We start from the raw sequence: 277,905 nt of genomic DNA, 5'->3' as shown, positions 1-277,905 counted from the left end.
TTATTATCACCTTGGTTCTGCCTTGGACATAAAATTAAATAAGTATACAAATAAAAAATTATTCAGGCTAAAAAACTGTTCTATCCGGTTACACTATTATATCCTTCATACTGATAAAACTACTTTCTTCCATTGATTTGTTTGCATTTGAAATATTAGGCTAGTGGGAGAAAACAACCGTCTTTATTTCCTTATTGTGAGAAAGCTGATGCTGACATTTCTAAAAGGAAATGCATTATTAAACTTTGGATCCACCGTCAATTCCTTCTATTGTTGCCTGGTGTTTGGCATTTATTTTTATGAATTGCCCTGTGGAACTGGAGTCCACAATCAGTCTGCCAGTTTAAAGGGGTTTAGGTATGATATACAGATTTTTTTTTTAAGATTGAAAATAGGTAAAATTAAAGACTTCACTTTCAAACCTAACAATGTAAATGCCACTACACAGTCAGTGAGTACTTGATGCATAGATTTTAAAAGCCCACTGTGGATATCATGAATGCTCAAGCTAATAATTCAAAGAGAAAAAGACCTTCAATTTCATGCAAAGTTAACCCAGTGAGGTACTTCTGTCACAACGGCATTAGGGAGCATTGTATAAGACTGGACCTGGGTTTCTCTAGTTATGGTAAGGTGATGACACACAACTGAAATTACATCCACAAGCAAACTGGTATGCAGTGCAGAATTTGTAAATGTGTTCTACAGAAGAAGAGCAGCTACGATTATTGCCAGTTCTTGTCTCCTAAGTGGTATTCAAGGGGAAATGCAAGTGTGCTATAATACAGGCATCTACTACAAGACTGTCAAAATCAGGCAAGGTCATTTGAGCAAAGAAAAAGCAGTACTCTTGATCAGCTGTGATTTTTTTAAATGCCAATACTCATAATCATTCTGAAGTCATTATTATTTAATATTTGTTAAATCCAAGACTAGTGTTAGGCACCATATGTACATAAACAAAGACAAAGTGCCTGTGCATTGCGCCTACAAATCTAAATTAGGCAAAGGAAGTGAAGGGCAAACAAGGGCGTGGGAAACAGGCACTGAGGGCCTGTTTAGAAAATGAGGCTATTTTTTTGTTGTTATTTTAGTTTTAACTATCAGAAGGTCCATTATGTTGCAACACAAAAATTTAAAGGCGGGAAGTCAAAGGAGAAAGCACATTCCCTCTATGGGAGTTTATGGAGGGAAACCTTAAATATAAAATGGCAAAATGTATCGAGTTAGAGACCTAATGGAAGAAAGCACAAGTGAATAGCAAAAAAAGAAACTCTGAATATTGGATGGGCTATTATGATACAGGGACCAAGGAAAGATAATACATGAGATATGGCACAGAAGAAAATAGAACCATCCAAGCCCTTGAGAGGCATATCACAATCGGTCCTGGCCATCTTCGGTGTTTTTCTTACAGTTAACGTTTTACTTATCACATAACATAAATACAACCAGTGATAAGTACTGGTAAGATGTTTAAAACGAAGTTCAGTTCCACCTTATGTTTATCTCACCTACAAGGAATGAGCCTGTGGCATCATAGCTGTCTGCAAGCATCCAGAGGTAATTAAATCAAGTTAAAGACCAACATAAACCCACAGTACACCACCCCTACCTGGTCAGGGCCACACAAACAGGTATATTGACACAGAAGAAATAGCATAGAGGTGACTGAATTTACAGAACTTTATCACATTGCTTCAGGAGAAAAACATAATCTGTATTTTCAGTGGAGTCAATGAATGCAGGCTTATAAAGGCATAGTGGAATATATGATATAAGTAATATAGTGGGAAAAACCTTGGAATCTAATAGCAGACAGCCCTGAATTTGAAAGCCTTTCTGATATGCATGAGCTCTGTGACCCTGAAGACAGAATTTAACCTCTCTGAGCCTGAGTTTCTACCTTTGTAAAATGTAGTTAGTAATATTTTCCTTGCCAGATTAATAGGACAGTGACTCGAAAGAGGGTTTATTAAAGTAAACACCCTTTCTCATCTCTCACTTCGCCCGAAAGGGAAGAGCATTAGTCAAAGAATCTTAATATGGCCCTTCAAGTCTCTAGGGCAGAAAGATTTTAGGTTAAAAATATATTCACCTAACTTTATATATAGAATTTTGAACTTAGAGAACTAAAATAAGCTTTAATTACTTTATTCTAAATAGCCCAAAGCCTCAAAAGTAAATAATTTTCCACCTGGGCCAGTGATCCCCCACTGTGGATGATCAGCATCTTCTCAATGCTGAGAGTACCCTGAAAGCCTCCAGGGTTCCACAGGGCAGAATGGGAGCTGCCCATCAGATGTGCTAAACCTGGGTCTGACAGCATCTCTGACTTTATCAAATAAATGAAAAACCAGAACTTACTCATACAAATATTAAATCTACTGCCAGGTTTATGTCCATTTTGAAAAGCAAGGGATAGTTGCAATCTACTAGTTTGGGTGTTATGATTTCATTTTTTAAGTGTCAGAATTACTGATTCCAAATATTAATATGTGTGAACCTACACATAGCACTCAAAAGACTAAATCTAAAAAAAAAAGTATAGTAGAATCAAACAAATCAAAGCGATCCAATTTATTTACATACAAAGATAACATCCAAAGTGGTATGTTTGTAATATTTGCAACTCCCAGATTTTTAATGGATTTTAAAACCAAATCAATCTGTGCCTTACCCTGACCCACCAGGGGCCAAAGAATAATGCTCCAGGAGCCTCTCAATGCCCTCTACCCAAGGTTAACCACAGTGTTACAATCTGATTAACCAAGTGGAATCGGTACAAAATTACCTGTCTGCAATCTAACACAACTCCCTTCAGGAACTATGAAAACTTGTGAACACAAAACCACTGCAGAATTTCCAGAATGAATAGTAGCAGCACTAGGTCCCAGAACACTTGCTCCCAATACACCACAAGAGATCTCAAAGGAGTGCCTGTAAAGCTCCTTTGCCTGATTAGAGCATCTGCAGTCTATGTGACTGTATCAGACACTAAGTTAGCTGTGGGTCTCTTTCCTGGTACCTGCCAATATTAGAGAATACTTCTTTTCTGGCCAAGACATTTTTGACTCTTCACAATAAGATGGAAAATGGAGAAAATAAAGACTTTCTGAAAGGGCTTCAATTCTCCCCTTCCTTCCATCAAACAAAGCGCCAAGCATTGTCCAGACCATCCAGTTGTCCCTGCATGATTTCTGTCCTTGCCCTGAAATGGGATTCTTTTGAAGGGCCCTGGCTCCAGGGTGGGGCCAACTCATGCAAAGCTGGAGACAAACTAAGCTAAGGTGCTAATCTCTGTGAACAAGGCCAAGCACCCATTGGTGGTAGGGAGGGATGGGGAGGAAGAATATGAGCTCTGACCACTTTTCTTTTGCTTCCCTTCAGAAAGAAATTGTGAGTTCATGGTGATATCCAGCCACAACTCCCATACTTCATTTGGGAGACATTGCAAAAATTGCAGCAGACATGGTTTCTAAACAAAGAGCTTTGGAAGGGGGACAGTGAGGCCTGGGTATATCTTGTGCAAGAAAAATTATCACAGTGAGTGAATCCCATCTTTTCTTGTGCAAACCAGTAGTAATCACCAAATAATAATAAGATTCTTAAGAACCATGAAGCTTTTTCCAAGGCATTCCCACAGTAGGCTCCTGGCAATTCATTTATATCACTAGTAATAATAGGTGACAAGTATTGAGTGCTCACTATAGCCAAGCACTGTTCTATGTCCTCTAGATGTACTGTCTTAATTAATCGTCCAACAACCCTATGAGGTGGGTACTATTACCACACATATTTTACAGTTCAGGGGAACAGAGGCTTGATGAGGTCCCAGAGCCAGGATCTACACACATGCTCTCTGGTGCCCAAGTGTATGTGTTAAGTCCTCATCATGGGGGTTCTCAGATCTTCCTTGACGTATTTCTTAAACTTGGAACTTCTATCAAGTGCCAGAATTAACCATTTGTTGACAATTGAGGTGACTTTTAATCCTCAGCGCTATTTTCTTCTCTATCTTCTGTCCCTGAGAAATGTGACATTTCTTGAGAAATATGTGATTATACTAAACCTGAATTCCAACCTAGACAACACCCCAGATCTCCAGGCTTGCCCACAGAACATCTGTGCATAGGTGTACACAGACCCTTAAAATCAACATGTCCAACCAAAACAAATGAAGTACTTAGGGACAAATTTAACAAGATACATACAAGAGCTGTACACAGAAAACTATAAAACTCTGATATGAGAAATCAAAAATGTCTAATTAAAGTGGAAAAACATACCATGTTCACAAATTGGAGGACTCAATATTAAGATGCTGATTGCCCCCGATTTGATTTATTGAATCAGTACAATCCCAATCAAAATCCCAGCAACCTTTTTTTATAGATATTGAGAATCTGATTCTAAATTCATATGAAAAGGTTACTTTTTATCACACTTCTGATAAAAAAGAACAAAGTTGAAGGACTCACATTACCCAATTTCAAGGCTTACTATAAAACCACATTCAAGACAGTTGGTATTGGCAAAAGGATAGATACATTGACCAATGGAAACAGAATAGAAAGGCCAGAAATAGACCCACAAAAATATAGCCAGCTGATTTTTGACAAAGAGACAAAGGTAATTCAAAGGAGCAAGGAGTGTTTTCAATAAATGGTACTGGAACAACTTGGCATCCAGCAAAATCAGCATGTTCAAATCTGAAATCAGTATCTTTTTTCCAAAATCTTTCCAAATATTCTTGTATGTTGGAGAATGATGCCACCAACCACCCAGTTGTTCAGGCTAAAAAAAAAAAAAAAAAACAAACAAACAGACCAGGAGTTATCTCTGACCCACTGTCTCACTTTTAGCCAAGTTTGATCACTTACTAAATTATGTTGAATTACACATCTAACTCTTCACTCCCTTTTACTGCCATTGACCTATTGTAGGCACTCTTCCCCCTAAACCTTGTCTCCTGCCTTCAGTCCCTGCAAAATGCCTCTTGAGGAGCATGGCTGGAAGTAGCAGAGGGAAACTTTGCTCCCCTGAGCACCATTTGCAAAAGTGGTACCTTTACAACATCCTTTAAAAGAACATGTTGACATGATAGTTTCTATGATTGTGACGAAAAGATGTTACATTCAGTCTTGTTGAAAGAAGGGCCATAAGTTGTAGAGAGAACACAAGCAAAGAATAAGACCTGCCTGGTGTCTCCAGTCAAAGTGTAGGCTCCACCACATGGCTGGCTCCCCTCCTGTTAGAAACTGCCTGGGCCTTTGCAGAGTGATCTTTTGAAAAATCAAATCTATCATGTAATTCCAAAACTCATTTCATGAAGTACAAGCCTCTTTGTACAATATTCAAGAGCCCTGAGTGTTCCAGCCCAGGTATACCTGTCTAGTTGTCTCTCCCACCCCTTGCTACCCACAGAACTTCTACTCCAGTCATTCCTAACAATTGAGCCCCTGAGGATTTGCTAAACTCCCTAAGTTCTTAATGCAGTGCACAAGCACCTCTTGCCTAGAATTCTCTCTTCTTTCCAAGGTTGACCTGTGAAATTCCTACTCCTCCTTTTGGACCTTCCTAAGCAAAGGTCTATGGGCAGGTGGTGTTCCATACTAGATGGAGCAAGAGATGGAAACACCTGAGTTCTAACCTACATTCTGCCTTGCCACATACCAGCTGCTTGTTCAGAGGCAACTCACATACCTTCTCCTGTGAGCCTCAGGCCTTGTTTAAATGGAGGCAATATTATCTGGATAACATATGGGAAACACCTGGGAAGGGAGTCTGCGGCGATGGCAAAAATGTTCTAGCCGGGTAGACTTGTTAATATTTTTTACTCAAGATTTGTATTGATATATCCAGGCACCTTCCCTGCTAGTAATTTGTACTGGCTTCTGCGTCCACCCTCCCCTATGCCTTCATAAATATAGTTATATTTAGGACTTGCATGTTAGTATTATTACTGTTGTTGTTACAATTATCACTTATTATTGTAACATTATTCCCTGATTCCTCATCTCCTCCCTCCCTACCAGGTCAATTACGCTTCTTACTCCATGCTCCCATAGCAGCTTATACATACATTATTATAATGCTTTTTACATTATACTTTAATCATGTGTCAAATGTCTGCCTCTCCAATTGACTCTGGACTCCTGGAGGACAGGGCCCATGTATTTTTATTTGTGTATGTTTCAAGCTAGCACTGGCCTTGGCACAGAGTAGACAGCCACTAAACTTTTACTAATTGGTTGAATAAAGGAAGAAAATATATTGTATTGATTAGGAAAGTATAAGAAATACCTCTTTATTGATTCCTAACAGGTTCTGAGCTGCTGGCAAGCTGATGTAGAAGAAATCATCAAAAGAAACCAGTTAGTTGGTTTGCAAAAGGCTGGACTCCCTCAGAAAGCAATAGGCATTTGGCCAGTAATTACTAGGATTAAGTGAACTCAGGTCTTTGTATGCTTGTGTGTGTGTGTGTGTGTGTGTGTGTGCGCGCCCTAAATTCATTTATCTAGAATATACACTACAATGATCTTTAAAAATGTAGATTTCTTTGATGAACCTAATAAATCAAAGCTATAGTTTCCCATGTATCTTAAAGCATCATATAATACCAACTCTGTTTCTTTTGATACTTGGCATTCTAGTTTTAGTGATTATGTGGTTTTTCCCTCTATAGAAAAGTTGGAAATATAGTACATATTATACCACATTTTTGTCATATTTGCACTCTCTCTCTGTCCCGATCTCTCTGTGTCTACATATGTACGTATATAACACACAGTTTTACAATTTTTTTCTGAACCATTTGCAAGTTACAAACATCATGATACTAAAACGCTAAATATTTTAGCATGTACTTCCTACTGATAAGAACATGTCCTATATAATCACAATACTGGTATAATTCCTAAGCAATTTGATTCAATAATATCCAAAATTCAGTCTGCTTTCAAAGTCATTCAACTGTCCCTAAAATACCTTTTATTGTTGTCTATGATTCCAATTGGGGTTATGCACTTTATTTGGTTTCTTTCCACTTTTGAAGGAAGGAAAAAGCAGCAGTGGCCTCAATCTTCATGAACTGAGTGAGCAGAGAAATTAGACTTGTGACCATATTGGGATTCATGCTAGAGATGGTTCATAAGGACACCTGCACTTATACATAGGGAGTGCTGAGTAACCAAACAGACAGACTAAACACATATTTAGGGCACCAGCACAGCAGGGGCATTTAAAAAAAAGATTTTGGGGGCACCTGGGTGGCTCAATTGGTTAAGCGACTGCCTTCGGCTCAGGTCCTGATCTCAGGGTCCTTGGGATCGAGCCCCGGGTAGGGCTCTCTGCTCAGTGGGAGTCTGCTTCTCCCTCGCCCTCTGTGCTCTCTCTCTTTCTCTCAAATAAATAAATAAATCTTTAAAAAAATAAAAAAAATTTCTTAAAGATTCAAAATAAAGGAAGGAAAGGAGAAGGAGGGAGAAAGGAGAGAAGAGAAAAAAGGAAAAAGCATCAAAATGCTCATTAAAAGGAAAATCAGAATTTGTTGGACTCTATCTTACAAATTAGTATTTTTTTTTTAATTTAGAATTGCATGTGGGGTGAGGGACCATCTTTTTTTTTTTTTTTTTTTTTTTTTTAGCACTGAGGATTTCTAAGAGTCTGTGTCCAGGCCTGGTTGGCTGTGACAGGGGGCTGTAGAAAGGCAGGCCAGCATGATTTGGGGACACCTAACCAGGAAAAACTGTGTGCTGTAACTGTGATGTGAGTCATCTTTTCTTCTTCAAGGACCACAATGTGAGGATGATATCAGCCAAAAAATTTAAAATGTAGCTTTTTTTTTAACTAAATATAATTTCTTACATAACAGGATGGTGGTGGATTGTCTCCTACTCTATGCAGGGTGATCTCAACCCTGTTTAACACTCAGGTGTCAAACATTGTTCTGGTTCCTCTGAGAAAGCTTTATAACACAAAATACATTTGATAGCTTTGCCCTACATAGTATATCCAAAGTAAATGGTGCTCTACGCTCCATAGAGATAGTCCACTGAACGTTTGTAATTGTACTCTAAGCATACACTTAGACACAAAAGGATAATTCATACTCATTTGCATTTTCAAGTTTGTAGATAGCCCACTAATTCGGAAGTCCCTACATGGACACAGAACCTAGCCCTTGTTCTTCAACCAAGCAGCTTTGAGTAACTGCCACCATTTTCTTTTCTTTTCTTTTTAAGATTTTATTGATTTTATTTGAGAGAGAGAGTGAGAAAGAGAGAGCAGGAGCAGAGGGAGAAGCAAGCTCCCCACTGAGCCAGGAGCCCAATGTGGGACTCGATCCCAGGACCCCAGGATCATGACCTGAGCCAAAGGCAGACACTTAACTGACTGAGCCACCCAGGCGTCCCTGCAACCATTTTCTTTTTTTTTTTTTAAGATTTTATTTATTTTTTGACAGAGAGACACAGCGAGAGAGGGGACACAAGCAGGGGGAGTGGGAGAGGGAGAAGCAGGCTTCCCGCGGAGCAGGGAGCCCTATGTGGGGCTCGATCCCAGGACCCTGGGATCATGACCTGAGCTGAAGGCAGATGCCTAACCAACTGAGCCACCCAGGCGCCCCTCCTGCAACCATTTTCTTAAATCAATACTAACCATACTAACCATATAACCATAAAAACCATAAAAACCATACTAACATTTATTGCACTTACTTGTAACTATGTAGTTAAACTGGGGAATGTTATCCCCTGTGGTTCCGGAAGCACTTTTAAGTAATGGAAATTATAATGCACTCTAGAGAGATTTATGAGAATATTAATTAAAATCAACTTGTCCTAGTTTTCATAGTTTTTCCAGAATTGAGAAGGATGATGAATAGGGCAAAGTGACATGTTTTGAAAATATGTCTGCACCTCAAAGCTATAGCTTTAAACAAAGTCTAATGAATCTTCAGAAAAGATGATTTCTAGTAGAACATAGCATTTTTTACTTCAAAAATTACACAATAATTTATACTTGGGACACAGGAGGGACTCAACTAAATTAATGAAATATGAAAGAAATAAGGTGATTTCTGACAGTGTCTGAGAAATCTGTAGCATTTTTTTTCTCCCAAGGCAGAACCTATTCATAATTCTACTTTGATATACACACTTAATATGTATTAACATTGACAAGAGTTAAGCACACAATTTAAAGGAGAAAATTGCACCACTTTGAGTCTATCTCCCAGATGATTTAATAAACACCAAAAAAGTACATTTAAATAGAAATATAAATCTAACTTAAAATACCAAAAGCTGAGAAATTCAGCTCTGATTACGTTGTCAGGCACTAAGACAAATGAAGGGGGTGATGGGGCAGGGAGATCGAAATTTAATTTCATAGATAGCAAGTGCTTAATCTGTTGAACTGATTATTTGCCCACCAATTTATAGCCAGAATTGTTCCTGGAACACTATTTTCTGATTATGATCAGATTAATACGTTTATGAAACTGCAATTGCAAACGTTTGACTAGGGGCAGCCCAGTCGGTTGAGGGGCTGACTCTTGATTTTGGCTCAGGTCATGATCTGAGGGTCATGAGATCCAATCCCAGAGGGGGGCTTCATGCTCAACTTGAGATTCTCTCCCTCTCCCTCTGCCCCTCCCCCTGCTCACGCACATGCTCTCTCTCTCTCTAAAATAAATAAGTCTTTAAAAAAAAGTTTGACTAAAATTGCACAGTATTTACTTGAAGATAATGTTTCAGCACTTCCAGCTTGTCACCAAATACCGTGCTTAATTTCCCCTTCCTAGTCTTGAGTCCCTTCTTCTTGGCCAAGCTCGTATTTGACCAAGGCTCCTACCCCTCAGGTCCCAAAACAAAACAAAACACAAGCACAGACACACACGTGTATGCAAATGGTGAATTGTCAGATTTAGATTATTCTTCCTTCTGCTTGACTTGAAAACTTTTTTTTTCCTTCTTCAATTAGAGGAGAACAACTTTTCAAGAACACTCATATAAGCCAGGTGCATTAAATGACTAAGTGTGGAGTCCCAACACGGACTAGAGAAGATGGGAAAATCAAGATTCCAACATTCTATACATCTTGAATTTCAGGCCTTCCTTTACTCATCATTTCGTTTCCAGAAATCGATTATAAGTAAAGAATGAAGAGTTATTTGCAGCACTGTTTATAATAATAAAATAGTAGTGGGATGCCTGGCTGGCTTAGTTGGTAGAACATGAGACTCTTGATATCAGGATTGTGAGTTCGAGCCCCACATTGGGTGTAGAGATTACTTAAAAATAAAATATTTTCTAAGTAGTAATGATCTAAATATTCAATAATAAAGCATTTATTAAATTATATTAAAGCAATAGAATACTACGAGGCTACTAAGCTCACATTTTCAAGATTATTTTTTTTATTTTATTTTTTTAGAGAGAGAGCAGGAGGAGGGGCAGAGGGAGAGGGAGAGAGAGAGAGAGAATCTCAAGCAGAATCCCCACTGAGCATGAATACCCACTCAGGGGCTCAGTCTCATGACCCTTAGATCATAACCTGAGCCAAAATCAAGAGTCAGCCCCTCAACCGACAGAGCCACCCAGGAACCCCACATTTCCAAGATTATTTAGTAACATAAGTATATGCTCATATTATATTTAGTGAGAAAAAAAGTAGACTCCAAATCTGAATTTACAATGATATCCCAATTTTTAAGGTATATATATATAGAGAGAGAAAGAGATAGCTATAGAAATAGAAATAGGGGCAATTTTTATGCATTTACTTATATAGAACATCAAATTAAAGTAAAACCTAAAATGAAATTCAGGATTCCAAAAATTGTGCTTTTTAAATATATGGTTGAGCTCTGGCTGGTAAAACCAACCAATGTACCGACCAAACAGCAACCACAAAAATCCCAAGTCTTCTTGAATAGAAATCAGTATGTTTTAATGTGTCCAGTTGGTTTTGAGATGACAAATTGGTTTCCCAGTTGGAAATATTGATCTAGTAACTAGGTAAATGTTTGTGTTGTGTTATGACCAGCTCTATGCTCACAGGGAAAGTGAGAAGTTTGTCTTTTGACTTCCAGCCTTTCTTTTGGTGTCCTACCCATCCAATCCTCCAGCTTTCTTTACCTCCTCACCCTCATGCACATCCATTCCCTGCTAAATAATACTAGGCTAAAAACATGTATCATATGACCTCACTGATATGAGGAATTCTTAATCTCAGGAAACAAACTGAGGGTTGCTGGAGTGGTGGGGGGTGGGAGAGATGGGGTGGCTGGGTGATAGACATTGGGGAGGGTATGTGCTATGGTGAGTGCTGTGAATTGTGTAAGACTGTTGAGTCACAGATCTGTACCTCTGAAGCAAATAATACATTATATGCTAAAAGAAGAAGAAGAAGAAGAAGAAGAAGAAGAAGAAGAAGAAGAAGATAGCAGAAGAGAAGAACAAAGGGGGGAATCGGAGGGGGAGACGAACCATGAGAGACCATGGACTCTGAAAAACAAACTGAGGGTTCTAGGGGGGAGGGGGGTGGGAGGATGGGTTAGCCTCGTGATGGGTATTAAAGAGGGCACGTTCTGCATGGAGCACTGGGTGTTATACGCAAACAAGGAATCATGGAACACTACATCAAAAACTAATGATGTAATGTATGGTGATTAACATAACATAATAAAAAAAAAGGAAAGGTTATCAAAAATTCATTCAGCCCAAGATTAAAAGTTCTGGCAACTTTCATTAAGTCCTTCCATCACAGGTATTTGTTTTTAAGTAGGGAATCAGCTGTGAAGCCCCCAGTGTTTATCAACTGGGGCACTTTTTGCATTGGGGTAGGGCAATTCCAACACCAGTAAGAACTCCATACCCCCTCACCCTGAAAATCCAAAGTTCATGCAGAACCAGTGTCATCCTGTTCCATTCTGGATTCCTGCAGGTTGCTTGAGAATTCATTTCTTTATGGATATTTATTGAGGACCTACTATAGGCCAGGCACTCCTCTGGGATTTCAGAGCAAACTTTGGTACTCATAGCTGCACAGGATTCATGAAATAAAACACATAATACACTGAAAACTTCATTTAATAAAAATTGTCTGTTGTTCATTCTAGGTTTCCCCTCTCTACTTTTTGCTTAATTTTTATTTATTTATTTATTTTAATATTTTATTTTTAAGTAATCTCTACTCTCAATATGGAGCTTGAACCTACAGTCCCAAGATCCGGAGTCTAATGTTCTACTGACTGAGCCAGGCAGGTGCCCCTCTAATTTTTGAAGCAAAAGCAAAAAAATAAAAAATAAAAAAATAAAAAAGGCTAGGTTTAACTTGGAAATACCTGTTGCACCCGGCCTCTGCCTTCTTTCACATTTCATATACTATTTTTAGACACCTTGACTTTTTTCTTTTATGACTTTGTTTCTTTTATATCATTTTATGTACAAACTTGAGACTCCTGATTACATCTCCTCTTTAGTAAAGGAACAAGAAAATGAAAGTGCCACCTGCTTGCTACCACAATAGCACTGTTTGCCTATCTAAGTTTCAGTAGTTTATTTGAGAGGATGATGCTTTGTTCCATTAAACTGGAGTCTCTGGGTTTTTTTTCCCCCAGATGTTAATCACCATCACTCCGTTACTTAAGAGGCTTTGTCTAGGTAATTAAAGATCTCTTCATATCATGATTGAATATAAAGTCTTAAATGAGTCATGCAGTGACCTCTTGTCTTTTGAGTATAATGAGGTCTGTTTTAATGAACAAAATTATTTTTTGATACATTTTTAAAATGTAAAAGAAAAATCCAATTATACATTCCTAATATAGCTGGACTTAAATAGCATTTAAGCTTAGTAAATAATGAGAATAATTTATAAAAACTATTACAAAACTCAAACTTTGGGTTAAAAAAACAAAGAAGCAACCCCCCCCCAAGAAAAACTCTCCTAAGAGAAAAACTCAAAAGAAAAACATGTAAAGTATTTATTACTGTTTATATAACATTTTTTTTAATGGACATCTGGATTTCACCCCTACTTTTCTTATGTTTTAAATAATAAGATGTATTCAATTTGTGGATAACAATGTTTATTTTAAAAGGATATTTTTTAAAGATTTATTTACTTATTTTAGAGAGAGAGAGTGAGCAGGGGGAGGAGCAGAGGGGAGAGAATCCTGACATAGACTCCATGCTGAACGTGGACACGCCTAACATGGGACTCAATCCCAGGACCCCGAGACCACGACCTGAATCGAAATCAAGAGTTGGCCACTTAACTGACTGAGCCACCCACGCGCCCAGGAAATTTTTCTCTGTTCTCTCTCTTTTTTAAAGATTTCATTTATTTGAGAGAGAGAGAGAGCACAAGTGGGCAGCAGCAGGGGGGGTGTTTGGTAGGGGCTGGGGCTGAGGAGAGAAAGAGGGAGAAGCAGACTCCCCGCTGAACAGGAAGCCTGCTATGGGCTTGATCTCAAGACTCCAAGATCACGCCCTTAATCGAAGTCAGATGCTCAACCGAATGAGCCACCCAGGGGCCCCAGGAAATTTTTTTTCTTGATACACTAGTTGTTCCATTAATATTCTAGTAAGGAGACATTAAATTGTATTTCAGCTAAGAGAAATAAGAACAATTACAAAAATAATTAGAAGTAACTGTGAAATCAACTATGGCCTGCTATATAATAATAACAGAAAGTAAACATATTGACCCAAAATTAAAACAGTAGGTCAGAAGAGCAATCTATTGGAAGCCAACATACTATACAGCCATCAGGACAAAGATGGCATCCAGACAGACCAGAATTAGAAAATGGGTTTCAAACTCATTGGAAGTGTGACCTTGTTTTCATAGCCCTCTCTAAGCTACAGATTATTCACCTGTAAAACGGGGATATTCGTACCTGAGTCATAATTGTTGGGAGAATTAATATGTTTGAAGCACACAGGACATATTATCCCATAAATGTTAGCATCATCATCATCATCGTCATTGTGCCATTAAAGAAACTAGAAGCCAACTATTGGTGTAAAGACCTAGTTAGAGGCAAAAATTTATTGATACATAAAAAAGTTTGTCCACTAACCAGGGTATTTTTCTGCTATCAAGAGTTAAGCAGAATTTTTAGCATTATCCATTGCTCAGGAATGTGCATAACTGCAAAGTCAAAGCACTCACTACAAAGTACCAAAGAGCTTTCAGAACTTTAAAAAAAAAAAAAAGTCAAATTATAGTCTCTTTGGTAGTCATAATATCACTATTTCAGTTGGATCTAATCATTTGAATATTAGTGATCTATGTTTAGTGGAAGCTGCAGAATACTGGGCTGTGACACATCTAGTCTGCAGATATAATTGTTTTGGCCAGGGCACCTGGGTGACTCAATGGGTTAAGCGTCTGCCTTTGGCTCAGGGGGTGATCCTGGGGTCCTGGGGTCCTGGGATTTGGCCTCACGGCTCTGGGATAGAGCCCCACATCTGGCTCCCAGTAGGGAGTCTGCTTCTCCCTCTCCCTCTGCCTGCCACTTCCCCTGCTTGTGCTCTCTCTCTCTCTCTGTCAAATAAATAAATAAAATCTTAAAAAAAATAATAATTGCTTTGTCCTAACTAGTGTTGGCAGATAAAAGAATGAAGTGTCCAAGATTAGAGAACAGGATTCAAATTTGTTAGCCTGCTTCCAAAAGCTTCTATTATGCCCCACTCTCTCTTTAAATCTCTTCCAGGCAATACAAATATTATATAATAATATATATTATAATCATAATTATTATATACATATCACTAGATATTCAATTGCACAGTTGTTTCTACTATATTAAATGTGTTTGTCTGCCTGTCTGTCAGTCTACAGGTCTGTCTGTATGTACATAAGGCTGTCCTAGAAATTTTCTGTTTGTCCCTCCAGATCTCTACCCTTTTCACCCTAGTCTTTGCACTGCCAGGCTGACTTTTTAGGACTATATCAATGGACTCCCTCGTCCGCTGGCTTCTAGGCAGGTTCAGCCAACAGGGTACATCAGCAGGACATGAGAAAGAGAGAACAGCAAGACACTGGATTATTTGTTCTCCATATCCCTCCCTAAAGTGGTCACTGTGGGAGGAGGTGGGCTGTAGCCCTTGACCAGGCTTAAGAGGGTAAGGCCCTTGCTCCTACTAGTACCAGGGAATAACATCACAGCGATTTCCTGGCCTCCTCTTCACCCCTTTATAAAAAGTCCCTTTATTAAGATCTCTTCAAATTACCCAATATGTGTTTTGTGTTACCTGTCCTGACCTCCTGACTGATACCAGTTCTTAACGGAAATAATGTAATGGACTGGGTAGTTAATATTCTCATTTGCCTCCCAGTTTTAATATCCTTCTTCTTCTAGTCAACAGCCTTCTTCTGTTGAGATTGGAAAATATATGCCTGTTCCATACTGCCTCACTGCAACCACCACCCCCAGACCTGGTGGGCCAACTCTGTTAATACCACCCCCCCCATTATGATTCGTTCCTGTGGTGAAGCTGTAGTTTAAGCAAATGATAGAGATTCCTCACCTAGAATTTCCCAAATTAGAGGTAAAGGCGGCCCTCTTCTTCCTAAAGACTGTTGAATGTAACATTGGGGCTCTCTGCAGCCAATCTCTCTATTCCCAGTAGAATATTCTGCAGAATGGAGCTCAGCAGAGACAGGTAGGAATGAAGGAGAGAAAGAAGACACTAAGAGGCCTTGGCGTCACTGTGCTCAGTTCCAAACTCTGAGCCCCTAGTCCCTTCAGCTCTCTTCTACAATTGCCTTTACCATTATGTGAACAAATACACTGTGGTTTTTTTTCCTTGAACCTATTGGAGTTTCTGTTACATGCAACTGAGAAAAAAAAAGACAACAAAGAAGATCAAAAGTACTGATTAAAACAATGGTAAAACTTTGCAAATTGATATGTTTCTACTATTTGAATCCAATTGTTTCAAAGAATTCAGAATTCAGCAATGCTGGAAGAAATGCACTAAAAATGTGCTGATCTATATATACATAAAAATCAATGGGCTTTTTTATTACCAGAGCCTCCAGAAAGCCTCTACCGAAATTCAATTTGCTTCAGGAGGTATTTTGGACACATTCCTAGTCAGATTATTTCCCAGAGGGGAAAATGACTGGTGGACGGTGAGAGGTGGGATGGCGGTGGGTCTGCAAAAAAAGAACTTTCATTTCTTCTCATTTTTAAATTAACTAGTATGTTTAGGTAACAATGATTAATAATGGTATTTTGGCTTTACTACCCACTGTGGAATTTTATTTATTTACTTATTTATGGGTTGAAGAGAGCCTTAATGAATATTAGGTAGAATAAGAGAAGAAAATTTACTTTTCCTAAATAGAGTGACCTCCCTCCATAGGTGTGACATTGTTCGGATTCAAGAAAAGTACAAAGGTGGCACAAAAGACGAATGCGGTGTATACTCCATTACCATAATTTTCTATGTGTTAACAAACCTTGTCACCCACTTCCCTGGCAGAGCCATTGTGAGGCTAACAAAGCCTTTGAAAAGATACGAAATGGCTTATAAATATTAATAATAGTTTACCTTCCTACATTTAGAAGTAGTAAGCCAACACTACTCACGATTTTTTGTTGTGCTTATCAAAGCACATCTTTTCACTAAAATTCTAAGTTTAGTTTTTGAGCATTTATATCATTACCGGTGAAGTGGTTCTCTTGGGAAGAACTTGGGACACTGAAATAAGAATTTGTAAAATTAACAATGAACATCATTAAAACGCCGTAACAGAAAAGAAAAGATCAAGCAATAACCCTGGGGCACCTGAGCGGCTCAGTTGGTTAAGCTTCTGCCTTCGGCTCAGGTCATGATCTGAGGGCGCTGGGATGGAGCCCCGCATCAGGCTCTCTGCTCCGCGGGGAGTCTGCTTCTCCCTCTGCCTCTACCTGCCGCTCCCCCCCACTTGTGCTCTCTTTCTTTTTCTCTGTCAAATAAATAAATAAAATCTTAAAAAAAAAAAAAAAACCCTGAAGGAGGGTTGGAGAACATTGGAAACCTGTCCCCCAAGGAGAGGATGGACAAGGGAGACATCCAAATCCAAGTTTTCCTCAATTTATCAGCTGTTATTTGTTTGTTTTTTTTTTTACTCTCTAGATGGACATTTGTGAATTCATTTGGAACTTAGAAGAAAATATTTCTAGGGAAAGCATGTTAAAAATGGTTAGATTTCCAGCAGGCCTTGTAAGCCTACTAACTCCCATGTAGCTGCACCAAAAAATTGTAGTTCCCTGTTGTTCCTGAGGGAAAATGGCAACATTGCACCCTGCAACCCAGAATGCTGGAATATCTCCCTATTTCCCAAACTGCTATCCACCACAACTCCGCAGTTTGGAGAGTAGGCATGGAATGCTCCAGCCTCCTCTCCTACTGGGCCAACAGAGAAAGATAATTCTTTTCCTCATGGTGACAAAAGAAAAAAGAATTTTCAGGTAGCCAATGTGAACAGGAAGGGGGCAATGATTCACATATTAGGGATGTTCCTAAATTAGTTTTCAGGGTTTGGGAAGGGCCTACATCCAGGAACTTGCTTCATTTTCTTTCACAATGAGTTTGTCATTGCTGCCCCATATGTTTGGTTTAGTTTAATAGAAATAGCTGTGTTGCTTCTTGATCATGAAAGGTGGCAGGTGTCCTGACTCTTCTTTCTTGTGGGCAAATAATAGATCCTATAAATCCCAGGCTACTCCCCGCCCCTAGCCCTTTGTCCTCCATAGAGCCTCAAGGGAAGGGTCACTCTGGACAACTGGAACTGAGGTACCAGAAACCCGTGTACAGGTTCTACCAGCCACATCACAGGATTCTCTGATGACATAACCTATGCACAATCTCCTTTACATTATTCCAACCACAACTAAAGCTGGAAATAACTCTGATATCCATAAAAAAATCTAAGCCTCGAAAGCCTTTCTCCCCCCCCCACCATACTAGCATGTAAATGAGTTAGCTAGCAGTCACTAATGACATTTTTTTTTTGCTGCAAAATTATTGGCTAATTATACCAATTATTGTATTCTTAGCCTATCAGACCGTGCTTTGATCATCCAGAGACAAAAATGTTTCTTGGACTCAAGCCATGGGGCAACAAATGGCGTCTGTTTGATTGTTGTTTCTGAAAACCCTGTTGCCAGTAGTGCTCATCATCATCATTGACCACTGAGGCTTGGCGTGGCTCCAGAAAGAATGGTTACAGCACGCCGTCCAGAGTCCTTAGGAGAGGAGCTCCCCCTTGGCAACTCTCCCTTCCAAAGCATTCATAAAAACAAATAATCACCACAAAAACACGTACTCTCCCACCCACAGAATTATCACCCTATCTTTCAGAACACTGGACGTTCTGATTATATGGGTATACACACATTTAAGTGATAAAAGTCTGTCTCTGTTTTAGAACACCCTTCCCCGCATACTGCATTACATTACATATTGCCATATTGAGGACAATCCAGTAAGACGTATGGATGTATGAACAAGCTAAGAAATACCTACAAAGTTGGCAAAATATTCACATATCTATCCTTTGGTTGCAATTAATAATTTAAGGTTCTTCCAAACCATATGTGTATCTTTACATTTGAAAATGTCCAGGGACCTTCTGGCATTAAAGCTTAATCACCTTTCAGAGAAGTTTTTTTCCATGTAAGTCAAAGCTTAGTGAACTATTAAAGCAACATAAGCTTAGAATGGAATTGTCAAGGTCATACCAGATAATATGATGGTCGGATTAAACTGTGCCTCAAAAAATAACTTAAAACATATTTACATTCTATCATTCATGAGTACCTATATTACCTTTGAATCAGTCAAATACTTGATGACTGTTGATGTTTATTATGCCAAAAGTTTTTCTGACCCCACTGTATTCACAGTATTATTAATACACTCATCATTAAATTGTGGTTTTAAACAATTTGGTAGTATAAACTATTGCAGATTTTTATCTCCAATGATTCTTTCTTTCTCACAGTTTTGATACAAACATTCTATTTATGGTAGGGCATGGTAAGTCACGTTAGGGGCAGATTGTAACAAGAACCATCTGTCCTTTCCCCCAGTCTGAGTCCTTGTGTCATGATTAATTGTTGTTAAAAAAAAAAAAAAAAGCATACCACCTCTTTGCTGGTGTCTTGCAAGAGGTTAACAGTCATTGTCTTCTTTTAGAGTAATGGTGCTTAAAATATTACATGCTTTGTTCCCTGCAGTATTAAACACATGATCTGCTATTGTAGTTCCAAAGCTTTCCCATAGACTGTGGGAGACAGGGGGAGGCCACTTTTGTGAATGTCGGAGTCTAACAAAATGGAGACAAAATTTAGAATTTTAGTCAAGAATATTCCACTTTGTATGAAGTATCTCAGCTGTCTGCCTCATGGGGATGAAAAAGCAACTGAAGAAAAAAAATAAACATGTCATGGTTATACTGATAAAAATGAGCTTCTAAAAAGTATAAGAAAAATACTGATTTTACATCAAGGTGTATCAGTGTTTGATAGAAAATAAGTTAAAAACATAAACCCACATTTCCTAAAGACCTCTGCCATTGCTTAATTTCCCAAAAGTATCCCAAGAGAAAGTGAAAGGAGCCAGAGCTGGGATTTAATTTTTTTATTTAATTTTTCTTAGAAGGAAATGCCTTCTAGGAAGGACCAACATGGGGGCGATGGTAATTGAGGAGATGAAAGATCTGTTCAGAGGTGTTGTGTTATGAGCCCTGGAGGGGCTCCCAAAGGATCTACTTCAATTCAAGTGGAAGATTCATAAAACTGTGTTACAATCCTCAAAAACGCTGCCTAGGTATTTATTCAGCCAGCATTTATTAAATGCCTTCTATGTACCCAAAATTGGATACAGAGAAGGGAGAATAAGACGCAAAATTGATAGAAAACATTGTTGCTATTGTTTTTAATCATCAAAGAACTTTAATCTACTGGGCTCAGACATTAAATCCAGGACAACCAAGGAATAAAGACATCCTCTAGTGATGTGATTTGGGGAACCACAAAGGCTCTGTCTTTCCCAGAATATCCTTTCCCTTAGTCTGCCAATTTTTCTGAAGTCCTCCCTATTAGGACCATTCTTCAAGTTCAGGCTTTTTATTTAGGTAAAGATGTGGAACACACACATACACAGAGTCCCTATAAAGCCCCCGTTACAATATAATTATGTTACTTAGAGGGCTCATACAGTTATCAGAAAACATTTCAGTCTTGGCGTAGGACAAAACAAGGTCCTGAGGTCGTGAAATCTAAGACAAGAAACAAAAACATAGTTAAGGAAGGAAAAACAGAATGGTCCAGAATAAAATGCGGGAAGTAGCTAAGGGGAATTATGAAATCGATAAAGTGAGATCAAACTACAGGTCCAGAATATAGGGGCATTTCAATGCCAGCGTGATAAAGCTAGAATTCTACTTATGAAGAATGAGAAGCTGAGAGGTGATTATCAAGAAGAAAGTGTTAGTAACCTGGCAATACAGTCTTCAGACTAGATCAGAAGAGACAGAGACTGAAATCAGGGAGCTCAATAAAGACTATTGACTTTTTCAGGAATATAGAGACAAAATACTTAAATTGGGTGAAGGTATAATAAGAATAAATTTTTATTCTAAATAAATATAATGAACTGTAGTAACAGACTGGTTATGAGAATTGCGGGAAAGAGGGGCAATGACTCGTGAGTTTTAACAGTAGGTAACGGGAAGCTGGCGATGGCACTGAAAGATGCACGGACATTGGAAAGGATACCTAGTTTTGCCGCTGGTGGCCCCATGGAGAGCTGGGGATTGGCCAATGTTACTCTAAACCTAGTCATATGATCAACTAGACATTTCCTGTTGCCTTATGACCCAGGACTGGAGATTTAGTGAGATATGGGCCAAAGAAATGTGAATCTGCAAGTCACAAAGAATCGAAGCCTTGAAGGTAAATGACAAAGAACAGAGAGCCAAGGTAGGATTTCTTGGAATGTTCACAGTTTGGTGGGAAGGAACACAGCCATCCTAACCTAAAGGAAAGGGATAAAGAGGAAGTGGAGGAAAGGAAGAAGAGGGACTTTAAGAAGAATAAGATGATCCGTGGTATGAAATGGTGATCTAAAATATTCATTTTTTTCTCGCCTTCAAATGATTGTCTTGCTGGATATAGAACTCTGACATAGACATTCTTTTAGTACTTAGAAATTAATCCACTGTCTTTGGCTTCTGTTGTTACTGTAAGAAGTCTGGTATCATTTCAATTATCATTCTTTGTTGCTAATTTCTTTTTCACGAATTACTTTTAAACTATTCTCTTTGTCTTTGTTCTGCAATCTCACTAAAATGCATTTTTTATTTATACTGCTTGGGACTCACTGTGAATCATGAATCTAAGGAGTATGTCTTTTAAGCAATTCTAAAAATTCTTCAGGTGCTATCTCTTTAAATATTACATTTCTCCCATTCCCTTGATTCTTTCTTTTTATAGACCCAAAAGTTTTATAAGGGTAGTTGAAAGTTAAACCTTTTAATTTTCCTCTCCATCCCAACTTACCTCTCTCTCTTTCTCTCTCGCTTTTTAAAAAGAGAACAGATACGTTTAATTATTGTATTTTTTTAAGTGAACTCTCCACGCAACATGGAGCTTGAACTCACGACCCCGAGATCGAGAGTCACATGCTCTAGCAACGGAGCCAGCTGTGCGCCCCCCATTTACCTCTCTCCCCTATATTTTCCATCTCTTCCTCCCTCCAAGTGATGATATACAGGTAATTCCCTCAGGCCTGCTTTGCAATTTATCAAGTCTCATTTCAGCTCCTTAACTCTTCTATTAATATTTCATTTCAATTACTTCAGTTTTTCATTTATTGAAATTGTATTCAATTATTTCTTTCAAATCTGTATGCTGGTTTTTCATAGACTCTTATTATTTTCTCATACTTTACAGTCTTTCTTTTATGCCGTTAATCACATTATATTTACTTTATAGTCCCTATTTAATAGTTCTGTTATCTGAAGTTCTCAGGAAACCTAATTGTTGTGTTGTATCTGCTGACTCTCAGACATGGCGAACTGTTTACTTGTATGCTTTGTATTTGGGAATGTGTGTTCATCTTCAGCATGGGAATCCCTGACAGCCTGAGCTAACGAGGTGTCCTTTCACAACAGTTTTTATGTTTGCTTCTTCCAGGAGCCTTAGGGTTTTCACTAGACAGGACCAATTTTTATATCAATTTTTTGACTTAGAGATACTTGGGCCAGGCAGAGAGTGTAAATCGGCATTCGGCAAACCACCATCTATTTTTATAAATAAAGTTTTATTGAAAGACAACTGTGCTCATTTGTCTACGTATTGTCTGCGGCAACTTTCCTTCTACAATGGCAGAGTTGCATATAGCTGCATTAGAGACTATAAGGGCCAGAAAGCTGATACTGTTTTACCATCTGGCTCTTCACAGAAAATGTTTGCCACACCCTGGTATAAATTCAAATCCTAAACCGGAGTAAGACAGCCATAAGGTTATAGATTCTCAGGGAAGAGACCATGTCCTTCCACTCTGATTCTAAGCTGAAAGGTTTCTTTGTGGACTCAATGAGCACCTCAGGAGTTGCTGAGGTTTTTTAATGGCCCATGCTTTCACGAAGGACATGGCTTTTGGGGGGTCCTGACTTCATGCAGATTTACTGATTCTAACTCTCTTGCGTGACCCCAGAGCCTAAGGACTCACATCCTAAGGACATCTAATTCCAAACTCCTCCATCTAGAAAAGCACATTTTTCCTGCCACACCAGCAACCCCTCTACAGGACTGCAGCTCCCACAGCTCCTCTACTAACTATTTTTGTCTCCTGCAGGTATCACTTTACAAATCAGCTGTGTGTTAGTTATTTCTTTCCAGCAGTTACAGGTGTTTTATAGCAAAAGATTTCTCTAGTTACATAATATGTCATATTTCTGGGAATTGAAAGTTGTGTAAAATGTAACTGGAATTTTGGAAGACTGAAAAATTTAAAATTTTGCTAAAACAATTTTGGGATTATGAAGAAGACTATGTATGTGGTGTCACTAAGGTAGCAGATATTTAGGAACATTGAGAAAGACCTAGGTAATGAGGGAAGGAAAGATGCATACGGAGTCACTAATGACTGGAGGTCACATGGCAGAGAGGACTCTGCCATCAGACTTGCCCCAATTTAAATCCTACACGTGTGACCCCTAGAAAGTAGTTTAACTTCTCATGACCTCAATTTCTATATCTGTGAAATGGGCGTAAAAAGGTCCAACATATAGCAAAATTGTAAGACATGACCCTTGCAATTAACGTGAATGGGTTACAATGTCTTTAGAATGCTCCTCCCTCTTCAGATTACCTCATTCCTGCTCCGAAGGAAGGCAAGAACCGTGTTTAACATGTGGCACAGATCACAGCAAATAGTTCTAGCTGAATTTAGCCTTTGTCATGGTTTCCATGGAACTACCTCAACCTGAGAAGAGATGCAGAACACATGAAGATGCTATCTATAAAAGATTGATAGCCACATGTTTGAAATGATCTTCATAGCTCTCAGGGTTATGAGGGCAGGAGTTATCCCAAACACTTGCAATAAAACTTCAAGTAGTTATCAACCATTTCCCTTGAGAAACTATTTAGTAACTTTTAACCATTTAATAATCTGGTCTCCCTTTTTAACCATGCCTACTCAACTGTTCTTGAAAGTTATCTAGATCGATACAGGTAATTTGTCAAGAGTATATGCATTAGGTAGACATAAGAAGGAAAAAATAAGCCAGAAAACATGGTGTGAGGCAAAAGGAGAGCTGAAGTTTGGGAAAGGAAGGCAAGGCATTGATTCTGATTGTGGGGGCTGGGAGGTATAGTCGTGCTGCCTAGAAGCAGCGTCGTAACAGGGATGAGGGGAAAGGAGAAACTGTTACACGAAAAATGCCCTTCAATGTTGTTCTCACTATAGAGTGCTAGCACAACCATGTGAAGGCCTTGCTTGAGTTTTACTTATTCAGATGCAGCATTTTTTCCTGTGTTTTTCAAGCAATCTTTTCTGAGAAGATTTTTCCCTGTTTCATGAAACTCACAGAAGACAACGCCAATCAGCTCCCCAAATGAGTTTTCTATACCTCACAGTGTTTTAATCAGTCAAGTTTCATTTCTTAAACTCTTAGACTTGTTTTCAATTAGAACCTATTCAAGTGCAATGAATATAGGGATACAAATCCCCTTTGGTTATCTATTTAAAATCAGTTCTAAACACATAATTAACACGACATAATTTCACTTCCAACCATGCCTGGAGAAAAAGGAAAGCAATATTGTGCTTGAACACTTTCAGTCTCTAAAATGCAAATACCCTCAATTATTAGGGAGCTTATGTTGTAAAGAGAAAAACAGCTTTTATTTTATTTTTTATTTTTTTTAGAGACAGAGAGAGAGAGAGAAAGTACATGTGTGGTGGAGAGGGCCGGGGTGGAGGTTGGGGGGAGGAAAGAGAGAATCCCAAACAAGCTCCATGCTGAGAGTGGAGCCCAAAGCAGGGCTTGATCTCATGACGACCAGAGATCATTACAGTCACGAAATCATGACCTGAGCAGAAACCAAGAGCCAGTCGCTTAACAGACTGAGTCACCCAGTGCCCCAAGAAAAACAGCTTTTAAAAAACTTACTAAATGAATAAATACATCAAAAATCTCAGTTTTATTTACTATGAAAAGCTACTGAAAGGGCATTCTTCCTCATGGTAGGAAACTCAGGTTATGATGAACTCGTCTAGACATATCCAGGACATTTATTTAGAAGACGGAGAGTAGATTCTACCCACCACCCTCCCTCTCCAAAATAGGGGCTGCAATTGGGTCTCTATTCATTGTCAAATATTCAAAATCAGGTCAGTTGCTATAGACTGAATGTGTGAGACCCCTCCACTCCCTCTCTGCAGCCAATTCACACATTGAAGCCTAATTCCTAATGTGAGAGTATTTAGGGATGGGCTGGGGCCTTTGAGAAGTGAGTAGATCATGAGAGTTGAGCCCTCATTCACGGGATCAGTGCCCTTATAGAAGGGGCCCCAGAGAGATCCCTGGCACTTTCGACCATGTGAGGACAGAGAAAGTAGAGACAATGGTCATCTACAAATCAGGAAGTAGACTCTCACCAGACACCGAATCTGCCAATGCCTTGATCCTGGACTTTCCAGTCTCCGGAAGAATAAATGTCTCTTGTTTTAAAACCACACACTCTATGGTATTTTGTTATAGAAGCCAGAAAGGACGACTTAAGACAGAGTTTTAAAAGAAAGTCTGCTTAGAGAGGAACTAGAAAGACACCTTTGCACAGGGGCCTTCCAAAACCAAAGTGTAAATTGCTCCGGGCTAGGTACTAGGGAGCATCCCATACAGGAGTAGCCATACCATTTATGTGAGTAGGTATAATTTGAAACCTTCTAGGAGGTGCCCTGACCACATACATCTTCCTAGGAATGTAAAAAATTGTGTCCACAAATAATTGCATGCATTATTAATGCAAAGGTATAGAATCAAATGGAAAACGCAATGTTGTATTACATTAATGTAACTTGAGGGCTAATCAATGCTTCCTTTCATCCCCTCGGTACACAAGTATATCCCTTCCATATGTGGAACTTGATTTGAAAAATCTACACTACATCACAGGTTAAAGACTAATCTCAATAGAATTAGACTATGATATTTTCACGAAAAGGGTTTTAAAACATTATTCTGTTTATTACTCTATATATTCTGAACATATATATTTAATATTTAATTCAATTTATATTTAATATATTTTCAATATGATTAAAATAATAGAACTTGAGAGAGAACAGCCTAAACCCTATAAATGTTAGAGAAAACTTAACATGAAAAGCCAATGATGCTCTTCTAAAACAATCCTCCTAGCACAGTTTTTGAGTAGTATAGGAGAAAAATATTATTCATCCATATTTCTTTCAAATAAGAAACAATGAAGAATTCCAAGATCACTGACATCAGAAATGTGATTTTCCTTAGTTCTGAATTCCTTCATTCTTTTCTAGCTTACTTGACTTGTCATTTTGCAAATTAAAATAAAAGACATAATGAAGGGCTGGCTTTTAAATAGTAAAATGAGCTCTGAGAGCGAAGAGCAGTGAAGCTAGTAAGAGGTCACTTTTATTTCCCTACAAGTTTCTTTTCTGGAAAGTCTTTAGAGATAACTCATTTGAAATATTAAAAAAATTTTTAATACACTTTTCTGGTTCCATATGATCCTTTAGCCTTGGAAAAACCTGAAGAATTCAACCCATGACACAGCAGGCCTCAATCACTCTCTTCTAACCATTGCTCAAACCTATTTTTGTTGACTTGAAAATAAATATTCATTGTTCATCTTGCTATTCATTATTTATTCATCAACTCTTATTAATAATACATAGTCATAAATTACAAATATCACAGTTAATACTCTTATGGCTGTCTTTTGACATTATCCCTGCAAGTACCTAAATAAACAAATAAAAACTAAAGCTTAAGGAATAAACTTTAGTGGGAAAAAGACAAGAAAATACCACCCTCTTAAATACAAGCTTATTTATTTTTAGAACACAATGAAGCTAAATAACCTACTGAGTCAGTCCAGCCTTCAGTGCACGTTGTAAGAAGCCTTCTACTTTTGCTCAGGATCTCTCTTTTGTTGATCTTTAAAACAAAAGCATTGAAACTTTGCTTGCAAAGCTGCTCTGACATTTCATTCTGCAATTATCTTTGTGGGGTTGAGTCATAAATAGATAAACTTAACCCAAATGGTAATGCCTTCATATATTTTTATCAACTCTGTTTTGTACGGAGCATTGAAAAATGCAATCAGCCAGGGGTGCCTGGCTGGCCCAGTCAGCAAAGCATGTGATTCTTGATCTTGGGGTCGTGAGTACAAGCCCCATGGTTGGGCCTAGAGATTACTTTTTATAAAAAAAATGCAAGCAGCCTGAATGAACTAAAGATAAATGGATCAGCAACATAGACAGTGAATCACAAGCAGTTCTCTAGGACTAGCCAAGATAGGTGGGTGAGGTGATTAAGAGTTGGGACACCACACTTTTCACAGTAAAAGGAAAATGGGGGGAACCGTGGGGAAAACCTGGGTCTGAGACCTAGGCACCAGACTGGGTTTGACTCAGTCTATCTTTCTGAGTGTCAATTTCCTTACCTAAAAAGAGGGATCATTAAGTCTTCCCTAAATGTATAAATAGCCTCTGCTATGATAGTGATCAGCATGTAATAGGTGTTTTAAAATAGTGGCTCATTAATAAGGAAAAATATGAAACGACTTAAATTGCTTTAATATTGCAACTACAGCCAATGATCTTAGTTTCAAGTCCTCGTAAGGCGTGCTTTCTAGGCCATAGCAGCCTGGCAGGAGACAGTCAAGGAATAACCTTCAAAGATAATAAAAAATCGCCTCTGATTTGTAGCTGCTCAGAGTGGAATCGCCAAACCTCCTTCTCTCCCCTGGCAAGGTGTCTGGGTGGTCCTGTCTCCTCCTGGAAGCCAGGAAAGTTCCGCTGAGGTCCAGCGTGGTCCACACACACCTGGTCTGGGTGCTGTCACTTGCTGCTCCTGGAGGCGTGGGCTGTGGCGTCCCCGCTGTCTCTGGGTTCTCTGGTCTCTGCCAGCCTCTGGGCCACCACTATTTGCCACTGCTGATGTCAGCCCCCTCTCTCTCAACACCCCTAGGCACCTGCCAGCAACGGTAAGACATTTGCAATTTTCCTAGAGGCATGCCTTCCGTTTCCACTGTGCACCTGCTGTTCCAGATCTATCTTTTCGTGTTCAGTTCTTTTACAAGCCCCTCATTTTGTTTCAAAGGATTAATGGGGGACTCCATTCCAAGGTCTCTCCCTGCCCACCGTGAAGGAGCATCCCGGAATACCATCCCTGGTCTCGGGGCGAGGCAAATGTGTGTGTTCCAGGAGGATGGAGGCCTCTGGGTGTCGGGCCTGCGGGTTCCGAGGGGCCGGGGGAGAGACAAACAGACCTGGGCCCAGCTCTCTCAGCTGGGGTCTGCGCAGCGGGGGGATTCTCCCAGCAGGGGCCAAACTTCAGAGCCTCAGGTTTTTTTCTGTTGTTTTGTGGCTGCATTCCTTTCCTCCCAACTTGTCCCCCGTGGTCAGCATCCTCAGATATGTTACATTATTTAATATACTCTAGAATTTACATATGGTTAAGGAATGTCACAAGTTGGTGCGCTTTGCACAGGATCAAATCCCAGGATGACACTGCAGACCCCACCTCTCTGGCTACCCTAAAGTCCCTGAGATTTTTAAGCGTTCACAGCCCCTTCCAGATACAACTATTCGGAAAACGCCTTATCTTCCTGGTCTACACTACCTCTGTCCACTATCCCTTATTCAAGCCACCATTGTTAAGAAGTTTCTTCCAATGTTTAGGAGAGTAACATTTTTGCTTTTTAGCCCCCAGTTTTAAACATTGGACTTCCAGTTCCAGCTCCAGGGACAGTGAATTACACCTGCTATAAGAGCCAGTCCACTGACACCATTCTAGGCTCGGCTCCACTTTAGTTCCTGATTGGGGCAGAGAGGACCAAGATCCTCACTAGGCACTTAGTATGCATCTCCTTATTGGGCTACTGGGAAGCAGCACCCCTGCTTTCTCCACTAGGCTTCTGAACTGTGTCCCTTTGTCCCATCACGGTAAATGGACTCCTCACTAAAGTTGTGACTCCTGAGTACATTCTCTTATTTGGGCTGGCTAGTAGAATTGGAAATCTTGTCTTGGTCCCTGTTATGGCAACTTCAGAGCATAGTCTCCATTCCTATGGAAATGTAACTTGGCCCACCCAAGTGGTGGTCCTTTGCTCAACAGTCAGGCCTGGCAGAAGTCTTGGACACCCCACCTACGGCAGGATTTACTGTGCTGAGCTCTGTACCTGGTGGGGCCCCTGATGCGTCACCTTAGATCTAAACTGGGCCTTAACATGACTGGAGAGTACTCTGTGCTCCGCCCGTGTGCTTTCTCTCAGTGCAAAGAATCTCTGAGTTCAGCTTCCATGGCCAAGTACCTAATATTTGTATACCTCTCATGGGGAGGGACAGAGCCATTCCAGGCCCCTGCCCCACCTTTTGAAAGCCAATCAGCTATGTCTTATCAGTCAACCCTGTGATGGTCTCCCCTCCCTGCTCACAAAGTATCTCTCCCCCATTGTCCCATGCATGCGTTCACAAAACTCATCTGCATTTTAAACTCAATTCATCAGCTTTTACGGTATGTTAAAAATAATTGATCCCATATTTTATCATTACTAGATTCATATTCATATTTCAGAATGTGGAACCTCAGGAAAACTTGCTCTCTTGGGTCTGTGACAAAGAACAGACATTAATCCCAGCCTCTTAAAGAATTCCAGCGCATACGCAAGAGTTACTCTGTGTTACTTTTGCAACTCATATGTGTCTCCTAGCAGCACACTACCACTCATGCTGTCATCTCTTCTCTCTTCATTCTTCATTTTACTGAGTTCTCCTATGATATATGTCTACATTCATGCTATCCATTTTAGAACATAAACTCCCACAGATTAGGTCTGTGTTCAAGGCGTATTATTCTGTAAAGTACCAATCACAATGACACTTGCACTTAGACTTTTTTTTTTAACCACTGTATTTTTGTTACAATGATTATACTAAACTTAAAGTGGGAAAGCAAATTAAAGGTATTATTAGCCATTTGTGGATCAGTATTTTACTTTATGTAAAACTGTAAAGATAATGGGTATGTGCTTTATAAAATACTATTCAAGTTATTATTTCAGTTATTTCTATATTATACATCTCCATAAATGTGCCAATTAAAATAAAAAAGGTATATCGTCCTCTATAATTATGCTTTTATCTAGAAATAAGCCAGTCTTAGCCATGCTTCCATTATTTCCTTTACAGCTATTTATTTTCTTTATCCTGTAATAGCTGTAAATTTCTAGAATGATAGTCACAGAATCGTACACCTGAAAGAGACTTTAAAGCGCTTATCCACTTCTCTCCCATTAGGCAAAGCTGCCCTTAAACATATTCAGACAGATGAAGACACACACAATTGAGAAAATGTAAAGTGAAAATTTCCCTAATTATAAATACAAAACATACACTTTATTTTTTTTTAAGATTTTATTTATTTATTTGAGAGAGAGAGAATGAGAGATAGAGAGCACGAGAGGGGAGAGGGTCAGAGGGAGAAGCAGACTCCCTGCTGAGCAGGGAGCCCGATGTGGGACTCGATCCCGGGACTCCAGGATCATGACCCGAGCCGAAGGCAGTCGCTTAACCAACTGAGCCACCCAGGCGCCCCCACTTTATTTTTTTTTTTTAAGTTTTATTTTAGAGAGAGAGAGAGGGAGAGCATGTGCGAATGGGGGGAGGAAAAGGGGGAGAGAACCCCAAGCAGACTCCCCACCAAGCATGGAACCCCACTCTGGGCTCGATCTCATAACCCCAGGATCATGACCTGAGCTGAAGCCAAGAGTCAGATGCTTAACCGACTGAGCAACCCAGGCACAGCAAGACATGTATTTTAAAAAGGAAGTTTTGTATCTTCCCTTCATTCAATATGAAATACTTCTGGTTTAACAATATAAATATTCAGTGATGAAGGGCAAAATAAAACAAAAACTGTGTTTCTTTTGCTAGTACTTAGCATAAAAAATGTCAGTTGTGATTTGATATTACTATTATTTTTTATTTTTTTAATTTAAATTCAATTAATTAACATACAGTGTATTATTGGTTTCAGAAGTAGAGTTCAGTGATTCATCGGTCGTATATAACACCCAGTGCTCATTACATCACATGCCCTCCTTAATGCCCATCACCGGTTACCCCATCCCCCCACCTCTCTCTCCCCTCCAGCAACTCTCAGTTTGTTTCCTATGATTAAGAATCTCTCATGGTTTTTCTCCCTCTCTGGTTTCGTATTGTTTTATTTTCCCCTCTCCTCTCCTATGATTTTCTGTTTTGTTTCTTAATTCCACAAATGTGTGAAATCATATGATAATTGTCTTTCTCTGATTTACTTATTTTGCTTAGCATAATACTCTCTAGTTTATCCACGTCATTGCAAATGGCAAAGTTTCATTTTTTTATGGTGATATTACTATTCTTAGCGATAGGTTTTCTGTCCCCTTCCACCCAGCTGCCATTGCCTGCAACCATGACATTTAGAAAATAATACCACTAGAAACTGTTCAAAATAACAAAACAAGAGTTTCAAAGGAAAAAAAAAAGCCCAAGCCAATACAATGACCATTTTACACATCACTCTTCTGTAGCTCCTAATAGATATAGTGATTTTTAGAAAATTATAAGGCACCTGGTGGCTCAGCAGTTAAGCGTTCGACTCTTGATTTTGGCTCAGGTCATGATCTCAGGGTTGTGAGATCAGGCCCCATGTCACACTCCATACTGGGCTGGAACCTGCCTGAGATTCTCTTTCTCTTTCTCCCTCTGCCTGCCCCCCCCCTTAAAAATTAAAAAAGAAATCATAATCGTATACTCAGTTTTTTTTATTTAATATTACAGCATAAATATTTCCATATTCTGACCTGGTGCTGATATCTTTCATTTTAATAAATCCATAATATCTCATTAAGTGAATGCACTCTTATCATTTATTTTCTATTATTCCATAATAAAAAATAATATAATGAGACAATAAATATGTTTGGTTATACAGTTTTCTTCAACTGAGGTATTGTCTTACTCTAAATTTCCAAAAATGAACATTTTTAGGACTTGATCTTGAATTTCAAATTACTTTTTTCAAATGACCCTTCTAATTTCTCTACCATCGACCATGCAGAGTTCTCTAGCACTGAATGAATGTTTTAGTGATTTTAATTTGCACTAAGTTTGGAACAGGTGTCTTTGATGTGATTCATCTTTGGGGAACCAAATAAAAACAAAAAAGTCACTTCAGCTGCTGCATACATCAGATTATAAAAAAACTAAGATTAATTTCCGATTATTAGGGAATGATTTATAAAACCTTCTATCAGATTATCAGTTATCAGATATCATAAAAGGGCAGTCAGGAAATGAGAGCCACTCCTCCTTACCTACTAACCGCCCCACCTCGCCCCCTGTTGTAGAGGCCCTTTGTTAAATGTAAGACCTGAACATATTAAAGTTCTGATCTGATTGTATTTCTCCCTTCCTGAAAAATTTGCAATAGCTCCAACTGGTCTACAGACAAATTCCAAATCCTAAATTGTGGCTCTAAGACAATAGGAAGAACCTATTGATAGCAGCAGTACCCAGGAGGGGGTACAAGGCGCAGACTCCGAGCTCCCAGGTTCGGGTCCCATCCCTGTGCTAATACTTAACCTTCCAAACTGCTTATCTGCACAGTGAAAACAATAGTATCTATTTTGCAAGACTGTTTAGAAGATTAGATGAGAATTCATTTGAAAGAGTCCAGAATGAAGGGCCTCCTTAATGTGAACTCCTGTCTTTCTTTGCTCTTGGATCTGGGCTCAGCCTTCTTTACCCCACCCACCATGGATCCCCACGCCCACCTGTCGCTCTTCTGTTTCTACACCTCTGCTTATTCTATTTTTTTATCGCCTGCCTGTTTCTTGCGTCTCCAAAATCCTACCTACCCCCCAAATAAGAAGCTTTTCCAGATTGATCTCCCCAGCTGAAATGAACTTCTTTTCCTTTGCCACCATCTCGTTTCTAGCATTTACCACAGCTGGTGTATGTGATGGCTATATATGGGGCATCACAGACCTTTTCGAAACGGAGCGCATGTCTCAATGCTCTTTGTATCCCTCCCTCACCCGAGCACAATGCCTGGCACAAAATAAGCCTGTGTTTATTGTGGTTTGTTTAATTCTACCCTATCGGATGCCATGCTTTATTCTCTTGTTCTCCCTTCTCTGCCCGTAGTCTTTCTTTTTCACATGCAGTAACATTCTCCATTGAACACATCCACCACAAACAACAGAGATGGAAGGCTATGAACTTCCCCTAACCTCCAGACACACAAAAATCCCAATAAGTAAATGAAATGACAGTTTTAAGAAAGGGGTGGGGGGAACCTAGCCTGTCGGAGAAGCAGCTTTTGCATGTCTAAATCTGTCTGTTTTGGGATATAAGCCAAAGTCAGGGGTCCAAGACTATTTGAATTCTATTGCATTCCATTTATTATTTATATAGTGCATATTGCTATAGTCCCTAAGCACTTTAAAATGAAATACAACATACCTCTGGGAGTGAGAAAGGAAATGAAGAACGGGGACGAGGGGGAGGTGTTGGAACACTGGTGAGCATGGTGAGGTCTAAGCGGAGACAAGCGGCTCCTCCCCTGTCTGACGCAGGTGTGAATAACTTATTGTTCAATGTCAGTGGCATAAATTTACAATGGGAGCTGGAAGCCAGCCTTTGCAGGAAAAGCTTTCTTTATCCTTTGCTTGAAAAACACACAGTCCTCAGGGGAGAAGGATACCCTCCTTCTTCTCTGCTCTCCATCCTGAAATTTAGAACCTGATCGGAACATAATTGAAACCCATGCTCACCATATAAACCTTGCCCTTGGAGACTTTTTTTTTTTTTTTTTAATTCCTTGTGACACCAGAAGCTACACATGCGAATGCTTCTGGCTGCGGCGTTTTTCTCATATGGTTCTGTTTCCTATGGCATTTGGAAATTCTCAAAAGGGAGAAGCGCAGGGAAGAATCAGACAGTGTCATCAGCGTGCTAGGGAGCATTCCACGCACCCATGTGTCCTGCAGGCCGGGCCACAGACCTATGTGCGGAAGGGGGCAATACTTGCTTTTCTTCTCCCTGAATTCTTCAGGTATTTCCTGATAATGTGCCCTTCAGTAAGGAGGTCTAAGGAAGCCTCGGGATCTCTCCTGAAATAGAACAGCATCCAAATGCTGTGACCCCAGACCTCAACATTTCTGCTGAGGTTAGATGTGGTCTTTAGGCAAACTCAAACTTTATGGCAGGGTGGGGGAGGGGGCGGTTTGCTTTGATAAGCCTTTTTAGACATGCAGATTTTCTTGGGGAAGCCTTGAACTAAGGGAATAAGTGAAATAGAGAAAAATAGAGATGCCTCAGCCTGGGATGTTCAATATTCTCTTCAATAATTAAAAATGCTGTCTCCAGTGGGAGCAGAGAGCTTGTTGTAGAGATTATTATGGTTTGAAGCATTTTCTGTATAAGTGGTGAGGGCAGGGGTTGGGGGGGGTGGAGTGCTAGGCAATAAGGCCCTGAAAGATGTCACCTCCTACAATGAGGAGACAGGAGGATTTCAGGGACCCAGCTGCTCAGCCAGAGGACAGAGGCAGGCTGGAGGGGTGCTCAGAGGGGATGCCCACTGTCCTCCACAAACAAGATTTTTAAAACGTAAGTTTCAAGTTGTTTTCCATTCAACGTATAATGTCCCTTTGTGACCGCCTATCCTTCAGTAAAGACTGTTAAACACAACAGCTTTCTGTTAGCGGAGGAATATGAGGGAAGCATGTGTCTGTGTTTGGGGAGGGAAGTGGATTGGGGAGAGGTGTTAGCATAAGAGACAACTGAGGTGTGGAGTGAGAAGTGACAGTGGCAGCCAGAATGGGCTTGTAGAACATGGAAACAGGATCCCTGGCTTCTCTGAATTGTTAGAAGTTAGGGCTGCATTTCCTGCAAACACGTAAAATGTGAAAGGGTCAGGAATGGGAAGGAAGATCGTTATTTTATGAATTTTAAAGAAAGAGTTGAGTTGGAATGATGATATATTGGAATAAAAACTGCTACAGTATGAATTTGTTTCTAATGAAGAAAAGAAAAAAGGGAAGGAAGGAAGGAAGGAAGGAAGGAAGGAAGGAAGGAAGGAAGGAAGGAAGGAAGGAAGGAAGGGAGGGAGGGAGGGAGGAAGAAAGGAAAGAAAATCTTTGCTGTCCGATCCTGTGCCATTCATGGCTTCAATCTGCTGAGAACAAAATCCTGAGGAAGGGAATAGCGTGGTCCGTATCTTCCAGAAATGGCTTTAAATAGAGAGGAATTCAGAGACAGGACATACTTCAAGTTCTCAGGAACCATGCTAGATCCCTGGATGGGATCTGAAACAAGTAGATGAGGGCTCAGGGAACCCAGGAATATGAGGGGATGCGTCCCGTGCCTAAGGGGCCCTAACTGGCCCACACCCATCCTTGTGTCCTCCTGGGTGTTATTATACATTCGTAAATCAATACATTACCCATCCATGTCTATTTGTATTTTAAACAATTTCACATAGCGTAAATGCCACAACCCAAAAAAGTTAAACAATGAAAACTAGCTGCCCTGCAATGTTGTGCATACTCAGCACTTTCACTCAAACCCTTTGTTGTTGTTGTTTTTTAATTTGATCCTCAGGACAACCAGGTGAAGACAAATAGCAGCATCACTACTGCGTCTACAGAAGAGAAAGCGTGAGGCTCACATCGAGAAGGTTCTGCGGTTAGTAAGTGGAGGAGCTGAGTTCTAAGCCCAAAACCTTTCCCCATTTTCAGTCTGCTGTACCTGCACAGCTGAGTAGTTGCAGTTCGTGGCACCCGGGGAGATAAATCTTTTACTGTGTGCCAGAATTGTGTGGCTTTGTTTTTGTCTTTTCAGGGTCTCCTTAAATCACAGGGCATGAGAAGCATTGCAATGTGGGTGCAGGTCTTCCAATTTTTCAAGAGAATCTGGACACGTAGATTTGTAGACCAAGTCTGATATTTTAATATTGGTACATCTGAGAAAGAAATGAAATCGACACCTTGTGCAAACCCAGCACGCCGGCCACCAGTGTGAGACCTCTGCCTTAAATCTGTGTACTTGGCTCCTTCCCAGACTTATTCCCAGAGAGAGTGGAAAGGTGATGTCACTGTCTTCTACTCCTTTTTCTCCAACAGACTCTCACCTGGTCTGAATATCCGCCCCTGGATTCCTCATCTTTTCTATTTCCCTCCATCTGAGTCATTTTCACTTTTTCTCTGGGGGGAGGGGGTTCCATTGGGAATCAAGTGATGTCAGGAGAAACGTTGTGTTTGGTTTTTCAGCAGCCTGAACTGGAGGGAACTAGAGAGGAGACAGCTAGAAGGCATGGGGGACCAGGGCGCTGCCTGCGAAGGAGAGGAAATCAAAGGATGGAGCTGATGGGCACTCTTAGTAAATATTCAATAGTAATGCAAAAGAGAGTAATGGGCCACAAAGAAACTGTGATAAGCACGCCAGTGGTTGACTGTATTTCAGCACACAGCTGGGTACTAGAGCTTAACACATCTCTTCAGACACTGCAGACGGTTTTACTGTGCTGGGAGGAAAACCTGAGTAATGAATACTGGGCAGATGCTTTTGCGATTATGGAAACAAATAAATAGTGGAAGAAGAATGGCAATAAAAGAAAGAGATTCTATTTCCACCACTCTAAATAGACGTGACATCTCATGGCAGATATGATTTCATTAATTAGCAGCAAGAGATGTTAGAAATAACCGTAGTGTAGATGGGCTTACTTTGCCTTTGCCAATGAAAGTGCTTTTGAATGTGACCCTTCAGTAACTGAGGCAACAATATTTCTTAGCTCCTATTGTGGAGGGAGTAGCAGGCACTGTGGGGGGAGGCACAGGAAGTGGTGGTGGTAATCTTTTCCTCTGAGTAAGCTTAGAGTCTAGTGGTATTAGATTTGCAAGAAGGATGAAGCTCCTCCCAAAAGCCCAGATCAAATCCTAAACAGTTTCAAGGAACACCAAAATCTATGTACTAGACACCTGTCCCAGAAAACATATCACTTCGCATTTGTCTGAACATAATTCAAACCACGTTTACTAAAACTGTTACCCTATTCTATAGCCATTTTGTTTTTATGTTTCTGTAAGAAAATGCAAAGAATAGCATTTTCTTGGAAAAGCATTTCCTTGGAAGCCTCTTTACAACTAAAAATAAAAGTGTTTATATTTATCTACTTGTAAGGTTATCTGAATCTGTAAATTCTCCTAAATCACACTCCTTTCTTTCCCATCCCCCCTTTTTAATTATTATTATACTCATACCACCGTGAACATCATACATGTTCATTAAAAATGCAATCACTTCTCTCTCCCATTCAGTTCAGCAGACCAATACTAAAGTTAAGTGGTCAACCTGTCGTTCTACTTCTCAATCCTGACAGGGTTATCAGTAAGCACAGTCAAAAAATAAAACAGATCAGTGGTAGTGCCACCCAGTAAGAAGAATGAAATCCAGATGCTGTCAAAATTAAGAGAGGTTTGATTAATGCCACCGTTAACTTTATTTCCACTGCTTCCCCAGCTGGGTCAAAAGAAAGCAGGACAGGGCCAGAGCAATGTGTTCACACTGCAGGGCATCTTTTTAGCAAGGCACAATTTTTAAAATAATGTCTAAGTCACTTGATGTGTTGTCAAAAGATTGCCTTGTATCTATCAAGAAGCTTTAATTCTAGAGTCAAAAGTAAGCTTTACCTCAGTGCCGGTTCCCTACCCAGACCTCCCCGGTATCAAATGTACTTTTGTCTCCTCTGTGACAGGGAAAATATCAGTGATGTACTGCAATGTATATTTGGGATCTCTATAACATCTGTGGGAGTCAAATCCTATTTCCCAGACAGACACAAAATTCATGTGACTTTTAACTCACTTTTGAGTAGATCCTGACCTAATATAAAAAATTGACAACAGGTGACCAATATTCCCAAAGAATCATAAAAATTCAAAACATTCTGAAGAACAAATACTTTCAAGAAAAGTTGACTGAAAATCCCAAGTTGGGATCACACAAGTGAGTGTGTTTAAAATCACTTGGTTTGCATTCCATTCTTTAATCGATCTCTGAGAATCTTGATATCATCTCCATATTTCAAGCTTCTTTCTTGCAACTTCTCAACAATTTCGAGTTATTTATTGTGGTGCTTTCAGGAAAGCAATAAAAATGTTTTCAGACTTCTGTGTGTAGTGAAAGGAAAAAAAAGGCTTAATTGGTCCAGCTGTGTCTTGTTTTTCTAAATATAAAAAAATAAGTTATTCTGTGTTGAATGTAGAATCCACTGAAATGTGACAAACTGAAGTTACTTTATCTTTCTTGACAGTAATTTTTCAGAAATCCCTATTATTTTTGTAAATTTCCCATAATCAGAAAACTTCTTTCTGTGAGAATCAGTCATCGGGAAAGTTTTTTAAGCCTGATGAACGTATGTGACATAACCTTAAACATTTGACATCAATATTTTAAGGACTTCCAACCACATATTTCAGCCTAAAAGCTCCTGTTTTATATTCTGATGTCAAATAATTTTTTTTGAATTCTTTATCATTTGGGAAATGATCTCGCTTCTTAAAAATAATTATTATTTATCGTTGTAAACACATTTCTTTGACAATGTTTTCAGGAGCAAAAGGATAGGCATTTTCAAGTCGGCATCCTTCTGTGTATTGAATGTGGGGGGGTGGGTTGTAGGGCGTCCCCTCCCCCCGCTTTTCTCCTCCGTAGCCCAGTGGCAGCAGCTCAAGTCTAGGTGGCTCGGTGCCAACAGAAATGCCTATGGAAAGGAAAGCCTGTTCTCCACAGAGAGCTGACTGCTTTGTGAAAGAGGAGAAGACAAAGCCTAATACAGTGAAACTTCTTTAGAACATTTTCCAGGGAACTGAACATTCTGAATGTCCTACGTGGGAAAACAGGCGCTGGGAGACCAGCACAATGACGCATTTCACTGCGCTGCACTTGCCAAACATTCCAGCGCGCCCTGCGCACGAGGCGAATAAACTGGCTTCAACGGGAGATGGGCAGAGGCTCTCGAAAGCTTTCCTCCCGCCCCCTCTGCGGTTACACAAAACGGTCATAACAGAGGCCAGGTCTGTTCTCAAATACCACGCGCTGGAGGAGGTAGAAGAATACCCTGTGGGTCCTTGACTGGCTCAGGTGGCTTAGAGAAGGGCAAAACAGACGACAGAAATCACATGGAGAAGGAACAGACCTCTTGAGGGGAGGTAAGCACACCGCATGGTGAGTATCCTCTTCTATAAATGTTGGGAGTTGGGGCCCTTGCACTTTTACTCGTTGTGCTTTTTTTTCTCTATTGAGTGCTATTCCATTAGGTGCTAGCGTCTCATGGTTCTCATGTTTGAAAACCCCTCTTCTTGTGCATTTTAATTTATTTCAGATCATTACAGAAACACAAAACTGAGGACAAAATCACGGAGCACCAGGGAGCCGGGCTGGCCATACTGTGCTTTGAGCAGCCTGCGGTACACATCTGGTTGGAGCCTAGTTTTTTGTTTTTTGTTTTTTTTTTCTGCAGAGCTGCTTAGGTGGGTGCAGGAAATTCTTACTGGGTTTGTCAGTTATCCTAGAAGCATCGTGGTATTTTTTAGATTACCAAGAATCTGTTGTAATGTGACTTTGTGACACAGCAGATAAAGAGATCAAGATAGATCACTGCTGGAGACTGCGTTTCCTAAGAATGGGTGATAAGCATTAGCAGATTTAAAAAAATGTAATCAATCAAGTAATGGAACAAGGCAGGAATGAAAGGAATGTTTTTCAATTTAAAATCTAGTGTAAATTTTGCCCTTAACAACATCAGAGAAAATGTAAAGAAGCAGAGGGAATTCCTTAAATACACAGTTAAGGAAAGAAAATACTGCTTAAGTAGATGCGTAAATGGTTTCAGACATGAATATATGTATGCAGGTATGTATGTATGTATGTATGTATGTATGTATGTATGTATGTATAGGGTTTTCCCTTTTCTGTTAGGATTAAGCTATTTTTTTAGAGTAAATGTATTCAGGAGTGGATTACTTTGTCAGTAACAACAACCTACTTTTTGTAGCTCCTTAAAAAATAACCTTAAAAAATGCACAAGAAGAGATGTTTGTTTTAGAAAAACATGAATAATATTTTTTAACTTTTCTGAATGCTAGTGGTCTAATAGAACTGATGGAGTCTGGACGCCTGGGTGGCTCAGTCGTTAAGCGTCTGCCTTTGGCTCAGGCGTGATCCCGGGGGCCTGGGATCGAGTCCCACGTCCGGTTCCCTGCTCAGCGGGAGCCTGCTTCTCCCTCTGCCACTCCCCCTGCTTGTGTTCCCCCTCTCAGTCAAAAAAAAAAAAAAAAAAAGAACTGACAGAGTCATGGTCACTAATGGGGAATGTTCCAAAAGGCCTCAGAAAATACAGTAATGAAAGAGTGAGACAACCAAATATCAAAGTCTGAAAACTTCCAACTCTCTATCCACCAACCACACCCTTCCCACACCCACCCCACCCCCTCAAGGGATATGTCAATCTCCCAACACCTGATGGATGGTGAAAGAGTCAGTGCTGATGTTTAAGAGGCTGAAGCAGATATAGAAACAATGAAAGTTCGATAGTTACCATCCCTGCTCTTAAAATACCCCTGGCCACACTGCCACTGAGGATTTCTCATTGGCTACCTGGGACAGAAAGCTTCTAAATGGTCTCCAGTGATCCTTACCTCCTGGTATTCATGCTCTTGTGTAATGTCCTACCCTTCAACATGGGCTGGTTTAGTGACTTGTTTCTAGCAAAAAGAATATGACAAAGGTGATGGGATGCCATGTACTAGATTAGGTTACAGAATGGCTGTTGCTTCTGTCTTGGGTGCACGCTCTCACTTGCTCTCTCTGAAGAAAGCCAGCTGCCATGTGGTGAGCTGCCTATGGAGAAGCACACACCTCACTCAGCACACCAGCCCTCGAGGAATCAAACCCCGGCAACAACCAGGTGAGTCAGTCTGGAATCAGATCCTCTCCTACTGAGTCTTCACAGAAGACCTCAGCCTCAGCGGATGCCGGGACCACAACCTCATGAGAGACCTTGCACCAGAGGCACCAAGCTAAGCAGCACCCAGATTCCTGACCCACAGAACCTGTGAGAAAATAAATACCTGTTTTTTTAAGCCACTAAGTTCTGGGGTAATTTGTTATGCAGCAACAGATAACTAATACACCTTTCCATCCGGTGGCACCCTTCCATCTTCTTCAGTCCACCTTCTCATTTCCTGCAGAGTGCCCCATCTCTCTCATGGCCCTTCCCCACCCTCACTCCTTTTACTTCTTCTGTGGACAATTTAAAACTGTTTCACAGGCTCCTTTGTGCCATGCCCTCAGGGCTTCTCCTTCCCACCTTAAATGGCCTAAAAAGAATAAAGGAAGTTTGTAACCCAAGAGAAACTCTAGTGCCGGCTGCTGTAACAACAATTCTCAGCTTATATTAAGAAACTGTGGGTCGCCCAAAATAAGTAATGTATCTATGATTTCATCAACTTAAAAATATTCTAGTTTTTGGGGAAAGAAAAGCATATTCTAACTTCAGTACATTTTATAAAGTTGAGATTAAAACTTTGATGATGAAATACTCCATTCCCTGATTATTTAAACTTTTGATAGTAATAAACAAATTATTTTCAAATATTTTAGTTATTTGGGGGCTACCATTTGATTTGGATTATTGTTACATGTTAGTGTGAGTTGTCCACTCCTGAAATCTCTGTTTTTCAGTCTTCTGGGCTCAGCTGTTATCTCAATACCTCAAATAAAATGCTCTGTGTCACCCCTTTCCCTCACAGCTGTAGAAATTCTTCTCTCTTCCAGGATTCCCATCAGTCACCGTTCTCTCTGGAATTACGCCCCTCCTGCAGTGGTCAGCCTGCCTCTGTGGGCTGAGTTTCTGTTTCTGCCTGAGCCTTGTTCTACAATGGGCCCTGCCCTACTTTCTTCAACTTCCCTGAGATGCCACCAACACAGGGCCGCTGAATGGAAGCACAGCAGAGCACAGAAAACAAACAACTTAAAATTAAAATTCAATGTTTCCTGAAATTAGACTTCTCCAGTTTCTTGGAGAACCACAGCATGGGGAAGTCCTGACTGTCCTTAGGGTCTTGTGTGCCCCTCCCTAAGTGACCGGCCTAGTCTACCAAACCTTCTCTTCCGTCTTGCCATTTTTCCTCCAGTCTAAGAAGCCCCAATCTACTCCCTACTGGGACCTTAATTTTCCTTAATACAAAGCATTTTAACTTGGTTTTGTTTAAACTTCCCCCATCGAGGTTGAGTGACAGGGAGGAGTGGGGAGGGGTCTCACCTTTTACCACTAAGGAGGCCCCAGGCCCATTCATGTGCTCTTTCCTAGATGTTGTTACCATCTCCTCAGCTCCACACTGTTCCTAGCCATTTAAAATAACATTTCTAAATGTTACATTAGAGTTTAATAAAAAGATGTTAAAAAATTCTAATAATATATGTAAGAAAAGTTGTGCCCCCCCCCATCAAAATCCTGCTGAATTTGCTAAGAAATTTTTCAAAGAAATGGAGTTTTTTCTTAAGACTAGACCAAACACCCATACTCATGTATAATCCACGTCAAGTACAATGTAACAGGCTATTTTTTATGATTTTTTACGTTTGAAGCGATGAGGCCCTCTTTGAGGATCATATCTGAATGCTCATTCTATGGCATGGCCAATGATTGGCAAATATAAAGAAGTTATAGCTCATATCAATATCAAAGGTCTGACATTGATATGGAACATTACAATGTACAACTGCTATAAATTATGCTTCACCTCAGGAAGCAAGATGAAGATACACTGAACTTTAGACCTTGGTTCTGAGGAGGAGCTTTAGAAAAACTTACAGAAGAACACATATCATTGGAGATGACATTTAATTGCTTATTCTCCCCATAACTGTAAATATTTATAGTCTGTCATAAAAATACATTTCCTTGGAAAGTGTTGGTTCCTGGCTGCGCACTGGGGAAACCTTCCCTCACTGCCTCCCTCCTGGTTGCTAATTGTATCCAGTGTTTTCAAAGGGAGGTGGGAGGTCTGGTGAACTGGATGACCGACAGGAAAAAAGGGAGTTGGGTAGAGGGAGGGTGCTGATGGAAGAAATTTTTCACAGGTAGATTTTTCCAGGCAGGAGAGAGAATTAATCCAAGCAAAGATTAAGTATGGCATAGTACACTGGGTTCAACCAAAGACCTGACATTTGGAGGAGAGGAGCTTCCAGATCAAAAGTACCTACCCTGACCCCATGCAGTCAACAGTACACTCATTAAAGAATCAAAAGAGCTGTCACCTAAAACTGGGTTGTCCTTTGGAACCCAAGAAAATCTGTTGGTGGCCCTCTAAGAGAGCAACTCATGGAAGAAGGGACTTGTTTCCCTTCCCATCTTGTCAAGGAGTCTGAGTCAGAGTGACAGTACAGAGAATGGAATGGGGGCCAGGAGCCCAGTGGCAACTGGGTGAGCTGGGGAACAGAGATTAGCAGAATTTCACTGTGGCCAGTGGAGAGGCTTAAGCAAAATGTGGTTGAGCCACAGTCAAGTTAAAGCTTAAAGCAGAGACTAGAGAAGGTTGGATGGGCATTTAGGGACTTCAGAGATTCATGCTGGTTGAGGGAGAAGAGGAGAAATTCCAAAGGGCATTGATTTTCTGTGGTTATAAAGGGAAGAGGGTTATTAAGCTAGGAAAAGCTGGGATTGAAGGTAACTATCATCTCACTTGTATTCACAGGCTGGGGAGCTGTAATAGTACAGAGAAGAAGAGTTTCTACTTATGATCACTTTTTCATATGGGAGAATTTCAGTCATATTGAAAGTACCATTTTGACAGGTATGATTGTAGAAGGTCAAATTGAGATTCCAGTAATAACAACCCCCCCCCCAAATTAGCCAGATTTGGGAATACACTTTCTCTGTCATGAATGTACAATAAGACAAAACTTTGACACTAAACTCTCTGAAACTCACTGACCTTATTAATAAATCATGAATAATGACTCTGTCCCATAACATTATTGTGCAGATAATGAGAAAACTTTGGGGGGAATGTTCAGCACATTATCAACAAGTTAGCACATATCAACATTAGCTGTTGATATCCATGGTGCCACACTTGAGCCAAACAGATGACAGATTCTTTTATAAGGTACGGTAGGGAGAAAAGCACCCTGGACTGAGAATCAAGAGGATGGGTTTTTGTCCTGGTTCTGCTTCCAGCTCCCCTGGACGCTTGGTTAGTTCCTTAGCTAACCTCTTCCAGGATCAGATTGGTCGAGGAAAAAAGTGAGGGGCTCAGTCTCCGTAATGGCTAAGGTCATTTTTAAGAAAAACAATTCACGTATTTGTAAGATATGACCATTATTGTTGGTAAAACTCTGGCTTTAATTATTCATTGTTTTTTAATATCTAGTACAGCAATTAAAGGATAGCAATGATAATGTTTACGGTTTTAATTTTTTAAAACTGTGTTTCTATGGGAAAAGCTTAAGTGTGCCATCATCCCCAATTAAATTAACTACAAATGTGGGAAGTTGGGTTGATTAGACGGACAGGGAATAACACTATATACTCCCGGTGCTAACACCTGAGTTACAGCTAAATGAGTAGGAGGAAGAATACAGACACTTTTGTGGCTGGTCTTGCAAACCCAAATATAAAAAATAAGGTTATTATGGTCACAGTTTAAATTTGTATTAGTGTTGTTTATTTCCTAAAAGGAGAATGGGGGAGTGGCAAAGGTGAAAGGTAGGGGGGTGAGACCAACGTTACGACGAATATTTACTGAGTACATCCTATGTGACAAGTACTGTGATAAACATTTTACGTACTTTATCCCCTTTGCCCTTTGAGGTAGGCACAATCATTCTCATTTTACAGAAAATCAGCCTGCCAGTGTTACACAGAACAGTTTTTGGGACTGGAAGCCAAGTCTGTGACTTCATTCTATGTGTTTTCTAGATTATTGCCTGAAAAGAGGAATATAAGGAAAGGAAACAAAAATATTTGGTGCTTAGAAGTATAAGGAACATGACACCTGGGTGGCTCAGTCAGTTAAGCGTCTGCCTTCAGCTCAGGTCATGATCCCAGGGTCCTGGGATCGAGCCCCACTCAGGGGCTCCCTGCTCAGTAGGGAGCCCTCAGCCTTCCACTTGCCCTGCTTGTGCTCTCTCTGTCAAATAAATAAATAAAATCTTTTTTTAAAAAAAAGTATAAGGAAATATTCACGGGTACAGGGGTGGCAAAGCTCCTCAGTTTCCAAAGGGTGCTTAGAAATAGGATATTTAAATATTATTATGTAATTTTAGTAAATTCTGACGTATATTCACCTGGAAATTCATACCCCTGCTGTATTATAAGAGTTTCTGGTCTGTATCGCTTTTGTGTCATTAAAATGTAAAGCCCGATGCCTCCCCAGATGTTAGAACAAGATATTTTTGTAGGACCCACTGTGGTGGCTTTGGCAGTTGTACCGTTAAAGTGGTCACTTTGATGTTGCTGTTAAATTAGCGAAGCAAGACAACAGCCAAAATTTCACTGGTGCCAAGCAGCAAACCCTGTTTCATTGGAGGAGGCTGCTCCTGATTAATAAATAATAGGGATTTTCTCTAATAGAAATGCATCTGGTGGCCTCAGGAGATCCTCTTTAATCCCTTAGAATGAGTTCAAGAGCTGTCACAACTTTTTATGACAATTTGGGCTTAATTTTAACTGTCCCATGAGCCTGTTGTACAGCAGATACAAATCCACACCTACTTAATACTTTATTTATTGGCCTTGGTTTTCTTTTTCCCTTATTTTCCCTGTTTTATTTTGTTATATTACTACCACTCACTCAAGCTGGAAAACTGGGGTCACCCTGACTCCTTACAACCTCTATTCAACCCATTCCCGAATGTGTCTCTTCTCCATTCCCGTCACCTCTGCCTTAGCTCGGGCGCCCATCTTTGCTTTCCTGGACCAATTCAACAGCTACCAGCTGGGGCCCCCTGTCCCGAGGCTCTTCTCTCAAGCTCATCTTCTATTTAAACCCAAGCCTGACCAGTCTCCACCCATTAAAAACCCTTCAGAGTCCTCATTGTCCATGGAGTAGTCTAAGCTCCTAGCAGAGCAGACAGGGCCTCCCCAGTCCTATTTCCCATCTTGGCTCTTTCTCCGCTTTCAGCCTTTTGCTCAAGCTGTTCCCTTTGTCCAAAGGTCCTCTCTGGCCACCCCATCCTCCAGCCCCTTATCCCTTATCCCTCACCCAGATCCTCGCCATTCTTGGAGACACAGTTCAGATGTCACTTCTTCAGGGAAACCCGCTCTCACCACACTGTGATCCCTCCTGCTCTGTCCTAGGCCTTGGCGGGTGATCCTCTGCTCTCTTGCATTAGTACACTCATTTCTTCATAAAAGTGAGACTACTCTCAGGATTTCTTTCGGTTAGCAAAAACAGGTGCTAATGTGGGTCGTTTGTGAAAGCAAGCATGAGCTCACGTGAACTTTCAGGAAGCAGGGAGACTCTTCATTTTACGTCATTTCAGTTTATGGAAGATTTCATAGGTGTGCTCTGCCTTTGGGTAGTGAGGGAAACCTGTATTCATTAAACATATTACTGTAATCATCACTGACTATACTACATTTTATTGTAACTCTCTGTTGAGGTGTCTGTTGTCTTCCTTTAGAATGTTAGCTCATGCTTTTAAAAGTAGGATAGAAAAGGGGCAATGGCCAGAGAGTAAAATACACAAGAGAAATGACCAGAAGGGTCATAGAAAATAATGCAAATGATTCTTAAACATATAAAAAGATGCTCGATCTTGATAATAATAAGAGAAGCGTCAATTACTATGTTACCATTACTTACCTATCATAAATCCAAAAGTTGGACAACACACTCTGTGGGTGAGGCTGTGTGGAACTAGGCATTCTCACACATTGCTGGTTGGAATATAATTGGTACAATCATTATGGGGGGACATTTGGCAATATCAAATAAATTTTTATATGCTTTTACCCTTTGGTCCAGCATTCACACTTCTAAGAATATATCCCAAAGGTGTACTGCCAAATATATGAGAAGATGTAGGTAGAGAGCAATACTCTGTAGCACTTTTTATAACAACAAAATGTTGGAAATAGCCCATATTAACCATTAATAGAGTACTGGCTGGATAAATTATGGTAAATCTATACAAGAGAGTATTTTGAAGCTGTACAAAAATGAGAACCGTCTTTATATAATGCTATAAAGTAATTGCCAGATGCATTAAGTGAAAAAAGCAAGGTGGAACACGTGTGTTCAGTTTGTTACTGTTTTTCTGAGAAAGAGGAGGATATAAGGATATAGGTACTTAGAGTTTTTAAAAGTGTAAGGAAAAGGAAATAAGATGGAGATTACAAGAACAAAAGCTAGACTTTCTAAATATTTCTTATTTTAAGGATTTTACTTTGGAACCATGTATATATTTTACTTAATTGTGAAATCATTTTAAAAATCCCCCACCCCAAATGAAAAAGAAATGAACCTAGATGTACATATTGAGTTGGTGGAATAATCTTGCAGAGAAGAACTGGTTTTTCTCCTCTATTTTCCCTTCCCTGCAGCCCTTTGCCATCAGAATTGTTGACCCTGAGACCATGACAGATGTAAAGTTTGCAACAGTTTCTAAGGCAGAGGGGAAGCCTGTGTTTCCCATGATGGGTTAGTGGGAGGTCCTCAGCTCAAAGGCAGGGTCTCCTTTATTTTCTGCTTATTTTGCTAAAGAATTACTTTTCCTCATTCAGCTTCCTCCTTCCTTTCTCTTCCCAGCACCAGGAAAATCACAAGTGACATAGCGAAATAGGCAGGTTCCTATCTCACACTAACAGATTTCAAATTTGAACAGCTTGAGCTTGGAAAATGATAGGTCCGAGGACATAAATAGGGAATTTTCTTTTCTTTTCTTTTCTTTTTAAGATTTTATTAAATTATTTGAGAGAGAGAGAGAGAGAGAGCACACAAGCAGGGGGAAGGGCAGAGGGAGAGGAACAAGCAGACTCCCCACTGAGCAGGGAGCCCAACACGGGGCCTGGGATCACAAACTGAGCAGAAGGCAGATGCTTAACTGACTGAGCCACCCAGGTGCCCCAGATTGGGAATTTTCTGAGAGAATCTTTCAGCTAGGGATAGAGAGCTCTTGACCATAATAACCAGAACTAGTAACTTCAGAAAGAGCAGAAAATCTTCTGAAACTGCAGAGGGCCAATATAGAGGACAGGAAGAGTGCAGTACAGGCCAGGATCAAAGAAAATGACACCGAAGAGCAGTAGCAAAACGAAGACTGACTCTAGCTGCCCACACAGGGGAAACAGAATCAGTTTCTGATTGGAAGGGTTGAGTGGTTAAAATGAGGGGCCTTCCTGTATAACATGTTTGTGCATGTATGTCTATGTTATCTGGTCCTCACACATCAGGTTCTCTGGAAGTTGGGGGGCAAGATGGATATTTGGGATTTACACCTGTGAACAGGAAGAGGCAGAGGGAGAAGCTGAACTGTGATAAGGGCTCAACAAAACCCTGGCCCATCAGGCAAAAAAGTTGTCCTGCGGCAGACAGAAATGATTGGCCATTATACTCCCACCTGGCTTAGTCACTTGACACAGGCCGCCCTGGAAAGGGCTCGACCTGCAACAGAAGACGCAGTTCTGCAGCTGAAGGAAACCCTGAAGGAGCTGATAGCTGGAGGCTCTGGGCTGACTGCATTTCCTGCAGCGAGGAGGCAAGCCCTTCCTTGAAGGGGAACTGGGTGGTGCATCTCTCTGCCTACCATGCTACCAAACCTCTCCATAGTCAATACTGTTTTTATTTTATTTTCTTTCAACAAACAAAAGGTATTACCTTTTCATATATTTGGTGTTGAATTTGAAATTACCATTACAATTTCTATTCCATGGATTATCAGGTGGTCAATATTATATTTCTGGGCAGGCTGAAATTAGCTGTGCATTCATTTATCTACCTCACAACATTTATTAAATATCTATTGCATGGAAGTCTCTGGAAATTGGAAAGATGAATAAAGATGCTTTTCCCATGAACTCTTGGGAGTTAGATTCTAGTGGGGTGGCAGACAATTAAGTAGACAATTAAAACGAATGGTGAGAGTTTAAAAGATAGGTATAAACAATATGCTACAGAAGTTTAAGGGTCATGAAGGAGAAAATACTCTGCTATGTCTGCCAGGCATCCTCCTGGAAGAGGAGATGTGGGCTCTGGCCTTCAGATGACAAGAAGTGTTTGCATAGGACATCATAGGAAGAATGGATTGCATGTGTAAAGGCTGAGAAGAATAAACGAGCATCACATGTTATGGGAATCATAAACAAATTGATGTGACCAGGGCACATATTGTAAGTATTGGAATCGGGGCTGGGAAGATAAATAGATATGGATACAGACACAATCATTCATTCATTAGTATAATTTTGTATTGTATTCTATCTAGCCAGCGTGTCTCAAACGCATTTAATAATGATTTGTGGGTTTGCTTGTTGTTTTTGTTTGTTTGTTTATAGTAACACCCCTCTGCAGAACTTTCTTTGGGAAATGTTGCAAGAAGTCTTGAGATTGAGCCTGCCAGTTCGTCTGTGACATAAGTCTGTTCTAGATCTAGTACTTGGACAGGTCTGTTTTGACTTGCTACTGACAGATTTTAAAAATATATTATTAGATGCAGATCCTGGGAACAATACAGTTGTATCCATCTGTTCTTAGAGACTAGAATACAGAACTTTGTGAGAAGGAATAACGGATCTCCCTGTCATAAGGAGTCCTTAGCAACCACCTAGTTTAGGACACAGACAGGGAGAAAGAGACTGCAGAGTCTTTGACTCTTTCTAGGGCAAATTGGTCTGAGGAAGCTGAGGAAGAAAGTCCAGGTGCACAGTGAAGACCTTCGCCATGGCATCTGTGTCATTTCGAGAGCCAATATCTGCCACAGTAGGAAAACGGATGATTGTTACAGGTAAAGAGTTTTCGTGTATGCTTTCATGAGGAAATCTACACTTTCTTTATCCCTCACCTCTATGATGTTCACATATGATACTCACATAATGGATGGAAGAGCGAAATCATCACATATGTTTATTTTCTATGTTACTGCTACTCTCATGCACAGTCTGGGCGTCAACACCACGCTGCCATAGACAGATCTGCGACATCCCAGTTTTCACTCTGTCTAAGCTAACTTTCACAAATGAACATTTTTATATCATAAAGTTTATGTTTTGTGTAAGGGGAACTACTTTGATGTTAACTAAAATATACTTTTGGGGGCACCTGGGTGGCTCAGTCAGTTAAGCGTCTGCCTTGAGCTCAGGTCATGATCTCAGGGTCCTGGGATCGAGCCCTACAGCAGGCTCCTTGCTCAGCAGGGAGTCTGCTTCTCCCTCTCACTCTCCCTCTACTCTCTCTCTCAAAAAAAAATGAACTAAAAAAATAATAAATAATAAAAGTATACTTTTGATCAAATTTTAATTATTACTAATTTAGTCTTCTTATATTTTTATAAACTGGATATATTTGGTTAATAAAAATTCGAACAAGATGTACATTAATCCTAGTACAATTGTTGGCTTGCGTTTTGTTCAACTTGCTTTAAAAATTATTTGAGTGGTATGTGTGTGTGTGGAATTATAATAACATGTAATTGAATAGAATATGACTAATTGTGGTAAGTCTATAAAGAAATAAACTAAATTTCATCTTATTTTCTTTATAATTTTAAATCATAAGCATATCTTATAAGCTTATCTTCTTGCCTATCTATAAATTTCCACTTCAATCTTGAGAAACCTGGCTCCAACTATTTGCCATCCACTTACTCGTTCAATTCCAGTATACAGGTATACAAGTATCAGAATTATTAACCTGTACTCCACGGGAACAAACTTTATCAACCAGGGGATGGTGCCTCCTTGCAGTTCCTTTTGCCTTTAGACGTACAGACTCTACTCATTTCCAAAGTTACCTAGGTGAGCATCTCTCCCTCCCACCCCCTTCAGTTAGACTCTTGTCACAGTATGAATTCCTTGCCGGAATCCCCCAACTTCCTAAATGATTTTTTTAAAATTTGTATACAACAAAGTTTGCTTTTTGTGCTGTAAAGTCAATTTTTTAAAATTTTTATTTATTTGAAAGAGAGAGAGAGAGGGCTCAGTCCCAGGACCCTGGGATCATGACCTGAGCTGAAGGCAGACGCTTAACCGACTGAGCCACTCAGGCGCCAAGTCTATTGACAAATTCGTAAGGCCATGTACCCACCATCAGAGTAGTATACAGACTAGTTTCACCACTCTAAAAATCCCTTGAGGGCGCCTCTCTCTCTCTCTCTCCCTCTCTTTCTCTCCTCCTCTGTCTCTCATGAATAAATAAATAAAATCTTTAAAAAAATAAAAATAAAAAAATAAAAATCCCTTGAACTTCACCTATTCATTTCTTGCTTTTCTCTCCCTGAGCTCCTAGCAACCACTGGTCTTTTCACTATCTATAGCTTTGTCTTTTCCTGAATGTCATAGAGCCAGAATCATACAGGATCTAGCCTTCTCAGATTGGCTTCTTTCACTTGCCAATATGCATTAAGTCTCCTTCAGGTCTTTTCATCGCTTCATAGCTCACTTCCTTTTAGAAATAAATATTCCATGCTATGGATGTCCCACCGTTTATCTATTCACCTATTGAAGGACATCTTGGTTGCCTGAGGTTTTTGCAACTCTGAAAAAAAAAGCCTCTATAAACATTTGGATGTTGGCCCTTGTGTGGATAGGTTTTCAAATTAATTTGGTAAATACCTAGGAATATGACTGCTGGATCATATGACGAGACTATGTTTAGCTTTGTAAGAAACTGCCAAACTGTCTTCCCAAGCAGCTGTACCATTTTGCATTCCCAGCAGCAAGGGCTGAGCATGCCTGTTGCTTTGGCATCCATGTCAGCCTTTGTTTTTGTCTGTTTGGGGGGGGGGGTTGTTTTGTTTTTTATTTTTCACTTTTAGCCATTCTAATAGGTATGTAGTTACATCTCACTGCTGTTTAAACTCACAACTCCTTTTTAAAATAATTTTTTAAAATTATGTTATGTTAGTCACCCTGCAGTCCATCATTAGTTTTTGATGTAGTGTTCCATGATTCTTTGTGTATAACACCCAGTGCTCCACGCAGTACGTGCCCTCCTTAATACCCATCACCAGGCTAACCCATCCCCCACCCCCCCTCCCCTCTAGGACCCTCAGTTTGTTTCTCAGAGTCCATAGTCTCTCATGGTTCATCTCTCCCTCCGATTTCCCCTCTTCATTTCTCCCTTCCTTCTCCTAATGTCCTCCCTGCTATTCCTTATGTTCCACAAATAGGTGAAACCCTATGATAATTGACTTTCTCTGCGTGACTTATTTCACTTAGCATTACCTCCTCCAGTTCCATCCATGTTGATGTGAAAGTTGGGTATTCATCCTTTCCGATGGCTGAGTAATATTCCATTGTATATATGGACCACGTCTTCTTTATCCGTTCATCTGTTGAAGGGCATCTCGGCTCTTTCCACAGTTTGCCTATTGCGGACATGGCTGCTGTGAACTTTGGGGTGCATATGGCCCTTCTTTTCACTACATCTGTGTCTTTGGGGTAAATACCCAGGAGTGCAATTCCTGGGTCATAGGTAGCTCTATTTTTAACTTTTTGAGGAACCTCCACACTGTTTTCCAAAGTGGCTGTACCAACTTGCATTCCCACCAACAGTGTAAGAGGGTTCCCCTTTCTCACAACTTCTCCAACATTTGTTGTTTCTAGTCTAGTCAATTTTTGCCATTCTAACTGGTATAAGGTGGTATCTCAATGTGGCTTTGATTTGAATTTCCCTGATGGCTAATGATGTCGAACTCCTTAATGACTGATGTTCATATACTTATTTGCCATCTGTATATCTTCTTTGTTGAGATGTCTGTTCATAATGTTTGCCTATTTTATAATTGGGGTTTTTTGTTTTCTTATTGTTGAGTTTTTAAGTTCTGTATGTATTTTAGATATAATTCCTGTATCAGATAAGTGTTTGTAGATTTTTTCCCCCCAATTTGTGACTTGTCTTTTCATTTTCTTAGCATCATCTTTCATACAGAGGAAATTTTTAGTTTTAGTAAAGCACAACTGATCAATTTTGGATTATGCTTTTGATGTGGTATTTAAAAATTCATCACCAAACCCAAAGTCACCTAGATTTTTCTCCTATATCTTTTCTTAAAAGTTTTACAATTATGTGTTTTCAGTTAGGTCAATGATCCATTTTAAGGTGATTTTGCATTTCTTAAACTTTTCATTTCCATCAGCCAGTAAATTTCCTGTTTTCCTTAAGCCACTTTGGGTTAGGTTTTCTGTCACTTGCAACTGTGGTTCTTCACTGATAACTTAAAATTTCTTCTAATTTATGTCAGTGTATACTTAGTTTCATGTATTTACATAATTCCAAGTTGTCACCTTTGATAGATTTCAGCATACTGATATAGAATAATTAACTTCACATTCTCCTGTATTTTATATTTAATTTCCAAATTTTCACCCTTTAATAAAGCTACATGAATGCTTTTGCATAAATTATTTTTCTCTGTTATTTTCTTATGGTATATTTACAAAGAATGGAATTAGCAGGTTAAAAATAAAGACTCCATTATCTACTTTTTTTTTTAAACTTTTTATTTATTTATTCATGAGAGACAGAGACAGAGACAGAGAGAGAGGCAGAGGGAGAAGCAGGCTCCCAAGGAGCAGGGAGCCTGATGCGGGACTCGATCCCAGGACCCTGGGATCATGACCTGAGCCGAAGGCAGACGCTTAACCATCTGAGCCACCCAGGCACCCTCCATTATCTACTTTTTTAAAGATTTATTTATTTTAGAGAGAGAGAGCATGTGCACATGACTGGGGGGAAGTGTAGAGGGAGAGAACCTCAAGCAGAATCCCAGATGAGTGCGGAGCCCGATGTAGGGCTCGATCTCGTGACCGATGAGATCATGATCTGAGCCGAAACCAAGAGTTGGATGCTTAACTGACTGAGCCATCCAGGCACCCCAAAGACTCCATTATTCATTATTCTATGAGATGATTCACGATGCATTACTTTATGTACTTTGACTACTCATCTAATTTGATCACTCATCAATTTTTATTTTTCTATCAAATTTTAATATTTTTCTTTTAAAATATATTTTTGAGACTAAATTTTTTTTTATAATGCTTTGAAATTCAATTTAACAAATATAAATTGAATCTCTACTGAATACTAAAAACTTGGCCAAGAGGGGTGACTGGCTGGTTCAGTCAGAAAGAGCATGGGAGGGGCGCCTGGGTGCCTCAGCCAGTTAAGCATCTGACTCTTGGCTTCAGCTCATGTCATGATCTCGGGGTCAAGAGATTGAGCCCCATGTTGGGAGTCGTGCTCAGCCCGGAGTCTGCTTAAGATTTCCCTCTGGCCTTCCCCCTGCTCTCTCTCTCTCTCTCTCTCTCAAATAAATAAATAAATCTTTAAAAAGAAAAAGAAAGAAAGAAAGAGCATGGGACCCTTGATCTCAGGGTTGTGAGTTTGAACCCCCTGTTAGGGGCAGAGATTACTAAAAAAATAAATAAACTTAAAAAAAATAAAAAATAAAAATAAAATAAAAACCTGGCCAGGAGCTCTGGAGGATACAGAAATGAACATGAATAGATGCTTTTTTTTCTTCTAGAAGCTTATAATCTGTTGCTCTGGTTAGAACATTATAAGTTATGCTGTTATCCTATTTGTTTAATCTAAATATCCATCATAGTATAGTGTGGTATTGAAAGGAAACACAAATCTAATTCCAAAGGCCTTGAAAAATAATGTAAAAGAAGTAGAAAATGAGGAAAATTATATCACATTGCACTCCACAAAACTAAACCACACATTTTGTTTTGTTTTTCCTGTTCATTTCTTTTCTTTTTGAATATTGCAATTAAAGCATAAATTACCCCCGACATTATAGGTGGATTTTAGGATGTTTTTAGTTCGCAATTAATAAAGGGATAGAGATTCTTTTAGGAAAAACTGTCAGTGAGTCCAATTTTTAAAACTTTATTTTTTTTAAAGGTTTTATTTATTTCACAGAGAGAGAAAGAGAGAGAGAGAGCACAAGCAGGGGGAGCAGGAGAGGGAGAAGCAGACTCCTTGCTGAGCAAGGAGCCCGATGCAGGGCTCGATCCCAGGACCCTGGGATCATGATCTGAGCCAAAGGCAGATGTTTAACCAACTGAGCCACCCAGGTGCTCCTCTAACTTTTAAAACTTAAAAAAAAAAAAAAAAGTTGATATGTAACTGTTAAAAACAAATGAGGTCCAAAATGGAGTCACTCATGCAAAGCCTCACCTCATCAAACTGAGACTTGGTTCAAACAGCATGGGCTCTCTCAGAAATGGATCTTAAGCCAGTCCATCAGGAGCCACCTGATTAGCAGTAGTTAAATAATCTGCCTAATAGACCCCTGCAATCCCCTAAAGGAAAGTAAACCTGCAATAACCAATTTTGGCCTAGTATAAGTTCCTTGTTCTGTCTTCCTTCTGCCCATAAAAGTCTTTCGTTTTGTACAGCTCCTTGGAGCATCTCTGTATCTGCTAGACTGGATGCTGCCCAGTTCATGAATCATTAGGTAAAGCCAATAAGATCTTTAAAATTTACTCAGTTGAATTTTGTTTTTTAACAACATATACTCTATAAAGTACATTAATCTGGTATTCAACTTGATAACATTTTATAAACTGAACACTGTGCCTATGTATTTACTTTTTAGATCAAGATAGTGCACATTTTCATCATCCTAAAAAGTTCCTTAATGCTCTTTCCCACTCAGTCCTCCCAAAGTCAAACACTGCTCTGCTTTCTATAATCCATATGTTTTTGATAACTGTGGGTTTAATCTGATAGGGCAAATTAATCATCTATACTTTTAAAACATTTTATTTGCTGGCTTATTCTACCACAAAGGATTTACTAGCAATTTGTTAAGTTCCATTACTTAATGATGAGATTTTATAGATGTTATTTTTGCATTACAGAGATCTTACTATGAAAACAAATATCATAAACAAAATTATGAAGAGATTTTAAAAATATTTTAGACCATGGTTATGTATTTTTAAAACATCTATTTACAAAAAAAAAAAAAAAAGGCTTACCCAGTTCTAGGTCCTATGATGTTTTAAAATTTAAAAATAACATTTATTTTAAAATACATTCTTTCAAAATGAAGATGACACAAACAAATGGAAATATAATCCATGCTTGTGGATTGGAAGAACAAATATTGTTAAAATGACTCTGAAACAAATAATACATTATATATTAAAAAAAAAAAGAAGAAGATAGCAGGAAGGGAAAAATGAAGGGGGGAAATCGGAGGGGGAGATGAACCATGAGAGACTATGGACTCTGAGAAACAAACTGAGGGTTCTAGAGGGGAGGGGGGTGAGGGGATGGGTTAGCCTGGTGATGGGTATTAAAGAGGGCACGTTCTGTGTGGAGCACTGGGTGTTATGCACAAACAATGAATCATGGAACACTACATCAAAAACTAATGATGCACTGTATGGTGATTAACATAACATAATAAAAAAAAATGTTCATACGCAAAGCAAGCTACAGATTTAATGCAATCTCTTTCAAAATACTACCAGCATTTTTCACAGAACTAGAACAAATAATCCTAAAATGTGTATGGAACCACAAAAGACCCTGAATAGCCAAGGCAATCTTGAAAATGAAGAACAAAACTAGAGGTATCACAATCCTAGATTTCCACATAAACTACAAAGCTATAGTAATCAAAGCAGTATGGTACTGACACAAAAACAGACACATAGATCAATGGAACAGAATAGAGAGCCCAGAAATCAACCTGTGATTATATGGGTCAAATCATCTTTGACAAAAGAGGCAAGAATGTGCAGTGGGAAAAGGACAGACTCTTCAACAAACGGTGTTGGGAAAATTGGACAGCTACATAAAAATAATGAAACTGGACCACTTTGTTACACCACACACAAAATGTATTAAAGACCTGAAACCATAAAAATCTTAGAAGAGAGAACAGGCAGTAATTTCTCTGACATCAGTCATAGCAATATTTGTCTAGTTATGCTTCCTGAGGCAAGAGAAACAAAAGCAAAAATAAACTACGGAACTACATCAAAATAAAAAACTTCTGCACAGTAAAGGAAACAACAGAACTAAAAGACAACCTACTGAATAGGAGAAGATATTTGCAAATGACATATCCAAAAAAAGGATTAGTATCCCAAATATATAAAGAATGTATACATCTCAACAGCAAAACAAAATAAGAATCCAATTAAAAGTAGGCAGAAGACATGAACAGACATTTCTCCAAAGACGACACACTGATGGATGGCCAACAGACACACAAAAAGATGCTCAACATCACTAATCATGGGGGAAATGCAGATCAAAACTACAATGATAAATCAGGAGAAAAAGGAACCCTCATGTGCTGTTGGTGTGAAATGCAAACTGGTGCAGCCACTGTAGAAAACAGTATGGGGATTCTTCAAAAAATTATAAATGGAACTACCCTATGATCCTGTAATCACACTACAATTTACCCAAAGAATACAAAAATACTAATTCAAAATGATATATGCACCCCTATGTTTATTGCAGCATTATTTACTGTAGCCAAATTATGGAAGCGGCCCATGTGGTGTCCATCAATAAATGAATGGATAAAGAAGCTGTGGTATAAGGGCGCCTGGGTGGCTCGGTTGGTTAAGTGTCTGCCTTCAGCTCAGGTCATGATCTTAGGGTGAGAATCAAGCCCCGCATCAGGCTCCTTGCTCAGTGGGGAGCCTGCTTCTCCCTCTCCCTCTGTCTGCCATTCCCCCTGCTTGTGCTCTCTCTCTCTCTGTCAAATAAATAAATCTTTAAAAAAAAAGATGTTACATATATATAGTGGAATATTACTCAGCCATAAGAAAGAATGAAACCTTGCCATTTGCAGCATCATGGATGGCTCTAGGGAGTATATAATGCTAAGCAAAATAAATCTGAGAAAGACAAATACCATATGATTTCACTGATATGTGTAATTTAAAAAATGAACAAAACAAAAAAGAGACAAACCAAAAAACAGACTCTTAACTATAGAGAACAAAGTCGTGGTTACCAGAGGGGAGGTGGGTAGGGGATGGGTGAAGTAGGTGAAGGGGATGAAGAGCACACTTGTCATGATGAGCACTGAGAAATGTATAGAATTGTGCAGTCACTATATTGTACACCTGAACCTAATATAACACTGTATGCTAACTATACTGGAATTAAAATTTTTTAAAAAAGAAAAGAAATACATTCTTTCATTCAGACTTTTTCATAATTCCCACTTGGTCCAAATTAAAGAAAGAGATGGAATAATTAATATGGGATGTTAAATTAAAAAGGCAGCATAAAAGATGATCTCATTTAACTTAATCATTTTCAGATGGAGATACTGAGGTTCAGAGAGCTAAGTGGCTTGCTTAGATCACACAGCCTTGATTAGAAGGATAGAAGTGTCCACTTGCCCACTATTTATATGACGCATTTATGTGCACTATATCCAGATTACTGACTGAATAAAAAATTAATGTATTTAGTCAGCCATCATATACCTACTAGAAAATCTGCTAATGTAAACAAGGAATACTATAGAATCCTACCATACAAAGGAGTGATCACAGCAAGGGATTTCTGCTAGAAATGTATTAGAATTGGAAACACTCTGGAGGAAATGGCCAAAACCCAATATGATGAATTAAACTATAAGTGGTAGGAGAAGTACATAAATGTGTATGTAATTTTGAAAAACACTGCTCCATTAGCTTGGGTTTCAGACCCATTTATTCATCTCATTTTTTGCCCTGTGAAACTGTCACACTAATAGTTATGTCTCAAATTCAATTACTTTAAAAATAGAAAATGACTCACACTGAACTGCCAGTGATTCCCTATTTGAAGAAAGAATAAAACCGTCCTGCTGCAAATTCAGCTGGTGTCTCATCACTATCATTCACGAGGCAAATATTTTACATTTTTGAAAACTAATTTACTAACAAAAGCTTATACATTTTAATGGTGCTGACACATTTGGTTGGCTAATCTGCATTTTATTCCATAGACATAGCATGTGATGTGCCTGAATCAAAATTTATCTACAAGAGACAGCAGTTTCAAATCAATCTTACCTAAACTCGTTGTTCATCTACATCATCACCAATGTGACTTGCAAGGAAAAACAACAACAAAAAAACAACCATCAGTTGCTGCTATCACTTTGAAAAGCCAACAAGCTTTGTCCCATACTCTGGCTTTATTTATTTATTTATTTTTTAGAACAATAAACACTTTCATTAAATGAGCTAAGATCAGAAGGAGAAGCATTTATTTGTCTTTCTGGGCCTTCATTTAATTTTCCAAAGTTGATCCTTTGTGTAGGTTACCTTAATATCACTTCTTTAAGTCAGGGACAAATGCTCAGGATGGAGCAAAAAAAAGTTCTGTGTTGGGGAAACCTGGGTGGCTCAGTAGGTTAAGCGTCTACCTTCAGCTGAGGTAATGATCTCGGGGTCCTGGGATGGAGTCCTGCATCGGGCTCCCTGCTCAACGGGGAGTCTGTTTCTCCCTCTCACTCTCCCTCTGTGCACTCTGTCTCTCTCTTGCTCGCTATCTCTCTGTCAAATAAATAAATAAAAATCTTAAAAAAAAAAAAAAAGTTTTGTGTTGTTGGAACAGGATTTGAAAAAATGGGTTTTTCTGTCAAAGCTTAGCTGAGTGTTTACTGTAAGCTGGGCACTGTGCTACCTCCTAGGAAATAGAGAAACATGAAGCTCCGGCTTCAAGAAGCAAGGACTGTAGGAAATTTAAGTGTCAGTCTTGGCTTTTCTCAAACTTAACCTTTCTTTCTTTTTTTTTCTTTTTCTTTTAAGATTTCATTTATTTATTTGAGAGAGAGGGGTGAGAGAGAGCATGCGAGTTGGGGCAGGAACAGAGTGTGAGGGAGAGGGACAAGCAGACTGCGCTGACCCCGGACAACATGGGGCTCCATCCCAGGACCCTGAGATCACGACCTGAGGCGAAACTAAGAATCTGTGCTTAACCGACGGAGCCACCCAGGCACCCCTCAACCTTTCTGACTTCCATTTTCTCATCTGTAATTTGGGGATAATAGTACCTCTTTCATAAGGCTTGCTATGATGAGTTCATGAAATGAAAGTGGCCTGCATATAATATGAATTTAATAACTTTTTGAATTTTTTTCTTAAGCTATTAAAAAAAAAAAGAAGCTATTTTTTTTTTTTTTCTTGAGAAGGTGATTAGCTAGAGAAGGGAGCTACTGGGGAGATGACACAAAAATTATTCTCAAATCCCCCCCCTTTTCTTCCCCCCACAAGAAGCCAGCCAAGTACACTTTATCGCCCAAAGTCTGAAGCTAGAAGCAGGTTTATAATGGGTATAAAGAGAACTAATTCAAGATTATCTAAGCCAGTGGCTTTTAATCTTTAATGTACATACAAATCACCCGGAGAGTCTTGTTAAAGTGCAGATTCTGACTCCAAAGTTCTGGGTTGAGCATTTCTATTCAGCTCCAGGTGAGGCCCATGCTGCTGGTCCAGGGACCACACTTTGAGTAGCAGGGATCTAAATGTTTCTGGCTCCACCAGTTGCTAACTGTTGTACCCTGAACAACATATTTACCACTCTGTGCCTCAGTTACACCATCTGTAAAAGGGCAATAATAATATCTACTTCACAGGGCTGCTGAGAGTTTAAAGTGATTAATGCACACGGAGGACTTAGAACAACAGTGCCCAACATGTGGTAAGCTCCATATACGTGTTCCCGCTGTCCACTGATACAGAGCACTAGCAATAGAACAAAACTGCCGGCTCCTGGGCCCAGAAGATGAAGTTATTTGTGAGGTTAACAATTAGAGCCCCCACAAAATGTATTTTTTAATCTGCTAACTCTTGGCCTTTTGGATTTTCCTATAAATCTGATCTAAATCATACTAAAAAAAAACAAGTTCCATTAAAAAGTGTTACGGCGAAATGGCAGATTTTGGAATACGACATGTCAGCCCCATTAATTCATGTAATCCTAGCTGGTGAAAACTATACGTCATTCTACAGTCAGGGGGAGTAGAAAGATCTCCTTGGGGTGCTCTGGGCGGGACGTCTTTTCTACAGGCATCTAGCTTTGCCTGTTCAGCTGTAGTCCATTTCTCTTTCCTTCCTCCCTCTCCTGCAGGAGGAGGGGTAGCGCATGCTGACATCCAGCGAGAAAGCGCTTTCCCCTGGCACCTGCTGTGTACGATCCTAGTCCATTTCATTCACAGCGAGCGATAAAGGATAAAGTGCCTCACTGTCTTGCCAACCCTAGTAGCCAGCAATTATCTCAGAAAAGGTAGAACCTTTTAAAGCGCCAATTAAAAGGCCCCTTGGACCAACACATCATCTCTTAGAAAAATACACTCTAGGGGAACGTCTGAGGCAGATGGAAGATTATCCACGCCTTTAAGAATAACAGTACTGAAAGAGACCTTAAATCATTTGGTCAGATCGTTGACTTGGGGCAGCACTTTCTAAAATAAAGGAAATCACTTCTAGAAAACTACACAATTGCAGGATAGTGTATGCAGAATTACAAAATTGCAGGAGAGGGTCCACGGTCAGGGATGGATACTCAATTTCCTGGCACTTGACTTTCTCACATCTCAACTAGACACAGTTGAGGACGTTAAAATATCGAGCAAGTGACTCCAACATAAGGCAGCTTCAAAGACAACGTCTACTAAAATGGGTTTTCCTGTAGTCTGTTCATCAAAAGGGATCACAAGGGATCATTCGAGGGGAAGAAATGAGCAGGCTGATTGCTTGTGTTCTGTATCAGGTGTTAAACTAGACAGACATCACAGGGAGGTCCAGTATTTCATTGCCAAGCAGGGTCTGAGCAGGACGGAGTTTCTCTGACGGGACCTGGAACAGCCTCAGGAAATCTTCTGGTAGAGGAAAGGGAGACCCAGTTTATTTCTAAGCCTCATTCTTGACAGTTAAGTGAAGTGCCTTAGGAATGGAGGTTGGGGGAGCTGAGGGCACAGCTAGGAACCCCAAGTGGCCAGAACATGTGCAGTACCTCCGAAGGGCACGAAACAATGATCAAAACTCACAAACGCATAATTAGGAGAGGGAGGTGGCTACTAAGGGAAGAAGAGACGCAGGGTGCCATGAAGTGTGAGTCAACTGCAGTTCTGGGTTCTCGGTCCCATTCTGCCGCCAGCAATACTAAGATCTCCCTGAAGGGACACCGAGCTAACCACAATCCCAAATGCAGGGCACTGATTCTCAAAATGTCATAAGGTTAAGGACCACTTATGGAAACTGCTAAGAATGCAGAATACCCCAAATTCGGAGTTTTTCTGGGGTCCTGCACATGACACAAACACACCAAGTCTTCATGGATGCAGGTCGTCCACGCGACTGGGGAAGGCAGGGACTCTCCGGTGCTCGAACTGTATTGTGTTCTGCTCCTGGAAGCTCACGTATGCTCCAATCCTGCTACTCTGTAAGTTGGAACTTGCCTTTCATCAGAAGACAATCAGAAGTCTCGGCTCACAACCACCGATTTTTTTAAAGTGGTTTTAAAAGCCCACAATTAAAAGACTAAAGACATGGGAACATTTGTATAATTTTAATCAGTGTGCCTTATATCATTCTGTAAATGCTTATTAAAAACAAAATATGTTTTCCAGCCAATGAATTATGGCACTGATGACAGGATAATCAAGAATCTATGTATTCAAAACTCACGCAAACAAAGCTATCTGAAGCTAAGGGAAGATTAGCGAATAAATGCTGATAGCCATTGGGCTACATAAATTCTTTGCTCGTAGCGAGGAAATAATACCTCCCACATCTCTTTATTTTAGGGATTTCCAGACTCTTTCAAACTTCAATCTACAAGCTAAACAGCTATCACCACCCTCTTTTCACAAAATGGAAACAGAACAAAGTAGACGGGCTAGTCATGTGGGCTAAATAAAGATTTAAAACAAAACAAAACAAAACAAAACGAAAAACCAAACATATGATTCTACAGTCCTAGGAACTGATGTGGGAAATCTCACTCATTTCCTTGCCACTTGTGACACAGGATCTAACGCTAACCCACATTCCCTCCTCCGTCACTGCCCCTCCCGGGCTGTGCACGCACGAGTATGTACACACTGGCTCACACATGTACCCTTGGACATGAGCAAATGCCCTGCTGAATGTTACCTCCTCTCATCTGCAGGGATTAAACAAAATAAAACAACAACACAACACAACAAAAATCCTGTCAGTTCTAGGTCTCAGGGATAATTTTTTTTCTCCTCAAACCAAGTGCCTTAGACTTCCTTGAAATGGGCCCAAAAAATAAATGATCGCTCATCGTTGACTTCGGCATATAATTACCCAGAAGATAAAGATTGAAATGAGCTTGCAGTAAATCCCCAGCACTGTGAGCATTCTCCCTCTGCTTGCATGAGGAGAGGTCCTACAGAAATGCTGTCTGTATGTATAGATTGTTCTGTGTAAGGACTATAAAGGAGGAAGTTACTTACTTTAGTCTATATATTGGTCAAGAACCTCATTAATCATTGTTTAATAATTCATTTCCTGCTGCTACTCACCCAGAACTCTCTGAGGCACAAAGAGCAGCATGGAGAAGCTGCTCATTCACCATCAGTGTGGGAAATCGGAAGCCTCCGCCTTCATGAGTTTGGGTTTGAGGATCACGGTTATCCGGGTACACAGCATCTTGATGTGGCTTTCTCCAATTAGCAGTCACAATTTTAATGGCCTTGAACGATGACTTTGGAAAATTGTGATATTTATTTGAGACATCAGCCTTTATTTCAAATCAGATTGTCTCAAACATCATCTCCAAATTTGGATGGGAGTTTGTCCAGCCATTTTTGTGGGATGATGTAACAAACAGACAAAAACTGTACAGTAAACGTTTACTTCACCACTGTGAATCACCTAAAATAATGACAGAGTGCCTCAACTTCAAATGTTTTGAAGTTGAAAACATACATTTGGAGCTGGGATGGTGCCCAAAGGAAAATGATGTATTATACAAAAAGTCAGAACCATCTATTAAAGTAGAGAGTTCACAGAAAGTGGGATAGTGTCACCCCACAGATAAACAGAAAGGAAATGACATCCCACCCTCCCTGGCCCAAAGACAGAGCATCTAAGTTCAGGGATACTTCAATTTCCTGTCACCCACCTTTTTACATCTCAGCTAGTCACAACGGAGTAAACTTCTTTTTAAAGATTTTATTTATTTGGGGACACCCGGGTGGCTCAGTTGGTTAGGCGTCTGCCTTTAGCTCAGGTCATGATCCCAGGGTCTCAGGATCGAGTCCCACATCAGGCTCCCTGCTCAGCGGGGAGCCTGCTTCTCCCTCTCCTTTATTTATTAATAAATAAATAAATACATACATACATAAAAGATTTTATTTATTTATTTGTGGGGGGGCGCACGAGAGAGAGCACAAGCAGGGGAACTAGCTAGCAGGCAGAGGAAGAAGGTGCCCTGGAGTAGATAAACTTTTCAGCAAGTGAATCTAACATAAGGCAGCTTCAAAGACAACTTCGAACATAATGGTTATTCCCATAGTCTGTTCATCAGAAAGGATCACAAGCATTTGAATCTTCTACGGTCTCCAGTCCTCACCAAATGACCGATACACCTTTAACCTCTGTGTCTACTCCCCACCTCTACCCCCAAGTCTCTCCTTATTTTATTCCCTTCTACAATTACAGAAACAAAGAAGAATGAGGAGCAAAAAAGCTGTGTATAGATAATCACAAACCCTAGTTGGTCTCTGTTTACATTTTTTTAAACAGCTACCAAAAGATATTTAGGGAATCTTGATTAGAGCTTTGAAATTCAGCTCCAGTACAGAGCTGATTTACTGTCTGCCTATCTCCAACCAGCAAATCCAACAGGCCAGATGGCTGGTACCACCTCCTTGTACATTTCCTTTACCTTTCCCCTGGCTTTAGTTTCTCCTCTTGTCCAAATTGAGACCTTCTTTTTCCAGTTACACCAGCATTCTGTCCTAGGATGACCAACTGTCCCAGTTTACCTCCAGATGAAGGTTTTCCCGGGACACTGAATTTTCAGCGCTAAAACTCTGACCCTTAGTTGTTACTCTGGCCAAGCCAACCTCCCCAATCACAACACATCCACTTCAAGGTTAGATAGAACTCATTATTTGAATTCTGCACAATCCAAGTAGGAGAAGTGTTCACGATGTCAGGATACTAAGCAAGAGTTCCCTCATATATAGACCACTACTAACTTGCTCTCTTGTAATCAGAATAAGATGAAAAGGTTCAGGCTGTTTCCCCAGATAGCGCTAGGTAGCTGTCCAGTGGTGACCAGACTACCACTAGATAATCTGTCGGAATTACTCTCCGGAGCTGGTGGGGGTGGACTGATTATGCATGGTGGGTATATCACGGTCTGTCTTGTGATGCTGCCTATTTGGGCAGCTCCAGCTGGGGTCCGGGACCTCTGGGACTCACCGCCTTTCTGGTTCCAGCTTCAAAGGATAGGGAGAGGCAAAGCATAGTCTTAACACCCAGGACAGCCCAGCAGACCACCATCTCAAAAATCTGTAGAAGGAAGGGGTGCCTGAACTGATTAACAAAGCCTGGAGAAGTGTGCAGTCTAGGTTTTTTCCTTTGTCATACTCTTCATAGGCACTGACTTACACATTTGACTGACTATTCTCCTACCTAAAGAGTCCTTCTGGTTTTTGGTTTATTCCTAAACTGGGTCAGTAATTATGCAGCATAAAAAGACAAGGCAGAGAGAACACACTGTTGTTCACTCCTTCAGTTCTTTGCCTAGAGAGGATGTGTGTGGGTGGAAAGGAGAGGAGTCCCCCACAGTATCTTCTTTCTCTCATCCAAAATTTCTCTAACGCTACTTTCTCAATGATTTATATGATTTGTTTGCTAATAGAGTACTGCTGAGAGCAACATCCACACACAGATTTCAGACAGAGCCTCCACCTGCTCTCTCCGATCTATATTCGCCCAGGCCCTACCCCCTTTCACTCCCTACAGAGCTTTCCAGAGTGGTGGTTACTTATGGTCATGCTTCTTTGGAGGAGACAGAGATCTGCTTTTTAGTAGAAATGGAAACATAAAGGTATTGCGGAGGCATTGTGGGAAGCAATGGTGGGAAATCACACAAGTGCAAAGGCAATGGATTTAACGCCTTCTTCCAGGGGCCCAGCTGCTGCTTCCCCAGTGTCTCCTCGTGGGGGTCAGGCTGCTGTTAGAAGTGAGAGATTGAGAGCTCTGTAGGACTCTCCACTTTAGCCCTTTCTAACCGACTCACATGCATGATGCAGGCAGGCTACAGCGACAAGGTGCTACCAAAGCAAAGGTAGGAAAACAGAAAAGATGACCATCTAGAAAGCCTCCCTAAGATAGAAGGAACAGAATTTTTAAAAAGAATACCCTCCCCTTTTTTGTTAACTAGAAAATTGGAAACTAGAAAAAAAAATCTGTAATTCTTAAATGGTTGCATTTTTTTCCACAATAATAATTAACATGAAAAAGTAACACCTGATGGAACAAAGGTACTGTAATTCTGTAATTTGTGAACCCTGTGATACTAACTGGGCTAACGAGACTGCTGCCAATTGGTCCATGTTTATTGCTTTAATTTCTTCATCTGCTGTAAGAAATAGCCAGTGTTTGAAGAGGGGAGAAAACTATGAGGTTTTTTTATATGAACCTATTCACCTCACAATAGTCTGATTAATGGAGATCAGCGGTGATGTTGGAAATCTGCTTTACATTCCATTTCTTTTAGGTAGACAGCAGAAAATTTTAACAGATTCCCATCCCCAGATTTCACATGTACTTGACTGTATACTTACATTTTTTTAAATTCTAATTTTTCAAATTTGTGTGTTGACTTCACTGATCTATCCAAGTCCTGCTCAAAAGCTAAATTTTCCATGACTACCTCTCACTGATCATGCCCTTCTCTGAATTTTTTTTTCAATGAAAGGCGGCATTACCCAGCTTTGCTCTAGTTGTTCAGTGTGTGAGACTGTTTTATATTTATATTATAAGACCACTGAGGGCCAGGCCAAGGCTTATCCTTTTGCCTCTTCCTCATCTGTCAACATAACGTTGCACATGTAGTAAACAATATAATTTTTAAACAGCTATAATCATTAATCAGTCTAATCGCACAAAATTCTAGGTTTTTACCTTTAGTCAGCATTTTAAGATATGGTATTCATATTTATATATAAATTACAATGCAAAGCATTACAAAAAGCTGAATTTCTTTGTCCCAGCTCTCTTCTTCTAATAGGATAGACTGTTTCTCTTCCCTTTGGGTCTAGTAAAATGTGAAAATTGTGAATTACAATATTTGCAAAAGCATTAAGACCAATACCCAGAAGTCACACAGGTGTTCCTGGTTTTTGCTTTACAAAAGCAACTAAGGGTTATTGAAAAATTTCATTTCTAAATGTTCTACTACACTTGAAAAAAATTCTTAATAAACCAAAAATTATTAGCTGTATTTTCAAAGCTGAATTATTCCCGTAATAATGTAATACTATTTCAAAATGTGTTCACACTCAAGTTAGACGTTCACACCTGACTGGTTTGCATGAGACATTGGATTTTTCCCTTTCTTCAACAAGGGAATTTTTGTATAACATGCATATCCCACATTTATTTATTTCTTCCACAGATATTTTTTTAAAGATTTATTTAAGAGAGAGACTCTCAAGCAGACACCCCCATGAGCACGGAGCCCAACTTGGGCCTTAATCCCACGATCCTGAGATCACAATCGGAGCCAAAATCAAGAGTCAGACGCCCCACTGACTGAGCCACCCAGGCACCCCTCTCCCACAGATATTTGTTGTGTGCCAGGACCCAAACATTTCCCTGCATTTGGATATTGTCTGAGGAAGGGAAAGAGACCAAAGGCAAAACAAATCTGGGACTTCCCAATTCTGCTAGTTTAGAGTCAATTAACATCTAACGATATTGTCAAATTATTTACATTCTTGTGGGGCTGGAAGTCCCCAGACTGATTTTCCCATTATTCAGTAAATATACAATTTTATTACCATCACTGTGATGACAATACATGAAAAAAATTAAGTTGAGTTTCATATAAAAATTTAGGAGATTCGATGAAAAGGTAGATATAGATGATGAAATACCCATCCTATACATTCGAAAAGACAATATAGAAAAAAAGCCTAAAGCAAAGAATTGGACTATTGGTTGATAGGCTGGTGGCACATCATGGCAACATAGTAAGTGTTGTGTGTGTTTAAATGTGTTTCAGGAGAAAGAGAGCCACCAAGAGTGAGGGCCCCTTGGGGTCACATACTAAAACATGAATGGTTTAATCCGAAAGTGCTTTTCTCATTTTTGTTTTAAATTGTGGTAAAATAAACCTACATAAAATGGTCAATCTAAAACTTTAAAATATAAAATGGTAAATAATTAAAAACATACAACTCTGTATCATTACGTACATTTACACTGTTGTGCAACCATCACCACCCTCCATCTCCAGAAGTTTTTCATCTTGCAAAATTGAAACTCTATACCTATTAAACACTAACTTTCCATTTCCCCCTCCTCCACCCTGGCAAGCACCATTTTACTTTTTGTCTTGATGAATTTGGCTACTTTAGTAATCTCATAAGTGGAATCATACAATATTTGTCTTTCTGTGACTGCTTTATTTCACTTAGCATAATGTCCTTAAGGTTAATCCATGTTGTAGCTTGTGTCACAACATCCTTCCTTTTTACGGCTGAATAATATTACACTGTATGTTATTATGGACTGAACTGTCCCCCCCACCCCCGTCCACATTCATATGGGAAGCCCCAATCCCCAGTGTGACCATATTTGGAGTCAGGTCATTTATACAGATAATTAAGGTTAAATAAGGTTATAGTTCTAATCCCATAGAACTGGTGTTCCCATAAGAAGAGGAAAGGCTATCAGAGGGCTTTCTCTGTGTTTGCCCAGAAGAAAGGCCACACAAGAACACAGAGGGGGCCAACTGTAAACCAAGGAGAGAGGTGTCACCAGAAACTGACCCTGAAGTTACCTTGGTTTTGGACTTCCAGCCTCCAGAACTGTGAGAAAATAAATTTTGTTTAGGTCACCTAGTCTGTAGTATTTTGTTATAGAGGCCCCAGCAGACTAACATACATGTACATAGTGCATTTTTTAAAAAGATTTATTTATTTGAGAGAGAGAGCACACACAAGTGTGAGCAGGGGGAGGGGCAGAGGGAGAGGGACAGAGAGAATCCTCAAGCTGACTCTGCTCTGACCATAGAGTCCAATGTGGGGCTCCATCCCAGGACCCTGAGATCATGACCTGAGCTGAAATCAAGAGTCAGCCACGTACCCAACTGAGCCACCCAGGCGCCCCATATCTCATTTTTTTATCCATCATCCATCCGTCCATCGATGGATGCTTGGGTGCTTTACCTTTTGGCTACTGTAAATAATGCTGCTATGAACATGGGTCTACAAATACCTGTTCCACTCCCTGCTTTCACTTCTTTTGGGTGTACACCCACGAGTGGAATTGCTGGGTCCTATGGTAATGCTATGTTTAATTTTTTGGAGCAATCATCCCATACTTTTCCACAGCAGCTGTGCCAGCCCACACTCCCACCAGCAAAGTGCAAGGGTTCCGATTGCCCTGTGTCTCTCATTTTCAAAACATATAAATTGATATTTTGGTTACTGTGAGGAACTTGTGATTACTCAGTAATAACTATAGACTTGAGACTATTGACCACCTATTCAAATGTGTAAAATTAACTTGCTCTCCTATTAGCAGTTATGCAAGAGTACGTGATACTGCTTTCGAGGGGGAGATTCAAAATAAACAGGAGTATTTCAAGCTGTTTCGTATTGGCATTACTTCCAAAATTATTTCAAAATTCTGTGATGTTAGGTTAGTCAGGGTTATTCATATTTAAAAGAAAAAGTCACCTCCCTTGCCCCCTCACCCATGTCATTTGATTCTAATCTTTCCTCTCTGGGTCGTCTGAAGGTGCCAGATCAGATATCACCTCAGAGACCACCCCTTGAACTGAATTATGGCATGTGATCTTGATGTTATTTGCTTTCAGCTCCATATTTTACATAATCATGTAGCTCATAAATAGAGTTTAGGAATATGTTTCTTCACATAGCCTGTAAACTCTATGTTCTGCACTAAACAGGAGATTTTTAAAAAATTTTATGGATTTAAGTGACCACTTGAGCAACAATTTCCATACACATAAAAACAATTCAAAGGAAATTGCAAAGAAACAGATTTGTAGTAACATTTTTAGTATAGTTAGTATCAAGTACCTCAACTAATCCAGGATTATGATTATGATTAAAGCTTTTAATTATTCTATACTACTCTTAAACACTCTCTTGCACACATCAAAGAATGGGGATATATATATATGTCAAATAAATCTGTTAGATTATCCTAAATGTTCCCTAGGAATTATTTACAGCGACTGCAGCATTTTTGTTTTTCGGGCTACAAGGAAGACTGGGGTACAACTGGCAAGTGAAAGTCAATATTTAACTGGTATGTCCCCTGGACATTGTATTACAGTATCAAGCTTTGATGTTTAATAATTGATTGAGGGAGGAGAGCACGAGTGAGCTCTGTTTTGTTCAACAGTTTTCTCAGTGATTTGAATAGAAAGAAGGCATGCCATTAGGTTTGCAGAAGGCATAAGCCTGGGAGACAGAGAAAAAGAGTAAAATGAGATGCCGATTTGGGTCATAAAAAAATAGTATTTCAGAATTAGGGGCTGAAACTAACAAGATCATAATTTAACAGGAATAAATATGAACCTTGCACTTAGGGTTAAAAATCAACAATACAGGTGAAGAATAGCTAATGTGTACGTCCACAATAGCCAAACTGTGGAAAGAGCCAAGATGTCCATCGACAGATGAATGGATAAAGATGTGGTATATATACACAATGGAATATTATGCAGCCATCAAAAGGAATGAGATCTTGCCATTTGCAACAACGTGGATGGAACTGGAGGGTGTTATGCTGAGTGAAATAAGTCAATCAGAGAAAGACATGTATCATATGACCTCACTGATATGAGGAATTCTTAATCTCAGGAAACAAACTGAGGGTTGCTGGAGTGGTGGGGGGTGGGAGGGATGGGGTGGCTGGGTGACAGACATTGGGGAGGGTATGTGCTATGGTGAGTGCTGTGAATTGTGCAAGACTGTTGAATCACAGATCTGTACTTCTGAGACAAATAATGCAACATATGTTAAGAAAAAAGAAAAAGAAGAAGATAGCAGGAGGGGAAGAATGAAGGGGAGTAAGTCAGAGGGGGAGACGAACCATGAGAGACGATGGACTCTGAAAAACAAACTGAGGGTTCTAGAGGGAAGGAGGGTAGGGGGATGGGTTAGCCTGGTGATGGGTATTAAAGAGGGCACATTCTGCATGGAAAAAAAAAAAGAATAGCTAATGCGTTGTGTAATTGCTTGGCGTGGAGGCTGTGACTGACAGGGGATTCAAGATGAGTCCAACTCAGGTCAGGTAACTCAAGTTAGCACAGTGGCCGACAAAGCTGATGCAATCACAGAGTTCTGTGTTCAACAAGCAAGCCGACTCTGCCCTGACTGGACCACACGGTAGCATTATTTTTGGTGATGAGTGCTACATTTTAAGGAAGAGATTAATATATTGAAGAGCATCAAGAGACAAGACGTGAAGGGTCTGAAAATCATATTACATGAAGAACACCCAAAAGAAATGAGGCAGCCCAATTTGCAAAAGAAGCTAGGGTGTGCCTTTCCTCTATCTGACAGGCTGCCCAACAAAAGATTATTAAATAAGATTCAGAATTTAGATGACTATGACAGGAAGGCAGATTTCAGTTCAATATATGGAAGAATAATCAGACCTGTCCAAAAATAGAATGTTCTGTGAGGCTGGAAATATGCTGGCAGTTGGATGAACACCAGCCTCAAGAAGGAACCCTACCTAGGGTACAAGGTCGTACCTGCTGACCTCTAGAGGTTGCACCAATCCAAAGTCCCCCCACCCCCACCATCCTGCTGGAAATATGTACCTCTCTGCCAATACTGGGAATGCAATAACTGGATTTAGGGCTGTATTAATGTGATTTCCAAAACCAACTGGCAATCCGGGTTGATTAATATATCCTCTAACGCAATGCGACATCTATTTATTTTAGCACAGGAATTTTGCCCATGGTCTCTACTGCCGAAGCCACTGGAAATCACAACCAGTAGCACTTTGTGACCCATTCTCAGAGCCTCTGAAGAACAGATGAAACATGGAAATATTTAAGATGAAATTAACTTTCTCCCTTCCCATAAGCGTAAGCAGCTTGGTATCCTCTCTTGATTCCAGGAATACATGAGTTACAATTTCAGAGGCCATAATTAGATGCTTTTAAGAATCAAAACACCAGCATTGTTAGTCATTAGTTAGCACACTAATTAATATATGTTAGAAGCTACTTAGCACTTTTGCTCCTTCAGAAACAACAGCAGTAGCATAAGGCCGTGGTTCTCAAACTTTAGCTTGCTTCAAAGTCACGTGTCGTTCAGACACAGAGGAGGAAGGGCCTGAGATTTTGCATTTTTAATAAGTTCTCAGGTGATGCTATGCTTTTTCCAATCCTGCATTCAATGACATCAAATTGGTAGTTTTAAATTGGCCATGGTGGGAATATTGACACCACACAAGTTGGTAAATGTAAATGCTAAAATCATAGCTTTTTCCTCGGAGAGTCAGTTGTTAAACATTTACAGGGAAATCACTGCTACAGACTCCGAGCAGAAAGAAAATACTGGATGATCCAATATCTAGTGCAACATTGCTCACATTCACTTCATTCAAGGATTTAATGATGTTTCTTGAGTCCTAGCTCTGTAACCACAGCAATGTTTTTTCAGTTATAATGTGTTGAAATAATTTAATAAGGATGGAGTTAACAAAGTAAAGTGTACTGTTGGATTAAAGCAGATAATGAAATATGATTTACTATATTAATGATTTGCTGTAAAAAAATCAACATTTGATCCATTTCATAAATATGTATTAAAATTATAACATGAAAATGAACAGACTGGTGATCATTAAATAAATGTATGTATCAGATCTTCTTTATCCTCATCACCATCATGTAACATTTATTGACAGCATAGAATATGCTAGGCACTGTTCTAAATTCTTTACGTGAATTATCTTATGTAATTCTTATAAAAATCTGTCACGTGGATATTGTTATCCCCATTTTACAGATAAAAAACCAAGTCACAGCAGGTATATGTGTGTATGGAATATCTGGCAACCATGTATCAGGTGATCTCACGTGTCCTGAAAACCTCAAATACAGCATTTTTATAAGACAGTTTACTGACAACAACCACATTATTATTAATCACAATATTCTTAAATATATCTTTAATACGTATTAGAAGAAAATACTGCTAGCATCAACACTTTCACAGAACTACACTAGAAAAACATTGGCATTCCAAGGAAAACAATGCACAACACTGACTCTGTGGCATAGTAGCCTGACCCTCCTCAGTACTCTCCTCTTTCGAGTAAACACCTCTCAACGGGAGACCCTTCAGCCCTCTCTTATGGTTAGCAGGACACTATCAGCGTTTGCCATTCTGACTACCTAGTTTCTAAGCTTCCATGAAGTCAACCTACCTGTGCTTGACATATGTTTTATTTATACCTCACTATTAGGTTATTACTAGTCTGTGATTGCTCTGACTTAAAAAAAACTTCTGTCCCTAAAATCCTCTTGTATCTATTTGATTACAACCCGTATAGATCTAGGGGATTTCTATTTGTCACCATCTAGTATTGCCTACAATCATCTTTCATACTCAGTGTTTTATTCAAAGCCATGACATGACCTAAAGTGAGTATTATGTGCAGTGAAAACTTAGAAACTCTCGAGATGTCAGCATGTGCAACATATCCTGTAGGGAGTGAAATCTCACTTTAAAAGGGATCCAGCTGTGAGCAATTAGCTATAGAAACCTGGGAGGCAGGTTTCAGGGATGAGTAACAAGTTGAACACTACACTGCGTTGACAGGGCGTGGTCACTTATCTACACATTAAAGCCACGAGCTCTTCCCCTGCATAAATGCACTTGCTCAAATTAGTTTCATTTTGGTCTCCGGAATAGACCCTTCTAGACTGCTTCTGTCTGACTCTTCAGTGAGTTATGCTCACAAAGACCTCACCCTCTCTAACAAACGTTGCAACAAGTATTCCCGATCTTAAGAGCCACATTTATAATTATTCATACCAGTTTAAGGATCATAGAATTTCCATGACTTTGGAAACTTCTACAAGTTTCCAAACTCGAGACTAGCGCTGTTCAATAGGAGTATAGTGCAAACCACAAATATTATTATTCAAAGTTCCCTTGGAGCCACATTTTAAAAAATTAAAATAAGTGAAATAACCTTAATAATATGTTTTATTTAACCCAGTATATCCAAATTCTTACCATTTCCATATGAAATCCATATCAAAAGGTATTAATGAATATTTTTCATTCTTTCTTTTCTACTAAGTCTTGGAAATCTGGTATGTTTTCGATTGACAGCACATTTCAATTTGGACTAGGAACTTAAGCACTTCATACCACTTGTGGCCATGGCTACTATATTGGAAGGTGCAGCGCTAGACCTGTTAAAGTTCATATCAAAAGTTTTGTGGAACATCCAAATATCCAAACACCACCCCTCTTGATGGGTTTTTAACTCAGTTTCTGGAATGAAGGATCAATAAAACACTCTCGACCTGTAGCTTCTATACCAGGTCATCGTTTATAATCAGGATGAATAACAAATTAATTATGGTGAAGAAGAGCTAGATGCTTATCACATCTAAGTAAAAATGAGTAAATTTATTAAAATTGTGATACAGTGCAAAAATCGAACAACCATGCTCGCTGCCAGAATCTCAACTATGTGTAATCAGGTTGTGTCTACCTAGGCTAGGAGTGCAGGTATTCATAGAGTGGTTCTCCAATTCCTCTTTGGACTCAACAGTTAATAACTCTTAGGCAGTGGTTCAGTCTGAATTTCTCTTCAGTGCCAGACATTTTCTCATCTGGTGTAAGACAATAGAATAGTCTTGACCCCATTGGCAATCACAGAACATTCTAATTGTTGGCTTTTAGGTTCTGGGGAATGGTAGTTTCAGCTACTGCTTCGGTCCTTTTAGCCGAACGGTTTGCAATTCCAGCAGCTGCTTTCTGTCTATCTTGACAATGGGAGGGAGATTTTTAAGGTTTCTTTTGTGGAAGAGGAATTTTTCCTTTTTGATTAGAATTAAATCTGATCTCCATCTCTTTGGCACCATGATACTTCGTGTGTAATAGCATTAAACATTTCTCACTACAGTAGCCCAGGGCGTTGTATTTGCTCATCTCAGGGCTAATCTCATAGAGGCTACAGTAGCATCAGTGCAGAAGGAACAAGCCCGGCAGGTGAGGGGAGTAATAGAAATGGTGGTCAGAAGGCACATAATATGATAATAGCTATCATCAGGCGTCTGTTACGTGCCAGTGACATGTCTGGGCATGGCATACACATGCTACATACAATATCTCTCAGTTCTTACAACAATTGTATGAGGTTATTAGATGTGCTTTCATATTTCAGATAAAGAAAAACTGAGCCAGAGAAACTAAGTATTTTGAAGAAAGCCACACACCTATTATGAAATAGAATTCTCTTTTCTCCACATCATGATGCCCCCCAACAAAGCAAAACAAATGAAAAAGGAAATGCTTTGCCATAAACCACCTGCAAACCACAAGAAATATTGAATGAAAGGGCAGAGTGTGGATTACACTGGGAGAGTGATATAAACTCAGTGGGGAGAAATAAAGTAGGAGAGAGAAAAAAGTAATTTGAGTGACCATTATATCAACAGCTTTCAAACTTTTCTGACTACAGCCCACAGTAAGAAATGCATTTTATACAGGGACCCAGTACACTACCACTGTGTGTGTGTGTGTGTGTGTGTGTGTGCATGCGTGCGTGCATGCAGGCATGCATTTAGTGATGTATATAGTTAGTGAGACATATATATATATACATATACATATACATATATATATCTAAAAAAAAGGAGCAAAGGCAATTCAGCAGAGAAAGGGCAATCTTTTAAACATGGTACTAGAGCAACTAAATATCCATACACAAAATAATTTGAACCCTCCAAACCGTATCTCACATCATATATAAAAATCAACTTGAGATGGATCATAGACCCACATGAAAACCTAAAATTATAAAACATATAAAAGAAAACATAGATAATCTTTGTGACCTTGGGGTAGACAAAGATATTTTAGATTCAACATCTAAAGTGTGATCCATAAAGGAACATTTATAAAACGGTCTATATCAAAATTACTCTCCATAAGACACTATTAAGAGGATAAAAATACAAGGACAGACTAAAAGAAAATATTTGCAAAATATATATTGATAAAAGACTTGTATCCAGAATATATAAATAACTCTCAAACTCTCACTAAGAGAACAATGCAATTAAAGAATGGGCAAAAGATTCAGATAATTCATCCAAGGAGACGTATAGATGGCAAATAAGCACAAGATGGTCAACTTCATCAATCTTTAGAGAAATGCAAGATAAAACTGCAATGAGACACCACTACATACCTATTAGAATGGCAAAAATTAAGACCAACTCTACCAAGTATTTCATAGATGTGGAGAAAATAGAATTCTCATACCATGCAGGTGGAAATGTAAAATGATACAACCTTTGGAAAGCAATTTAGCAGTTTCTTAACAAGTTAATGCACCCACCACATGATCCAGCTATTCCACTCTTAGGTATTTACCTAAGAGAAACGAAAGCACATTTCCATACAAAGATCTGTACACAAATATTCATAGCAGCTTATTTGTGACAGTTACACACTGAAAACAACCTCAAAGTCCATCTGCAGGAAAATGGATAAACTGTTGCCTACCATACAGCAAGATACAGCTCAGCAATAAAAAGGAATAAACTGTTGGTACACATCATAATAAAGACGATCTCAAAATAATTATGCTTGGTGTAAGAAGCCAGACAAAAGAGAGTGCATACTGTATTGATGCCACTTACATAAAATTGTAAAAAATGCAAATTAATTACAGTAACAGAAAGCAGATAAGTGGTTGCTTGGGGTACGGGAAAAGGGTAGGGAGTGAGAAAAAGGATTTACAAAGTGGCATGATGAAACTCTTGGGGGTGATGGATATGTTCTTTATCTTGATTGTGATGGCTACCTCATGACTAGGGTTGCCAGATTTAGCAAGTAAAAATATAGGATGTCCAATTAAACTTAACTTCAGATAAAGAATCTGTTTTTAGTATATGTACCACACAGTGTTTGGAACATACTTATACTAAAAGAATTATTCATTGTCTACCTGAGATACAAATTTGACTGGGTATCCTATATTTATCTGGCAAACCTGTTACCTGTGTACATATAAAACTTAACAAATTGTACACTTTAAATATATGCAGTTTATTGTATTTCAGTTATACTTCAATGAAGTTGTTGAAAAAAAAAAAAAAAGAAGAAGAAGAAGAAGCAATTGAGGTTAACCAAGGAAGACAAAATGACTTTCCCAAGTTCCCTCAGCCAACGGCAGCAAGGCTAAAACCAAACTCCCAGTTGCTATTCTCCTTGTCCAAGCGCTCTTTCTATTATGCCAAGTGGATTCTAGAGGAAATGTTGGCTCACAGGGGTGGAAAACAGATCCCGAAGTAAGGATATTCAGATATGGAGTGATAAGAAAATTTAAATTAATTTGTAATTTGTAAATCTCTGCTCTCATGTGGCTTTGTGAGTCTCATAGTTCACCTGTTCACAAATCCGTTTCAAAAGCAGAGCACGGCAGCATAGTGAATCTATTCTAGGAATAAGTAAGCAGTCATTTTATTTCAATCCTTTTAACTATCTGAGAGCACAACCAGTCCCCCAGGGGTCCAAGTAGAAAGGGTTAAAGGTGTAACAAAAAAGGTACAAGAAGTATAAAGAGTATCTATGTGTTGATGACTGCTTTCTTGGTTTTTACAATTAAATATTTCTCAATAATTCAAATAGTAGGTTTCATATGTTTTTTTCTTATGGCATACCTTTAGGCATTTCTACTTTTTTAACAGGACTCTCTACACCCAATGTGGGGCTGGAACTCACGACCCCAAGATCAAGGGTCACATGCTCTACCAACTGAGCCAGCCAGGCCCCCTGTTCTTGTTTATTATATAATTTACAAGGTGAGAAATACCACTTACGAGTCTAAATTGCCCTGGTCTCAATTGAATTCACTTGCTGGCATCCAGAAATAGACAATCCTTTCCTGATATACTGTTTATCGAGGGAATAGAGAAGGAAATTGCTATATTTCACCTCTGCTAAAAAGTGTTATTTTAATAAATTACATTTTAACTTGTCTGTAATTGTGATGTGCCTTACTATCACTGTCTACATTTAAAGTGGTAAATTTCTTTTCTTTTCTCCTTTGAAGCAAACCTGGTATTAAGTCAATGATACATTTTATAATTCATAGCACCGTAACTGGAGTAGCTGTTTCTATCCAGTCCAGTGTTAGTTATGCTCTTCTCTTTGGATTAGGTGGAAATTATCAGCATTACTCAGAGCACTAATGGAGCAATGTATACTCTCTCACCTCTTCCCAGTGCGGTAAAACCGGTGTAATTCTTAGCTGATGTTATTTCCAATCTATCTGTAGAATTTAGTATCCCACCCCACTTTTTCTATTTTTTATTTGCACCGGCAGATTAACTATATTTGCATCTCCTCACTGGTCACTTAGGCAATCCTAATAATAACAAAATCAAGATCACAAAGTCAGAAATGAAATGAGACCCAATTAACATCAGCAAAATAGAATTAAGCCATGGTCTCCACTGGGACCTATTATACAAATAAAAAGTGAATGCCTTCATGCAAAATAATGTATTTAAATGAAATGCTTTTTTTTTAAAGATTTTATTTATGTAGGGCGCCTGGGTGGCTCAGTTGATTGAGTGACTGCCTTCGGCTCAGGTCATGATCCTAGGGTCTCGGGATCGAGTCCCGCATCGGGCTCCCTGCTCGGCGGGGAGTCTGCTTCTCCGTCTGACCCTCCCCTTTAAAAATTTTATTTATTTATTTATTTGAGAGAGAGAGAATGAGAGAGAGAGAGCACGAGAGGGAAGAGGGTCAGAGGGAGAAGCAGACTCCCTGCTGAGCTGGGAGGCCAATGTGGGACTCGATCCCGGGACTCCAGGATCATGACCTGAGCCAAAGGCAGTCACTCAACCAACTGAGCCACCCAGGCACCCCATGCTGTTAGTGTTTTTGTGAGCTCTCTCAAATATATAAATAAATAAATAAATAAAATCTTTTTTAAAAAAAATGTTTAAATAGAGAGGAACTCCAACAACTGCTCTCCCTTGCATTTTGAGAAGATGAGTTCTGATGGAGCTCCTGCCTTGCCTCCATTTCTTTGTATCATTTCAATATAAAGCTATATCCTCATGTAGGAGAGCAAAACACCAAAACAGATAATAATGATTGGAGATCATGATCAAAAACCAAAGGAGGGTGAAGTAGTGACTTCAAATAATTGTTGCAGCCTTAAAAGTAGATTTCAAAGCAGGAAAAAGTTACATTGTGTGTGTGTGTGTGTGTGTGTGTGTGTGTGATTTTTTTTTTTCCTTTGAGGAACATTTCCCTATATGCTTTGTAGCAGATAACTCAAAGGTCAATGCACCCTCTTCCTTTTAGAGCACCTGCATTTTGTTTGGGTGTCTACATTCACCTCCCATGACTCAGGGTTAAACCCTGATTCATTCAAGCCAGTCCCACTGAAATCTAAATCCTCCTACCAGTACTTGGGTTTCAGAAGAAATGAATGACTCAATATTGGCCAATAAAATGAGAGAGCAACTCATCTGGGGTTTTCTAGGAAAGGCTTCTCCACTGACAAAACACACCCTCCCCTCCCCGCTTCTGGGCATTATGGTATCTGCATTTGACACCTGGAACCGACAGCCTCTTTGGAACCTTAAGGGGAGCTTTGCCTGAAAGCACACAGATGGAAAGATTCCGTTTCTGAAGACATCACTGAGCTACTGAATTAAGCAACCACAGAATCTTCATACCGCAGAAGATCTTATTATATGACATAATAATTTTCCTTATTATTTAATCCATTTGCCATGGGTTCCCTGTTATTTACAGTACTCGTAATGAGTTTTTATTAGTGCTACATACATAAATCTTTTAAATATCCTTTTTCAATGCGACATCTAGAGCCCGTTTCCATGAATGGTAAAAAGTTCCTTGTAATACAATTGACTATTTTATGCATGTTGATACTAGGAAAATTTCCAAGACAAAAACCAAAAAGGAAGTATGAAACCTATTTATTATTATCTACTTATATTTCCCCTTCAGGTGAGATGAACCTGTAGAGAATCACGTGGTTGCAAAGTTTTGTCAGGATAAGTCTGTCGGTTTTATTTTCCAAGTAAAAGTCCAGGGATGTTTGCAAAACTTTTGATCTTGCCTTCTTTCTGCACTCACTTGGAAAAATACAGAATTTTACAGTTTGGGATTATATCAGCAGCTTTAATGATAAAGTAGTCATTCTTTCAAGAAATATTACCAACTGTTTGCTTAGTGTTATTGCACTGCTCAGAATGCCGTGGAAGTCACAAAGCGAACAGAAGATCGTTCGTGTCTCTGAAAGGAACTAACAAGGGCTGACTTGACAAGCAGAGAGACAAGACACACACTCATGAAATGGCTGGAAACCTAAGCAGGCACATGAAACATAGATCAAACTATACTTTAAAGTTTCAATAAATAACAGTGTCTGTCATGAGAGCAATGTTTCCTAGCGGAGATGAATATAGACTTGTTTAGGTTGTACGGCGTCTTAGTCTGTTTGGAGCTACTATAATAGAATATCATCGCCTTGGGTTATTTATTCACAACAGAAATTTATCTCTCACGGTTCTGGAGGCTGGGAAGTCCAAGATCAAGGCACCTGGTGAGAGTAGATTCAGTGGCTGGTGAGCACCCACTTCTTGGTTCAAAGATGGTCGTGTTTGCTGCTATAACCTCAAATGGCAGAAGGGGTGAGAGAGCGCTCCGGGGTCTCTTCCATGAGGGCACTAAACCCATTCATGAGAGCTCCAACCCTCAAGACCTAATCACCCCCCATAGGCCCAAATTCCATCATCACGTTGGGCCTTAGGAGTTCACATAGGAACTTGGAGGGGGCCACAGTCATTCAGTCTATAGTATATGAAAAAGCAAAGAGACAGAGGTCCTATCTTATTAATCTTTGTTCACCCCCACCCAGCTCCAGGCACACAGTAGGGTACCATCAATTCATATTCATTGAACATGAACACATTCATGTTCAACCATTGGTTGAATTGTGCATAAGTATCAAGTGAAATCTCCATTTCTTTATAACTCTAAGCTCCAATTTATACTTTCATATGTAATTATCATATAAGGTACCTTACCGACACAATAATCCCATGAATTTATTAGAGGCAGTTTGGGTCTATCGGAGGCTGTCCCTCATGTTTTCAGATTATCCACAGGAGGTTTATTGTTTGAGAGAAGAACAGATGTATGTAGCAAGGATGTTTCTGCCTGATTTTTATTTGGCTTTTTCAGAAATCTGACAAACTTAATCTTTCAGTTTGTTTAATGGTTAGACCCACTGCATAATTGCACCAATGGGATTGAAATGAAGTCCTTAAAATTTTTCCAGTCCATGGGTCCATTCTGTGGTAATTGTTGGAATTCAAGAGTCCTATTCACATTAGCAGTTGCAAAAATGAATTTCTAGCATCGTCTCCTCTCTTCTTCCTCCCACATGCATATGTGAGATGTATCCATTAGCGTTCATTTCATAGTTTCGCATTCCCACGGTCACCTCTGACCTCTGTCTTGCCTTGAGTCTCCCAGTAAGCCCAGCTGTTCTGCACAGAGCATCTGTAATGGCAAATTTATGCCCATATTGTCAACAGATTTCCAAATATACTTATTAAAACACTCATTTCCATGTTCCACTTGATTCCTTTCAATTTATTTCCTTGGAATGTTTCATTTTGGTCACTGAAGTGGAGAATTGGCCTCATGAGGCAATATTATAAAATGAAGTAATATTACTATGAGCTCTCATCCTTCTCTGTCTCTAACTATTAAAAATAAATGTTGTGAAAGCAGTTTTTCCTCTGACCTTCCCCTTAAATGTCGTATCATTAAACCCAAAATAGGAGGATTTACGGCAGATCTGGAAAGTAGAATGCTCTTTAGATACTTAAAGAAGTGCTTACTTCTCTTTTAATATGAGTTTATATGCTTCCTGTCTTATGATGGATTTCTGTTTAAGTTTATTGATTTATCTTAAGTAATCTCTATACCCGATATAGAGCTCGAACTCACGACCCTGAAATCAAGAGTTGCACACTTTTCAGACTGAGCCAGCCAGGCACCCCCTTTAAAAAAAAAAAAATTATTTATTCATTTGTCAGAGAGAGAGAGAGCGCGTGCCCAAGCAGGGGGCGCGGCAGGCAGAGGGAGAACCAGGCTCTGTGCTGAGCAAGGAGCCCAATGTGGGACTCAATCCCAGGACTCTGAGATCATGATCTGAGCTGAAGGCAGATGCTTAACCAACTGAGCCACCCAGGCATCCCCCAGGCACCCCTTTCGATGGAATTTTCAAATTCATTTATTCAACTAACAACTCACTTCAGCATTTGACACATATTTCTTGAGGACCAACTTTGTTCAAAGCATTATGCTGGCAATTAAGAGTTTACAGAGGTAATACATATAGGCAATGGAATATTATAAAGCCATGAGAAAGAAGGCCATCTTGCCATCTGCAACAACATGGATGGAATTTGAGGACATCATGCTAAGTGAAATTAGTCAAACAGAGAAAGACAAGTACTATATGATACCCTTATACATGGAATCAAAAAAAGCCAAACTCGTAAAAATATAGAGTAAAATGGTGGTTACCAGGGCCCGGAAACTGGGGGACCAGGTCAGATGTTTAAGGGGACAAACTTGCAAAGAGTAGTAAATAAATCCTAGAGATCTAATGCACAGCATAGTAAATATAGATAATAATAGTGTATTATTTTCATCTAACCTGCCAAGAAACTAGATATTAATTATTCCAACCATTAAAAGTAAATTATAATTATGTGACAGGATAGATGTGTTAATTATCACAGTAATGGCAATCATATGACAATATATGTATCAAATCAACATGTTGTACACTTTAAATTTACACAGTTATATATCAAATATATTTCAATTAAAGAATCTTTTTAAAAAGCTTATAGACATAAATAAGATATAGCCTTTACCCTCTAGGAGCTTAAAAATAGAGCAGATCCAATAAATGTGATATAAAAAGGAAAGTGAAATTAAAAGAAACTACTGTTAAGGTAGCATGGGAGTATCTAATTTTGACTTGGGGGATTAGGGGCATTTTCTAGAAAAGCATCACTCACAATAAGCCTTAAAAGATGAATTTTGGGATAATGAGAAAAAGTGAAGGAAGGTAAAAATCAATAGGTAGGCTAGGGTCAGTTATGAAGACACTAATCAGCCATCCCAAGAAATCTGGATGGAAAAAATTATGAGCACTGTAGAAAACCATTTCATGTTTTTTCAGGAGAGGAAGTATTTATTTTAACTGAGTTTTAGCTCCCTTTATGAAGGCAGCTGTGTGGAGGATGGATTAGACAGGATGGAGACCAGCCAAGACTAGTTAGGATGTTCTTATGATGAGTCAAATGAAAGCTAATGAAAGACTGTTTACTTTTATTGCCTGCCTCTTAAAGGAAATGTAAGCTCCAGGAAGGCAGGGTGCTTGCTTTACTCACTTCTCTATCTCCAGCATGCAGAACAGTGCCTGACATATAGATCAATAAATACTTGTTGAATAAATAAATAAGTGAAAGAATAAATGAATGAAGGAGTTGATTAGTAAGTGAAACACCACAAATGTAAAGAGGTCAGAAAGAGACATTTTCAGGGCGCCTGGGTGGCTCAGTTGGTTGGGCGTCTGCCTTCCACTCTGGTCGTCGTCTTGGGGTCCTGGGATCGAGCCCCACATCGGGCTCCCTGCTTAGCAGGGAGACTGCTTTGTCCTCTGACCCTCCCCCCGCTCGTGTTCTCTCTGTCTCTCTCTGTCAAATAAATGAATAAATTCTAAAAAAAAGAAAGAAAAGAAAGAAAGAAAGAAAGAAAGAAAGAAAGAAAGAAAGAAAGAAAGGAAGGAAGGAAGGAAGAGAAGGAAAGAAAGAAAGAAAGAAAGAAAGAAAGAAAGAAAGAAAGAAAGAAAGAAAGAAAGAAAGAAAGAAAGAAAGAAAGAAAGAAAGAAAGAAAGAAGAAAGAAAGAAAGAAAGAAAGAAAGAAAGAAAGAAAGAAAGAAAGAAAGAAAGAAAGAAAGAAAGAAAGAAAGAAAGAAAAAGAAAGAAAGAAAGAAAGAAAGAAAGAAAGAAAGAAAGAAAGAAAGAAAGAAAGAAAGAAAGAAAGAAAGAAAGAAAAGAAGGGAAGGAAGGAAGGAAGGTAGAGACATTTGCCTCAGAGATGGAATTTTCTCTTTTTCTACTGACACATGCCATAGCTGGGTCCTTCTCAAGGGTTGGCAGCAGATGAAGCTTGTTGGGAAACCTCCCAGATTGTCCTCTCTGTGCTCTTTTCGGCCTTTGTGGCAATCTGCTCCCTTGGCGTCCACCATCTTCCTACCATCTAGAGCAGAGGTCAACCAACTATGGCTCCTGGTTCAAATTTGTCCTGCCACCTGTTTTTGTAGGGTTGGTGAAAAAAGAATGGCTTTTACATTTTCAAATAGGGAAAAAATAAAAGAAGAATAATATTTTGTTACATGCGAAAATTCCATGAAATTACAATTTCAATGTCCATAAATAAAGCTTTATTGGCACATAGTCACATTCATTTGTTTACATGTTGTTGATGGCCACTTTTGCCCTACAATGGGAGAGTTGAGTAGTTGAGACAGAGATGGTATGCCCTACAAAGCCAAAAATATTTACACTCTGGCCCTTTATAAGAAAAGTTTACCAACCCTTGATCTAGATCCTTTCCCTCAGGAAAGGATCTGAAGTTCACAGTAAGGACTAAATCGTTCTTCAGTGAAAGCTCCTAAAATATGTTTTTTAAAAATTCAACAAGTAAGACAAAACATCAAATAAAAATAAAAAACAAACAAAAAAAGAGGAAAATACACTAACAATAATATTAACTGTATATTATATGCCACATTCTCACCTAAGCACTTCTTTAAAATTGATTCTCTCCTCTCCATTCAACATGGCCACAAGATAGGTAGGCATCACCAGGCTCATTTTATAGATAAGGAGCCGAAAACTCAGAGGCTGAATAACTTTTCCTGGGTCACAAAGCCAGCCTAAGACAAAGCCAGGATTTGAAACTGCAGTAGTTTAGAGTCAAAAACCACATCCTTAACGGTAAATCTAGAATTTCGACACAAATCAGAGCCAGCATAGAGTCTAGGATCTGGAGGATGAGGTTTAGAAGAGCAAAAATGGCTCACTTAAAGCCAAACACCTGGGGAGTGGTCTCCTTAAGGAAAGCACCTCTCTGTGTATTGCTGGCTGGGCCGTGCTATGTGGACATCTGGGTCTGGTAAACACCGGGCTGGCTCTGGAGCATCTGCTGTGAACATGGGGCCTGGCTTGCGCTATGGCGTCTAGCTGCCTCTGTCTCTTAAGGCAGATGCCTGAGTCCATTATGTGCCCGGGGCAGGGTCTTCCCAGGAATCTCCTGTGCCATGAATATCGCATCACACTATTTCTAAAGCACAGATGAGACAGGAGTTTAGAAAAATCCAGTGACTTGACTAAAGCCACAGAGAACCCTGATTGAAGCCCCCTGCCCATCCCATCGCCCCTTAAACATACTCTTGGTTTGCAGAGTATGTGTACCTTTAGCTACACTGTCTGAAACTAAGTGCTTTTGATTCTGCTGTCAAGTCGTGGCTCTTTTTAAAAATGAATTGCAGTCCACAGAGTGACTAAGGAACTAACTACAAATATATATCTTCTCTCACATCTGTAGTAGCATGTGGTGATGACAAAATTTTAATGATAACTGAAACATTACAGAGAGGCTCCGTATTTCCCCAAGTCCATTGGTGTCTGCAGAATGTGTAAACAGGACCCAGTAGGGAGGAAAGATGCATGTTTAAATAAGCTTGGGAAACACTGAGTTACCTAATTGTAAACAGGTTTACTTACCATAGGATTTCTCAGAGCTTTTAATATGCTTTCATATGCTGTGAATATCTAAAAGGCAAAGGTAGCAAGCCATGTTCCCAGATGTGTTTTTGACTGTAAAACACCCCTGCCTCCCACACATATATCTTCGTGGTGCACTCATGGGAGCAGCATTTGATGAAACATTTGGGAAAACACTGGCCTGCACATACACTGAAATTTCAACAAGACTAACCACCGTTCTTCTGTATTTCATTGCGTACAGAGGACCCTGCAAAATTTCCTTATGACAGGAGTTTTGTAGGTAAGACTTCAACCCCTGTCACATTGAGGGGAAAAAAAACAAACAAACAGTTTTTCATGCTCTGGCCATTCTCTTCTTTACCGAAGTCGTTATACCTGAGGGAAAACCCGACGTGAATAAAATGGAAGCCCCAATGTATTCATTAAGGGAAATTAGCCACAGTGAATACTCAGTGCATCATGGGGAGTGATGGTGATTAGGAAGCTGTGAAAACATCTGCCCAAATCATGTGTCTGAAGAGCAATTTCTTATGTCCCCCACTCCCTGGGAAAGCTTAGACAATTTTCTAAGCACGGACTTGTTAGCACATTGACCATTCTGTTGGAGTACCTGGTCAAAGCCCTGGCCCATCTGTGTGCTCTGCAAACACTGAGCTCCCTGGGCCGAGAGCCAGATGAAAGGAGCTCCAGCGCCAGGAGAGACTCAGGTGACATCATGACCGCAGCACAGCTTCTACCTCCAATGTCTCTGGTCAACTTCTGGTAATGAGAATGAAGTTTCTTCTTTGCTTCCCTAACCTGGCCATACAGTCTTGCAGCTATGCTGGTTCTGGGACTTCTGAGACTCTTCCTGGCCAGCAGCTCACTTTCTACTTTAAATCAGTACCATTCTTCCCATAGATCTTTGCTCCCCTTTACCTTTCACATCCTCACCTTTCAATATCAGGTTTATTTCAGTGATCCTTTCCCAGACCTTCTCCTATGTTTGCTTGTTTTACCCACTTCCACAATTCATGGATTCCTTTTTGTTCACTGTCTTACATTTAAAATACTGATATTTATTAAATACCCCTGCCTTTGGTCATCATCTGTTATAAGCTGCCCTTCTCATCTGAGAGTCCCCATTTTCCAGTTGCTTCTGATACATTTGGGAAATTTCCTAATTTTTATTTCAGGATTTTATCTATCTACATCAAACACCTCAATGTCTGAAAGCCCACATCCGACAAGTGTGGCACAAGTGAGGGTTTTTAGTATCTAAGACATATCTGTATTAAGTTGGTTCTAAACAGAGCAGTAGAGTGGGGGACAATTAAGAGCCCAACCTGTGAGACGGCCGGTCTGGCAACGTGACTCTAGAAGAGTAACCAGTCTTTCTGTGCCTCATATCCCCACCTATAAACTGGAGAAAACAATATTACGTATCTCACGGTTATAAGGATTAACTGAACTAATATATCTAAAAGGCTTACAATAACACCTAGAACCTGGTCAAGCCATATAATCATTAGCTATTATTATTTTCACCATTTAAAATGACAACAACATTTTAGAATAAAGTGTAGAGTTGTTTTTGTTTTTGTTTTTGTTTTTAAGTAGGCTCCATGCCCAGCATGGAGCCCAGTCTGGGGCTCGAACTCAGGACCCTGAGATCAAGACCTCAGCTGAGATCAAGAGTCAGACACTTAACCGACTAAGCCACCCGGGTGCCCCAAGTGTAGAGTTTTTAAAAAGTCTTTCTTTCTGTCTTTTTAAGGCCCAGATTATATAAAAGATCATCTAACTAAAGTTCATCAGCACACTTCCTATATAGGAGAAAAACGCCCAGCATTGGAAAAGAGTGGAGATCTCAGATATTTATGGAGGCCTGCCTCAAACAGAAGCTTACCAGCAAAATATAAACATGAGTATGTTGGTGAAGTTGGTTGGGGAATACCAGAGTATGATTTTATCAACCAAACAAGGCTTCAGACTGGCTTTCAGATCAAGGTATTGCTCTTAAATATGCTCTTCATAGCATATTGTTTGTGATTTGAATCCTTTCTGAGTATGCTTCCCTAAGAAATGTCATGTTCTTGATTTGTCATTGAGAAGTGATGGGATTTGAGTTTTGCAGAAAAATAAATGTGTGAATAAATGGACTTGCTATGATTCCCTTTTCGTCCCTTTAATACATGAGAGGAGAGGTGTGAAGAGAAGGAAGCCATGAATAATCCAAAAGCATTTGTGTTTGGCTTTGGAGTGCATTCAGATTCACATTTATGCTGCGACATTCACACATACTTCCCCCATCCTAGCACTGCATTCTGAGTGGGTGGTATAAAAGAAGCCTGTGCTGGACATCATCCACAAGCCGAAATAGAGAGTTCCGGATCTTTAAAATGCACTGTGTTGATAATGCCTTTGTATCAAATAATTCAGGGTAATTAGCCAAAGGGTTCTTAGAAACCTTGTCTTGGTTCCCTTGGGTGATGTGTATGGAGGCATGAGCCCAGTCTCCTCTGAAACAAAAGAGAACCAGGTGGAATTCAGACTTTTTTTTTTCCAGGCAGGCTTTTGCATTATCTGAAAATTGAACATGTATCAATCACGAAATAATTGGATTTCCTCAAATGCTTAAAAGGCAGTATAGCACAGCCTCATATGGTAAAGGTTAACAAAAGAAAAAATTTTTTTCTGGCTCAGCCTACGGCAGTGGGAGAGAGTCCTTGGGGGCTCAGTCTTTGAGGTCAGACAGAGCCAGATTCAAATCCTGACTGTGAGTTAGGTTTCGCTCTGTGACCCTACGCTAGAGAGTTCACCTCTCTGGGTCCCTGCTCACTTCTGTTCTACATGACAGTGCATAGAGTGCCTGTGTCACAAGATCACCGGAATTCCTATCCTGGTTCTGCCCACCTACTTGCTGTGAGTGCCCTTGGGCAAGTTCCTTAACCTCTGTTCTTTGGTTTCTTCACGATGAGTCTTAGTATTTACCTTAAAGGGCTGTTGTAAACAGTAAGCAAGTTAACGGTTGTAAAGGGCTGGGAACCATGCCTGGCACATATCAAGCACTCTATGCATTTAATATTATTTTTGTTACGTGGTGAGGATTAAATATGAGACCACAAGGAACACCTGAGGTCTGATGCCTGGCACGTGGTTGACATCCACGTGTCAGCTCTTAGTACCATGGTTGTATTTAATGTTACTCAGCATCATTTAATGGAACAGATACTCAGGTACTTAAACTGCATCCTAGTCCTTGTAAGCAAGAAAGACGAAGACCAGAAAGCTGACGAAATATCAAAACTGGCCACCAGCAAGAAGACTACAGCCCAAGCGAGGTGGCTGATTTGAACAGAGTCCATAACTTTTGTTGCCTTTTTGCTTCTCCTGGGTGACGCCCTGCGTCTGTCGGCCCATCTTGAGTGTGTATAGCTTCTCTTCCTTCTTTATCTTCAAATTAAGAACACGTTTGCCTATTCCTTGGACTTTGAAACAAGCTGTGAATCCAAAAGAGGTATCAGCCACAAGCTAGCCTTCCAGGAAGGAATTTATTCTGTTTCTTCCATTCATATTTCCCAGATGGCTTTAAATCACTACTCTGTTCGGTAGCACTGTCTTCTCAACCCCTGTGGGACGAAGTCTGAACCACACAGTGATCCCGCGTCCCCCCCCCCCGCCCCCGGCTTGTGGCACACTCAGAAGCTGGTCTTGTTTGGCATAAGCTGCGAAAGCTGTTGCCTATCCTCTGTGCACCTTCTTGGCCCTGGGCTTTTGACAGTAATTGTTTCCAAAGCGGTGCCTGTCTCATCACAACCTTAATACCTTATAGGATTCCTTGGACTCAGAACTTTATAACGAGAACCACAAGATTCACTGAGAATGACTGTACATTTGACCCTCGAACAATGAAGGGGTTAGGCGTGCTGACCCAACAGCTGAAAATCTGCGTATAACTTTTGACTCCACCAAAACTTAATTACTAATACCTACTGTCGACCAGAAGCCTATGGATAATATAAAACAGTTGATGATGATGATTATGACATTTTGAATATGTACTATGTACTGTATTCTTACAATAAACTAAAAAAAGACAATGTTATTAAGAAAATCATAAGGAAGAGAAAATACATTTACAGAACTGTACTGTAGTCAAAAAAGTTCCGCATAAAAGTAGACTTGCACAGTTCAAACCCATGTTGTCCAAGGGTCAACTGCACATATTAGCGAATAACCGTCTATAATTTATCCACCGGTTAATGCCTAGACTTTGTCATCAAGGCTCCTAATCTTCCCCTCCACACCCAGACCTGGCTCCCTCTCTCCATCTAAGGCAATATTTGTTTTTGAGTCTAGCCTCAGACTTAGATTCCTTACCAACCCAGTGTTTCAGGCAGTTACTTCCGATCCATATGACTTGGCGTGAATTGACATTTGAGCTGATACAAATACACATGCTCCATGTGTAAAAATGAGCTCTTAATTACAAACAGTATATGAGAGTCTGTGGCATTAACTCACACCCCTCCTCACCAGGGAGCTGGTTAATTCCTTAGTTTGATGTACCTTAGGGAAATGGGGAGATGTCTTAATGTACTTCCTGTTCTTTCTCTGGTGCCTTGTCTTTAGTACACCCTTTCTACATCCCTCCACCATCCTTGTGCATAACAACCCCAGTGAAAACAGCACTTTGTTTCAGCCTAATTTCAGAGACTCCTCGGTGTCTCTCACTGCAGTTGCTCAAAACTATGATTTTAAGCACAAACCTTCATCTAGTGGGTTTTTATAGCCTGAACAGCTACTCTTTCTAGTCCACCGCTCCAGGTTTGTATAAGACTGGCAGCTAAGGATGCTCAGGCACCTCCGTTAGACTCTTCGCAAAATGCCTGGGGCACCTGCTTCCTGCCTGGGAATGGTCTCTCCTATTTGGGGCACCAGGAAGGGTTTAATAGAGCATCTGCATTTTGGTAGAAAGATAGTAACTTCCAGACTGACATGTGAAAAATGTCCCCACATCACAGAGGTCAGTAAAAATCACAATATCGGGTTTCTTTTCTGGATCTTTTTATGTTCAGCTATTTCCTACTCAAGTTTATCTGGGCTGCAATGTCATCATAGTACGTGTGTGTATAAACCGGTAAAGCTCATTGCTTTTGTTATTATCTCAGATTTAAGAGCAGTACATTCTTCTTCTTCCCCTTTTAAAAAATGGATTTAGTCTCTGCCAAACTATATGTGATGTTTCTACAAGAATATATGAAGACCGGGCAACCCTCTCAGGTCCCCTCCCTCTTCAGGAGCTTTGTACAATCACTTTATTATCGCTCAATAAATTTTGCTTTGCTGCCCACCAAAAAAAGAATATATGAAGACCATTGAAACGATTTTGGTTTCAACCCCATGCTAAACTGAGGGGCATTTCTAACTCCTTCTTAGCTGGGCAGGTCTCCCCTCCCCCTCGTTCTCTCCTTAACCCAAACCTCAATAGTATCAGCTGGCTTCCTGGTGCCATTTTCTGGTCCTGCACTCTGACCTCAGGACCAGATGATTTAAGTCATCTGGTTTTCCTACAGAAACAATGCTATACTGGACTCAATGACTAACTCCTCTTAGGTGTGATCCCAAAGACAATATTAAACCAATTAATCATAACATATATTACAACCAATATGTCATGTAGTATAACAACTTGAAAATCTATAGAAAGTAATAAAGAGAACTTTATGGGAACCCATCAATATATTTTTATGCGATACAGTAAAGTATAATAAAAAGTAAAATCTTCAAGACTTTGAAATTTCTGCCTTATTTGTAAATGCCACAAATTCCAGGGTTATGAAATGCCGAGGTCTGGGTGCCTGGGTGGCTCAGTTGGTTAAGAGACTGCCTTCGGCTCAGGTCATGATCCCAGGGTCCTGGGATCGAGTCCCGCATCAGGTTCCCCCTGCTCAGCAGGGAGCCTGCTTCTCCCTCTCCCTCTGCCTGCCACTCCCCCTGCTTGTGCTCTCTCTCTCTGTCAAATAAATAAATAAAATAAAATAAAAAGAAATTTTCTTTATAAAAAAAAAAAAAGAAATGCAGAGGTCTTCCCTGTGATGGTTTTAGGGATATTTGAACAGACTTTTGATGAGACATTGAGTTTCTTGATGGCTATGAATAAACCGATCCAGGTTTGGTTGCTTCATTAGACATTTTTTCTCTCTGTGAATTTATTTAGAGAAAGCAAATGTAAAAATACCTTGAGTATTTACTGTGTGAGGAAGTTTCTGTAATTATTTCCGTTTTACAGTTAAGGAAACTGGAGGTATTGATGGGTGGGTTTCTTGTCTCAGGCTGTGCCACTAGTAAATGGTAGAGCTGGGATTTCAACCCAGGCTTGGATTCAAGGGCTTAGTGGGCGTACAGCATGTATGAGATGAAAAGATTGAAAATGGTCAGAACCTTCGACTTGGAGCCACCATGTGAAGCGCACATCTGCATGATCATTGTTTTGTCAGGCAGGGTCTGGCTGGGGTCAATCCCAACTGCCTTCTCTTATAGAGTGTGCATCATTTCCTCAAGGTTCTCTCAATTTTCTCCCAGCCTTCCATTCTGCTTCATTGGCATCCCAGAGACTTCATTTACACTATTAAAATGAATTATGAGTAGCTATCACCCCCACGTATTTGATACAGTGAGAAATAGCTTGGTACTAGTTATTTTTGAATTTCTATTTAATAAGCACTTTACAGTGCTTCAAAACATATCATCAAACACAATCTTCAGCATTATGGAAAAAAAGAAGACAGTGAGGTCTTAGTTGAACCTCCCCTTCTTTTCTGTGTGTCCCAGCACAGCCCCGTGCGTTCTTCCAAACTATACACCCTCACACAACAGTGTCCTAGAAAATCTGCAAATTCACCTGGGGAAACGGATTGCCAGTGTGGAGGTGATCAATATGTTGACCACCAATCACATATTTCAGAATTTCTGAGTGTTTCTTATTTACCTCTGGGTTTACTTGGGAAAATCCCATACAGTCTCATTAGAATTCCTAGGATTTCACATTCCTAATCTCCAGATTTTTTTTAAAGATTTTATTTATTTGACAGAGAGAAAGATAGAGAAAGCAAGCACAAGCAAGGGGGAGTGGGAGAGAGAGAAGCAGGCTTCCCGCTGAGCAAGGAGCCCAATGATGTGGGGCTCAATCCCAGGACCCTGGGACCGTGACCTGAGCCGAAGGCAGATGCTTAACCGACTGAGCCACACAGCGCCCCAGATGTTATTATCAATATAGAAGATTTTAAAAAGATAATAAAGCTCCTTTTATCAACCAAGTTATAAAAGCAAAACAGAAAATAGCTTTTCTAAAATTAGGCACCTCTTTGCATTGCTGCTGTTCTTCCCCAGCTGGGCGTGTGTTTAGCTCTGACTTTATATTTCTTAGAGTTATTTGTATTCTAACAGTTTGTGGTTTAATATAAAAATAATTACATTAGCACCTTTCATCCTTAGGCGCTGAATAAAGTCATGCATTTTCTGATACCACAGGAAGGCTTCCGTGAGGGAGTGCCACATGCTGACCATCTATGAGGGAAGAGAAACACCGGTGAGGGAGACCAAATAACCCTCCCTCTTCTCCAAAATAATATATTAACACCATTAACCTCCTGATACAGAGATGTTATATTTCCCCATTTTACAAAATGTGGCTTTAAAGGATGCCTCAGATAAACTGAAGGAACTAATTTCCTTGTAAAATCTTACTTGTGGCTGAACTTCTGGAAAATAGATTTTATGTTTGATGTTTCCATTCTCTAACAGACCATGAAAACAACAAGGGAGGCACGCATCACTGCTTTGCATTCTGTACTGTGTTCAGAGCAGTTCTGTGAAGAATAATGTGTTTGGGACGGGAAGCGTCTGTGTGGGTAGCTGGAGACACTGCCATGCCACATTTTACCGGGCAGCCCAGCCCCGGTGCGACTGACGCCCTAAGCAAACACGGCTTTCTCTCTCTTGGTGAGGTGACTTTATAGAGACCATTGGCAAATTGGGAAAAAAAAAATACATCTTAATTTTCACATCTTTTGTTAAGATGTGGAAATGTGAAAAAAAGAAAGAAAGAAAAGAAACTCTGTAACTTAGAGCCTGGGGGTGATTTTATTCCTTAATTAAGGAAGGCTTAAAATATGCTATGGTGGTTACTAACTCTTGCAGGGCTTGACATAACATCTTGAGTATGTGTCTAATGGTAAACATCACTTTTTTTTTAAATCATACTACCTAAAGTTAGTAATTAAGCATACGCCATCAGTTTTCAACAAATATTATTTGATGATGATAAGGAAATACAAAACTAAGAAAAGACTGTGTAAATTAGATCGGATTCTAGTAAACCTGTGGTTTAACTCCATAGCCAAGCTCCAAAGAATTGTGAAATTTGCATGTGATCTAATACCCCCAGCATAGGTGGTTAAAATACCAGGACATCTGTTTTCTAAATCCGGCATTCAGGGACACCTGGGTGGTTCATTCCGTTAAGCGTCTGTTGATTTCGGCTCAGGTCATGATCTCAGTGTCGTGAGACTGAGCCCTGCATTGTGCTCTGCGCTGGGCGTGGAGCCTGCTTAGGATTCTCTCTCCTCTTTGCCCTCTGCCCCTCCCCCCTTTAAAAAAATCTGGCATTTATCTTGGCTTTTGAAGATCTTTGGGAAAAATTCTAAAATTACTATAAATTGGGCACCTGGGTGGCTCAGTCGTTAAGCGTCTGCCTTCAGCTCAGGTCATGATCCCAGGGTCCTGGGATCGAGTCCCACATCGGGCTCCCTGCTCAGTGGGAAGCCTGCTTCTCCCTCTCCCACTCCCCCTGCTTGTGTTCCCTCTCTCGCTGTGTCTCTCTCTGTCAAATAAATAAATAAAATCTTAAAAAAAAATAAAAAATAAAATTACTATAAATTTAGGATTATAGTTTTCCCTACTATGCAGGTACAACACTCCGAGAGTACTTCATTGGTATTGACAAAAATGCATAGAATGCGTAGTAAACAAGACTAGCAATCTGGAGTAATCTATTTTCTCCCCAGGACTGAACCTAGGATATCAAGAAATCTTAATTGTGCAAAGTGAAGATGATGCACTAAATATAGGGGGTCCCTGCTATGTGGTCCCAGCTATATCCTTGGGTAGAAATAAAACAGAACTAAAAGTAGGTGTTGTTAGGAATCTGTGTAAGCTCCCTCGGCTGTTGGGAGAAGAACTCACAGCAAAGTGTCTTTGTGTTGTTGTTGTTGTTGTTGTGGAAGTTTTTATTGTGACTCCTGTCAGCAATTGGACTGCACAAGCCCAGCCACATTTTATTTTTTTATGTTGTTAAAATTATATATTTGGGTATTTACTCATATGTTTTTTAATTTAAATTCAATTTAAATAACATATAGTGTATTATTAGTTTCAGGGGTAGAATTTAGTGATTCATCAGTTGCATATAACACCCAGTGCTCATTATATCACGTGCCCTCCTTAATGCCTATCAACTAATTACCCCTTCCCCTCACCCACCTCCCTTCCAGCAACCCTCAGTTTGTCTCCTATTGTTAAGAGTCTCTATTGTTTGTCTCCCTCTCTGTTTTCACCTTATTTTATTTTTCCTTCCCTTCCCGTATATTCATCTGTTTTGTTTCTTCAGTTCCACATACGAGTGAAATCCTATGGTATTTGTCTTTCTCTAATTTATTCCGCTCAGCATAATACCCTCTAGTTCCATCCGTGTTGTTGCAAATGGCAAGATTTCATTCTTTTTGATGGCTGAGTGATATTCCACTGTGTGTGTGTGTGTGTGTGTGTGTGTGTGTGTGTGTGTGTGTATCCTCTTCTTTATCCATTCATCTGTCGAGGGACATCTGGGCTCTTTCCCTAGTTTGGCTATTGCGAACACTGCTGCTATAAACATTGGGGTGCAGGTGCCACATTTTAAATTGTTTTAAGCAACGTGAGGTCTGAGATCTCTTTCATTTAACTTTGTACTGACAACATCAACACCACTTCCCTACTGCTTAGCATGGTATAGATGATTATCACTAAGTAATGAGAGATGGGCGTGGAGATGGCTTCACTTCTCATGCACTGTCTTTGTGCAGAGACCAAGTCGCAGAAGGGAAGAAATGAAGTTTTAAGTGTGCATTCGACTGAGAATTGTTGTACTCCTAGCTTACTCCATAGGCATTTGAAAACTATTTACCATCTTTTTTTTTTTTTTTTTTTACTGAGACTTAGTTATACTGTAACTGTTCTTACAGCCTGAGCTGCCACCCTGCGTGTAATTCTGTGTTGTAAAGCTAATTGGACAATTAACTTGGGAGAAGCACACTTTTTAACCTTTGAATTAACAGCAGTGCCAACACATTAGAAAACTCCAAGGGTGAAAACACTTGCAAAACACGTACTTGATTCTATTTCAGAAACTATGCCCTGAGCACAAACAGAGAGTTGGGAAGCTCTTGTGTAGCTTCTCTGTAGCTCCAATAATTGACTCTGTGCAGATATCAGACCCTGGATTATCAACCCACTCTGGACAAAGGGCTGATAGTAGAATGATTACTATCACAAATCCTAACGATTCCCAACAGAACGAGTTCTAGTCTTGCTTTAAAAGAAAATCCTTGGGTATCTTGAATAGAGAATGAATAAGGAGAACATTTACTGTCCTGGAGAAGTATGGGGAGAAAATAACAGATATTTGCCTTCTCTCTGAGAATAAATGGGGCAACTAACGTTCATAATGCTTTTCAGGGCAAATCTATGTTCGTGGTTTTAGTGAAAAACTGAATGTGACTTTATAAGTGAAAGTAGCCAGTTGAAGAACTTTTCATTTCCCCCTTTTTATCCCTTTGCATGCTAGGCTGCCTATTTTTTATAACGTCTCAGTTTTCCCGTCTGTAAAATGGGGATTGTATTAGTTTTCTATGGGGCATAGCAAATTACCACGAATTTAGCAGCTTAAAGCGGCACCCATTTATTTATTCACAGTTCTGTAGGTGAGAGGTCCCCCGGAAGACATGGCTGGGTTCTCTGCGCGGCACCCATTTATTTATTCACAGTTCTGTAGGTGAGAGGTCCCCCGGAAGACATGGCTGGGTTCTCTGCTTGGGTGTCAGAACGCTGAAATCAAGGTGTCCGCTGGAGCTGTGATCTCATCTGAGGCTTGCTGTCTTTTCTGAGTTCATGTGGTTGTGGCAGATTTCAGTTTCTTGTGGTTGTAGGATTGAGGTTTCCCACCTCCTTGCTGGCTCTTAGTGGCGGGCCCTTCTCAGCATCTGGAAGCTGCCCACGTTCCTTACCACGTAGCCCCCCTCCATCTTTAAGACCGGCACACAGAGCGCCTGGGTGGCTCAGCTGGTTAAGCGACTGCCTTCGGCTCAGGTCGTGAACCTGGAGTCTCAGGATTGAGTCCCACATCGGGTTCCCTGCTCAGTGGGAAATCTGCTTCTCCCTCTGACCCTCTCCCCTCTCGTGCTCTTTCTTTCTCAGATAAATAAATAAAATCTTTTTAAAAAAAAAAGCACAGAGAGTCTCCCCCATATCAAATACCTCTCACATTTCAAATCCCCTTTGCCAGGAAGAGCCTAGATCCTTTTAAGAGCTCACCTGGTTAAGGAAGGTCCACTGAGGATAATCTCCCTTTTCTTAAATTCACCTGAATTAGGGTCTTAATTACAGCTGCAAAATCCCTTCATAACAGTAATTAGATCAGTATTTGGTGGAATATCTAGGAGAAGGTATACACACCAAGGGATGAGAATAGTGGGGGGCATCTAAGAATTCTGCCTACCGTAGGGATAATAATAATACCTTAGAGCACTGTTAAATGGATTAAGTGAGATAAGTGTGTAAAGCTCTTATCATAGTATCTAGAATAATGTCTCAATAAATGGGATCCAGTATCACTAGTGTTTATATATACTGTATCTTCTTGCCTGCATGGATTTTTGAATTATATTATTATAAGCACATTAGAAACATGATGGAATATGTTGCTCATTATTTGGCTACTGCCCAGAAAACAGCGATGCTGGGGCCATAGTCAACAAACTCATAAAACCCAATGTTTAATCTATTTGCTGAAAGTTGATGTATTAATTCAAATTATTTAAAAACACTGCAGTTACAAAAAGAGATACCAGGATATAATTTATGTTGGAACTCAAGCCCGTATATAATGTAGCAAAAAATGAAGTATGGGTCTCTGCATTGTTCATTTTTTGCATTTTAATACAAAAAAAATGCATCACAGAATCCATGCCTTAAATACTGACATTTTTCAGAAAGAATTGTTTTGTTTCTACTCATGCTCTGAATATAAAATGAATACTTCAAATGCGCCATTCATACAAAGGCCTTTATGCCCCTTTCTCCCTTCAATAGTTCCAGTCTAGAATAGGCAACATTATGCAATTCGGTGATCCAGCTACAACAATGAGAATGCTTCTCATAGGCTGTGGGAAGAAAGACACCTAAGGGGTTAACAGTAATATTTTGCAAATTGAGGCAAGTGAAGAAAAAATACATTAGCATAAGAAAAGGTAGCCTTAGGGAATTTTCCACTCAAATGTTTGGTACTAAGAGCTCTATGTTACCAAGGAGGAGGAGAGAGAAGAGAAACCCTAGTGTCTATGCATTCTTGACATGCATTGCCATTGTATTCATTCTACTGGGAAGAAAGACCTCATAGTTAAACAGAGATGGAAAATAGTTCTTCCTAGTTAAATACATACATACATACATATTGGCTCTATTAAGAAAAGCATGTTGACTCACATACAGTAAAAAAGCAAGAGGATTCCTCAACGATCAGTCCCAAAAAGATTTCTTAAGTATGTCAGGACTAGACTAGAAGTGGTTTGAGATTAAAAGTGAAAGTGTTAAGCAATGATTTCCATTGTTAACTAGAATGGGCCCCAAATGTCTGCAGTTAACTCAAATTGAACAGGTTCTAACTCATTTCAGAAATCGTATCTAATCCACAGTACCTGAATGTAGTTAGCAGATATTTCCCTTTTAGTAATGCCTAGACTTCTTTAAAGATTACTTAATAGGAAATACCCTCTTTTGAGTTATGATTATTTGTGCTAGTTAAAACATTCAAAGTAACTGATTTCCTCAAGACAGAGACTGTACTAATCTGTTGTTACCTGTTTCTATGAAGATGTTGAGTTAGGTTTTAATTCAGTCTTTTCTTTACTCTTATGAACAACTGACCAGTAAAAAAAAAAAAAGATCTTTTTGATTTTGAATTTCATTAGATTTAACACCACAGGCAGCAAGATTATCCAAATAAACGGTGATGGATTTCATTAATAAATTGACAGCTTATTTTAGGTAAATTTTTTAAGATATTATACACTGATAACTAAAGGACAAAAGGGGGATAGCAAAAGTCTTTCCAGATTAAGACGATGCAATTTCTGAGTTTTAAAAACGGGAACAAAGATCAAAGAAGATTGTCCAGTTCCTGGGAAAATTTGTCAAAATGCTGATAACAAAATTATTTGTAAGTCATTTGATAAGATCAATTTTTAGGGAATCACATGTCAGAAATAACTGAGAAAGTTATACCATTATCTATACAGATTACTACTTTTCAAATTTTCTACGGAATAATGGGCCACCCTTGCATTTAAACCTTATTTATTCTTATTTTTCTTGACCCTTCCTTTGTTTATGTATTTTATACATGAATATTACAGAGTTAGAAGTGATCAAGGTTTCAACTTCATCTCTGAGAAGATGACAAGTAAATAGATCTTTTTTCCCAACACAAATAACTCTGAAGGACTTGATCAGGAAAGTCCTAAGGTAAAGCTTGAGGGAAAAGGAAGAAAAGGGGAGGGTTAAAAAAAAAAAAGTACTAAATAGTTCCTCTGATGTTGAAATTATAATACAATCTTGCTACTTTTCGAGATGTTATGAATATAGCATCCCACATCAATGTAAGTGAAAAATGCATTCCAAAACTCAAGTGAAATATTTTGATAATCCAGATCATGGTTTCCCAACCCAAGTATGGAAAATTGAGTAATGATTATAAACCCGAAACCCTTTCCAATATAAATTTGACGCCTCTATTCCCATTTGCCTATTCATAAGATGTGCCATCAATTGGCTAGTTCCTGGGGTAAAGAGCCCATATAGAAAGGTCATTTGTTCAGTGATAATAGATCATTTCAATATACATGAGAGAGTGTGGGGATTTTTTTTATGTGGGAACTGGTCCTAAGCTACAAATATTTTATCCATGTTCTAAATTATGCTTTCTGAAAGGAGTTTTCAGATCTGCACTTTACCACAGGCTGCCTATAACCCAGCTCTTTCCTACATTATTGCCACCACATTTGCTAATTCTGTGAGGATAAGGTGAAATAAAAAGAGCTCGACTGTTTGAGTCTGAGCAGTGGTTAAGAATGCCTGCTCATTTACAGACAGAACCATAAAAACAGAAAGGAGCTTTGAGACTATGGGCTATACGCTTCCGGCTACTAATATCTCTCTTTTACAGAGAGGGGAAATAAAGTACACAGGATCATACTTATTTTACTTCTTGCATTTTTTTTCCCTCAGTTCAAGAATCAGAAGGCTATGTTCTTTTAATTGTATTTACCATCTCCTATTTAACTTCCCAGCCTGACTTCCTTTTGGACTAGGAATATAGACTGTTAGGCATGTTGGTGCCAATTTACCCCGGAATTAGGTTACATTGGTTTTCTTTCTTTTACAGTGTGGAGAACTAAGTCAAGCCACTATTGATAAAATAAGCCACAGATACCAAAATCCATGGTAAGCGCATTTTAAATTAATTATTTAGCTAATTAATTGATGCTTTTCCTTCCTAAACTAGTAACAGCGTTATTTTGTTTTTAACTTCTGAGTATATTACCACTTTATTTCTTTTTATTTCAGATAGGTTTCTTTGTAAAATTATGAATTTTTATTCCTAATAAAAACATAAAATTTTCACACACTGTTAACTTTAATTAGGGGGAGGAAAGGGTCAAAGCAGGCAGAGAGTAAGCAACTATGAGAATATAGCAGAGAAAAAGAGAGCCAGCATGCAGCTATTCAGAACAGCAACTGGATGAGTAAGGTAGAATTAACACATAAATAATTCTTTCTGTGAAATAGCAACAATATACTTTTTTTTTTTTGGTTTTAAAAAAAACCTCATTTCATGCTGTTGGCCTGGAAACCGTCATCATGGGTAACCTGGGTTAATAAACGTAATCTTACTGAAGTCACACAATGACTTGAATTTGTGCTATCTTAAGGCAACCTCAGTCAAATATGTCTTACCTCAAGGTATGTTAAATTATGGGAAAAGAGCAAAACCTAGGCTTATCACCTATAATTCAGATTCCTAGGAGGGAAGGGATCAATCAGCATTGCTTTTATAAAACTGCAGATTCAATATGCCTTTGTTATCCTTGGATTTTTGGAGGTGAGAGTTCCTGGAGCCTATTTCACGTATTTTTATTTGTTGAAGGACACAGCTATGATCAGGTGCAAAATTAATGGATTCCAGTCTCCTTCTGCTCTACCACAACATAAGTTGCCCCCAAAAGAGAAAAGCCCTCAAACCCCATGTCAAAAGCCTACTAGTTACCGCAACAGAATCCCAGGACAACAAAAGATCTCATTGGGCAATTCCTGTAACTTACAAAGCATATCCTATGTTTAAAGCCATAGAGAAATAGTTTATTGCTTGCAAGGCACACGTTCTCATTAAAATATCAACTTCATTTGTTCAGATAACATTACAGGCATCTATATGCAAGTGCTCTGTCAAAAATTTCTAAACCAGTGGCGCCTGGGTGGCTCAGTCATTAAGCGTCTGCCTTCGGCTCAGGTCATGGTCCGAGGGTCCTGGGATCGAGTCCCACAGCAGGCTCCCTGCTCAGCGGAAGCCTGCTTCTCCCTCTCCCGCTCCCCCTGCTTGTGTTCCCTCTCCCACTGTGTGTGTCTCTCTCTCTCAAATAAATAAATAAATAAAATGTTAAAAAAATTTTCTAAACCAAAGAAACCCACTAAAGGTCAGTGAAAATCAAAGAAACTTCCACAAACTTCGGTGATATAAGTGTGAAAGTTTGCTGCATTTATTTAAACATTAAACATTAGAGGGTGCCTGGGTGGCTCAAATGGTTAAGCATCTGCTTTCGGCTCAGGTCATGATCCCAGAGTCCTGGGATCGAGTCCCGCATCGGGCTCCCTGCTCAGTAGGGAGCCTGCTTCTCCCTCGGCCTCTCTCTCTCTCTGTGTCTCTTATGAATAAATAAATAAAATGTTAAAAAAAAATTAAACATTAGAAAGTATCTGAGAAATATGGAAGCTTTGAACACTTTCCTTGGGTGAAAGAATGTTAGCTATATCCATTTCTAGGGAATTTGATACAGATTGTGCCAGGTCAGGGCATGCAAACACTTATAAACAAAAACCTCGTATGTAAGGAATTGTGGATTCAATTGGGAAATTGGAGATCAGATATATATTTGTATAAATTATAATACCAACCTGCATATGTTAAGGGCCATGTGCATAATGAAGACAATTATAATTACAAAATGATAACTAGAAAAGCTTAAAATTTTTTAAAAAGTATAATGATGACCCCCTAGATTTGCCTGTAGCGTCTGCCCAGGTCCTATTTTTTAACTAGTCAGATGCCAGTAACTAGTCACATGAATGCTGCCTCCCTCTTGAGACTTCAACCACGTCCACTGTTTAAGAGCCTTCCTGCCCCAGTCTTGGGCTGGGAGGAAGCTCTTGACTAAGATGTTGACTCGGACAGGCCCGGGTGTGTTCCAGCCCCTCATGTTCTCTAAGTGGGACTAAGGGCCATCTCCTTTCTGGGCAAGGTTAGTGCTTAGCCTCCCATTCAGTTTTCATGTCCTGTCCTTCTCAGTCAATGGTGTTCACTCAATAAATCTAGTACCTCCTGTGTTTGAAGCTTAGGTCGATTCTGTGGCCACAGTGGCGAACAGGACAAGCCCCAAATATGCTCGTCTTGGAATTTGTATTCTAGGGGAGGAGGTAGACATTAAACAACTATATGACTTTTAAAAAGCATTATGCTGTTTCTCATGCTTTTTAATAACTTTTAAACATTACAAATATAATTCATGCTTGTGGCAACAAATCAAACGATATAGAGGTTTATTAAGAAAAAGTATCATACTCTATTCCATTCAGTTCATGATAAAACATTTCATTACGAAGGCTATTTATGGGATGTAGAGAGAAGAGTTTTCTAGGGACGCTACTGGGACTGAGGGTCAGAGAAGTGTTCACCAAGGATGTAATTATCAAGGTGACTTCAGAAAGGTGAGCATAAAATCATTCCCGGCAGAGCACACAGTATGAGCAAGTCTCCAAAGTGGGAAAGAATATAGCAGATTAGAACCAGTGGGACCAGACTATGAAAGTCAGTGAGAGGGAAGCATGATGAGGGTCAGGTTTCACAGAACTTTGTAGCCTGGTTAGAGAATTTGGATTTTAACCTAAGAACAAAGAGAATTCATTGTTAGATTTAAAATAGAAAGCAATGTAAAAAAAAAAAAAAATAGAAAGCAACAGGAACTAATTTTTCTTAAGATCACTCTGGAATGTCGGATTGCTGTGTAGAGAAAGAATTGAAAAGTGACAGTAACAGTTGTAGGAAGATCAGCGAGGAGACCATTTTATTTTTACAGGCCCATCTTGAGTTTTGAGTGTGATTTGCAAACAAGCAAAAATAAATTGTGATTATGGAGGCTGAGGGAAGGAGGAAAGACTTAGTTTTCAAGGAAACACAGGCCTTAAATAAATGAAAAGAAAGAAGAGATGATATTTGCTGTTATTATGGGGAATAAAAATGTATTAGGCAATCTGATGGAGCAGATTTTAACATTATCTTAATTTTACAAGCAAAGAAATTGAATTTCAGAGGTTCAGTTACATGACCAAGGGTCACAGCGCTAATATTTCAGCCAAGTTGACCAATCCTATTGATCTAGGCTGGGATCTGGGCTTGGACATTTTAAAAAGGCTCTCTGAGTGATTCTGATGTGCAGCCAGGGTTGAAAACCACTACTGAAGCTTGAAGAAAGAAGGGAACTGAGCCTTGGGAAGTGCCCACACTGAGGACAAGATGAATGAGAGCCACAGAAGGAGAAAGGAGCCTTAGAGGAAGGGCCCCTGAGACAATAGAAGGCCATAAAGCCAGGGAAGAATTTTGAACAGAAGCATTTAATACAAGGAAATGGAAATCCAAGAAAACAACAACAGACAAATATTTAGAAGTTATTAGTCATCTCAGAAAAAGCACTGGAGGAAGAGTAGGATGATTTGAGTCAATAGAACTAGCACTAAAGAATTTTTGTCCAAAAAAGAATTTTTGCCTGTTGACATAATGGAGGTGAGTCCGCTCTGTTTTGGGGACCAGAAGTCCAGTAAAGGACAAAAGGACAATTAAAGGATTTCCTCCATTCTGAGGCATACTCTTTAAACTTCGACTTTCTTGAAATCAGGATATGTTTTATAATAGCTGTTTACAAATGTAGTATACAGATGTGGTGCCTCTTTTTTTTCCTCCCATGTAAAGCTGTTATTAAATCAAGGGTGTGTTATCAATTTATTGCATCCTAAAGACTAGTAAAGATATACTTCAACAAACATGAGATGAAAACGTGCTCTGTGCCAGGTGCTCAGAATTAAAGAATTAATAAACAGGGTCCTTACTTTCAAGTAGGTCACTGAGAGAAATAAACAGAAGATTACAATACAATAGACATTGATGGAGAATAACTGCAGTAACACGGTGTGGGTTACCTCCTTTTTTCCTTCTGAATTAAAGAAAACGTTCTTGGGGCCCCTGGGTGGCTCAGTTGGTTAAGCATCTGCCTTTAGCCCAGGTCATGATCCCAGGGTCCTGGGATGGAGCCCCGAGTAGAGCCCCATGTCGGGCTCCCTGTTCAGTGGGGAGTCTGCTTCTCCCTCAGCCCCTCCTCCCGCTCATGCTCTCTCCTGCTCTCTTCTCACTCACTCTTGCTCTATCTCAAATAAATAAATAAAATCTTTAAAAACAGAAAATATTCTCTTTTTAAAAAAATCTTAAGTTTCTCTAGATGGTTGCCTCATTTTTACATGGTCTCTTCTATTTGCAATTGGGTGTTTTCCAATATATATGTACCGTATTTCTAATTTCAACAAGAAGAATAAAAAGCACAGATAGGAAATGGAAGAATAGTTTACAGTCAAATTAAAAGAGGTCATAAGAGAATGCACTGAAAACAGTGAACCGGCAGGGATTTTTGTTTTAAGAAGCAAGTAAATTTATGGAAGTAGAAAAGACCCCGAATAGCCAAAGGAATGTTGAAAAAGAAAACCAAAACTGGTGGCATCACAATTCCGGACTTCAGCCTCCATTACAAAGCTGTAATCATCAAGACTGGCACAAAAACAGACACACAGGTCAATGGAACACAAAAGAGAACCCAGAAATGGACCCTCCACTCTATGGTCAACTAATCTTTGACAAAGCAGGAAAGAATGTCCAATGGAAAAAAGACCGTCTCTTCAACAAATGGTGTTGGGAAAATTGGACAGCCACAGGCAGAAGAATGAAACTGGACCATTTCCTTACACCATGCACAAAAATAGACTCCAAATGGTTGAAAGACCTAAATGTGAGACAGGAATCCATCAAAATCCTAGAGAACACAAGCAGCAACCTCTTTGACCTCAGCCACAGCAACTTCTTGCTAAACACATCTCCAAAGGGAAGGGGAAAAAGGCGAAAATGAACTATTGGGACTTCAAGATAAAAAGCTTTTGCACAGCAAAGGAAACAGTTGACAAAACCAAAAGAGGACAGACAGAATGGGAGAAGATATCTGCAAATGACATATCAGATAAAGGGCTAGGATGCAAGATCTATAAAGAACTTATCAAACTCAACACCCAAAGAACAAATAATCCAATCAAGAAATGGGCAGAGGCACAGACAGACATTTCTCCAAAGAAGACATACAAATGGCCAACAGATACATGAAAAAATGCTCAACATCACTCGGCATCATGGAAGTACAAATCAAAACCACAATGAGATACTACCTCACACCAGTTAGAATGGTTTAAATTAACAAGTCAGGAAATGACAGATATTGGCGAGGATGCGGAGAAAGGGGAACCCTCCTACACTGTTGGTGGGCATGCAAGCTGGTGCAGCCACTCTGGAAAACAGTATGGAGGTTCCTCAAAAAGTTGAAAATAGAGCTACCCTACAACCCAGCAATTGCACTACTGGGTATTTACCCCAAAGATACAAATGTAGTGATCCGAAGGAGCACCTGTACCTCAATGTTTGTAGCAGCAATGTCCACAATAGCCAAACTATGGAAAGAGCCAGATGTCCATCAACAGATGAATGGATAAAGAAGAAGTGGTATATATATATATATATACAATGGAATACTACTTAACCATCAAAAAAAGAAATCCTGCCATTTGCAATGACGTGGATGGAACTAGAGGGTATTATGCTAAGCGAAATAAGTCAAATCAGAAAAAGACAATTATCATATGATCTCACTGATAAGTGGAATTTAAGAAACAAAACAGAGAGGATCATAGGGGAAGAGAGGGAAAAAAATGAAACAAGACGAAACCAGAGAGGGAGACAAACCGTAATCATAAGAAACAAACTGAGGGTTGCTGGACAGGAGAGGGGTGGGGGGATGGGGTAATTGGGTGATGAGCATTAAGGAGGGCACTTGATGTAATGAGCACTGGGTATTATATAAGATTGATGAATCACAGACCTGTACCCCGAAACAAATAATACATTATATGTTAATTAATTGGATTTAAACAAAATTTTTATAAAAGAGGCAAGTAAATTCTGTAGAAGCTACACACCATCACTGAAGATTGTGGGACATGGAAGAATTTTGTTTTCTTCTTCTTTTCCTTACATTTCACACAGTGCTTGACATGTGTGGGCATTCAATACATATTTGCTGAATCAGATATAAAAGACAAATCCCATTTCTTATAATGGCACAAATTGGTATAGCTCAGGCCAAAGAAGCTGGAGGATTCAAGCCAGGAGGACTTCCTGAGAGAGATAAAATTTAAGGCGGGTTTAAAGGAACATTTTAGGAAAATCTCTGGCTGCCTACTTGGGTGGATTTTTTTATCCATGCAAAGGAAAGAGTTGCTGAGATGATGATATCAACAGAATTCTTCACAGGCAAATATCATTCCAGAAAGGAACTGCTGACCTGCCCCTGACGTACTGTCATGACGAAGTTGCCTCTTTGCCAAAAGGGCCCATGATATTGGCCACTTATTTGCTAATTTATAGATTTATCTTAGGAATAATGTCTTAAGGAACACTTCAAGTTCCTATGGACAGTCAATGGGGATGGAAGGCAGTTGTCAAGGAGGCTGCAAATTAAGGACAAACAAACTCGAAGTTAGCCATGAAAAGAAGGGCAGCCGTGAGTGTGAAAGGATCGGAAGTAATGGAACCTTCTCTAACTTTTCAGGTACTTGAGTCTCACAGAGACTCCGCTCTTTGCAGAGTTTTGGCTCTCCCAATTGGCTTTCTTATTGTGTGCCTTTTCAGAATGACAGGATTTGTTAGCACCATCCTCAAGAGGTATGCAGCATGGCATTGTTGAAAGAGTGCTGAATTGAAGATCAAGAAGGCTGGTTTTGCTAGGAATTTAACCTTCCCAATGGAATAATAAAGGAGATCACAAAGGTTTAGCTAAAAGGAAGTCCAACAGCGTTTACAGTAATACAAAGTCAGAAACAACCTAATACCTCCCAAATAGGGTACTGCAAACAGTTATAAAGCAGTATCTATCCAGTGATTAAAAGCCTGGGCTCTGGGAGCACCCGGGAGGCTCAGTCAGCTAAGCAACCAAGGCTCAAGTCCTGATTTCGGCTCAGGTCATGATCTCAGGGTCATGAGATGGAGCCTCTCCATGGGCTCTGAGCTCAGTAAGGAATCTGCTTGGGATTATCTGCTTCTCCCTCTGCCCACCCCCCTCCCCACACACCACTCTCCCACACACTCTCTCTCTTAGATAAATAAATGAATAAATAAATAAATAAATAAATAAATAAATAAATAAATAAATAAAATCTTAAAAAAAAAAAAGCCTGGGCTCTGAGGATAGACTTCCTGAGTTCAAGTCTTAGCTTCACCGCCTATTAGCTGTGACATCTTGAACAATTATTTAAATTATTTATGCCTCAATTTCCAAATTTTTTGATGGTAACAGAATCCACTCCTTGGGTTGTTGTATGGATGTATTGTTACATACATAGCACTTAAAATAACACTTGGAGGGGGTGCCTGGCCAGCTCAGTTGGTGGAGCATGCAACTCTTGATCTCAGGGTTGTGAGTTCGATCCCCAGGTTTGGTGTAGAGATTACTTAAAAATAAAATCTTAAGTATTAATTCATTAAATTAAATTATATTAAATTAAAATAAACAATATTTGGTACATGCTAAGTACTCAGAAAATAATGTGACCATGTAACTTGTCACCCAAAACAGGATACTTTTGAGAGTGAAACAGAAAGCTAATCAAATCAGTCACCTGGACAACAAACTAAAGTGAATAAATCAAGCCAATCTATTAAAAATGTTATTATTAGTTAAATAAATGAAGTACATCGAAATAATGTAGCAAATGCATTTATTAGAATTCATATTATATTTTGGCTAAAAACAATCAGTATAGAGATTTAGTATGGGATATAAATTTCATACTATGTAGTTGTATAATCTCTATACTATATAGTTTAATCTCCCAAAAGTAGAACAAAAAGTCCAAGAGATGGGAAAGAAAAAAAGGAAAAATATGAAAATAAGAATTCAATTAAAATTAAATTAGTTTAATATCTGACCAATAAGATATCTAGAAAGATATCAGAGAAAACAGAAGTAGGGAAATCAATAATACAAGAAAATTTCTCAGAAGGGAGTAATATGAGTTTCCAAATTGAAAGGTTCCATCAAAGCCAAAAAACCTATCCAAAACAAAATATATCAAGTCATATATCACTGTGAAACTGCTATGGTAGGGATGAAGAGACCACCTGAAAGACTTCAAGAGGAAAAACAGGATATATACAAATGATCTGGAATCCATAAGGAATCATACTTCTTGATACCAATACCAAACTCTAGAAGACAATGAGGCAATGCTTTCCATGTCTGACAGAAAATGACTTTCAACCTAGAATTCTATACCCAGCCAAATAATCAAGAAGCAAGGTGGAAAAGAGACATTTTCAGGCATGTATGTACTAAAAAAAAAAAAAAAAAAAAAAAAAAAAAAAAAAAAATGCACCTCAAAGCATTTTTTCCTAGGAAGCAACTAGAGAATATTACCTAGCAAGACAAAGGAGGTATACATCAAGAAAAGACAAAAGAATACAAAGCAAGAAACATATTTCCTTTGACAAGCAAAGGGAATTCCCAAGATGATGTTAAAGGAGAGTACCAGAAATATGGCCATTTAGGGCCTAGGGAACTATCAAATCAGATAGGAATAGGACAAATAGGGGCTTTGGAGAACACGTTTATGGTATACAAATATTGGGTTACATTCCAAAAGAACCAAATGAGCTAAAAAGTGGTTACTTCTGGAGAAGAGAACATTGGGACAGGGAGCAAGGAGAGAAAGGAAGTATTTTTTACTATGAGCTTTTTAGGACTATGTATATGTATTATGTACATGTACCTAAATTATTTCATTAAAATTGAAAAAAACACTAGCACTACATTATGTACAGTGTACAAGCATTTTATTTTGATAAAAGTAACAATTAGAATAGTCAACTAGAATTTTAGTAGTTTGGACTTCTAAGTTGAAAAAATTTCTGTCTAAAACTAGGACTTTAAGTATGAAATATTCACTGACCTGAATAAACAGGGCTTTCTGTTTATTCAGAAATGTGTAAGGTGTGCCTGTATTTGGCATCAGTGAAGGGGTGTGTAGAAAATTGCTTGTTTTATTCCATAATGAAATATTGCCAAAACCAGTTGTTAAACTAGCATACACTTAATGACAGCCACTATTTTAAAAATATATTGGTACATAAATGTGTGCTTTTTTTTTTTTTTTTGGAGTTGTTTTTCTCAAAACAGCCAGAAATCTTGACAGTTTTCTATTTTTAAAGCCGTCTGTACCTGACCCATTGGAGGGATTTCCTTGAACGTTAAGTAGCAAAGTTCTGCAATTTTTGAGATCATCAGCACCTGCTTCTACATTGGCCCTTTTGGTCCATTACCTAAAACCTATCTTTGCACTTCCTTCCACCAAGCCTCCCCAATGCCAGCCTCATCTTCAGCTGGGTGGGAAGGGAGGAGGGCTCTTGGTGAAGCTGCAGGTGTTGTCAGGTCAACACAGAACTCCTATGATCGTCACTGCATCAATGCCACAAGAGTAGTTGGTAGCCGTCTATCCATTCGATAAATATCCAAGTGTCAACCATGTGCCAGGCACTGTGCCTGGGGATTCAGATGTGAACCAAACAGACATAATTCCTGCTGTCCTTGCATCCATCCTATCAGCAAGGGAGGACAGAAATAGCCGAAGATACGATTGACAATTTAATTGTGGGAGGTGCCATAAGGGAGAAATGCAGGATGCGTGTAAATGTTTCTTATGGAATGAATGAATATTCCTCATCAAGGTTGGAGCACTTGAGCAACAGGGTAAGATGCAACTGTTTTTTGAAAATCTACTGTTTTTTGGGCGCCTGGGTGGCGCAGTTGGTTGAGCGACTGCCTTCGGCTCAGGTCATGATCCTGGAGTCCCAGGATCGAGTCCCGCATCAGGCTCCCTGCTTAGCAGGGAGTCTGCTTCTCCCTCTGACCCTCCCCCCTCTTGTGCTCTCTCTCTCTCTCTCTCTCTCTCATTCTCTTTCTCTCAAATAAATAAAATCTTTAAAAAAAAAAAAAATCTACTGTTTTTTGAAAGAAAAGCTAGCCAAAGAAGAGACGGTGCTGTTATTCTCAGGAAGAAACTTATTAGGCTATCACTTGATGCCCAGGTGGGGAAGAATTTAGTTCATTATGGAATGTTATGGAATGTGGCTCTTTCCCACGCATTACTCTCTGTATAATTTATGAAAGGTACAGATGATCTGATGAGCACTGGGTGTTATACGCAACTAATGAATCATCGAACACTACATCAAAAACTGATGTACTATATGTTGGCTAATTGAACTGAATAAAAAATAATAAAATAAAATAAAGATACAGGTGTCTGAGATGTGTAAGAAAGAGGCATTGTCAATTCCCTGACCTATCATCTATGATTTCTCAGCATGTCAGATAGCAGAACTGTAGCCCTTAGTGCCTGTTCAAGAGACCAGGGTTACCGAGGGAGCAGCTGCTGGGCCTAACAAAATGCTTTATGGCAATGGAATTCAAGCATGGATTGCAAACTAATCGTAAACAGATGAGCTAAAATTTTAGGCCCAGGCAAACAGAATTTATGTACTGAAAAGAGTACAGAAAAACAAGGCTGAGGTATGTTACAAGGGCTCAGATTGTTTTATTTCACTATTACCTATTCAATTTTGTGAAGTCACAAACATGCCCCGATCATGGTAATTTTAAACATTCTTACATCACCAACATTTATATAAATGGTGTACAGAAGATAAACAGTATCACTTAGCTAATGTCTATATTACCAGATGAAGCAACAGAATAATCATCACTCCAGTCCATTTAATATGCATTACTTATTATCATTTCTGCTTTTCATTTTTTTATTATTATTTTTTTTAAGTAGACTCCATCCCCAGCATGGAGCCCAACATGGCCTTGAACTCACAACCCTGAGAATTAAGACCTGAGCTGAAATCAAGAGTCTGATGCTTAACCAGCAGAGCCACCCAGGTGCCCCCATACTTCTTTCACTTTTCATTTTAAGCCCACTCACAACTTCAGCTTCCCATACCTGGAAGAGCAAGACTCTGAAATTGGACAGAGTTGGGCTTAATTCCCTTACCTTATGAAATGCAGATGCTGTCTGAGCTTCAGTTTCAAGGGAAAAGAGGGGGTGATAATATCTATCTCATAGGGTTGTCTTGAGAATGAAGTCAATGGAAGTCAAGCACCCAGCATGGATCTGACACGTAAAAGATTAGCTCCCTTCCCCATTTTAAGAAAGTCTCAAAATGACCACTGAATTAGCCACTTTCTTAAGGCTTTCTATTCATTTTTGAAAACTATCCCCACAAAAGTGATGAATTCTAATTTTATTCTCTTCTATAAAATTTTCTCTAAGAGCACTAGACTGTTTTGAGATACATTATTTGCTTTCTGCTTTAAAAAAAAAGTTCATTAAAAATCTTTTTTTTTTTACCATCTTCCTGGTAAGGAGTCAAACTATTTCAAAGAATTTCAGTTTGGAAAAACTTTAGCTGTTAGTAGTGGTGAATTTATTATCGGTGGCATATCATTTCTTATCGATGTCATCATGAGGCCTGTGACTGGTGCGTTTCCCCAGACGTTCATCGAACACAGTGATGAGAAAGTGAGCTGTGGTGCTCAGATGGGATATTTAAAAGACTGGGAAAAACAAACAAACAAACAAATAAAACCCACAAGAGTCCCTGTAGTGGGGATGTTTTGAAATTATTAATAATTAGAAGGAAAGCTCTAGTTCAGCGTAAATTTTATTCCAAATTAAATAGTCTCCTTGATAGTCAAAGAGGAAAGAACCTTTTCTGACTACTTTGGTTTATAACCTTTACTTGGACCACTCATTTGTTGAGTCAGTTAATCAATAAATATGTTTGGGGTGCTGTCCTTTCCATCAAACAGCTCATAGTGTAGTGGGGAAAAGAGACATACAGATAATTCTGAAATATGGCCAGAGCAATGCTATAGCCGCACAGGGTTATTATGCAAATAACCCAGCACAGTGGTGAGGAGAGGAGTTATGGGAGGCTGTCTGGGGAGGAGTCTGAAAAGGTGAGGTTAGGTAATAGGGGATGAGTGGGGGGGCGCCTGGGTGGCTCAGTTGGTTAAGCAACTGCCTTTGGCTCAGGTCATGATCCTGGAGTCTGGGGATCGAGTCCCACATCGGGCTCCCTGCTCAGCAAGGAGCCTGCTTCTCCCTCTGACCCTCCCCCCTCTCATGTACTCTCTCTCTCTCTCTCTCATTCTCACTCTCCGAAAATAAAAATAAATAAATCTTTAAAAAAAAATAGGGGATGAGTAGGGATGCAGGGAAGGAGTGTTTTAAGAAGAGCAGATACCAGTAATAGAAGTTCAGAAGTGATAAATAACATCGATGGATACATAAATATTTCAGTGCTACTGGATTCCAAAGTGTTATGAATGGTGCAGGGACAGGTGAAGCCAGAATTGAGTCAGGAGCTGGATGAGTTCACTTTTTTTTTTAAAGTTTTTGTTTAAATTCCAGTTAGTTAAGATGCACTGTAATTTTAGTTTCAAGAGTTCACTCTTGAGTTCTGACTTTTAGAGGATGGAGAATCCCAAGAAGGAATTTAAATTTTATCCACCTTTCCTTTTTACATAGTACCCAAAGTGATAAAGTCATGTTTAGATTTTGGATAGGGGATGGGTATGAGGGGGCATTACTGGAGACAGGGAAGACCAGGCAGGAGTTTCTCTCTTAGGCCCAGGAGAATGATGGTAATCTAGACAGATGGGAGTTAAGAGGGAGAGGGGGGAAAAAAGTCCAGAATTAAAAAGGACAAAAGTTGGCAGGACTTAGGTATCAGATGTAGGAGATGAAAGTAATAATGGAGGTAATGACAACTCCTGATTTCTAGTTTGAGTGAATGATTTGATAATGGACCAACTCAGACTGAACATAGAAGGAGCGTCTCCATTAAAGGGAAGAAAGTGATGAGATGATGAGTTCAGGTGAATTTGAAGTACCTGTGGGACATCCAGTAAGATGCAGATAGATAAATATGTGAAACTATGTGAAAGAGCTGTGCCGAAGAGCTTTTCCTGTCACCATAATTATGTTGTATCTGAAAAAACATGAGTGGATGAGAATAGGGAAGACCAGAGAAATAAAGACAGAATTGTAGGGAAGTCAAACTCTCGCTGTTTGAAAAAAAAAGAAGAAGAAGAAGAAGAAGAAGAGCCATGAAAGAAGACATAGAAGGGGCGCCTGGGTGGCTCAGTTGGTTAAACAACTGCCTTCGGCTCAGGTCATGATCCCAGGGTCCTGGGATTGAGCCCAGCATTGGGCTCCCTGCTCAGTGGGGAGCCTGCTTCTCCCTCTCCTCCCTGCTTGTGCTCTCTGTCACTATCTGTTTCTCTCTATCTCTCAAATAAATAAATAAAATCGTAAAAAAAAAAAAAAAGACATAGAAGAAAGGAGGAGAACCAGGAGAGTCAGAAGTCCAAAGTGAAATAAGATGTGAATTGAAAAATGCCCACTGAAGAAAGTAGACAGAAAGTCATCAGAGACCATAGTGAGACTAGAACAAATAGAACAATTTGGGAAAAGTGGAAGGAAGAGAGGGATGGAAGCTCTAGTAGAATGGGTTGAGGTATGAATGGGAGATGAAGTGGAGTCAACAAGTAAAAGGCATGGTTTTGAAAAATTTGGATAAGAAAGGAAGAAAATGTAAGTAGTAACTAGAGGAGATGAGGGGCCAAGTGTAGGCTTTTTCAGGATGGGAGAAATGTTATCCTAGAGAAGTCTTCACTGCTGTGGAGTGATGTTCTGGGTAAGTGGTGATGCAGCTATGGGTTCAATGGCCCGGGTCAATGTGGAGACCCCGGATGAGAAAAACTCCCTCATTTCCAGAGATTGAAAGGAAGGAGCTAGGGTTTCCTTGGCTATGTAGGTGGAGATGTTCTTGTACCTGCAAGTGTTGGAGAAGGCATTGATGATGGTAGTTGAAGGATTAGAGACCTGATGGCCTCAGTGTTCTCGATGGACTCTTTTTGTGTGTAGATTTTTTATAGTGGTAAAATATACATAACATAAAACACTATTTTAATCATTCTTACGTGTACAATTCAGTGGTCTATGAAGTGTTATGCAAGGCTCTGTCTTCTAGAGGACCAATGAAAATAGTGGGAATTAGATGCGAGCATGAGTCTTGAGGAAACAAGGAAGGTCTAGGGTAGCTGTTAAAGATGTGCACTAAGGATAAGTAAAAAGCTTGCTGCTCTGTAGAGTACTGAAGGCTCACCTGAGGTTGGAGACTAATGTCTATATCAGCAAGGATATCCAATGTCCCATGGAAGGGTTATCCACCTTGACATAGGGCCCAAGAAAAACTGGAGTTGAAGCAACTGGATCCCCTTTTAGAAAAAGTAAAATTACATTTATACCTCACAGCATACAGTAAGATAATTCCCAGATGGACTAAACAATTAACTATTTTAAAAGTGAAATAATATAGAATGAAATATACAGGAACATTCATATTATGTTTATACAGTCTGAGGGTACAGATATCAGGCTGTAGCATTAAGCCACAGTTGAGAATTTATGAGTATGTTATTCATCACTTTATCTTTAAATGTTGCCTCATACTTATAATATGATCCTCAAGAGCAGCTTGTGTTTAAACTCAAGAATTCTAATTCAATTTTCAATAGCATCACCCCTATTCATTATTCCATCCAAACTATGGGCAAGTGTAATACCAAGGAAATAAGATAATTCCTGCCCTCAAAAAAATATCATATGGGGGGAAGAGACACATCAACAGATAATTATACTAGACTATATTAGGATGCAGTGATAGAAATGTTGAGTCAATCAATATTTATTGATCACCTATTTCTGCTGTGGTCCTGTGCTGTGTTTAGATACTTAACAAAGTGTAACAACGAAGTGCAATGCTTTTTACAATAGGGGGTATTTTAGAAGGTACCAGGAAAACATGTATCTAGGAAACAAAAGCTCACAGGAGGATCAGGAATGCTCCATAAGGTCCCCTGAGCTTGAAGCATGAGTAAGAGTTAGCTTCTAGAACTGCTGTAGTGGGATTGCCACTACAGTTAGAGATGGAACTTCATGTATTCAGATACATTACCTTGGAGCACATTGCCACACGTTTGACAAAAACTTTTCATTTCTGGCTTCTATAGCAATGCATAAAGATGGTAGGATTTTACAGAATGCTGCAGCGTGTTTTCTGTCTAGCAGCCTAAAGGCTAACTCATTAAAATTCAAAGATGAATTACATGGTGGGTGGCAGAACAAATGTTTTCTTCACTGAGCCGAGCTAAGGCCTTCAAGACAGTTTCTCCTAGAATCTAATTCACTCTTTGCAGCTGTTCAGTAGGAATGATTCAGGCTTCACCTCCTCCTGCAAATCTACCATGACACCATCCAACCCTTTTTGTTGGAGGTTACATGCGTATGGTAACAAGACTAGGAAAACAATACTTGGTTTGACTTTGGAACCATGTGCATATCTTACAGGTAAATATGTATCTTACCTTATAGCTTATCTTTCATTTATAAAATAAATTTAATTTAAAATTAAGAAAAAAAACGAGATGTGTACCCAGCTAATCTACAGAGAGGAAATATTCCAAGGGACTTTAAAGCACAGTCATTTGAGTACAAATCTCTGGTGGGGTATACTCCAAGAACAAAAAGAACTGCAAAAAGCTTGGTGGAAGTGTTAGTGGTGTTACTCTGACTCTGTTGTGGGTGTACTGTAGGATAAAGCAAATGAGCAAGAATATGATGTTCTTATTCAAGTGTTCCTGGTTTGGTTGAGTACCAGGATTCCCGGAGTAGGAGAAAGGAAATACAGATGTTAAGATAAAAGAGTTGGAAAACAATCCTGAATGTGACTGGAAGATATATGTGTACATATATGTATGATTGTAGGTGTTTACATATATTTTTTCATCGTTCTATCACTCTGAAGGCCTAGACATAGGAACCAACTCAGTAGCTATGAGCTCCTCTACTACTCAGATTCTACTTTTTATCCATCTATCTATCATCTATCTATCATCTATTTATCTATCTATCTATCTATCTATCTATCTATCTATCTATCTATCTATCTTTAAGTAAGCTTTATACCCAACGTGGGGCTTGAACTCACGATGCTAAGATCAAGAATTGCATGCTCTACCGACTGAGCCAGACAGGTACCCTCAGATTCTACTCTTCAAATAACTTTTCCACTAAAAGAAATTGGCGCTTTTGGAGAAATGGTTGATTCTGGATCTGGCAAAGGAAATGGGAAACACGACTATAGTACATCATGCCATACCAGATGAAGAAGCTATCCAAAACTGCTACAGTCCTGTCGAAGGGACCTAGGAGCCAAACTTGAAGAGAATCCCATCAGCCAAAAATAGGACAACTGAAAGAAAAGGGTAATAACCACAATGGAGTAATACACATCATACATACATATACATATACGTGAACATTTATGAACTCATAATGGCTACTTCAAAAACCATAACAAACTGGCCACATTGGAGGATTCTGATAAATCAACTATTATTTTAAAAATGGGTAAATACAAGGAAAGAATCAACTATTAATCCTGCCTTTCTAATATTAACTGTACCACTGCAAACCAAACAGAAGATGAGATGACTTTTTAAAAATCATTGTAATCTAGCTAATAAAGAAAGAGCAACAGAATTAGGGCATCACCTCTTTGCAAACACTATTAAATTAATGAATCTAGGGACTCATCATCAATGGCTACCGAAACCTCAAAAGAGAAATGATTAGATATTATGTACCTCTTGATGGAAGAGCATACCACCACCCAGAAAGTTATTATGGGCTGAACTGTGCACCCCCCTCAAATTCATGTGTTGAAGTCCTAGTACCTAGTCCCCTAGTCCTCTGTACCGTGTTTGTGACTGTATTTGGAGGTAAGGTCTTCAAAGAGGTAATTAAATTAAAACAAGGTCATTAGGTTAGGCCCTAATCCAATATGACTGATGTCATTATAAGAGGAGATTTGAAAACACACACACACACACACACACACACACACACACACACACACACACGGATGATCACGTGAAGACACAGGCAGATGATGGACCATCTACAAGCCAAGGAGAGAGGCCTCAGAAGAAACCAACTCTGCTGACACCTTGATCTTGGACTTCTAACCTCCAGAATAGTGAGAAAATATATTTCTATTGTTTTAGTCACCCAGGCTGTGGCATTTTGTTATGGAAACCTTAGCAAACTAATACAGCAGTCTTGCCCCAAAACTCAACCTCACTTAGATCAAGCTAACTTGATCCAAGCTAACTTAAATCCAACTAACAATGTATAGGAAATAAGATGGTAGCAGGAAATGTTAAAGGACATCATGGAGATGTCAGAAAAATGTATTGTGGGAAGTTTTATAGGACAAGGGGCCCCAGTCTCTTCGACAAATAAATAGCGAGAAAGAGAAGGAAAGAGAAGAGGAAGCTGAGGGGAGGGGACAGGAAGGAGGAGGGGCAAAGAGATGAAACAGAACCTACGAATGAAAAGAAACTCAAAAGATTTATCAACCGATTGCGAGGTGTGAAGCTTATTTGGATTCTGTTTCTAACTATCAACGTTTATGAGGCAACTAAAATTTTGAATGCTGAATATATGGTGAAATTGTTAAATTTTTTGGAGAAATAATGCATTGTGATTATACTAAAGAAAAAGAGTTTTTAAATTTTTGAGAGCCATACCTATAAGATATGATGTCTTGGTGGGGGAAGATTAGCAAGTAGGATAGAAATAAAATAAGATTGGCTGTCAATTGAAAGTGTTTGAAGTTGGGTGATGGGTACCTAGGGATCTTTAAATTATTTTGTCTACTTTTGTGTATAATATTCAAATCTCCAAAGTAACTAAAAAGAAATTGTATCAACTTTATCTTTAGTTAATGAAGGTCACGTTTCACCATCTGGATAGATAAGACTTGTCCAAAATGAAGTTGAGTCAATACTGTTAGTCTCCCAACTAACCTTCACCGGGATTGCTGCCATGCAGCTGAAATAAATGTTGCTCTCCTTTCTTCCCCTTGTCCTTCTCTGATCCTCCCACAAATAAGTTAAGTGATGCCCAGGAAGCACCAGCATGAAGAGAAGCCTTGGACTTGGTATTTCAGAAGTCCTTAGCTGCTGAAATTGGCAGAACTTCCTGAATGTCTTATATAGAATCTCCCATATCTCTAGCAACACTAGGAATTATATTTAACATTCCTGATAGGTGACCCCCATCAATCCAATATGCTGCATTTCTGGTAAGATTCTGGACAGCTGCCTCCGAGGCCATGTGCACGAGAAATAGTCACTTCATATAAATCATTTGAAAATGCGGAATGAGAGTCAATAAACACCTCTGTGTATTTCTACATTGTGGACACACTCTTGGCAACAGGAACCTTTTGGAGGACGTTTTTCTGCACAAGAAGACAACATGTTTGATTTCGATTGCATAACCCGTGGAACGGGAAGCCGAGCTGGCACCCATAAGGGCAACCAGCCACGTGCTGGTGACATCACTGTGGCAAGGACAGCATTTTTCACATTCTGGAGCTCGGAGAAGACAATCTGGCAAAGTCATGAAAAAGTGTTCATTTAGAGTAATGCAAAATCGTTCTTGTTTCAATTAATTCTCTACTGCAACATAGCGGTAGAATATTTGACAAGCCTTTTGAATAAAGTGGTTGTGTTTCCTATGAAATAAAACAATAAATCAAACCAAAACAATCGCAATCTGAGGCCTGAAGCATATGGTGTGTGTACTTTTACAGAACTGCACAAGGCTTTGATGCTCTCCTAGAAGAAAGTCTGAGAGTGGGCTTTTTCTACTGAAAAGAAAAATATTCTTACAGCTAGCGATCGCTTTCAGTCTTTTAAAAATAGCTGTTAAGCAATATTCTTATGTTTGAAATACACTGGTGGAAGACTTCTCTTGTGTTTTCCCAAATACTCCTTTGAGAAGCAATTTCATTTTTATCCTTGAGACAGTATATGTTCCATACTAATGTGAATTACACATATTTTGTTTATAAATTTAAATAATCCTACCTACTTTTGCAAAAGAGTTTGTGCCCATAGATACGCTGACCCATTTAATAAGTTTGGTTTTGAATTGTTAATGACATAAAACTGATCGTAGGCATTTTTGCTATTTTGGAAAGAAGGGAACTATTAAACAAGAATGAAAGATTCAAACAAATATAAAAATTTATCTTCTACATTTCATGATGAATGATTAACTTCATCATGAAGTTGATTGTAATCAAATAACCTCTTAGTAACCATTTCACTCACTCATAGGTACAGCAGTAAATAAGCAATTATTTATTTATATAATGTCCTTTTGCCATGTGTCCATTTTACATAGACTGTCAGCTTTCTGTATGGCCTCCCAGAGGACCTGCTACATTGCCAAATACATACTAGGTATTTGGTCAATAAACTCTAGCTAAGACTCTAGTTGTCTAAAGACAGGATCAGCAGATAGATAGCTCTGGATCTTCGATGCTATATATTACCACAAATTGTCCTAATCATTCAGTTGAATATTACTTTGGACATTTATCTTAAATAGATTAAGTTACAACTTAGAGGTAGCACCTCAGTTTTCCTAGTATCCTGAAGACAGAACACATTAAACAAGTAAACATGACATATGCCTTCCAGATAAATCTCTATAAGCTCCTTTGGATATGAATTACTAAAAATTAGCTTCTTTCATAAGCCTCTTTTTCTTTCCACTCAGTAAGAATCTCTTGGGCAACAACTAACCTAAGATAAATTCTACTAGCATTAAGTTTTTCTCTATTAATAATTGCTAAATATAATTGCACACTCATTTTGTCTGTTCAAATATGAAATACCCAGAAAATGTCATGTTTTTAATCAGCTCTATGACAGCTGTTGATCTAGGATCAAATATGTGTTAACCTGGAGGATTAAGATTAGGTCTTTTGGAAACAAGACACAACATCATTGCGCATGATTCTATAGGGGCAGGAAGAGAAGGAAGATCAATGTGTAAGAAATAAGGCTGGGCTCAACTAGATGAGGATATGACTAAATCTAACCTGTGGCACCCCAATTTCCTCAGTTCCTCCTTCGTGGTACTGCCTCTTCTAGATACATTCTAGAAGAGCCAGGTAAAATGCTTTACAGTGCCTCTCCCCGACCGTGTGCACTGAAAGCCTGGTCCCTCGTTGTGGAATAAAAGGAAACAGCAAAGGAGGGTCGAAGGGATTATTTTCTCAGGCAGCTGGTGTCTCTGAAATCACACGACATATGTGGCTGCCTATGTCAGCAGGAACACCCACTCCATCTATGTAGAAGGCCAATTCAGAAAAGGAAAAATACAATTAAAAACATCTTTAAAGCTCTAATGGCAATTCCTTGGCAGATTCTGACTTTAGGTGTAGACGACACCATAAATTCAGAAAGATCTTTCAAAAACAGGGGTCTTATTTTCTTGCAAATGTTCCAAAGAGAAAATAACAGGGAGAGAAGGCCTGTTCTTCCAGAAAGCAGAGATCCTGCCAAATGGTTTCTAAATGTGTTTCTCAAAAATTTCCATGTGCCATCAACGGCTTTTGAGTACTTCTGGAAATGGAAAGAGCAGAAATCAATGACCCTGTGAGAAAGCAAGCATTTAAGGTAATTAGCATGCTGAGAAAATAGGTCGTCGTGCTTTTCAGTCACCATATATGCTGACCAGACACAGCACCAGTCTCCTCACAGGCTAGAGAGGCACCATTCCATCCCTTTGTGACACTGCACAGAAAATACTGAGGCCCTCAAGGGAAGTTTCCACATATTTCTCTATTTGAAACTCAAGACGAATAACTGTTTTCTGGGCCTATATTAGGCGACCAGACTGACTCACTGGAACCTAAACAGTTAGTATTTGTTTCCTTAACTGTGGAATCCAGAAGACCGTAATTTTACCACTTACTAGCACTATTTTTAGCCAACCAGAGGGAATCGAAAAGATGTCCAAATAGTGGAAAAAGCTTCGCTCCTGGGCAAGACTGATGCTGGGTGGTCAATCTCCAGAAAAACCAGCTACTTTGATCCGTTTAAGTAAATATATTAATTCAGGCTGGTTATTTTGCCAACATACTGAGAATTCATTGACTTGTTTGGTCATGAATCAAAGTGGCTGCCCCAGAGTCTCCTACCGGTCCAGCTCTAGTCACAAAAAGGCGGGAACCCCGAAGACCAAATGGAGCCCCACCCCTAGCAGAGCCCTGTCCTCAGCTCTCCAGAGTATTTTCTCTGGCAGAAGTCTCTAAATGAGAGTTGTTTGTCCCATCCGTTTTAGACAGTTACATAAGCGAGGCCCAGCCAGTCACGTCCTAACTTAGCGCTGAAGTCCGTTTTATTTTCTCAGCCCATTTCTCTGCTTCCCAGGCTGCGAGGGCAATTTTGGTCATTTTCCAAACAACCAACAATTTTTAAGGAAAACTCAGACATGTTTTATTATAAAAATAATACACGCTCACGGTTTAAAACATTCAAACAGCAACAGGGAGAGTATGAATTTAAGATCAATTCCACCTCACGCCAAACCCGCTATCATGTGCCGTCACAGACCCTCTCACTGGAGATGGCGACAAAGCATTTATATATATATATATATATATATATATATATATATATCTCGATAGAAGCAAGCAAAATTGACTGAAACATGTTCTGTGTCAGGATCTCTGCTAGACATTGAAAACACACAGAAAGTCAGAAACAGTTCCTTCCCTTCCTTACAGATTTACTGAGAGTCACCATGATGGCTCCAAGTATAATAGGTATGAACAACGTAGTAGTAGTCATACGGGGAACAAAGAAGGGCATGACCGTGGCCCACTGTGGAAAGTCAGGCAGCTATTCAGGAATGCTTTGTAGGAGAGGTCACACGAGCTGCATTATGAAGGCTGCGTGGGAAATGCAAAGGAGGGCACACAAGTGGAGGGAGGCAAGGAAATCCAATCGCATAAGCAAAGGCATGGAGGCGTGAACCCTCCTGACGTGCTGAGGAAACGACCGGGAGTCTGGTGTAGCTAAAACAGGGTACTGGTTTCGGAGTGTGGTGCGAGGCAAGACTGGAATGGCAGCGCAGGGGCCAGATTGTGTAGGGTTTCAAATTCCATACTAAAGATTTTGTGCTTAATTCTGCAGGCAACAAACTGTTGTTTTTATGTTTTTAAGTAAGGAAGTGATATAATCAAATCTGTGTGTTAGAAAGGATACCTGGCACATAAGGGGTGTCAAAAACTGTTTGCTGAATGGATAGAGCAGAGAAAGGGGAGCTGGAAGGAAGGAAGACCAGTTAAGTGATACTGTCATCATCACAATGAAGGGAGCCGGAATTAATAGAGCTGGGGATGGTGAGATGGTTTAGAGAAAGACTCAGTGACACTTGGCAACCAATTAAATGTGGAGGAATGGAGGAAATGGAAAAGTCAAAGGCAATTCTGATGGTCTCTTCCGGGTGGCTGGGTATTTGGTTAAGTCATTGACCAAAACAGGAATACAGGAAGGAGAGGGTATTTGAGGGAGGATAGGAAATAGGGAGATGGGGAGATAAGCTGAGAAGCAATAAATGGCCAACACTTTACTGAATTTTTACAATGGGCCCAGATACTATTTTAAGTGCTTTATAAGTATTAATTCATTTAACTCTCATAAAGAGTAGTATTATAATAGTATCCCCATTTTACAGATGAGATGGCACAAGTTTAGAACCTGACAACTCTGAGTTCAAGTCCCAGCTCTACTGCTTTTTAACTGTTTGATCTTGGATAAATTACTTAATCAATCTAACCTCAGATGTAAAGAGCAGAAAATGATATCTACCATATGGGATTATTATGAAGATTAGAGGTAATACATATCAAGCGATTAGCATAGTGTCTAGAAGCTCATATATCTTAATGAATACTAGAAATTATTACTAACCATGAGATATCCTGGTACTATTATCAGAAAGGAGCTTGGAATTTCTGTTTAAGTTATACAGGTAAGTAGAAATTTTAAACATCAGTATATTGATGTTGGCTGGGTCACTGGATGTAAATGTCATTTCCTAGTTTTGAGATGGGAGGTAGTATACCAAGAGATGAGACTCAAGGATGGAATTCTGGGAGAATACCAATGATAAAGGAGCAAAAAAGAATGAGAGATTCTTCTTCTTTTTTTTTTTTTAAGATTTTATTTATTTATTTGACAGAGAGAGACACAGCGAGAGCAGGAACACAAGCAGGGGGAGTGGGAGAGGGAGAAGCAGGCTTCCCGCTGAGCAAGGAGCCCGATGTGGGACTCGATCCCAGGACCCTGGAATCATGACCTCAGCCGAAGGCAGACGCTTAACGACTGAGCCACCCAGGCGCCCAAGAATGAGAGATTCTTCTAAAAGAAATGTAGATGAAGTAATATAAGAAGAGAGACACAAAGAGAAGAGCTCTAGAAGCCCAAGTGAAAGGTGGGAAGTGGATAATGTCAACAATTGCAAATGCTTCTGGGAAGTCATACTAGAAAGTCTGAAAAGAGATGATTTGATCTGGGAGGTGGAAAGGAGGTTGCTGTTAGCTGAGGTAAGAATCATCACAATGAAGTAATGGCAACACAAAGCAGCATGCAGCGTATGGAGGAGGTGCAAATGAAGAAATGGAAACAGAAGACACAGGCAATTTCTCCTAAAATAGCGAGTCTCCATTACACTTTAAAATGACTTAGTTTAGGCGGCACTTTAGGAATGGTGCAGTAAGGACCTCTAAAAATCTGCTCCTCCAAGAAGAAATAACAGCAGTGGCAAAAATTGTCAAAATTACTTTTTTTCAAAGCACTGGAAGTTAATAAACAAATGCTTCCAATAACCCATGAAGTATTTATTTAAGAAAAATCACTGAATCTCAGAAAGAACAATGATCTTTGGGCATTTTAAATTTAAATTGCTCTATTCCCCAGAGACAAACCAAGAAACAGACTCTTAACTATAGAGCACAAACTGATGGTTACCAGAGGGGAAGTGGGTGAAATAGGGGATGGGGATTAAAAAGTATACTTATGATGGGCACTGAGTAATGCATACAATCGTTGAATCACTATTCTGTACACCTGAAACTAAGAGAACACTGTACGTTAACTATACTTGAAATAAAATTAAAACCTTGATAAAAAATACAAAAAATAAATTGCTCTATTCCCGTCATCCCTTCCCAGCTCCATGGTTGCCTTGAGAAAACCAATAGCCTCACAACCATAGTAGCTGTGAAAACTAGCAGCCTATTAGGCACTGGAGGGGAAACATGGGTTTGAAGCTCCTTGAAAAGACTCATGCTCAGAGAAATGTCATATTTGATCCATCTTGAAAATCCCAGAAAAGCTCCATTCTTAGGTCTTGTCATTATTTGGCCTGATTCGGTGTGAACAGCTCTATCTCATGGGCAGACATCAAAAATCATCAGCAGCAACTATTTAATACCACAGCTGCCTGAGGGGACACCACCAGCTGGGGCAAAGAGAAGCAGATTAAAAATCTTAAAATGAAAAACTGAGAAATGAGATGTCCATAGGGGATTTTTTTTTTAATTTTATTGCCATAGGGGATTTTGAAAGGCTCCAACATATTCCTAGAAATCTAGAAGGCTATGAATGTGTGCAGTGCTGTGCACACGCTCAGGAAAAACCTGAGAAGGTCCTAATCTCTCACCTTTGGCTAATCTTGAAGCTCTATGCAAGCAGGAAATGAAGGCTAAGGGGGAGTTGTAAGCTGCCTGCCAAAGCATTGAAGGTATGCCTCAGCACACACAAAGGCCAGAAGACATATTAATTTGAGACATTTAAAGGAATTTCTATCCAATCATTAGCTGACCACTAAGCTAACCAAGCAGAAAATTCAGGAGGCACACATGACAAAATTTAGACAATTAGTCCGGGCAAGTCATTAAACAACCACCAAAAACAATAAATAGCAACAACAACAAGCCCTAGGGAGGGGAAATAAGTCTCATTTCCAGAATTGACACACTATATTATTTGAACTGTTAATTTTTTAACAAAAAATGATGAGACAAACTGTGGTAGTTCAGAGTAGGGTGAGAAAGACTGCAAGAGGTCATCCTGGGCTGGGGTGTTGGATCCCAAATGGGGTGAGGAAAACATGCACAAAGTGGACGGGGGTGGTGGTAGCAGTGAGACATTGGTTATTGACAGGACGACTGATCAAATAAGTAAATACATAAAGAGAATGGGAATCAGGTTTCCCGCTGTAAGAGAGGAGAGTTACAAATATGGAAAGGGAGAAAACTAGCACAAACACCCTAATGAACCCTGGGTAATATTGTCTGAAAAGGTTGTGTGACAGTGACACCTCAATGCTAAGAGGAATGCCCAGCACCTGGGTCTTGGTTTCTAATTATCATTTTCCACTAACAGGAAACAGAGTTCCTTCACAAAATGGATTATTCCAGGGATGGGGAAGGGAAAGATGAACCTGGAACATCTTTTTGTGCTAAAAAGTAAGGAAGTGCCCAAAGAATGATGGGGGCAGTCAAAAGGACACAGAAGTGAAACTGAAAGAGCTCCCTCTAAGCCAAATCTGGGACGATCTGAGCATCAAAATGAATGTTATGAATGGATTATAGCCCATTGCACAAAAGAGGAAATCCTGAGTCCATACTGATGTTAATTAATTAATTAAACATTTGACATGGGATGAAATTTTTACATAAATTCAAAGTATTTTCTCACGAAATACTAATAATGAAAGGGAAAAGTAATTTTACAAAGGAGAAGCCTGGCAGATACGACTTCTATCAAGTGACCTTAGTGAACCTCTCCAGTAATGGGACAAGTCACACCATCGCCATCCTGTGTTATTCCTACCTGAGGATGCATGGCCTGAATCTAATCAAGAGAAAACATAAGATAACCCAAATTGAGGGACATCTCCAGAATAACTGGCCTGTGTTCTCCCAAAGTATCAAGGCTGTGTGAGAGTCGCAGGAAGATTGGGAAAGTGTTCCAGATTTAAGGAGACTAAAAGAGATGAGAAAACTAAATGCAATGTGTAGTTCTTAAATGGATCCTTTTGCAAACAGACATTATTGGGAAACTGGAATGGGGTCTGACAGACGTGTTAATTTTCTGATTTCCTCTGCTTTTCCCTGAAGATTTTATTGGGGAATAATTACTGACATACGTCCCTGCATAAGTTCAAGATGTAGGGCATGATAGTTCAATTTACATATATTGTGAAATGATTACCAAGTAGGTTTAGTTAAAATCCATCATCTCATGTGGATACAAAAAAACTAAATTCCTTTGTAAGGAGAACTCTTAGGATTTACTCTCTTAACAGCTTTCCTAGACATCACACCGCTGTGTTAGCTGTAATCATCAGGTTGCACACGACATGCTGGTCCTTCTATATCTTATGCTTGGAAGCTTCTACCTTTTGAGTGCTTTCCTCCAATTTCCCTTCCCCCCCTCCCCCAACTCCCACCTCTGCTTACCAGTCTGATTTCTTTTTTTTTTTTTCTATGAGTTTGGTGGGTTTTGTTTTTAAATTCCCCATATAAGTGAGTTCAAACATTATTTGTCTTTCTCTGTCTGACTTATTTCACCTAGCGTAATGCTTTCAAGGTCCCTCTGTGTTGTCACAAATGGTAGGATTTCCTTATTTTTTATGGCTGAAGAATATTCCATTGTAATACCACAACTTCTTTATTCCTTCATCCACCGAGGGACATTGAGGTTGTTTCCATGTCTTGGCTACTGCAAATAATGCTGCTGTGAAGATGGGAGAGCAGATATCTTCCTGAGTTAGTGTTTTTGTTTCCTTTGGATATACTCCCAGAGTGGAATTGCTGGACCATATGGTGGTTCTATTTTTAATTTTTTGATGAACTTTCATACTCTTTTCCATAGTGGCTGTCCCAAATCACATTCCCACCAACAGTGCACAAGGGTTCCCTTTTCTCCACATCCTCACCAATATTTATTATCCATTGTCTTTTTGATGGTGGCCATTCTAACAGGACATGAGGTGATATCTCATTGTGGCTTTAATTTACATTTCCCTAATGATTAGTAATGTTGAGCATCTTCCCATGTGCCTGTTGGCCGATTGCCTATCTTTGGGAAAACGTCTATTCAGGTCCTTCGCACATTTTTAAATTGGATTATTATTTGTTGTTGTTTGCTATTGAGTTTATGAATTATATATTTGGGATATTAACACCTTAGCAGATATATGGTCTGCAGATAAATCTTCCCATTCTGTAGGTTGTCTTTTTACTTTGTTGATGGTTTCTTTTGTTGTGTAGAAGTTTTTCGGTTTGGTGTAGTTCCACTTGCTTGTTTTTGCTTTTATTGCTTGTGCTGATTTTCTCCGATTTTGATAGTTATATTGAGGTTATGTAGAATGTTCTTATTTGTAGGAATTAACACACTCAAGTATTTGGGGATGATGGGTATCATGTCAATCATGTACTTTCAAATTGTTCAGGAAAAAAAGCTGTTGTACTGTGCTTCTACTTTTCTATAAGCTTGAAATTATTTCAAAATGAAAAAAAATCTGACCTTTAGGGGCCTACTTAAGAATAGTAAGATTGCTACACTAAGAACATTTGGTTTTGTTATTTATTTTGGGGTGTGTGTGTGTGTGTGTGTGTGTGTGTGTGTGTGTGTGTGTGTTTGTATAACACTGAATCATTGCTGATGGCCTAGCATTCATGGTCCAAACCAATCCGGAGCCAAACCTTCTGCTCCCTTGATTTACCTCTTTTGACTTCTGTGGCTCAGTTGTAAGTTCAATATAGTGTGTGTAAATCTCCACAGCTGACGGGTCTATTATTTTTATAAGATTTTTAAACTCTTTGGGGGCGCCTGGGTGGTTCAGTCGTTAACCGTCTGCCTTCGGTTCAGGTCATGGTCCCAGGGTCCTGGGATCAAGCCCCTCATTGGGCTCCCTGCTCGGCAGGAGGCCTGCTTCTCCCTCTCCCTCTACTGCTGATGTTAGGAGGGAAAAAGAGGCTGCAGAAGGGGAGGGCGCCTGGGTGGCTCAGTTGGTTAAGCAACTGCCTTCAGCTCAGGTCATGATCCTGGAGTCCCGGGATCGAGTCCCGGGATCGAGTCCTGCATCGGGCTCCCTGCTTGGTGGGGAGTCTGCTTCTCCCTCTGACCCTCCCCCCTCTCATGCTCTCTCTCTATCTCATTCTCTCAAATAAATAAAATCTTTAAAAAAAAAAAAAAAAAAGAAGGGGAGCCTGGGTGGCTCAGTCGGTTAAGCGTCTGCCTTCAGCTTGGGTTATGATCCCAGGGTGCTGGGATTGAGTCCCGCATCCGGCTCCCTGCTCAGCGGGGAGCCTGCTTCTCCCTCTCCCTCTGCCCCCTGCTCATGTTCTCTCTCTTGATCTCTTGCTCTATCTCCATCTCAAGTAAATAAAAATAATCTTTTTTTTAAAAAAAAAAAGGAGGCTGCAGAAGCAGGCAAGTGGAGAGGAGTGGGAGGGAAGGAACCTTTTAGAGGAACTCAGCTCTGATCTTCTCCCTCCCTTGCTCATTACTCCACCCATCACAGACGAGCTGAGTGGCAGTGGTGAGTCCAGCCAGGTAATGAGCACTGGGGATCCTGTGATGAACGAGACACATCCTGGGCTCTTTAAGGAGCACTGAGTTCGGAGGGAGAGAGACTGCTGCACAAGACATTTAAGCAGGTTCTAATAGTTTCTACAAAAGAAATCAAACACCATGTGCTAAAAAAGGAGAAAAAGTCCTGCCTGACTGACGGGGAATAAGGACTCTTTTCAGAAAAGGTGAGGTTTAGAGCCTCGGGCGGCGTTTGTCAGGAGAGGAGGAGGGAGGGAATTACAAGCAAAAGGAAAAGTTGCAGCAGAAGGCCGAAGGTCTGAAAGCAGGACTTCAGAGCTCACAGAGGGACGGGTGAGCGCACAATGGAGCGCACTGTGGGTATCTGGGAGGAGGGACCAGAAAGGCCCATGTGGGCAGACCATTTAAAAAAAAGAAAACAGGCGGAAAACAAACAGCAAGAGCACACACCCCTGTGTGCTGTGCTAAGGAATTCTGGACTTGATTCTGAAGGCTACGGGGGTGTCAGGGGAGGGTTGCTGGAGAACCACACGGTCAGCTCCCCGCCCCCGTGCAGGGATCTGTGGTTCTAGGGAGTGGGAGGGAGTGTCCGACCCCCGGCACTGTGAGAATTGCTGGCTCCCTCCCTCCAGCTAGCTCTCTGCTCAAGTGATACCTCCAACTCCACAGCCAACCCCCACAAAAACAGCATGCCTGGCATTTTTTATTCCTTATCTGGCTTTAGTTTTCTTCATGATACTTCCCAAGTACTTGACTTACCTGTTTGTTGTCTGCCTATTATTGCTCTCTCCCCACCACCTCGTAAGGTGCACGTATCTTCTTGAATGAGCAAAGGGTAATGCGAACCTGTCACTAATCTTGGTCCAAAGAACTTGGGAACCCATAAAGCCCAGATTTTAGGAAGGGAAATTTGCAGTGGCCAAGAGGCTCTAAGCACTCAGGGAGAGGGATGGTGGGGTAAGAAGCTCCAAGAGGTTCTTCAGAACGACATAATTCCAAATGAGATGGCAAATCCTATCAGATGATCCCTTTTGCTTCCCTGCCCAGGGCTGGCCCTTTATAATGGGAAGGCAGGACTTAGTATTCTAATTTAGGGATGTTGGAACCTAAACAAGGATTTCAATGGGGAAAGAGAATGAAGCCTAGATCTTTCCTCTAACATACTGTCCAAAGCCAGAGTCTGGAATCATGAAGCTGGTGTTTTTCTGAATTCTCCTAAGATCTCAAAATGGATAGACCATATCCTGCAGAACTCTTAGGTCACATGAGGTCTCAGCTTGAACAGGGCCACCTTCAGCATCTTGTATGCATGGCCCTAAAGGACAGGGGGATCAGTTACGATACAGGGGTCAATTCACCAACAAAGTGCCTAGATGAGTATCTATCCTGGGAGGTAGTTTCCTGAGCCTCCACAGCTATACATCCAGTGGAGTAGGCAGAGTCCAGAAACTTCTCAGAACACTGGCTGATGGCTCAGGTCCTTAGCTTTCTTGAGCCACACGGCTAAAAATCACCTCGAATCATAAGAGAAATAGGCAAGTCTCAACTATCTGAAAACTAGTGGCCTTGTTTCTAGATCTTTCCAATTTGAGAACCAACCAACTTGTTTCAATTTCAGGCAACCAAAACCTGATATTATGGATATACAAGGAAAATACAATCGTGGTTTTATTGCCTGGCATATGGGTAATTATGAGAACACCAATGAGAGAAATTCCAAAGGAGCTGTCCTTGTCAGGCAGAGCACAACAGTGCTGCCAAGAGCTTCCAGATCACCTAAGCTGCCCAAGCTGCCAATAAAGGAAGAGGTACGATCATTTCCTTTTCTGAATCATCACAGAAAACAACAAATTATTTTAACATGAATTAGAGAATGCTATTTAGTAGTAAGACTACTAATAATTAGTTTTATAGCTCCTTTTAACCTATCAGAACATTTTGGAATTTATATTGGATTTCCACAGTAATGTCCATACCGTGGGTAGGTGGGTGTTATCCCCACTTTATAGCTGAATAAAACAAGAGGTTGTAGAGGTCAGTCCTTACAACCGCCTATTTATCATATGGGCGAACCTGGAGAAAATGGCCATCTCCTTGATTTGCAAAAGCTGAGAAAGATCTCAGTGTGTGAAATGGAGGTAAATCTATAACCCATGTCAAAACTCTTGCAGACTGGTTAGCAGAGTAAGAGTATACCAGTTCAAATTCAAGTGTTTCCCATTACTATCTCTGAAATCTTGAGCAGGTTGCATAATTTCCCTGTATGGGTTTTTAATTTTTTAATTTTTTTAAAACTGCATTTGACTTTCCACTCCATAGTTTAATGAGGTTTTTTTTCAAGATTATTTATGAGAGAGAGAGAGAGAGTGGGTGAGAGAGAGAGAGAGAGAGAGAGAGAGAGAGAGAGAGCACGAGCAGGGGGAGGGGCAGAAGCAGACTTCTGGCTGAGCGGGGAGCCAGATGCTGGATCTCAGGACCCTGGGATCACAACCTGAGCCGAAGGAAGATGCTTAATTTAACCAAGTGAGCCACCCAGGTGCCCCCTATATGGGTTTTCTAATAAGTAAAATGGGGAATTAGGATTTGTACTAAATATTTGCTGGAGTGATCATGAGAATCAAATAAAGAATGTATAAATATATATGAGTCAATAACTATTTCCTAGGGTTCTTTAGCGTAATCCCACAGCAAAATGCATTTTGTAGTCATCCAGAATTTCAGCATTGAGTATGACTAATTTCCATGATAGAAAGGGAATGGGATAGCTTGGATTAATTCAGAGATTCCTATTTCCTACATGAGAGAGTCTCCTTGCTCCCTTGCCCTCTGTCACCAGAGATCTGATTCATTAGCAATTAATTATATCTATTTGAAACATTCTGTGAGGGACCCATGGAAGTCCTCCTTGGTAGGTCCTGACCCCAGGGGCACTTTGTATTAAAAAAAGGGAGCAGTTCAGCTGCTAACATTCCTCTGTGGTCTGATTTTTGGGCTGGGTCCAAATGAAATGATTTATTGCAATGTGTGTGGAGGAGGCTTGGGCTAGTTACTTTCCATCACTGAACTAATTTTGTGTAGGATTAGAGCAATCATAGATTAAACGATCCCAAATGCCTCTTTCTATCATTCACTAAATCCAATTGAGATATTTTTGTACATTAAAAAACAATCTGTTAAAAGACTTTTCATTTTGGAATGATTTCAAATTTATAGAAGAGTTGTAAGAACAGTACAAAGTGAACTATGATATTCGTTACCCAGAATAGTCAGTTGTTTATTTGCTTTAATGCTTTCTTTCTAAATGTGTGTGTGTACACACACACACACACACACACACACACACACACACTTAGTTTTCTAAATCATTTGGGGGTAAGTTGCAGACATGATTCTTCTTTAACCCTAAACATTTCAGGGTGTATTCCTAAGAACAAAGATGTTCTCTCATATAACTGCAATACAATGATAAGATCCACAGAGTTTAACATTGATACAGTATTATCTATAGTTCATAATTGAATTTTATTAGTTGACCCAATAATGTCCTTTGTGTTTTCTCCTCATCCAGGATCCAATCTAGATTTTATACACTTAGTCCTCATGTCTCTTCAGTCTCCTTCAATTTAGAACAGTTCCTTAGTCTTGGTCTTTTATAACACTGACATCTTTGAAGTGTATAGACCAGCTCTGTAGAACATCTCTTAATTTGGATTTATCTGATGTTTTCTCACAAGTAGATTCAGGTTATATGCTTTTGGCAGGAATCTCAGCTAAGTCACATCATGTCATTCTCAATGCATCACCTCAAAGAGGAACCTGATGTCAGTTTAACTTATTGTTGGGAAAGTTAATTGAGCACCTGGTCCCATCTTTTTCCTTCCAGAGATCAACGAAATACTGTATCACCCAGAATAATCTCTCTTTTTATAAACTAGACTGTCTTCTAAATTTCTAGATATACATTAGAAACTTGTTCCCTAAGTCCATTTTTTGGACCAGCCCACAGGATTCAGTAAGTACTCAAGCCTGCCCCTCTATAAAAGAAGCCCTCTTCAGGGAAAATAACTTGAAGCGAGCATTCTTATATATTCCAAAGCAAATAGTGAATACAACGTGTATAAAGCCTCCAACATAATGCTTTACCCTGGCCACCAATGAGTGGCTGCCACGATTATCACGACTATACTTAGCTGGGATGTCAGCACATTTTCCATTCTTATGCTGAAGGAATCTAAACCACGCACAGAAAGCAGCCTCAATAGAGTAAATAATTGTCAAATGGTATTGGGGACTTGAGGGAAATCCTTCTTCTCATGAAGACAGATGGTTGAAAATGGGGATATTTTATATTCACATTCTTGAGTTTGGACCTTTACTTATAAATCTAAGTTTGGAGCTTAATTATAATGTTTCTAAAAGTGCAATTTATGATACTTAACAGTATGTATCATTCTTGTATACATTTATCCAAAACAAAATGCTCTCACAAATCGGGCACATTTCTAAACTGCTTCTTCTACTGTATTTCCCCAAATTTCTTTCTTTTTTTTTTTTTTGATTTCAAGTTCTATCTTCTAGTGTCTGTTATTTTCCCTTCTTGATTTTTTGTTCACTTTTTTCCCACATAAATAATGCCACTTATGTGTTGTCAAATTTACATGTATATTACATACACTTTTAACACCATCCATTCCTATTTCATTTCTTGGCTTGCAGATGTTCTCACTGCCCCCCCTCTTCCATTCTGATACATGGACACAATCTCAGTGATGGGTACTTCCTTTCCCTCATCCATTCACTCACATCGAATCCAAAGGCAGTAATTCTCAAATTTTAACGGGCATATCAACCACTTAGGGATCAGATGAAGGCACAGATCCTGATTCAGTTGGTCTGGGACAGGGCTGGGGTTCTGCACTTTTGTGGAACTCCCAGGCAAAGCAGTGTTGCTAGTCCAGGACCTTGAGTAACAAGGTGCTTGAGGATTTGACACTGAATCGCAGTTTGAACTAGAAACAGGAGGGGCTTGGACCAAAGGGGAGAGGGAGACAAGGAAGGACAGCAGGGTAAAGGTAACGTTAATGTAGTGTCTTTGGGGAAGCGCAGGTGGTTTCATCCAGCTGGATAATAGCATGCAAAGAGGGGTATCTGGTGAGGAGGCTGGGGAAGAGGAACCAGCTGGGGCATTTGAGTGCACGGTGCCAAGAAACTTGGATTTTACTGGGCTGACTTGCAAACAGAAGTAACAGTATTAAACTTTCATTTTGGAAGGGTTCAGACCTCAGCCTGGAAGATTGCTTAGACCTGTTTGATACGACAGGGAGATGAGTTTTGAGGCATTTTGGTAACTCAGTTGAGAAATGAGGGATTGAAAGAAGGCAAGAGAAAGGAGAAAAGGTGATGCATTTGAGACACAAAGAAAGTAGACTCAACAGCTCTCCCCATGGGAAGAAAAGCAGAGGCCAAACCACACTGCAGAATTTGTGGGGGGTGGGGAGGGGCAGGGGGCAACAAGTAGAGATGAGTAGGAAGCAAAGAAGTGAGTGCCAAGTAAACCTCTCTAGAAAACACTTAGCTGTCAAAGGGAAGAGAAATTTGGGATCAAGACGAGGCAGGGAGACCCAGGACAAAACATGGGAGAAACAATTTTTGTTTACACTTTGAATAGAAAAAGTCTGTAGACTGAGCACTTGCAGGTGAGAAAAGGGGATGATAACTGATGACTTGGGGTCCCCAGAAAGCAGAGGGAGATGCACAGCTCTAGGAATTAACACACAACAGCAGGAAGGAGGCATTTTTCTCCCACTGTGAATGAAGTGTCACCTCCTTCCTTGTCATCCCAGAGGGTTAGTTCTCACTCATGCTTTTCCTGTTCTCCCACATCTCCCCATATATCCAAAGACTATTGTGACTTGCCTGTCAGTCTTTAGAGGATAACTCTGAAATCTGTACCGTGTTAAAGATCTTTGCTTCAAAGTCTACTCCTTATAGTCTGGTATGACAATATTCTGACTACCCAGCTCCTTTTTGGGGGTCATAATATATATATCATCTGACTGATAACTGAAGTACCTGTATTAGTCAAGGTTCTCCAGAGAAATAGAACCAAAAAGATGGACAGACAGACAGATTGCTTTTAAGGACTGGTTCACACGATTGTGGAGGCTGGCAGATCCAAAATCTGCAGGGTAGACCAACAGGCAGGAGACGCAGGCAAGAGTGATGTCGCAGCTCAAGTCCAAAGGCAGTCAGGAGGCAGAATTCCCTCTGCACTGGGGACCGCAATCCCTTAAATCCTTCAACTGCCTGGATGAGGCCCACCCACATTATGGTGGGTAATCTGCTTTGCTTCAAATCTACTCATTTAAATGTTAATCTCGCGGAGCCCTACGGCGGCCCGTCGGGGGCGGGGGGGGGGGGTCTAGATGCTGGTGGCCCCCCCCGCCCCCACCCCACCCCCGCACACACATTGGCTCCCGGCCCAAGGCAGGAGGACTGGGGCTGTGGGGCGGGACGCGGTCTGCGGTAGGTTGCTGCGGGATGAGAGCGGCCCGCGGGCTCCGAGAAAGCCTCGGGGTCAGAGCTGTGCATCGGCCACAGGAGCGTTCCTCCTGGGCCACCAGGCAGGGCCCGACCTGCGGCGGAGGGTGAACTTAGGGCGGGGGCGGGAACTGCCGTGACTCTGCGCGGGTCTCTACCCGACCCACCTCCCCTCTCGCCTCGCGTCACTGAGCCCCTCACCCTCTCCCTGGCTTTACCTGGGGCGTCTGTTTCCCAGGTTGGTTCTCCGCCAAAGCCTGAGGTTAGGTGTGAGGACGGTGAGACCAGCACCGCCGGCTCTCAGCCTAGTGGGCTCTTCAGGTCTGTGCCCCGCGCGGGGAGAGAACCCAGCTCGCACAGCAGGCGAGCCAGAGGCACTGTGCTGCAGTCTTCGGGGTCCATTTGGATCCTCAGGACCCTAGAGCAGGTTGAAGCTATTATCAACCTCACTTCACAGCTGTGATAACCGAGACCAGAGAGGTTGAGAAATTGGTCCAGGGTCACACAGCTAGTAGGCAGCCGAGTCGGGATTTGAACCCAGGCAGCCGACCTGAGACCCTCATCCTGTCCAAAGACACCACCTGTGTCTGGAGCACAGACCATGCTAACTGATGGAGTCTACAAGAGGGAAGCCATAAGGACAGGACGTGGACCTTGGAGGGGGAAGGGGTGCGGGTCGGACGCACGGGTCTGCAGGAGCGAGGCCTGGAACACGACGGTTCTGCTGAAGGCAGATGACATCCGGTGCCCGCCTGACCCTGCCTTGGCCCTTGGCTGTGGGACTCTCCCCTGGTCTCGGTTTTCCCTCTCTCCTGTGGGGCAGGGGATGATCGCTCTTTCAGTTGTTTTGTGGGGGGAAGCATGGAGTTTAGGGGGACCCTAAAGAACTTACTTTCCTGACGGGTTAGCTCTGCAGCCCTCTGTGGCAATCACTGCCCGGCAGGAGTCAGCCCTCCGGGAGCACTCTGGAGAAGCAGTGTTTTTGTCAGTCAACTTCTCTGAACCTTCATCTCCTCGCTGAAAACCAGGTCCTAATAAATCCTAACATGGGTGTGGGGGGCTGCCTGGGGGCTCCGTCGGTTGGTTAAGCGTCTGCCTTTGGCTCAGATCATGACCTCAGGGTCCTGGGATTGAGCCCCACATCTGCATCGGGCTCCCTGCTCCCCGGGAGAGTCTGCTGTTTCTCCCTCTCCCTCCCCCTGCTTGTGCTCTCTCGTTTTCTCTGTCAAATAAACAAATAAAATCTTAAGGAAAAAAAAACCTAACATGAGGCCTGTTTTGAGCAACCCCCCCTTCCACCCCCAGCGGAGGGGGCCCCTCTGTCTTCCAACCTGGTTCCCAGTTCCTCCGGTAGCTGGCACAGGCCCCCATGTTATTATAGGTGATTTGTCTGTAACCCTGCAACCCCCCCACCTGCCCCCTCAGCTACCAGAAAGATCCCACTTGGACTGCTTTTTCCACCGCTGTCCTGTGCACTTCCACCAGTGCCTAGCACCTAAATATTTGTTGAATGGCTGAGTGAATGGGTAAGGATTAAATGAGGTGATATTATCAATCTTAAAAAATAAAAAACAAATATTAATCACATCTAAAAAATATCTTCGCGGCAACTTCCACATTCGTGTTTGATTCGAATATCTGGGTACCATGGCCTTACCAAGTTGACACGTAAATTTAACTATCACAGTACCTATCTCATTCAGGTGTGAGGATTAAACACATATAAAGCATCTGACAAAACTGTCCCCACACCAGGGAACCAAAAAGCAATGTGGTGTGTGTGTAAGTTCTTTATCAATGGCATGATTTTAAAGTGCTTGAGGGAATATGCAAAACACCTTTGAAATTTTCATTTAATCCAAAAAGGAATTTGAAATACCTAAGGTTACTTCTCCCTATAGTCTTTTTTTTAAAGATTTTATTTACTTATTTGTCAGAGCGAGAGCGCAAGCAGGGGGAGTGGCAGGCAGAGGGAAAAGCAGGCTCCCCACCAAGAAAGGAGCCCAACGAGGGGCTCGATCCCAGGACCCTGGGATCATGGCTCGATCCCAGGACCCTGGGATCATGACCCGAGCCGAAGGCAGATGCTCAACCGACCGAACCACCCAGATACCCTTCTCCCTGTAGTCTTTTAGGTAACATAATTCAGTATGGCATTATGTATGTTACAAAAGTTCTACTTAAACGCATTTTTTCCCCCGAGACTATATATATATATATATGGATGATCTCATTCTTTACATAGCAAATATTATATAATGCCCCTTACTTTCCTAAATTCATAATTAACACACATAATTCATTACAAACCAATATAATGCCCTAGATGTACTATTTAAGAAAGTAACATATTACAACGTATTTTAATAGGGAGACACTGAAACACTAGATTAGAATAGAAAATATAATGAAGCAGGCAGAGGCTTGCATCTCTATGTAGTTTCCATGAATGCCATAATTACAAATGAAGGACTCAAATTCATTAGCGTAGTAGCTGTTGTTAATGTTGTTTTCCAAATTTATGTTAATTCTTGTAAAAACCCTGAATCTTACAACGTAAAATCTTCCCTCGATTTATACAACGGGTGGCATTCCTGGAAAATTCAGCATATATTAAAATCATGTGAAAAACACATTGGGCTTTTATGTAAAGCAGAATTAAATTCTTAGCTTAGATAATTATAAGCAGCTTTTTCACCCACATGAATGTCCAGCAGAACATTTAAAAGTCATGCAGGAGGGGGGACAATTCCTCATTCTGTGGCGTGTCCCATACATTACAAGACATTTCTCTTACCGTCCTCAGCCCCCATCCTCTATGGGCCAGTAACTCTCACCCACCATTATGCTAACCAAAAATGTCCCTACACTTCCAAAACATCCCTGCTGAAAATCACTGACGTATTTAACCACTCGTTTCGGCATGAATTAATGGAAATGAGACCTCTAAGTTTTTAAGAGCTAAGATTAAATTAACAAATCACATGCAGTACGAGGAAAATGTTCAAGATAAGTTCAAAAGGTTTATTGCACCAAATGCCACAGAAAAATGGGTCAAAATAATACATGAACAAGTTTTAAGAAAAAATTTCTATACATTGACATTGATACCTATTTACCTGATCAAAAATATAAAGTCCTATGAATGTGTCTTACTGGAGCTTCAATAATAACAAATCCCAGAATTTTTTTTTTAAACACCACTTAAATTTAAGCATATTGCAATCTTGCTCCCAAGATATATGGTCACCATAATTTTGACATTTAAAAATTAACACTCCAGAGGGGGCTGCTTGATTTAGGTAAATATTATATTAAAATATCCCCTTCCCCACAGCACAATAAAAAACAAATGGTTCACATTTACCAAGAGAAGCTAAAGATTTTTTCAATTTAATGGTGAAAGTATGCATGAACAAAATACTTTCAAAAGTACATATTAGTGGGAAAATCCAGACATTTAAAAGAATTTTAGGGTCACTTTATATTCTTTATTTTTATGTACAACCAACTCTAGTGAAGAACCTAAAAAGCTACAGACTAAATTTTTTATAAAATCTCAGGACCTAATTATAAGAGCCTAAACAACAGTTTAGTATCACTTAGCAAGTGGGGACCTTCCTCCCTCCAAAAAAGTTACTTTTGAAAAATATGGTAAGTTTAAAAAGTTGTGATGTGTAAACGGCAGTTCCATGGGATGTGAAAAGATTATAGTTACTTTTATTAAAAAACAGCACACCTCAGAAAAATGGATTGAAGCCTGTACAAAAAGCTATTTAACACTGATAAAAATAAAATACTTTGGAATTATGCACAAGTATGGAAGCTACATTTTAAATTTTCATTGTCATGTTTAAACGTACACAATTATCTTTACATTCATATCACTCGTCAATCTATTAAAAATAAAACCGCAACATGCTAGAAAGAGGTCCGTCACAGTAACATTTACACACTTCTGCTCTGTCATGCCTCACTGGCTTGCTTAAAAAAGCAAGATGCTACAAAAGTTACACTCAACAGGTAAGACTTAAAAGTTGAAGAAACCCTAAAGGTGGCATCCTGTCAACTGAGGTAGTTTTCTTTCTTTTTTTTTTTTTTTAATTTTAATTTTTTTCTTGAGGTGGGCATTGGGAGAGGGCGGGATCCCTTTCTTGCCTCTTGGGCTACGACAGAATGAAGCCACCAGGTGGTGTGAGTGGGTGTATCTCAACGCAATTCCATGAGATTTTTTTTTTTCTTTTCCACTTTTGGGAAGAGGTTGAATTTAAGACAAACAAAACTTGAGTGTTATTTAAAGGAGGATTACAAAAGAGCAGCAACATTCTTGGTCTGTTTTTGTAGGCAACAGACGTGAGGATTAGGTTCTGACTGGAATCCTGAGTGTCACTGGGACAACCCCCACACGTGACCCACCTGTAGTTTTGCAACAGACATTTTCCGAGAGAGAGTTTTAGAACAGTAGATTGAGGCAAATTAAATTTTCTCAGGCTTTGAGAGGACTGGGCTAAATTTTGATGTATGGAGTTTAGAATCAGCCATTTAAAGCTCAATTTCCCCCCACACGGGTCTAATTTTCAACATGCCGCTATGTATACACATTTTGAATGAAACTGGTTTTGTATCTAGTTATTTTCTATGAATTCCTGGAAAGTGGTGAATGAGGGAAAGTGCTCAAAACGTGTAAACAAGGAAAGGGGAAAGAGAGATGAGGGGAATGCTCTAAACTGGTACAGATAGGAATGATGTAATATCAGCTATTATAATTTATTCACACATTAACGAGAAACAAATAATGAGTGAGCTGAGCCACAGGTGAGGTTCATTCTCTGTGTAACGTAACAGCAAGCAGTGATGTCACAGAACTAGAGACTTAAGCCACCAAACTCATATGTTAGAGGAAATAAGATAAACATTAAAAGGATGGAAAACTTCAATCTTGCAAAAGAAAGACATAAAATAAAAATTAAAGATCTTAAGAACCTTAATGCACCCACCTACATTTCACATCATAAAAAGAGACGGGAAGGCAGCAGTTCTGACCTATTCCTAAAGAATTATTACACCTATTTTTCTCCATTAGTACTGCGGCTTACTCTTTCAAACAAACAATTAACTTGCATTTGTAAAAGAATAAACTTGGTGGTTTACAATCAGGATTTTATCAAATAAAAAATCTGAAGTCATTCTAACCCCTAAAAGGGAAGTTACTTCATAATCTTAGGTACAAAAGTGTACACGACAAGGACCGGAATTAATTCACACAGCAGTGAAAGGAAATCAGAGCCTGGTTATAATCAACTGTACTCAAGATCTGCAAGGTGCTAACAATGTTCTGATTTGCAAGATTAGCGCCTGTCTTTTCACGATCTAATTCTGAAAAGTCTTTTCCTTTACCCTGGACATCAGTACGTAGTCTGACATGGCCAGAGTTCATGGCCAGTAAACTAAGTGAAGTTTCTTTTACATTTAACAAAAAATTAAGGTTTCTGAAAAAGTGAACTATGCTAATAATCCCTCATTTTGGCAGATTTTATAATGGGTAAGTTAATTTCTGGAGAGGTGTTTTGCGAAGGACTTAAAAGATTAGAAGGCACAGAGATGATAATGTAAAAACTGAGATCACTTATGGATTGTTGGTCAATGTACAAACTAACCCCTTTCCTTAGTCGTCCTGAACTGTTGCAGGTTCATTTCCCACCAGGCCAGCTGTGCCTTTGAAAGTACAAATAGTCATTTGTATTAACTATTACAGGAAGCTTCGGCTGGAAGAATTTAGCAACAGAAACACTCTTGTGAGCTTATAGAAATAACTTTGGTAAGTGGCCTCTCCTAAAAAAGGCTGCTGAAAGCTCTAAGTATGAGGATAAAACATGGTACCAGACTGTGTACTCTGCCGCTCTGAACTAAATCTTGATGAGATTAAGATGCTACACTGATTCCTGGGTTTATTGCACCAACAGTCCGTCTCTAACCTACCTGTGGCTGCATCTGCAACAAGGTAAACTCCAAGAAGGTGTGGAAACAGTGGATCCCTACAGCACCCTCTGCCCAAAGGTCGATCCTCCTTCCTGATTTGTCAGGCAGTAATGCCTACAGCCACTGGAGCGGAAGATGGCACAATGTGGCTTGCTTGCTTTCACCTTTTGTAAAAAGCAAACTCTGCCCTGGAATCCAAATCCCTTGTTCTGACTGTCTTCTTAGAGTAGCAAATTGCACGTTCTCCACTTTGGAGAGCTCATGCTTAAACTCCAAAACGTTGTCCTACTGGAATGGTATGTACACCAGTTACCCCTGCTCCCAAGTCCCTTGTCATTCCGCCCAAACACACACGGTGATCTGTGCCAGCAGCTTAGTGTTTAGTGTAGTGTTTATGTCTCCTCCTACCAAAAAGGTCACTCTCTCTGTTGATTCATGGATAACAAAAGGCCAAAGAGTATTCACGAAAAACATAAATGCCATTATGTCAAGTAAACCTAAGTCGTCCAACGAAGCATCCACTTGAAAGCAACAAAACAAAACAAAACAAAGTGATGGAATGACTGTTTGTTTGCTCTTCTCATGCTTTTGACGTCACAGAGAGCTTATTCCTTTCACCTTCAGTTGAGAATCTGATTTTTTTTTTTCTTCCAAGGAAGAACTGTCCTGAGCTTTAGCTTATAAGAGTATCTGAGCGACGTAAGGAGAATGAGTACTGGCAATAGCAGTCAACAGAGGCAGGTCGTTGGATTCAATCCTGAATGGTGAAAAAAAAAATAAAAGAATATTAAAGTAGCACGATTTTATAGGAAAGTATTATTGCTAGGTACCAAACTTGCCAGATCATTGCTTAAAACTAATGACAAAGTAAGAGATGGAAAGATGCTAAACCTGTTCTTTTAATACAATCTCCCAGTGGCCGCCACCCGACGACACAGAAAAAAGATGCAGGTTTGCTGTGTGTGCATGTGTGTGGGGACACAAAGCTGCTCTTCCCACAGTTGGGGTCACCTAGTTTAAGCGCAGAAGTGTTCTATATTCCTCGACCACATCATTGGGTTGTACTTTAACGTCTTCTCCAGTATCTCCTCATTCTTCCAGTCAGTGCTCTTCAACACGGACTGACTGTGGGGTGGGGGGAGACACAAAGCTGCTCTTCCCACCAGTTTAAGCCCAGAACTTTTCTATGTTCCTCAACCACGTCACTGGGTTGTACTGTAACGTCTTCTCCAGTATCTCCTCATTCTTCCAGTCAGCGCTCTTGAACGCGTACTGAGATTCCGCACCTAGGCTGGAATCAGGCTTAGGAAAATGATGAAGGTGGGAGTTTTTCTAAAAACTTGGGGATTTGTTCAATTGGTTAGACAATTCAGATCCTCACTAAGCATCTGAGCTACAAGATTCTGGGAGCAAAGTGACACTAATAGATACTGAGTCAAGAGACAACATAGCATCAAATGGACGTGACTTTGGCTGCCTCTCTTACAGCAGAGGCGGATACAGCATGGTCACTGGCTAAATGCTGCCAAATGTCCTGAAAAAAATTAGGACTGCTTCAGTCCATGGAATATGTCCTATTTTTTTTTCCCTTGAATTCCAAAAATGAAAAATCAAAAATAAAATTTAAAAAGGTAGCTGGCATTACTTCATGGAACTTTCTATGCTTTCTCCAGTAATGCTGCCTACAGATCTCCTTTCAGGGTAGATAAGAAGTTCTTCAGTACCTTTTGTGCTGCTAGCTCTGACCAGGAGAGAAAGGGGCTAGAGCGAGGCTGGATGTGACCCCCACTAATAATGCACCAAGAGGACCGAGAGATGAGGCAGATAATAAGTCCTTATGATCCTTCTAATAGTGTCGATGGACACCTGCCAGTCAGGGTCCAGGTGAAGATCCTAGAAATGTAAGGCACACATCTGGCAATGGAAACCTGGTGAGGCAGGACTCAAGTCTGAGGCTGGTAAAGAGATCTAAACAACTAAGAACAACAATAACAGCAACAAAGATAACTGCAAGTTAACTGCCAAAGCAAATGCCTCAAAAGGGAAAAACATTTTTTTGAATAAAGTATGGGGAAAAATGTATGACAGGAAACGCCAAGAGCCAAACAATACAGTAAGTGATATCCTGGGTGTGAAAGATGAAAAGTCTGACAAGAATGCAAAGGCCCAAGTCTTGAAATAATATTTTGATTAGCAGGCTTGATAGAGAATTTCAAGGTTGACATTAAAGACACAATAATTTCTTGTCCCAAATTAGGGGAATCATCATCACAGGGAAGGGGGTCAATTCCCCATAGACACAATGTCTTTTTGTTAGTTCTCTGTTGAAACATTAAGCAGAGAGTAACACAAGTCAGCATTTCTTCTCTGAGAGAAGGTATGGCCAAGACCCAACCCTCGGAAGATGATCTACACTGTCAGTAACATCAGTATGTCTCCTCTTCCAAGGGGCTTCTACTGAAAGAGGGGAAAGTATGGTCACCCTGTGGACATGCAGGCGGCCCCTGAGAGTCCAGGAGAAGGCCTTTCTTGCCTCCTCCAGGGAGCGAAATGTAAACACAAGCTCTGCTGCATGTCTGATAGGTGGCGCCTTCGACCTCTCACCGAAATGACTAGAAATGGGCAGGCAGAATGGGATTAAATTTTTCACTTTCAAGCATAAAATAATCCAGGGAGGAGACTAACATAAAGTACCAGTAGCTTAGAGTTCTGCATTTGTTTGCGGGTATGAAACTCCAGTATCAGAGATACGAAAGATGGGAAGCAGCTGAGGCACACATCTCATGAACCCCAAACATTTCAGTGGGGCACTGGGGCGCGCAGGTTCTGGGTGACACAGGCTAAGTGGGTTGGTCAGTGGGTGCGGGGCTAGGGTCAGCCCTATCACAGGGGGAATCAGTGGCAGAACTCACCCCAGTACGACACCTAATTCTTTCACATGGACTCGTGTGTGTCCACGAAGATATTCGGACAGCATCTTACTTTTAAGGTACATCTCTTGTAGTCTATCTTCAAGATGCATGATGCACTGTGAAGCCAACAACATTCACAATGAGGGCTAGGATTCAAGTCTCTGCCAATATTCTAAAGAGCTGGAATTCTCTTAATTCATTTCTAAGGACACAGCTATAATCTCATTCCTTCCCAACACACTTAAAAATTACAAACCATATCAAACCAGTGGTAGGTATAAGAAAAGGTTTTTATAAAACAACAGTTTACTTTTTCTAATGACTACTAAGATCTTCATACATATCTGCTAGTCTTTTTTAAAAAGCAACATAGCTTCATTCTGTAAGTGCAATTATTTCCTACTTTTCTAAAATCTTTGTAATAATCTTTTCCCCATGTTATTAATAAATCTTTATCAATGTAATTTTTATCATTAAATAATTTTTGAGAATGTGAATTACCATTATTTACTTATCCACATGGCAATCTGAGTTTTTGTTACTAGAAATAATTGTTTAAGGAGTATCTTTGTTGTTTTCCTATAGCTCACATGATTTCGGTGAAATGCATCCCCAACAGCAGAGTGAATGGAACAAGGTTACTTTAAAAATTTTTTTTCCTCTCAAGAGTGTATTTTAACTAGGTCTTTAATAACAATAAAGAAAAGGCAATTATTCTCAGGACATCTCTACCCTTGGAAATGTGTCCAACTTCATTTTTTAGAGAATAGCAACCATCTGTGTCTTTCACCAGAGGCAAATGCTTTTGCATTTGGCAGGCAGAGGCATCCAAGCATCTTCAGTAAGACACCTGATGGCTTTGGCAAGGGTAATTCCATCATACATAATTTTTTCTAGACCATTACGCCTGTTATTTTCAAGGTAAAAAGATTAACAGATGCATTTGAAAATGTTGATCTTGACCACCTGGGCTGATCAGTGACAGGAAAAAAGTGTCTATTCGAGATGCAATCTTTTCAGTTTTTCACTGGCTTAAAATCTTAAATGCACTGTGTGGAGTGGGTGAAAAAAACTGGTAAGTAACTAAGAGCAATAATCAAAGCAAGGAGGATTTCACCAATTTTCATGAAAATGTTCCTCCAAGTAAACAGAGTTAGGTGGTAAAAGGATCTCCTGTTAAGTTTTCAGTTCCTTATGGAGTAAATACAAAGTTTTTAATAAGAGTGTTATAAAATATTAAAAAGAACATTCACATTATGTGGCATCCTTTGTTTTAAATGGTTAATTTATGGTGTCTTCATAGTCCCCATGAAAACTGTATGTTGTAATGTGGAAATAAAGAGAACATTGGTCTATATGGAACTTGAAATCAAATCATTTAGAATTTTTTTTTTATAAAAGGTTTGATTATCAAATAGAACTGCTTTGGGTTCTGCCCTCCCCTTTCTGGGATTTTATTCCTGAGATGGATTTCTTTAATTTTTAACTTCTGAAATTTTAAATAGCCACTTTTTCCTTTCGAAAATACTGAAGGCTCTAATAGTCATTTAGTTGTGTTTCATTCAAGTAATTTTTTTAAGGAGAGTTTTAGACTGCAGATGAAATTTTCTTTGACCTTGGTTTTGTCAGGTTAAATAAGTCATTCATAGTATTAAGTGACTAAACATACTGCTATCCAAACAAAGTAAAAAGAATTAGCTATAGCAATTTATTGTCTGGATAACTAAGATGTCAAATGTAGCTATGTGTTACAGAATAAAATATGAAAGTTCGGCAAATACTTATAATAGTAAAAAAAAGTATAAAATCTAATGTATCTTTCTTTCCTTACAGAAAAAGAGTTCAGCCTCTAAATAGGCATGATGCAGCTTGCTACTAGGAAGAAAAACTGCCTGCAAATATAGAACAAAAGTAAGGTCATCATAACCCGGAAGTGCTTCTCACATTACCCCCTGGGACAGAGGTCCTGCAAGAGTATGCTTCAGTCTAAAGCCCAAATAAAGATTCTGGTGAAAAGCTGTTGTCAGTCTTTACAGCTGGTAAATTTGTTTCATGATACTATTTATTAGCAATCACTCTAATAGTAGCTGTTTCCTGAGAACTCATGACATGTAACGCTGTTCCAAGTGCTTTACCTGAATCATCTAATTTCATTTTCATAACCATATGAGGTAAGCTCCATCACCTCCTCAGCTTTACAGATATAGAAACTGAGACTCTGAGAAGTCACACAGGAAGGAGCAGAGCTTGAAAGTGACCCCAGACTACTGGGCTCTACAGGCCACGCACTGGCCACCGCTGTACACCGGCTGTCAGTGTCCCATATTGGCAGAGTGCTTTGCCAGTTTTTTAAAAAGCAGTATCTCAGACCTAATTTTCAGAGGATTCTCACAACATGCTTGTCGAATGCGTACTATCTTTGTTTTACAAGTGAGAAAGCTGAGGTTCAGAGACGCTCACAAGGCTCATCGATGGCAAAACCTAGACTTGAAGCCAGTTGCACTGAGGGGTCTCCCTATCGTGCCACACTGCCACAGCTTAGATGACAACCACACCGTATTTCAAATCACCATCTTGAAGGCCACAGAACTCTTGACTTTCTGAGGAATGTGGTGCAACTATAGGTCTGAAGAACTCAGGAAAATTACCACTCCATTTGCATTACTGTAGGCAATTAATATTTAGCTTCCTCCTTTGTTATTAAATAGCTCTGTATCTGTTGTGGAGGCCAGAAGGGAGGTGACGGATACTCTGGTCTGGGGGTATACTGCAGAGGGCAACCGAGTGCAGGGGGGAATGAGCTGAGAAGGTGGGTGCTCTCTCACCTCAGCGCAAATCCCTGAGGTCGGTCAGCTCACTTACGATTCTCCTAGCTTTCTGCCCTTGAGCCTCTCTTCCACTTTTGAGACCTTTCTCCCTCCCACTCAAAATATATTTTCTCTCAGTCTCTCTGCACACACACACACATACATTGAAAAGTATCTGTTTTCTACATTCATTCCAATGCCTGGGGGAGAGCTGTTAATCATTTCCTAGGAGTTTATGGGCTCTAGTTTATGTTTAATATAATGTTATGAAGTCAATTTTTAAAAATCCCATTTAAAAAGGAACAACTGATACCATCGTCTATGGGTATAGTACTTCAAAACTGTGTTTATACAAATGATATTCTGTTTTATCCTTAGCACTTTTAGGAGAACGGTTCCTGAACAAAAGGAACTAGAATCCCTTCAGAAACTGGCCTGCTTGATGTTGATCCAATAAAGGAGAACTAATGAGTTCTCCAAAAGAAGATTTTAAATTTCCTTTTATGCCTGATCCCTTCCCCCATAGCTTTTTTCCTTTACCATATACCTTATTCAAAAAGATTTCCGTGTCACTGTGTATTGTTTCATGGACGAGCTATTTTTACTGAAATCTACCCTGTTTGCTGGTGTTATGTTGCATGTTCTATTTTTACTTATGCTAATGTCCAACTATATGAAACACAAAACATTTGGGGTTGTGATTTTATAATCAAGGTACTGTTAAAAGTGTGGTAACTATCTTTCTTTGGTGATAGGAGAACAAGTACTTACAAAATCAGCAGGGAGGTGAAGCTTGTAAAGCTGTAAAATGGAGTGGAGCAAACTGGACACCTGACTCGAGACCAAGACATCCTGGCCCAGTTTCATGCCGTCCGTCACCTTCCTCTGACTTGTGGCTACCTGGACACTCCACTTATCCGTGTCTGCGATAATACAGACCGCTTCGGCAATCGGCTCGTCAAGCACTGGGTGCTGGAAGGCAAACACAGGGGGTCAACTCTGCAGAGCACTGCCAAGTGGCACTCAGAATGTCCAGAATGTTTCCGTAATTTAGCATTAGCCTGACAGTTCACAAGCTGCCAGCAGGAGCTACAGGAATTGAGAGTGTTATGAGGACTAAAATAGGAGTGTCATCAAATCGTCATTTGAAATTCACATGATAAAAATTGCATTTAAGTGGTATTTTTTTTTCTTCCACCCAGGAGGTACGCTATAAATGTTGTTAACGTTCACAGATAAGTGAAAAGATATGTGCCCTCCTTACATTCCAGGATAGCAAAATTCCTTTCCTTTTGAAAGACTGCACTCTTCTTTTAAAATGGAGAAAATCAGAATAAGGTGAGGGATTCTATTGCCATTTCTCCAAAACAAGGTTAGTCAGGGCAACTTAATATTCCCTTAAAGTTATAGCTTTAATCATTAAGCAGTATTTACTTAGTGACCATGTGTTACATACATAAAGCAACTCTACCAACCAACTAAAATCAGATGAGGGACAAATTTATCTAGAGGAGTCCAAAAGGTCAAACGATGGCTACTGATGAGTAACTTAAAATGCAAAATCCTCAGTAACTATGTAGTTACGGACAGAGCAAGCTGACAACCAGTAAATTGTGCCACAGGGCCAAGAGGGTAAACATTGACGTGGTCAAGGCAAAGGGCTTTAAAAAAAAAAAAAACCACCACCACACTAATGTCCTAAAACTGATCAAAGTGTAACTGCTTCATCACCAGCACCTGGAGTAAGAGCAATGTGGCTCACTGGGGAGGTCATGGATGGGGGAATTCTCCAAACATGAATTACTTTAGAAGGCTGCAGATCCAGATACAGTAACAAAAAAGGACACAGAAGCTGGCTCAATTATTTTAAAAGGAGAAACTTAATGGGTACAAGAAATGTAAAAAAAAAAAAAAAAAAAAATCAAACTTGAAAAATGAGCATGAGTCATTTTTAAATCACTGGATCAAAGAGAAAAGACTAAAGACAAAGGGGTCAAGGGTTGAGACAAACCATCAGGAATCTGTGAGCCCATTCCTTGAAGGAGGGGCCTGAATCTTTTCTGCCTGAATTCTTAGCCCCTAGCACAGGACCTGGCATTTGAAAAATGTTACTAAATTAAAATGAGACAGGTTAAGTACAAGCAAATGACAGAGTTGATGAGCACCCTGCATTCCCTAAAACAGCATGGTATTGCTGACTCCTATGTTAGTAGGTTCCAGAACAGAGAAGAACAGGCCAAACATTTACAGAAGAGTACCTTAAAAGAAATACTTCAAGCATGACACATTCTCAGGCTACTACATATCTAACACAGAGCTCCCTGAATATATTCACAGGGCAACCCAATGTCTCCAACCAATCACATCATTTAGTAACCACTCACTTATTTACTGAAGAATAGACACTTTTTTTTTTTTTTAAGATTTTATTTATTTATTTGACAGAGAGAATGAGCACAAGCAGGGGGAGAAGCAGGCGGAGGGGAGGGAAAAGCAGGCTCCATCCCAGGACCCTGGGACCATGACCTGAGCCGAAGGCAGATGCTTTACTGACTAAGCCACCCAGGTGCCCCAAGAATAAAGACTTTTTAAAGGAGGATGGAAGTAAAGGAAATGTAAATTGGTCAAGGTTAAAAAAAGGAACGCTGGAGAGATATCATAAGCAACTACTTTCGTTACAATTGAAGGGATGCCAAGGCTACTGGTGGTCCATCGCTGACTTGGTCTAAACTTCTTTGGGGTCAGAGAGTTGAAGCTTACTTAAGTTCCAATGATTCTGGAGATTTCTCATATGTATCTTTCCAAAGAAAACATAAACCCCACTAAAGAGATTTGGCTTATTAGTCAGTCTCTAAGCTTTCAGAATTTAAAGAACTCTAAGATCCAGAAGACCATGTTTGGATTTATCACAGAAACACACACCCATACACACCCTATGCCCTGGTATTCAATTTAAAATTCCTCTTAGGAAAGGCTCTACTTTTAAGGCACATGTAGAACTACAATAAACAAAAAAATTACATGTATGCTTTTTTTTTTTTTAAGGTTTTATTTATTTGACACAGAGAGAGCACAAGTAGGGAGAGAGGCAGAGGGAGAGGGAGAAGCAGGCTCCCTGTTGAGCAGGGAGCCTGATGCGGGGCTCAATCCCAGGACCCTGGATCATGACTTGAGCTGAAGGCAGATGCTTAACCAACTGAGCCACCCAGGCGCCCCTGTATGCTTCTTTTCAATACCAACTTTTTCTTTTCAGCTGTATCTTAATCATAGAACAAATTAAAGGTGAAATCTGTCACGGCAATTTTTTAAGTTCACAATTTTATCAAGTTCCCATGTACACCAGGGTACACACAAACACATACACTTGGCAGCAGCAGTAACACACATGAGCAGTCCTTCTGGGAAATTAAGTAGCTTAAGAAATGCTGTAAAACCTAAGACTGAAGGATTCAGACACCTATTAAAAGCCTGATCCATCCATCTGCTGTTCTTAGGGCTTGGAGTTTAGACATAGAGACTAGAAAAAAAGAAATGAGCAGGAGAGGCAGGGCATGGCTGCATCCTGGTGGAGACTGTGGCCTCCTATGGATCTTAAGAAAAGGAAGATAAAATATGGATAGCTATCATATTGGGCAAGTAATTTTACTTAGTAAGATTCCTCTTCTTAATGTTAAAAAACTCTTTAAGGAGTGGGGGGCACTTTGTTAGTTTGACTAAGTATCATCAGAAAACCAAAAAAGCCCTCATCATATATTTACCCCTTTAAAAGTTCTCCTCCCAACCATCAGTGTCTGAGATTAAATAGCACCTCTGATGTTCTGAGCTCTGAGTGAAAATCTGAAGGAAATATTAATATTAAAAATAGTCACTTCCCCTTAAAAATGCTTGTTTGGTTGAAAACTTTATGAACTGTAGGAACACTGTTATGTATCAATTGTCCTTTTCTCTCTCAAACCAAAGAGAATTAATTTCAAGGTACATTTCTTGCCCACAGAGTTCACTAAATTCTCTTATCAGAATGAGTCTGCAGAGCTGCCTGGGTAGCTCAGTCGGTTAAGCGTCTGCCTTCGGCTCAGGTCATGTTCCCAGGGTCCTGGGATCGAGTCCCGCATCGGGCTCCCTGCTCCTTGGGAGCCTGCTTCTCCCTCTCCCACTCCCCCTGCTTGTGTTCCCTCTCTCGGGAGGGAGAGGGGGCACACAAGCGGTGGGGAGGGGCAGAAGGAGCAGACCCCCCTCCCAATGAGGAGGGAGCCCAATGTGGGGCTCGATCCCAGGACCCGAGCCAAAGGCAGATGCTTAAGTGACTAAGCCACCCAGGCACCCGATTCAAACTTTCCTTCTTCCATACTTAAAGTGTGGGCCACATTCACCTATACATATTTACTTCCAGGACTCTCCAAGAACCCCCTTCTCCAGGCTGAGAGGGCTCCTGCCTCTTACCTCAGGCTGTGCCCAGAATGTTGTCCCTGCTCCCTTCTAAATTTTTCAATCTTTTGGGGGCCTCTGGGTGGCTCAGTAGGTTAAACATCTGCCTTCAGCTCAGGTCACGAACCCAGGGTCCTGGGATGGAACCCCATGTCAGGCTCCCTGCTCAGCAGGGGAGTCTGCTTCTCCCTCTGCCCCCACCCCACTCTCGTGCTCTCTCGCTCAAATAAATAAGTAAAATATTTAAGAAAAAAATAAATGTTGCTGGAGTGGAGGGGGGTGGGATGGGGTGGCTGAGTGATGGGCACTGGCGGGGGTATGTGTTGTGGTGAGCGCTGTGTGTTGTGTAAGACTGAGGAATCACAGACCTGTAGCCCTGAAACAAGTAATACATTACATGTTAATAATAAAAAATTATCTTTTTCTAAATAAATAAATTAAATAGATGTTAAAAAAATAAATAAAATCTTAAATTTTTCAACCTTTCAAGGACCCAACTTAGGTCCCACCCCCCACGTCCCAACTCACTCCACAAGACATCTTTCCCACATTCACTGCTCTTCTTTTGACTTCTGAGGGTTTTTACAATCTACATTTTTAAATTTTTTTTTATTTATTTAAGAGAGACAAAGAGAGCATGAGTGGAAAGAGGGAGAAGCAGACTCCCTGCTGAGCAGGGAGCCCAACGCTGGGGCTCGATCCCAGAACCCTGGGATCATGGGCAAAAGCCCAACCGACTGAGCCACCCAGGCGCCCCTACAATCTACATTTTGACATTTAATCACACTGTCTTAACTTGTTCTTGATTTCACATCTGTTTGTCTACTCAGTGATTACATAAGTAATTCAAGGAAAGAAATCACATTTTCTTTTTCTTCCGTAGCCTCTGAAATGAGCACAACAAAATGCTAGGCATGTGCTAAGTATCTAACACATGCTGGCTCTGTTGAACAATTCTCTATGCAGATTTCTTTATTTTTGGATTTAGTCCAGTTCCTATTAAGTCATCTGCACAATTATTAATTTATTTCTTTTCCATGTACCACATTTAAATGACTAACATTTCATGTAATCACCTATTTTTAACTTAAGGGCAGGAAAATACCATTCTCACATATATGCTTCCTATAACTACTTATTAATTCATCATGCCATTTTTCCTGTGGGGCGGCCAGGAACACAGCACTGCTCTACAGACAGAAACACTAAGGACAAAAAATGTAACAGCTTATTAAGTATCTTGGTATGTCAGAAATAGAAGCTAGTAACTCATGCGTTTCCAACTTTTATCTCAGTGAGTCTGCCAAGCCCTCTACTTTGAAATCCTAGGACCTCGTCAGGGTGGAAATCCCTTGGAAGATAAGATTGCAATAAGTGTGAATGACAGTCTCAACTTAATGTCAAAATAGGAGCAATATAGTTGCCTCTATTAAGACTTTAAGAAACTTCCCCATCTTTACACTGTTGGCATTGCCCAACACATACTCTGAGCTGACCCTTTATCAAACCTCAAAGATGTCCACCTCACATGTGTATTACAGGCAGTGGGAGTGTGGACAGACTTCTGTACTCATAACCAGCTCCCAAATACGCAGTTATAATGGGGCAGGTTTGATTACTAGGGACGAGACACCGAGCAGCCTCTTTCAAACATACAGGGAGCAGGTGATTTATGATTCAGGCAATTGGAAGCACCTCCCTGTATCTTTTATTCATCTCTGAAATATTCTGAATAAAACATTAAGATTCCTTGGCATCATTTGAGTGTCAATTTGTTATTCTATATAAGATAATTCTGGTACATATTGTAACTTTATTAAACTGAACTTGAATAAGAGGATGCCACATGACAGAATGCCTTTTAAAAAGATTCTCGAACCATTCTGTTACAATACTGGCCTTTACATAGCTTCACGTGAGGCCTTTCCTTAGTCCTATGAAGTCAACGGGATAAGTAATGTGGTGAGGTTCACCTTCTCAGCACCTGCTCTTGGTTAAATGTCCTCAGATCCTCCTTTTTATTCTTCTACCTCATTAGAAGTGAAGGCCCACCTACTTCACCATATCCTCCACTGCCCTGGAGCTGATGACTTAAGCAATGTAACAGTCCTGGGCTGACCCACCCCACCTCTGGATGGATGCGAGCCACACATGAGGATGGCAGCCACGTGTGGACTGCTGACTGGTTTTGTTTGGTTTCCAAACAAAAAACCGTTTAGTGTCACATTCATTCAGAGAAAAAGAGCCTGGTTATCACTCACCATTCTTTTTTTTTTTTTTTTAAGATTTTATTTATTTATTTGAGAGAGCGAGAATGAGAGAGAGAGAGAGAAAGCACATGAGAGGGGAAGGGTCAGAGGGAGAAGCAGACTCCCCGCCGAGCAGGGACCCCGATGCGGGACTCGATCCCGGGACTCCAGGATCATGACCCGAGCCGAAGGCAGTCGCCCAACCAACTGAGCCACCCAGGCGCCCATCACTCACCATTCTTAAACACTTCTTCCGGTCTATAAAATCATGCGGTGTAATACTGTCTCTTACTAAATGCTCAGCATCTAGGCTTTCCTGACAGCACTTTTACCAAGAAACGGGACAGACAGAACCTCCTGTGGTGGGGCGCCTGGGTGGCTCAGTCGTTAAGCGTCTGCCTTCGGCTCAGGTCCTGATCCCAGGGTCCTGGGATCGAGCCCCACATCGGGCTCCCTGCTCCGCGGGAAGCCTGCTTCTCCCTCTCCCACTCCCCTGCTTGTGTTCCCCTCTCGCTATGTATTTCTCTGTCAAATAAATAAAAATCTTAAAAAAAAGAAAAGAACCTCCTGTGGTGGCGAAGCCAGCTCTGCCTGCATGTTAAGAAGATGGTCATCAACAGAATCAGCCAGAAGAGTCTCCGGTTTCCTGAGAGAGTCACACGGTCCTCTGAACCCTCCCCTGGCCCCGCATGCTCATCCCCTACCAAACTCCGGGTACAGACACCACTTCCAGGAAGTCCTTCCACGCCTGTCCTGTGCCTCTCACTGCAAGAGACTCTACCGCACTATTTTTACTGCTTATTGACTTCTGTGTACTTCCTGTTATAGAGTTCAAACTCCTTGAGGACAGGTGCCATATCTTCTCTTGGGCTGCTTACAAGTTTTGTCTTTGATGTTCTCTATAGCTTAAGACTGGATTTGTTTGTATTTACACTTACTCAGGAGTCAGTGTGCTTATTTCATCTGAAAACTCTCAGTCATTCCTTCAAATACTGTTTTCCCTCGCCTTGTCTGTCCTCGCCTTCCGAATATGCTATAAAATTTTCTCGTTCTAGCCTCCATGTCACAAATTCTAATTCTCTCCAGTGGTATTTAATCTGCTCTGCTCTCCAACCTATCCCTTGGGGTTGGATCCTCATGGTCCTATTTTTCACTTTTAGAAGTTCTTTTTAGTCCTTTTACAAATCTAAATAATCACTTATCACATCAACCCATCTCTTTATTAAAGGTCCAATTCCTTCTTTTTTATGACCATAACCATTTTAAACACAGTAACTTAATAGTTATTTCAGATGGTTCTGGGAGTGCTAATTGTCCAGCTTGGATCTGCTTACTCTCCCTCATCCTGATTTCCTCATACACGGTTTGTAATCTCTGAACATGAGCCCATCTTGTTGGGGTTGTTTGTTTTATGGGCTCTGTGTGTCTCTTGGAAACAGGTTCAGTGGCAGTCACTAAAGGCTTAAGAGTTAAAGTGGAGAAGAGGAAAAGCAGCAATGTGTGTCTTATGAGCTGGTGGTTACGAGAAAGTGTCCAATGTGCTTCCTTCTGCCAGAGTCCTAGAGGTTTCAATGCTTCTGAATTTTACATTTATTTCTTGTTCAGGGATTCCCAAGTCACTTGGGTAGAATAAATCTGGACCGCCAACCCACTCACAGAATGGGCCTGGGGCTTTGATTTCTCATGGGTGACTTTATTTTCTCCCAACCAAGTTTCCAACTTGTTTCTTCGTCGCCTCACTGTTTATGGTTGGAGTTTTCTAATCCCCCTTTCATGGAAGAATAGCTCTTTGAAGCTTCAGGCTTCATGTAAGGGGCTCAGTTCCAGGTCCCAAGCCTTATATGCATATGAGACTACATCTTTCATCCTGAGTAAATCTTAGAAACTCAGCACCCAATTCCTAGGATCTGTATCCAGACTGAAATCCCAGAAGGCCATGGTTATATAAGCCCAAACTTACTGCTCTGGCTTTGATTTTGACTTGTTGCTGGCACAAAAGGATTTCCACTTTTCTTCATGCACAGATATTAGAACAACTGGGCTGGATGGGGATGGTACTATTTTACCCATTATGTCTATAGTTTTAGAGAGGAGGCACGCCATTTGCAGCAGCACAACATGGTACTGGAATCCTCCAGCCTCACACCTTGACCATGACTGTAAACACAGCACCTAGCACACGGTATTTTTTGATAGGAAGTAAACTTCCAAGGCATGACTCTCCTTCTCTTCCCCGAAAGCCATGTGCAGGCTCCCTGCCTCATCTTTGGCCAAACAAGTCAGCTGGACCACCTGACATGACACCATCAGAGATTTCTAGTTTATATCAAGCAGACTGTTAAACATACGAAAATACCACAAGACGTAATAATTATATGATCTTATCATAACGATGTAAGCATTTCTTTACCAGAATTTATTTTCTCTTGGAAACAGGTTCAGTGGCAGTCGCTAAAGACTTAAGCGTTGTGATGAGGTGGAGAAGAAGAGAAAGAAAATCAATCATTGTGCACCACGGACATTGCTGAGGGATCCTGGTAGGTATACCAAGGCAGGGGCTCTGGGAAGCCCAAAGACATCATGAAAACATAGGGACCTGGTGGCAGAGGGAAGGAGGACAGGGTCTGGTGAGGTGGTCTGGGAGGGGCTACATAGGACATCTGACCTTCTGTGGGTTTGTGCCTGTGGCGGTCATCACCAGGCTCACTAGGCTGACACCCAAGGTCAGCCTACAGTCTTGTAGATACAGTGCGCAACCTTGGGCACAGCTTAATTATCAGGCCTGTCACTTGCTGAGAAAAGAAACAATTTAAAGTCCAGGAAAGGAGCTCAAGGTCAGGAAGAGTCATTTGACTAAAGCCATGTGAGGATGTACAGGACTGCAAAATAAAATGCAAGTAGGTTGATAAGCTTTTTTACAAAGAAGGGCATAGATGTCCAAATATTTTGTACATAGTGAACAAATTTAAGAAAACATCAAAATTAGACATGTGTCTAATATTTACAAAATGCAAGGGCACTGAAGCCTGAGAGACCTATAATAAGCTTTTTACTCTCCTTTAGGTATAGAAAATGAAAACAGAGCCAAAGGCATCATGTCTAAACACATTACTCTTCCCTTTTATTTTAAAAAAACTACCTGCCATTTCTCTTTAGAAGAAACAGACAGACCAATCATCACAGTTTTAGCCACAAACACACATTCCTAAATCCAGTTCCATAGGGAACAGTCAGCTAACGTCACTGAGCACTTTCTAGGTGCACAGAGGGAGGTGCTGGGAATATGAAAGAAAGAAAGTCTCCCTCCTCTGCTCCAGAGGCCTACAGCCCGAGTGGTAGAAAAATGTCAGAAACAGAACAAAGGTGTGGTACAATGTGCTAAGGAACCTGAGGGTATAAAGTTCTACCTGGGGGCAATTCCAGCCAAGGAGTTTGTATTTTACTCTCTTAAAAGAATGGGAAACTATTAGAGCAAAAGAGTAAATGATCATATTCAGGGGTTAGCAAGAGCCCTCCTACGGCACTGTACGAGATGACTAGAAGGGAAAAAACTGGACGTAAGAATTCTAGTTGGGAAGGTTAAATAAGACTATATTGTAGTCACTGTGAGGAGGAGAATCAGAAAGATTTCAGATTAGAGTTGGCAATACCCAGAGATCAATAGTCCTCTTCAAATACTTAAAAAAAAAAAAAAATCACAATCCACAATAAGAAATCCATTTTAACATCACAACCCCATGTACACGCTTATACATGTGTGCACATACATACAGATTTTATGAAACAGTAAGACAGTGCTGTAGGTCCAAGGCACTGTCATTCTCATTACCCAGCATACAAAAATGAAAGCGACAAGAGGTGTTCTCAGATAGCTGATCTGTCCTACATGGATGCTTCCTTTGCAACACTATTGATTTTAAGGTTGTTGTTGACTTGAGGCACCTTAATGCTGTCTGCATTACTTAAGTAATGATTTATCATTTGATGTGACTTGCTGTTCTTTTGTAGTCTCCCTGGTTGATTACACTGCATGGCATAATTAGGTATTCATGAGCATGTATCAGAGCCAAGCTTTTAGCAAAGCTCCTTATCTGTACAACTGATTTCTGCCTGGTATTTCTGGAGTCAATCTGTTGCTACTCTTAAAATTAAATGAAAGAGGCTGCAATATCCAACTGTTAAACTTTGTTTTATAGATTATTCTGTAAAATGCCTGAAGCCCTGGACCACAGTTTTTTAAAAAAGAATTACAATGTGATGCTGATTTTGGTCTTGATGACCCTACCCTGCAGTTAGTCCCTTGGCCTGCTCTTTGTGATTTCACAGGCAAGGAGAAGTGGACATTTTTAGCCTGGAATGAATGTGTATATGGGTTCTGTTCCACTATCTCTAACAGGAACTACAAAGCACTTTCACATATATTAACAGCTAACATTTATTGGGCATTAGGAATGTGCCAGGCACTGTGCTAAACACTTGCTATGCATTATCTCAAGAGTCTTCAAACCAGACCTGTAAGTACTGTTCATTTTACAGAAGCTGAAACTGACGCTTGGAAGAGTAAAGAAACCTGCCCGAGTCCACAAAGCCACTAAGGGGCGAGCCATGATTCAAATTCAGGTTTGTCTGTCTTTAGAAGCCAAACTCTTAACCAGTGGATTATATTTCATCTGTTCTTAATACATTTTTTTGAGGCTTAGTGATACCAATTGATTTACTTGACTATTAGCAAATGAGTGGAACACTAAGACTTGAACCCAAGCCATCAGTGCTAAATCAGTGCTCCTCCCCCACTACCCCATAATTTAATACCCCTAACATCGCCCTGGGCAGCAGTATTCATGGGCAGACAAGCACACAGGAGGAAAAAAGAAGAGAGAAAAAGCTACTTGAGGGTCACAGGCACAGCCTGAAGCTGACTCACTCTCTCTCCCCCACTTTAACATCTAGAGTCAAAAGGAAAACAGAGAAAGAATGCACAGTTAGGTACGGCAGGGAGAAAAAAGTGAAACTAAATATTACCTTAGCCTAATATAAGGCAGCTGTATAATCTACATGCTAGGAGAGAAACAGTTGAAATGACAAAAAAGAGGTAGTATATGGATTAAACAAGAACATGTGTTTAAATATTTAAAGACTATCACAATCTTGATATGGAAAAGCCAATAATAAAAATGGAAATAAAGTTAATATGTCTTTCCTTTAATGAGACCAGAATAAGGAAACGCATAAAAATAAATTCTTAGGGGCGCCTGGGTGGCTCAGTCGTTAAGCGTCTACCTTCGGCTCAGGTCATGATCTCAGGGTCCTGGGATCAAGCCCTGCACTGAGCCCCATATCGGGCTCCCTGCTCGGCAGGAAGCCTGCTTCTCCCTCTCCCACTCCCCCTGCTTGTGTTCCCTCTCTTGCAGTCTCGCTGTCAAATAAATAAATAAATTATTAGTATTGGAAGCTCTAGAATTCAATCCCTCAATGAGAGAAGAAATTCCAGGAACTCGTCCACCATGGTTATAAAAGCACACATTTACATAAAAGATTTTACAATCCACTCACGTGCACAGGTCTGGAAAATAGATCAATAACTTAAATCAATTGCTTTTAAACAGTTACTAAGAATCCTTCGCTAAAAACAATGAGTATCAAATCCCAATGAAGTCTCGCATGAACACTAAAAATTATTAACATCCAAAAAATAGGTTTTTGAAAGCAAATTGAGTAAAGCAATTTATCCCAATCTCTTCTTTCTCAACAAATTATTATTTCAGCTCTAACTGTGGTCATGTATTTTTGTTCTTGGATCTTTGCTTCCTTCTCTGGCAACATACTCAAGAATTTAAATAATTACTAAACTTTATAGAGCAGTAAATTCAATAGAATGTTTTAAAAAAAAAACCCCTAATTTATTTTTCAACAAATATGTGTAAATGGCCGTTGAAAGTAAGGTTATTTTTATTTAAACACTGTCACAGACCAGAGTCCCAATCTGAGAGGCAGTTTAAATGGAACACTACTTCAAAAGCAAAATCCATTATAATAAATGTGCCAAGTGAAATTAGAAATCTACTAATGCTAATTGGATACATTCTGAATGTATTAAATTTCCAAAGATATTTTTATGAACCCTTTGCAATATCCTATTAACACCCATGCATGGCTGCACTTTGGATGTACCCACAATTTGACACAATATAGGTTATTACGCTTAATAAATTTTGATCTCAGGGTGATTGCATAGTCTAAAGAAATGAGAAAAGCCTACAGTGTGAAAACACTACTTCTGAAAGGAAGGGAAAATGATATATGAAAAATCTTTAAGAGTACTAATAGAGGAAACATGGATTGTTTTTTTCAGATATAAGAATTATAGAGCTCAATGGTCACCATTAAAACCTAATATACAAAAAACTGGAAATTGTCAGCCTATGGAAAATACTAAAAAAAGTCATAAATGGTTTTACAAATAAGTTCAAGGAAGGTTATAAATCAATTAATGATATTTCCATAGAGGTAAGTGAGCAAGTCCAGGGCATTTGGGCAACAACCCCCCCACCCCCATCCCCACCCCCAAGCTGGTAAGATCAATGGTACTGAAGACAACCTGCCCTAGTTCACACTCGATCTCCTGGCACCTCTGTCCGAAGCAGAACACAGGGCTTCATAGGGTCCAACAAGCAAGAACACCAATGTTCTTTTTTTTTTCTTTTCAAGAAGATTTTATCTATTTATTTGATAGCGAGAGAAAGAAAGAGTACAAGCAGGGGTGGGGTGGAGGGGCAGAGGGAGAGGGAGGAGGAGGAAGCTGACTCCCCGCTGAGCAGGGAGCCCAAAGCAGGGCAGGGCTCAATCCCATGACCCTGAGATCATGACCTGAGCTGAAACCAAGAGTTGGACGCGTAACCAACTGAGCCACCCAGGCGCCCCATAATGCCAATATTCTTACCAAACGACAGCAGAACAAAAAGAAAAACCCCACAGGTTTTGCACATACGGTTATAAACACATAGATCACTGACAGAAAAGGAAAAGAAGGCCTCTACTTCCCTGCCTTAATACTACTAATGGCTACAAAATGTATGCGAGTCTCTAACATCACTGGGACTTCCATGGTTTAAGACAACCTACATAGTTGTTGTACAATGAGGGCACTGTTCTTATTCTAATGTTACTGACGTAGGGACCTCTGAAATGATAAACAAGGATATAGTGCTCATTACGACTATGAAAATAAAATGTTATGACATTCTTTACAAGAGAAGAAAGCAACTTCATAGCTTCATTCCTGGAATATCCTGGTGAGGGGTGGTGTCCGACCACAAAGCAGGGTGGGGTTAGGAATGTTTGGGTATAAATGTATACACTGGACTGGCCTTCCCAGCTTCCAAGCACCCCTTCCCCATCTCTTCTCCCTCCCCATTCAGGGGGGTTTATGAGGACATCTGCTTCACTACTAAGCTCTTCTTCCCATTTCACACAAATACCTTCGGCCTGTTTAGCCTGTGTCTGATGCATGTTTAGTCTTCACAGAGGAGATCCTCAGGGCCAAAGATAACATACAGTGCCTTCTGCTCCACCTCTCACAAAATACTTGTTGGGTAAGGAGGTAGGTAAGAAGCCAAATTCCAATTTTCTTAATGCAGTGAGGACTTTCCCTATTGCACAAGTCACAATATGTTTCCAATGCACATCTATTTTTGCACATCTGCCCAATAGCAGCTCAATTAAAAACAGGTCCATCAGACTGACACAGTTTCCTTAACTGCTCAGTTCCTGTCACGCTGCAGATAGCGGAAAAGCACTTAACGGCAGCCACGAGGCAATTTTCCAGTAAGACTTGTTAATCTTTATACAGTCATCCTCGTGCAGCCATCAAAGCGAACTTAATGACAAATCAGTTAAAATAAATTACTCTTAGGAACTTGTAAGGATCGGATAAAAAGCAAACCATATGCGACATCTCTTCGGTCCTCCCCGTGACGGCATATAATTGCCACCATCTGTGCTGTTTATTCTATTTTGCCCAGCCTATGTGCCCTCCAGATCCACTCTCTGCCCTTCTCTGTCCTGTGCCGGCCCCAGGAGGCTGACCTCTGCGGACCTCGGGTCTGCATCAGTTTTGACCTTGCTCTCTGGCTTCCACCTGGGCTCAGCCAATGGGAAGGACAGAAGAGCTCCTCAGTGCTTGGGTTGCCAGGTGGCCCAGCCCCTCCTCCAGCCCCAGCTCTCCACAGCTCCGATGCCACTGCACCCCACTTATTCTTCAGGCCCAGGTGTGTTCATAGCTTCCAGCTGTCGCTAACCCCCGGGTACTTCACCAGCCCTTGCCCGCATCGCTAGAAACAATCCCGTAATTACATACTCTTCAGTTTAAACACCTGTTGCTGGTCAAGACCCTGGCTGACATCTTGTCAGCAGCCAGGGGCTCCAAGCTGGGATCACTTACATGGACTGTGTGGACCAGATCGGCCACCAGACACTGCTTCAGCTTCTCGTCACTGCTGGTCCCATGAAGCACCAGATCAGGCATGTACGTGGGGCAATAACCTGCCAGAAGTGAGCGGCCAAAGTTTCTTACATTTGGGTTGCTGATGCTCTGAGACCTAAAACAATATCAGTCCATTAGAATACACAATTAAAAATGTACTCCCTTCTTGCATTGCAACTGGAACAAAAACCCTAGGAACACAGTAAGAAAAATTGATTCAGGGTGGTCCATTTCACCAATCCTCCCGGAAGTGGATCATCGAAGTGGGAAAAGGAAGGGGGCTGAAAGAGAAAAAAAGACACCCCCCCCTTTTTTGGGGGGATGGAAGGGTAGAAAAAACAGTATTCTGATGGCCAGTTATGAGTTTGTTCTTGAACCTCATATCAAACATCTACCAGGTGGTCTGCGTCAAGAGAGTGAAGAAAGAGAAAGTCTACTGGGGCTGGGGCGGTGGGGGGGGAATCTTGCCAAAAATCTGGCTTTAGGAACTCGACACATCTGCACAGGGTGGTGCCCATGACAGTGCAGAAGAACAGAAGAAACCTGTAATTACTGCTTTCAGTCATCACAGACCAAATAATCAACCTGATGGAGTGTTAAGGAAGAGGTGTTGCTTCCCAACCACTTCCTGCTGCTCTGACCTGCAGGAGAGAAGCCACATGGTGAGGGTAATCCACCACATGGTGAGGGTAATCCACCACTCCTATGCAAGGCATCTGCTGCCAGCCATCTAACTTCCACTCCAATGACAGAAAATTAAAATCCCTGCTCCCCACCACCACGACCTCCACGGTATCCTTTAGCTTCCCAAAATGTCACAAGAGTTGCAAAGGCAACAAGTTGCCTCCTCACTTAGAGAGCTCAGATGCACTAACCAGGGCCACTGATCATCCTGGGAGAAAGCGCGGGCTTGAAGCCGTGTGCATCGGGTTGGTAACACTGCTCATACTCAGAGGAAAAAAAGCCATTATGTGTGAAACGGCTGACAGTACCTCATGTGCCCATGCGGGTGATGTCGGGAAAACAGTATTCAAACCCAGTTCCCTCGGCTTCCCAACCTGCCAGTGTTACCTTGGCAGAGGCAGCTCCACTTCCAAGGACCCTTCAGTCCGGTCATCACTGTGCTCCAGATTCAGCGAGGCTGAAGCACACGCTTCCTCGTCACTGTCTCCAAGAGCGCTATCTGAGCTTTCGTTTCTGGGAATGTCTCCTTCCAACCTGAAGTTGGCCTTCCTGTTGGCATCCCCACAGGGGACATCTGCAGTGCCCGAGAAACCAGAGTCCTGCTGTGCACACCTGCTTGGAACAGGCTGTAGCAAAGGTCCTTCTGCATCCTTCAAATGCAAACGTCTTGTTTTCTCCGGCATCCTCATTCCAATTCCTGCCGCACTGCAGTCAGGTGCCAGTGAGTCAGCAGACAGGTCGAGCTGCCCAGCAGCATCTGCTACAACCTCGGTTTTCATGCCTCTGTCCTCAGCAAAATCCCTCTCAAATGCACCTTCATCCTTCTCACAAGATGGACTCTGAGGACAGTGGACATTCTTCTGGAAGCCAGGTGTGAAGGAGCACCTAGAAACCTGCGGGTCCTGGGGCATGTCAGCGGCCGTCCTGGACTTAGCCAAGGGATGGCAGGCTAACTCTGGATATTGTCTACAGGCCGTTAGCTGCTTCTCCATTTTTTTTGTGTGGCTTTCAAAGTCAGACTCTGGAGATACAGAACTTCCAATTTGGAAAGTGACCTTCTCTACGGGGGGTTTCTCCCAGGAATGTCTGTCAGGGCAAGGCCAGGCTGCTGACCGGTCTGCGAGTTTCTTAGGCATCTCCCCTTTCAAGTCCTCACTGACAGTCTGCTGGCTGATCTTCACTCCTGCCCCCAGCCCCTCACAGCTGGAGGGTCTTGAAGAGCCATCTCGTGGCGCCTCATTTTCACTTTCTCCCTCCCCACAAAATGTGCCCTGAGGTTTCCCAGAGTTGTCCAAGGCTGGCTCTTGGAATCCCATGCTGCAGGCCTGAGAACTCTGCTCTGGCCTTCTGTGTCCTTCTTTGTCAGGTTTGGAACATAGGTCTCTAATGTCAGTGGCCTCTGGGGACACACCCAGCCCCTCAGGCCTGGGGCTCCTTCCCTCGGCCCTAGTAGGTGGCAGGATAGGGGGAAGGAGAGCAGGCTCACTTCTCACCGTGACCACCACATACTCAGACTCCTCTACCTCTCCCCTCTCCAAGGCTGTGGTGATGTTGCTCCCATTTAACACCTGGTCACCTTCACCGTGACTCCCACTCCAGGTCAGCTGGTTCTCTTGCAGCTCAGAGCAACGGAGAAAGTAGGTGAGGACATAAAGTATGCGCTGGACCAAATCCTTCTGCTTCCCCACCACGACGGTGCGAGTCAGCCTCACTGGAGAGCCAATAGCTCCGTAAAGATCACCTAGAGAGCAAAAGAGACACAAAGACAAAGTCGTCTGGGGCAAGACATGTCATGGGTATGTCGGCTTTCATGAGAGACGGACAGACGACTTACACTCTCAAATTAGAGCTGCTTCTTCACACACCTAACTGAGGCAAAAAGGTCATCCCTAGTAATGCCCATGTTTTAGTTTTGCCTCTCTAATGGGAAGTGTGCCTAGGAAGGCTGAGGCCCACCACTCTCGGGGCACGGGTGCAACTGTTGTACACAGCCCTCCCTGTGCTTGTCAGGTCTTCCCAGGCCACTCACTGGGCTGGCCAGCTCCCACTAAAGCCAGCAGCCTCAACATGGGGCCAACTCAAATGCTGTATCTTAAGAAATTAGAATGATGAGATTTTTTTTTTCCCCCCAGAAGAATCCCAGGACAATAGGCCTCAGGGTAAAATCCAAGTTCAGGGATCTATGAACAAAAGTGCAGTGAATCAATAATGACATGGCCTGCTCAGAATTCCCTTAATACACACACACACCACACACCAACTAGAATCAATCTGATTAACAAGAAGAAATCACTTAGTCATGAAAAATGAATCTATTTCCTATTACTTCACATGAAAATTCTACTGGATGAAAATATGTCCCATAAGTTATATCCTGACAAGCTGATTAAAAACTACCTAATGAACCACAAAACTTTAGTTTAAAGGTGGAAGAAGGCCAAATAAGGGCAAATGTGTCGATGAGCCCAGCAGTGTAAGCTTTTCATGGAAAGTATTTAAGTGCCTATTGAAATTATCGCATTTTATAATCTGCTTATTACATTTGGTAAGTTGTACATTTGATACTTTGATAATAACACTGACAATTATAACAAAAAGCCAACATTTACTGACTGTGTAGGCACAATGCTACGTGTGTCTCTGTATAACCAACCCTGAGTTAGAAACCGTTATGGGAATAATCAGAAGGCTGAAGTAAATCGAAACTTGAAAAGATACTAAATAAAGGAGAGGAGGTACAAGGGTACAGTTATACATAAGAACTCAGGAAGTTAGAACTCATCTGAGGAATGCATCTGGAGAGGAGGGAATGCATTTTTATAAGGGCATATACTAGATAAAACTAATTAAATCGATAAATTAAGACGAGAAAGTGATGGGAACCATCAGGAAGTACTCCCTAGTGTAAGGCTACTGCTCCTGATGACATACAAAGGGCAGAACACAGCTGACTTTAAAGGATCCTCTCTATAAAAAAAGAGTACAGACTAACAGGGCTTTATCTTTGAGGCTTTTACAACTGACAAGTCAAGAATTCAAAAGAATAGCTCAGGACTATCGTCTGATGCTAGGATGAGTACTTCTGTTTGAGAAAACTTTCCTGACTGCTTATTGCTGCAAGTTGTCATGGTCATCTCAGGACTCCATGGGGCATGCTTGTTCAATCAGTCTCAATGCTAATAAAGAAGATCACCACTATATATCTGAAACCTGGTACAAAAAAACCACAGAGGAAAGAAAGGTCACTCAGAATGACAATATTATTTTTCAGCAATGCAGTTAACATCTGCTTTGTACATTTTAATACTCATAAATGGAAAAAAGAAAACAAGGAATGCTATTAAAAGTATAATTTATAATTATTTAAACTATATAAAGTAATGACAGCAATGTGTGTGGAAACCGTGCCTTTATTTTAGGGTCAACCTTCATAAAATAATGTATCATTAAAATAATAGACCTATAATACTAAAGATTTACAGGATCCTGAACTGGAAGACAATTATTTGAGTCCCTGGGCTGACAAAGCTACTAATTTTAAAGTAAATTCCTTGGTTTTCATGAGTATAATTTTACAAAATGAAGAAGTTGCACAACAGTGAGAATAGACAACACTACTGAACTTAGAAATGGTTAAGATGGCAAATGTTATGATCTGGGCTTTTTTTAAAACCACAATTTAAAATATAAATTTAAGGGACGCCTGGGTGGCTTAGTTCTGCCTTCGGCTCAGGTCATGATCCCAGGGTCCTGGGATCTGGGATCAAGTCCCTGCATTGGGCTCCTTGCTCAGTGGGGAGCCTGCTTCTCCCTCTGCCTGCCCTGTGAGTTCTCTCTCTTTCACAAATAAATAAATAAAATCTTTAAGAAATAACTTTTAAAAAAGAGAGAAAATGAGAGGAATACGGAGGGGGAAAAAAAGGGGTAAAAAGAGTTATCTGCAGGTGAAAGAGAGAGAAGGCAGAGTGTGCAGGGAAGCAGGAAGGGCGCTGGGTGTGGGGAGAGGAGAGACCTGAAGGGAAGGAGACAAAAGGGCACCAGCAGGAAGGAGCGAGAAGGAGCGAGAAGGAGCGAAGAGCAGGCAGAGGAAGAGACAGAGCCGGCCCAGAGAACAGAGAGAGGAGTCCAGGAGGAGGAGGGCGAGACCGAGAAAAGGGTCAGAAGGAGAAAGAGATGAGGTGGGCGGTGGAGAGGCACTAACAGCAGAGAACCTGAGAGAAGCAGAAAGAGGTGGACGAGGTAAGCGAAGCAGTGACGGGGACACCTACTGAGGGGGACGGAGAGGGGCATGAGAAAAAGTATCGAGAAGACGGTGAAAAGACAGAAACCAGAAAGCTGAGAAACTGAGAATTTAGGAGCACTGTGAAGAGCAGGTGGCAAACGGAGAGGGTGGGGGGGGGAATATGGAGGCAGAAAGAGACAGAGGGAGAAACGGAGACAAAATTTTTAAAAGGCCACTTACTCCTAGATGACCTTCTAATAAATGTGTATATGCTATGAAGTTCCCAGTGTTTCCCCAATCCCACACGTGGTAATTTATTGTATCTTTATTATTACTGGGTTCAAATTATCTTCTAATTTCTCTTGTGAAATCTTCTTTGGCTTTTGGGTTTTATTTAAATGGGTTGTTTAATTTCTGAGCAGGTAGGAATTTTCTCCCTATCATTTTTTTTTCTATTGATTTGTAGTCTAATTCCCCTGCATTCTGAAAAATACAATTTAAACTTCAGGAGAAAAGAAAATGAAGAAATTTCAGACATTTTTACTTGTATTAATTTAACCCGACGATCCCAAATGTTTTATGAGGAGAAAAGCTGCTTTTCATTTCCACAAATTCTTGAGGTCATTAGTGTCATAAAAGAGACCCACATGGAACTCCTTCAATCAGTGGTGAAAGAAAGTGGCTTTCAAACTACGCCTACCCATCCCGAGAGAGAAATGCATTTATACTGCAGCCTCACTCACCCTCTGAAAGAAACATTTTACAAAACAGTGTATGTGTCACTGATATTTTCTACTATATTGACCCTTCTAAATGCTTTTTTGACCCACTAAATTGCTTCCACAACCCAATGGCTAGTGATCCGTTTAGAAAGCCCATGTGTAGAGTGAGGCAGAGGTGAGGAGTAAGCCTAGGAGAGTGTGAAAGGGCTCAAGGGCTAGCTGCTTCCAGCTTCTCTCCTCCCTTCCCTGGGAGTGCCAGGGAGCCAGGCAGACGTGGGCACAGCAGTGGTACCAGTCCTGGCAAGCCCTCAGGTAAGCCTTTGAAATAATTCAAGATAAAGCCCTTTCACTACTTAGGAACCTGGATTGAAATTACATCCACATCGTTGTATATTCCCAGAAATTTATATTTACTGTGACTTGGTAAATATTTAATGAAAATAATAATAACTGGAAATGGCTCCCCTGTCAAATTACTGAAGCCGCTTGATTTTCTGTAATAATGGAAACTCAACCGTCATTTACATTTGGCTTTACGAAGTTATCACATGAATCTGTGCTAGGGTCTTAGCCCCTCTCAAACTGCTCTGTCAACAGCCAGACCCCAGCTGGATTGTCTGTGGCAGGGAGGACTGGAGACTTTCAATAATACTTGACCTACTGGGATACCTGGGTGGCTCAGTTGGTTAAGCGTTCTACTCTTGATTTCAGCTCAGATCATGATCCCAGGGTCATGAGACTGAGCCCTATGTTGGGCTTGGAGCTCAGTGGGGAGTCTGCTTGGGATTCTCTCTCCCTCTGCTCCTCCCTCTCCATTCATGAGTGAGTGTGCTCATGCTCTGTTTAATAAATAAATAAATAAAATCTTTTAAAAAAATAATACATGATCTACTACATGACTGTAAGCCCATGGGAAGGGACTTGGCCTTGTTATACTTAACACCGGGAATTAATGGCTCTCAATTAGTTAAATTTCAAATGAGAAGCATGTCTAATTATAAATACATTTATCTAATTAAGGGCAAACTGCTTAATTAACATTGTTTTTAAATGGGCGACCAGGCAGCATGAAACACCACGTTTCCTTAATATCAAGACCCCTTCCCTTTGCCACTTTATGATACTACATTTTTTTAAGACTGTCGTTCCAGGACGCCTGGGTGGCTCAGTTGGTTAAGCAACTGCCTTCGGCTCAGGTCATGATCCTGGAGTCCCAGGATCGAGTCCTGCATCAGGCTCCCTGCTCAGCAGGGAGTCTGCATCTCCCTCTGACCCTTACCCCTCTCATGTGCTCTCTCTCTCAAATAAATAAAAAAATCTTAAAAAAAAAAAAAAAGACTGTTGTTCCATAACAAGAACAACAATGCTCCGTTCTCCCCAAAACTGTATAACCCAGAGTGAGGCACGCTCTGAGTTCTTTTCTGAGCTCAGTACTGACTGGTTGTGTTAAATCTGTTCTTAACATCCATAAATTCTTTAATCAATTCATTTAACATGTACCTATTATCTCCCTATCTGTGAGACATGTTTTCTCTTTCTTACATGCAGGACACAAAGGCAAGACATCTTTATTATCTATAATATGAGGACAATAGTAATAGGTTTGGAATGAGAATCTAATTAGTTAACACACGTAAAAAGCACTAAAAACAATGCCTTGCTCACAGTGTCAGCTTTCATTATTGTTATTATAACACGCTGTTTTCTAAGATTAGAGTGCGCCTCCCTAGTCTGTACTTCTGAAAGTGTCCTTTTAACATTTCTGCAAGTATGCTTTCCTTGAAAATCCCCTCCATCCCCTCACTCTGTCTCCTGGTGCCCCTCTAATGTCAGTATTTTCACCAGCAGTATAAATGACGAAAGTACTCTACACAGAACTAATTCCCACAGCAACCATGAACTACTATCATCCCATTTTACAGACGAAGAAACTGAGGCACACAGAGGTTAAGTCACTTGCCCATGGAGACTGGATCTGATCTATGCAGTCGGGCTCCGGCTCCCATGCTCGTCCCCTTCATACCATACTGTCTCTCTCTTGCATCCTTCTACACACTCTTATCAAAGGAGTAGGCAGGATGTTTTGAGATCGTCTGAATACAAATCTGCCACCTCCGTATCCCTGGCATCTAGCACAGGATCTGGATCACAGTGAGTACCAAGTATAACTTTGTCACTCTGATGAGGGAGAGGTCCCACAGTAGACCTGTTCTGCACATGAACCCAAATAGGCCACTTCGATGTCACAAGTCCCAAATTCCATAGCCAACTACACCAAAGCATTAGGCGATCCTATGCCATGCCTAAGTACGAAGCTGTAAGGAAACAGACACCACCAACTGATTGCAAGGAAGCAGTGTAGAGAAAGACAAGGTTCCTAACTTAATCTAAAATTATAAAGGTAGTAAAATTATAGTGCACTACTTTCTTTTTTCTATTTTTTTCCTATCGAGTCCATCCTGCAGAATAGTGGTTCTCAGCCAGGAGTGTCTTGCTGCCCAAGAACAACGTCTGGAGACATTTTTGACTGTCACAACTCTGAAGGGGGGTTTTCACCGGGAGCTGGTGAACAGAGGCCAGTGATGCTCCTAAACATCCCACAATGCACAAGTGCACAAGACAGTCCCCACCCCCACCTCCCACCCCACCCCCAAAGAATTATCTGGTCCAAACATCAATGATGCCAAGCTTAAGAAACGCTGCTGTGGGCTGAGTTGCCGCTGGTTAACTACTGCTTCAGCAGAGCCGAACAAAGCTGCCGGCAGTGGGAAGGAGAGGAACGTAGAGACTCATAACTAGAATCTGTGGGCCAATCTCCTACTCTCTGTCCGCCCAATGACAACTTCTGAATCACCGGGATGGAGAGCCAATATCCACAAAAGACTCGAGCATTTTCTCCATTTCATCCCATAGAGACTCTGAATAGCCAAATTAGGTACTAACCCAGCTGTGCCCAGAGAGGATTATATGGATGTGTTTTGGCCAGTGTGTTCACGGACTGAGAGGTGCGTTTCTCTGAGGCTTTAATGGGAGGGTGATCAACAGGCATGACGGTCGGGACCCAGGCCAGGTGGTAGGTTAACACTGCAGTCAGTAAGGCAGCAAAAAACCTTGGAGAAATGGAAGAAAACACGAGATGAGTCAATGCAGGAAGCAGCATGTCACGTGTAGCACATCCACTGGCCACAGAAGCTGCAGCCAAGGCCCCGGAGAGCTGACGCTTACTGGTTTTTGCTGATCTGTTCTATCAGAAGTGTAAACTCCTTGAGAAAGCGCTGGCAGAGCTGGGTTTTTTCCAAAGTGCTGGACATCATGGTAAGCCATACAGGTTCAGCTATCCTTGGAACAGAGTATAAGTTCCAGATCGTTCCTCTACAGAAAAGAGAAGGGATACACAAAACTGTCACAGATATCATTTTCGATATTCTCTGCATAAAGGAATAAAGAAGAAAACAATAATCTGAATCTATGCAGCCCTTAGGGATTCAAACAGTATATAAGTCAGGGATCAGCCAACTACGATCCACAAGCCAAATCTGACCACCACCTTTCTTGTAAATAACATTTTGTTGGAATGCAGCTATGCTCATCCGTCTACACATTATCTGTCGCTGCTTTTGTGGAACGGCAAAGTTGAGGAGCTATGACAGAGGCCCTTTATAGAAAAGGTATACTAACCCTTGATATAAAATATTCATTTTTAAAGCAATTTATTTTCACAGTGCCTAGTACTGAACTTTATGGCTATTTTTTTTTAAGATTTTAATTATTTATTTGTCAGAGAAAGTGAGTGAGCACAAGCAGGGGGAGTGGGAGAGGGAGAAGCAGGCTCCCCGCTGAGCTGGGAGCCCGACGCAGGGCTTATGACCTGAGCCGAAGGCAGATGCTTAACCGACTGAGCCACCCAGGCGTCCCGACAGCTGTTTTTATAGTAAAGAAATAAAGGAAGAAAAAAGTATATGCTCTATCAAAAATGTGACCCAAGGCAGGCACCTGAGTGACTCAATTGGTTAAGCGTCTGCCTTCAGCTCGGATCACAATCCCGGAGTCCCAGGATCAAGTCCCGCATAGGGCTCCCTGCTCGGCAGGGGAGCCTGCTTCTCCTTCTGATCCTTACCCCTCTCATGCTCTTTCTCTCTCAAATAAAATAAAATCTTTAAAAAATAAAATGTGACCAAAGACAACTCAACACCCCCAATTTCTAGTTGCTGCTTTAGTTCTCTAAACCAAAGCACTCTACTCATTTCAGATGGAAAAACTACATTAAGTGCCTCTTCTTCGCTCTAATATATACTGAGTTTTTATATGGACCAACAGAATCAAATTCTTAGAACTATAAGCTATTAGCAAAACTGACTAATACAGCTCTATCACTTTATAGATTCAGAAACAGGTCTAGAGAAATTAAGTTACTTGCATACAACATTGAACAAGGTCAGGATGAGACTTCAGGTCTCCCAACACCTGGTACCAAGGGCTCTATTGCAAGCTCATGACTCACAAGTGTTTTTCCAAAGAATACACTAACTTAGCTTAGGATCTCCACTGGAGAGTACATCCACTCCAAATAAAGAGAGCTGAGACATACTCTGACGTGATTTCTAGCCATGCACCTAAAAGAATTGAGATACACTAGAATTCCACCTTGGCCAAAATACATTTGCCTAAGTTAGGTAGCAATGACAAGTGACAGTCACATGAACTGGGATTTATTTACAAAAAGTAAGGTCTCCAACTGCTAACACTTTACTTTGTCACCATTTCTGGAGGGGAAGATTGCTGAAATGAGAATAAGACTTGTCTATGAACAAGTGAGGCTCTCTGGTTCTGTACTTTCAGATTCCTGACCTCTGAAAAATTAATACTTTCCTTAAACTAGCACAACTTCACACTATTTCTCAACTATATGACTTAGGTCTTAACGTTAACCACCAGATAATCACTGATGTGTTACCTGAGTACTGAGTACTTTATACATAACCCAGGGTTCAAACTACTGTGGATTTTGCTCAAAGAAGCATTATAGAATTCACATTAAGCATCAAAAAAATGTTCAAAATTCTAAGAACTGTAAAAAATATTTTTATCCTTCAGCTACAGAATAACAGTTTAACTCATTAGCTCATGACCCATTTGGAATGTGATTCCACTCCCCATTGAAACTGGCTCAAAGAAATGGTGTGAGAACCCCAGCTCAGCACGGTGAAGGAGAACCCCATCCACTACACTACACCTTCTTACCCAGATATTAGGAGCAAAGACTATAGGAGCTCCAGAGTACAAAGATCATGAATGAAAAACTGACAGTGACGATACACCAGGGTGATCATACAATTTGGTGTTCAGACCAGGACACTTACGAGAGGACACTGGGTATAAGCAAGGATCGTCCTCGTCCTGGCAGACTGGAAGGTCTATATCCCTGACATATACATTCTCTCAGCTACGCTGTGGATAAACAGCCCTGAACCCATGTTTCCACATCTGTAAAATGGGGCTAGTTAACAGTGCTTACTCCTAAGGCTTTCGTGAGGATGACATGAAATAATGAACAGGCTTGTAATGAACACCTAAACATTAGTTTTCTCCATTCATACTGTTAAAAGCAATCAAAGACTGGATGACAGGCAGCAGTGTGGATTACACGGTACTGAGTGACCCAAACTTTTTGCTCTGGTTGGTCTTGATTTCCATCTTGAGGGAAGGAGTTGCTAAAGTGGGTAATAATTGCAGGCCCCACAATTCTTCCAAGTGATGGTTTCTATGATCCCTAGATCCATGGCTGCTGCTGCTACCGCCATTTATCAATTTACCCTCTGGAATTTGCCAGACACTGTCAATGTACCTGAATTCTCCCAGAGCTTCCATCAGACGGCTGACATAGAACTGGACACGGAGACTTGATTCTGCTATCTTCCTGCAGGAGATCATGGCCTTTGTGGAAGAGAAAACAAACCAAATTACTCTCTGAGAAGAAATTCCTTTATAACTGTCTACTACTGGGCTTTTATTAATAAAATAGTATTATAGCCAAAACATTCAATGTGGTAATGACTTAAGGCATCAGGAAGCAGTGATCTCCTTTCCTAAAATACTCTAGTATCTGATATCTGATATCAACCTGCCTAAGGGTCTATTACTGTTGTGGATGATTTAACTTCTCTAAAAAAGTGATCTGATACATAAACGATGAGATGCTACCACCTTAAAGCCCCATAATCGCTTCTCTATTTGACTCTAGAACTACATTCTTATTACCTTTTCAATGGCACTCTTCAGCCTGTTCATGTGAGATTCAAACAGGGGAAAATGAGAAAAAAAGAAGTCCTGGAAATTCCTTTGTGCTTCTTCTTTCTCACACAGAGAGAAAATGATGCTTATGGCAATTTTCTTCCTCCGAACTATGGCTGGATTAGAACTGCACGTTTCTTCAGCCAGGCTGAATGTCTCATCCGTCGACCTGAAGGAAAAATAAGTTGGAAAAGTTGCCATGTATTAAAGAATCACACTGAGGATAAACTGTAATGCCAGGGGATGACATTCAGAAAGCAAACCCAGACCACTCAGAGTCTCAACCAAGAGTTTGTCTGCTTCCACTTCTTTCTCTTCTCTAATTCTCTGTCATGAAAAATGAAAACATCAACTTACCACATGGTATTTTCCAACATGAAAAGAAACTTAAATAAAACCTAAAAGTAACTTTAAATGCCCTCTTGTTAGACTCTTAGTCTTCTTCCCTTGGGTTATTTTACATCAGACTGGTGGTATTTAGGGAGGGGGGAGACACATCTGGTCACTCAAAACACAGGCCCTTTGTTTTGGTTGATAGATACCAATAGATAGGAACTTTAGAAGGGAAATGATCCTGTGGTATTCTGTTTAACCAGTGCGTCATGTTTGGAAATTTACTGGTGGTTGAGGCTTACTTTCCCAAGGCTATTAAAACCATTAGATGAAGTAACTCCAGTAAATGCTCAGATTAAGCCATGCAATTGATTAAGCTCTCTGGGAAATCCCCCAAACAGAAAGACATATCTCCCGTCTGGGTAGTCAAATTCTCAAAAAAAAAAAAAACAAAAAAAAAAAACCCAAAAAACCTTAAGATTCCTCTGAGAGACTGTGCTTCTATGATAAGGGAGAATCATGAAGCCAGTAAATTATCAATATGTTCTCAATCTGTCTTAAGGGGTAAGACTCACAAATATAGCCTAACCCTGTCTCTTACTAAACTATTCTGAAAAACCAGCATTGACATAGCTGAAAAACCAGCTACCACATAGCTACTAACAGCAAAACTGAAAATAATCTTTTTTTGCACAAAGATACCCAAAGCAAAGTACGTAATACATTGCACATAAAAGCTCCTTGCCTGGCACACAGGAGGTATGCAATTAACTTTCTTTCTCTCACCAACTTTCATCATTTAGTCTGGTATCTCTGCCGAATATGGGAGGTTACTGCTTCCTCTGTTTTCTTTACCATAAATTACCAGAAAACAATTACTTACGCTTGGCAGAGTTCAAGGCAGTTGGCCTTTATACTCCTGATCTTAAACTTATTTGGTGTTCTACTACTCACAGCCTATAATGTTCCTGTGATTTCAAACATCTCCATATCTCTGAAAACATGCATACATCAAACATTTTATGGTCAGGCAAGCCATTTTATTTTGAAAGAAAGGAGACAGACATCTTGTTCTAAGCTCAGAAAGGATACGCCATTGTTTCTCTCAACTTGAAGCAAGATCCCCAAGATGTAGATGTAGTTGATAAATCAGAAACAGGCTCTCACTAACAGACAAGTCACTGACAGGACATGATCTCCAGGTGTTGTTGTAAAGGCTGTGCATTCTAATAAATCATCAACTGTGTTTTCCGAAAAATTCCTAGATCCTAATCATCTGCTCATCAGAAAAAAAATCTTGAGCCTCTCTTAAGACTTTTACTTAATTTCATACAATGAAATTTCATATGGTAAATACTCTTCTTTTCCAAAGTACCTGTACTATAACTTTGTTTTTTGCACCAGTTTATTTTTATTTTATAAAGGAACCTCTGAGCCAACACTTTCTTGTAACCCTTTTGTTGTCTGGCATCTCCTATTTCTCTTCTTTTTCAAAAGTAAAATGACTGTTTCAGTCCACTCATCTTCAGCCAATGTGATCCTTAATAATGAAACTGTAATAAACACTTAACCCTAAGCAGGTTTCTGCATCATCTTCATCTCTCTTATAAACAATAGCCAACTGTCTTAATGTAGCAGAGGGCGCCACCTACTGCATTTCTGAAAAATTTCCATAGCTACAATAGCGTGGAGAGCTCTTATTCGCTTCGCTGTTCTCTCTCTCTACTGAATTCCAAAGCAGCTGAGCTTCATTCTGTAGTCTTGGATCAACCACACAAACTGGAATAAATCAGTTCACACAGTACTGTGATTATATTTTTAAATTATTCCACAATGAAAGAACATTTCAGAATGTTTTAAAACATTTGAGTATGCACCCAATACTACAACGTCTCATCCTCAAGTCACCATGTAGAGGTATACAGGCCTTTTTGCAAATGTGGAAACTGAGGCAGAGTGATTCATCAACTTGCTTTAGGAACAGAAAGTTTCCTAGTGACAATGTTGGAGCTAGAACCCAGGGTTTCTATCTTCTAAGCTAGGCTCATTTCCTGGATGTTGGAAAGGAGCAGGGACTCTGCCCCATGTCTGATCCATCTGCTGGTCTTCATGCCATCAGGTGCATCCTGCCAGCTGGAGCACTGAGAGGAAACAGCTGGGAGCAATCACATCAGCTGACAGGACTTTGAGTCAGGGAAAGACCCCTGCAACGCACTTAAGTTTTCTCCTTACAAAAAAGTCAAATAGAATTTTGTTGACACTTATGAATAAGCATTTACATACATTATTTTTACCTCAAGATAATAAAGCAAAAAGTAGGATTTTTTAAGTACATCTCAAGGATCTATAATTGACATCAGGACTGCTTAGTCTAATTGTTTTTGTCAGCTTTGAACTTAATCTGAATCTACATATTAGGACATAGGAAACTGCCATTTTTGTAGGTCAGAGAACAAACCCGCCGCAACTTTATATGGCTGTTCAATTTTAATATCTTGGTCCTTTAGGGTTTCCGTCACCTCACTAAGAAATGAAATCTCTGCAGTTTCTCTTCTATTACAGGTGATACTTCCCCACCAGCTGGTAAATGCCCAGGCCTGACTCCCCATCCAGCAACCAAAACTTACCACCCGGCACAGCAGGGGGCCTGGAGACAGGAGTATCCAATGTGGAATCAACTGTTAAGGATTGTGAAATCATCCTTTTCACCTTAACTCCCTTAGGGATTTTTTGATTACTGTGAATTTTCTCTCAAAGCCAGAGGCAATCATATTTTTGGTACCCACACTGTTCTCCTGTCTGGCATAAAAAATTAGTTTTCCTACCTACATACCTGCCAAAAGTAAGAGATCAACTGCAACATCTTTAAATGAAGGTATCTTCACAGGAATAGTGATCAATTCAAAATGTCAGCCGCACTTACGTTCTCTGTGTGCCAGCTTCATGGGTGTGAGACCCTACTCACACAGAGCCCTGTTCCCAGATGGGCCCCAGGCTTGATTTAATGTTTTGCAGTTGCCATGTTGAATTCTTAGTGATTTTATCTTTCAGCCTGTATTCTGGAAGTGAAGTCTGATGGGAGAATGAAGCATGTGAGTGAGCAGTGAAGACACCAGGCTGCAGACTGCACAGTGGGCTCAGGCCTAAGGGCATGCAACCCAGACTCTGAGCAACTGGCTAGGCAGTCAGGCACACAGCCACACGTCTGAAAGTCCAGGGTGTCAGGAGGCCCCAAGGAGGCAAGGCTGGGACCTGAGCCCAGACTGGTGGCTGGGATAGCGGCAGCAAAAGCAGCAGTGACCACAGCCACAGGAGAGAGGTAGGACCTGGGTAGTGCCGTGACCCATGGTGCGAGGCCAGCTTACCCATCCATCACTGGAACCTGTCCCTATAGAGTGTGCATAAATATTTAACTCTCTGACCCAAGCCCCAAGACAGTAGATTATCACAAAGAGCCTACAGTGGACATTGCAATAAAGCATATCCGGGAATAATCACAATTCTTCAGTTTATCATCTCTAGTTTTGAAAACTATTGCAACATTGCAAAGCAAGTATCTACAGGTATAGAAACAAGTTAAATGTAAAGACTGTTGCACTGGACAGAAAAAAAACCTCACTATTTTCACATGAAGCTTCAGATAAACAAATTATTAAGGAAATCCACTCTAAAATTAATTTTCCTTGTAATTGAAGAGGCAGTGATAGAATGCAAAAACAGGCATTTTGAATTATCTACAACTCATGAAGACACTTTCAGTTGCTTGTAAGACCTCCATGAGTTACAGAAAATGTCAGAGGAGACATTAAAATAACTTTGTATAAATTTACATTTAAAATTAAATTCAGTCTTACACAAAATGGATTTGTGTGAAGAATTAAATCTTTTTAGAAAAACTGTTCCATAAGAATCATCAGATCTAGATGTACTGAAATTTATATTTTGAAAGTTTGTCAGAAACTTAATCCAATGTTTTCATAACCCATAAAGTTCCAGTAATGATTACATCAGCAGAAAGATCTTTCTCAAAAAATTGTCAAAAATTACTTGCCATCTGGCATTTGCCAAGAGTGATTAATGCTGCTTTCAATTATATCAGCTGAAAGCAAAGTTGCTAAAAAGTATAAATTTTGATAACCTAACAAATGAAGATAGGAGAGCCAGAAGTCTTATGATGAAATCAAGATATGGCATTATTACTTATTATATTATGTAAAATTATACCAATATTATTTCTTGCAATTTATAAATTTATGTTTTATTCATATTTCACTATTATTCCTATTACATTTTGTTAAGTAAAATATTTTTTAAAGGAAAAGCTTTACATTTTAGTACCTTTAATAGCACTTTTCCCCACTTTCTGAACAAAGGGGCTCTGCATTTTCATTTTTGAACCAAAGATACTTATTTTACATGTAAGTTTAATAGAGATTCATTAGTTGCCAAAGCCAGATCTCAATTCAAATTAGAGTTCTGAAGAATTTTCAGAGGAGTGGGATGAAGAATACTATTCAACTCTGGATTTAAACCTGAAGGGATAGGGGCGCCTGGGTGGCTCAGTCGTTAAGCGTCTGCTTTCGGCTCAGGTCATGATCCCAGGGTCCTGGGATCGAGCCCCGCATCGGGCTCCCTGCTCAGCAGAGAGTCTGCTTCTCCCTTTCCTTCTGCCTGCTGCTCTGCCTACCTGTGCTCTCTTTCTGTCAAATAAATAAATAAAAATCTTTAAAAACAAAAAACCTGAAGGGATGGAAAAACACTTTTAGTAAAGAGATGTCTAAAGGGGAAGGCTTCTACAACCCATCATTCTCTTCAATCACAGAAGCTGTTGTAAGGACAGTGAGAATGGTGGGATGCCTGCTCCTGACAACTGCAGTTAACGGCAACGAGAATGGTATCTGGTGCTCGTACAATGATCATAGTGCAGATGAGGAAGCAACACTCTGAATGCAGATTAATTCGCTGTCACGTACACCTAATGAGTGGCAGAGCTGGGACCTGTCTTCACACCAAATTCCAAGCTCTTAACCATTCCACTCAAAGTCCACCAACCACAGAGCAGTTCCTCAGTGAGTGAAGCAGCTCCATTTTTTTCTCTTGGTCAAGCTTGCTAGGACTGTGAGAACAAGAGAAGAGAGGCAAGCAGCCTGACATATGCTACAACACATGCCCTGACCCTCGTCTCTCAGCTTGTCCTTTAAGCACCACCTCTCCCATGAAGGGCTCTCCAATTCCCCACCTGACCACCAGCCAGTGTTCTCTCCCTCCTCTGAGTCCCAAAGCACTTGATGCCCTGCCCACAGCATTTAGAGTTTAACCTCTTTATGCCATTATTTATGTGCATATGGTCTTCCCCACTAGTCAAGAAACTGTACTAATGGTCCACAGATGCAGGTGTGTATCTGAATCATCTTTACATCCTCATGGACCCCTACACACGGTGATTACCAGCTGACTCACTGAATCAAACAATTGACACGTGAATCTTTATAGGTATGAGCTATGTTAATTCCCTTTTAAGGTTTTGGGTTATAGGGAAAAGGAGGTGAAAGCTACTGATGTAACATCATATTAAGCCAAAACGTATATTTTGCAAAACAATTAAACTTTAGATCTAAAATTCAACTGCAATGAAAGCAGAACATACCTCGATGCCATCTTTATAATCAGATTCATGACCATTTTGTTTAAGAATTTAAGTTTTATGAAAAGAGTATGTCACAATCCTTGAGTTCCTATGTTTTCAAAGACCACGTTGGTGTCACAGTAAGCCAAGGAAGAGATTTACTCCACCCTTCTAACTCATGAGAGCTACGTCTGGAAGGGAGCCAATTCAAAGAGAGAGCGTGCTCATTTTAAATTAACACCAAAATCTAGCTCACACATGGCACAATGACCCAGATGTTTCCCAGTGTCTTCCAAACCAGACTGGTTTTCAGCTTGATATTTATTGTTTTTTATAAAAATTCTAACTTACCCATTTTCAGCCTAAGCTGAAGCTAATCCAGCAGTTTAAGGTTTTGTTTTTTGTTTTCCACTGACAACAGGTGAGCACTGCCAGTTCATTCAAGCGGTCTACAACCAGCACCTTTCTCATCAAGAGCAAACTTGCAACTCACCTCCTTGGAATGATGCCATTTTCCAAACTTGTTGTCTGACTTCGAAGCCAGCGGCGCTGGTAACTGCTGGAAGAGGATGTAGAGGAGCTTGGAGATGGAAAAGGTGTAATCAAAAGGCTGCTTAGTGAGGCTGTGAGGAAGAAAAGTTGAAAGTTGAAAGTTGAGGTAAATGAATCCTCACATAGCCACACAAAAACTTTCGTGCCAAGTGACCTAAATTTTCAGGTTCTACCAGACATAGCCAGCAGGGGGAGACTGTAACTTCTCTCTTATAAAGACTTCTGTACCGCAAAGAAAACATCCTTTAAAAAGGAAAATAAATTTTAAAAATAGGGATTACAGACATACCAAATGCATCAATTATCAGGCCCTACATTACAAAGGCAGCGTAATTATCACTCACTTAACCAGAATGCAGATTTCTGATAAAAATGGTCCACATAGCATTAATTGTTCATATTGTTACAGGATAAGTAATGTCATACACAATGTTTATTTACACATTTTCTCCTCTTTACTACTTCACTCTTATTCCTATTTTGAAGTGAATTCTAGCCAAGTAAGTAGTTCCCCCACAGAATATCCTCTCTCCTATCCCCTATCTCCAAATACACAATACTTACCCTCCCCTCCAGCAACCAGCTCCCCCACTAACCCATCACTACTCCCTTGGCTGTGAAAAACCAATCTCTAGTCTTAAATATATTTTCTGCTTGGATTACTTATTTGCCTCAGGGCCTCTCTCTGCTTCTTTCTGCTATATAGTATTAGATGCCTCCGCTTGGGCTCTCAGTGTGAGCTGACCTGCCAGCCCAGACTTCTCTAACAGGCAGGGAGGGACTGGTCCCTTTCAGGGTAGGCAAAGGGATTCTTACAAATCAGAGCTGCTTGACAGATGTCTACTAGTTTGGAAGAATGAAAGAAGGAGACAGACTTTTTTCCTTTTACTTTCCTCAGGCTAAGGAATTAGATACTGAAATGTCACTCAGTCCAGTGGAAAATGAAATGGGGTCCTACTGAAAGCTGGGCACTGTTTTCAGAAGCAAATCACAGGACAAAGGAAATTGATTTCAGCATACATAGTGTACTATGCTCATGGATATCCCTTGATAAGGCATTTCCCCATATGAAGTTTTACATTTTAATTTACACTTTTACAGGCAGATGTAAATAACCTGACTCCCAGACCTGATTTCTTAAATACTACAAGAGTTACTTGGCTTTAGTCAACACCCAATAAGCAAATACTGGAGTGTGTACAATGTGCCAGGCAACTGGGATGCAGTGGTGGATAAGACAGACACATATTTGCTGGCATGGAGCTTTAAGTCTACATGAATAGCAGTGAACTTGCCAGGCTACAAAATTAGATGCAAAATGGCTCAAGGTTCTTTCCACAACAGAAGTATATTGAGATGCTTTTCTTCTAATCTAGTCAATATCCATTAACAAATTTGTTTGCTATCTTCCTATCTTTGTATCCAGGACAGCTCCTTGGATAATTTATTAAAGTAATTAATAAATACTTAGTGAATGTATGGCACTTCTTCCCTAAATTATTGCCCAGATGTGGCTGGCCCCAACAGGTTGCCTTTGTTCTGACCTGGATTTGATTTTGGAGATTTACCAGTGGTGGGTAACTTTACTGAAAATTTTGAAGAGAGACAGAAGAGAGTTTTTCCTCAAAACCACACAAAATTACTTAATAAAAAATGCCAATTAGACATCTGTGCCCCATCCCCGAACTCTAAAAGTTCCCTATGAAGTACACAAGCGCTTCATTCCCCATTCCTAAATCTTCAGGGTCCCCTGTCTCTCTTCCTATCTTATGCTGATCCAATCAATTTCTTGGCAGGTGGAGGACAGGGCTGAGGGGTAGTAGTACTTGTATTATAAACATTTTTTTCCCTGTCACAGAAGCAAGATGGAAAGGACTCTGAGGGCCAGATTTATTCTGGAAATTCTATGTATTGCTGTATAATTCAGTTTAGTAAACTGAGTAAGAGCCCAGGCTCCCGATTCAAATCCTAGCTGGGCCACTCACCAGTTGTAATACCAACCTGTCAGCTTTCTCATCTCTAAAATGAGGACAGTAAAGTATCACACCTCAGTATTTTTCATGAGAACTGCAATCTGCTAGTGAGTTTGAATTATTTAGTGAACTGACACCAACATTTAAAAGAAAACAAGAGAATATTGCAATGCTAATATTAACTGATGAAACTTTTGTTATATGTAAAGATGTTACTGGATCATAATATAAAATGCAGTAGCAAGAACTGCAGACAAAAGAAAAGTTTGAGAAGCACTGACCTATTTCATAAGGTTCCTGCGAGTATTAGACAAATCAATACACTTAGCCCAGTGCCGTACACAATAAATGCTGGCTATTTACTTCCTCTGATAATTCTCGGAACAGGAAAGCAAAGTAAGACATTTCAGAGTGCTGAAAGGTTATTAGTTCTGATTAGTTAATCATGAAAACAACCTAGGACTTGTAATAGACACATGAAAGGGAAAGGAAAAAAATTAATAAAAAAAGGAGAAGATATTCCTTTTTTCATTACAAAATTCTGAATAAAAATATCATTAAGCTAAAGTGCTGGCTTAGGGCTACCCAGCATTTCCTTATCAAAAATATTTTAGTATTATTTAATACAATTTTTACATTAAAGTACTGTGTTACATAATTGTCAATCACATACTCTAGGAAGCAATACAGTTAGTAAGTCTCAAATGGAAGAACAACCTTAATTTGGGCCTCTAACTCATTGCCATTTTCATGAGAAGAGGGTGGATTCGGCTATCTGTTCTATTAACATTTAATGCATTTGATGGTTGGCTAGACTCTTCTGTCTCTTCTGCAGCTTGGACAGACACCAGGCTTCGTGTATTTGGAAACAATCCCACACAATAAAAAAATATATTAATGTGATGAGGCCCCTTATTTCCTCTCCAAGCTCATCTTACACTACCCTCCCCTTACTATATTCCAGCCTTCTATTTCTTATACACAGAGCTCCGAAGACTCTTTCCACTCTAGGTCTCTGTACTAGCTGTTCCCATGCCTAAAATGCTCTGTGCTCTGGTTACCACCAGCATTCCAGTCAGCTGAGAACTTCATCTTCTTGGAGAGGCCTTCCACGAGCATCTCTTATGTCTTATTTTCCTCAGTGATAAGTGCTTACCTACATTTTACTGTCTATGATCTGCTTCCTTTATTGAATATAAACTCCATGAGATCAGGGATCATGTCTATTTGATCACTGATCTATCCCCATATCCTACAAAAATGCCCAGTACGTAAGATGCTCAAGAGGTACTAATCCACAAAGAGTGAGCAAATGGTTATACGAAGATCAATGATGTCTGTCTCAATTGATAATTATGACAGAAAACAAAGCATTAGAGAAACAAATTTCTAGAGAGAATTCCAAGTCTGAATTTGTTGAAAGTTTCCTGTGGTCAAAGCTGTATACACAGCATTTGGATATTCTCTTTTTCCTCCTACCTTCATTTTAAAAAATTGTTTTGTTTTGTGGTGGTGGTGGATAGCAGTGGTGTAGCTCTGAACTTGAACACTTTTTCTGTTTGACACAGACGGTACTACATCCAAAAGGCAGGAATGATCTTTTTTACTGTAACACTGACAGTACTTCTCTTAAGAGTTTTCTGCTTACTTAAACACTTGAAAACTATAAGGTTCCTTAAAGTTTAGTAGTTGTATTTCTCAACAACAGAATAGAGGTATTTAAAAAGGTCAATTAATAGAGCTGTGATTATTGTCTGATAGGAAAATGCCATTTTTAATAAACCGAATACATTACTAGGCAAATAAAATTTTAGTTAGTACACTGTAGTTACCAAATCACAGAGTGATTTTAAGACTATAAAGGGTCTTCAAAAGCATCCCAGGAACTTCAAGTTTTAATAAAATTCCTATCAAGTCCCCAGTGAAAAGACAAAGAAAATGTCCTCACCATCATGATTTCAACACACCTTAATTTTTTAAATTAAGACTTTATTTTTTAGAGTACTTTTAGGTTGACAGCAAAACTGAGTGGAAGATACAGAGATTTCCCTCCATACGGCCCCTGCTCTCACATACACAAAGCCTCCCCTGGGATCAGCATCACTCACCAGAGGGTATATTTTACAACTGATGAACCTACACTGAAACATAATTATCACCCAGAGTCCATACTTCACCTTAGGGTTCACTCTCAGTGTTGTACTTTCTATGAGTTTAGACAAATGTACAATGACATGTACCCACTATCAATCAAAATAATTTCAGCTCCCTAAAATCCTCTGGATTCCAACTATTCATCCCTCCTTGCCCCTGTCCCCAACTCCTGGTGACCACTGATCTTTTTACTGTTTCTGTAAGTTCTGCCTTTTCCAGAATGTCATACACTTGAAATCATGCAGGATGTAGCCTTCTCAGATTGGCTTCTTTCACTCAGTAATATGCATTTAAGTTTCCTCCATATCTTTTCATGGTTTGATAGCTCATTAAGTTTTAGCACTGAATTACACTCCATTGAAAACACCTTAAATTAAATTCCTTACTTAGGACGTAAACTATCCCAGCCGCGGTGGTAAGCTCACTCTCTACATTTATTTGTCAAGTTATTTAACCTTTCTGTGCCTTTTAATCCATAATCTGTAATCTAAGACTGAACTGTCTACAAAGACTTTGGGGAAGTATAAAAACTCTCTTGGTTCCTTGCCCTTCCATATAAATAAGAGTTATTTTGTCTAGCTTCACAAGGGATTTTAATTGAAATTACACTGAATTTATATTTATTTGTGAAACTTCATCTCTTTCTCCATTCATTTACGTCTTATTTTTAAAATTTTTTCCTTTGAGACATAGTTTCTTCTATTTTATTTTTTTAACATTTTTTAATTTAAATGCAATTAACATATAATGTATTATTGATTTCAGAGGTAGAGGTGAATGATGCATCAGTCTTATATAATACCCAGTGCTCATTACATCACATGCCCTCCTTAATTTCTATCACCTACTTACCCCATCACCCCAGCCACCCCCCAATCCAGCAACCCTCAGGTTGTTTCCTATGATTAAGAGTCTCTTATGGTTTGTCTCCCTCTCCAGTTTCATCTTATTTCTTCCTCTCTTCCCCTATGATCCTCTGTTTTGTTTGTTAAATTCCACACAAGTGAGATCATATGGTAACTGTCTTTCTCTGATTGACTTACTTCGCTTAGCATAATACATTTAGGTCTTCTTTTTATTATTATTATGTTATGTTAATCGCCATACATTACATCATTAGTTTTTGATGCAGTGTTCCATGATTCATTGTTTGCGTATAACACCCAGTGCTCCATGCAGAACATGCCCTCTTTAATACCCATCACCAGGCCAACCCCTCCCCCTACCTCCCTCCCCTCTAGAACCCTCAGTTTGTTTTTCAGAGTCCATCGTCTCTCCTGGTTCGTCTCCCCCTCCGATTTCCCCCCCTTCATTCTTCCCCGCCTTTTTTTTTTTTTAATATAATGTATTATTTGTTTCAGCAGTACAGATCTGTGATTCAACAGTCCTGCACAATTCACAGCGCTCACCATACCACATACCCTCCCCATTGTCTATCACCCAGCCACCCACCCCATCCCTCCCACCCCCCAAGACTCCAGCAACCCTCTGTTTGTTGCCTGAGATTAAGAATTCCTCATATCAGTGAGGTCATATGATACATGTCTTTCTCTGATTGACTTATTTCACTCAGCATAACACTTTCCAGTTCCATCCACGTCACTGCAAATGGCAAGATTTCATTCCTTTTGATGGCTGCATAATATTCCATTGTGTGTGTGTGTGTGTGTGTGTGTGTGTGTGTGTGTGTGTGTGTGTGTGTGTGTGTGTATACTACTTCTTTATCCATTCATCTGTCGATGGACATCTTGGCTCTTTCCACAGTTTGGCTATTGTGGACATTGCTGCTATAAACATTGGGATGCATGTACCCCTTCAGATCCCTACATATGTATCTTTGGGGTAAATACCCAGTAGTGCAATGGCTGGATGGTATGGTAGCTCTATTTTCAACTTTTTGACAAACCTCCATACTGTTTTCCAGAGTGGCTGCACCAGCTTGCATTCCCACCAACAGTGTAGGAGGGTTCCCCTTTCTCCGCATCCCCGCCAACATCTGTTGTTTCCTGACTTGTTAATTTTAGCCATTCTAACTGGTGTGAAGTGAATCTCATTGAGGTTCTGATTTGGATTTCCCTGAGGCTGAGCGATGTGGAGCACTTTTTCATGTGTCTGTCGGCCATTTGGATGTCTTCTTTGGAAAAATGTCTGTTCATGTCTTCTGCCCATTTCTTGATTGGATTATTTGTTCTTTGGGTGTTGAGTTTAAGAAGTTCTTTATAAATTTTGGATACTAGCCCTTTCTCTGATAGGTCATTTGCAAATATCTTCTCCCATTCTGTCAGTTGTCTTTTGGATTTGTTGACTGTTTCTTTTGCTATGCAAAAGCTTTTTATCTTGATGAAGTCCTCATTTTTCCCCTTGCTTCCCTTGCCTTTGGTGATGTTTCTAGGAAGAAGTTGCTGCGGCTTAGGTCAAAGAGGTTGCTACCTGTGTTCTCCTTTAGGATTTTAATGGACTCCTGTCTCACATTTAGGTCTTTCAACCATGTTGAGTCTATTTTTGTGTGTGGTGTAAGGAAATGGCCCAGTTTCATTTCTCTGCATGTGGCTGTCCAATTTTCCCAACACCATTTGTTGAAGAGACTGTCTTCTTTCCATTGGACATTCTTTCCTGCTTTGTCAAAGGTGAGTTGACCATAGAGTTGCGGGTCCATTTCTGGGCTCTCTATTCTGTTCCACTGATCAATGTGTCTGTTTTTGTGCCAGTACCATACTGTCTTGATGATGACAGCTTTGTAATAGAGCTGGAAGTCCGTTATTGTGATGCCGCCAGCTTTGCTTTTCCTTTTCCACATTCCTCTGGCTATTCGGGGTCTTTTCTGGTTCCATACAAATTTTAGGATTATTTGTTCCATTTCTTTGAAAAAAGTGGATGGTATTTTGATGGGGATTGCAGTGAATGTGCACATTGCTCTAGGTAGAATTGACATCTTCACAATATTTTTCTTCCAATCCATGAGCATGGAACGTTTTTCCATTTCTTTGTGTCTTCCTCAATTTCTTTCATGACTATTTCATAGTTTTCAAGAGTACGGATTCTTTGCCTCTTTGGTTAGATTTATTCCTAGGTATCTTATGGTTTTGGGTGCAATTGTAAATGGGATCGACTCCTTAATTTCTCTCTCTTCTGTCTTGTTGTTGGTGTATAGGAATGCCACTGATGTCTGTGCATTGATTTTATATCCTGCCACTTTACTGAATTCCTGTATGAGTTCTAGCAGTTTTGGGGTGGAGTCTTTTGGGTTTTCCACATAAAGTATATCACCTGTAAAGAGTGGGAGTTTGACTTCCTCTTTGCCAAATTGAATGCCTTTTCTTTCTTTTTGTTGTCTGATTGCCGTGGCTAGGACTTCTAGTACTATGTTGAATAGCAGTGGTGATAGTGGACATCCCTGTAGTGTTCCTGACCTTAGGGGAAAAGCTCTCAGTTTTCCCCATTGAGAATGATATTCGCTGTGGGATATTCATAGATGGCTTTTATGATATTGAGGTATGTACCCTCTATCCCTATACTTTGAAGAGTTTTGATCAAGAAAGGATGCTGTACTTTGTCAAATGCTTTTTCTGCATCTATTGAGAGGGTCATATGGTTCTTGTTCTTTCTTTTATTAATGAATTGGATCACATTGATTGATTTGCGGATGTTGAACCAATCTTGCAGCCCAGGGATAAATCCCACTTGGTTGTGGTGAATAATCCTTTTAATGTACTGTTGGATCCTACTGGCTAGTATTTTGGTGAGAATTTTGGCATCCATGTTCATCAAGGATATTGGTTTGTAATTCTCCTCTTTGATGGGGTTTTTGTCCGGTTTGGGGATCAAGGTAATGGTGGCCTCATAAAATGAGTTTGGAAGTTTTCCTTCCATTTCTATTTTTTGGAACAGTTTTAGAAGAATAGGTATTAATTCTTCTTGAAATGTTTGGCAGAATTCCCCTGGGAAGCCATCTGGACCTGGGCTTTTGTTTGTTGGGAGATTTTTGATGACTGCTTCAATTTCCTTAGTGGTTATGTCTGTTCAGGTTTTCTGTTTCTTCCTGGTTCAGTTTTGGTAGTTGATAAATCTCTAGGAATGCACCCATTTCTTCCAGATTATCTAATTTGCTGGCATAGAGTTGCTCATAATATGTTCTTATAATTGTTTGCATTTCTTTGGTGTTGGTTGTGATCTCTCCTCTTTCATTCATGATTTTGTTGATTTGGGTCATTTCACTTTTCTTTTTGATAAGTCTGGCCAGGGGTTTATCAATCTTGTTAATTCTTTCAAAGAACAAGCTCCTAGTTTCGTTGATCTGTTCTACTGTTCTTTTGGTTTCTATTTCATTGATTTCTGCTCTGATCTTTATTATTTCTCTTCTCCTGCTGGGTTTAGGCTTTTTTTGCTGTTCTTTCTCCAGCTCCTTTAGGTGTAGGGTTAGGTTGTGTATTTGAGACATTTCTTGTTTCTTGAGAAAAGCTTGTATTGCTAAATATTTTCCTCTTAGGACTGCTTTTGCTGTATCCCAACAATTTTGAACAGTTGTGTTTTCATTTTCATTTGTTTCCATGAATTTTTTAAATTCTTCTTTAATTTCCTGGTTGACAGATTCATTCTTTAGTAGGATGCTCTTTAGCCTCCATGTATTTGAGTTCTTTCAGACTTTCCTCTTGTGATTGAGTTCTAGTTTCAAAGCGTCATCCTCTGAAAATGTGCAGGGAATGATCCCAATCTTTTGGTACCGGTTGAGACCTGATTTGTGACCTAGGATGTGATCTATTCTGGAGAATGTTCCATGGGCACTAGAGAGGAATGTGTATTCTGTTGCATTGGGATGGAATGTTCTGAATATATCCGTGAAGTCCATTTGGTCCAGTGTGTCATTTAAAGTCTTTATTTCCTTGTTGATCTTTTGCTTAGATGATCTGTCCATTTCAGTGAGGGGGATGTTAAAGTCCCCCACTACTATTGTATTGTTGTCGATGTGCGTCTTTGTTTTTGTTATTAATTGCCTTAAATAACTGGCTGCTCCCACGTTAGGGGCATAGATAATTACAATTGTTAGATCTTCTTGTTGGAGAGACCCTTTAAGTAAGATACAGTGTTCTTCCTCATCTCTTATTACAGTCTTTGGTTTAAAATCTAATTTGTCTAATACAAGGATTGCCACCCCAGCTTTCTTTTGGTGTCTATTAGCATGGTAAATGGTTTTCCACCCCCTCACTTTCAATCTGGGGTCGTCTTTGGGTTTAAAATGAGTCTCTTGCAGACACCTTATCGATAGGTCTTATTTTTTTTATGCAATCTGATAGCATGTGTCTTTTGATTGGGGCATTTAGCCCATTTACATTCAAGGTAATTATTGAAAGATATGAATTTAGTGCCATTGTATTGCCTATTAGGTGACTGTTAATGTATATTGTCTGTGTTCCTTTCTGGTCTATGTTACTTTTAGGCTCTCTCTTTGCTTAGAGGACTCCTTTCAATATTTCTTGTACGGCTGGTTTCGTGTTTGCAAATTCCTTTAGTTTTTGTTTGTCCTGGAAGCTTTTTATCTCTCCTTCTATTTTCAATGACAGCCTAGCTGGATATAGTATTCTTGGCTGCATATTTTTCCCGTTTAGTGCTCTGAATATATCATGCCAATCCTTTCTGGCCTGCCAGGTCTCTGTGGATAGGTCTGTTGCCAATCTAATGTTTCTACCATTGTAGGTTATAGATCTCTCCTCCTGAGCTGCTTTCGGGATTTTCTCTTTGTCTCTGAGACTCGTAAGTTTTACTATTAGATGTCGGGGTGTTGACCTATTTTTATTGATTTTGAGAGGGGTTCTCTGTGCCTCCTGGATTTTGATGCCTGTTTCCTTCCCCACAGTAGGGAAGTTCTCTGCTATAATTTGCTCCAATATACCTTCTGCCCCTCTCTCTCTTCCTTCTTCTTCTGGGATCCCAATTATTCTAATGTTGTTTCGTCTTATGGTATCACTTATCTATTGAATTCTCCCCTCGTGATCCAGTAGTTGTTTATCTCTCTTTTTCTCAGCTTCTTTATTCTCCATCATTTGGTCTTCTATATCACTAATTCTCTCTTCTGCCTCATTTATCCTAGCAGTTAGAGCCTCCATTTTTTATTGCACCTCATTAATAGCCTTTTTTATTTCAACTTGGTTAGACTTTAGTTCTTTTATTTCTCCAGAAAGAGTTTCTCTAATAACTTTCATGCTTTTTTCAAGCCCAGCTAGTATCTTTAAAATCATCATTCTGAACTCTAGTTCTGACATCTTACTAATGTCCGTATTGAGTAGGTCCCTGGCAGTCAGTACTGCCTCTTGTTCTTTTTGTTGAGGTCATTTTTTCCATCTTGTCATTTGTCCAGAGAATAGATCAATGAGAGAACAAAATGCTAACAGGGTAACAACGTCCCCAGAAAAATATACACTAAACAAATCAGAAAAGACCTGAAACTGGTGGAAAAGAAAGGGAAAGAAAGAAAAATGAAAAAAAAAAAAAAAGGAAAAGATAAAGATAAAAACAAAAACAAAACAAAACAAAAAAACAGAGTATGATCAAATGTGATCAGACTGGTGCATAGATCAGTACCACACACTGGATTTGGGGCATATTTTGGTCTTTTAGAAGAAAGTGTCTCCCAAAATTTTAAAGAAAGAAAAACATATGTACAAAAATAAGGGTTAATACGATGAAGAAATGGAGTATGACTGTAACGTTGAAAATTATAAGATTTTATAAAAGGAATTGATAGCAAGTTGGTTGAAAAAAGAAGAGGATTTAAAAAAAAAAAAGGGAGAGAATGTGATCAGGCAGGAGACCAGAACAAAGCCATACACTAGAGATTTAGGGTATATTTTGATCTGTTAGAAGAAACTGTATCCCAAAATTTTAAAGAGAGAACAACTTATATATATATATATACCAAAAATAAGGGTAACTACTATGAAGGGATAGAATATGACTCTAAAAATGAAAAATGAAAAGTATTTTTTTTTAAAAAGGGATAAGATGTTGGTTGAAAAAGGAAAAAGAAAAATTAAAAAAAAAGTTAAAAAATTAACTTTGAAAGACTAGACAATCATGGTAAAAAAGGCATGAATTCTATGTGCAGTATTCCCCTAGCGCTGGAGTTCTGTTGTTCTCATTGATTGGTAAACTTGGTCTTGGCGGGCTGTTCTTGCTGATCTTCTGGGGGAGAGGCCTATTGCCGTGGTTCCCAAATGTCTTTGCCCTGCCCTTGCCGGGTCCAGGCTAAGTAATCTGCTTGGGTTTGCTCTCAGATTTTGTTCCCTGCAAGCTTTCCATACAGCTTTGGAGGATGAGAGTGAAAATGGCGGCCTCCCAATCTCCGCCCCGGAGGAGCCAAGAACTCGGGGCCCCGCTCCTCAGTGCGCTCCCAGAGAAAAGCAGTCAATCACTCCCGTCTCCCCGGTCTCCAGCTGCACTCCATGCTCACCCGGCCTGTGACCGAACGTTTCTATCTCTGGCACCGGACTCCGTGTGGAGTCTCCAAACCCAGCAGATCCCTGGGGTGTGCTCCCGTGCTGCTCCTCCCGGGGGGAAGACAAGGGTCTCCCCAGATATGCCGCTTGTTGGGTTCCTGCTGGAGGACCAGTGGCCCGACTGTGCCATGGATCATGGTTTATGGCAACCCCGAGCTGAGAGCCCGCTCCTCAGCTCCGCCTCTGCAGCTAGCTTCCCCGCTCCGATACCCTGGAGCTCTGCTACACTCAGGCACCCCCAGTCTTTCTGTGACCCCGAGGGTCCTGAGACCACACTGTCCTGCAAGGGTTCTACCCCCTGCTTAGCCACTAGAGCGACGTCCCTCAGCAGAGCCCACTTCTAAAAGTTCCGATTTTGTGCTCCGCTGCTCTATCACTTGCCAGAGGCGGCCGACCGAGGCCCCCTCCCCCGCTGTCTATCCTCCCAAATATCGCCTCGGATTCACTTCTCTGCACGTCCTACCTTCCAGAAAGTGGTCCCTTTTCTGTTCAGAGAGTTGTTGCTATTTTTTTCTTTGATCTCCTGTTGAGTTCGTAGGTGTTCAGAATGGTTTGATCCCTATCCAGCTGAATTCCTGGGACCAGACGAAATCCAGGTCTCCTACTCCTCTGCCATCTTGCTCCCAGTCCATTTAGGTCTTCTTTTAATCAAGTTTTTGAATCTCTCCATAACTGTATCACACATCTGTTTGGGTTTTTTTTAGAATTATTCCTAGATCCCTTTACAGTTTGGGTTGCTATTTGCATTACTCTTTTATTCTACTTTTTCTTAAACAGGTAATAAGAACGCAAATGTAGAGAGGAAAAAACTAAAGCAAAAGTTAGCAAATTTCTGAAACTGAAGAAGATACATACCCATTCCAGAATACCAGAGGTCTGACTTGAAATATGAGAATTATAATGAAATGAAGAAATTGAGTTCTGTCCAAGCTACATTATAGACTACCAACTTCATATATAGAAGGCAAGGCAAAGCCCAAAGTAAAGATTTGACAGTAATGATACAACAAGACATTTTTAGATTGGGACAGTTTCTTACATAGACTGTGGAAAGAAGGATAAACCAAAAGTGCCAGTCCCTTGCCCCACACACCACAAAGGACAATACTGACACAAAAGGGATCAGATGCGCGCTCCACAATTTGTAGGAGACCCTGGTGCTGGGGAGCCAGCTGTAGACTACAGCTAAGCAGTCTTCTGTTCTGCACCTCGAGTCTCAGGTGGGCTGGGCAGAAAGCTCCAAATCTTATCTGCGCCCTGGAGGTGATGGGAAACTGTTTCATGACAACTTCCCAGGGGAGACAAAGAAGTGAGTGGGGGATGTCCCCCCCAGCAGCTCCTTAGAGGCCTCCCATTCTCTTGTGTTCCCCAAGGAGCACAAGTTGTACTGCCAAGACTCAGATAAGCTGAGTTCAAGCCTTTGCCTATATGTGTACATGCAAGGTCAACAGGATGCCATGGCCAGACAGCAAACAAACAGTACCCTCCTGGACTCTTGCCCCTCTTTACAAAGCACTGCAGCAGTTAAGTCAATAAAGAATTCAGATACAAATGAGATGTCAGTTTGCATCATTCAATGGTGACCTGCGTTGCAATAAAGTGTGTGACTCCAGTTTTTCATGTTTAACTGCTGATACCTTTTCAGCTTCTCCCCTCAACCCCCTTCCCTTTCTGCCTCACATCTAGGCAAGGTGATAAGAAAGCCCAGGGGCTCTCTCCTTTGGAACCAGTGGGAAGTTCAGACTTGTGTGGAAGCCCTCACCCTGGGCCTACCTCCTAACCACCATAAAAACCCCAAGATCATCTCCTTTCCCTGTCTCTCAAGTCATTTGCTGACCAGCTTGGGAAGCCCACCCTGCTCTCACCAGAAAGCATCATTATGTGAATGATAAATATTTTCATATGCTCTTGGCATGTGTGTTGTTGTCATCAGTCTTGACATGCAAACTGTATTTTGGGTGGGGTCCATTCTCTACCTGTATTGTGGCCAAAACACATGTCCTATCTGAATACTATGATGATGTGTATTCTTACGCTGAAGGTTCATTTTAAAACACCTGAGGGGCACCTGGGTGGCTCAGTCGTTAAGCATCTGCTTTCAGCTCAGGTCATGATCCCAGGGTCCTGGGATGGAGCCCTGTGTTGGGCTCCCTGCTCCGTGGGGGGCCTGCTTCTCCCTCTCCCACTCCTCCCTGCTTGTGTTCCCTCTCTCACTGTGTCTCTCTCTGTCAAATAAATAAGATTTAAAAAAATTAAAAAAACAAACAAACACCTGAATAAAGGGGTACCTGGGTGGCTCAGTCGGTTAAGCATCTGCCTCTAGCTCAGGTCATGATCCCAGGGTCCTGGGATGGAGTCCAGCATCATGAGGCTCCCTGCTCGGTGAGGAGTCTGCTTCTCCCTCTCCCTGTGCCCCTCCCCACTGCTTGTGCGCACTCACGCTCTCACTCTCAAATAAATAAAATCTTAAAAAAATAAAACACTTGAAAAGTGTTTGAAAGTACATTATCAAAGTTTTTCTCATATTGATCTTCTGTTTATTCTACTACTTTTAAGAACAGAGGAAATGCAGTTGCTCAGTGAATGAGGAAATTATTTTTCTTGTCAATGAGTCAAACATTTTGATGAGGAAGAGAATCGAAGCCTAAATTAAGGTGGTGAGATTAACAAAGCTCAGTGGCTCTGGTCTCAATTCTGGCCCTCCAAACCTTACTCTACTCATGTACCTGGACTTCCACATTCTAGCTTCTGCTCCAATCCATCTCTTTAGAGCCAGTTTCCTATTTCTTAATTACAATCCACTCTCTGGATTGGCCTCCTGCTTTCCTTATACTAGTTAATGCCATTAACCTCTGCTTGTTTACCTGAGTTAGAAACTGGAGAGTCACCCTTGGTTCCTCCTGCCTCCTCCACATCCTGTGGCCCCTTAGTCACCGAGTCTTGCCAATCCTACTTCCTAGCATAGCTGAAACCCATTCTTCCCTTCTCCCCTTCTCCCAAGACCTTAATCAAATAATTTTAACGGTGACCATTTAAAGAACAACCTCTTAAAAAATAGTTTTCTAGATTAACATATGCACAGAGCACACAGTAAAAAATATCCAAAAGAGAATACAATGAAAATGCATTTTCCCTTCTTACATGTCCCAGTCTGTATCCCTTCCATAGACATTCTATGAATATACTTATCTTTATATGCAGAAAGAGAGCCTGTATATGCCTTTCTTTTGATGGTTTACTGGAACACACTGTGGATACACCTTTCTTTTTCCACTTAAAAATATATCTAAGAGAACTTTTCTATTTCAAGGCATGCTGAGCTGCCCCAAATCTTTTAACGACCACGTGGTATTCCTTTCCTGAAAAGTATATAATTTAACCAATACCTAGTGATGAACATTAAGGTTGCTTCCAATCTTTTTTAAACAACAACATCTCATCTTGTCTCCTTCTAGTCCTCATCCTCCAGAATAGTATTAGAAACATGGTTCTCGGGGCACCTGGGTGGCTCAGTCGGCTAAGCATCTGTCTCTGGCTCGGGTCATGATCCCAGGGTCCTGGGATCAAGCCCGCATTGGTGGCTCCCTGCTCAGTGGGGAGTCTGCTTCTTCCTCTCCCTCTGCCTGCCACTGCTCCCCCTGCATGTGCTCTCTCTCTGTGTCAAGTAAATAAATAAAATCTTAAAAAAAAAAGAAAGAACAATGGTTTCCCAAACTTTTTATAGGAAAAAGCCTATGAATATGAATATTAAATTTTTAATAAAATGTATATATTTCTCACTTGACTTCCTTACTACATTCCAAAAATTCAGGAAACAAAGCAAATACCTTTAAGTAAACTGCTAGTCTTAAAAGGAAAAAACACTGTAAGCTTATTATTTACTCTGTTCCTTTACTGAAGAAGCTTCTTTAAAAAACAGTGTAACTAGTTAAGGCAGTAAAGAACTTACTCTTTTTTAAAAAAAATATTTATCAGACAGAGAGAGAGAGCACAAGCAAGTGGAGGGAGGGGCAGAGGGAGAGGGAGAGAATCTCCAGCCGACTCCCTATGGCACCTGACGTGGGGCTCCATCTCTCGACCCATGAGATCATAACCTGAGCTGAAATCATGAGTTGGATGCCTAACTGACTGAGCCACCCAGGTGTCCCCCCCCTTTTTTTTTCAATAAGTTAGATATTCTTGCTATTGCTTTATTTCTTATTCTCTCTGTGTGTTACAAGCTTGTAAAGAGGCACTGGAGTACTTAATATGAAGAGGAAAACACATTAAGACATAGGTCAGAATTAAGCTTTGATTTCCTCTCTGTTATTACAAAAAGCTACTGGGTAACTTAGAAAAAAAAAAGTTGCATATTTTTCAAAGATGCTATTCCAAAAAACGGAAGAGGAAAAAAAAATCAATGGACTATTTTCCAAAAAATTTTATGCTAATCAGATACTCATTTTATACTAGCTACAAACACACACACACACACAAACACACACACACAGTGGTGGGAAGCCTCAAAAGTTTGGGAAAACTATATTGAAAAAAAGTTGAGAAATGAGAAAAAAACCTAAGTCCCTTCATCCCCTGCTAACTCAGAAAGCGTCACAGTTAATTTATTTTAGCAATGGATACACTGGTCCAGCTTTTTCTGGAGCACAGTTGGTGAAGCACCACATGGATCTCAAAAATAGAGCCAATTATGTTACATCCCTTAGCTGCCCCTGCTAGTAAGATTAAATCCAAACTCCTTATCATGGGACTGGTGCCATTCAAAATTAGCCTTTCATAACCAGTCTTACCTGCTGACATTCCCAACCCCGCGTTCCAGTCCTGCCATCATTCAAACATCCTAACAGTATACTCTCAAGGATCTACACCCTTGCACAAACTATTTTCAGAAATGCTCTTTTCCTAAATGCTGGTGCAGTTCTTTTCTACCTTCAAGGTGTCACTCAAATATTACCTCTTCTATGAGGCCATCACCCTGAATTCCCAGGCAAAGTGACTTACTGTTCCTCTTTGTTCCCACAGTATCTTATGAGGTAGTACTTATCACATTGGATTTTAACTCTTGGTTTACACGAACTCTTCCTGAGGGCAGGTGCTCTACTCTACTCTTCTTCAAAAACACCCAAATTCTGGTAGAGTCTGACAACACAGGGGGGGCTAAAAACTGCTATTCAATAAATAAATGTGGCTTGATGACTGGCTAGTTAGGAATCAGTGCTACCCTTCTAATTCCTTCCCTTAATTTCTGCTATGCTTCTAACTCCTTCCCTTAATTTCAACTGTATCAAAATTGGTCTTACTATGGAAACCACCAAAATAATTCTGTTTTCTAACAACAGGGTAGACACCTTTGGAAATTCAAAACCCTATGGCTCTTTGTATTTCCAGAGCATACTCTGCACAGAACAAGTTTGCTGCTGAACATGAAATAAGCTCCTACACCCATTCCCTCAAGTTTTCCAGCAGAAAGGGATGCCTAAGCTTCAAGGCACTGGTGAGATAGGACAAAGAACCTCAGGTTTCTTTTGGATGGGGAACTGTAAACTCTCCTTTAAAATTCCTTTTTATCCTGGAACAAGTTTTTCTGTATAAACAATGATTTAAAAACAAACAAAAAGCTTTTCTCAAGTTACTTCTCTACTGGACTATGGCGGGGGGGCGGGCCGGGGAGAAGAACCATAAATTCTTCTTCAGACCTGACTTGTAATAATCAGAATTCTGGGCAGTATTCATGAAGCCTTTGCAAGGTGAAATGGTATAAACACTAATTTCAGAGATTCTACTGGACTGGCACATATAGCTACAAAAATTCCTCCATCTCAAAAGGTGCTGACCTCGGGATGCCCGGGTGACACAGTCGGTTAAGCATCTGACTCTAGATTTCAGCTCAGGTCATGATCTCAGGATCGTGAGATCAAGCCCTGCATTAGGCTCTGTGATCAGCACGGAGTCTGCTTAAGACTCCCTCTCACTCTCCCTCTGCCCCTCCCCTCCATGCTCTCTCTCTAATAATCTTTTTAAAAAATGGTGCTGACCTAAGTAACTTTGGAAATGAGTAGACATCTTTAAGACTAAAGGTAAAAGGAACTGAACAGAAGCACTATACTCTAGTCAATGAAGTTGTTTCCTTCCCGGGTACAGGTTAACTATTCAGACACTGCTAAACATGCACACTGAAATGAAACAATTAAGTGGATGGCAGACAGTGAGAGGCAGGTTTCTCACTGCTGGAGTAGGGAGTTTCATATAAGCAAGGGAAGGAAGGTAGAATGATCTATGTGGTAATGGCTTATGGATAATGGAGATATCAGTATGTTGATATGTTGAGCTAACATATACACATATGTTACACATAGCAATATTACTATATATGTATAGAGTTAGCATAAATTGTTGCTTGTCAGCTGACAGGGCCTGTAAGAAAATGACATTCCAGTAGCAACGAGCACCTCTAATGTCTAGATCTTGAATCTAATACCATTCTCCAATGAAAGAACAGGGCTCTGTGAAGCAATGGCTGATTCTACGACTGGAGTAGGAGATGTATAAGACAATGTACAAGTCTGGAGTATCTTACAGCGTCAGAAAGTAAGGAAGTATTAAAAACACATACATCCATACCCATGCTGATAAGGTATGTTAAAGAAACAGAGAAGCCAGTGAAAAAGCTCCACAGCTTCCATGGCCAAAGCTGGAGCAACTTCAGCAGTACTGACTGACTGAATCAATGAATGAACAGATGAGGGGAAAGAGATGAATCAACCCCCACGGAAGCATTCCAGATAGTTTATGTAGATACAGATACTCTGCTTCAAGGAAGGTGAGCAGAACTCTCCACTCCTTAGGTGTGGACTATGCATAGTGACTTCCTAACTAAGTTATAGTAAAGGGGAAATAAAGAGTAATTTTACAGTGGAGAAACCTGACAAACACATGTACCCTGAAACAGCACTGAAACAGCACTTTACCTCTGGGATCTTTCTTCGAAAAACCCATAACCCTAGTAATCATGTGAAAAATATCAAACAAATTTGAATAGGGGGCATTCTACAAAATACCTGGGCACTATTCCTCAAAACTGTCAAGTTTATTTTTGATAACAAAAATAAAGAAGTCTGAGAAAATCGAAAGGAGCCCTGAAGAGACATGATAACTAAATATAATATGGTCCTGGAACAGGAAAAAAAAAAGACATTAGACAAAAACCAAGGAAATAAATAAGACTATGGACTTCAGGTAATAATAATATATCAATATTGATTTGTGAACTATAACAAATGCACCCTAATATAAGATGCTAGTAATAGGGCAAACTGTGTGCACGTTATATGGGATTTTTTTGTAAATCATCTCGATTTTTTTGTAAATCTCAAATTGTTCTAAAAAAAAATCAATTTTAAAAAATTTACCCCATCTCTCAACTCTTTAGACACTAAGTAGAAAATGAGAGAAAAAAGGAATATGCATGTTTTTAATTTCTCTATATCTTCTGCTAATTCAGTTCAAACACCTGGAGTCCTTATTCTGTTTCAGGATGAGGACCTTGGTCCCTGGAATGTTAAGGTGGGTATAAAAAGAGATCTTAGAGAATTAACCATAGTAAGAACATAACGAAGATTTTATCAACAAACTGCTGAACCCCACCAGGGGTGTAGAGCTCACACTGGTCTTTACATGGACTTGGTGATTTTAGAACAGCGCCCAGATGGGAGCGGAAGGCACGTGAATGTGAACACATCTACCAGGAGAACGAGGGGAGCCAAATGCCTGGCAGAAGCACTTGCAGCCCTATCTCTGTCCCGTTTCTCCTGGTAAGAGACCTGGGAGACTCAAAGTAAAGACTGCTGGGAATAGAAGCCAAACTATCAAAGAAAGCTAGTGCTCTCTCAGTCTTGTAATTCACACTGGTATCAGTGACCCGCCCCCGCCCCCCCCCCCCGCCCCCGCCGGGAAGAAAGGCATCTGAGGCCTGGATCCCATCCCCCACATGCAAGCACTGACTGGCTGGCTTATTCGGTGACGGTGCTGTGTATCATAGGTAAAACCAGCAGGGTGCCCTTGGTCTTCAGCAGAAGGCAGAAGTGGTGTGTATGACCTGTGTTCATCAGGCTAAACCCAAACATCTCCAAGGCCTCCGGTTCCAGATCAATGGTTCCCTACCCTTCTACAGCACAGAATCTACCAGATCTAAACCACAAATCAAAACTCAGAGCAGAATCGTGTAGAAAAGCAGAAACCGAGAGATCTTAAAAGCAGCATTACAAAAGCTGAACGCTTGAAGGAATGCGAGAAAGGGCTATCTGAGATAAAATCTAGATCATCAGCCTGACTCTAGGGCAGGAGGGAGGGTGACTGGCAGGCCCTCCCCCAGTCAGGGATAGACTTACTTCCACAGACACCCTTCTTCCTCTGATTTTACATTCAATATTCAGCAGGCAAATTCCCAGCAAAATGGGATCAAGAAGCTTCCCTTTAAAAAGAAATTTCTCGAAGGACAAGAGTCTCCTTCCTGAGTTTGGTTTAGAAAAAAACAAGTCCATTTTGCACAACCACTCCTAGATGCTGTACACCCAAGCCCTAGATCTTCAGATGCATGAGACCATCTTAGAATGTCGGGGAGGAAGAAAGCCCAGTCTGTTTTCCGACCTACTCCCCCATCATGGATGAGAGTTCACTCTACCAGCTAAACCAATAAAAGGAAGTACAAATACCTGATCTGGCAATGCCGCTGTCCCGGTCTTCATTCTGTCCTCTGCTCGGCATGTCAACTGGAGTGCTATGTGCTGAGAGAAAGGCAAAAGGTAACCCTGTTATTGAAATGCCCAAAGAACTAGTTGTTCAAAAACGACTGTAGTCACTTTTACATTTCAAGGTAGGCTAGCGCTATTGATGACTGGCCTATGTTTATAGAAAGATTAACCAGGAAGCAAAATTAAATACGTAGAAAACCAGTGAAAAGAAGATAGACTCAAGTAACTACCTGTCTTTATCCTATGTAACATAAACACCCTTTGGATTGATGCTTATTTCTAAAACTAACTGCCATAATAAACTATTCATGCAGTTGACACAATGAACAAACATTCTTAGGCAGATACTTTCGGCCCCTTTCCTCATTAGTAATGTCATATTTAAATAGCACTGTATTTTCAAAATGTTTTATAATCAGTTTCATTAGTAACTCTAGGCAACTTTGGGGAACAGAAATACTTGAATACCGTTTCATAGGTTTAAAAAATATTTCTCTATTTATAACCCATTCTCTTGGTAGAGAAAAAAAAAAACACCACATAATCATTTTCAAATATTTCTTCCTCCACTTCTTTTCCATATACACCCAGTATTATTGTAGTTACTGAGGAAAACTCATATCCTGGCATGAATTTTAGAAAACACAAGTATTATACACTTCTAGGAATGCTTCAGACTCATCTAAACTGTATACTTATTGAGCTGCAGGGTAGATGGCACGTTGCTATAGTAAGTTTTACAATGTACAAGAAGCCCAGTGCCCTGCCTGATTATTATACTTGCCAGCTATTTTTGAAGCATGTTTATTTTCACAATTTTAAAGAGAGCATATAAACATCTTATCCTCACTCTAAGTAGGTGGGAGGGTGTCAGTTTCTTGGTGCTTAGCATATTTCCAGCTACAAAGAACAGAATGAAGAATACCATTTGCCATAAACATAACCTTTAATGTTAGTAGTGAAGATTCCCCACACTTGTTAATCATGCCAGACTACAACAGACATTCAACAGCTTTAGCTAGCAAGGCCAGTTAGATCTCAGAATTTACCTACCCAGAGAGACCGAGATGATTATACCTGTAAAGAACCTAGAAACTATGTTTAAACTACTTAAATGCTAGAGAGAGAGAGAGAGAGGGATGAGGAAGAAAAGAGAGAGAGAGGTAGGTCTTCCATGCTCTTATTAGAGTGACTTTTGAAGAAAACTCTGTGCAGGTAAGGACGCAGGTGAACAAATGGATAAAGATATATACCACGAGAAAGGGAAACAGCCATTCAGAGCAGCAGAAGAGGCCCAGGAAAATCAGAAAATATAATCCTCTTAGAAACACTAAGGGCTCATTTCAGATCAAAATCAGCTTACACTGGGGTATTAGCAAAGACATTTACAATAGAGGTTCTTTGGTGGAATTTTCAAAACACCATGAACTTGGCTGCATTTGAAACTAATAATCTCAAGAGCCCCTTGGATTTCTTAGAGAGGCACCAAAAAGGATTTTTTTTCCCTAAGAACCTGCACAGGACTTATTATTAATGTATGTGTGGGTCACACTGTACTCAGCATTCCACACAAACCTGCAAAGAAAGAAGCACTCCGGGTGAGCCGGAGAGGTCCTCCTTCAGCTACGCCCTGTAGCAGTTTGCTGCCGCATGCTTGCAGCGGACCTAGAGACAGGGGCACACACAGGAGGGCAAACGAAGTACACACACAAAAATAAACACGGATTAAAGATGATGCAAAAAAAAAACAAAACAGCACAACAAACTCAAATAAAGCAAAACACACACCCACAATAGTGGTATTGGGAAAGAAAGAGCCCAGTTACATGGAGGATTTTACCTAGGTTACTCCCAGTACGACAAGGACCCAAATTATTCTGATTTGTGTTCAGTTTTCCCAAATTAGGATCCTGGTGGATGTATTCAAAGCTGTCTTGCAAGCTAAATCCGGAGAGGGGAAGGAAGGGAGAAAGAGAAGAGGGGGAAAAAAAAAAATCAAGAGACAAATAAAGCTGTTTTCTAACAAACTCTCAAACATAGACAACTTACCAGCTGCCCAGACTGTTCTTTATAAATGAATAAAGTCTTACATGTAGCAAAGGAAACCAAACTTCAGGGGAATTTGTTGGAGGAAAAGACAAGAAAAGCTTTTTGGAGGCAGTCCAACCTATAAAACTAAACAATGCTTTCCTAACAGTTTCACGTTATAAAATGGGGCGTTAAACTCTAACCAATTTTGATTTGGTGACAGACAGCTAGGATACTGCTATTCATTTTTAAATTGTGCTTCAGTAACTGATACCCAAGATGCTGCCATTCATTTCAAGGGTAATTTCACATAAACCTGCAAAATGAAATTCATCTGAATTCTTAGTTAACATCTACAAGCAATTTGGCAACTCTTTTCAGCAGGATGATAGAATAGAAATTATTATTCCTATAGGAGTTTGACTTTGCAACATCTAAAAAGTTGAGTTACTCATAAACACAAATGTGAGAGAAGCAGATTTTAATAATTTACTTGATTTATTAGCTAGTAAAATAAATATCAAGACTTTGAGGGTAGGGCGCCTGGGTGGCTCAGTTGGTTAAGCAACTGCCTTCGGCTCAGGTCATGATCCTGGAGTCCTGGGATGGAGTCCCACATCGGACTTCCTGCTCAGCAGGGAGTCTGCTTCTCCCTCTGACCCTCCTCCCTCTCATGCTCTCTCTCGCAAATAAATAAAAAAAAAAAAAAAGACTTTGAGGGTAATACAGCATAATGAGGCCAAAATAATTTTTACTTAAATCTGAGCTCAATATTCTATTATAGGGAATTAGTGTAATAACTGAAAGAGTCTGAAAAAGAATCTCTCACAAGAGAAAAAAAAATCATTCCCATAAGGGCTTAGGTAATGCCAGTCCAATGTTAAATGCTTAAACAAGTTAAAATCAGGGACGCCTGGGTGGCTCAGTCAGTTAAGCATCTGCCTTCGGCTCAGGTCATGATCCCAGGGTCCTGGAATCGAGTCCCACATCGGGCTCCCTGCTCAGTGGGGAGCCTGCTTCTCCCTCTGCCTGCCACTCCCCCTGCTTGTAAACACTCTCTCTCTCTCTGGCAAATGAATACATAAAAGCTTAAAAAAGAAATCAATTAAAAAAGAAAAGTTAAATTCATTATTTTGTTGAAGAGTAAGCAGAGTTACTCAGTGGTACAGAAATTTACAAAGGAAAATATTTTTAATTTCCCAGGAATATAAAAAAGAACAGCCTTCATTTGACCCCTAAGAATACCCCTTTAATTTATAACAAACTTCTTTCAAACTTACCAAAGTATAACAAATGTTTTTGCTTTATTCAAAAATGAAGCATATGAACTATTTCTGCTTGAAAAGTTCAAAATACATGAATAAAAGTTAAGTTAGACACATCAGTATTCTCAGTCTACACAAAAGTATAAAATTAGAGGAAGAAAAAAACTCAAAAGGAGCGAAGATCAGAAGAGTGCACAGCCTAAGTACCTATCAATCAGAGAGGCCACACTGATGGCTGAAGAGATGGTGAGCACATATGACCCATCCTGCCATACATATGCCTAGCAGCCTGGAAAAACTCACCACGTACTTCATTCCTTTAGAAATAAATTAACAAACTAACCAGCAGGTTTTTTGTTTTTCTTTTTTTAAGATAAAATAATGTTGGAAAATAAACAGTCATTTCTCTTTAAGGCCACCTGATAAAGTCAAAGGCCTTTTCATACTCATTATGTACAGGAAAATGGCCACTTTTAAAATCCCTTTGTTAATGCGGACCCTTCCCACTTCTCATTTCCAAAAGAATGTATGGCCCTGGAAGAACTACTCTAGCCAGAAATAGCCACTTAAAAAAAATGGGGGAGAGGGGGAAAGACTGGTACAAAATCCCACACTTACTTATTTGTACTCCCACAGAAGCTGCCCATTCTAGCAGAGAATACCTTACTAATCATCAGTTGTGGAGGAGAACTGGAAGAAGACAAAAAAAGGGCGGGGGGGGGGAGATGCATTTTGAATTAAGAAGCCAGTATCACCATTCCATTTCTCCCAACTAGTAGAAAAAGAAGCTCAAACTCACCGGATATAGTGTATCTTTAAAGTGGAGCCTTTATAACTCATTGCGACTGAGCCAAACATCATTTCCCCTAGCATGTTGACATCAGAAGCTGGTCTTGTGTACTGCCACACAGGAAAGAGACCAAAACCAAAGTTACTATGTGGCACAACGTGATGTGTAATGCAACAGAAAATAACGCTTATTTATCTATGGGTCCGTCTTTAGTGTAGCAGGTAACTAAAATTCAAAGCAGAAACTGATCATCTTAATCTATAATGGTGATTGGCTATTTATCCCTCCAAATTATTACTTGTGTTCATGATTTCATCTTTATGCACAATATCTCCATACAGGATCGCAGTGTCTCAGAAGGGATCATTCTTAATCTTGTTATGAAAAACAAAGATTTTTCATTATAAATGGAGACATTTATAAACTCTACAGAGAAAGATTAAGTTCTGAAAAAAAAAAAAAAAAAAAACAGGGTAACTCTTCTCTTGGTACCAAAAATACATCCTGAAAAGAAAAACAGTTCAATACTATTCACCTAAATAATTAACAGTGTTGAATGAAAATGCCAATTGGCCCAGGGAGAGTTTTTGTGAGGGTCCAAAATGTAACAGACGGTCTGATACCTTGAAAATTTTACCAAAAAATATTTCAAAAATATTTGACCCCTCTAGCTTCTGACCGGTCTTTCTTGTCCCTTCGGTCATCCACAAGGGTAGGCCTGAGCTACCTCCAACTTTCCCAAGTCTCATTTGCTTAACCTACTGTAGCCTCGTCTACTCAAACTGCCCTAGTGATATAGCCTCTGCCTTCCAGTCAAATCCAGTCAAATCCAGTACACTTTCCAGTTTGCTTTCTTAAACATCTCTGCCAATAGCTGCTGCTTTTATCTACTTTCCTTTTTGAATCTCTGCTTTCTTAGATCATCCCTTGAACAGGGATGTTCCTCAGAGGGCACTCCTAGTCACCGTCCACACTCTCAACCACTCTTGGGATTCTGGTTATTCTTTATGTAGGCATACCTCCCACATCTTAATCTCTAGGCCTAGACCCCTCCCTGAACTCTAGAATCCTATATCCAAATGCATTCATTCACATATCATAACAATATATTATTACATATCATATATGTTATATGTAATACGTATTTTATCACATATGTGTAATGGTAATGTATTATTAGGATATGATGCAGGCACCCCAGCACAGCCTGACCAAGACAACCATCTCTCTCTGACCCAGCCCATCCGGTGCCAGATTCTCCGCTAGTTTGCTTTCCACCCAAGCAAAAACATGGGAATTGTTCTTAACTTTCTCTTCTCAATCTTTTTTTTAAACTCCAAATCCACACACACACACAAGTACATGCACACACAAATGCACATATACACTCCTACTTAGACATGTTTACAGAGAAGGAAAGAGAAACATAAATCTATCAGCCTTGTTTAACTAGGCTCCCCTCTGTTTGGTTATAGCTCACGCCAACCTCTTCTCACTACATGCAGACAGAAACCAACTGTCTTTCACGTTTTTTATTAATAACTTCCACCCACCACCTGCATTTTGTAATCTGCTTTTTCTTGGGGTACAAGGTCTACATGCCAACTGTAATTCTCAACTAGCTGAAAATTTCACTGTATATTTTTTTAATCACCAACTGCCTTGAGACCAGGAGCACTGTGAAATAAGCGCAAACGCAGGGCCCAATCCTGAACATGAAATTAACAAAGTTCCATAGACCAATGGCTGCTGGCAATTTACCTGGCTTTGCTTTTCCAGCAACATGAAAAATTCCAAGAGTCAAAAAAAAAAAAAAAAATGATACATCCTCCATTAGTTTACACCCTCCTGCTCTTCAGTACTTATGAAACATTTCTTCCCCTATGTCTAGTACGCCAATATTTTTCAATAACCCTAATCCCTATCCTCTACTGCCTTACACACACACACACACACACACACACACACACACACACACACACACACACACACACACACACACACACACACACCTGCTACCAGCCCTGTATCCCTCACACTCAAGTTACATCTTGCCCTTTCTTTCTCCTCCTAAACACGGTTCTCTTCCTCCCGACTGGCAAGTGCTATTTTCTTAGGATGCCCATATACATTCTCAGAATCCTTGAAATTCTTAAAACAAAACTGGAAAATCCGTGCTTTTTCATCAGGTTCGGGCAACAAAGGAAGCAAAACAGAAGGGTTTACCTCGTTTGCAATATTTCTTCCTCATTCAGTATGTATTATACTGGGTCACCTCGCCTTCATTATAGTTTTTATCAAGAGACAAAAGCCGAAGTGTGAAAACAGCACTGACATGAAACATCTAAGAGCACATCTTCGAATACGTATGCTCATGTTCCTGGAGTAGGAGCCTCAAGCAAGTATTCTTCCTTGTGGAGAAATTACAGTAAATGGTTTCAGTCCCAGGGGCTGTGGGACATGGCAGGGACGGTTTTACCTGGTACTTTGGGAGCTGCTCCTTGGCGTGCTGTAGAGATCCCCCGGAAGAGCTCTGGGATGAGAGGCTGCCGCCGCCGCCACTGCCCTGACAGCACTTGGCTGCCAGTTTAATAGGGGCATCCTCTGATTTCTGAGGAGACAGACAAGGTAAGCACTGCTAAGTGTGTTGGGCTCCCACAACACGCTCTTCACTGGGCATTTCTTTGTTAAATCACTCTGTTATGTTGTGCCTCAGTTGCACAGAAAACCAGAAGCTTTCTTCCCCTTCTTGCTGAGGACAAAAAATGTGCTTCCCGGAGTCTATAGTATCTGGGAAGGAGGCACGCAGAAGAAAGGTAACTGGACAGAAGACGGGAGTTATGTAGTGTGAATATTCTCAAGTAATTCAACTGCTATTTATGTTTCAATTCCTGTCTTGAAATCGTCAGTGAGATCTGATCTCTGGGTTATTAATGAATCTGTTAGTACTGTGGAGAGTCATAATCTATAAATATTGACGTGGAGAAAGAAATTGCTTCAAATTTAAAATTTTACCAGGCAAATGGAACTAAGTAAGAAAGCAAAATTACTAATTTGGAAAGTCTGAGTCTGTATTTTTAATGGCACACCTTCTCTAGCACTCCTCTAAAGGTAACAGGAGAGAAAATCATGAGGTCGAATTTGTGAAAGATGAACCAAAACTCTGAAATAGGAGCTCCTGTGAATTATACATCATGTGATGGAAAAGTGACCTCTAAAGGTTAGGGGTAATAGAAGATTATCTACTATATATTCCCTAAATAGAGTTATGACAGTGACATAAAGGTATAAAGACAGTACCCCTTTACTAATTTTGCCCTTCCTCCTACAACAAAACATATTACTCCCTACAGAAGCAACCTGTGCCACCTATGACGGGTTGTTTCTATTCTGTCGGAGTCCCACTTGCTTTTCTGTGGGCAGCTTTTGCTTGGAAAAACATGAATGCAACTGCAGCTTATCTAATCTCCAATGTGACAGTCACATTGGTGGTCTCATGCAAATGCCAGCAGTCATGTGCTTGATACAAACTCATGAGGTCTTGTGCTTGCCAAGGGAGTGGGGGGCTGAAAATGGGAAAAGAATGTAAGGAAAACACACACTGTGCTGGTCCATAATAGCCACTCCTGCAGCGATGGCACTCAAAGTCATCCTTGGTCATTCCCGGGTATTGGGCACTCCTTCAACACCCTCTTCAGCTCTAGCTGTTACTTAATACCACTTAAACCAGAAACACAGCCCCTCAGGGAGCCTAAAGTAACACTAAGTCCACACCTGCCTCACGGACTGCTCGACCCTCTGGCTGGGGTACAACATACTGAGCAGTCTATAATTGGAGCTAATACCTGGTACGTGAATAGAGCACTCTTTTTTTTTTTTTTTTGGACTCTTTTTGTAGCCTTGGGCAAGTTATGAACCCCTCTGGCACTAGCTGCCTTCTCGATTAAATGAGTACTTCCAGACTCCAGTGTTATCACTGCTCTCATATCGATATGCCAAAATTCCAGTTCCTTTTGAAAACCAGTGAGAATTTTTCTCCACCTGTTACCAAGAGGAGCCCTAGTGATGGCGTGCGGGTGTCCCACTAAACTACCTGTGAAAGGCCTTCAGGGAAACAGGAAACAATGTGGGAAATCAAGGGGACCATGTCCTGTCCACCAAAGGGTGAAGTGCCGGCTCACCTCAACTTTGATACAAATCTACCATTAAAGCCTACAGGTGAATCACTTGAGAGATCCCTCCCCCACCCCCAACCTAACAAGCCCAACAACTACTGTAATGATTAGCTACCTGGCAGACTTCCACTTTAAAGCACTATGGAATCTACTCAGCCAAACTGCCTTTAACCAAATACTTCCTTCCTGCAGAAATGATCTTTATCAAAAGCAGGAAAAGAGCCCCTTGGCCCTGATGAAACAAAGGCCGTGAAATAAACTATTCATTTACTTAGCTACACATTCTATGAACTGCCAGAATTTGGTCAGTATAGATAGCAAGGTATTGAACATGAAAAGAATGAAAAGTCTAAAGGTGACAACTTAGAAGTATCCTGGGTTGATGTCCAGAAGACTGAGGGAGGACTGGATCCAGACACGTGACCTGATAACGTTCCTGTTCTGGCTCTAAGGGATCAAGGGCTATTACGTCCTCACTTTACCCATCCCAGATCCCCCACGCCCCACCCCAGAACACCATCACCACCACCCTGCTCTCCACTAAAAATAGGAAATAAATAAAGCTGCCTTGGTCAGATGGATTTGAGAAGCACTCCCTTTTGAAGATGAAAGTGTATGTTAGCATACTGAAGTCCTATGGTAAGGAAGCTATTTAATTTTGTTTAACCTAGTGCAACGTAATACCTCTTATTATCTATGTGAAATACTAGACAGAATGATCTATTAACTTCCCTTCAGGTTAACACTTTATGAACTTTAGAGTTCTCAGTTTCCCTATTGCACAGCACATGTTTGGCATCCAAATACTACTGAATTGCAACTCACCAGCAAATTTACCTCTAGTAATGTTTATAGTACACTACTGAGCATCTGTCATGATTCCTTGATAACAGTTTCACCTGTGTATATTAATAAGAGTACAAATGCAGCAGGGTGGGGTGGCGGAGAGCCTTTCTGTTTCTTCTGAACCATTAATGATACTGTACAATACAGCCCAAAGAGAAGATTATGAATTAATAAATGATTGCTCAGAGGGGTGGTTAACAGCACAAATAAAAAAAGATGAAAGCAAACCTGCATTTCATACCTGGGTTGCTACCTCCTCAGTCTTGTGAACCGCTTTAGAATCAAACAAGACTTGTCTGCCTCTCCTTTCGCAGTCCTGGTAAACTATCAGGCGGATCTCATTCAAGTCCAACTCCGAACATGACCAACTGTGGATTAAACAGGGAGAAAAATTTACATTATCCACAACACTTGGAATGATCGTGGAGAGCTAGGTTTCCCAGCCAGTGCACCTATGTGCAGCAGAAGGCCACAAGGGTGCAGAGATGATGACCCCGTCACACCCTCATACCCAGGGGCAGATAGCCTCGTCTGTGGGCTCAGATGGGCCATACAAGTATCACCAAATGTCCACGACAAAGGTTGGGAAGATCTCCTTCCAAAGCCACTCTGGGCAAAGACAGCCACCAGAAATCACAAGGATGTGTAGAGAAAGCTAAATTTGGATGCCTGCATTCTGGGATGGCACACCTGATGTACAGGACTGTTCAAGCTTCTGTGTTACTGGTCAGGGAACCATTTGGAGCAAGTGAGCAGGGCCTTCTCTCTTCCTCTCCCACCCACCCAGGCTCAGGTTAAATGGAGTGGAATGACATATCCTAAAATTTAGAACTTTCCTCTATTATAGCTGGCTCTGATAAAGAAGTTTTGAAAACCCAGTGCAGGGGCGCCTGGGTGGCTCAGTTGATTAAGCGTCTGCCTTTGGCTCAGGTCATGACCCCAGGGCCCTGGGATCGAGTCCCGCATCGGGCTCCCTGCTCAGTGGGGAGTCTGCTTCTCCCTCTACCCCTCCCTGCTGCTCATGCTCTCTCTCAAATAAATAAATAAAATCTTAAAAAAAAAAAACAAGTGCATCACTGTAGAGAATCTGAATTGCTAACAATAACAATCAGCAATAAAGGAAGCATGCCTTATTCCTGTTAAAAAGAAAACCACAGGCCCAAAATGGTGTCACTGAAGCCAAGTCACCAAATCAGGACTTAACACCTAACTTAAACACAGTTTCAACCTCCCCTAGAAATACAGTATTAACCAGTCAGGAATTGCTGACCAACATGAGGTAGTCTGTCACTTGGGCCTTCTCCAGGCCTAAAGAAGATGAGGTAATATGCCTAAGACCCTTGTCCTTGCCCCTGAGGGAAAATGACCTAGCCTGAAACAATCCTTTCTTTTCTTTTGCCATTAACTCCTTGCTCCATCCTCCTTCCCGTAAAAACCGTCCATTCTGTACAACTCCTCAGAGAACCCCTCTACTTGCTGGATGGGATGCCGCCCATTCATGAATTGAGTAAGAGAGCCAATTAGAACTTCAAATGTACTTGGTTAAATTTTTGTCCTTTAACATTCCTAAGTAAAACCAAAAGTTGCTGGGATAAAACTGCTCTAAACCTAAGTTTGTTCTTGAGTAATGAATGAAGTGAGAATGGAGAACTATAAAAAGGGTAATCATTTAAAATGCACTGCTTTGGGGCACCTGGCTGGCTCAGGTGGTAGAGCCTGTGACTCTTGATCTCCAGGTTGTGAGTTCAGGTCCCATGATGGGCAAAGAGCTTACTTTTAAAAAATTTAAAAAATGAATAAATATAAAACGCACTGCTTTGGATATTTTCAGTTATTAGTCTGTTGATCCATTCAACACATATTTGCATGCCCACTATGATTCAGGCACTGCGGTCCTGATGCTAGATATTCAGCAGTTAACTAAACAGACCTGTCCCTATCCTCACAAAGAACGTGGTTTAGTGGGGAATACTGGGCTAATAATGATATGAATACGTAACTACAGATTGTCCTAAATGCAGAAAGGAAAAGTAAAGGAGTCTCATATTTTCAGATCTGAGGAGCAGGGAAGTCCCTAAGGATTTAAGGAAGTGAAGCAGGCATCTGGCTGGCTCAGCTGGTAGAACATGTGACTCTTAATCTTGGGGTCTTGAGTTCAAGCCACATGTTGGGTGTAGAGCTTAATAAGAAAGCAAAAAACAAACAAACAAAAACAAAAAACAGAGGATTTAAGGAAGTAACATTTAAACAGGCTTAAAGAAGTAAGAGTTAAAGAAAGAAAATGTGAGGGGCTCCTGGGTGGCTCAGTCAGTTAAGCATCTGCCTTTGGCTCAGGTCATGATCCCAGGGTCCTGGGATCCAGCCCCAGACTGGGCTCCCTGAACAGTGGGGAGCCTGCTTCTCCCTCTGTCCCTCCCCCCTGCTCATGCTCTCTCTAATAAAAAAAAAAAAAAAAAATCTTTAAAAAAAGAAGAAAGAGTGAGAATGAAGAACAGGATAGGAAGAGGGAAGTACATGGTAAGATGTAGAAGAGAAAGGAAAAAAAAAAAGGCCAGAGAAGAGGAGCTCAAGAGGTAGGCTGGGAAGACAGGCAGGAGCCAAGATCATACCCTAAGTGCAACAAGAAGTCAAGATGAACAAAGACTGATAAACTCAGATCTATACTTTTTTAAAAAAATTCAACCTGGCTCCTCTAAGGAAAACAGGGGTGGGGGAGAGATCAAGACTAGAAGCAAGAAGGCTAGACAGAATTTCTTATCAGAGTTCAGGTCTTTAGTCAGGAAGGTGAGAGGGACAGCAACTGATGTAGAGAAAAGCAAACAGATCCTGGAGGTGGGTTCAGCAGGGGGCAGAACCGCTAAGACTTAGCAGTGGGATGCAAGGGTGATGGGGGCAAAAGGAGTGCTACCTACCTAGAGAAAGTTGTGGAAGGAGGAGGAGCTCCCCAGATATGGATGATAGAAAGTTAGGGAGGCAGACTAACAAAAGCAAACTGAAATACTAAGATCATCAACTACAGGGAAGTCAGATACATCTGGATTCCATTTTTTCATCAGCACAATGAGAATATTAATGCCAACCTCACAAAGCTGCAGTGGGAATTAAATATGTAAAGTGTTTCACATAGAGGCTGACATGTGGTAAGGGCTCCAAAATGTTACTAATTACTTAAGAGAATTGTTAATGGTACAATTAAAAAAAAAAAAAAAAAACTGCTACAGTGTCTGGTACCCAACCACAAGTTGTGCGTTATTGGCTCTTTCCTTTTTCAGGCAGTGGTAGTTAATATTGAATATATTCTTTCAAGTTAGCAGATTAGTTTTCTTAAATCCCAGCCCCCAAAAATAGAAAGTTCTGTTCGTACCTTCTTATAACAACCTATGTTCTAAACTACCATGTCCGGCATCCCTTCCTCCTGATTTTGATAACAACATGGCAAGTTTATTTTGGAAATCATTTTCTTCTCTCTCGGTCCACAGGTCGTCTGTGATCCAGTCCTGGCCAATCAGACCCCCAGCTAGGCTGTGAAAGCCAATCCCCAAACTCAGATGCTCGGCTGGCAAATGATAACCCTGTTTTTTGCCGTTATGATGTGAGAGCCTATCTCTGAAAATGAAGTCAATGTGGAGGAAAGCAGAGGTAAGCAATGGAGTGAGATAGATTCTTGTGGGCAATCGAGGCTGGCTGCTTCCGAGAGAGCACTATTCCTGGAGTTAGTTTTCTGTCACTTACAACCCAAAAAGTCCTGATTACTGTCCCCAAACCACTACATTTTAAAATTACACAAAGTTCGAGTCCTACACCGGATATAGAGATTACTTAAAAAAACCTTCAAAAAAAAATAGCCTCCAAAATTATTAAAACATAGTACACAGGCTGAAGTTGTTGAAAGCGAGAAAGCAAAGAGGGTTTGTCCTTTTTTCTTGTTTGACTTATTTTGCCCCAACAATTACACTTTGCCAAAATAGCTTTATAATTTATGAAGCAAGTTGTTCAATCCTTTTGAGGAGTAACCACAACTCCAACCTCAAACTGAGGACAGCCTGACTAGAAAAGCCGAGATTTTAATGATCATACCACCTTATTAAATGTGTCATGCTATTTTTCCAATTTTAAAAGAATGGAAATAAAAGATACGGAAAGGGAAATTGCGTATGTTAAACTGTCTAATTTTTTGACCCAAATACCTTAAAAAGGTATGTTTTATAAAATATATGGCAAACTCCACTCTCCTTCTTCCATATGAATATTGTCTTATTTAATACCTAATTAAAATCTTGTCAGCTGTCATTACTAGTATTAGTAGAGGAAATTACAGCTGAGTAATTTGACAAAGAAAATACAGGCAGGACAAAGGAGATTAACTGAGTGCTTCAGAGTAAGACAAGCCTGGGATCAAGTCTCAGCTCTGCCTCCCACTGGTGGGACTGCCTTGGGCAAGTTCCCCCAAGCAGCACCAGTGGGGCCTAGTGTGAAGATTAAAAGAGATAATCTAGGGAAATCCCCCAGCACACTGTCAGCTCTTTCCCCTACCATCCTCCATAATACAATGCTTCAGTTAGTCAACATCACATGCCACATGTATCTTCTGCGTGTCGGCATTCCCTTCAACGTTCAACCAAAAGTTATTGTGGGGCTTCTGTGAGCACCAACCATGGTTCCTAGTGTTTTACTGAGGGCAACTCTACATAACTCAAAGAGGTATAAAAAAATAAGCCTTGGGCTTTTGCCTTAAGATATCTATTTGAAAGATGTTTATTCTAATCAGAACTACTTCATTTCTTTGCTTTGGTTGAAAGCAAGAACAGAACACTGGTTCCTGGTATGATTTGTCTATCTATGGCCACAGATGTCTGACTGCAGGCAGAAGAAAATAAGATGGTTTATCTACCTTTTCTTACTGTAAAATTTAAACAAAAGGACTTAGATGGACCCTCTTCAGTTTTAAGATTCTATGATGTTAAAATCTGCCAGGAACTGAAACCAGACCTTATTTCTGGAACTACTCAAGAGCAGCAAGAAAGTGACCAAAGTCTAAATTACTTACCTGAAAGGTGACAAGCAACAGTTCAAAGGAGTTAAGTACAGAAAACAGAATTCTTTTATATATATATATACACATACATACATATATATATATAAAACCCATCTGAAACTAATGATGTACTATATGTTGGCTAACTGAATTTAAATAAAAAAATGTAAAAATAAAATATATATAACCACGTGTTGTGGGTTGAATCATGTCCCTCAATTCCTAATTCCCAGTACCTGTGAATATGACCTTGTTTGGAAACAGGGTCTTTGCAGATGTAATCAAGTTAAGATGAAATCATACGAGATAGATTAGGATGGGCTTTAATCCAATGACTAGCGTCCTCATAAGAGAAAGGAAATTTGGACACAGACACAGAGGGAAGGTGATGACAGATTGTGGAGTTAGGCTGCTACAAGCCAAGAAAGCCAAAGAAGGCTGGCACTGGGGAGGGGGGGCGGGAGATACAATAAATAAGAACTGGATAAGGCCTTATTCTCAATGAATTTAGAATCTAGAGGACACAATTATATAGAAAACTACATGAAAATAAAAAGACAAGGCAGAATATAGAAAGCAAGAGAAAAAAACGGGAAAAAATTCCCAGATGCAGCAATATTTGAACCGATGAAGTTAGGGAGGACAGCAAGGATTCCACGTAAACAGGGGAGTTAGTCATTGCAGAACAAGGGCATGGCACAAACACAAAAAATCAAATGATACAAAGTCCAAGTCTTCGTTGGTTGGATTATGTCTACGGCAGAAGAATTACACAGGAAATGAGGCTAGAAAGACAGTTTAGGACTACTCGTGGACAGCCCTGAATGCTAACCCAGGGAATGTATGTATGTTCTACAAGCAATGGCGTGCCATTCCAACTTTCTGAGAACGGGAATGACATAATGTGACCCGCGTTTTAGGAGGACTAAAGCTGTTTGAGAAAACCATTTTCAGAACAAATAGGATGGTGATAGTGACTTGCATACCCAGGGTTTCAAGGAGTAATGGCTAACAAGGATGAGAGAAGTAGTTGTAGGATTTGCAACATCCTCCAAGACCAGTTCTAGTGTTGGTGTTTGATTGGTCCTTTGAACTTTTATAGGAGTCCGGCTAGAATTGGGCTCAAGTATGCCCATGTGAAACATGATCTATGAAAGATGAATACTTCTTTTTTTCCTCTAGCTCTCACCCAAGGAAATAACCCTATGTACTCAAAAGTTCATAAGAAGAGTTTACAGGGCAGTCCTGTGATCCAAGAATGTGAATGTTTAAAGAGTCAGGTATGATAGGGAACTTTAAATGGTCCAAGAAAAAGTAAAATTAAACAAGACAAAACAAAAACAACAATAACAATCACAACAGAAAATGTCAATATTATCCATTTAACAAGTAGCTCCTGCATGCCTACTGTGTGCCAAGCATCCTTCCAAGCCCTGGGATACAGCAGTGAACAAATCATAATTCCCGCTCTGATGAAACTTACTATATAGTATTTATGATGATATTTTAAACCATATTCTATGTTCTTTTTTTCTGCCAACTCTCACTGCTCCTCTTTTCTTTCACAAAAAAAGTTTCTGAAAACAAATAGAAACCCTTTCAAAAGGTTTGCTCAAGAGTAGTGAAGAAGACCTAATGACTCTTACCTAAAAATACAGAAGACTAGGGATGGAGAAAAGGGGAAAAAACTGTATTTGAGATGGCAATCAGAGTTCACCCTGTCAGCACAAATGTACATTATTTCCCACTCAGTAACAAGCTATTTATTTCGAGAAAAAATTATGTAAATAGATGGCAGTAACAAATTTGGAATCAAAGCTTTTTTTTTGCTTTTTTTTTTTTTTTTTTTTGGTCTGCGTTAGCACTCTCAGGAAAAGAGGAAACAGGAAAAGTAATTTGCAAATTAGTTGACCTTCCTATTTTATACTGTAAAAGTCTTTGTACACAACTTGCCAAGTTTAGTTTCAGAGTCACTCATAAAAACTTACCACTGAATTACTGTTGTGTGGTCAAGAGTATAGTAAAAAAGTACTTAAAGATTCCAATTCTTATCAGAAGCTTTAATACATGAAGCTAGCCTAAAGATATAATTTAAAAATGATTCCAAATAAATGTATCCCACTATTATTTTACCAAAAGAAATTTCTATTGGCTATTGGCTGCAACCTTGTCTTTAAGAAAGTAGGTGATATGTAAATCCTTTACTCCTTTTGTAGAAGAACTGTGTAGAATGAAAGGATAAATCCCTATAATCAGCTATACGGTGTGGAAAGAGCACTGTAAGTAACATGAGCCTCCAAGCACACTCCTGCATTTACTCCTTCCACACACTTTTAGGACCTGGCTTGACCCAGGTACCATGAAAGATACCAGGAATAGGAATTAACAAGATCCATTTCCTACCTCAAAAGGCTTACAACCTGATATGGGAAGGCCAACATACAAACACTTAAGTGAACTACACTGTCACAGACCCTGAGATTAATGTCCAGATGGCTTACAGAACTTAAAGGGTGAGGAGGTCAAGTCCACATCACGCGGGTAAGGCATGGATGAATGTCGCAGAGGATGTGATACTTGGGACATGAATTGGTATTCGCCAGGATAAACAGAACTTTTAACTCTAGCTCTACCACTTTTGACCCAGGTGACTTTAGGAAAGCACTTATCTAGGGCTCACCTTTCCCTAAGTGTTTCTATCTGCCTTATATGTCTCACAAGGTTGTTGGGAAAAACAGACTAAGTATGAAAGTACTCTGAAACCTGCAAAGCATAAGTCAGAGATAAGTTCAGACACACAATCCTTTCACTGAGATCTTTGGGGACAGGTGTTTAAGAATTCAGAATTTTTTATATTTTAGAAAGAAGCTCATACCACATGTTATGTGATACCTCCTCCAGGATTCCAGGTATAACCAAATCCCAAAATAAAACAAATTAATACTACACCAGGCCAAGTTATCAATATTTATGCGGAGCAGATTAGACAGAGACTATGCATAGCCTCACAGTAGTTCAGGTTAATTCCAAAAATCTTTTCACAGATTTTAGGATTTTAGAATTGTAGGATAAGAGATTGTTGACCAATGTAATGCTTACTATGTCTTAGGGAAGGTCAAAAGACTGGAATAAGTAACATTAAGTTCACTAACATTATCCCAAATATAACCAATTCCTAACAAAGATGACCATCAAAGTTTATGTGCAAGTAGGCTGTAACTCAGAACTCATTTCTCCCTCCCACTGAAACAATACTATAAATGGTTGCAAGGGTCACAGGCTAAAACCACATTAAGTCTTTATGTGTTCACACAGCAATAACAAAACATTATGAGTCACAAAATAGGTTTGGGTACTATGTACCATAAACTATGAAGTACAGAGGAGAAAAAGACCAAATTCCCCTCCTTTTTCCACCTGAATTCAGGGTCATGTCAAGTAAAACTGTGAAATAAGTAAAGTTCACGTGTAGCCCTCATCGCACCATCACGCATGCCCTGCTGCCCTAAGGCCCCCGTGGCACTGACAAAACCACAGAGCACTGCACTGGGCAGAACTCAGAATGCCTGAGTTCTAAGCAGGATCGATGGCCTAATCCCGGTCACACTCCTTCATCTCGTAGTCCAATGTTTCTTCCTCTATAAAAATGATGGGTTGGGGCTAAAATCACCCCTCAAGGTCTCATCCTTCCAACTCATTTATAAAGTATACACAGTGTGATTTAGAACAGATGACCCCAGCCAGGTACTAAAAGGAAAGCAATCGAATGAATTAATCCACATTACTGCACAGCATCCCTTAATGCTCCTAGATATACTCTATACTTTGACAAACATGCTACTAATATAAATACATCTTTAATAAAGTTCAATAGAACTTTCAAAATATGCTAACAAAATCCGCAGAGCAAAAGTACAAGTTCTTCTGAGGCAAGAGGGACTCTGAGGGGCCAGGTGACTATGCCACTATGCCAAACAGGATTCCATCCCGGCCAGATTTTCTTGTTATTGTTTATAGGTTTTCTCCCCTTTCTCCCCTTTAAAAACTCACAAACTTTAAATATGGCCCATATTTTCCAAAATAGTTCCTTTAATTCATAAAAGAGCACTATGTGTCCTTTTCTGGTATCTTTAAACTAGAAGCTACCTGTACTTAAAAAAAAAAAAAAAAAGTAGGGGACAGGGGCGTGCCTGGCTGGCTCAGTCAGAAGAGCATGCGACTTTTGATCTCAGGGTCATGAGTTTGAGTCCCATGTTGGGTGCAGAGATTACTTAAAAAAAAAAAAAAAAAAGCTTTGTTGTTCATCTCTATGCATGCTTTAATTCAATATTCATTGAGCTAATTCTCCCATACTCTTGTCAGCATAACCAAAACAGTCAACATTTATTACTATATTTCAGGACTACTGAATGCACAATGGCCCTGCTAAAAGCTAACTTGCAAAAACATGGTATCATATCTTCTCCTGAAAGTAAGGTTTCCCCACCTCCCTTACCCACCCAGGGAAATAATATACTAATAACAAATAGATATTTAAGACACTGGCTTGTATATTAATTCCAAATTCACTTAAATTATACACAGATAAGGTTATAATTCTATTTTCCCAGAGGTTTCCAAAGGTCAAAAGCATGGTTCTCTCCATAAGGTTTTTTGTTTGCAAAATGAGAAAGCCAAAATCAATAGAAACGGTACCTATCTTTGGTTGTAAAATATTAGCTTTAAAAGAAACGGTACAGGGGTACCTGGGTGGCTCAGTCATTAAGCGTCTGCCTTCAGCTCAGGTCATGATCCCAGGGTCCTGGGATCAAGCCCTGCATCGAGCCCCACATCGGGCTCCCTGCTCGGCAGGAAGCCTGCCTCTCCCCTCTCCCACTCCCCGTACTTGTATTCCCTCTCTCTCTGTGTCTCTCTCTGTCAAATAAATAAATAAAATCTTTAAAAAAATAAAACAAAAGAAATAAAAGAAACGGGTACAGGTGAGCATGTGGGGGAGTGGTCGGAGCATAGTACTGTAGGGTCAGGCCATGGGGCAGAGGCAAGAACCAAAATAAGGGGAAAAAAAAGACATGGGTACAAATACACAAACTTACATATTCTTTGACTCAGCACTTCCACTTGCAGGAATTAATCCTACAGATCAATTTGCATGGGTTCAAAATGATTATGTACAAAAAGGTATTCACTGCAGCACTGTTTGGAATGGCAAAGGACTGCACACTGTCAACACGAGATCGTTAAATTATGGTCCATCCATACAATGGAGTACTATATACAGATACAACAACAAATGAGGAAGAGCCTTAAGTAATTATATCATAATCCAAGACATCATTCAGGAAGAAGTAGAAGATACTGTGCATAGAATGCTACCATATATATTAAAAAAAAAAAAAAAAGAAAAATGGAGAAAAAATTCTGGATTTTATTATATATGCATAGACTATCTCTGGAAAGATAAATAATGGATTGTAAGACTGGTTGCATCTAGAACTATTTTTTTAAGATTTATTCATTTATTTTTAGAAAGAGAGCGTGCACCTGCGCACGTGCTACACATAAGTGAGGGGAGAGAGAGAGGGAGAGGGAGAGAATCTCCGGAAGACTCCCCACTAAGCACGGAGCCTAACTCGGGGCTTGATCCCACAACCCTGAGATCATGACCTGAGCTGAAACCGAGAGTCGGATGCTCAACCTACTGAACCACCCAGGCGCCCCCAGAACTATTTAATACACATCTGTCAAAACAGCACAGAGTGTAGACTCTGGAGCCAGGCAGCCTGGGTTCAAGTCCTCACTCTGCCTCTTTCTACTTACGTGACTTTGGGAGGTTACCTAACCTCGTTGTTCCTCAGTATCTCATTTGCAAAATGGAGATGGTAATGCCTACTTCATAAGTGAGGATTAATGCAGAGCCGGTACACAGTAAGTATGCTGTGAGTACTAAGACTTTGTGCCTTTTGAATATTTAACCATATGACTGTACCATCTCTTGAAAAATTAAAAATAAATTACAAAACTGAGGGATACAATAAGAACATTCTATTTTTTTTATTCCATCAGATAGTTTATTATTGCCTTAAGACAAACAACCTTAATTACTGTTTGCTTTAAAAAGCTTCTTGGTGGCTGAAGCATGAGGCGGTGGGTGAACTCCTACAGGGAAACCACCTTAATGAATTCAAGGCATTTAGATTCAGTTTCAAATATGTAGTTTGGCCTTAGACAATGACATTTATTGAGCTTTCTTGTCAGCATTCATATACCACATTTTCCTGCCCTTCTTCATCCTCTGCGTCTCCCAAGGACAGGACAAGTTTCTCTCTAAAAATGTAACCCCTCTTCTCATGTATTAAACCTATTTATGGCCTTTGAGTTTATTACTGTCCTAGTACTGCATCAAATTGCTTTCTACCATATTAATAACTGCCCTTTTTTTACTGTATAATCTCACAGAGCCTAGAGATACTACTTCGAGCAAGTCTAATGTTTGGATATACACAGTTGGGGAAGACTGGTGAGCAGAGCCACACAGCAGAGACGCCAAAAACTGCCTAACATTTTAGAGTCTGCCAAATACTTTACAGAATTCGCCTGAGCTAACCTTCACAAATGTCCTGAGAGAGCCTGTATTTCATATTTTATATAGAAATTAGGGGACTATTAAACAGTTATAACCAGTGAGTGGCAAAGACAGGACTCAAACCAATGTTTCCTAATTCCAAATCCTCTGCTCTTCCAACTCTGCTATTCTATCACCTTCTTACCAGTAGCAAACAAGGTAGGGTAACAGCCTCTACGTTCCAGGACACCCCTCTCCATTTCCTTCTGAGGCATAAAACCTGTTACACTTGAAAAGTAAGAATACCGGCAATATAATGTTAAGACTGAAAGCAGAACACAGAACTACATATACAGTATGAAGGACCTCAGCTATGTAAAAAAAACAACCAAAACCTGTTATCAAAGCTTTCTGAAAAGTTCACCCAAAATTAGTAGCTCATATCACAGACAAAAGATTAATCTCCCTAATATATATAAAGGACCAGAAATCAATGAAGAAAAAGACTCACAAACCAATGGAAAACTGGGCAATGGATACAGATAGTTCACAGAAAAAAAAATATTAAGATGGTTTTTTAAATATGAAAACACGTTAAATCTCACTCTTAGAGAAAAGCAAATTAAAATCATACACCTATCAGACTGGCAAAATTCTGAAAGTTAAGACACCCGACTGATTAAGACAAGCAAAGGCACAAAAATGATATGACTACATAGAGGGGGTAATTCATCACAGCTTGGACCCACCAATCCTACTTCTGGAACTAAGCAGATATAAACATGTGATTGCGGTATGTTTGCTAAGAGCGGAAGGCTGGAAACAACTGGAAAAGACACTGGTAGGGGCAAATTATATCACTTAAATTAAATTCACACAACAAAATACCAAGCAGCTGTTGTATAGTGTGTGCAAGGATAACAGCGAACCTGTAAGATCTCCAGAGGATACTGAAAGTCAAAACAGCCAAGAGCAGATTCTTGTGTATAGCATGCTACCTTTTGATTAAGAGGGAAGAATACATATTTGTATTTGCTTATTTCTACACAAAAGAAATACTAAAAAATTAGTTTATATAAATTGAATTTTAAAAAGTAGAAAAAGAGAGGGGCTCCTGGGTGGCTTAGTCGTTAAGAGTCTGCCTTCCGCTCAGGTCATGATGGGATCAAGCCCCGCATTGGGCTCCCTGCTCCGCGGGAAGCCTGCTTCTCCCTCTCCCACTCCTCCTGCTTGTGTTCCCTCTCTTGCTATCTCTGTCAAGTAAATAAAATATCAAAAAAAAAAAAAAAAAAAAAAAGAAAAAGGGAGAAAAGTTCTGACCTCTGAAAGCAAAACTTACAAGAATATTCTGTTCTCCTAGGTAAAGAGCAAGCAAGATTAGTTTATCAAAAGTGGTTGTTCCTTCCATTAGGTCTAAAATAAATTTCTAGATCTTCTAGTCCACAGCTGGCCATGCAGAGGCATGGGGATGAAGCAGACAAAACAAGGCCAGGAGCTTGCCCAGCAATTCCTAAGCTTGGTTTTTAAATTTATGGCCCAGATAGTTGATAAATTTACCTGAAAATGCTCTCCCTCCTTGGGTGGGGAAGACAAGCCTTTCAAAAGACAACACTGGACTGCTGTGCTAGAGAGAGAGAATGGCAGTCTGGGAGTCCGTAGCTGAGGTAAGATGCTATTGGAGGCCAGAACATTTATTAATGCACAAAAAGGCAAGTGGGTGGCCACGGACCCTTGCAGGGAGGGGCTGAAGCCAAGGTTAGGAAGTACACACGCTGCCATGCCTGCCACATGCAGGATGGCGGCGGGGGGGGCGGGGGGAAGGACAGGACTCTGAGCAATGGCAGCCAAGAGGCCTGGAGAAAGGGCCCCTGCTGCTTTCTCACCCACCTGCACCAGGTAGACACCTGTGACTTCTACCTATTGCTCCGGGCATCCAAAGTGTGATTTCTTCATCCAAAAAACAGTCCACATAGAAACATGTACAGGAATGTTTATGCAGCATTATTCATGATAGCCAAAAGATGGGGGGGAAAAAAACCACATGAATACCACTGGATAAATAAAACATGGCACATCCATACAATAGAATATTATTCAGCCATAAAAAGGAATAAAGCACTAATACATGCTAGAACATGGGTGAACCCAGAAAGCATGGGAAGTGAAAGAAGTTAATCACAAAGAATCATGTGTTATATGATTCCATTTATAGAAAATGTCCAGAATAGGTAAATGTACAGAGACAGATAATAAATTACAGTTAAATCTTGTGTGGGGTGTCTTCTGGGAGTAATGAAAATATTCTTAAGTAAAGGGTGGTGATGACTGCACAATTCTGTGACTACACTAAAATTCACCCAAGTATATACACACTTTAATGGGTGGATTGTATGGTATGTGAATCACATCTCCACAAAGATGTTTCAAAAGAAAACAAGATACAATTTCTGTACACCGCCCCCCCCCCCCAAGAATGATGAGCAATAGGAATACTCATGCATTGCTGTTGGGAAAGGAGTTGAGGCAACTACTTTGGAGAATATCTATAAAGCCCAATATTCATATATTCTAAAACCTAACAATTCCTCCTAACAATTCCACTACACCCATTGGAAATCCATGGAGATATGTGGAAAAAGACAAGTGTAATACTATTCACTGCAACATTTTTTATAATAGTAAAAATCTATTTAAAAAAATTAAAATGTTCATCAATAGACTAATGGATAAATTGTAGCATGCTATACTGAATTTAGAATTACTGAACTAGAACTACATGAATATGAATAAATCTCAAAAACATATATAAACATATATATATATAAGCTTCAAAATAATATGTACAGTATGACATTTGTTCTATAATGTTAAATATGTGTGACCCAGTATTATTTATCGATACATCATGGCCAGTAGACTAATAATATGCAGAAGCAAATATTCAGAATGTGGTTACCTCTGGAAGGAAGAGAGGGAAAAGACCAGGCCCAGTAAGAGTTTTGTAGTAAGCAGTATCTGTTCCCCTAGTGTTTTAGATTTTTTGTTTTTAATTACATATGTGAAGCAAAAGTGGCAAAATGTTAAGATTTAAGAAAACTGGGTTGTGGGTACACATATGGTTATTATAACATGTTCTATGTTTTCTGTATGGTTGAAATAGTTCATAAGAAAATTAAAATGCAATCCCTTTGAGGTTCCTCAGAAAATTAAAAATAGAACTACCCTATGATCCAGGAATCGCACTACTGGGTATTTACACCAAAATTACAATCAATCAATCAATCAATCTATCTATCTATTCAGAAGGATACATGCACCCATATGTTCATCGCAGCATTATTAACAATAGCCAAATTACCAAAGCAGCCAAAGTGTCCACTGATAGATGAATGGATAAAGAAGATGTGGTGTGTATATATACAATTGAATGTTATTCAGCCATAAAAAAGAATGAAATATTGCCATTTGCAACAACATAGCTAGGGAATATAATGCTGACTGAAACAAGTCAGTCAGAGAAAGACAAACACCACATGATCTCATTAATATGTGGAATTTAAGAAACAAAATGAACTAGCGAAGAAAAGAAAAAAGGAAATAGACAAACCAAGAAACAGACTTAACTCTGTGTCAGGAGTGTTATACTAATTGGGATTGTGCCTCTACTTGGAAACCTGAAGCAAAGGTAAAGAGACCCTCCCAGCTCTAACATCTTTTGTAGGTTGAATCACTTTTTTTTTTTTTTTAAGACTGATTGATTGACTGAAGAGAGACTGAGCACACAGAGAGGGAGAGGGAAGGTGGGGAGGGTGATGAGGGAAATAGGGGATGGCCATTAAAGAGTACACTTACCATGATGAAAAAATAAAATAAATGGTTAAATTGAGAGGAAAAAAAAAGAAGAAGAAGAAGAGAGGTGATGCTAGCATAGACTAGGTTGTAATAGTGGAGGTGGTTAAGTAGCCAGATTCTGGGTAGAGTTTGAGGGTAGAGCCAGTTGGAGTTGCTATGGATAGGATACAGTGTGTATGGAAGAAAAAAAAAAAGATGAGTCCCATACCTAGGACCATCAAGAGGGAGAAGGCTGCAGGTGAGGCAAGTTGTTGGATATACAAATCTGGAGGTCAGGGAAAATGTCTGGGCTGGAGTTATAAATGTGGGAGTTGTTGGAATACAGATGGTATTTAAAGCCAAAGGCTGGATGAGATCCCTTAAGGAAGTGAGTGTGGGTAGAAAAGAGGTCCAAGGACTGAGTCTTCAAGCACGCCAACATTAACAGGTCGGGAGAAAAAGAGGACTCAGCAAAGATCAAAATGGAGCCATCAGGAAAGGGGAGAATGCTAGAGTAAAAAAAAAAAAGAAAATGCTAAGTGGGTTTCTAAATGAGAAAAAAAAGGATTTGTAAAAAACTAGTAAAACTGATCACCTAAAGGGCATGGGTAAAAATAAGGAGGTAGGAACAATCATTGTTGAACTAAGTGAATGCATTATCTCTGAAGACAGATAGACAAAATGCTTTTTAAAATGTTAAGGAAAAAAACCCCTGCATTTATACCCTTTAAAAAGTGATTCAACCTACAGATGCTCCATCTGCCTTTGGCTCAGGTCATGGTCCCAGGGTCCTGGGATGAAGTCCTGTGTCGAGCTCCCTGCTCAGTGGGGAATCTGCTTCCCCCTCTCCCCCTCTCTCTGTGTGCTGACTCTCTGTCTCTCTTTCTGAAATCACTCAATCAATCTTAAAAAAAAAAAAAGGTGATTCAACCTACAAAAGATGTTAGAGCTGGGAGGGTTTCTTTACCTTTGCTTCAGGTTTCCAAGTAGAGGCACAATCCCAATTAGTATAAGATGCCTGACTGTCTTCACCCCCACCTGCTCCTTCCCAGGGGAAGAAGAATGAGTTCTGATTAATAAATTTTCCTTTATTCTTTGGTATCTATCTGGCTACAGAGCACACACAAACTATTCTGATCCTCCACTACTACTCAACATCGTTTCATAGGGGTGAACTCCTATGTGGCAAGGCTTTGTAGGTATCCTAGGCTGCTTATGACAAGGTGTGTGAAGAAGTCTAATTTTGAGGTTATTAAGGCAGCTCCTTGTTGTTACACACACTAACCATTTTCCAAATGTAGATATATTTTGGTTTCTATCTATCTGACCAAATTTTCTCTCTCAATTTTCAAATACTATTGGGGAAGGAAAACGGGTTTCCCTCAAATTATCTCCCAAGGAGAATGTTAGAAATGTGAACCAAAATAAGTTTCTTTCTATGCATTGTTAGCAGTCAAAACCTGGAAACCTAAACATCCACTACCAGAACATACCCTAAGTTTTTGAAGCCATCCATGTAAGAACATACTATGAAGTCATTAAAATTTGTTCTCTAAAACATTTTAATAACATGGGGAAAATGTTATACTGAGTAAAAAAGAAGATTGATTATATAACTTGATAAATACAACATGATTCAGTAAATATAATACAGCTTATACCCATGTACCAAAAAAGGACTGCACAGGGGCGCCTGGGTGGCTCAGTCAGTTAAGCTTCTGACTCTTGATTTCAGCTCAGGTCATGATGTCAGGGTTGTGAGTTTGAGCCCTACGTTGGGGGGTCCTCACTCAGCAGGGAGTCTGCTTGAGATTCTCTCCCTCTCCCTCTGCCCCTCCCCTCACTCACTTGGTCTCTTTCTAAAAAAATAAATTCTTAAAAAAAAAGGACTGCAAGAAAATAAAAGTATTGGTAAAATTTGTGTGATAGCATTTGAGTAATTTGAATTTTCATTTTTATATTTGCTTACACCTTCCATGTTTTATAATAAAATTATATCATTTTGATAATCAGAAAAAATATTTTTAAAAAATCTTAAAATAAGTTTAGTAACAAAGAAAAGAAAAAGATGGAGGAATTTAAAAAGAAAAGGGGAGGGGGGGGCCTGCCTGGCTCAGTTGGAAGAACACGTGACTCTTGATCTTGGGTTGTTAGTTCAAGTCCCATGTTGGGTGTAGAGATTACTTAAATAAATAAGTTTTTAAAAAACCAAATAAAATAAATAAAAAGAAAAGGGCAAAGTAGCTAGCTTGACTTAAATGCAATCATGCTCTGGAAAATATACCCATTAAAATATTTTTAAAAATTATTTCATATACCAGCAATTATCAAGTAGAATTTAAAATTAAAAACACAGTATCATTTATATTAGCACACTCCCCCAATACATACAAAATCTGTAAGAGGAAAACTATAAAACTCTGACAAAAGAAATCAAAGAACTAAATAAATGTAGAGATATTCCATGGTCATGGATAGGAAGAGTCAAGATGCCAGTTCTTCCCAACTTGATCTATAGATTCAATACAATCCCAATCAAAATTCCAACAAGTTATTCTGTGGATATAAACAAATTCATTCCAAACTTTGCGTGTGGAGGCAAAGTATCCAGAATAGCCAACACAATATTGAAGGATAAGAGCAAAATTGGAAGACTACAACTACCCAACTTCAAGACTTACTATAAAGTTACAGTAACCAGTACAGGATGGTAGTGATGAAAGAAGAGACAAATAGATCAAAAGAAAAGAACAGAGAGCCCAGAAACAGATTCACACAAATAGTCAACTGATCTTTTGACTGAAAAAAGCACAGGTAATACAATGGAGAAAAGACAAACTTTCCAAAAATGGTGCTAGAACAAATGCACATCCACATGCAAAAAAAAATGAATCTTGACACAGACCTTAAATCCTTCACAAAAATGTAACTCAAGATGAATCACAGACCCAAATGTAAAATGAAAGACTATAAAACTCCTAGAAGATAACATAGAACAAAAACCTCAGTGACTGTGGGCATGGTGATGACCACCAAAGCACAGGTCATGAAAGAAATAACTGATAACCTGGACTTTATTAAAATTTAAAACTTCTCAACTGCGAAGGACAAAACAAGAAAATGAGAGGATAAGCCACAGACTGGGAGAAAATATTTACAAAAGACGTATTTGATAGAGGCCTGTTATCCAAAATATACAAAGAACTCATAAAACTCAACAACAGGAAAATGAACCACCCAACTGAAAAATGGGCAAAGATCTGAACAGAAGCCCCACAAAAAAAGATATATAGATGGCAGATAAACGTATCAGTGATGCGCCACAGCATATGTCATTAGAGGAATACAAATTAAGACAATAGTGGGATACCACTACACTCCTATTAGGATGGCCAAAATCCAGAACGCTGACAAAACCAAATACTGACAAGCATGTGGAATAACACGAACTGTCATTCACTGCTGGTAGGAATGCAAAATGGTACAACCACTTTGGAAGTACAGTGGTTTCTTACAAAACTAAACAAACTCTTACCTTACAATGCAGCAATCACACTCCTTGATGTTTACCCAAAGGAGTAAAACCTACGCCCATACAAAAACCCACACAGAGATGTTTACAGCAGCTTTATACATAATTGCCAAAACTTGGAAGCAACCAACATGTCCTTCAGTAGGTGAATGGATAAAAAAAAAACTGTGCTACATGCAGACAATGGAATTCTATTCAGCGGTAGAGAGAAATGAGCTATTGAGCCATGAAAAGACATGGAGGAAGCTTTAATGCATACTACTAAGTGAAAGAAGCCAATCTAAAAAGGCTACATACCATATGATTCCAACGAAATGACATTCTAGAAAAGGCAAAACTGTGGAGACAGTAAAAAGGTAAGTGGTTGCCAGGGGTTAGGGAGAGATGAATAGGCAGAGCACAGAGGATTTTTTAGGGCAGTGAAACTAATCTGTATTGATACTATAATGATGGGTACATTTCATTACACATTTGTCAAAACCCATAGGATGTATAACACCAAGAGTGAACCTTAATGTAAACTATGGTGTGGAGTGCTAACAATGTCTCAGTGTAGGTTCATCAACTGTAACAAATGTACCACTCTGATATAGGATATTGATAGTAGGGGAGGCTGTGCACATGTGACGTGTGGGGCAGAGAGTACAGAGGAATTCTCTGTGCTTGCTGCTGATTTTGATGTGAACCTAAAGCTGCCCTAAGAAATAAAGTCTATTTAAAAGGAAAAAAGTTTTTCAATTGTCAAAGGAACTTTTAAAATACAGGAACTTTCAGTAACGAACACTAGAGTTTTTAAAGTTTGTGATAGGATTATTCTCTGAAGATCATTTTGGTCTGTTATAGTCTGCTAGAGAATTTCCCATGAAGATGAAAACCAAGGACATATTATTTGAGCTTTGGATATGACCATTGAAGTCTCTGTCCCTGTTCAGCTGAGTTTTAGGCTGTCTCCCCTCAGCTTGTCCACTCAGCTGGAAAGGAGAAGGTCAGCCCTCATACGCCGCTCTACAGAACAAGCCCAATCCTTTCATATGGTCTTGTTCTTCGCTACCGAGGAACAAGTTCTCATAATAGTTCACACTAAGGTATCACTGCCTTGAGAGAACATGCTTAAATACAAAAAAAAAAAAAAAAATGAGGTTCTAATAATAGGAATTATTGTTATCAAGCAAGGCCCAATGGGAGAGAGAACAGGGAGCAGACAACCTCCGACCTGCCTCTCATATTGTACCGTGCAGCTGCTAGCCCTACCTAGCAGCCCACCCTGGGCCTATTCACATTCCCTGGAAGGACCACTGACTTTCTGAATCCAAATCATTTTTGCCCCTAGGCAATATTTTTCTTTTTAGGGTACACAGCAAGCATGACTCTGTCTTAGGATCTCTGTCCTTACTAGTTCCTCTGTTGAGAAGATACTCTCTTGAATATCCATATGGCTTGCTCCCCCACATGGAAAAGATTACCACTGAGATAGTTCTGGCTCCCTTGATTACCCATGGTCTTCACATTTCTCTAACAGCCTTGTTACTCATGGGTCACTGACAGATAATCAGAATGTTAGAGCTGGAAGGGACCTCAGACACCACCTATCTGATGGTTCCCAGACTTGACTCATCATTAGAATTACCTCACAAGTTCTGTGTATTGGTTGGTTTTTTAATCATCGAAACTTCACAGGCTCCACTTCCACAAATTTGGTTAAGTGGATCTGAAACGGAGCTCAGGAAGCTACATTTTTAAAATATTTGATGATCACTGACCTAATATACCACTTCTATTTTTTTTTTAAGATTTTATTTATTTATTTGAGACAGAGAAAAAGAGAGCACAAGTGGGGAGGAGGGCCAGAGGGAGAGGGAGAAGCAGACTCCCCGCGGAGCAGGGAGCCCGATGCAGGGCTGGATCCCAGGACCCTGGGATCATGACCAGAGCCCAAGGCAGACGCTTAACCGACTGAGCCACCCAGGTGTCCCCACTTCCATGATTTTTTTTTTTTTTTTGTAGAAGAGAAAATAGAAGCACAGAGGGATGAGGTGATGTTCCCAAAGACACAGTGAGCTCAAGGCAGAGATGAACACTCTGATCGTAAGATGAGGGTAGAGAAGATCCCCAGATCAAAGATGCTTCTTCCACTGTATCTGGTACTACAGTCTAGATTTTCACATGTTAGAATTAGATCTTTTTTAAAAATTAGTAAGTTAAAAAACTAGCTTAGCATTACTAAATTTTTTCTTTTTTGCCTTTGGGCAGGGTGAGGCACGCAAGTGAAAGGAAAGGGCACATCAAGAAAAAAAGACAGCATTTTAATTCACATCTGTTCTATAAAGACCTGAAAGTAGCTTGTGGGTTTTTTTCTTAACCTTTCTAAACCAGTAAGAGAAGGATTAAACTCTTCAAGATACAAACACTGATGGATGGACATATGTCTGATACCCAATAACCTACATAAACATGACATCCCATAAAAGGAGAAGATAATTGCAGGGAACCTTGGTGTTTCTAGAGCCCACAGACTGGATTCCCTTTGGTGAATTTTTTTTTAAAGATTTTATTTATTTGTCAGAGAGAGAGTGCACGAGAGAGCAAGCACAAGCAGAGGGAACGGTAGACAGAGGGAAAGCAGGCTCCCCGATGAGCAAAGAGCCCAATGCAGGACTTGATCCCACTCCTGGGATCATGAGCTGAGCCGAAGGGAGACGCTTAACCAACTGAGCCAGCCAGGCGTCCACCCTACGATGAATTCTGATGGGGAGTTTAATTATAATCTTAGAAGGGTCACCAATTCCCACCAGGGCTTGCTACATCATTATTCAGCAGTTATTCAGCTTTTGTTACTATAACAATAAAAGGATAAGGCTAAGCCACAGCCTGACTCACAACAGGAGTCATGACAGAAGAACCAGGAATCAGAGACCTGTGTAGCAGAGTATTCCAGCTCAGCATACAGCTGAGTGGGATTCAAGGGAAAAAGGCTTCGGAAGCTACCCAATGACTTGGCCTGCAGACCCCAGAGCTGGAGTATTCTTGTCTTCTGTCTGAAACATACTCATTCTGGACGTAATGAGTTATAGTAACAAATAATAAGGACTTTACCCTGTTAGGTCATCACACTTAGCAAAATAAGACCCGGACAAAAGTTTACGTGAATTGTCGGTCTACATGAAGCAAGTTCACACTTTCTTCAAAACCCCTGGTGAAGTGTCTGCCTTCGGCTCGGGTCACCTGGGTGGCTCAGTTAGTTAAGCGTCTGCCCTTGGCTTGGGTCATGATCCCAGGGTCCTGGGATGGAGTCCTACAGGGAGCGTGCTTCTCCCTCTCCCTCTGCCTCTCCCCCTCCTCATGCTCTCTCTCTCTCTCTCTGTATCTCTGTGTCTCAAATGAATAAATTAAAAAAAAAAAAACCCTCTACGCAGGGGCTTTAGAAAGGGGTACCTGGGTGGCTCAGTCAGTTAAGCATCTGCCTTTGGCTTGGGTCATGATCCCAGGGTCCTGGGATGGAGTCCTACAGGGAGCCCGCTTCTCCCTCTCCTCCCTGCTGTGCTCTCTAAGATCTAAAACAAAACAAAACACCCTGTATACCAAGACTGCTCTGATTCATTCCCAAGAAGATATGTGGCCTCTGAGGGAAAAGATGAATGTTTTTTAAAACCTAAATCAGACATAACTTTGCAGCAATACCAAGTTACCACCGCATTCCTTCATTCATTCACTCATTCTCAAATTACATCTCTGAATCCCAACCATCAGCCAGTGGAAATAAACTCTTAGGGAGTCAACGAAAATTCCTCCTGGCTCATAAAATCAGTGAAAAGGGAAGGAATGCAGAAAGGGCAGAAGAACTTGTGACGGCAATACTCGATGCATCTGAGTCACACCCAGCAATTTCAATCTCTCTGTGAAGCTTGTCGCAAAGCACAAGACCATCAGCAGACTAGGGTTTGGTGTTTTTCTCTACTCACTTGATTCAACCTAGCAGCTACATTTTCTACATAATATCAAAGTAGAATAGTTTTTACAGTGTTTCTAAGTGAAAAACAACAATGAAAAACACTCTCCCCTTCCCTACAACATGCATTAGACTTCAGCCCTTTTTCACTAAATTTTTCAGAATAGAATGCTTTGGTTTGTTGCCTTAGCATATCTCTCTCTAAATCTGTGACTATCTTTGTATTTCCTACTCAGTCATTCTAACTGCTATAAATAAAGACTGGTAGTAAAATCGTGGTCAGCTTATCTCTGTGAAGCAGTTAACTAGGGGAAAGAAAATAAACCCTCGTTTCTGTACTTCTTTTCTTGTTGAGCAATTACTACAAACCAATCTAAGCCTCTTTCTTTTTTGATAGAACTGGTTCATCCAAACTGTAGACAAGTCGGATATATACACTCATTAATTCTTCAGCCCTTCCTATCCTAGTGATTGTAAAGCAGTACAAAGAGTCTCTGTTGAATCTAAATTCCAAGATATAAAACTTAAAGCACCATTGACTCCGAAGTGCTTTGTTTCGGTTCCTCTTCTGTGTAGACAGCTATACTTCTTAAGACAAGGTTATGTCAAATTTTTCCTTGCCATCAGAGAAACAATGATCCGCTAATAAGCTTGGCAAATAATCCTAGATTTCTCACATAAACAGTCCTATGGTTATCTAATTTGCTGATAAAGTGAAAAACTCAAGTCATTAACAGCTTTGTTACAGTTGGTATCTTAAGGAAGGAAGACATTATGGAAGACTATGCCATATACCCAGCATGCTATCAGTTACTGGATTTGAGGTGAATTTTAGAGAAGAATTTTTTATTGATAAACCATTTAAAATGTTTCATCAAGCTCTGCAGGTTTTTGTTGATTCTGGAATTTTGTGAAATAAATGAAACTCCAATATCTGTCATTCTAGAGATTAAGAAGAAAGGAAGTGAAGGACAGACTTCTATCCTGAAATGTTTCATTCCACATGAACCATAATGGGAAAGATTAAAATGTTCCTTTCTGCACTGAACTGTGTCAGTTTTACACCATGGCCAGTCACTGTTAGGTATCCAACATGACTCCTCTATATTTGTGGAATCCTTCTCTTCACCTTTAGAGTAACTGGGAAATCATGAGGAAAGATAGAAGAAAAAAACGAACAAACAAAAAACCTACTTATCAGTGTGGTCAGCTAAGACCACCTAAAATTACTGATTTAAGATACCTAAGAGCAAAGAGGAAGTTGAAGTCATACTTAACTGACCGCTACCTGACTTGGACAAACAGATAACTCGTGAACACTTTGGAGCCAGATCCTTCCAGTGTAAGCTCCTGTCAATAATTCACGCTACCCTGGAGACTGGCCGAAGGCCTAAAGAAATTCAGGAAACCAAACACAACACTGCAAATAACGAATACGTTTTCAAGATCGTAGGAAGGGGAAGAGAAAGTGTGTAAGATCTACCAAAACAACTGGTCTGACTAGAAATTAATTCCAATTAATTGATAAGTATATGTCATCACCAAACAGAATTCTAAAAAAAGAAAAGGCAATAACGGATATGAAAACTTTTTGTTAAAGTGTTGTTTAATTAAAAATTATTAAAATCCACTAAAGAATATTAGGTTCACCGAAAGTGATAAGCAGAAGCTCATACCAAAATGTTTTGAAGTTTAAAAAAAAAAAATTGTGTGGCCCTGAGTATTATTTTCTTATGTGGATGCTGTCCCCGTCACCTATTTGGGGACTCTAGAACTGTATGAATAACAAAAATAGGGACTACAAAAGGTCCTGATGCTACTTCTTAGGATTTCAGAGTAGGAAAGGATTTTTTTTTAAATAATCTGAACCAACTTCATAGCCTAGAGTTAAAAGTGAGCCCAGAAGAGCCAGAAGACTGCCCCGTGGTTACAAGGCTCTTGGGCAGCAGAGCCGGGGATCAGGATCAGGATTCAGATCCAGATCAACTGGGTGCCAATCCATTACTCTCTCCTACCACTCAGCTGTCCTTTCTTGGTAAGAAACAGATAAAAACAGTGTAAAAGTGAAATTCTTATCTGAACACCCAAATGTATTTTTCTAATGTACATCATTCATTACCACTTCCTCTATAAATCTCTCTCTTTAACTGAGTGGACAGCAAGTGACCCAGTACCTATACAATGATTTCCATCACTTCTCCCTAACTCTTCAATAGGCTGGGCTCTTAGACCAAAGTAGACTATTTACCATTTTGTTAAGCTTCTACTAAAGAAAATGACTTTTATATGAAAGAAACTATATCCTGATTTTTAATCAACCAAGAAATGTATTGATGGATATAGTTAATGACATGTTAATTGTAAGAAAACGTCTATAAAGAAAAAAAGTAACATTTAAGTAAATTTAGAAACTTAACTTTTTACACTAACCCTGAGAATCAAGCTTAACTTGATTTTTAACTCTGGCTCTCCTTCTACAGATCTCCATCAGATTTTGGAGTGAAATGCAATTCTCAAAGGACTTTTCCTTTTCCTTGATAATGCAACAAAATTCTTTACAAATATGTTTCAATTAAGAGCTATTACTGGGCGCCTGGGTGGCTCAGTTGGTTAAGCGACTGCCTTCGGCTCAAGTCATGATCCCGGAGTCCTGGGATCGAGTCCCGCATCGGGCTCCCTGCTCAGCAGTGAGTCTGCTTCTCCCTCGGACCCTCACCCCTCTCATGCTCTCTCTCTCTCTCTCTCTCAAATAAATAAATAAAATCTTTAAAAAAAAAGAGCTATTACTAATTAAATTAATAAATTCTTCCAAAATGGATGACATAATCACCCTTAAAGAACATAGTAAATGTTAATGTTATTCTCTTTACGTAAGCTCCATCATTAAAATTAGTTCAGCATAATACCATCCTTCTCAAGAAAATAATATTCCAGAAGACTGGCCTCTCTCCCACCACCCTGCCTCCACCTACCATTCAAACTACAAAGTGAGAACTTCCAGTCCTGTGCCCCATCTACCAACTGCTGTGCTACTTCAGGACTGCAACCCTTGTTCCTGATCATCTCTGTGAATAGTACTGTTCAAACTTCAACATAGGACAAAGATGTAACCATTTCTTGCAAGCCAGCTCCAGAGGAAGTAATGAAAAGAAAGCAGATGGGTAGCAGAATTCAAACAGTCAAAAAAATAACCATGCTGGGATGCCTGGGTAGCTCAGTTGGTTAGGCATCTGCCTTCAGCTCAGGTCATGATCCTAGGATCTTGGGATCGAGTCCCACATCTGGCTCCTTGCTCAGCGGGGAGCCTGCTTCTCCCTCTGGCTGTCGCTCCCCCATGCTCCTGCTCACTCCCTCTCGCGCTCTCTCTCTCTCTCTCTCTCTCTCTCTCTCACACACACACACACACACACACAAAATCTTAAAAAAAAAAAACAAAATGCCTACACCTTTTCCATACAGGAAAGGACTTGTTTCTACATACCCACCAACCACCCCATGTCTGACTAAAAGTACTCTTGAAAAACAACTTTCAGATCAATATAATTTCATCTGTTTGGTACTCAGTGATTTAAATAAAAATTTCTCTGAGACTTTAAAACAGAACTAAAGTTTCAAACCTGTTGCTGAGTTCCGTGTGATCAGTGCCCCCTCCTACCCTGGCACGTTTTCGAGTCTTTGGGCATAAAAGTGCCTTGTAAGTCCTCCCAGCACCAGAACCGGCATTACACACACATCTGGCTGAATCCTGCCAGCCCCCTGGCAGGTTTGCAGTCTTCGAAGAGCCGCCACACATCTCCTGGGTGGTTGAGCTTTCTTCTGCTTTATCCTGACTATCAACATGGACCTGGGACACAAACGTTGAAGATTCTCTGTTGTTTGAGGGATATTCCACACTGACCAGCCGTCCTAAATAATCACTGTACTCCTATACAGTAGGTGAGGCGAGCTACTTGGCAGCAGCCTACTAATTTCCTCTTTCAAAATTAAAAAAAAAAGAGAGAGAGAGAGAGAAAAAAGGAACATTCATTTGTTACGTAAATTAAGCCTGCCAGAGTATTAGGAAGTCAGATATATCCACCACGTTATAAAATATGCTCTCAGCAGGACCATTATAAACAGACAAATCCAAATCCCACTTCCTACTTTTGTTCCTAAGCTTGTACTCTGGTCAGCAAAAGACAAAACACTCAACAGGTTGAGCAGCTTGGTCTGACTCATTCCATCTGTGCTCCCCTGTTGGAGATTATGTAGTAGTCAATTAATTGGTCACAAGACCTATTCATATGGCTCTAGGCAAATGCAGTGACTTGCCCTCAGCTGCAAGGTTGCTCTGACATTGGCCACACCACCCTCTTTAATGGCTCTCATGTGAGCAAGTGTCAGCTGACAGGTCTTACTCTGCAACCTTGCAAAACTCTACCCAGAGCAAGTGAGGGAGATGGTTACACACAACAAAGGTAGGGCTTAATGTACAGGAGGTGATGTGGGAGAGGGAGAGTAGGGACACATCCTTGCTTTAATACCAAATATACATATGTAGATATGTAAGAAAAATTTTATACATATACACACACACACATACATATGTAAGACAATTAATAATAAATGAGAAGCCATAAACACTCTCACAACTCTTGCACTGAATTCCCGATTCTTGGATATATTCAGACCATGAAAGCCCTGAACCACCAGAACACAAGGACAAAAGTAGTTCAGTTTTGAATTCTGACACTAATGTACTTCATCTGTAAAATGAAATACTGTTATAGAATCAATATGATTTATCCACAGTACTGAGTTCATGGAAAAAGTAATTTTTCTTTAAGAAGAAATAAAAAGCACAGGTCCCTAAAATATAGATCAGATCTTGAAAACTATAAGGGGTTGTCTCAACTCCTTTTCCTCTTCCTCATCCTTGAATTTGGCTGAAGAAAATATTAATAGATCCCTAAAATCTGATGAACCATTGGCTGGGTCTCTAGTGTCAGGAGGATTTAAATATGTCTTTATACATGGCAGCCAAATATTTCACCCCACAAGTGTGAGAACAATCTAATGTTATCGGGGCAGAGGCCTCAATTACCTTAAAGACATTATATCTATGTGACCCTAAAGTTCCTTTATAACAAATCCAAAAAAGATTTTAAATACACCCTCCTCCCCTGAGAAATAAAGATTGCAACACACCTACAACAATGACTAGACTTCTCTGTGAACGTAATAAATGGACAGTGCCAAGATAAAACCAGATGAGTAGAAAATGAATTCATTTTTCCAGGAAGGGGAACACATTTTGACCTTAAAACTTAACTGTAGGGCCACCATGTGATCCTGGGTTCTTTTTTTTCCCCTGAACTGTCTTTAAAATCACTTTCTCTTCTTAACAGAGAATAAGAAGCTCACTTATGTAAGCACTCAAGTCTTCCATCTTAGGCACAGGGCAGCTGAATGAGCAAAGGCTCAAAGGAAAGCCTCCTTTCACCATTATCATGCCCACTTCCTAAACGGCCCATGTGAGGCCCCAAATCAGTATCTCCAAATCACCTAGGGTTTACCTCCTTTAAACTCACAGGAGAAATGAAAGTATGGTTTGTCAAAAAGAAAACCACAGGCCCCAGAGGGTGTTTCTCTGGCCAGACCAAGTTATCAGGCCAGAGCTTACCAACTAACTGAATTGCAGTTTCAACCTCCCCTAGCATTCTGTCTTAGCCCGTCAATCAGGAATTTTCAGATAAGCACCAATGAGAAAATCTACCGGAAGGGTCCCTTCCACCAACCCCTACAAAGGAAGTTGAGGTAATCTGCAGAGTGAGACCCCTGCCCTACCTTTCTTTTCTTTTGCTTATACCTTTCTTGATCCACCCTCCTTCCTATAAAAACTGCATTTTGTACGACTCTTTGGAATACCCCCCTCCATTTGCTAGGTGGGATACTGCCTGATTCATGAGTCATTTAATAAAGCCAATTAGATCTTCAAATTTACTTGGTTGAATTTTAACTTTTAATATGTCCAATGTTGATGGGGTAGGCTGTAAAAATACCAAAACAACTGAATTTTATAAAATATGTAGAAGTGCTTAGGGAATAGACCCCATTTTTTATATGTAAAAAAAAAAATTAAGGGTGCCTGGGTGGCTCAGTCGGTTAAGCGCCTGCCTTCAGCTCGGGTCATGATCTCGGGGTCCTGGGATGCAGTCCTGCATCGGGCTCCCTGCTCAGCGGGGAGTCTGCTTCTCCCTCTCCCTCTGCCTGCCGCTCCCCCTGCTTGTGCTCTCTCTCTTTCTCTCTCTCTAATAAATAAATAAAATCTTTAAATTAATTAATTAATTAAAAAATAAATAAAAAATAAAGTTTTAAAACTGCCATCTCTAAAAAATACTTATCTAGGACCTAATGAAAGGACATGAAATCCTCTTTTTTTCCTTCCTTTGAGGTGGGGAGGCGAGGTGGAGGCACAGAAGGAGAGGGAGAGAGAGAATCTTAAGCAGGCCCGAAGCCCAGTGCGGAGCCCAATGCAAAGCTTCATCTTACAACTCTGAAATCACGACCTGAGCCTAAATCAAGAGTTGGACGCTTAACCAACTGAGCCACTAGGCGCCCCGTGAAACCCTCTTTTTAAATATGTATTCTGAACAAATATTTAACCCAGTAGTTAGCCACAGAGCTGTTCAGTCATACTGATATTTTACATTTTCTAAAGGCTTCAAATACTGTTACAAGATGCAAATGTTATCTCCTATCCAGATGACGCAAACATTTTAAATGATCAGAATAAGATGATAAGAAAATGACAACATAGTTACAAAGGGTAATTGGATGAAATAAGGATCAAACTGCATTGGGAAGGAATTCCCTTAAACAGAAGCTAAACCCCTTCTGTATGTTTCTTTCATTCAGCCAGCCGTTTTTAACTAAACACTCCACACCAGTCACCGTTTCTCCCTAAATTCAGTCAGCATACCTTTTATCCACTACTTCCTTGGTTGAGTGGTGCTCAAACACAGTATGCTTATAAACACAGATTGCTGGACCTACCCCCAGGGTTTCTGATTCAGCAGTTCTGAGGTGGAGTCTGAGAATGTACATTTGTGACAAGTTCTGAGGATGCTATTGCTGCTTGCCTGGGAACCACACATTTGAGAAACACTTCCTTGGTAAAAATTTCATCTTCCCCATGATGACTTCCTAGGCTGGAAGATCTTTTTCTCCCTTGAATTCCTCTATGATTTTTTTTTTAAAGACGTATTTGTTTTAGAGAAAGGGACAGAGCCTGTCTGAGCAGGGGAGGGGGTGGGCAGAGGGAGAAGAGGGAGAGTGAACCCTCAAGCACACTCCCCGCCTAGCAAGGAGCCCGTTGCCAGGCTCAATCCCAGAACCCGGAGATCATGACCTGAGCTGAAATCAAGAGTCGCATGCTTAACCAACTGAGCCACCCAGGCATCCCCCTCTATAATTTTTTTAAACCACACTTTTAACACTTAACACATAACTGCTTTGAAACAGAGTAGCGTGCATATCTTACATCCTAACTAGATCATAAATTCTCTGAGTGTAAAAACTGGGTTTTAACATTCATCTCTGCACCTCATACAGGTCTTACATTTGATAAATGTTCAACAGATAACTTTTTGATAGTTTTAATGTAAACATTCAGTGGTATTAAACCGATGATATGAATCTACCTACAACAAGCAGTGCACTCCTTTAACAGTCTGATGCATATTTTCTGCCCAAGAGGGTACTTGTGTTTAAACACACGTACTCTTTCTCTCATTTATTACGGCAAAAGTTCCTTTAGAAGCTTTACCAACATTTTGTGTTCACTCCAATCAATGTGACTCATGTAGTATGGTAACAGAAAGAAATTTAAAACTTTTAAAAAGTGAAAAAGCCATTTCCTCCGTCCCTCCCCTTAATAACCCTTAATTCCACAGCTCAAAATCTGATGAAACGTAACAGAGATGTATATCAAAACCACAACCATTATACTTAAAAAAGAGATGCCTCTATAGGACTCCAAATTTCCTTATGTTTAAATGGGAGTTTTAAAACTTCTTCAGTAAGTGGAAAAACAAGTAATAATTATATCATCACAACCATTCTTCTGAGACATTATGAAATTGCTTAAAAGCATAAAGTCGAACAAAAATCAAAATGGCTAACCAATGCTTCAGCAGAGCTCGGTTTTAAAGTAACCCCTTCCATGGGGCGCCTGGGTGGCTCAGTCGGTTAAGCGTCTGCCTTCGGCTCAGGTCATGATCCCAGGATCCTGGGCTCGAGTCCCGCGTCGGGCTCCCTGCTCAGCGGGGAGCCTGCTTCTCCCTCTGCCTGCTGCTCCCCCTGCTTGTGCTCTCTCTCTCTCAAATAAATAAAATTAAAAAAAATAATAAAGTAACCCCTTCCCCTCTCTTCTGCAAACCTCCCCTCCTCCCTTCTTAGCCTTTTGTTTCAGGAACCCAGTCCCACCCTAAAGACAAGACAAAGAGGGTTAGTTGCAGGTGCATAGCTCCTGCCAAAACCAACTAGAGCCTGTATTTCCCTACAAAACCCCCCAGCCCCTTCCTCAGGGAGGGCTCGCACTTTCTGAAGGCAACAGTCGGCTGCAGCCTCCTTTGCCCGGCAAAGCAATAAAGCTATTGTTCCTCTTTATCCCAAACTCTGTCTCCGTGCTATATTTTGGATCCAAAGCACGGAGGTCAGTTTTCAACAATCAGAGCAGCTCATACAGTAGCTATGAGAAAGGTATCTTCAGATCTTCAGTGCCCCAAGCTCTGTTCTGTACCTCAATCTGATCTTCTTTTCTTCTCAATCTTCTGTTTCCTGAAATGGAGCCATACTCAGGGAGGTACCCATACTATGACTCATTATTACACTGGACACCCTGATCTTAAATACTAACTAACATACATACAAAATTTATCATCATCCCTATCTGCAGTGCTACTCATGGTAAAGTTCTCTATTTCCTTCACACAGCTCGGCCATGTTTCCACATTTAGGAAAGTATCTGCAGTCTCTGCCTGGACTCCCACACTCCACCTGCAGTTCAATACATTGACTAGAACTGCTGCTGTCACCACAGATACTTTCACAATACACATGAACTTTATCAGATGTTAGAGGCAAGGATTAGGGAAGTGTGGAAGTTATGGGGAGATCACATGACAGACGTAAGGAAGGAAGACTACTGGTTCAACTTTTTTTTTTTAAGTAAACTCTACCCCTCAACGTGGGGCTCGGACTCACGACCCAGAGACCAAGAGTCACATGCTCTACTGACAAAGCCAGCCTGGTGCCCGTGGTTCAACTTTTTAACCTATATGTGTATTGCTTCCAATCTCATAGCCGGTGCTAAGTAGTCTGAGAGAAGAGTGCTAAGTTTATGAGACCAGAAATGGTGTAAGTATCATTTGGATCATACAAGGCCAATACCTGGTACTGAGGATCTAGTCCAATCCCCCCCCCTCCCTTTTTTTTTTTTTTTTTTTGCCATTGGCCAAAATCTCTAATCAACCAGAACACTATTTCCTGTTGTGCCCAGACTCCTCTGCAAATCCTTTCAATGCAGCGTTCCAGGGACCCACTGCAACCCAAAAGATTTGGTATCTGAGGAAAAATCCATTCCCATGCCTGATTTAGAGTTGGGACAATTAAAGTCAGGAAGGTTTCCAGGTAAGTATTCACACATTTCTGCATTCCCTTGACTTCACACTCTTCAGGTGATAAAAACAGTGATCACTATATGTAATGAAAAACTAACTCGAAAGCCACACCTGAGAGATGGGTTTAAAGAGAAAAAAAATGAAGGCTTAACATAGTTCCCCCCAAATCCAGTCTAATTATTCTTATCTAATGTATCTTTCTATAAAGGATCTTTCTCTGGGGCACCTGGGTGGCTCAGTCAGTTAAGCATCCAACTGTTGATTTTGGCTCAGGTCATGACCTCAGGGTTTGGGACGGAGCCCTGGGTCAGGCTCTGGGCTCAGTGCGGAGTCTGCTTGTCCTTCTCTCTCTGCTCCAGTCCTCTCCCACCCCACACTCAGGTGCTCTCTCACTCTCTAGCTCTAAAATAAATAAATAAAATCTTAAAAAAAAAAAAAACCTGTCACTGCCTATTCACATTACCTTAATGAGAAAAAAAGAATAATAAATGGAGGGGAGGTAGTGGGACTCCTGATCCACAGCTATTACAACTGACTCTCCTTTTATCGGGATAGTTCCCTCTCTTCCATAAAACCTTTTCCACATCCACAAACAACTGATCACAAGCCTTTTTACCAGTAGTTTTCAAAGCATGATCCACAGAAGGAGACACGAAAAGGTTATGAGATGCTGGCAAACTACTGTTTCTTATTTGGGTGTTGTGAATATGTAGCAAGCAGAATACGTATACTTTTCTGTCTATTATAGTTCAATTTGAAGTTTTTTTTTTTAAGATTTTAAAAATTTATTTGAGAGAGACAGAGCACAAGTTGGGGGGGGGGGGCAGAGGAAGAGAGTGAAGTAGACTCCCAGCTGAGCAGGGAGCTCGCTGTGGGGCTTGATCCCAGGACCCCGAGATCATGACCTGAGCTGAAGGCAGATGCTTAACCAACTCAGCAACCCAGGAGCCCCAAAGTTTATTTTTTTTAATAAAAGGCACTCGTGCTAGGCTAGCACAAATGGACTAAGGCAAGGGGATGAGAGCTTTCTTGAAGCAGTGTGCTTTCAGGGAATGGGCTTTAGAAACAGATAAACAGATCCATGATTAAAACCAAGTCTGTCAATATTTGGTTGTTTTCAGACACACGATCATGAACAGCTCCCAAAACCTAAGCAGCAGCCCATCCTCACAACACCAGTTCAGTATGCAATCAGAAAATAATAGACCTGCCCTGATGCCATTGAAACTTCACTGACAAGCTCAGCACTCAGGAAATTTGGCAAAATGTACAAACTCAGTCACGCAAGGTAGATAATAACCAGCTAGGTTTATTAAATGCTCATTCTACACGCAAGGCATTGTTCTAACAGTGTTTTATTTGATCACAGGAAGCTGGTAGCTCTACTATCTTCTTTTAACAGAGGAAGAGAATGGAGCACAGAAAGGCTAAGGAACTGGTCCAACGTATGCAGCTTGTCAGAGGCAGAGCCAGGATGTAAGTCCAGGCATCCCTGCTCAGGAGAGAGCCCCATCACTCCCCCTCCCACTCTTCTGGCGGGAGGGAAGTCACAACTGCACCTGACCATCTGAAGACTGATGTAGGAAGAGGTAAGGGAAGAGGCAGTTGAATATCACCGACTAACAAATTAAATTCTCTCTCCTACATCTCAAGCCCCACGCCACTTATGATGTTTAGATTCTCACTAATTCACTTCTCTGTGAGGACAAGGCCCCAGTCATGTGCACTGTGGGTGACTAAGTCTCTTGTCAGACACCTTGCCATGAACCCTGCCCTGCTCTCTGGTAAACAATCCCTGTCCTGGAGCCAAGCACACCAGCCATCCCACAGGATGCCTGCTCTGCCCTCCTCTTGACCCTGTCCGGTGCAGTACTTCAGCTGACGGACGGACTCCTAAGCAGAGTGATTTTTTGATCCATACAAAGTTAGCTCAAATGTACAATAAAATCAACCAATATTACTTCTTTGACTTAAAATGAGGAACTACCTGGGAGACAATTTAGCTTTCAGACTTAGATAAAAGTTACATGAAAATTCAGGATGATCTTGCAGTACGTAATTATAATCCAGATTATTTTCCATTCCTATATACCCATACTTTGAAAAACAAAGCACATTACCCAACACAGAAAAGCAACTGACAGAATGAATGAATGAGTGGCATGTCTTCAAGAAATCTGTGAAACAGAAAAATTCTTTTTTTTTTTAAGATTCTATTTATTTATTTGAAAGAGAGGGAGAGGGAGCATGAGCAGGGGGGAGGGGCAGGCAGAAGAAGAAGCAGGCTCCCCGCTGAGCGGGGGGGGGGGGGGGCATCGATCCCAGGACCCTGGGATCATGACCAAAGCCGAAGGCTGACGCTTAACCGGCTGAGCCACCCAGGCGCCCCCAGAAAATTCTTATGTTACAAAGTTAAATAAAAAGAATGAGATACAAAATTATATATGTACTTTTGATAACAAGTGTGCTTTTAAAAGACCAAACCTAGAAAAAAGAACAAGAAAGAAATATCAGAATGTCTTTGAATGGTAGGACTAAGAACACTTTTCCTTTTATTTTTTACTCTCCATTTTTTGGTTATGTATTATTTACAAACAATGGGTAAAGCTACTTTATTTTTTAAATCCTTGCTGCCAAACCAGTAACGATCACTTGATTTCTTTATTCTATAACAATTCTACAGGCTTTATTGTAAGGAAATTGTCAGAGTCAAAACAATTTCAGACAGCTGAAAGGAAAAGCGAAGCATTCACCCTGTAAGAGTGCAATTCTACTCACACTATTTGTCCTTCAACATAATTGCTATCATTAAGATTTATATAAGCCAGCAAAAAGTATAGAGCTGCAGCTATATGCTCTTCTACAATATCTAACTAAAAACAAAACCCCAATTTCCCTTTATTTGGAGACTTAGTTTTAGTACCTAGCAGCAATACAATACACATAACAATGAGAGGATTTGTAAACTACACACATTACACTTTTTTCTTTTTAAGTGCTATTCAAAGGGCTATCTAACCACGTACCAGCATGCTTACAACACAGATAAGGAAAAGAAAGATGAGACTCTGGGAGATCCTCAACCTAATAAATGAAACAGTGTCTCTGAGGATGAGTTACGATAAAACTGTGGCTGTACCGATTTCAGATCTAAACTTTAATGTGAAAAAGAGGGGGCCAGGCCTGTTAATTCAAGGTTGTAAGGCTCTGCTGTGTTAACTCCCCGCCCACAAGAAGGGGCACTGCTTGTCTTTTTGTCTCAGTAAAATGATTCCCCCTTTGTGGAATCAGCTAGATAACCAGCAATTTAGATAAAAACTTAAAAACTTTCATCACTTCTTTTTTTTTAAGCGTCAATATCAGACCTCAATCTACAATCCTTTCTCCTTATGCATGATTTTTACAACTCATCCCCACCTTTCACTGAAATTAATAACCGCCACACCATTTCTTTTAAGATTTCCTAAAGTTAGAAACATATTAGCAACTAATTACACAACTTTTAAAGTTTAACTCTAATGTCCAGCTGGGCTGTCACTAGCATTTGGACCTTAGCATAAGTATCAGCAGTCCAGACCTGCTTAAGAAGTTGGAAACGGAGCTACTGGGCTGGGGCCATCGTCTCTGAAATCATTCACAGGTCTCTGATTCTCTACAAAGCATGTGAACAGGGCACCCAGTTACAAAGAAAAGAAGAACAGGAGTCTGACCACAACTGAAGACGGGTGGGGCCAGGGACGTGGAGTCCCAAGGACATTCGGATGGCCCGGCCAGCCAGAGGCTGTAGCAGTGGGGGCCTGGAGTACGATGTGTCTGAGCTGATAAAATGGCTGAAGAGGCAGGCAGCATGGGGACCCCTGGGCCTCCCCTCCAGGATGCTGCCAGGTATCCCTCTCCAACCCCTGGGGCACACAGATTATACGTAAAAAGTCTTGAAATCTGGTGTGTCTTTTGGGGGGGCACCACTGCCCTCCCCTGGGGTCCTTTATTATTTTCTGGAAAATCACTCATGAGACTGCTGTCCTTGCTGCTGGGGTGCATATGCCCCAGCCCCTGTGCCACCGCTGCAGCTGCCTGGGCAAGAGGAAAGGGGGCGGGGGCACAGTATCTGTAATCATTAAATATGAATTCAATTTTTTAAAAATGTTATTACCTTGAAGAGCTGTTGCAGACATTCCAATTCAACACATTGGCTCACTCTACCCATTTGACCAAAAATGGCTCTGTGTTATTGCCAGTGTTCAGTGTTCCCACTCTCCCCATCAAAACCGTCACTATTCTTACCAGATTGTATAATTCATGAGGAGCATACTAGGAAAAAATACCTAGTGGAGAATTCTCAACTATCTCCATCCCCCTTCCATTTGGATATATATTTATAACATAAGGAAACTTTCTCTTGATGCTTTGGAACAGAATCAGCCTGGATTACTACAAGTCCAAGTCCTAAAATGCTGTCAGCATTGAGACACAACAGCTCACATGCCCAAGCCACAGCTAAAGGTTCAGCCACCCTGGCTGAGCATTAAGACCCTCTGCAATAAGCCTTCTCATTGTTCTGCACCTTCTTTTTAAATTTTTTTGAAGATTTTCTTTTAATTTTTAAGCAATCTCCACGCCCAACATGGGGCCCAAACTCACGACCCAGAGATCAAGAGAGGCATGCTCTACTGACTGGGCCAGTCAGGCACCCCAGGCCTGCACCTTCTTATATGCCTTGTTCCATTCAGGTGAACTAACCTGTGTCCCACACTAGACCAGTCTCTGAGTCTTCCGGCAGAAGAGTTTCATTGTAAAAAGGCCCTTCTCTCCCTCTCTCTTGTATTCATAACATTTTAAAAAACATTTTTAACCATTTGTAATTTTTTTGACATTTATAACAGGAGGATACAACTACCTCATAGAGGAATAAATAAATCACTCAAATTACTGTAAATGGCATTACACAAACAATAACTATCATGATTGTAACTATTATAGCCACTGGGATAATTCTGGAATTACTAGGAGTTATTCATTAATCCGTGCTGTAATTAAATAAAACAGCAAATGGGATTAAACAAAATAAAAAGCATATGACACTTCTACAATTTATAAAGCTATCTCATTGATTTTGCAGAATAATTTACTAACTTGCCTTCAATATATGCTATTTAAAGACTTAGAAGACTCCATTTATTTATCCCTTCAAATATTTGATGTGCCGGGCAGGCCATGTTCAGCATGCTGATGATACCGAGAAAAATGGTATCGGTGTGCTAACAACAGTCTCAAGGCAGATGCGGTGATGGTGTCAAGGCCTATGGTGTTGTGGGCTTGGGGGTACTTATTTAGAAGTACCCAAAGCACTAAGGTCTCTCTCTTCACTCACCGCTGGTGACAGGAAAGCTGGAGAAGGGGAAGAAGTTTTATCAGGAGCACATGGTTCTTCTGGCTCCTTGTTGACCCCTGCCTATAGAGATATGGCAGCCCATATCACAACCTCCACCGCTACCACCCTAGTAGCGACAGATACTAAAAAAAAAAAGTTGCTTGGGAGTGGAGAGAAATCAATTTATGAGAACAGAAAGCTGGGAAACGAGAGGCTGGGAAAAGATATTCAGCTCTGAATCAGCAGACTCTCATTTCTCTGAGTCAGTTCCTCATGACAAGGCTGAGTACTAGGAACTCAGGAGATGCCAGCAACCAGATGAGAAGTCACTGTCAGCAGTGTCTCTGCTGAGAGGGTGTCATACTAGGGAAAAGAACCCTGGACTAGACGGACAGAGCTATATCTAGTTCTGGTACAGTCATTCACTAGCCACATGACTCCGAGGAAAGACACTCAGCCTCTCTGAGCCTCAGTTTCCCCAGCTGGAAATAAATGGGTGATGGTGATACTTATTCCACCTATCTTAGAAGGATGTTAAAGATATTAAATGTGAGCATGTGAAAGTCCCTCTGAAAAACTGTACAGCTCTAAGCAAATGTGATGTGGTTTTTTTTTCCTGCACATGTCTAAAAGTATTCATTGTCCTACCTGAGTTGCTGCACTCATAGATGACTGCATTATATTCATACAACATGAAGCCAAGATAAATAACTTTGGCCACAATGACATCTGGCAAATAATAATTTTATCCAAGAAAGTCAGTCACTTCTCCAGCCCCCCCCCCAAAACATGGCCAATTCTCTGGAAGTTCCAGGCAATTAAACACTCTAAAATAGACTCATTGCAAAATCCCTTGGGAGAAATAAACTCTAGAACAAATTAATGAGACAGCTAGAAAATTATATCCACAAAATAATTTGCTTTCAAATTAACATAAGGCATTCTTTCTCCCACTGATAAATTCCTTTTCCACCTCCTGTGTACTTTCAATCATACCAGTTCCCCTCCTAAAATACCTTCCCTTTAATTCTCCAAGTCAAATCCTCAAAATTTTTTCAGGACCCAAAGCAAGGGCCATCAATCCCATAAAAACGTCCCACAATGACCCTTTTCTGAAGACGTTTCAACATCTATAAAGGGAAGACAAAATGGACTCTACACACAATGGTTCTGAAGGATTCTCTATTTGTTTCTTAAAGTTCAGAATCTCCCAACAACCATGGTTCAGCTTTTCCCATTGGCTACACCTTAGAATGGTAGTCCCTGTCCTTTACATGCTGCCACGGTCACGGTGTAAAAAAGAACAGCTGCAGGCCATGCACAATTCCCACAAAAGAACACATGTGAAAGTGGTGTTTATCCAAAGTCGCCACAAATCTGCATTTTCGTAACAAAAAATTTCCAGATTTTAATGCTTTGTCAATGCTTCGTAATGTATAAATCTCTCCTCGTACCTCATCACATACAGAATGTTAGAACATCTGTTAGGAATTTCTAAACCAAATGATGGACTTCTTGAGGACACGCACACCACATCTTTACTTTCTTTTGTGTTTCATTTATGTAGCTCAGCTAACACTGAGCAGAGAGAAGGCACCTAGTAAAAGGTGCTTAACTTAGAACTAACCTCTTTTCTGTCATATTTACTAAGTCTGCCTCACAAAATAGTGTTCGTCTCACAAAATAGTGTTCACCTAAATTATGGAAACAGTGACTCTCCGGGAAAACAAAACTTTTACACTACAGCTCAAGGTGACATAGATTCAAATTTTCCTTTGAAAAAATAGTTACACATTTAAAAGTCTGACTGTATTTGATTAGTCCAAAACACAATAATGGTAATCCTGCTATCAGTTCTTAAAGGGATTCAGTTATATTCCATCCAGTAGAACTGCCGTGAACACTGACTTTATTTATAACAGGAGAGTTTCCAAAGAAAAAGAAAAAACTTCTTAGGGCTAAGTTTTCTTAGCAGGGAGAATTTCTAGTATTCATGACAGTACTCCTTTTGTTTATAAGAGCTACATTCAGGTACATCAGCAACTTCAATGTCATTACAAATACAAATGGACCCCAAAATTTGGTCTTTAGAAGTAGTACCATCGAACAGTCATTTTCAAATTATTCCCTGGAAATTTAAAGGGCACAATGAAACACTGTCCATCAGAAATACATTGCAAGCCCCATATATAATTTAAAATTTTCTAGTACCCACATTTTTTTTAAAGTTTTATTTTTAAGTAATCGCTATATCCAACGTGAGGCTCAAACTCAACCCTGAGATCAAGAATCACATGCTCTACCTAGCCAGGGACCCCTCTGGTACCCACATTTTTAAAAAGCAAAAAGAAACAGGTGAAGTGAGTTTTAACAATTTATTTTATTTGGCCAAAATATACACAATCCTATCTCAACATGTAATCAATGTAAAAATTAATGAATTACTTTCCATTCTTTTTTTCACATTAAGTCTTTGAAAGCCAATATGAATTTTATACTCCGAGAACATCTCAGTTCAGACTAGCCACATTTCAAGTGTCCACCAGCCACATGTGGCTACCCAGATGAGCAGCACAGCTCTAGAAAACTCTTGAGAAGAATTAAGTGGTGGTATATGTATATACGATTTGCCTCTCCTTCATTTCCAAACCCCATCAAAATGACCAAAGACAAAAAAGACAAACCTAAGCCGGTGGTTGGTGGCAAAATGTGGAAAACAAGTGTCAGAGTCAGACTGTTAACAGTTGTCAGTGAAACCTTACAAACAGTCAAGGGGAAGCTGGCTCACTCCCAACCCCCACGCAAACAGAACTGAGAGGAATCATTACCTCTATTTACCAAACAGTAAGTACGCACATTCACCAATCTCAAATGCCGTAATAATGAAAATCACAGGACAAGGGAAATGAAAATTAAAGAATTTGGGGCACCAAGAGAAAACATCAACCTACCTCCTCTATAGAAGAAAAAGGATCTCATGGCAATTAGTCAACACTTTGGAGCAACTCTTGACCATTCACCCCATTTCTCTCCTCCTCTACCTAAATCTAATCAACAAACAAATCTTGTTGATTCTTCCTCGTGTCCTTCCCACGGTACAAAGAGGGTGGGGCTTGTAAACCAAAGAAGTGTATTGTACTCTGTGCAGGAAAGAACCTTGCCACTCATTTGATACTCTGCATAGGCCTCTTTAAGATTCCTTGATCATGTCTCAGGGCTCTTGGAATCTCTGGAAACATGCACATGGTTACACCGCCTGGGCACTGAAATTATCTTTGTTAGCTCTCTGGGCTCTTTGATCACTACATTATCCCTTGGGAACTCAACATTCCTTCCCATGAATGGTCGCTCCAACAACGAATGTGCTGTTCTCTGCCTTCTTTAAAAACAGCTGTGATTTCTACCCCCACCCATTTTCCAATATGACTTTGACTACAACCTCCTATTCTTACAGCTGTCTTATTCCCTCCAAGCCTGACCTCTGACTTTACATAATCTTCCAGTTTCTTCCTGTATCAAGCCCACATTCTGGCTTACTTCTTTATCTTTCAAGCCCTACAAGTCATCACTTTGATTCCCCCCCCATCACTCCCTCAGTTGGAACAGCCCCCAAAACTCAGAATCAGTTGCCCATTTACCTTCTCCACTCTGAAGTTGATGAATGTTGCACAGTATTTCCACTGTACAATCGATTCTCACTATTCGCAGTACTTATGTTTCTATAAAGTCTCTGTGACAACTGAATTAGTGAATAATGAACCATTGCTCTTAGAGGGAATACAGGGTTAGGTTCCTACAAGCCCTGTGGCCACAATGCTTTCATCAATTAATACTTAATATTGTTTTATGTGTGTTTCTGCTTAAAGACACTTTAATATATATAGCTGCTTCATTAACATTGGAGTCACAGTCAACAGCACTATAACTCGTCACTGAATGAAGCTCACCCAACGCACAGATGGTCTCTATAAGCACAGCCTTCTTGCCTTAGGAACATTAGACAGCACTTCAGCCGTATGCTTTGGGGCCATTTCAAACAGCAAAATCACCAACAACAAGCACAAAGATGCAAAACAAAAACAAAAACAAACCAACTAAACAAAAACACCCAAACTTCAACACTAAATAAAGAGACTGAAAACATTTGTTTACAGTATGAGAGCTAACAGAAGACTGTGCTGCCTGACCTCCACTGGGAACATGCACATCAGGCGACTCTAATCTTTTGCTGCTCTGTGGATGTCCCTGAATGACCATAAAAGCATCACAAGTATTGACTTTGGTGGTTATAAACAAATTTTAGTGAGTAGGAGAATACAAAAACCTGGAATCCACAAATAATGAAGATGGACTGTACTTAGTACCTGATAGGGCTTTTGTGACCATTTCCTCTGTTAAACCATAACCTTCCTGAAAGCAGATCATGTCTCAGTCCTCCATCTTCACAGAAACTAGCACAGTGCTTGGAATACAGAAACCACTTGCCCACGTTCACCTTTGCTTCCTATGAGAAAAATCTTTGCTTTCTCTAGTCCAAGAACAAGACTAGACAGACCCTGATCGCTGAGTCTCATTGTCTCTCACCTGCCCAGGGACACTGCTCTATCAGTTCCCCACCACCACGACCACCAACTCTTGCGTACTTTCAGCCCTTAATAATGCACTCAAAATTATCAATTTATGTAACCTTTGTTTTTTTATCCTACACAATGCAGAGAACATGCGGGAAATGAAACACACAGAGTCATTACTGACGGCGTACGATGACAGCTGAGGAGGCATCACCCTCTGTAAGCCTGTGGAAAGCAATGACATTCCAAAACAGGATTCCCTGCATTTAAAGTGGCCAGCTGTGATGGGCACCTGGGTGGCTCAGTCGGTTGAGCATCTGCCTTTGGTTCAGGTCATGATCCTGGGGTCCTGGGACTGAGTCCCACATCGGGCTCCCTGCTCACTGGGGAGCCTGCTTCTCCCTCTCCCTCTGCCTGCTGCTCTCCCTGCTTGTGTGCTCACTTACTCGTGTGCTCGCTCTCTCTCACTCTCTCTCTCTGTCAAATAAATAAATAAAATCTTAAAAAAATAAAAAATAAAGTGGCCAGCTGTGACTGGTAAAATTCCTAGTATCACAAACTACCAACATGAAAACTCCTTAAAGTTCTCAATGTGGAAAAAAACAAGAAAAACAAAAACAAACAAAAAACCCACCCAAAGCCTAGCGTATTTGTGAACACTAAAAGAAAGAATGAAGCTACAGAGGGGGCTGGCAACAGTACTGCCTGAGAGTGTTTAGGGAGAAACCGCAAATTCCCATCAGAGAAGTCCACCTTCTCATTTATTGCTGCTCCCTCCTCCACACAACCCGTCCCCCGTCCCCCTCACCACTCACCATTCCATAGAGTTAGACTTTCAGAAAACCAGGAAACAAACTCTGATCATAAGAACCTTGTTTTATTTTTAGAAAATCATCTGCAGGTAAAATGGAAAGACAACAAGAATAAAAAAAAACTATGAGCTCAAATATGAGAATGACTTACACATATTTAGTATTTAATTCTCCATATGGAAGGATAAAAGTTAAGAAAGTGCTAAGTGAAAAAAAGAACTGAAAAAGAAAAGAATCTACTAGGCTTGGAGACTAGTCATTTAACAGCCGTCTATTGAGCACTTTTGTAAGCCCTCCTGCCTCGACCTTTTGGAATGCCGTTAAGTCCTATTACATACGTTACACGGAACAGTATGAAACAAACCTTCAGGAACTGAACTGCTCAGGTCAGGGATGTGTCTTATTCATTCTTATCATCTATCAATTCATTATATCTGAAATATCAAAGATGTTTTTGAATGAAAATTTATTGTATAGGGTCTACAAGTTCATTCATAATTTTAGAGTTCAGAGTACAAATCAGAAATATTATGATAAAGGGTGGTCAGAATGCCTGGCTATCCTACGAAAACCAAATTAACCTAAACTACAACCATTACCCTAATAAATAAGTGAACTAACTGCTCTTCATAAAAATAACACCTTTAACATCTTAACAATGGGAAAATGTCTTCCAAGTCGTAAGAGCCCACTATTTTACATAGACACATAGACACACACACACAAGTACCCCAATCCTGCTCTTACAGGATTAGAAGAGGACAGCAAGAGGCCACTCAAAAACCAAGAGGATAAGGAGTAGTTGCTGGAAGAAAGTACAGTTTCAGGAAGAGTAATCTGAAGTGGTCTAGATACCATGAATACATCATGGTCCCTTCTTGCTCTAGGAAACAGAGTGGTTCAATGAGGCACCATTACTTCCTGGTGTGAAAAAACACACTGGTCTAATTTTTTCTGACTTTACAAAGAAAGAACCAATGGCAAGGGGTGACTGGAGATCAGGAAAGATCTGGTAAGTCTGGGCAGGGGTTATAGTGCTCTCCTATCTTACTGGTAGACAATGGTAACACCATCAGAAGCACAGATAAATGCACCTAATTAACTTCCCTGTCAGAGTCATAGTAGAAATGCTCTGAAATTTTTCATAAATTTCCCTGGACACCAATCAAATCAAAGGTCACACCCAGGGGCGCCTGGGTGGCTCAGTCAGTTAAGTGATTGCCTTCGGCTTGGGTCATGATCTCGGGGTCTTGGGATTGAGCCTCACATCGAGCTCTCTGCTTGGCGGGAGGCCTGCTTCTCCCTCTCCCACTCCCTGCTCTCTCTCTGTCAAATAAATAAATAAAATCTTTAAAAAAAAAAGTCACACCCCGTAGAAGACAATATAATAGATGGTTAATTACTTACCTAGCTAACACAGCTCAGCTGCTTACTATGAGCCTAGTCTAGCACAGTACTTTGCTCTTACTACCTCATCTAACAGGGACTTTATTTCTGTTTTTAGATAATAAAAAGTGAGATGGAAAGTAATTTGCCCAAAATTGCACAGCCAGTAGGCAGAAGAAGTGGAGTTCAAACCTGACACACATACACACTCTTAACTGCTACACATCCTGCTTTGCTTTCTTTGGAAATAAAAGGCTATATAATATACTGTAAATACTGAATGTATATACATTGGCTTTATATAGAAAGCACTTAGAACAGTACCTGTACATAATTTGTGCTCACTAAATTTTATTATTTTCATTATTCTATTAGGGTAGATTAGATGTAGGAAGGCAGGAACAAGCTCAAGAAATGGGACTTTTCAAATTATACTGCTGTGAAAGTCCAGTCTGAAGTTAACCTTTGCTTTTTACTACTGCCCCTTAAAAATCTGATAAAGTCTATAGCAATTAATTGTTAGTCTCATTCTTCTAGTACTCCAAATCTTTAATGGCTTTAATCAAAAGAATCCTAGCAGCATAGCAAACCCTTCCTCCTTCTTCTTTTTCCCCTAAGTAAGACATTATTTCCACCTGGAACACCCTACCATCAGGGGACCTGCCATGACTATGCTAGATGACTACCACCTCTCGAGTAGAAAAAAGTCTGTTACTTTCAGCAGGAAACTATTTTACTCTTACATAAGTTTTTCCTTTTACATTGTTTTTTATTCTTGACTATAAAGACGGGGGGGGGGGGGCGGGGGAGTCAAGTGGCTTCTACGGCTACATTATAGCCACAGGCACACCTGATTGCCAACAAAAGCTGAATGCCGGGAAATCCTGTGATTTCCAGGGAGGCTGTGACAATTATTAGGTTAAATCCAGATTGTGGTCAACATCAATCAGGTGTTCCTCCTGAGCCTAGCCTATTCTCTGTGGAACCCACTTTAACCTTTCTTAAAGAACACAGCAACTTTTCAAGAGGTCTGTCCTTACATACAGCCTCTTCTCTCACAGAATGAACTACACTAAGCAATAGAGTGTTACAACTCCAAGAGCTTCCATAAAGAAACTAAGGCTAAACTATCACCTCCCTCATCCTAAAATTACCCCCAACAAAATCTCCAAATAGGAGCGTATGGCCAGCTCTGTCAGTAGAGCACGCAACTCTTAATCTCAGGGTCATGAGTTCAAGCCCCACATTGGGTGTGGAGTCTACTTAAAATTTTTTGAAAATAAATAAAATTGTTTTTAAAAGCTTCAAATAAAAGCTTAAAAGGCCTTCACAAAAGGAAAGGAAAGCTGAAGTCAAATACATGAAACTTACCACATGAGGTAACAGAGCCTTACCTATTCATTTATTCAAACATTTCTCAAGTGCCTATATATGTGCCAGGGGCAACCCAAAGTGAAAGATACAAATATGGCCCATTCATCCCTAGACTTAAAGTAGAGTGGGAGAGTCATGCACAGGCAATTCCAGGCCAGCAGGATAGGGTGCAAAAGTGCAATGATGAGTATGAGAAAGAGCAGGTATATGTAGTGCCCAGGAGGGTCAGGGCACTTATCAGCACAGACTTCCAGCTATCAGCACTTACCAAGTACCAAGCACTCTTCTAACATAGCAAAAGCCAACCCATTTAAATCTCATAACCACACCAGGAGGTGGTTACTATTATTCCCAGTGTACCAGGGAGAAAACAGCAGTACGGGACAGAGCCGCTTGGTAACTTGTTCAAGATCTTACAGCTATAGGGGCACCTGGCTGGCTCGGTGGGTACAGCAGGCAACTCTTGATCTCGGGGTCGTGAGCTCAAGCCCCATGTTGGGTGTGCAGATTACTTAAAAAAAATAATAAAACCTTAAAAAAAAAAATCTTATACCTATTAAGTGGTGGTGTCAGAACTAGAAACCCGAAGTCTGGTTCCAGAGTCCACGCCCACTCCTAACCACCACACTAGGTAGGAGTCAGTAGGTTAAGATGGAAGAGAGGAAGTAAGTTCCAGGCAAAGCGATCTTTATAAAGGGAAAGCTCTAAGTTGTTTGAGGAACTGAGACAAGTTCACTTTGGTGTTAAGACGTGTGAGGGGAAGAGCAAAGAGAAACGAGACAGGGCCGGCCATGTAAAGGAGTTTGGAGTTGATTTTTAAGATGTACACGTCACAGTTCGGAGCACCTCAATACCGGAAAAGGGCACAAATGTAATGAAAATAACACAAAGGTTCAGCACACAAAAGAATGCAGAATTATGATCATTAAAAATAAAAAAGATGAGGGATGCCTGGGTGGGTCAGTCAGTTAAGCATCTGCCTTTGGCTCAGGTCATGATCTCAGGGTCCTGGAATCCAGTTCCACATCAGGCTCTCTGCTCCATGAGGAGCCTGCTTCTCCCTCTGCCTGCCGCTTCCCCTGCTTGTGCACTCTCTCTGACAAATAAATACATAAAATCTTTAGAAAAAAGAAAAAAAAGATGCCTTTTAGCTACAAATTCGTAGCAGCTTTTATTAAGTGCATAACAAGGGAACTTGCCATACAAGACTAAAAATTGGCTCAGGCCAACACTTCAGGTCTGTGTTCCAGATCTGGCCCTACCCACATGGGCAACTATCTTTGTGACCTTGGCCAGTGAGCCTGTTTTCTATTCTATAAAATAAAGACAACTGCTTTGGTAAATAAAACCCATGTAAATGTGAACTAATACAGTTAAGCCCAACTTAGTAATTACCCTTTCTCTGAAATACTGATCTTTAATACACAGCAGCACAGTTAACCATTATGCATCTTTCCCCCACAATTTTTAGACCAGAAAATCATGGGGGAAATTGGGTTAGGATGCCTAACTTTGGCATTCTAAACCTACAGCGTGGCTTCTTTCTGCTTTGAAACCATCACCACTACATTGCATGGGCTAAACAGATCTTTCTTTGCCTTTTCCTAGGAAAAGAAATGATTCAATTAAGAGGATCTCCGGCTAATCCCATTCACGGGGCGGCGGGGGGAGTATTCCTCACTTTTTCAACATCTAAGTACAAGATCCTGCAACCCCTGACGGGCCCCCTCCCACACTCGGACTTCTGGGAGGGGAAGAGCAGTTACCTGGAGTCACAGGTGCTTCTGTCTCAGGGGTAAGATTCAAATCAAAGACTTGGGGAGCGAAAGGAACCTCAGGGCCTTGAAAAGCAACACTCAGAAAATAATCTCTCCCCCTGGTGTTTCCTCTCCCTATCCCACGAAGAAATTACCTCATCTAAGTAAATTAAAGTGGCAAATTAAAGGTATAGCATCATGAAGAAGAAATCACAAAGAAGGAAACCCCAGGAGATCAAAACTGCAATACCTTTGACTCTGGTTAATTTGTCACTACTTTTTTAGGAAACAGGGAGCAAGAAATCTCACAGAATAAAGGTTGCAGAGGGTGACTATCAGAACCTCTCCTCTTCCCTAAGCTGCATTCTTTGGAATATGATAAAAATCACTGTCAACTCTTATTACCATTTGAGAAGAGCCACATTTTATGGATGAAATAAATACTTTCAAGCCCTGGTTGATCCACTTACTTCAAAACTGATACCTACAAAATTCAAATAGGAGAAATGAACTTCTGATAGCCCACTGAAGTTGTAATAGTATATGATTTATGTACTAGTAAACTTAGGTTTAGGTTTTCTTTTTTTTTTTTAACCATGTCCATGAGAAACCAAAACAAGTATTCCTTTATTCATCTAAATCTCATTTGCCATTAACGTTTTCATTACGTGAACTGCATTAGTACACAGGTATTTGGCCACTTGTTTTTTTGAGGATAAAAGAGTGTGAGGCCAGTAGGATATTTATCTTGGACAGAGAACTGGATTCGGACCAGAAGGTAAAAGTAGGAATAAACAAACATTTCTCTGGAAAAAGAAGTATAAACAGAGTGGTCTTTCGGTGATAGTTGTGAAGACTGAACTTAACATTTTTATAACTGATATGAGTGACAAGAGTGGCCAGGGATAGGGCCATCTTTATAAGTGGCACTAAACATTTTCACCAGGAAAATGCCCAACTACAGGGAACACACAGCAGATCTTTCAGGGTTCTTTGAACTAACAGATAAGTGCCAAATGAATTTTGGTTTGAGCAAAAGTCTGGTCAGTTGAGGTAAAGATGGTGGTCAAGCTATTCTTATGACAGAACAAAGCTCTAAAAAAAGTATATTCTTACTAGAATACATCATACATTTCTTGACAGTGAACCTCAGAAATCTAAACTGATCTATAGAGAAGAGTCTCTGAGGTTTAAAAAAATTACATCACTTGGTAACTGAAAAGAAATTACAAAAAGGGGGTAAACACAGTGAGAGGTATGAACAGGATAAACATACCTGCTGGTTAAATTCTGAAATACAGGCACTAAGAAATGTTCTTCAAAGAGGAAAGTTTATACAAAAGTTTAAAAAGGAATTCTAGATAACAATAAATCATATTTCTCTAAGAAGTGGTACTAGCTGATAATAAACAGGTTTAAATAAACATATTCCAATATTTACTGAGCTCCTATTAATGGACTCAGTGCTATGCTACACACTACAGGGACATACACATAATGTTCCTTGCACTTAAGGTATAATCTGGTAGTGCTCAGGTAATTAAGAAAAAAAAAAAAAAAAACAGCTAGTAGACTGCTATAAGTGCCATAAAAAAAGAAAAACACTAAGTTCAGGAGTTCAGAGGGCATGCACATTTGGGGCAATCCACAAAGACCATCAGAGGTAGCATCTGGACAGAGTTTGGAAATACAAACAGAATTTTGACAAAAGTAATTTTGGGGAAGGGAACAGAAAAAGAAAAGTCTTAAGAGCAAAATATGGATCTCCGGGGCCCTCTGGCAAATACTGGCTTGCTATCTGCTCTGATAACCACTGCCTCATGAACAGCACTATTTGTGGAGTATCCACCTGCACCTCAAATTCAGTAGGTGCAAAACCAAACGTATATACTCTCTTTTTTAATATACGTATTTTTAAGTAGGTTCCACACCCAGCGTGGAGCCCAACGTGGGCCTGAACTCAGGACCTGAGATCAAGAGCTGGTCTGAGATCAAGAGTCAGATGCTTAACCAACTGAGCCACCCAGGTGCCCCAGGAGAAATTACTTTTAAAAAAGTGAGTATAGGGGAGCCTGAGTGGCTCAGTTGGTTAAGCATCTGACTCTTGATCTCAGCCCAGGTCTTGGTCTCAGGATCGTGAGTTCAAGCTCAGCGTCAGGCTCCATGCTGGGTGTGGAGCCTTTAAAAAAAAAAAAAAAAAAAAAAGGAAATTTCTTCTGATAGCTGTCCTATTTCCATTAATTATGCTTCCATTCTCCCAGGTTACTCAGGCTCAAAACCTTTAAGTTATTTTATACATTACTACCTCTTTTAAAAGGTTTTTTCTGTTTTGTTTTTTTAGTAACCTCTACATCCAACGTTAGGCTTGAACTCACAACCCTGAGATCAAGGGTTGCATGCTCCTCCAACTGAGCCAGCCAGGTGACCCGATTACTACTACTTTTTAAAAATTATTTATTCTCTTTGTTTACAATTCACTCTCTTTCATATCCAATCCAGTTTTTCCTCTAAAATATACCTCACATACCTCCATGCATACCAGTTAGGTCCCCAAGGAAACTACATTCAGAGAAAGCAGTGGAAGATATATAAACCCTTAATTACTTGCTAAGCTTTGACGCCAAATCTCAGCCTCAAATCCTAGTAAGCTGGACTGGGCCAGGCTCTGGAAGTGGATAGGACCAGATGAATTCCAGCTGTGAGGATTTCAGGCCAGCCAGAGCCTAAACCAATGTAGGTCAGATGACCTCCTCCTCTGCTCCTAAAGGTCACACAGGACCTAATCCGATGGTGAGGAAAAACCCTTACTGGGAATCCCAGCCAGCAAGAAAAAGAAAAGAAAAAAAGAAGAGAAATTTAAATACTACTTGCCCCAATGCACAGGGCAGAGTTGGTCAAGGCCTCATACCCCAAATATTTCTAGGAAGGACAAGGGGAGTCTTCCAAACAGAGGGGTGGTAACTGATAGATTAACAATACTTTGGGATTTGTTTTGAAGGAGAGGAGAGACCCTGTTATTTTCTCCTTGAGGATAACTATGTACCTCCCCAACTAAAAATATCTCTGGGGTACTGGAGACCCACTGCCTTGCACATAAAGGTTTCTAAAATAAAGGAAAAGGAGAACAGGTCTGACATTTTGGCAATACTTTAATCCAAGGGAAGTTACCTACTATGGTCTGCTGATTGGACCACAACAATTGGGACAATCAAGTGCTAATTATAACACAGTTCTGAAAAGAAGCTTCCTCTTAAACAGCTACTTAACATGCTAGTGGGTCTAGGCAACCTCAAGAGAACTCACGTTGCTACTGCTGTGTTAAACACAATATTGACTTTTAGGGTCCAAGCTGTAAAACTCAATACTCTCTGGAATAATCTAAAGAGCAGCACAGTAATCAGCTATAAGATCAAAGTCCAACACACCCTGGACTTGAACAAGATCGGAAGAAAGAAGACACAATGACAAACAAATTACAAAGTGTGAGTTTGTACCTACAGCAACTAGACTGCTTTTTAACAGCTTTATTGGGAACACGCAGAGGTTGCACACTTCTCTTGGCACATTATCTAAACTAGTACTCCATGCAATTATTAGGGGCAGTACTTAGCACTTTAGGAAGATGAGATTACTGGACAATTAAAAGTTTTTCCTTTTTCTAGCTTCTGAGGCAAGTGCCTCTCCCTCTTCCCCTTTCCCCCCTTTCCATTTGTTTAAAAAAAAAAAAATCTGACTGGGCGCCTGGGTGGCTCAGTTGGTTAAGCGACTGCCTTCAGCTCAGGTCATGATCCTGGAGTCCCGGGATCGAGTCCCACATCAGGCTCCCTGCTCAGCAGGGAGTCTGCTTCTCCCTCTGACCCTCTTCCCTCTCGTGCTCTCTCTCTCTCATTCTCTCTCTCTCAAATAAATAAATAAAATCTTTAAAAAAAAATCTGACTATCATGAGTAACTGAGCTAGTCCTCAAACACAAACTCCTCTCTTTGGTGTAAGTCTGGAATTTTAGGACACAGCCAAAACGGGCTCTTCACAAATGTTTGGGAAACTAATCAATACAAGAAGCAGAACTATCAGGAAACTATTTAGAGATAAAAAGAGGTCCTGAGATATAAAAAGAGATAACTGGAGTTGGGGGGAGAGATGACTAGGCCAAACACAGAGGATTTTTAGGGCAGTGAATATACTGTGTGTGATATTATAAGGATGGATATGTGCCATTTTACATTTGCCCAAACTCATAGAATATAAAATACCAAGAGTGAACCCTAAGGAGTACTATAGACTTTGGGTGAATATAATGTGTCAACATAGGTTCATCCTTGGTAAAAAATGTACCACTCTGGTAAGTGATGATGATAATGAGGGAGGCTATGCGTGTGTGGGGGCAGGGCTGTATGAGAAATCTCTGTACCTCCCCCTCAATTTTATTTAAACCTGAAACTGCTCTAAACAACTAAAGTCTTTATTGAAACAAAACAAAAAAGACAAGACAAAACAGATAACTATATCTGTTTACCAAGTATGGATTCTGCCACAGGCTAGGAAGAAAGCCATGAAGGTGGGAACATAATGTTACTGGCTTGTGATCATTTGTGGCTTCTCCTGATTGGAGATGAGAGGCCTGGGGTTAGGGACAGCAGGAAGACTAAGAAATACAGGTATGTTCTGCTTGCGGATATCATATACAGTAAAACTGCACTAACTTGGATCCCAGCACCAAAATTTAGGTCAAGGTACCTGTGCTGAGCAAGCTGTTTCACCAATCCATTACTCAAAATTGTAGTGACTCCCCAATGCCTTCAGAGAAGGAACTCCACTTTTTGATGAAGACAAGCGACTTGCCATTTCCCTACAATCTGGAGATGGCCAAGAGGTGGGATTAAGACAGAGAAGTAGCTGGAGAAGCTGGGGGGAGAAACAGTATTTAAGTTTCTGAGAGTTACAAGAGTTACCATTTATCCCATTTATTGAATGCCTAATAGGTGCCAAGCGCTTTAATGGCACAACTGACATATATTATCTTCAGTCTTCAGAACACCCTTGAAAGAAAAGAGACTTTACATCCATTTTACAGATGAAAAAAACTCAGGGAGGGTACCATGGCGTATGGCCTAAGTGGGGGAGCCAGGTTTGAACGCAAGAAATGCAGACCCTCAACAAAGTCCCTACTCTTTCCATTGACCCCTAAAGTATAGATTGAAGACCCCTCATCGACTCTTTGGGGTAACCTAAATTTAAACTTAAAATCAGGGATGCCTGGGTGGCTCAGTTGGTTAAGCGTCTACCTTCGGCTCAGGTTATGATCCCCGGGTCCTGGGATCAAGTCCCGCATCCAGCTCAGCTCCTTGTTCAGTGGGGAGCTTGCTTCTCCCTCTGCCTGCTGCTCCCCTGCTTGTGCTCTCTCTCTGTCTGACAAATAAATAAAATCTTTAAAATAAATAAACAAACTTAAAATTAATAATGTTTTCAAGGCCCTGCACAATCTGGTCCCAGTGGATCTTGTCTCACTGGAGCATTCTTATTTCCAAAAAAAACCAGTCCATTCATTAACCCAGGAACACATCTAAGATAAAACACCTTCATCCTCTTCTCTCTGAAGATATGGTCCCATCAGATTTGACCTGCTCTGTAAAGCCTCTCCTAACCAGCTCAGACTAAAGAGCCCTACTACTTGCTTTCATCTTAACCTGACACTGGATATATGGCCCTGGAGTCCATCGCTCTGTATTATCACTTAGCATCTATTGCTTGCACAGTTAAAATGGGAAGCTCCCTAAAAATAATACTTAAGACTACATGTTTCCTTATAAACCCAACAGAATCTACCACAGAATCTTAATCTCAGTTCCCTCAATTATTAATCCTGCACAGTGGAGATACAGATCATATATTAGTAAAGAACTCACAGACGTGGGTTTGAATTCCCAGCATCACTAGCTAACCACTCAGTAATCCCAAGCAAGCCTCAACTTTTTCATCTATGAATTATTGTAACTTTATAATCTAGAAATTAGCTAATAAAAATACTTATCCTCAAAGGAGAACGATGAGACAAGGGTGAGATGATGTAAGTAGAAGCAACTCAGAACAGTGCCCAGCACAAGGCAAAGTTTTATTTTCGACAAATATTAAAAGGGTCTCTTAAAATTCTTGAGAAGGAGCTTTAATAGGCATCTTAAAAGATTTCAAAGATGCCATTTACATACATATTATATGTCTCCACTAATTAACGAGGTTCGCAATATGAAAATATGTCTGTAAAACCATAAATGGCTATTTGCTTTATAAAAGAATTTGATTTTTTTCCCTAATTTTTATTTTTTGCCCACACAATTTTATAATTGTAAAGGATAATTTTTTAATGATCCTTAAAATTTAAGGACATTTACTCACAAGCTCATTACAGCATCTCTTGTATTTTTGTTTTCCTTTTTTATTCTATTACTGTTATATTACAAACTACTATGTTAACTGTATATTAATAATCATATAATCAATACATTAACATAACATGAATTATATTAAAATATTTGTGACTTGATTACATTAATAAGTCATAATCATTTAACCATCATACAAAACCCCATGCAACTAACATCACAATTTAGCCACTCTCCTGCTGTTAGACAGCTATTATGATTCTTTTTAGATTTTGTCATCATAATGATAATGTCTAAAGAACATCTCCACGGACTAAAGTTATTTTGCTTTTTTAAACACGTTCACGCAGAGAACTTTTTTTTGTAAATCACTGGGGGTCAAAAAAGGACAAGCACTATTACGTCTAGATAGCACTGCTGAATTGAATTACAAAAGAGCTTAAAACAATATGCACGGGCACTGGACTAGAGAAGTGATCAACGACTACCAAAGGGAGCTAAGGTCCTGGTGTCACCACCACCCCACCATCAGCACTGTTTATTTAGGGTACCTGAAATCATCTCCACTAAAGCAGCCACTGTTGTATGCTACTGGCAGGGGTATAAATAGGGGCAATATCTCGGAAGAGAAACGTGGCAGAAATTCCATCCCAGGTTCTCATCCTAGAAACATACTTGAGCTTATGCATAAGACCTTCTGACAAGCAGTTCACCATCTGCAACAAAAAAGCCTGGAAGCAATCTAAATATCCATCAATGGGGGACTAGTTGAAATTAGTGTGCTTGGCAGCACACTAAAGTTACCTGGGGAGGGTTTAATAAAGACAGACACGGAGGGCCCTAACCCAGACCAAATTCAATCTGGATCTCTGAGAGAGCAGTTCGGGTATTTAAATCTCTGTAGCTGACTTCAATGTCCAGCCAGATTTAAAAACACGGGGTTTAAGTAAAGTATTCACAGGGCACCTGGGTGGCTCAGTCGTTAAGCGTCTGCCTTCGGCTCAGGTCATGATCTCAGGCTCCTGGGACAGAGCCCCACGTCAGGCTCCCTGCTCCGCGGGGAGCCCACTTCACCCTCTCCCTCTCCCACTCCCGCTGCTTGTGCTCTCTCTCTCTGTGTCTCTCTGTCAAATAAATAAATAAAATCTTTTTTAAAAAAGTAAAGTATTCATACACGCATTTATTCAATGGAATATTAGGTATTAGCAAAATGCAGAACAGTATACAGGCAACTACCACTTTGTGTGAATGAAAGAGAGTATTTTTTCCTTGTATTTGCATAGAATATTTCTGGAAGGATATAAAAGAAACTGTTATAATAATGATAGCCTTTGGGAAGAGAGATTGGGGTGTGAACTGAGAGGTTTGTATTTCAATGGATATCATTTTGTGTTGTTTTATTTTTTAATCCAGGTGCATTTAAAAATTCAGAAAAATTCAAATAATTCAAATTCATTCAAAAATCCAAATAATGTTGAACAATATAAAATCATAATTTATGGATGCCTGGGTGGCTCAGTTGGTTAAGCGACTGCCTTCGGCTTAGGTCATGATCCTGGAGTCCCGGGATCGAGTCCCACATCCCTGCTGAGCAGGGAGTCTGTTTCTCCCTCTGAACCTCTTCCCTCTCATGCTCTCTATCTCTCATTCTCTCTCTCTCAAATAAATAAATAAAATCTTTAAAAAAATTTAAAAAATAAAATAAAATAATAATTTATAGACAATTTTTCAGGAACATATGGCACTAAGAAATGTACAGTATCCCACAGCAGGGGCCAGGTAGCAAGCAATGTTCATAGGGTCTCTGTAGAGACCCACAATATGTGGAAAGAACCAAGTGGCTACCAGGGGTCCTTCTTTGCCCTTTGGGCAGAGATGGTACTTCTTGCTCTGCTACCTCCTTCTGCCCTAGCAACTAACTTATTCAGTGTACCATTCTAAAGCAAACAGTCACTGCCTGTTACGCTTGGTCAAAATGTTTACTCATAGTTCACTTCCTCACACACTGCAGGTCATCTTTATATGTTAGTCTGGGTTTTACGCTTCTTAAAGAACATGTCAGATTTGTAACCCATTTTTAAGTTAGTTTCTCAAGTGGAAAGCAGAGATGATTCCATATCTTCTCTGAAGTACCGACTTCACGTAACATGCAAACACGGTCTCTGCAGGGTTCAGAGGACCACTATTGTTTTTATAATTAAGTGTGCTCTATCTTAAATTTGAAAAAAACCAATGAGCTAACTGCATTGTATAATGTATTACAGGTTTACCAAGCCATACAAGAATTAAAATAAATCTAAAAAGTATAGAACAGAGTTTTACATTTATCAACACAGCTAATAAATTGAGAGGTTCACACTGTTTAAATACTTTTTCAACAGGTTACTGTTGAAATAGCTGTGGGATTTTATAACTGGGTCTCAGATATATTACTTAGGTGTCTTTTTTAGTTTAGTTGTGGGGGAAGGTTTTTGTTGTTGTTGTTGTTGTTTTGAAGAGGAGACAGTTCCCTTTAGAATATTTATCCTATGATTTTGATACCAGAAAATCTTTCATTATAATTAATGGAAAGAAAGAAATTGAGTTGTGTAAAATAAGATTCCTTTAAGCAATGCCACAATGTATACCAGAAACATCAAGAAAGGAAGTTCCCTATATAAAAAGCATTAATATTTCAAGAGATCAGATTCTGGAATACCAGAGAATCTTTTAAAACTCTAAAATTCATTCATCCATTCATTCATTCAACAGGTATTTATTAAATGCAACTTCCTGCCAAGCACTGCATTAAGCACTATAGACACAATGACAGGACTGGATTCAGAACTCGCACATCAATGCTCTAACCATAACATCTACAATTCCTTGTTTCATTCAATTATTTTCAGATATATGCTTTAAAATGGGAAATTTAAGATTTTATTATTTCTCAATCATATTTTATAAAAGACCTTGAGGAAATGAGGATAATTAATTAAGAGCTAACTGGTAACACACATTTTTTTTCCTATAATCCTAATGGTTTCAAATATAAGAAAAAAGAAAATGTCCAGTCTTCTGGATATACCAGGGAGAGAGAGTTGGCAGTATGAAGTATTAATAAGGTGTTAAAGGCAGAACAGATTAGACTGGTTATTTTGTTCCTTCTTCCTAACACATCTTAAATCAACACCTGTTTCATCTCTCGAGGAATGTGCAGGTTAACATCTAACTTGTCTTCAACTTGTGAAGAAATAGAGTTGCCATGACAACTGAATGAAAAGTTTAGTTAGCAGAATTTATCCAATGAAATGCAAGAATCTGCTCGATGGCATTTAACTGATACATGCGTACTTGTAAGCAAATTCTATTTTTCTGTTTGTCAAACTATCAAAGTAAATGTTAACCTATTCTCTGGAACATTTCATGGATAAAATATTAAACATACACACACACACACACCTTTTTGTTAGAGTGGGCGACAAATAAAATTTGAACAATAACCGTTTGACCATTAAATCTTGGCAGGGCTGCATTTAATATTACAGGATCTTAAGTAGACCTAAATTAAGGAAAAGCAGACACTTGTAAGTTTATTTCTTATTATGTTAAATTGTCAAGTAAATTCATGTACATGTTTAATTTCTACTTATAGCTATCACACAATGCAACCTAGGGGATATTCAAATACCTGAACTATCAATTTTTTTAGAAAAATATTTCCATCAAAAACACACAGAGTATAGGCTATTTACATATACTGCATAATCATTAACTTCCAACATGTAACTAACCTTACTGGAAACTAAAGTCCTCACCAGATATGTGGGTTCTCAATCTGTCCCCCTCAGTTTCGGGGGGATAAATTTCTACTGCACCTGTGCCTACTCTCATGTTGGGTTGCATGAACTGGTTGTCATTTTCAATTAGGTAACAGTGGATAATCAAACACCGGTGATCACTCATTTACAGATGTATTATGACAAATACAGAAGTGCTCTTACTTATGATTAAAAAAAAAAGTCAGATGTAGTGATAAAATCACCTTCATAAAGCAGGATACATATCTCTTTATAACACTATGCTGGGCACAAACTCTAGAGTATAATCTATAAATTAAGCAAAAGTACAGGGACAAATAACTAGAAAAATATTCTAAATATACATAAATGAAAGTCATACAGTTAAAGAGAGAGGAATGTGATAATCAGAGACGCAGGTTATCCATGCTAATACTAAAATCTTACGCAACACAAGGAACACTCTGCTATACAACACTTACCCACAACGTTACAGTATTAATAGCGACATTTATTGCATTTCATATATTGCATTATTTTGGCACAAACAGAAAGCGCAATAAGAAAAAAAATATGTAGCATGGTGTGTGAGAAGGCGCACAGTCCTTTTCAGAAGTCCATTATAAAGGCAGCCGGACAGACTCTGGCTAAACACAAGTGGGATGCCAGCCCCTCTCCTTCCATCCCCATCCCACCCTCCCATTCAAGCGCTGGTTACAGAAGTGCCTGTGTGACCCTGAGAAGTGAGTCATGGATGTTCCATTTACAGATGGGGTGGAGTTGAGGGAAATCACTATTACATGCCCAGTTAGCTGGAAAAGTCCATCCTGTTTTTCCTCTTTTACATAATAATCATTTTTCACAAACCTGAGATAAAGAATACTCGGTAAGTAGGAACTCACCAAATATTTCAGCACTCGGATGCAAAAGGGAAAGACTTACTTTTACAGCCAAGGACATGACCTCATAGTGCAGGCCTAACAATTCACACTAGGCAAGGGACTTGTACAATCAGGATAAAACATTTGTTCCTTTTCGCCCACACCAAGAAAAACAGTGGCTGGAGAAATAAGCACAGTGCCAGTTCCCAAATCAGATTCACCCACCAGGAGTTCACACAGACAGCCAAAGCATTTCATGAGTGCAAAGGCAATCTTTTACAACTTCCTTTGCCTAGGAAACAAAACAGCCAAGTGGCTTCCTTAAGCTGACCTCACAAGTAAACCATGAGAAACACAACCTAAAGCCACAATGACAAAAATCAATGCTCTCTTCAGATCTATACTCTGTGCATTAAAACACCACATGCCTGGCCCATCTCTCGATACCACCTACTAAGCCAAATGACAATGTGTAACATGATCAATACACATTTCAGAACTCAAAATCATCATACATATCTTAGCTTTAAAAATCTCTATTCCAAGCCCCTTAATTTCTCCAAGTTCTCCCAAAATCTAAAAGGTTGTGACACTTTTTCTAAACATATTTCAAATAAATCTTAATTAGATCTCTCTTGGTCACCAACTGAAGACCCACATGCAGCTCCTAATCTGGTGCTCTCAGCCATGATAAAGATTACAGTGGGCTCTGAAGCGTGGGGGAAGCAGTGACCCTTCCCAACTAGTAAAAATTTTGCCTACTACTATCAATATCACCAATTAAATTGGCCTCCTAAAGCTCGTAATGAACTTAGGTGTTAAGCACATTAAAATTCACAGCATATTACGTTTAATAACAGGAATTACCAGTTATTCTAATGAAGAGGAAAATTTCTATAAAGAGTTTTTATTCAAATCAGGTTTCTCCACAAATATTATCCCTACCCTGTCCACCTCCCCCTCACAGCGTAGAGTACTCCAAAGACTATTTAACATTTAAAATAATTTAAACCACAAAATCCACACAAATTCATCAGAGCAAAATCCAAAATACCAACAAAAAATAATACATAAAAGAGTAAAATTAAGGGGGTCCTGGGTGGCTCAGTCATTAAGCATCTGCCTTCCGCTCAGGTCATGATCCCAGGGTCCTGGGATGAAGTCCCGCATCGCATCGGGCTCCCTGCTCCGCGGGAAGCATGCTTCTCCCTCTCCCTCTGCTGCTCCTCCTGCTTGTGTTCTTTCTCTCACTGTGTCTCTCTGTCAAATAAATAAATAAGATCTTGGGCGCCTGGGTGGCTCAGTTGGTTAAGCGACTGCCTTCGGCTCAGGTCATGATCCTGGAGTCCCGGGATCGAGTCCCACATCGGGCTCCCTGATCAGCAGGGAGTCTGCTTCTCCCTCTGACCCTCTTCCCTCTCGTGCTCTCTATCTCTCATTCTCTCTCAAATAAATAAATAAAAATCTTTAAAAAATAAATAAATAAATAAATAAATAAATAAGATCTTTAAAATGAAAGAAAGAAAGGAAAGAAAGGAAAGAAAGAAAAAGAAAGAAAATGGTTTCAACAGTGTACAGTGCTCTCTCTCTTTCATATATGCATAATCAATCACACTCCTATTTTTAAAAACTAATCATGTAAGTTTGTATCTTGCTTTTACTTTTTCTATCGAGAACTCCTTTCTGTGTGTGTGTGTGTATATATACACCTATGTGTATGTATATGCACATGCGTGCATGTATATATGAATACACACATGCACGCGTGCACACACACACATAAAATAATGATTTGGCTGCTACAAAGTATCATCCATTGTGCAACGGGTATCATTTTGCTTAACAATATTTCCCCCTTCAGCTAAATAAGATTTTTTTCTTGATAAGAAAAATAGCATATAATTCTGAAAAACAAATACACCACACTCCTAAAACTATTCCTGAACTCCCAGTCACTTCTATCCAGGTCTGAGTTACAGCCTGCTGGGTATCTTAGCACTCCTCTAAAAACTTAAGGCCTCTATTTCACCACTGACAACGTCAAAGTTTAAAAAATAAGTAAATAAATAAAAACATATCACTTCAGTTCTGTCTCAAGTCTCTGAAAAATGGTTCAATTTTAATGAAGCCCCAATGTGACTAGTACTGAACTCCATGACTTAAAAGGCTCTTGGTAATACTTAAAATCATTTTGCACTGCATTAGATTCTTTTGAAAAGATTTTCAAACTCATTGTATTACCTCCTTACCACCTATGTAACCCTATGACATAGGACGGTGCTGTGACTTTACAAACAACAAAACAGAGAACCAAAGAAATGAAGAGACTTGTTCAGGCCCATGTCGACATGGTGACTGAGGCAGGACTAAATCAATAGTCTCCTCAATTTGTCTTCCACGTGCTTTTAACAGAACTCACAGCATTAGCTGCAACAGTCCCTTCTTTACCTCTGCCAAAAAACTCTAATAACCCCCCACGGTGTACGACATGTTTCAGGACAAGGAGGTATGATATAATGAGTATGCCAATAAATCCAAAACCATAGGCAAGGAAACCTCCAGGAAGACTTTTAGAAAGTAGAAAAAAAAGAAATCAAAACTGCTATTTATGTCACATGTGTCACACATCTGATGCTATAGGCATTAAAAATGAGTGTAGTGAAACTACACTGTTTTTTCTCCAGAATATTCTCCCTACTTCAGAAAAATCTCATTAGAAATGGGCACGTCCTGGGAGCTGGCAGTGGGAGGGGAGAAAGCACTTCTGTGTAATTTCCCTCTGTCCAAGGGACTAATTTATACTCCTACCCTCAGTCACAGGAAGCATAAGAACAGTGAGTTCTTAATGCTGTACCTAATGGAAAGATTTACTCTTTATCATTGTTTCAATTATCTTCTTATTATAGTTTCCAATGTGTACTTTGCTGTTTATTCATCTTGGTAAATAATCTGTTATCCTTTAGATTACAAACTCCAATGCAGGACCATGTGTCCTACCTTGATATGTACAGGTGGAGCACAAAGCCACAAGCACATGGGCATCAGATGCTATCTGATAACGATGATAAGTAGATTAAGTTATACTTACACTAACCCTGTAACAGAGTACTTCAATTTGTTCTAACAGAACAAGGTGAATTAGTACTAACTAGGCCATTCCGCCTTAGATATTCAGGACTGGAGGGAGGGGAGAAGGAATGGAATCTACTTCTAGCCTTTATGCAGCTAGCTACCAAGCAGCTGGAATGCTTCTACTTACTCATATCCCAGGTGATATATAAGCTTACTCACTTCATCTAACTGATCCAAAATAAAGTATTTGATTACCTCTGATCCTTTCACCTCCCTGTCGCATATATATTTTATTCCTTTATTTGACAGAGAGAGACACAGCGAGAGAGGGAACACAAGCAGGGGGAGTGGGAGAGGGAGAAGCAGGCTTCCCGCTGAGCAAGGAGCCCGATGCGGGACTCGATCCCAGGACCCTGGAATCATGACCTGAGCCGAAGGCAGACGCTTAACGACTGAGCCACCCAGGCGCCCCTTGCATATATATTTTAAATGAAGACTGGTCCACTAATTTAACAGAGACATTAAAAAAAAAAAAACACCATAAGATAAAACCTCAAACTTGAACCAGACATGCAAGTCAATGGGCATACCTTGGCTTTTTAAAAATTCCTATGTGAACATGCTGACCTCAAATCCAAGGCAACCAGGAACCCAATTTTACTTCTGACTTGAGCCACTAGACAAATCACCTCTTTTTGTTCTACTTTATCCTTCTAGAGCAAAGTGTTGTTCAAATATATATTTATGTATCAGCTAATTAAAAGTGAAAGTATTCTGAAGACCAGCAAAGAGAGATTACTCTCAAATTTCAAGACCATGATAGAATTTTATAACTTTAGAGCTTACACTTCACAAACACCATAATCATATACTGTGCCTAACTACTTCTTCCAAACATGTAAAATCGATCTCTTTTGATTTCTTTTGTTTTCCTAGAAGTCTCTTTCCTCAAAGCAATGAAAGGGCTTTTGTTGAGATCCCAAACAAAATACACTAAAGAAGGAATCTTGACTGTGATGTTCTCTTTTTAGATGGAACACCAGAAAGCATGAAGATCTGCAAAAGACCTAGGAGATAAGCTACTTATATTGAACAAAAAAAGGCCTCTCTAATCAACTACAGTATGTGAAAACCGGAGGAGTGAGAGGGAACAGTAAGAAACCGAGGGAAGTGCCCAAGAGTAAACAGAGTAACATAGAGGGCAAAACTTGACCAAAGGCTAAACTTCAGAGAACTGGAGAAAAGTTTAAAATAACTAGTGAAAGTCCATCACAGAAAGAGAAGAGATATAAAAAGGCTTTCACAAACTCTAAAACAAACATATATATATATATATATGGGGGTATACATGTATATCCATATATTATATATATATTTATAAAATATATAGAAAGTTGGATCTTATTTTTACTTAGGCTTTTCTCCAAAATATATGTTAATATATGCTACAAAACTGCTCAAAAACTCTGATTCCTCAGGAGACTTTCATTCCCAACATCCACAAATTATGTGCTGTATTTAAATGCACTGAAAAATATAAATTCACTTTAGGAATACTAGATTTTTAACCTAAGGGTTTTACTTTAACTTCTCAAAATCTATTCAACTATGAAGTGGGTTCCTAAGGGCAGCTAATCCCCTGTATAAGGCACCCACTTCCCCAAAAAGCACATGCCAGCTTCTATCTGGTAAAACCTGGATGAAATGAAGCACAAGGGCAAGAAAAGGAAATTTTCTAGGAGACTTTTCCCAGGAGAGCTACACTGCACCTGAGTTAGACTAGGTGGAGAGAGCAGGAGGAAAGACTTGCTTGGGTACCCTTTGTTGATCTGGTGTGCACTGGTTGACTTGTCCCCACCTTCCTGGGTCTTCACAGACATGTGCTAGTTCACTTCTTTTTCCATGGTGACCCCTAACAGGGCCACTGCTAAAGGGCCTCAGCAAGTGAAATGTTCAACTGACAGCTCCAATTCTCCCACTCTACCTCAAAAAACTTGAAGAAAATCCTAACGAGGTCAAGGAAAAAAAAAAAAAAACAGTCCTTGGCATACTTTTGTGTTCTTCATTATACACCAATGGGATGTCAGGACATTATACTGAAAACATTCCCACAAAGTGGGAATCAATTGCCCTAATATGGCCAAGCCCTAAATATAGCCACATTTTTTTTTTGTTCAAAATACACTCAATTAAACTTGTGGATGGAGGAAATGGTGGTGGGCAACTGGGCAGAGAGCACAGGAAACAATGACAGTTAACTCCACTATCTCCACCAGCATTAAAATGGCTTTAAATGTCCTTGACAAGGGCTGCCAAAGTAAAGGCACCAGTAACACACATGCCCTTTTTTCTCCAGGCTTTGTTCCCTTGATCAAGTCTGGTTTACTGGGAGGGAAGAGAAGAAATTCCACACCCTGGGTCTGAAGTAATTCTACCATTCTGAGAAGGGATGCAACATCACTAGTACTCAAAGCAGTGAAAGGAATAGGATTCCCTACTAAAATTATAAGGATCCAGTTAGTCTAAAGGAAACCTGAGACTTTAACTAGGGTAGTTTAAAGTCCTCACAATTTACCTTCCAAACACCACCACACCCATACACACCCACACACACCTCACAAACACAAAATACGGATATTTAATGTTCACATAAGCAGTGAGGAAATATGTTTTAAATGAATGGAATTCAAGAAAAGCAAAATCTAGACTATAAAACTTAATCCAAAATTTATTCAAAGTTTCACTTCGAACTTTTAAAAGGTTTATTATACTGGTTCTGGACTTGTTCAATAATAAACTATTTTTGCAAGACATTCTGGCCAAAAAATGTGTAGCACTGTGTCACAGTTGGAAGTAGATACTCAATTTAAAAATTTGCTGAATAAAACTGTTAAAAGTACATAAATAAAACTTCTCAACATATGTGTGCTGAAAGACAACATAGGACATCTTAAGTCACCTTCTAAAAGTTAGCTCTTGAAAGGAGAGTAACATTGAGATTTCAAAGACTGGATTCTATGATCAAACTGCTTGGGTCAAAACACAGGCTCTGCCACTTACTGCGGTGGATCTTGGGCATGTTGGTTAAGTTCTCTGTGACTTTAAGTTTTCTCATCTGTAAAATGGGAGTTGTAATAGCACCTACCTCACAGGGTTGTTAAAGAAAAAAATGAAAGAAATCAACATAAACCATTTAAGTTGGTAAACGCTCAATAAATACTAGCAATTATTATTCAAAGGTGTGTGTTCACAAGGTCGGATCTATTAAATATATGCATGAGCGTTGTTAAATTAAAAACTCAACCATTTGATAAAAGCATCTTACTCCCCTTTTCCATACATCAGGCGGTCAACCTTCAAAATGATGTGGCAATTACATACTTTCATTCATCCGTCTGAGGGCCTGTCATATACGGCAAGAAAGAAGGAAGATGCCTTTTTCGTGACTGTTGCTCCTTCCTAACTTCTAAATACTGTCACGTACACAATAGGTTGGAGCTGCCCTCAAAATGACAGCTCACAGCTTTGCAGCGCCCGCAGAGGCGCCCAGGCGGCTCTGGCTGGAAGGGGCTCACCCCAATCCACGGCCAATCTCCCATCTCCACAGCCAAGCAAGCGCACACCTTGGGAATCCCAAGGAACACAAGAGAACTCTGCAAGGAGGAAGGGACCCTGAGTAGTGGGGAAAGGAGGGAGGGAGGAAGGGAAGGGAGCAAAGGACCCTCCCGGCCAAAGAGGTTTCGGAGCCACACTCGGATCAGGCGCGTCCACGATGACAAGCCCGGGACCCGGTGCCGGCGATGGGCTGCGACGTCCCGAGCGGCCCACTCCCTTCTCCTTCCCTCCCCCGGCCGGCACGGAAGCCAACTCCGGTCCCGCTCCGGTCTCGCCTCCCGGCGCCCCCTCACCTAAACGCGGGTCCTTCCTTGGAAGCCCTGCCCTGGGCAGACGCCGACGCGGAGCTGCCGCCGCTGCCGCTGCCCTTTTTGTTAAAGAGCTTCTGGAGCAGGGTCGGGGCCATGATGCTGCCGCCGCCGCTGCAGCTCCGGCCGTGGCGCTCGGGGGGCCGGCAGCTCAGCGCGCAGCCGGGGGCGGCGGCCGCGGCGGCGGCTGGGCCATCGCGGCGGCGGCGGCGGCGGCGGCGGCGCGGCCGCCCAGCCTTGTGGGAGCGAGGGGCCGCTGCGGCTGAGTAACTCTGCTCGGCGTCGGGGCCGCCGGAGGCCGGTCATATGACTGAGCCGGCCCGCCGCCGCCGCCTCGCGCGCTGACAGTTATCTCCTGCGGGAGGAGCCCGCAGCCCCACGGCAGCGGCGGCGGCGGCGGCGGCGGCGGCGGCGCGGGAGGAGCGCGGCCGCCCGGGCGGCGGCCATTGGCCCGGCGGCCGCCCGCCCCGGGCTCACGTAACCCCGGCGGGAGGCGAGGCCCGGATCGGGCGGCCCTGTGCTCCCGGCTCGCGGGGAGCGGAGGCGGGGCGGGTGCGGCGCTTAAAGGCGCCGGAGAGGAGGGGGCGGGCGCCGCGCGGCCGGGGTGGGCTGCCGGAGGGGCGCAGCTCGGCGAGCGGCGAGGGGTGCCGGAGGTGGCTGCGTTCCTTCGAAAGCGAGGGAGCAGCTGGGCCGA

General features: G+C 40.3%; 2 protein-coding genes across 29 annotated transcripts; one reads left to right on the top strand and one right to left on the bottom strand.

Annotated features, from left to right (window-relative positions):
• The first annotated feature begins 38,803 nt into the window (after positions 1 to 38,803).
• On the top strand, positions 38,804 to 147,487 carry C2H4orf45 (chromosome 2 C4orf45 homolog). Of its 24 annotated transcripts, XM_027597749.1 has the most exons (10): positions 38,804 to 39,065; positions 39,223 to 39,370; positions 40,713 to 40,806; positions 43,598 to 43,696; positions 49,402 to 49,510; positions 49,727 to 49,850; positions 88,191 to 88,423; positions 101,172 to 101,230; positions 131,666 to 131,855; positions 147,312 to 147,487. In XM_027597749.1, the coding sequence occupies exons 6-10, from the start codon at positions 49,787 to 49,789 to the stop codon at positions 147,333 to 147,335; spliced, it is 570 nt and encodes a 189-aa protein (XP_027453550.1). In that variant the 5' UTR covers positions 38,804 to 39,065; positions 39,223 to 39,370; positions 40,713 to 40,806; positions 43,598 to 43,696; positions 49,402 to 49,510; positions 49,727 to 49,786; the 3' UTR covers positions 147,336 to 147,487. The 24 variants fall into 24 exon arrangements, 13 of the variants coding, with proteins under 13 accessions (XP_027453550.1, XP_027453553.1, XP_027453552.1 ...); XM_027597752.1 differs by having other exon boundaries at positions 38,804 to 39,049; positions 49,402 to 49,850; XM_027597751.1 differs by lacking the exons at positions 40,713 to 40,806; positions 49,402 to 49,510 and adding an exon at positions 49,070 to 49,236.
• On the bottom strand, positions 139,591 to 277,410 carry FNIP2 (folliculin interacting protein 2). Of its 5 annotated transcripts, none has more exons than XM_027597742.2 (18): positions 277,197 to 277,410; positions 211,581 to 211,707; positions 208,798 to 208,929; positions 206,328 to 206,428; positions 206,147 to 206,218; positions 204,076 to 204,176; positions 203,811 to 203,900; positions 202,197 to 202,268; positions 181,813 to 181,942; positions 175,328 to 175,529; positions 174,915 to 175,003; positions 172,295 to 172,441; positions 172,013 to 172,179; positions 164,513 to 165,866; positions 163,400 to 163,556; positions 149,057 to 149,257; positions 145,479 to 145,594; positions 139,591 to 143,323 (listed from the first exon to the last, which is right to left on the bottom strand). In XM_027597742.2, the coding sequence occupies exons 1-18, from the start codon at positions 277,307 to 277,309 to the stop codon at positions 143,245 to 143,247; spliced, it is 3,450 nt and encodes a 1,149-aa protein (XP_027453543.1). In that variant the 5' UTR covers positions 277,310 to 277,410; the 3' UTR covers positions 139,591 to 143,244. The 5 variants fall into 5 exon arrangements, with proteins under 5 accessions (XP_027453543.1, XP_027453542.1, XP_027453545.1 ...); XM_027597741.2 differs by lacking the exon at positions 277,197 to 277,410 and adding an exon at positions 237,863 to 238,155; XM_027597744.2 differs by lacking the exon at positions 203,811 to 203,900 and having other exon boundaries at positions 277,197 to 277,309.
• Positions 277,411 to 277,905: the final 495 nt, after the last annotated feature.

This window comes from Zalophus californianus, chromosome 2 (genome assembly GCF_009762305.2).
Source record: "Zalophus californianus isolate mZalCal1 chromosome 2, mZalCal1.pri.v2, whole genome shotgun sequence".
NCBI classification, from domain to species: domain Eukaryota; kingdom Metazoa; phylum Chordata; class Mammalia; order Carnivora; family Otariidae; genus Zalophus; species Zalophus californianus.
This window is presented reverse-complemented; position numbering and strand designations above follow the sequence as displayed.

Excerpts from the sequence above, each read along its gene's own strand:
- C2H4orf45 (XM_027597746.1), top strand. Across the intron at positions 101,231-131,665 it reads CACAGATACCAAAATCCATG|GCAACCAAAACCTGATATTA; the intron begins GTAAGCGCATTT and ends TTTCAATTTCAG. Across the intron at positions 131,856-147,311 it reads AGCTGCCAATAAAGGAAGAG|AAAAAGAGTTCAGCCTCTAA; the intron begins GTACGATCATTT and ends CTTTCCTTACAG.
- FNIP2 (XM_027597741.2), bottom strand. The coding sequence starts at position 238,038 with ATGTGTGGCGGCTCTTCGAAGACTGCAAACCTGCCAGGGGGCTGGCAG. Across the intron at positions 163,557-164,512 it reads GTGGAGCTGCCTCTGCCAAG|GTCTCAGAGCATCAGCAACC; the intron begins GTAACACTGGCA and ends ATATTGTTTTAG. Across the intron at positions 149,258-163,399 it reads ATCTGGTCCACACAGTCCAT|CACCCAGTGCTTGACGAGCC; the intron begins GTAAGTGATCCC and ends TTTGCCTTCCAG.